We start from the raw sequence: 288,358 nt of genomic DNA on the forward strand, positions 1-288,358 counted from the left end.
AAGGCCTATTTTGCCATAAAGGAAAGTAAGGTCAAGGGACTTGCCCAGGAAATTCAGGTAGGAGTAAAATGGCAAGATGGATGTTATCAGATTCCAATGAATGTGGTCAAAAAGATAGCTGATATGTCCCCACAGACCAGCAAGAAGGAAATACAGGTTTTCCTAGGTGCTGAGGGTTTTTGGAGGATGCATATTCCAGACTACAGTTTGATTGCAAGCCCTCTCTATGTGACATGGAATGTTGTAGTGCTAGGTTTAGTTTAGCAAGCTGCAGCTTTCCCTCAGAGCTCAGCGGGGCTGCTTAGGGCAGGGCAGCCATTCTGTCCTCCCGTAGTCCTTTTTGGACGGCTCCACAGTTTTTCTCCGGCCTGCTATCAGCTCTACAACACAGTGATGGCGAAGGAGGCGAGAAGGGTCCCTCCACAAGAATTTTAGAGGATCTTTAATCTTACATCTTGTCCCAGAGATACCCAGAGGCAGAGAGACCTCTTGATCCGGGCGCAGGGGGGGTTTGTCAAATCGCAGGGGCAATACATGGGCAGAGTTGGGGTACAGGAACCAATAGGGAGAACCCGAGGGCGTGGCCAGGGCTAGGGGCAAGGGAAAGCGAGGGGGGGAACAATATGGGATAGGAAAAGCAATGGGTAAACAGATCACCACAATGGAAGAAGAATGATTTTAAGTGTGGTCCTGAACAACAAGGTTTTGAACTAATTAAACAGGAGATTGTTTATGCAGCAGCCCTTGAGCCAGTCAGGACAGGACAAGATGTGAAAAATGTCCTCTACACCATATGTGGGGAGAATGGTCCTTCCCAGAGTCTCTGGCAAAAATTACCCGGGGAGACTTGAGGATGACCACTGGGGTTCTAGAGTTGGAGATACAAAGGGAATGGGGAAACATGATGTGTACCTCGAGGGGATTTGATTTTTGGGTAACAGTCTGTAATGTTGAATTGTATAATATTGGTTGCTGAATGACACTGCCACTGTGTGCTGTAACTACCATGGACAATGAGGATGGACTACTTCAGATCCACCAGTCATGAGCTCCTGATGCAGCTTGCAATCAGCCAACAACACATCAGCCCTCCTGCCATGGAAGACATCTAGGACAGATGGAACCCATAGTCATGGACTAAATGAACGCAACAGACATCTTGGATGGATGGCAATTGACTATGGAAATGATACCTCTGTATATATATAGTCTTGGTTTGAAAGACAGGTGTTTGCTAAGGAAGGCAGGAGCCTCCCTTGGAATAGAAAATGTAACCGCCTTCCCTCCAAATTTTGAAATTAAGGGGCTGTCAGGCAAAGATATGAGAAATAGGAATAACAGTTCTTATATATAAAACAAGGCAAGCAACTATATATATATATATATATAAAAACAAGGCAAACAACAACAATAACTATGGCAGTAACAACAAACAGAACCAGTAACCCAGTGACAGCCTTCTCGGCTGTTAGGCACTTTCCCCTCTGGTGCAGTGATGGTCACAGCTGGCAGGGGTGCTGTTGGCTCCCGGTGGGCAGAGCAGGTGCAATGATTTCCCCCACAGCTGCAGGGGGCGCTCCAGAGCGAGCTCGGGGAGCATGGGGTAATGGCGGCTTGGGTGAGCCGGGAAGGGATGGAAGAAAGGCTTCACAAACCCCCAGGAGCAGCCAATCCCTGTGCCCCAGCAGGACCCTCGGGAGCAGCAAACTGGAACAGCAGGAATGAGCACAAAATCCCGGGTGGTAGACGAGATATATCAAACTCCACAGCTGTAGTGGGAACCCCAGGACGTTTCGGCAGGCAGGGAATGAGGAGCTACAGTGTAGTGAAGACTCAGAGCAGTGGTAAAGGAACGGCAGGGATGGGGCAGCAGCGGCCTGGCTCCTAGCTGGGCAGGGAAAGGCAGGCTCAGGATCCCGGGGGTTTCCTCTGAGGCACTGGAGCAGATGGGGAAAAAGTCCCTCTTTTAGTGAGGTAGGGTGTTAAATAGGGTCCCAATGTAACGGCTGCTCCAGCAAGCAGAGCTCCACTCATGGTAGAAGGAAGGCAGCAGAAGGCAGAACCCCGCAGTGGTGACAAATTCCCCCCACAGCAACCGCAGCTTCTGTCCCCTCCAAACGCTGAGAACACAAGAGCCCTAGGGGCTCCACCCAACCCCTTTTCCCCAGTCCAAATCTGGTGGCATCTCTGCCCTACACGAGAAAACCCTTGGTAAAAGAGAGTAGCCAGCTTGACCCCTCCCCTGAGCTGTGGCCAGGTCTTTTGTCTCTCTTAAGTATCCAGTCGTTATTGTCTCCTAGCAACATGTATGGGGGAGAATTCCTTAAAAGAAAAAAAAACAAATACAAAAGGAAAACTAAAACCCCTATATATATATATATACATATATATATATATATATATATAGTTGGAAGGTGTAGGATCTGGGCATGATGTAGATGGTATAGAAGAAGGGGTGGTAATGTCCCGGTTCCAGCCAGGACAGGGTTAATTTTTGCAGTAGCCAGGAGGGAGCATGGCTTGGACCCAGAGCTTATTCTATACCACCTCGTCATTTCCGGGGGCAGGGGAAAGGGACTCTTGCAGGGAGAAGGGGTTCCTTCTGGTTGTGCAAGCATGGTGGATGGAGCGGTGGGGCAATGCTGGTTCTGAGCCGGAGGGAGTGGTTTGGGTAACACTGGTCATGAGGCAGAGGGAGTGGTGGGGTGGCACTGGTCCCAAGATGGAGGGAGCAGTTGGGGCAGTGTGGTTGCAGTTGGGTTGACCTTCGAGGTGAGCATTTTGCATGTGAGTCACTCTTTCTTTTGTACACTTTTGTTATTATTATTGTTGCTGTTATGGTTTGTTTTCTTATCTCATTGCTGTTTTCAGTAAATTGTTCTTATCTCAACTCGTGATCTTTACCTTTTGTCACTCCAATTCTCCTCTCCAGCCCATTGAAGGGTATTGGAGAATGGTTAGAGGAGCAGGGACATGGCTCATTGATAGAATTATTGGATCAATAATCCAACTGTACAAGTAAAAAGGCCTGTGTGAAAAAAATTCTACATGAGACAAATCCCTGTGTGAGAAACCAACCTGGGAACCAGAAGGGAGTTTTGAGAGGTGCAGCTGTGCTGATAAGATGGACCATCTCTAAGAAGGGAGGAAGAGCTTTGATCTCTCAAGACAAAACATAAACAATAAGAAGCTTGCCAAATGTAGTCTTTTTATCTAACCCAATTATGTAGAGGTCAGAATGTGCTTTTATAAGTTTCAACTAATTAAAGAACTGATAAGCTTGTATTCAATACTCTATATAAGTGCCTTTGTATTGCTAATAAACGGAGATTGCATATATCAATCGTATCGGTTGCCTGCAATGTCTCTCCTCACCTAAGTCACCGAAGTCGTCGATTCATTTTGCAACAGAAGGGGAAGGGGGAGTGAGCAAGCAGCACATGGCTTGGAGAGTCTCAGTGGGAGCACTAAATTGGGGAGTACCATTCCTAAACAACAATAATATCAGGAAAAGTTTCTTCACTGAGAGGGTGGTTGGGCACTGGAACAGGCTCCCCAGAGAAGTGTTCACAGCACCAAGCCTGTCTGAGTTCAAAAAGCATTTGGACAATACTCTCAGACACATGGTCTGATTTTTGGGGTGTTCCTGGCAGGGCCAGGAGTTGAACTTGTTGACCCTTGTAGGTCCCTTCCACCTCAAAATATTCTATGATTCCATGATTCTAAGTAAATAACAGAGTGGTTTAGGTTTTTGATAGTGTCATGCAGACTGCTGTGGGCTTGATAATACTAACAGTGTATTCTAGTGGTAAAAATTATTTACCTGGGTTTGAATAAGATTCAGGCTGATACTTTATTTATACTGCTGTTCTTTCCCTCCAAATTTAGACCCATTCAAGAGTCTGCTGTTCACATATCTGACAGTTTGGGATATCAATTTCTTTATTCATATGTGTCTTAGATTATATTTTATTTATATTTGCCTACCTATGTCACCATCCTTATTCACACAAATTCCAAGCATTCTTCTAGGAATGCAAGAACCATATTTAAAGTGCACTAACGATGGGAATAAATAAATCTAGTTTATTATGAACTATCATAAAGCATTTGTAAAATATTTGTATATTCTTTTTTCCTTTTCCAATTTTCTGACTAGTGTTCATCAATGATTGTTCATGGGAGAGAATAGAAAAACAAACTACAGGACACTAGAAGCATAAAGAGATGGTCCTTTTATTTTGGGTCAGTAGCCTATTTTAATGCTGCAGAAAGAAGAATACTCCCTGCACTACAAATGCGTAAAGGTTGTAAACCTGAAATTTGATCCTGATAGTTCAGGCAAATTCCAGAGACTTTTTGACCTGTAGCTCTGCTAGAATCAATATTCCTGGATAGTTCTTTGTGACTGCTGTGTTAAATCACAGTGTGGTTACCCAAAGCTGTAATTAGAAATTAAATACTGTACTAGTAGAGAAAAGCAAGGGACACAACACTGTTCCTTCACTGAAAGTAGATGTGCTTGCATATATGCAGGTTGACTCTAGCAATTCAAACTACTGTTTGAGCTTCTCTGACATGGAAAGCTGTGCTTGTTGTAGCTGAAGGCAGTAATTTTATTCTCATGGCATATTCACATGTTTTCCTAATGACACAGATTGTATGTAGACAATGAGGTATGATAAACCAAGACTTCAGGAAAACTTTTTCAAACATCTGCCAATGAAACTGCAGTGTTCTCATGTCTCTATACAATATGTAGGCAATAAATTATTCCTGTATTTACTATAAACTGTTGAGCCTTTTAACTCTGTTTTACATGATCAGTAGTGTTCTAGAAATTATAACTATTGTTTTGTGGGTATACATATAAAATAAATTTACAGGTCCTGTTCTGTTCCTACTGCATATTCTATTCACTTGGTTTTTATAATTTATAGAATCATAGAATATCCTGAGTTGGAAGGGACCCATGAGGATCATCGAGTCCAAATTCTGGCCCCATGCAGGACACTCAAGAATCACACCATGTCCCTGAGAGCACTTGTACATAGATCATCCACCCTGCATGTTATCTTGACCTTCAAAAGAAAAATCCCTATATTGTTCAAAACTATACAGATCAAACATTCAGAAAAAGAAATATTTTTTTATTCTATGACACTGGGTTAATACAATAAATATACAAAGCTTCTGAACTACTCGGACATACAACAGAAGGACAGAAGTGCATTTGTAGAGAACTATGACATTCACCAGGATGGCAGAGCATTGTTAGTAATTTACAAAATATACAAACATCCCCCAGATAAATAAAACCAACTCCTAAATTACAGATCAATGACTACAGACATTCCAGTGTTTAAACTTCATACTATGTACTCAATTTTCACAGTACTACAAAATGACAAGCGGGCACCATACTCTGATTAATTAATAAGAGTGTAAAATCTAGTTTTAGTTAGGTACAAAATATTCTAACAAGTATTAGCCATCTGTTGTCAAAGCTAAACTCAAACATCTCGCTCCCTTTAGGGCTGCAAAGCATCAGAGATTTCTGGTTTAAATAATTCACATGTAACTGAACCTTGAATTTCACTTAGGAGGTTAAAATCTGTACATTCAACCCATGACATTACAAATCAACAATCCCTATATATATATAACATTAAATATGTTTTCCCAATGAACAGTTAAACATTTGAGGGGAAGGGGGGAAATCTACCTGTCAAATTCAGGTTTTATTCCTAATGTTTCTTTCATAATATATTCTGGTAATGTATGGTATTATGTAATCTTAGAACTTAAATTAAATTGCAAGGATGATGTTCCTGGGATTCATATCCAAAAGATATCCAAGAGAATTGCTTAAATTTAAATTCAAAAGTAATTCATAGTACAGTTCCTAGATACAAGCCTCAAGTTAAATAAAAAAGATTATGAAAAGAACAATTTTGATATACAGCTGCTAGAGGTGTGATGCCTGATCTCAACAGAAAATTGTGACTTCTGTCTGGAAAGCATTTAATAATATTCCACCCAAATTTAAGTTTAGTGCTAGCATAGAATTTTAGAGTCTCTATTACAGAGAATATTTAAATTACTTTTAACTTCATGATGCAGAGAATATTTAGAAGCAAGTATATTCATTAATATAAACTTCAGCATAGGTGAAACTACTACATTTATCCAAATTCAAGGTGGATTTAAAGAAACTGGTAAAAGAAAGCATACTAATAGGAACTTCATGCTAACAGTACAGTCCTGATCAGGGGATTAAGCTACAGGTTTCCTTTTTTTTAATACTCATGCTATTATAAATACAATGTAGTGAAAAAGAATTAATCTATGAAAGTCTGTTCACATTCAGAACATAGAGGGGCCTCAGAATTTTATGCTCAGTCTTACTAAAGGTAATACACCTTAAGAACTGAATTCATTTCAGCTACAGTGCGTACTTATACAGGTTGTAGGATGGGGTCCCTTCCTGTTTTAATTTTCTAAAACAGAGTTTTAAAAAAAAGCCCAAGTATTGTGCATAAGACTCATGAGGCAATCCAAGAATATCAAATAGCCTTCAAAGAAGAGAAACGTCACTTTATAGAAAGACCTGGTTCAATTCTAGAATATTTTGATAGCATGCACCATTATGGATTGTTCAGTTCCATGGCATCAATTTAACCTCTTAGGCCTCCAGTTCAATGAGCTAAAATTAGCGTTGTGGAAGATGAAGATTTCTCACTTTTCTAACTCAAAAGTTTAAAAACTTTTTTCCCCCATCTTAAATGAAATCACAGAAATAGCTGAGTTACATTAAAATGAAAGCATGTATCTGTTAAATGCCATTGCTTAAAACGCTTGATTTTAGAAAATGAAACACTGTATATTTAGATTTTTTGGACAATCAGTAAACATTGTGACTGATAAGGCTAAAGATTTACTACCACTGTTAAATACAAATCTACACATCCCAAACACAACAAAAATACCACTGCATGTAAGAGGGAAGTGTGGCATGAAACTGGTGTTCTAGAGGTCAGTATTTGTTTCTTTTCCAACAAAATTACTACCCCAAGACATGAATACTGAAATTAAAAATAACAAATATATAATAATTTAGCTCTGTGATTGAAACCATCAGTTAACTTCCTTAAACTATATACTGCATTACACATTCTATTACAGAGAATGTTTCTACACTATAATAATTCCTCACAGGTAGAGAATACTCCATGAAAATAGATACAAACAAATGCTATAACGTAGTGCAGGCAAATTCCGGACCAAAAGACTAAACAAGTACAGATAACAGTATTCATGCAAACTTACAGGTTTATATCAAGACTTATCCTAAAAAAAATCCCAAGAAAATAATTTATATCTATCCCACTTGTATTTGTCCTCCAGCAGCTGCTGAAACTGCAAAAGTGTAGCCAAACCTAACCTTCTACATCTCTCAGTCTACCCCACTTATAGCAGAAATAGGGAAAACAGTTCTTAAAAAGAAAAAATTGAGCTAAAGTCCTTTCCTGAAGCTAAAAAAAAATACCATAATGAACCACTAAAAAAACCTCCAAATTCTTAATATATTTATTTGATCATTATATACCACAATTAATTCTCAGGCCAATTGTTGAAATTACTTACCCTCCCTAAATAAGGAAAGCTTATTATTCCAAAATGGAACATTTTAAAGAAGCACAGAGAATGGTTATCTTTTTAAAATAAATAAATTTATTCTAAAATAAACAAACACTTCCCATTTTACCTATGCACTGCTGCAGAAGAAACAAACATGCTGTGTGTATTTTGATATATGTTTTAGGAAATATAAGTGACTGGAAAATAAAGTACAATGGAAGAGAACTGTCGTGATTTTTTAATATTTCTCTACATTCGGTTACTCTTGAACACATTCTGAGCTGCACTGGTTGCTGCTGTTGATGCGGCGTTGACTGCAGCAGTTTGTACAGTTTTGTTGGACATCACTCCTGTTGCAAACTCTTGCTGCGCTTTCTCAAAACTAGCACCAGTTGTGCGGTAGAGACCATGGACCTAGGGAGGTGGAAAAGCAATAAAAAAAGCATGCTGAACCTTCCATTTCTTGATAGAGTAATAACAAAGTCTCAAACATGAAGCAGAGCTGTGTGGTGGAAAAATCTGGTTTGTTCATATGTTTGGGAGGATCCGAAAATGAATAAACAGAATTTTTTTTCCCCCACAAATTCTACAACTTCTGATTGCTCCACTGTGCATGCAGTTTGACTGTAGAATGCCTGTACCTTTTTCCAAGTTTGTGTGTGCTATCTACTGTCTGAAACAACATATTTAAAAACACAAATAGGCTGTATCCTTAGCATAATGCATGCTAAGTGTGTATGTTAAAAGTAACAGCAGGAAACAAAAAGAAAAAATATTTTTGAATCTACTGTGTCAATAACATTCTGGTAAACTTTTTTAGATATTAAAATTTTAGAAATCTTAATTTTACTGATTGACATGGTTGCAAGTACCTATTAAGTTAAGCTATGACTGAACATTTGTCCTGGTTTCTGCTGGGAGAGTTAATTTTCTTCTCAGTAGCTGCTACAGTGCTGTGTTTTGGATTCAGTATGAGAAGAATGCTGATAACACACGGATGTTTTGGTTGTTGCTGAGCAGTGTTTGCCCTGAGTCAAGCACTTTTCAATGTCTCATGCTCTGCCAGGGAGGAGGTGCACAAGAAGCTGGGAGGGAGCATAGCCAGGACAGGTGACCTGAACTGGTCTAAGGGATATTCCATACCATGGAATGCATGCCCAGCATATAAACTGGGAGGATGTAAGGCCCCAAAAAACCTTGCTCAATGACACTTTTAAAAGGACTTTCAATTGTTCATGTGTTGGAGAATAGAATTATTGGGATCAATAAAAGAACTGTGCAAGCTATTGAGCTGGAGGTTTTTGGGCCTGTGTGTGTGAGACACTTTCCGTGGGAAAGTCTCTGGTGTAAAGCTAAACAGTTTCAGCCTGAGAAATTTCAGGGAGTAACGTACTTGCAGGTGTGATATCTAGGAGTATAAGGGAGGCAAGGACAAAATTTTTTTGAACATAACAAGACTGTGGAAAACTGCCAACGTAGTCCAATTGTGTAGAAATAGAAATATGTCCTGATAAGTGTTAAGCCACTTAGGAGCTAACAAGCTGGTATACTATATAAGTGCCTTTAGACTGCTAATAAATTGGAGTGTATTTTTCAACCATATTGGCTGGCGTCTGTTTTTCTCCCCCCGCCGGGGATCCGAGCTCCCCGTCCCGCCGCGGCTTCCGACATTCATGTACTCTGAGTTAGAGACATGGGAGAAATACCAACAAGATATTCTCAAGGGGTCAAAAAAAAAAAAAAACAACTTTACTGGCAACTGTAGAAAATCAAAGAACTTTTTGGCAAAAGGTTTAGAGCAGCATTCAATCAATATGAAATACTTCCCAAAGCATTAACTTAGCCCATTCAACTTAGCAAATTCCAAGCCTGTTCGATTTTAAGTTACTCAAAAATTCAGAGAAGAGGGAATTAGAAGAAGAAGAAAAAGAAAGAGAGAAAGACAGAAAAGATATAAAAAGGAACAAACATAGCTACCACTCCTGGTTCCAGCAGTGTTCAGATAGAAATTCCAAGAGGAGGTAGGGTCATGCTAGCTGCATGTTCAGCCTGGGCTCTTCCCCCAGGAGGGACTTCCAGTCATTTGGCAACTCAGGAGCTGGGTTAGGGGCTCCAGAGGTGGGGTGTGGAGCATTGCCTCTGGTGTGCCAGTGATTGGCAGCCACTGCAGGGCTGGGATACAGGCTCTAGGGGTGGGGGGTGCAGGGCAGTGCAGCATCTCACCAAAGGCAAGGCCTGACCTGACCCTTCCCCTCAAATACACACCTAAAAATGTTTCAAGACATCAGTCTTCCCAGTCTCTCACAGGGGTGTTGGCCAGAAGGGACTGATTGCTGCTCGGGGACTGGCTGGGCCTTGATTAGTGGGTGGTGAGCAATTGTATTGTGCATCACTTGTTTTTCTTGAGTTTTATTCCTCTCTCCTTTTCATTACAATTATTATTGTTGTTGTTGTTGTTATATTTTATTTTGTTTCAATTATTAAACTGTTCTTATCTCAACCCACAAGGTTTAGATTTTTTCTGATTCTCCTCCCCATGAGGGGTATGGGGAGGACTGAGCAAGCAACAGCTTGTTAGTTCCTGTCTGGGGTTAAACCAGAACAACATTAAAAGTATAAAATATCCCAATAATGCAGATAAACATAAACTATACTAATGTGATGATCAGTTGCTCTATATAATAAACAAAGGTATTAAACAATATGGCTTAAAAGCTCTAGTACATAAAAAGCCCAACCAAATCTTGAGTAACTTCTGAGTACTGAAGTCACTGGTATTGGATGGCAGTAGAGACAACAGCACTTTGAGGTGCAACCAGGTGGATGATCTGCTCAGCCTGGTGGCAGAGCTGAGAGTGGAAGTAGAAAGGCTAAGAAGTATTAGGGACGCTGAGGAGGACATTGACTGGTGGAGCTGTACTCATTCATCCCTTAGACAAATGCACCCACTGTCCACATCACAAGAAGCAATAGATCCCCTACTGTCTCACCACCAGGCAGAAGGAAGGGACCTTGGAGATGAAGGGGAGTAGAAACAGATTTCTGTCAAGCAAATCCCCTTCCACTCACCTTCCCAGGTACCCTTATGCAATAAGTATAAGGCTCTGCAACTGGAGGACCAGGGAAATGAAAATGTGAATGAAGGTTCCTCCAGGTTGGAGGGGTCGCCTAGGGCAGAGCAATGTACCCCCTGCATCACAACCACCTCAGTTAAGAAAGGAAGGGTAGTTGTCATTGGTGAATCTCTTCTGAGAGGAACAGAGGGATGGATATGCCAACTGGACCCAACCCATAGGGAAGTGTGCCACCTCCCTGGGGCCCAGGTAATGGACATCACTGAGAAACTTCCCAGCTTGGTATGGCCCACTATTGGCTTTCCAGGTGGGCAGCAATGAAGTCCAACAAGAAGTCTGCGGACAGTCAAGAGGGAAAGAGGGACTTCAGGGACTTGGGATGACTGGTTGAGAGACCTGGAGCACAAGTTGTGTTCTCCTCTGTCCTGCCAGTAGCAGGGAAGGATGGGGCAAGAAACAGGAAGATCACGCAGATGAATACTTGACTTTGAGATTGGTGTTGCCAGCAGAATTTTGTGGGTTTTGATCATGGGTTGGTTTACATGACCCTGAGCCTGCTGAGAACAGATGGGGTCTACCTGTGTCAAAGGGGAAAAAGGATCTTGGCTCAGGAGTGACGGGGCTACTTAAGAGATCTTTAAACTAGATTGGATGAGGGACAGGGATAAAGCCAGACTCTATAGATATAAGCCTGGGGGGGCACACCACTGCTTGAGGGACAGTGTGCTAGCAAGGTCCTTCGGTCGGCCATATCAGTGGAGGTAGGGGATGAAGATCCATATGGCAGAAAGTATGCAGGGATTATTGATGTTAGAAATCTCAGAAGCACCTGTGAATGGTCATGCAGGAATTAGGTCTTCTCCATGCAAAAAAAGCATCAAGGTAATTAGCCCAACTGAAGTGCATCTACATCAATGCACACAGCATGGGCAACAAACAGGAGGAAATGGAAGCCATCGTGCAGCTAGAAAACTATAACATAGTTGCCATCACAGACACAATGGTATGACTTGCACAGCTGGAGTGCTGCAATGGATGGCTATAAACACTTCAGAAGAGATATGCAAGGAAGGAGAGGTGGTGGGGTAGCCCTGTATGTTAGGGAGTATTTTGGTTGTCTAGAATTTAATGGCAGTGATGATAGGGTTGAGTGTTTATGGTCAAGAATTAGGGGGAAGGACAACAGGGTGGATATCCTGGGGGGAGTTTGTTATAGACCACCCAACCAGAATGAAGATGCAGATGAAATATTCTGTAAGCAGCTGGAAGTTTCACAATTGTTAGCCCTTGTTCTTGTGGGGGACTTAAACTTACCACATGTCTGCTGGAAATACAACACAGCAGAGAGGAAACAGTCCAGGAGGCTCCTGGAGTGTGTGGAAGTGAACCTTCTGACACAGCTGGTAAGGGAGCCAAACAGGGAAGAAGCCCTGCTGGACCTGCTGTTTTTGAACAGAGAAAGACTGGTTGGTGATGTGATGGTTGGAGGCCATCTTGGGCACAGCAATCACGAAATGACAGAGTTTTCAATTCTCAGAGAAGTAAGGAGGGGGGGGTCAGGAAAACTGGCACCTTGGACTTCCAGAGGGCCGACTTTGGCCTGTTTAGGAGACTGGTTGAGAGAGTCCCTTGGGAGGCAGTCCTGAAAGGCAAAGGATTCCAGGAAGATTGGATGTGCTTTAAGGAGGAAAAGTAAAGGTGCAGGAACAGGCTGTCCCCATGAGCCAAAAGATAAGCTAGTGGGGAAGAAGACCAGCCTGGCTGAACAGAGAGCTTTGGCTGGAAATCAGGAAAAAAGAGTTTACCAATGTGGATACTGAAAAGCTTTCAGCAGAGAAATTTTCCAGCTTTTCAGCATCCTGTGAAGTTTTCCTTTCTCACGCAAGCTAGCTGAAAACAGTTTGAGGTTTTTGTAAACCAAGACTTCATCTCACAGGTGCAAGCTTGTTTTGCAGTCTTGTTATGGTACACTGAAGAAAATATTTTGGAATGGGTGTCATAGCATTCAGCCAATCACTCTGAGAGGTGGATAGTGCAGCGAACAATATCCTTAGCCATTCTTGTGAACCAAGTTATATAAACGAGTTTGTAATTAATTAAATAATCCCATTTTATCCTGGACTGGATTTATGTCGGTCTTCTCACTGTCCGCGGTACAACAGCGACATCTGGTGACCCGCGACGCATACTACAACTGCAACTGAATTTACAACTCCGAGACGAATCGAAACGCCGCGCATCTCGTTCGGAGGTACGTGCACCCCCCCCCCCCCCCCCCCCGGGGGGCTGCGGGGACGGAACCCTTAACTGAAAAGATGGGACATAAATCCTCAAAAGAAAGCACGGTACTTTCTGCCTTCAAATCTGTGATAACGATCGCGGGAGCTAACATAAGTGACGATGCTCCGTGTGAACTGCTGAATTGGGCAGCAGAGCATGGATTTGCAGCAGACCCAAACACTGCATTTAGCCTAGAAGCTTGGAAACTGTTAGGGGATAAGTTAATTCATGAGACTGTGTACGGGGATAAGAGCGTAGTCAAGTTGCTCCGTACGTGGGGCATTCTATATGATATCATGCAAAATTGGACAGCAGGAGGAGACGGAAAAGAATTACCAGCCTCTGAGGGGTCGGAGGGTGAAGGTTCTGAAGGGGATGATGAGTTATCTGAGGGGGGACTGACCCAGGACAGCTCGGGCAGTACGGTCGCCGCGCCTCCAATACCATCGGAGACTGAGAAAGTCGCGAAGGCTGCACGAGGATCCTATCCCTCGCCCCGTGATTATGTTCCTCCTGTCTATCCCTCTCCATGCAAATTTGTGATGCCAAAATACCCCTCACCTGCGGAACAACTCGCAAAGGTAACCGAACAACGCAAAGAGTCGGCGGAGCGCCCACACCCTTCGCCCCAGCAGCCCCCCTCCCTCCTCCGCGCCACAGATGCCTGCACAGCCGCTTACCGTTAGTGTTGCAGGGCCCGTCATCCCTATGTCTCCCCCGCAACCGGCCCTGGTGCCGCCGCTCGCCCCACAATCGGCCCCGGCGGCGCAGCAAGGAATGCCCGCGTCGCTTCCGGGCGCATCCATGACGCCCTGGGCCTCTGCGCCTGCACACGGTGCCTTGGTGCCCTGTGCCAGCACTTGCAGCACCCGGCTATCCGGCGCGTGCGCCAGCATCCGGCTATTTTCCGGCGCAGGCACAGATAGTGCAGCTGCTAATGGCGGATATCTTGGCGGCTCTGCGGGACATTTCGCAGCAGCTGGCGGTGCTGCCGGGGGTGTTGCTGCAGGCAGCCACTGCCAGACCCCCACCAGGACGACCCGAGCTGGCTATGCAAACCGGCGCGGCAGCCCCGGCCTCAGCGCCGGCACGGACAGCGGTGCTGCCACAAGCAACAACGTCTCACGCTGCACTGCCGCGAGTAGCTGCATCGCGACCTCCCGCGCAATGGTCTACAGCCTCCGCTGCTACACCGTCTGCTGGCCCGGCGCCCGTACCCTGCCAGCCCGACGATGCAAGCAGTGTTACTGAGGAAACACCTGCTCCATGGCGGAACACTGAGGCGAGGGCCATACACCGGCAACCAGTAACACGGCTACCCCAGAACCGTCCTTGGACACTTCCAGAGTGTAAGGTGACTTTGCGTCCAAAAAACTCAAAGCGTTTTTGGGAGGTGGTCAAACTGCAGGCTCTGGAAGCGGGAGATTGGGACTTAATAGAGAAAGTAGGGGTGCCTGAAGATGAAAAGGGACCTGAGCAGGTTGTTACAGTACCTCAAGGTGGTGTACAGGTAGATCAAGGCGAAGTAACGGTAGATCAGGGCGATAGTGAACCCTTGGAGGGTGTTATTCAAGCCTTTCCTGTGCAGAAGGCCCTTCCTCACTTGCGTCAGCCTGACAAGCATGAGATTATTGCTTGGACAGTGGTCCAAGATTTACAATCCAAAGTGGCACAATATGGTCTCAGTTTTCCTGAAGTCATGCAGGTTATTAGACTGCTGAATACTGAGCTGCTCTCTCCATTTGATATTAAGCATTTAAGTCAGGTGATATTTCAACCTGGGCAATATACAGTTTTTGAGAGCAACTGGAGAAGGATGGCTGACAAAGCTGCAGCTGGGAATATGTAGGTGCCTCCAACTGATCCCAGACATGGAGTTCCAGTAGATGCTCTTATGGGAGCTTATTTCTTTTCTAATCCTGATGTCCAAGCTATCTGGCATCCTCAGGTCCTTGAATAGGCTCAAAGGATTGGTATGGGAGCTTTATTAAAAAGCATAGACATGGCTGCTCCTAAAACACGATATGTGAAAATATCACAGGGGCAGAGAGAGCACTTTTTATCAATTGTGGAAAAAATTGCTGGAGCCCTCTAGAAGCAGGTTGAAGATGAGGCCGTGAGGCAGCTGTTGTGCAAATAATTAGCAAGAGATAATGCCAATGATGAGTGTAGAAAGATCATAGATGCTTTGCCAGGAGAACCCACACTAACAGAGATGGTTGAAACCTGCTCTAAGGTGGGGTTTGGGGATCATAAATCTGCTGTGGCTGCAGTTTTGCGGCCTATCCAGGTAAATTCTGATCGTGGAAAAAGGAAGCCTAAGGTTGAGAGCAAGCAGAAACAGACTAGATGGAAGCAGAAAGAGAACAGGGGAGGTGCTTGCTGCAAGAGATGTGATAGGCCAGGTCATTGTGAAAAATACTGTGAATCTATGTACTATGCCAATGGTCGACTTTTGACACGCTAGGGAAACATGAACAGGAGTGCAAGGGGGAATTGCGCTCAGACACAAATACTTCCCCAGGGCATGGCACAGACACAGGCCTACTCAGCCAGCTTAGAGGCAGCACCCAGGGATCAGCCGGGATGGATGTGCACACTGCAGAAACAGTCATCTTAGAATCCTGTCGTGTTTATAAGGTTCCCTTGGATGCATTTGGACCCCTAGGTCAGGGATTTAGTGCATTGCTTGTGGGAAGATCTAGTGTCACCATTCAAGGGATCTTTGTACACCCAGGAATCATTGATGCTGACTTTACAGGCCAGATTTGTGCTATGGTTTCCACACCCACCCCCCCATCACTATTCCCAAAAAGACTAGAATTGCTCAACTTGTGCCTTTAAAGTCGTGTGTTCCTAGGATAGAACAACGAAGTCATGGAGATGGTGGCTTTGGATCTATGGGACTTCCACAGATCTTCTGGACTGCAGACATCTCTAGCCAAAAGCCACAGATGACGTGTACCCTAATCCTGCCAAATGCCCAGCCGCCCAAGATCCAGCTCCGAGGTTTGATCAACACGGGCGCTGACGTGACAATCATCTCCTTCTCTGCGTGGCCTCCTATGTGGCCTTTAGCCCCTGTGGGGTCAGCCATCACAGGGTTGGGAGGAACCACACAGAGCTATTTAAGCGAATGGCCTGTAGTGGTAAAAAATGCAGAGGGACAAACAGCTACAGTTCGGCCCTATGTTGCTGCAGCTCCTCTTAACCTCTGGGGGCGGGATGTATTGGCAGCCTGGGGGGTACAGATTGAGACACATTTTTGATGGGAGTCACTGTGCTGAAGGGCGCAGAGTATCCTACGCTGCCTTTGCGGTGGCTAGTAAGCAATCCTATCTGGATTCCCCAGTGGCCCCTACCAAAAGAGAAATTAGTCACCCTTCGTGAGTTAGTCCAGGAACAATTACAACAGGGACATCTTGAACCTTCTACTAGTCCCTGGAACACTCCTGTTTTCGTAATTAAGAAAAAATCAGGGAAATGGAGATTGTTACAGGATCTCTGAAAAATCAATGAAGTGATGGAAAGTATGGTGGCATTGCAGCCTGGTATGCCCTCACCCACCATGATCCCAACAGGGTGGGAAATCCTGATCATTGATTTGAAGGATTGCTTTTTCACTACTCCTTTACATCCTGATGACAAGCCAAAATTTGCTTTTACCATGCCTGCAGTTAAGAATGCCGAACCTGCGCAGAGATATCAATGGAAGGTTCTACCTTGGAGCATGAAGAACAGCCCGACTATCTGCCAATGGTATGTCGCTCTAGCTTTGTCCAGAGTCCATGAGCAGTTTCCTGAGGCATACTGCTACCATTACATGGATGATATCCTGGTGGTAGCATCCACCCAGGACGAGCTGCTGAGGATACAGCCTCTGCTGCTTGCTGCTCTGCATTCTTATGGATTGCAAGTGGCTCCGGAGAAAGTTCAACAGCATCCTCCTTGGAAATATTTAGGAGTCAAAATTTTGGATCAAACTATACGACATCAAGAGGTGCAATTCTCGGGTTCTATTAAGACCTTGAATGATGCTCAGGAATTGCTGGGTATCATCAATTGGTTACGTCCTTATTTAGGGCTAACCAGGACACAACTTTCCTCACTTTTTAATATTTTAAAGAGGGACCCCGAGTTGAATTTACCTCGGAAATTGACTCCTGAAGCGTGACGAGCGCTGGAGGAGGTTCAACAGGCTGTTTCTGCTCGTCAGGTTTATCGAGTGGATCCCTCCACTGACATCACTGTTTTCATTACCACTCCAGATTTGCATTGTACAGGAACCATTGTTCAATGGAATAAACAGTGGCCCGACCCTTTGCATATCCTGGAATGGGTCTTCTTGCCTCATCAGCTAAAAAAGACAGTACCCACGCTGTTTGAATTGATTGCTTGTCTGATAATCAAATGCCGCCAACGGTGTTTGCAATTAATGGCAGCGGACCCTGCAACAGTTGCTCTTCCAGTACAGCAGGAACACTTTGAGTGGAGCCTTACTAAAATCGCTCCTTTGCACAGTGCGCTGCAAAACTTTTCGGGACAGATTGCTTATCATCTGCCCAGCCACAAATTACTGCAATTGACAAAATCTACAAGCTTCACCTTGCGGCCAAAAAATAGTTGGGTGCCAGTGCAAAGACCCACCATCTTCACAGATAGGTCCAGGAAATCTGGGAAAGCTATTGTTACCTGGAAGGAGGAATCTGAGTGGCAGGTGCTGGAAGGCCATGAGTCAGGCTCAGCCCAGCTGGTTGAACTGAGGGCTGTTGCCATGGCTTTTCAGCGGTTCTCTCAGGTACCTTTGAATTTGGTCACTGATTCTGCTTATGTAGCAGATATAACCCAATGCTTAGATTGTTCACTTTTGAAAGAAGTTAATAATGCGGCTCTGTTTTCATTGTTGAAAACTTTGTGGTCTGCAATTCAAGCTCGAGTGCGCCCATGTTACATTCTGCATATTTGAAGTCACACCAGTTTGCCAGGTTTCATAACAGAAGGTAATGCTAGGGCTGACATGCTAGCTAACCCTCTGTGGGTAGTACCTCAGCCTGACAAAATTGCGCAAGCCAAGGCATCCCACAGTTTTTTCCATCAAAGTGCACATACCCTGCAGAAGCAGTTTCACTTAACACCAACTGAGGCTCAGGACATTGTCAGCGCTTGTGCTGACTGTAATGGACTCGCTGCACCTCTGCCATCAGGGGTAAACCCCAGAGGGCTAAAAGCCTTGCAGCTTTTGCAGATGGATGTAACACACATTCCTCAATTTGGCAGATTTAAGTATGTGCACGTGTCTACTGACACTTTCTCCTCAACTATGTGGGTGTCTGCTCATAGTGGAGAGAAGGGCCGTGATGTCATTGCCCATTGGAAATTGGCTTTCTCAATCTTGGGCGTGCCTTCTTCTGTGAAAACCGATAACGGCCCTGCCTACGTCTCACAGAAGATGCGGCAGATTTTGCATCTATGGGGTGTGAACCATACTTTGAGTATTCCGCATTCTTCTACTGGCCAAGCCATTGTTGAATGCGCTCACGGCACTTTGAAGCGTGTTTTGGAGAAACAAAAAGGGGGAATGCATGGAGAAACCCCACAGAGTCGACTAGAAAAAGCTTTATATACAATTAATTATCTTACAGTGCCACCAAATTCAAATAATCCTGTTATTTTGAATCATTTTCCTTCATTGCAGTCTTCAGGCGAGACGCACCTGCCTCGAGCAAAAGTCTGGGTATGGGACCTACTCACTAACAAGTGGGAAGGCCCGTGTGAGCTTATTGCTTGGGGTCGTGGGTATGCTTGCGTTTCCACAGATACTGGGGTACGGTGGCTACCTGCAAGATGCGTTCGCCCTGACCTGCGGCACCAGAAGCAGAACAGGCAACCTCCAAATTATGACCAGAATGTAGATCATCAACCAAATGATCCTTCTGATGATGACCAAGATGTTGACCATCAGTCAGATGGTCCTTCTACAAGCAGAGACTGAACTTTTAAGTTTTCTCTTGTTATGGAGTCAGAATGTTAAAGCCCTTAAGGCTATCTAGAATTAGTAACTGATGTAGAGCCCTTAAGTCTATTTAGAATTAATGACTGGATGTATAATTGGGTTCGCTAGATGTATCTCCTGTGGCACTGCTGGAGAATCTCTCTGCCCACTTTAAATCAGTATCTGATTTGTATTCAGTTTGGTAACAGCCATTACGAAATGGATCCTTTATGCTGTGTTTGTTCTCCTTGCTGCAAGGGATCCCGCAGAGGATTACAAATGCTACCTTTTTGGTCTTAAATAAAAAGGGGGAATTGTGGATGATGGAAAGCTAGAAGCAGAGAAACTCTCCAGCTTTCTGCCAGCATCCTGTGAAAGTATTGCCTTTCTCACGCAGGCTAGCTGAAAACAGTTTGAGGTTTTTGTAAACCAAGACTTCATCTCACAGGTGCAAGCTTGTTTTGCAGTCTTGTTATGGTACACTGAAGAAAATATTTTGGAATGGGTGTCGTAGCATTCAGCCAATCACTCTGAGAGGTGGATGGTGCAGCGACCAATAGCCTTAGAGCCATTCTTGCGAACCAAGTTATATAAACGAGTTTGTAATTAATTAAATAATCCCATTTTATCCTGGACTGGATTTATGTCGTTCTTCTTGCCGTCCCCGGTACAACAGCGACATACCACCTCTGAAAAATGGGGCAGACAGCTTGGGAGGACTATAAGGATGTTGTGAAAATTAGAAGGTCCAAAGCCCAGCTAGAACTTAATGTGGTCACTGCTGTAAAAGAACAAAAAGTGTTTTTACAAATACACCAGCAACAAAAGAAGGGCTAAGGAGAATCTCCATCCTTTGTTGGATGTGACAGAAAACAGTGACAACAGATGAGGAAAGGTTTGAGGTAATTCATGTCTTTTTTGCTTCAGTCTCCAATAACAAGACCAGTTGTCCTCAGGGTATCCAGCCCTCTGAGCTGGAAGACAGAGACAGGGTGCAGAATGAAGCCCCCATAATCCAGGAGGGAATGGTCAGCAACCTGCTATACCACTTAGACCTGCACAAGCCCATGGGACCTGATGGGATCCACCCAAGGGTACTGAGGGAGCTGGTGGAAGAGCTCACCAAGTCCTTTTCAATCATTTACCAGCAGTCCTGGTCAACTGGGGAGGTCACAGGTAACTGGAAGTGAGCAAATGTGATGCCCATGTATAAGAAGGGTCAGAAGGAGGATCCAGCAAACTACAGGCCTGTCAGCCTGACCTTAGTGCCAGGGAAGGTCATGGAGCAGATCATCCTGAGTGCCATCATGTGACAAGTGCAAGACAGCCAGGGGATCAAGCCCAGCCAGCATGGGTTTAGGAAAGGCAGGACCTGCTTGACCAACCTTGTGGGAACTGAAAGCTGGACTGAAAGTTGCACAGATTTCGACTTGGACACAATCACTTTGTACCCGTGTGTCCTGGGTTGAGGTGTATTCTATTACCATCCTCATGAGCTGTTGAAATCAGGTGGGGCAGTGTTTTCCTTGCCTCCTCCTCCCAGACTATCTTTCTGTTAATGGCCCATCATTGTCCTGCTGCATGACTCAGAGATAACTCCCTCCGGACTATCTTCTGTTAATGAGCCTAATCAACACTTGGCCTCATGACTCATTACCCTATTGTGAGATGCTCCACCCAGAGGGAGGAACCAAGCATCCCATCGTGGATATAATCTGGGACTCTGAGCACCAAAGATACTGGCTCCACTGGATTTCCAGAGGACAGGAGCTACACAGCCACCGCTGGACTTTCTGAGGAAGAGCAGACCCCTTCTACTACAGGATCACCACTTCAGAGGATTGCAGCCACCATTCCACCAGACTGCTACCAGTACCCTGCCTAATAGGGACTCAGGTTGTATCTTGACTCTGTCAGTGTTTTCTTTTACTTTCTTTTCCTTTTCTTTAATTTCCATTAAATTGTTATTCTGACTTGGTGCCTCTCACTGGTTTGTTTTCAAACTAGTACACCGTGAGAATTCGGTTTGTACCCACGAGAATTTTAGCATCAACAGAAGCAAGAAACCAAAACAACAGAAGAATGCACAGCTGTTCGCGGGAGGCTGTTTTTGGGTTTAGAATGGGTGTCAGTTGCAGGTAACCAATAATTTGTAATGTAGTAACTTAGGAGCCAATGGATACACAGCACGAGTGCCAAGAAAATGTATAAAAGAGGCTTTGTAGAATTAAAGATACTTTTTGCCTGGAGTTGGTGTGAATCGTACATGTCGCATCCATCTCAATGCACACAACCTGACCTCCTTCTACGACAAGGTGACCCACTTAGTGAATGACAGAAAGGCTGTGGATGTCATCTACCTGGACTTTAGTAAAGCCTTTGACACCGTTTCCCACAGCATTCTCCTGGAGAAACTGATTTCCCATGGTGTGGATGGGTGCATTATTCAATGAGTAAAAACCTGTCTGGGTGGCCAGGCCCAGAGAGTTATGGTGAATGGAGTTACATCCAGCTGGTGGCTGGTCATGAGTGGTGTTCCCTGGGGCTCAGTATTGGGGCCAGTCCTGTTTAATATCTTTATCAGTGATCTGGATGAGGGGATCGAGTGCACCCTAAGCAAGTTCGCAGATGACACCAAGTTGGGTGGGAGTGTTGATCTGCTGGAGGGTAGGAAGGGTCTACAGCAGGATCTGGATAGGCTGGATTGATGGGCTGAGGCCAAGTATATGAGGTTCAACAAGGCCAAGTGTCAGATCCTGCACTTGGGTCCACAACAACCCCCTACAGCACTACAGGCTGGGGGCAGAGTGGCTGGAAAGCTGCCCAGCAGAAAAGGACCTGGAGGTGTTGGTCCACAGCCAGCTGAACATGAGCCAGCATGTGCCCAGGTAGCCAAGAAGGCCAATGGCATCCTGGCTTGTGTAGAGGGATTCCTTGTGGAACAGGGGCATAGGATACCCCAGGAGAGCTTGGGCATCCCAGGGCTGTTGCAGAAGTACCCCTGACGTACAGGGGTACAGGCTGAAGATAGGCTTGCAAGGCACCTGCTAGCTGGCAGCCTTGAACAGCCTTGGGAAAAGGTATACACTGGTCAGCTCCCCCGCTGCTTAGAGGCTTTTTCATGGGAAAGGGGCGTGAACTTTGAAAAAGTATAACTTGGTGTAAGTGAACAATAAAAGGGGAGCACGATGTTCAAATCGTATCGGTGTTCGTGTCATGACTCTGGCTGGATTCCCCTGCACCCGGGACCCTCCCCCCTTGCTAGACGTGGCGCCTGAACGGCAGGGACCTGAGTGAGTTTTGCTACATGCAGGTTCGCTTAAACGCGGTAAGACTCCGAATTTCATCATATCGGTGCGGCAGAGCCAGGGGAACCAGAGCGGGTGGCCCCAAAGCCGAGTAAAGCTGGGGGCCCGGTCTCGAAGCAGAATAGAAGGCCGGAGGATAAACCCCAAAGCTGAGTAAAGCCGGGAGCTAAACCTCAAAGCCGAGTGGCCGGAGACCGTATTTTCGCATGGCCGAGCAAGTGCCCGCAGCAAAGAAGCTATGGACTATGAGGCAGGACCTCAACTCCTAGCTAATATTCTCTCCATGAGAGGTGATATTGTGAAAGACCGAGATCTGAATGCCCTGATAACATGGGCCCGAGAACATGGGTGTGTGAAATACACTTCGCTTTTGTTTTCAACTGAAGCATGGGGCGAAGTTGGATACAAATTGTAGCTGTCCACGATTGAGGGAGGAAAGGAAGCTAAAGAAGCTAAAGCTCTCAGCTTAACCTGGAGGGCAGTCACTAGCACTCTCACAAAGATGAAAACAGAGAGGACAGTGGCCGTGGCCACCATAGAGGCTTTAGAAAGTAGCAGCTCCGGGTGTAGCGGCTCTGGGAAAAGAACAGACAGGGGTCTTATGGAGCAGCGGCCAGAGACTAGGGCGGAGTCCAGGGTTGCACGGTTCCTTGGGCTGGCAGTGAAACGACCGATTAAAGGCACAGCAGCACCCGTCCGCTCACTGCGGGAGTTGCTGGACTCAGCAGGGAGGGAAGTTACCCCTCCGACGTCTGAGGGAGAAATGGCTGCGAAGGCGGAAGCAGAGCCGCCCGACTCAGGGGGCGGGGCACAGGCGGGCCAAGGAGAAACAGGCGGTCCTGGTGCCCGGCCGAAAGCGGCAGAGTGCACCCCCCCTCTGCCGGACAGCGGAGCAACATCTGGCAATGAAGCAGCTTTTGCGGTTTCATCGTCTGCAGAGCCGAAGCCAACAAGGCCTGCCGGGGGTCAGCCCCAAGAGGGGAAGAACCACCAGGAAATGATGCAAGAAGTAATCAAAAAGCTTGCTGACTTATCTACATGGCAAGACGCGCTAGAGTCCAAAGCTTGTGATATTCCACCATCAGCACCGTGGCGTCCCGTGGCCCCACCAGTCAAGTTAGCAGTCAAAGCTCCTACGTTCCCGTTGGGAGAATCAGGCACAGTTCCTACAGCCCTTCCCTTCCCGCGAGGGGAGGTGCAGCCGTCGTTTCCATCAGCCCTGACGGAGAAGACTGACCCATTGCGAAGGAGATGGAATGGAGTTATCCGTGATGCAATCATTGAGGGTGATTGGCAAGCAGTGAATGCCCTCGCTTGCCCTGTACAGATACAAGGGGACACTGCAAAGTGGGAACCCCATGACTGGAAGATCTTGCATCAAGCCAAGCAAACAGTCACCACGCATGGCTTGCAGTCTGAAGCTACACGAAGCATTCTGCAGTTTACAGCAGATGTCCTGTGTCCAAATGATTACATTAGCATCGCACAGTTGTTATTAACCCCTTCACAGTTCCTGCTCTGGGAGTGAACGTGGAAGCGGCTAGCACAAGAAGAAGCTAGCAAACATCAAGGTGACACACAAGACCCACTGTATGCACTCCAAGCTCACATGCTGTGGGAGTGTGTTTGCTTTGGTTCAGTCCGGGTCTCCCCTCTATGTTCCTTAAGTTTGGTGTACCCCAGTTGGCGCCCCCCCTGTTTTATTAAAATCACCCTATATGACAGTTTTGTCTCCTCCCAGGACCCTGTCTGTCACTCTGGCACCCCTCCCAGGCTTCTGGAAAGTTCTAGCCAGGGGGCCAGGTGACTGGTCCTGGGAAAGAAGTCCCTCCCTTCCCCTGTTACAGTTGGTTCCCTTATGTGTCCCTCGTTCTGTTTGCCACACCCTTCCCTTCCCTGGTTGGTTGTTCTGTACCCCCCCCCCCCCCTTATCTCCCCCCCCCCCCATAAAATCCCCTGCACGAGATCGGCAGGTGCACTGAGTTGGGCACCCCCTGGTGGTTGAGGTCCCCCCGCTCGGAGGGCCAATAAACTTTCTGGATTTAACCCAACTCTGAGCCTGCCCCCTTTCCTCCGCCGTCTGCCTTTATCGCCGCGGTCCCTTGGAAGGACCCACGAGCCAGACCTCTGATCCCTCCGATATCAGAGGCTGGCCCCCGCAGCCTACTGTGTCCTGAGCTGACCGGGCTGAGTGGGAACTGTTCATAGGGGACACAAAGGCAACATGCTAACTGGGAGCGGAGCTTACGGGGCGACGGTGACACAGCTGACCATGCCTGTAGTCATTCATCAGTTGTCACAAACTCTTGCCCACAAAGCCTTGTTGTCAGTACCTGAAAAGAAGTCTCCCCCGTATGCAGCAGTCCGACAGGGGCTGTCAGAACCATATGGTCAGTTCATCGACTGTCAGCAGCCTTAAAGGATGCAACTGAGCTCTCTGAAGAGCTCCAAGAGCAAATGTTCTGAACACTTGCCTTTGAAAATGCTAATAGGCAAACTAAGACAATTCTTGCCACGCTGCCCCAAGGAGGAGGTGTACATGAGATGCTCATACATGCTACCCGTGCGGAACAGCCATCTCAAACAGCTGCTTTTACCGCAACACTGCAGAATGTCCTGCAAAAGCAGGGACAAGTCATCACCACAGCGCTGACGGGAGGGGCGCAAAGTAAAAAGGGGGCGAGGGCCGCTGGCCCACCTCCTGGTCCCCAGACGGGCGGAGTAGCCTGTTTCCGGTGTGGTGAAAAGGGGCACATGAGCCGCACTTGCCGGAAAATGGTGTGGTGCCACAACTGCAATTCCGACACCCATGCCACCATAGCATGCCGCCGTGCGGGAAATGGCCAGCGCAGCATGGTGGGGTCACGCACCAGGACACAAGTGAGCACCCCAAAGAGCCACGAGTCGAGTGCAACCCCGGTGGTTTCCTTCAGCAGAACCAGCCAGCCACCCGAGGGAGCCTCGGAGTGGATGTGGCAACCTCAATAGAAGTCACGCTGACAGACTGCCAGGTCACCCTGATCCAAACTACAGCCAAGGGCCCCCTGTCATCAGACGGCCCTCGTCTGGGTGGCCTACTTGTGGGGTGGTCATCAACCAGCCGGCAGGGAGTAGTGGTGCTCCCTGGAGTCATCGACGCCGACTACACCGGTGAAATTAACATCATGGCCTACACGCTGCAACCACCCGTGACTATCCTGCAGGGCAGTCACATTGCCCAAATCGTCCCCATTCCCCTAATGACCAATGGGGGGACCAGCAACAACAATGTCCGCGGAGACCACGCTTTTGGGTCCTCTGGGTTCGATGTGTTTTGGACATTGAACTTGGCCCAGAGACCTCAGCGGCAAGTGATCCTGCCAAGGGGGGCAGAAGCCATCAAAATACAGCCACTTTTCGACACAGGTGCTGACGTTACCATAATCAACCAAGCGGTATGGCCACCTGGTTGGGGACTGGAAAAACCAGCAGCCACGCTGGTAGGGGTGGGAGGAACACAAATCCCCCAAATAAGTGTGACTCCAATTACCCTAGAATTTGAGGACAATCAAACCATTGAGTGTTGCCCCTACGTTATGAAGCTGCCTCAGACCCTACAAGGCCTGATCGGACCTGACATCCTCGCACAGCTAGGCCTTGTGCTCACCACAGACCAGCATTTATGCTGATGGCCGCTGCCGATCAGCCGCCCATAGGGGCTCTCACCTGGTTAACAGATGACCCTGTTTGGGTCGAGCAGTGGACAGTAACAGGCGAAAGGCTGAAGATAGTACAACAACTTGTTGCAGAACAGCTAGCAGCAGGACACATCAAGCCGTCGGTCAGCCCATGGAACACCCCCATCTTTGTGATCCCAAAGAAATCAGGAAAATGGCGCCTCCTTCATGACCTTCGCCAAGTGAATGCGCGCATGCAAGCTATGGGGGCACTGCAACCTGGGCTACCAGCTCCTACAATGATTCCAGAAGGATGGCAAATCACTGTAATTGACTTAAAAGACTGCTTTTTTACAGTCCCACTGCATCCAAAGGACACAGAATGTTTTGCCTTTACAGTGCCCACTAAGAATCGCAGTGAGCCTGCTAAGCGCTACGAGTGGGTTGTCCTGCCCCAGGGAATGAAAAATTCCCCCACACTGTCAGCTATATGTTGACTGGGCGCTCCATCTGATTCGACGACGTTACGCAGAAGCACTCATCTACCATTACATGGATGACATCCTGATAGCTACTGCCACAGAGTTCTCAGACCAAGAGATGCAATGGGTCAGAGAACACTTGCATAAGACTGGATTAGAGATTGCCCCCCAGAAGATCCAGCGGACTGTACCATGGAAGTACCTGAGCTGGCTCGTATCAGATTCACAAATTAGGCCCCAAAAGATCGAGCTACACACAGAAATCTCCACGCTCCATGATGCACAATGGCTGTTAGGAGATCTGCAATGGGTCCGCGGGGTCGCGGGAATCACGAACGCCGACCTCGCCCCCTTCCTGCCATGGCTGCACGGGACGAACGCTGCCGAGCCTCGAGAATGCTCCCCAGACCAAGCAGCGGCTCTTGCCAAAGTCACAGATAAGCTGCGGCACGCATGGGTATCACGCAGAGAAGAAGGAGTTCCACTTGCCATCCTTATCACCCTGATCAGTGCAGCAGGTTGACATGTCATCATCCATCAATGGCAAAAGAAAAAGGGGGAGGACATCCGCATTCTCGAATGGATCTTCCCACCGACTCAGCCATGCTTCAGACTGCAGTCCAGGGTAGAGATGGTGGCGTTTTTAATCCAAAAGAGTTGTGATCGAGTGGTGGAGTTGGACGGCAGAGAGGCAGAGGACATCAGTATACCAGTCTGAACAGGGGACTTGGAGTGGATGCTACGCCATGTGGAGGCACTGTAGGAAGTTCTGCTCGGATTCACCGGCGTGGTCCATAACAAGCGCCCACAGGGAAGGCTGGCACAGTTGCTGGGGTGCTATGAGTGGCTGGACCACCCGCTGAATGTAGAATGGCCAGTACTAGGGCGCACAGTGTTCACGGATGCGGGGAGGAAGACAAAGCGGGCCGCCTGTGCATGGAAAGAGAATGACCACTTGTCATAGGTTAGCAAGCATAGGCCAGGAAGGGATATCCTTGCTAAGGGGTGCTTACAGCTTCCTCTGGGACCTGATAGAACCTATCAGCTGGCCAGTTTGAATATGGACAATTCTTTAAGCCACTTAAAGTTGTGACCGCCTCTGTGATACACACTTAAGAATAGACAAACTCCCTCCCCAAGCGCTCTCTCGTTTCCGGCGCTGGGACAGGTGGCTGCAGGCCCCGTGCAGGGGCCAGCAGGCCCGGCCAGGCCCTGCTTGGGCCAGGCCGGGCCAGGCCACGGCCAGCCTGGAGCCATGGGCCTGTTCCAGCCATGGAACCCACCCCCCCACTGCCTTGCCGTGGGCGGCCAGAGAGGCTCGGAACCCCACCCCCCTCCACCGCGGCCGAGATTCAGCAAAGCGGCACCTCTGTCTGGCAGAGGTCAGGTGACCAACTGCGATAAGCCACATTCCAGCTGCAAGGCCGAGGTGAGATTAACCCTTTTATTGCTGTGAAGAGCTGAAAACCTGAGGGAAGAGAGAGAGAGGAGATGCTTAAAGCTGAAAGTCTGTTGTGAAGCTATGATATATCAGAGTATCCCGTTGTAATTTCATGAAGATATGGGGGGTGGAGTGTTCAACTCGTAAGCAATAGGCAGATGCTGCCGCAGCTGTAATTTCATGAGAAGTTTGGACAGAGAGAGATGAACCAGATGAACCAGATGAGGACTTTTGCTCCAAAGAGGAAAGGAGAAAAACCTCAATTCCTAGAGATGCTCCCAGAGATAGTCTTGAAGATAAGCAAGACCCTTTGCTCCCAGGGAAGGAGAAGGGCCTCTGTTTTCTTTGTTTCTGAATGGCTCAACCTTAAAATTGTACCCCAAAAACTTCAAGAGTGGACCCTCGAAAGCAGTTGCGGGAAAAGCTGCAAGTCGGGGGAAGGGACTCACATCGCAAGCAGAGAGACTCCTCTTCCTAAATGGACTGAGCAATATTTGGAAGTGGGTGGCTGTCTCGGTGTGATACTGTTTTCATAGCACGAGCAAAAAGAGACTTCTCTTTCTAAATGGACTGAACAAGGTTATTATGGAAGTGGTAAACAGACTGAACATCTTAAGGGTTGTCTTTACATTGTCAGTCGGAGAAGGGAGGAAGGTGGGGGGAGGAGGAGAGTTCTAAAGGTGGTATAATTTTTTTCCTTTTCTTCTTTTAGGTCTGTTAATAAACTTCTTTATATTCATTCAAGTTGGTGCCTGCTTTGCATTTCTCCTAATTCTTATCTCACAGAAGATAAACAGTAATGAGTATTTTAGACCAAACCGCTACACTAAATTGGTGTTTCTGCCCGGTTACAAACCCAACCCGCGACACCACTGGAAGACTCATGTCATAGCAGGAGAACCGGCCGACAGCCTGCAAACACTCAAACTGCGCACCGTGATATGGGCCTTACAACAGTGGTCGAAAGAACCGGTGAATGTAGTCAGCGATTCCCTCTATGTCGTTGGAGTAGCCCAACGGATCCATGATGCAGAAATCCGGCGTACCAGCAACGAACAATTGGGCAGACTGCTCATTACATTGCGGCACACCCTGCAACAACGGACACACCCCTACTGTATCCTGCACGTTCGAAGCCATCAGTGGAACATCGGGCTGGGAGAGGGCAATGCCCGTGCAGACAAGGTGGTGACCTGTGCCCCCATAGTGCATCTCCCGCCCACGAGCATTTTTGAGCAAGCCAGATGTAGCCATGATTTGTTCCACCAAAATGCAAAATCTCTGCAGAGACAGTTTAAGATCCCGTTGACAGAAGCAAAAGGCATAGTGCGGGCTTGTCCCCGCTGTAGCCATCATGGCCCGGGGTTGGGTGTGGGGGTTAACCCCAAGGGTCTGAAAGCCCTTGAACGCTGGCAAATGGACGTCACTCATGTCCCTGAGTTCAGTCGACAGTGCTATGTCCATGTAACAATTGACACCTTTTCACGCTTCCTGTGGGCTACTGCTCAGACAGGAGAGAAGGCATTGCATGTAGAGTGGCATCTGCTCTTGTGCTTCGCAGTAATGGGGGTACCCAAAAAGATCAAAACGGACAATGGGCCAGCATACACTAGCAGTTGCCTAGCAAAATTTATGCAGCAGTGGGGGGTAGAACATATCACGGGGACCCCACACTCGCCCACCAGTCAGACAATGGTAGAGAGAGCCCATCGTACACTAAAAGAATATCTAGGCAGACAGAAAGGGGGAGAGATGGAACCAAGTAAGCAGTTAAGCAAGGTACTGTTTACATTGAACTTCCGCTCTCTGGCTGGAGATAGGGAGGAGCCTCCAGTGGCAATCCATCATCAGACAGTTCATAAGGGAAAATAGCAGGCCCTTCCAGGAATAAGTGTGTCATACCGTAACCCTTGAACGGGTTTGTGGGAGGGTCCCAGCCCAGTGCTATTTAACGGCCGAGGATATATGTGTGTTTCCTCCCCAGAAGGACCATTGTGGGTGCTCAGTAAGTGGTGCCGTGCTATGCATACAGGACCCCGAAGCGAGAAGGCACAGTCAGCATCGGCTCCTGAGGAAAGTGATGCCACTACTTCAACAGCTGGAACTCTGGGACCTCCGTCCCGAGAAGCCTTGGGAGAGGTTGCAGATGTGGCGGAGTGAGAGAGCTGAGGACTTCCCAGATCCACCACTCTCCGTAGCAGGAGAAATAGCGAGACCCTGGGGTGAATGTGACATCTGCCCTGGGTGGTTGCTAGTGACTTGTGGTGGGTGTTGGGGAACCCTCTCCAAAGGCAAAACCAAGAAGGGGAGTTGCATAAATTTTTGGGTATAGCACCAGACACAGAAGTAGAGTGAGAAATTGTTTTTTGACTGTCTTGAGACAGGAGCATTAGCGGACATTTTCAATCAGCTGTCCGCCCATTTAGATCGAGTGTAGGCAGTTAATTTGGCTAGCATCTATGTTTTTACCTGGTGCTTCAGCAGCCAGGGCTCACGCTATTTTGCATAAACTTGCTTGCTGGGAGAGGGATAAGTTAAGCATAACTTGGCAGATGCTTGATGAGCTAAGCGCCGATGTTACTAGTGTTAGACATACAATATTACAAAATCGAGCAGCCATTGATTTTCTACTACTAGCTCACGGCCACGGCTGTGAAGAGTTCCAAGGTATGTGCTGTATGAATCTTTCTGACCACTCTGTCTCAATTCACAAGCACCTCTCTGACCTCCAGAGGGGCCTGCACATCCCTTGGGAGACAGACGACCCTATTGGAGATTGGCTTAAGGGTCTGGGTATCACCGGATGGCTGTGTACCTTGGTAGTAGAAGGCTGCCGATTGCTATTTGTAGTTATAATAGACTTAATAATACTTGGGTGTATATTTTTTGCCTTAAAGCGGAGCTGCAAAAAATCATCGACCAGACCTAGGTTGCCCAAAAAGAAAATGGGGGATGTGTAGAGGGATTCCTTGTGGAACAGGGGCATAGGATACCCCAGGAGAGCTTGGGCATCCCAGGGCTGTTGCAGAAGTACCCCTGACGTACAGGGGTACAGGCTGAAGATAGGCTTGCAAGGCACCTGCTAGCTGGCAGCCTTGAACAGCCTTGGGAAAAGGTATACACTGGTCAGCTCCCCCGCTGCTTAGAGGCTTTTTCATGGGAAAGGGGCGTGAACTTTGAAAAAGTATAACTTGGTGTAAGTGAACAATAAAAGGGGAGCACGATGTTCAAATCGTATCGGTGTTCGTGTCATGACTCTGGCTGGATTCCCCTGCACCTGGGACCCTCCCCCTGCAATAGGCTTGTATGAGGAATAGTGTGGCCAGCAGGACCAGGGCAGTGATCATTCCCCTGTACTTGGCACTGGTGAGGCCATACCTCAAATCCTGTGTTCAGTTTTGGGCCCCTCACTACAAGAAAGACATTGAGGTGCTGGAGTGTGTCCAGAGAATGGTAATGTAGCTGGCGAAGGGGCTGGAGCACAAGTCTTATGAGGGAGCGGCTGAAGGAGCTGGGGGTGTTTGGCCTGGAGAAAAGGAAGCTCAAGGGGGCTCTCTCTACAACTACCTGAAAGGAGGCTGTCGTGAGGTGGGTGTTGGTCTCTTCTCCCAGGTAAGAAGTGACAGGATGAGAGGAAATGGCCTCAAGTTGTGCCTGAAGAGGTTTAGATGAGATATTAGGAAAAATTTATTCATGGAAAGGGTTGTAAAGCATTGGAACAGGCTGCCCAGGCAACTGGTAGAGTCACTGTCCCTGAAAGTGTTCAAAAGACGTGGATACTTGAGGACATGGTTTAGTGGTGAACATGGTGATGCTGGGTTGATGGTTGGACTTGATGATCTTAGAGGTCTTTTCCAACTTTAATGATTCTATGATTCTATAAGTGTAGCAGGAAAATTCATGTAACTTTTTTTTTGTTATAAATGTCACCAGATCATATCTGAGTATACATGTTTTTTGAAAAGAATCCAGATTTATGTGGTAGAAAGAATGCAAAAAAAAAAAAATGCTCACCATACATATTTCTCATTTGTTTTTCTCCTATACCTGAGTATTTATTCAAAAAACAAATAAGGAAAAAGGAAGTTTCTACCTTACTGTAAATAGGCCAGTAGAGTTTGGGTACATGAAGACCTTTAAGTGGAACTGTAACTGCAGTTGAATTATTAGAATTACCAGCACATCAGCAGCAGAATTATCAGTTACATTTAATTGAAACAACATAAAACACTTACTAGAACATTATTATCTAAATTTAGGCCTTCTGGATGGAAATTCACAAAAAGGAACCAAGGGAGAAAAGCATCTTTGAGTTTTTATGCTATGCAATCATTAATTGATAGCAAAATGTTAAAATAATCCAAGCAGAGAAATAAAAATCCTCTTTCAAGGTGCTAGGCATCTCACTCTTCTATTGATTTTAATGGGAATTATTTTTATAAGAGCTGAAACTTAGCAATCATTTGAATCATGCTTCACTCAGCCTGATGAATCACCACAGATTTGAAAATTGCAACCTTGCATCTACAAGTCCTACCTTAGTGTCCAGTGCATTCACCTACCCTTTCATTGTGGGCTCACCTCCCAACTTCTCTTATTCAAAGCTACCCTTCCCCATTTTAGTTTGCAGAAACAAGTGCACTGTAAAAACAGCATTTCATAACTCCATGACAGTATGAGCGAAAAAGTACTACTGAAGCACAGTTATTAAAAGGTAAGGCACAGGCACGTGCCCAAGAATATAATTTAATCCCCATTACTTTGTGAGAGAGTACCTCTCAAGCAGGAAAGCAAATTCCAGAACATAGAAAACAGAAGAGGGGAATAATAAGTAACTTACCTTTTTAAACATAACTAATGAAATAACAGCAGATGCTGTGAAAAGTGCAGCTATGATTGTCATCATAATGCCAACAGGGATACTCTTATTAAGACTAGTAAGAGACGAAATCCACCCACTGAAGGAAAAAGAAAAGAAACTTGACTAGCACAGCACATGAACCATTCAACCATAGGTATCCACATCACGGGAAGCTTTATAACATCCTGGTTCTGATCAACTGAATATTTTTGAAGAAAAACCCATGAAAATTATATATGAGCATATTTCTGTTCTATAAGATTTTACAGCTTAGTTGCCATTTTTCCCAATGCATGCAGTGAAACTATAAGGAAAATTTTAGCAAAGATGATTATCCTTCAGGAGAGCTGTGAAGAAATTAAGAGAGACATTAGAGTTGCTCATCAACTTTTTGGGGGTGTTTTTGGTTATACTGTCATTTCAGAAAAATTTAAGACTACATGACTTTGTGGAAGAGAAAACATCCCTAAAAAGAAAGCTTCTAACTTCTTAAAAAAGAAAACAAAAAATATGGCACACACAGAGAGCTTTTATGTGGGAAAATTAATTTCACTGTAACCACACAGTGATGCTTTCTCAACTGTGGTTAATATAATTTTTTTAAGTAGATAGTGTCAAATTAATTAAGAGAACAGATTGCTATATCAGTATTACTTCAAATATTTCCCCTTTCTTCAAATTTGAAACATCAACATAAACTTGAAGTCACAAAGAGCAGGTTGCCTTAATAAAAACAACACATTAGGACAGAAAAGATTCTTTCACCAAAAAGAGCAAAAAATTTCTGTAAACCCAAACAACCTTAAAACTTTCTTCTACTTGTTTCAAATTGCTTTGATACCCCCTATGTTCAATTGGACTCTAGCACAGAACTCCAAAATCAAAACTGCAATTAGCATCTGACGATGATCTGGCTATTTTTCATACCCCTTCCCCAAGTATCCTTAAAAGTACACATGCCATACTTGGAGAGTTGGTTCTCTAAAATCACTTTTTTACTTTGTTCATGTCAATCAAGGTATCTACAAAAAAGCAAAATAGCAGCTTTGAGAGCAAAACTAATTAACCAGGATTTTCCCTTATACTCCAGTTCTAAAACAATGATGCTTATTTCTGCCTTACATACATTTGGAGGTTAGCAGAAAACCTCTGATACACAGAAATGTTATTACCCAGGTACATTATTGCCAGTTATCATGCTGTCAGCTGGCTACTACAACCATGCTTTTTGTTAATTCAAATTTGTTCTTTTGGTTTTTTTCCAAGAAGGGTGAGTGATTCCCAATAGCTTTTTCTTGTAAAATCTTAATATTAGACCTTGAACCTTCAAATAAAGCTATATCTACATAAAAAAGTTCAAGTAAAAGCTTATATATTTATAAGCATCAAAAGGAAAAATCAACTATTACCAAATAAGAAGCTGACTTGGACAAATGAGCTTTTCAAATACTATCAAAGATATAGCACTATATTCACCCAAATACATTGTTGATAAATTCTTCAAATTTTAGCAATAAACTTTATTAGTAAGTATATTAATATCATTAGAAATAACAAATGAGAAAAAATAATATTCAAACAGTAAATTATTACAGCCTAAATTATTCTCATTTTTTCTAAGTTTTGCTTATTTCTTTATCCTAAATATAGAGCAAATAAGTTCTCCACATACCACTAAAAGGGGAGAGGTAATATATAAAAGAGCAGTTCAAAGTGGCTGAGCTGATTTTGGCTGGGGTAGAGTTCATTTTCTTCCCAGTGGCTGGTATGAGCCTGTGTTTTGGATTTGTGCTGAAGACAGGGTTGGTAATATAGAGATATTTTTGTTATTGCTGAGCAGGGCTTACACAGAGCCAAGGCCTTTCCTGCTTTTCATACTGCCATGCTGGCAAGGAAGTTGAGGGTGCATGGGAGGAGACATGGCTGGGACAGGTGACTCCAACTGACCAAAGGGATATTCTAGACCATGTGATGTCATGCTCAGTATATAAAGTGGGGGAAAGAAGGAGGAAGGGGGGGACATTTGGAGTGATGGTGTTTCTCTTCCCAAGTAACCATTACGTGTGATGGGGCCCTGCTCTCCTGGAGATGGCTGGACACCTGCCTGCCCATGGGAAGCAGTGCATTAATTCCTTGGTTTTCTTTGCTTGTGTGCGTGGCTTTTGCCTTCCCTGGAAAACTGTCTTTATCTCAACGCACGAGTTTTATAGCTTTTACCCTTCTGATTCTCTCCCTGATCCCACTAGTGGATCAAGCAGCTGTGTGGGCCTTGAGGGCTGGCTGGGGTTAAACCATGACAATGGTTTACATTGAAAGACAAAATTTTGACCAGTCTAATAACAGAAGTATCTCACACTCTTGGGGATATGTTTCACATAATTTTTCTAGCTAAGAGCACTCCAAAAATGCTTTTTTGAGTGCTAAATGTAAGAATTCCAGTGAACGCAAGAATATTTTATCTTTTAAAAACATGAACTGGTTTGCAGTTGCTATATCAAATATGAGTGTTTGTCTTACAGACAGTACAATGCTACAGAAAACAGAATACTCACCAGTTTCCCCATCTTTGGAATCCTGCAGCTTGAAGTACATGTACAGCAAACTGACAGATATATACAAAGAAGAACACAAAGAACCTGAATGAACTGTCACTCCTGAAAGAGGGGGGGGGGGGAAAATTAAAGCAGCCAGGAAATTTATTACTTTTTACAAATATTGTAGTACCAATCTAAATTTTTTTCTGCATTAACTAAAGGAAAAGTGCTTTTATAATTTATTGATGGTGACTTGAAATACCAGTAATTCTGTGGTTTTGTAAAATGTTTATTTATAAGAGCTGTTGCTACTTCTTTAATATAGTACTTTTGCCACTTGCACCTCTCACAGAGGTGAGAATAACAGCAAGATACTATTCCTTAGTGTTCTGTTCAGCACACAGCAGAGCCTCTTAGACTAAACATACAACTTGTGCTACAATGCATAAAGAACAGAAGTTCACTCTACTTTTAGACTGAAGTTCACAGTGCATGATGGGAAGAAAATATTTTACTTGTAAGAAGCAATAAAAACTAATATGGAATTACTGTAACACAATGCAGATCAGAATACTGAAGCAGTTGTTGTTTCAAAACAAAATATACAAGATATGTTTGCTGTTTAAATTGCTAAAATGTTAGCCTGCAAAAAATCCCCAAATAAAAACATACAGGCAGAATCTCAAAGACCTCAATGTATTACTATGAAAACTAATGACCGCATGATATGCTTTCTACCAAATTTCTAAAGGAACTAAAGATCACTTAAGTCACTGAACAAGAATTTGGCAGTAATAGGTCTTTCTGCAGAAGGGAATTTGTTAATTTCCATTTATTCAACAAGTTCACCCTATTTCAGCTGAACAAATTATTGAAAATTGAATATGCAAGTAGTAGTTCTCCTTTTCCAAACAATAAATATTCACTAAGAAATGCTAAGGATTTACTAAATCTAAAACCCTGAAAGATAACATGACACTGAACTCCACCAAATCAGGAATAATAATTTCATATAAAAGAACACTACTAAGAGAGAACATGCAATATTTATGATGAAAATGAAATACTATCATTTTAAAATACTGGCAACTATCTGTATTTTTAATTTATCTCAATTTGTACCCACATTGTAACCAAAGTCATCAACAAAAGTTAGACTAGTAAATTACTCTTCTCATGTTTTAGCCTTAAGGATGTAAGAATTTAGTGTACAAGCAAATGCAAGTTAGACTATACGATTCCTCAAAGATGTGTAGGTACAGCAATATCTTCTTGGCTAGCAAAAAGAAACATCTAATTTAGTCTAAAGGTTATGCTCAACTGCAATTTATGGCTATCAGTCTATCTCTAAAAAAATTAGTGCATTTAAACTGAGAATATCCTGATTCATTTCAATCTGAAAAGGAAATTTTAAAAAAATACACGGAGAGTATGGGAATTTAGAATCTCTACATGCTGATTTTCACCCCAAAAAAGTTCAATTTTGTATTCAAACCAACCATTCTATTTTTCAAGACTAAGATACCACATGTCAAGTTTGTGAAGTTTTTCAAAATCCAGATTGCTAAAAACTAGGAAAAATACTGGAAGTTAATTAATATATACCTGATCTACTCGTTTTTAAGAATATCAGCCTACTTCAATTACAGACACTACAGGTCACTTAGCAACATAAGATTTTTTAAGTCTAGAGTTTTATGAAGTTCATTCAGGAAGCCATCTATTGAAGACACCCTTAACTATTAACCTGCCCATGAAGGGATACAGATTTCATGAGAATTTTCCTTAAAACTGTTATCAGCTCAATACAAAATTAAATATTTCCTACAAGTACTATGTCAATGGTAGAAACTATAAATAGAATTGAACAGAATATTTTCAGTTGGAAGGGACCTACAATGATCGTCCAGTCCAACTGCTTGACCACTTCAGGGCTGACCAAAAGTTAAAGCATGTTATTAAGGGCATTGTCCAAATGCCTCTTGAGCACTGACAGGCTTGGGGCATCAACCACCTCTCTAGGAAGCCTGTTCCAGTGTCTGACCACCCTCTCAATAAAGAAATGCTTCCTACTGTCAAGTGTGAACCTCCCTTGCCCCAGCTTTGAACCATTCCCATGCGTCCTGTCACTGGATCCCAGGGAAAAGAGCTCAGCACCTCCCTCTCTACTTCCCCCCCCCCAGGAAGCTGTAGAGAGCCATGAAGTCACCCCTCAGCTTCCTTTTCTCCAAACTAGACAAACCCAGTGTCCTCAGCTGTTCCTCACAGAACATTCCTTCCAGCCCTTTCACCAGCTTGGTTGCCCTTCTCTGGATGCATTCAAGGATTTTCACATCCTTCTTAAGTTGTGGGGCCCAGAACTGCACACAGTACTCAAGGTAAGGCCATACCATCACTGAATACAGCAGGATCATCACCTCTTTTGACCAACTGGTTCTACTGTGTTTGACCCCAGGATGGGGTTTGCCCTCTTGACTGCCGGGGCTCACTGCTGACTTATACTGAGCCTGCTGCTGACCAGCACCCCCAGATCCCTTTCTGCAGGGCTGCTCTCCAGCCATTCCTCTCCCAATCTATACTTGTGCCCAGCATGACTCTGTCCCAGGTGCAGGATCTGGAACTTGGACTTGTTAAATTTCATGCCACTGATGGTTGCCCGGTGCTCCAACCTATCTAGATCCCTCTGCAAGGCCTATTGCCCCTCAAGAGAGCAAACAGTACCTCTCAGTTTCGTATCATCAGCAAACTTGCTAATGGTGCATTCAACTCCTGCATCCAGATCATTGATAAAAATATTGAACAGGGCCAACTGGCTTTAGAATTGAACCCTGAGGAATACTGCTAGTGAATAGTCACCAGGCAGATGTAGCTCCATTCACTACAAACCTTTGAGCTCTGCCCTTCAACCAGTTCTTCTCCCAGCACACCGTGAACCTGCTCATCCCACAGTTGGACAACTTGTCCAGAAGGAAACTGTGAGGGACAGTATCAAAGGCCTTAATAAAATCGAGAAAAACTACATCCACTGCCTTCCTTTCATCTACTAGGCAAGTGACATTTATCATAGAAAGATACCAAATTAGTTAAACAGGACTTTCCCTTTGTGAACCCATGTTGACTGTGCCTGATGATTGCATTGTTCTTTAAATACCTTTCAGCAGTACCCAGTATGACCTTCTCCACAATTTTTTCCAGGAACTGAGGTTAGACTAACAGATCTGCAGTTCCCTGGGTCTTCTCTCATGCCGTTTTTGTAAACTGGAATAGCATTGTCTAGCTTCCAGTCAGGGGGTACCTCCCCAGACTCCCAAGATGTTTAGTAGATTATTGAGAGGGATCCTGCTATAACCTTTGCTAGCTCCTTCAATACCCTGGATCAGAGCCCCACAGACCCCATCAGGCCCCACAGACTTATGAACATTCAACTGATGCAGCTGGTCCCTTACAATTTCAGTGTCCACAAATGGAAAGTTAGTGTTACCACACTCACGGTCCTCTGACCCAGTATTATTAAAGACTGAGACAAAAAAAGCATTTTATGCCTCTGCTTTTTCTTTATCCCTATTACAGTGACCATCATCATCAAGTAGTGGTCCAATGTTTTCTTTAGCCCTCCTCTTGCTATTCACGTACTTAAAAAAACCCTTCTTGTCTGACAAAACACTACCCAGTTTCAATTCTAGCTCAGCTTTGGCATTTCATGTCCTCTCCCTGCATATGACAACCATGGCTGGGTAATTTTGCTGCTAAGCCTGACCTTTCTTCCAGAGATCATACAATTTCTTTTTCCTCCTGAGTTCCACAAGGAGCTCCCTGTTCTTCTGCCTCACTTGCTTGGCTTTTGACACAATGGAATTGCCTGCTCCTGCACTTTTAAAATATAGTTCTTAAAAACTGACCAACACTTGCAGACTCAAGCCCTCAAAATCAGGGTACTCTGCTAGGTAGCTCCCTGAATAGCTTAGAATTCTGCTGACCATTTTTCTCATTACACTGAAAATTTTAAACTCAACCATTTCATGGTCACTGTGGCCAAGACAACCACCAACCATCACATCTTCCATGAGTCCTTCTCTATTCACAAACAAGTTCAGGAGGGTATCTTTCCTAGTGGGCTCCCTGAGTACTTGTGTTCTTTCACAAACTTCAGGAATTTCCCATCCTTGCTTGTCACAGCAATATGGTATTCCCAGTTGACATCTGGGAAGTTGAAATCTCCTCATAAGGACAAGGGCTACCAATCCAGAGATTTCTCTTAATTGCCTATAGAATAACTCATCACTGCTATCATCCTGGCTAGGCAATTGTTAGTAGACACCCACTACATCTCCTTTGTTTTCCATCCCCCTACTCCTCACCCAGAGGGTCTCAACCACATCATCCCTAACCCTAAGGGCTGTACAATCAAACCTCTCCCTTACATACAATGCAATTCCTCCACCTGGCCTGCTCTGCTTATCCCTCCTGAACAGCCTGTAGCTCTCCATTCCAGGAGCCCAGTTGTGGGGCTCATTCCACCAAGTCCCACTAATACCAATGATATCATAGCTCTGGGAGCTGATGCTTCCAGTTAACCTTGCTTGTTTCTCATACTGTGTGAATTGATGTACAAGCATTTCAGATGCACTCCTGGACCTTCAGTGCTCTCAGGAGCTAATGGTTTTAAAATATTTTAAAGGATATTCTATGATATTCCTAACTATTGCCATCAGCATTTCAGATACAGCAATTGAATTAATGGTAAACGTTCTACTTGTTTCTAATGAAATTAGGTTGAAGGATTATCTTAATGATAAACAAACAAATTCTGGAATGTCAATACATTTCAACAAGTGAAGTATTTTTTTTAAAGATTTTAAATCAAGCTGAAGTTCTTACCTGAAAGCTCCATAAAGTGGTCTGTACCAGCAGACAAAAGAACAAGGGGTAAAAAGCAAGAACCAGAGGATACTCAATCCAAAATCAACCCCTCGTGTAGCATCAATGTAAAACCAGGCCAAACATCCAAAGATATTAAGAAACAGTGTCACTGTATGGACTGTAGAAGCATAAGCAAAGAAAAATCTTAATTAAATTATGTTCATATAATAAATTATTACAATTGTCAAAGTAATATTTAAATTGCATTTTTAAACAAAACATAAGCATGCTGACAATAAATCAATATCCTCTGTCAGTAATATGCTGATTTTTATAGTTTTCTAAGTTTCAGGTTAAAGTAAATATTCACAACTAAAAGTAGTGAACATGAAAATTCAAGTAATATCAGGTGTATAGCAAGGAAAAAAATCTGTCATAAAATATTTTCAAACCTAAAATGATGAAAAAAGAGGCTTCTACAGCTGCAGTAACTGATACTTCTACAGTAATTACCGGATATTTGTACTTTTTTAACATGCTAGTTATTTGTTTTCTCTTACACTCAGGCAAGTAAATGAGTGCAGGACTGTCACCCTTAATAATACAATACAAAAGAAAAATTTTCCAAAAAAAACCCCTGCTTTTAATGAAAAGCTCTTTGTCTTACATGTAATAGAGCAAAAAAATCAGCTAAGTAAAAATGCTTCTCAGTAAAACAAGATCTGCAAGAAGCTGTTCTAAATCCTTTAATACATATTGAATACTCAAATATTTCTTATAATATTGGTCCTAAACATCTTCTTTTTTGGTTCTCAGCTCTTAGCTCAATACTGACATTTTTGCATTGGCAGACCTTGTTACAGGTTAACTACTGAATTTCTACTAAAGAAAATGCATTGGCATTACAACCTCATAGTTTATTTCAAATATATTTACCTCTTGGAACAAAAAAAAATACAACAGTAGTAAGCAACATTACAACTACTACTTTCATGCTATCTGGCACTGTCAGGGACTGAAATGGTTCATGCCTTAAACATTGTTATGAAGTTTTGCCCATTATAGCAAAGACTGTATAAAGAAGCTACAACCACAGAAGACTCCCTGAAGAACTTTGGACTGAGAATTAAGCTGCCTAGATAAGATAAAGAGTACACGCTATTGTTTAATCACCTCAGATCTAGGGTAAAACAAAAAAGGCTGAGGGAGAAGAATGCATCCACAGGAAAGCCAAGTACAGCAGAAATTCTTCCCTGGCTGAGTTTGGGGTAGGGGAGACCACAGCCCAAAGAAGCCAGGTTTGCACAGACTCCCCCCCCCCCCCCCCCCCCCCCAACAAGGGGGAGGAGGTTTCGGGTGTAACCTTTCATCAGAGGCAGTGAACACCCATCCTCCCTTACACAAACTGGACCAGCTGTGGAACCCCCAACCCCACAGCCCACATTGATGGGACATTCACATGAGAGGCAGCTGAGGGGGTATCATAATCCATCAAAGATCCCCTGAAGTGCCCCCCAGAGTCATTCCTGAAGCCTTGCACCACAGGATTGCATGTGATACAACAAACCCAGAGTCTGTTGTAAGAGACAATGGCAAACTACCCCCACCAGGGAGGTGTCTGGGTTTTCCTACCTAGCCTGAACGTATATTAACCCATTGGATTCTATGCTTTTTGGGGGGACCCTCACCACCAAGAAAACCAGCTGGAGAGGACATCGTTGGGATCCACAGATGGTGATATTTTCCTTATTCTGTCTCTGTCACTCTCTTTCTGTCCCTCCCACCTATTTTCTATTTCTTTCTCTTTCTCTCTCTCTCTCTCTCTCTCATATTTACTATCAAATCAAACCCATATATTGACATTGCCATATGGTCTCGTTTGCACCTTAATTTGGGCAGAGGCATTTCTAAGAACGTTAATAACCGGATCATTACAGGCACAAAAGTTAGTTCTGTCAGACTTAGAAGATTAACATGAATTTCTGTCTTTGTTCAGTGACAACCAGTGATTCAGAAGTGATTTTGCTATATCAGAGGACAGTTTCTATCCTTGTAGACCAGGATAAAATAGAGTATTTATGAATGAGAGTGCACAAGCAGCTCCTTACAGGAATTATTTATTATTTATCTCCAGATAAACATTCTGGTTATTCTACTGGAAGTTAAGGTTAACAGAAGAATCATAGAATGATTTGAGTTAGAATGGACCTTTAAAGATCATCTAATCCAACCCCCCTGCAATGAGCAGGTGTTACATCCCTCTGATTGTTTTTGTGGCCCTTCTCTGGACCTGCTCCAACAGGTCTGTGTCTTTCCTGAACTGAGGAGTCCAGAGCTGGATGCAGTACTCCAGGTGGGAAGAGAGAATAAAGGGAAAGAATCACCTCCCTCGACCTGCTGGTCACACTTCTTTTGATGCAGCCCAGTTGGCTTTCTGGGCTGTGAGTGCAAGCTGCCAGTTCATGTCCAGCTTTTCATCCACCAATACCCCCAAGTCCTAATTTGCAGGGCTGCTCTCAATCCCTTCATCCCCCAGTCTGTACTGATACCAAAGATTGCACCAACCCAGGTGCAGTACCTTGCACTTGTGTCGTGGTTTAACACCAGCTGGCAACTAAGCACCACACAGCTGCTTGCTCACTCCCCCACGGTGGGATGGGGAAGAGAATCAGAAGGGTAAAAGATAGAAAACTCATGGGTTTGAGATAAAGGCAGTTTAATAGGGAAAGCAAAATCTGTGTATGCAAGAAAAGCAAAACAAGGAATTAATTCACCACTTCCCATCAGCAGGCAGGTGTTCATCCATCTCCAAGAAAGCAGGGCTCTGTCATGCATAATGGTGACTTGGGAAGACAAATACCATAACTGAACATTTCCCCTTCCTCCTTCTTCCCCCACCTTTATATGCCAAGCATGATGCCATATGGTATGGAATATCCATTTGGTCAGTTAGGATCAACTGTCCCAGTTGTGTCTCCTCCCAACTCCTTGTGCACCCCCAGCCTACTCACTGGTGGGGCTGTACAAGGAGCAGAAAAGGCCTTGACACTCTGTAAGCCCTGCTCAGCAGTAACAGAAACACCTCTATACTTTCAACCCTGTTTTCAGTACAAATTTAAAACACAGCTTCATAATAGCTACTGCGAAGAAAATTAACTCTACTCCAGCCAAAACCAGCACAACTTGGCCTTGCTGAATGTTGAGGAATACACGTAGTACAGGCAGCTCCATGTGCAAGCTGCAAATTGCGTCCTGGGTGGGAGGAAATGGCTGGAGTCCTAAGCAATGACCCATGGACTGGTGCTGACCCTTTTGCAAGCAGGGCAAACAGACCTGCTCTGGCCAGCCAGGTGGCCAGTCATCCAGAGACTGCAGGAGCCAATGAACAATGAGAAGATCCCAGCCTAAATATCACTATTGGATTGTGTGCACAGACTGTAAGGGTATAAAAGCCCAGTGATTCCTTTGGTTGGGGTTCCTTCCTGGAGGAATGCATTGTACCACAATTAAAATACTTAAAGGAATCAGACATCTGAGACTCTGCTATGGGAAACTTAGGGTCAAGCTGGTAAGGTAAACATGTCTGACTGTGTGAGTGGGGTGTGTGTAGGGAGTCAAGCAGGGTACCTGTTTGTTCACTGGAACTGCCCACTGCGAAGGTCCTAGTAGTTAAAAGTCTCAGGTGGTGCGAGTGTAACTCCCAGAGTGCCTCCTGAATGGTCAGACAGGAATGTTTCCTTAACATTGAACCTCATGAGGTTCACATAGGCCCACTTCTTGAGCTTGTCCAGGTCCCTCTGGATGGTATCCTGTCCCTAAGGCATGCCAACTGCACCACTCAGCTTAATGTCATCTACAAATCTGCTGAAGGTGCACTTGATCCCACTATGTCACTGATGAAGATATTAAACAGTACTGGTCCCAATATGGACCCCTGAGGGACACCACTCGTCACTGATCTCCATCCAAACACTGAACCATTGACCACTACTCTCTGGATGCAACCATCCAACCAACTCCTTATCCACCAAATAGTCTACCCTTGAAATCCATCTCTCTCCAATTTAGAGAGAAGGATGTTGTGGGGGACCATGTCAAAGGCTTTACAGAAGTCCAGATAAATGACATGTGTAGCCCTTCCCTTGTCCCCGATGGAGTCACTCCATCGTAGAAGGCCACTAGGTTGGTCAGGCAGGACTTGCCCTTGGTGAAGCCATGCTGGCTATCCCAAACCACGTCCCTGTCCTCCATGTGCCTTAGCACAGCTTCTAGGAGGATCTGTTCTGTGATCTTCCCAGGCACAGAGGTGAGGCTGACAGGTCAGTAGTTTCTAGGGTCCTCCTTTCTACCCTTTTTAAAGATGGGTGTGACATTTCCCTTTTTCCAGTCACCTGGGACTTCACCCAACTGCCATGATTTTTTGAATATCATGGAAAGTGGCTTGGCAGCTACATCAGCCAATTCCCTCAGGACTCTGGGATGCATCTCATCAGGTCCCAAAGACTTATGTCAATTAAGGTTCCTCAGGTGGCCATGAACCTGATCTTTACTTACAGTGGGAGGGACTTTGCTCCCCCAGTCCCCATCTTACTGTCCATCCACTCAAGAGTTGTGGAAAGAGAGGTTGCCATTGAAGACTGAGGCAAAAACATTGTTGAGTACCTCAGCCTTCTCCTCATCTGTTGTTACCAGTTTGCCAGCCTTGTTCATTGGGGGGTACACTTTCTTTGACCTTCCTTTTCTGGCTGATATACCTGTAGAAACCCTTTTCACTATTATTTGTGCCCCTTGATAAATTCAGCTCCAGCTGTGCCTTGGCCTTCCTGATCCCATCCCTACACAACCAGACTGTATTCTTATACTCTTCACGGGATACCTGCCCTTGCTTCCCCTGCCTGTGCATTTCCTTCCTGCCCTTTAGTTTGATCAGAAGATCTTGACTCATCCTTGCTGGTCTCTTGCCTTCCTTGACCAATTTCTTACACTTGGGGATCAAGAGATCTTTTGCTCTACTGAGAGAATCCCTAAAGATCTGCCAGTGCTGTTCTGCTCCCTTGTCCCTGAGGGTAGTTTCCTAGGGGGTCCTATTGACTTACTCTTGGAAGAGCTGCAAGTTTGCTTTCCTAAAATTACAGGTCCTAACTTTACTCTTCACCAGATCCATATCCCTCAGGATTGTGAACTCCACCAGTGCATGACTGCAGCCCAGGTTTCCTCCAATCTTGATATCCCCAATCAGCTCACTTGTGTTTGTGACCATCAGATCCAGTATTTCATCCCCTCTGGTAGGGCTATTATCTGGCTCAAGAAGTTATCCTCCATGCATTTCAGGAGTCTCCTGGATTGCCTACAGTTTGCCATGCTACTTTCCCAGCAGATGTCAGGGTGGTTGAAGTCCCTCAGCAGGATGAGAGCCTGAGTGTGTGATGCCTCCTGCAGCTGGAGCAAGAAGGCTTTATCAATAGGCTCCCTTTGACCAGGAAACCTGTAGTAAACACCAATCAAAAGGTTCCCTTTGTTGCCTCGGTCTCTGATTCTTACCCATAAGCTTTTGACCTGCTCGTAGCTGTTCTTCAGACAGCTCTTCACAATCTATGCATTTCTTGACAAAGAGGTCAACCCCTCCACCCCTCCTTCATCTCCTGTCCCTTTTAAACAGCCTGTAGTAGCCAGAGATCTGCCGGGATGAACCACACTTCTCATAGAGATATGATGGAACTCCATTTATTCTATTGTCAGTCCCATAGTTATGCCCTAATTCCCCAAGCACGCATAAGCAAGCTCCATACTATTGGGTTACAGCTACTGTTCACGCGGCCTTTAATAGCAAGCGATTGGTTACAGATTAATATGCACGTGACTAACATAAGTCTTTCTCTTTCTATGGTCAGCATCCCCCTCCGCAACATCTTGTCAGCTTGCCACATCAGCATTGCTCCTCTCTTTTTTCCCTAGTCAAGGACAGTTCACTAATATAGCTTGGATTGTGCACATACACGTCCCTGTTCACTCAGCCATTTCTCTACAATTCCCCCTTTTTCTTCTTGCACAAGCCAAGCCCGATTAACAACGTTCTCTAAAGCCTTCCATATACACCCAAAACCACAACAAAATATCCTGAGCACGATAGACGCACACTACCTAAAACTTCTTGTCTCAGGCACTTGATAACATTCTCAGCATAAACTACCTCACTCATCTACATTCCAACTTCCCCTAGTAAGCTCTTCCCCACAGCCCCCACAGCACAAGCGCAAGCACAAGCTATTATAACAGCGTAAACAATTTCTGCGGCGATTAGCATGCACACTCGGTGACTGTTCCCAGACTCCGAGTGTTCATCCAAATGTGAGGTTGTCAGCCACCAAGCGAAGGTTCACTTCCCAAAGGTTGGGAACATCTGCTGTACGTGCCACATCCTGGCTCAAAGTTGGTCACGCACTCACTGGAGCCGCTTTTGTCGACAGCGGGACTGGGAGCAGGCTTGATGCATCTGCTAGGAACCCATATTGGTCTGGTATCTGTAGAAACACAGCTATAACCTCGACCATTAAATAACAATGGAGCTGCCCCCCCCCCCCCCCCCCCCCCATTGTCCCGTCCGTGGGTCTTTATAACAAATTTGTACCCCTGGGGTGGCTTGTAACCTAATATGGCTGTTATGTGTGACTACAGGGGGTGGAGTGGAGGGCTCAACTTGAGCCCCTTCCTGTAGTTGCAGGGCCATCTGGGCCACACCCTTTCGCGACTCAGTGGGACCCTGTTGTGGCTCATGCTTCTGATGGAGCTTTTCTTCCATAGAAGACAGAGCACAATCAAAGTGTTGTTTCATTTGACTCATTGCCTCTTCTACTTGATGAGCCCATCTTTCCAAGGCTTGTGGGTTCACGCAAGATCCTGGGGGATGAGCAGGTAGCTCATTTGTCACCTCTGTCATTGGTATGTCATCATCTGGCAGAGGAACAGTCTGTGGTTCCAGCAGGGAAACAGTCTGTGGCAGAGAAGCAGTCTGTGGTCCGGGATGAATCTCTGCTGGCAGCGGAGGTGGAGGGGGTGGTCAAGCAGGGTAGAGGCGCGGCTGACAAGAAGGACCGCCCATTGCTCCGCCCATTGACTGGTCAACTGTAACTTCCACATTTGCCTTCAGTTTGCTCTGAGGCGCGGTGGAGGTAACTTCCTCTTTTGGCTCTGATTGCAAGAGCTCTTTCTCCTGCTCCCGCAGGAGCTCACTGACAGTCTCAAAGTGCTTCTCTGCTTTCTGCCCTTTTATCCCGCTCAGGCTTTTAAACAGTCCACTCAGCCCCCCGCGCTGCGTAGTTCGGGCAGGAGCGACAACCCCAGCCGGTGTTGCAATTGCCTCCACTGCAGCCGCAGCTACTTTCGATTCGGCTTGCATATTTTTCAAGGTATTTATAACAGTTCTCCAGGTGGGCCCTAAGTTTGTCATTTCTTTCCCTTTTCCCTGGATAGTACAGTCCCAGAGGTGATCCCCTACTTCCCTCCACTCGGCTGCATCGAAGAGGAGGGGGAGCACTTGCAAATGTCCATGCTCCCGCGCCCATAAAACGAGCTTATTTAGATCCTTTTCCTTGACCTCCTCCCCTCGCTTAGCGAGGATACTGAGGAGTAATTTCTGTCCCGCTGCAAACTCTAAATCCATGCTAGCAGGGTATCACGGAGGGAAGGTAGCAACCCGTCTTACCGGCCTGACCGACGTCCTTTGACTCGCGGTCGACACTCTCCGCCCGCAGTATCTCTGTCGCTTGTTGTTGTCACCCTTCTTTCAGTGATCAGCGAGCGTATCTTCCTCTGAGGAACGGTCCCTGGTCGGGCTCCAGAAATAGCCAGAGATCTGCCAGGATGAACCACGCTTCTCATAGAGATATGATGGAACTCCGTTTATTCTATTGTCAGACCCATAGTTATACCCTAATTCCCCAAGCATGCATAAGCGAGCTCCATACTATTGGGTTACAGCTACTGTTCACGCGGCCTTTAAAAGCAAGCGATTGGTTACAGATTAATATGCACGCGACTAACTAACATAAGTCTTTCTATGGTCAGCATCCCCCTCCGCAACATCCTGTCAGCTTGCCACATCAGCATTGCTCCTCTCTTTTTTCCCTAGTCAAGGACAGTTCACTAATATAGCTTGGATTGTGCACGTACACATGTCCCTGTTCACTCAGCCATTTCTCTACAGGCTGTAGCCATCAATAGCTGCTTCGTTGTTGAAGAATGGTTAGAGGATCAGGGACATGGATCATTGATAGAGCTGTAGGTACAGATCAATAAAAGAGCTGTACAAGCAAATGCCTGCATGAGACAATGCCTGCATGAGAAACAAGCCTGAGAACAAAAAGGGAGTTTTAAGGAGGTACAGTGCTGTGCTGATAAGATGTACTGACCATGAGAGGGGAGGAAGAACTTTGATTTCTCAAGTTAAAACATAAATAGTAGAAGCTTGCCAATGTAGTCTTTTATCTAACCCAATTATGTAGAAACAAGAATGCACTTTCATAAGTTTAAACCAATCAAGAACTGACAAGCATGTATACTCATACTATATAAGTGCCTTTGTATTACCAATAAACAAAGCTTGCTTTATCAATCACACTGATTGTCTGCATGTCTTCTCTCGCCGAAGTCAGCAAGACTTCATCCCACCAAGTTTCAGTAATGACAAGGTCATAACTTTCTAGCAGTATGGTGGCTTCCACCTACTGTTTGTTGCCCATGCTGTGGGCATTGGTGTAAGGGCACCTCAGCTGGGCTGTCAACTGTGCCACCTTCCTAGAGAAACACCCCTTAATTCCTTTGAGATAATTCACTGGTGTTTCCCTGTTGGTTCTTATTACCTCAGGAGCCCCTGGCTCATCTCCATAAGACTTCAAGTGTGCTCCAGTGTACCCAGTACATCTTAGAGCAACAGGCTGATGTTCCTCACTAGCCCCCCATCCCTCAAACCTTGACGCATCATCCCACAGCTTGCCATGGGCAAGCCTGATATTATCCCACTCCCTTTCCATGTCTATTTTAAAGCTCTGTCAATAAACCCCACTAGCTCGTGAGCAAAGACTCTCTTCCCTGTTTGGGAAAGGTACATCATCCAACACCAGCAGGTCTGGTGCCATGTAGGCTATCCCATTATAAAAAACCCCAAAATTCTGGTGATGACACCAACCACGAAGCCATGTATCAATAGCCTGGGCCCATCTGTTTCTTCCAGTATTGCTGCCTACAACTGGAAGGATAGAGGAAAAAATAACCTGTGCTCCAGATTTCCTTGCCAACTGTCACAAGGCCCTGAAGTCTCTTTTGATTGCTCTTGGGCTCCATGTTGCAGCTTTATCACCACCCATTTGGAAGAGCAATTATGGGTAATAGTCTAAGGGCCATACCAGGCTAGGCAGTTTCCTAATGTTGTCTTTAACTGTTGGGGGTTAGGATTTTTCCTTTTGTTTCTTTCTCTCATGGAATTTTGTCCCATCTGTTGCAAAGAGACAATAAAGACCGGTACTTAAGAGAGACAAAAGAAATGGCCATGGTGGGGGAAGGGTGCAGCTGGCTACTTTCTTACCCGGGGGGGTTTTCTTTTTGGAAGGGCAAAGATACCACGAGATTTTGGCCAGGGGAGGTGAGGGGCTGGGCTTGGCTCCTTGGTCTCTCGCTCTCGACATTGGAGGGGAAACAAGCTGCAGTTGCTGTGGGGAGAATTCGCCACCACTGCAGGGTTCTGTTGCCTGCTGCCTTCTCCTACTGTGAGTGAAGCTCTGCTCGCAAGAGCAGCCATTGCACTGGGACCTTATTAACACCTGAACTCACTAGAAAAGAACCCTCACCACCTGCTCGGGTGCCTCAGGGGAAAACCCGGGACCCCAAGCCGCTCCCCCCTCCTAGGGAGTCTCTCCCGGCCGTGTTTGGGAGCCAGGCTGCCATTGCCCAGCCCCCGCCGTTCCTCTGTCACTGCTCCAGGTTTTTCGCTACACTGTAACCCTGCCCCCTCCACCTACCGAGACACCCTGTGGCTCCTGCTACAGCTGTGGAGTTTCTGATACATTTAGTTTGCTACTCTGGGGTCTGCTCATCCCTGCCGTTCCAGCTTGCTGCTTCTGAGGCTCCTGCTACAGCTCATTTCACCATCCAGAGGGGCACTGGGACCGAATGCCCCCCCCCCCCCCCCCCCCCCCGCCGCATGAGGTTGTAAAGCAAGCCCCTTTTCCATCTCCTCGGCTGGCTGTGCCTGCCATTACCCACATGCAGAGAAGCGGCCAAAATTGTGCCACAGCGGCCCCTGCAGCCGTGGGGGAATCATCGCACCTGCCCTGCCTGGCCAGGGAGCCACCAGCACCCCTGTCAGCTGTGACCATAGCTACACCAAAGGGGAAAGTGCCTGACAACTGAGAGAAGGCTGTTACTGGGTTTCTGGTTCTGTTTGTTGTTGCTGCCATTGTTGTTGTTTGTTTGCTTTGTTATACATATACATACTAGTAAAAAAACTGTTATTCCTTTTCCCATATTTTTGCCCGAAAGCCCCCTTAATTTCAAAGTTATAATAATTCAGAGAGAAGGGGGCCATATTCTCCATTCCAAGGGAGGTTCCTACCTTCCTTGGCAGACATCTGTCTTTCAAACTGAGACAGTAACCCAAGCACCAGGGAGGAAGCAGACCTCTCTAAGAGGTCTGTTCAGCATATTGGACCCTCTGTTCCCTTCAGAAAGGGAGTCACCTACAACTGTAACCCATCTTTTCTTCCTTGCGGAGGTGGTTGTGATATAGAGGTGTACCGGTTTGGCCAAATTTAGAAATATATCCTCTGAGAGAAGGCACAACCACCCCACCCCCACCAGGTTCGGGAAAAAATAAATTTTCCTCGAAGGAAAGTGAAGAAGATAAAACTATTTATTTAACAAACACACGGGAAAGGAAAATAATGCTAAACAATAAAATCTTTCGCTGTGGAAGAAAAACCTGGGAAAGCGTTAGAGTCCTCCCTTTGGTCTCCTCGGAGCTGGGGCTTGGCCCAGGGCCAGGCCCTCTGTGCCCGGTGGAAAGTCCTCCCGATGTGTTCTGATGTTAAAGCAATCAAGCAGTCCAGTAGAAAAGGGAGAAAATCCAAAATTCCAGAGAAGGAAAAATTCAACTCTCAGTCTCTCTCCAGAGAACAAAGCAGCTGAACCGCTGGCCAAAAAAACTGTTCTGGGCCCAGCAAGCCGGGTGCTTCCTCCCTTCCCTGCCACAGTGGGGAAAACCAATTGCTATCTGTGTGTGACCTTGAACAAGCTGCAAACTGCTTTGAGAAAGTTTTGCTCAATTTTTCCTTCCCCCTCTTAGGCTCAGTTTAGAGGCATAGAAAGACACAGGAATTAATTTCTGAGCATAGGCAGCAATATGGGATACACATCATAAGGTCACCCCAAGACAAGGGGCTAGGCATTTCTGACCTTGGTGTAGATGGACCATCATCCATATCATCGACTGACCTTCTCCAGATCCAGAGCTTCATCATACCTGTTGTATAGAGGCACTTGGAAAGGCACGGTAGGCAGTTCGCCTGTCATCCTGAGCATAGACTTGCCTCCATTCACTCCTTTCCTTTAAGTTATTGCCTTCTGCCTGGTGAGGGGAAGATACAGGATCCCCTTGATCTTGTGGGGTTTTCTGGTGGATGTTCCTGTTTCTGTCTCAGGGAGGGCAGAGCATGGTTCTACCAGTCTATCTCTTTCTCAGACTCCCTGATGCTCCTTAACCTTTCTATTTCCTCTCATAGCTCTGCTACCAGGCTGAGCAGATCACCTCACACAGGTGTTCTCACTACTGCCATCAGGTACTAGTGAAAGCCTCTGGCATGTCCTACAGCCTGAGACCTGGGTGGCTACATGTTTTTGTGGGAGTGCTGTCTGGACTGCCCACATCAGTTCTGGTGAGTGCATAGCTTTCTGCTATGTGGATACCACAGATAAGCTCCTTCTGGGAGGGTGATGACCACCAATTGAATGGATTTTTTGAGCTGGTGTGGTGACAATGTCCTTCCTGTGCACCCTTATGTGCAAACTGTCACACAAATTGCTGAACCACACCCTGGTCACTAGCACTCCTTAGGCTGTTATTATAGGTGTTGGGGTGTGTGAGAGACTGGAAAGATTGATGTCTTGAGACATTTTGGGATGCATGTGTGTGGGGGAAGGGGCAGGTGCCCTTGCCCTGATGAGGCAGTGCACTGCCCTGCACCCCCCACCCCTAGAGCCTGTATCCCGGCCTGGCAGTGGCTGCCAATCATGGCACACTGGAGGCAGTGATCCACACCGTCCTCTGAAGCCCCTGACCCAGCTCCTGAGTGGCCAAATGACCAGAAGTCCCACCTGGGGGAAGGGCTCAGGAAGGCCAAGGGGTATTTAAGGCCAAACACGAGGCAAAGCATATGTCTGGACCCTACGTCTTCTTGGAGTTTCTATCATCATTGGAACCCAGGAGTTGGTAGCTATATGTGTGCCTTTCTGTATCTTTTCTGTCTTTCTCTCTTTCTTCTTCTTCTAATTCCCTCTTTGTTGGGGTTTTAGGAGTTCTCCTTTTGTTTTGTTTTTTTTTCCTCTTAAGGAATTTTTCCCCATTGTGTTGCTAGGAGACAATAATGACTGAATACTTAAGAGAAACAAAGACCTGGCCACAGCTCAGGGGAGGGGTCCAGCTGGCTACTCTCTCTTTACCTGGGGTTCCTCGTGGAGGGTAGAGATACTGTGAGATTTGGACTGGGAAAACAGGGTTGAGTAAAGCCCCTGGCCCTCTTGTTCTCTCAGCATTTGGACGGGAGAGAGGCTGCAGTCACTGTGGGGAGAACTTGTCACCACTGCGGGGTTCTGCCATCTGCTGCCTTCCTTCTACCATGAGTGGAGCTCTGCTCATTGGGAGTGGCCATTGAACTGGGACCTTGTTAACAACCTACCTCACTAAAAGAGGGACTTTTCACCATCTGCTCGAATGCCTCAGGGGAAAAATCCCAGGATCCTGAGCCTGCCTTTCCCTGGCCGGCTCAGAGCTGGGATTTGGCTACACTGTAGCCCCGCACCCCCTGCCTGCCGAGACATCCTGGGGTTCCCACTACAGCTGTGGAGTTTGATACATCTCGTCTACCGCCCGGGATTTTGTGCTCATTCCTGCTGTTCCAGTTTGCTGCTCCCGAGGGTCCTGCTGGGGCACCGGGATCGTCTGCTCCTGGGGGTTTGTGAAGCAAGCCTTTCTTCCATCCCATCCCATCTCCGTCAAGCTGCCATTACCATGTACTCCCTGAGCTTGCACTGGAGCGCCCCTGCAGCCATGGGGGAATCATCTCACCTGCCCTGCCCATCAGGAGCCTGCCAGTGCCCCTGCTGGCTGTGACCATAACTACACCAAAGGGGAAAGTGCCTGCGGCTGAGAAGGCTGTTACTGGGTTTCTGGTTCTGTTTGTTGTTACTGTCATAGTTACTGTTGTTTGCTTGCCTTGTTATACATACTAGTAAAGAACTGTTATTCCTATTCTCATATCTTTGCCTGAAAGCCCCCTTAATTTCAAAATTATAATAATTCAGAGGGAAGAGGGTTACATTTTCCATTCTAAGGGAGGCTTCTGCCTTCCTTAGCGGACACCTGCCTTTCAAACCAAGACACTTCTTGGAATTCTTAAGTAACTTGAAATTGAACAAACTTAAAGTTTGCTAAGTTGAATGGACCAAGTTAATGCTTTGAGAAGTGTTTTATATTGATTGAATGTTGCACTAAATCTTTTGCCACAGTTTCTTTGATTTTTCTAAAGTTGCCAGTAAAGTCTTTTGTGTTGTTTTGACCTCTTGAAAATATCTTGTTGGTATTTCTCCTGTGCATCTAACTCAGAGTACATGAACAATTGTAAGCCCTTTTAAAAGTCTTGTCAAACTAGTTGTTTGGGGCCTTATGCCCAGGCCTCATAAGAGCTGCAGGCTCCGGGCAGCTCTCTCTCCTGCCCTGGCATTTCCCAGCATCAAGAAACCCCCCTGGTACACCAAGATCTGCCTTGGCTCCAGAGCAGCTCCCCTCGGCTTTGACTGTAAAGAACTGGCAAGATAATAAATATTCTGAAAAATGTTCTTCAAAGACCTTTGCTTCCCCCTTATCTAGTACTTAAATAAGCCCCAAATCAACTTAGTGGAAAAAAATATTAAAGCAAAATGCCCACATCAATGCATAAAGGGCTACAGGAACTCAAAATAGAATTCCTTCAAATAAATTATATTTTCCTTCAAGAGTTACCAGAAACAGACAGCTTCATATTTTTTAGCAAAGAGCATTTAATGTATCTACAACTTAGCACTGCTCCAAGAGGTTAGCAAAGCAACTCATTTCAGAATTTGTATGTGCCTGCTGCATAAAGCCCAATAAAATATATAAATCCAAATTCCTACCCTCTTTTGATGAAGATGAAAAAGCTTACTAAGGGGTATTCTCACTTTTTCTAGTCAATACTGGAAAATAGGGAGATGTCCTAGTGTTACAAAAAGGATAGGATATTGGATTTTAGAAGTAGTAAGGCTAAGGCTCTGCTAGGCTGTAAGGCCTCAGGTGTAGAAATAGTTCTCTGGGGAAACAGGAATGGAATGTACTGGGTGGGGAGGTTAGGAATAGTGAATTAGCTGGGCATGGTGAACCTGTTAGTGAATTAGCTGGGCATGGTGAACCTGTCTAAAAGTAAATTGTTCTGGGTTGATATATGTTGCATGCAAGGGGGATTTCAGTGGTAGGAGCTCGTTGAGCATTATCTAAGACTAGACAGCCATGAAGATATATGGCTTAGGGTATGATTATCAATTGTTAATCCTTGTGATGTATGTTTTACTTTGAAGATTAAATCTTGTATGTGTGCCAATGTTTGAAACTGTATAAAGAGCTGAGTGAAACGATAGGCCTTTGGGAAGCCTGATTTGGGACACTAGTCCCCAGGTCCCCGGGCCCTGAATAAAGCACCGCATAAACTGACTCTCTGTTGGTTTGTGTTTGTGGTCGGTGGGCAACAGTTTTCTGGCGACCCAGATGGGACTCCGGGGGTCGTAGGGGCGGTTCGCGGGGTGATCTGCTCCGTGCCGGCACCAGGTGATTTCTGGGGAGACATCAGCCCGTGCCCGACCCCGCATCCGACGGACAACCGTGAGGTAAGCCCACAAGGTGCTTTATTCCTTTTAAACCGGTGGTGGTAGCCTGCCCGGTAAGACGAGTCTCTACTCGCAGGGTTGGGGCATTGGTTTGGATTATAAAGCCTAGGCGCTGGCCGTCAGACAGAGCGAAAGCTTTGCAGAGCCAGCCCTTGCTTCTCGCGGCGACGAGATAAGCAAAGAGGGAATTGGATATTGTGGTAATTAGTATTGGTATTAATCTGTGTGTTACTGTGTGTGTGTTATTGTGTGGTTGCATATCTCTGGAATGATGCCGTTGCGGGTGTTTCGGGCTTTGTCAAGTTCAGATAAGGATATTCCGGAGGAATCTCCCCTCGGGTGTTTGCTAAGTCATTGGAAGGAGGGTAAATTGGGACGGGAGCTGCGGAAAAGAGAATTGATTGATTATTGTAATAAGGTATGGCCTGAATATGAAACTGGGGGGATGCAGTGGCCGTGGAATGGCACTATTAATTCTGAAATTATAACCCCCATGATGCGGTACCTACGGGAAAATGAGAAGTGGGATGAGATACCCTATTTGGATTTGTTCTATCAGCTAATAGGAAAAAAGGATTGGCAGAGGAAATGTGGAATGATGGTGTTAGAAACGGAACCAGAAGAATGCGTGGGTTGTAAAGAGCGAAGGGTACGGTTCTCTGAGCCTGAGGAGGATGTGTCTTTGTTGGTATCACCATCCGACCCAATCAACCTCCCCCTCCCGGACTCAGATTCTTCGGAAGAGGAATCTGACTCCGAGGAAGGAGAGAGGGAACGATCCCGAACTCCCGAACCCAGGGAGAGAGGGAGGGAACAATCCCGAACTCCGCTCTCCCAGCGTACTCGCAGAGGGCGTCTGGACAGGGGAAAAAGCGCTTCTCGAGCACATCTAATGGCCCCATTGCGAGAAGCAGTTGGACCAACAGGGGATCGGGTCAGAGTGAAAGTTCCGTTTTCCCCCAATGATTTAATAATTTGGAAGCAATCTGCGGGAGCTTATAGAGAAAATCCTGAAAAGGTGGCTCGGGTGGTGAAAATGGTAATAAAGACACAGAATCCGGACTGGAATGACCTACAGGTGTTGCTAGATTCGATAATGGATTCTACGGAAAAGGAGATGGTATTTAAAGCTATGTCTAATCGGGCAAGGGACATGATTCAGTTGCAAGCACCAGCACTACAAGGAATAGGGAATGTGAATGAAATAGTACCAAGGGAAGATCCAGAATGGAACCCTAATTTGGCAGAAGAGTATCATAGGTTGCAGGTTTATCAGGAGCTGTTGGTGGAAGGAATTCAGAGGGGAATCCCAAAGACTTTAAATTGGTCTAAGTTGTATGCGGTAAGACAGGATAAGGCAGAGTCACCATCTGCGTTCTTGGAGAGGCTGAAAGAAATAGCACGGAGGTATACAGACTTAGACGTGGAATCGGAGGCAGGAAAACTACAAATGGCCTTGATATTTATGGGACAGTCACAGGAGGATATTAGGAGGAAGCTACAAAAGCTAGAAGGGAATGACACTCGGGACTTGGAGAAAATGCTTGAAGTAGCGTGGAAAGTGTATAATAATAGAGAGAAAGAGGCAGTGAAGAAGCAACAAGCAAGCATGTTGGCAGTGTTACAACAGGCAAGTCAGATGAATGTGAGAGGCCGGGGGAGGGGACGAGGCAGAGGAAACGGGGGCATGGGAAGAGGTGGTTTCGGAGGTTTTGTGAATCAGAATGTAGGGAACCAGATGATGCGTAGGGGTAGAGGTAAATTGGGGCCCAATCAGTGCGCCCGATGCTTTGCCGAAGGTCATTGGAAGAATGAGTGCCCCCTCAATTTGGGGATGGGGACACCGATGAGTAACTTTCCAGGAAGGAATCCCATGAATCAGGGAATGAATGCGAATGATGGGTTAAACCCTTTCGCGCCAGGACCACAAGGTGTCACTCAAGCCTTTATGATGGGGAACTATCAAAATCAGAGCTGACTAGATAAAGATCTAAAAGTGGTCCTGGAAGTTGACGGGGGGCCCAGGGAATTTAGGGTAGATACAGGAGCCACTTTCTCTGCAATCAATGAACAAATAGGACCGTTAAGTGATTCAGTTGTGAAAGTAGTAGGGGTGTCGGGGGAGGTGGTGGAGAGGTCATTCTTGCGGCCACTGGAAATCAAATTTGGAAACAAAGAATTGGATCACCAGTTTTTATATATGCCAAGCAGCCTGGAATGCTTGTTGGGGCGAGATTTATTATCGGCACTGGATGCAAAAATCATATTCGAGAAAGGGCGTGCTAAACTAGAAATCCCGGAGGGGAATCTGGCAAAACTTTTTGTGATTAAAGAGACAAAGACAGAGGAGATACCCCAGGAAATAGAGCAGGCAGTAGTCCCGTGGGTATGGGAAACAGAGACCCCGGGCAGATCCAGGGTAGCCGTTCCTGTAAAAATTGAATTAAAGGAAGGGGCACACCCGGTAAGAGTCCGACAGTACCCTATTAGTTTGGAAGCCAGGAAAGGAATTGCCCCAATGATCACGCAATTTATAGCATTAGGGATTTTACAAGAATGCGAATCGGAATTTAATACTCCAATCTTTCCGGTAAGGAAACCAAATGGGAAATACAGGTTGGTGCAGGACCTGAGAGCAGTAAATGCAATTGCCAAAGATATACACCCGGTGGTGGCCAATCCATATACATTGTTGACATCGATTTCTGAGAATTTTCAGTGGTTCACAGTGATTGATCTAAAAGACGCCTTCTTCTGCATCCCACTGGCCCCTGAGAGTCGATACATTTTCGCCTTTGAATGGGAAAGCCCAGACACTCGCCGCAAGCGACAGTTAACATGGACCAGGTTGCCACAAGGATTTAAGTGTTCACCCACCATTTTTGGAAACCAGCTAGCAAAGGAGTTAGAGGAATGGAAAACTACCAAGGTAAAAGAGTCTCCTTTTTCTTATGTTGTTTTACAATATGTGGATGACATACTCCTGGGAACAGAGGAGCGGGGACTGTGCTCAAAGTTAACAATTGAACTATTAAACATGTTGGGTCAGGCAGGATACCGAGTATCCAAGGAAAAAGCGCAGCTGGTGCGACAGAAGGTAATTTATCTGGGATGTGAAATATCACAAGGAGTCAGGAGAATAGGGGTGAATCGCATACAAGCCATCTGTGCAATCCCTGTACCACGAAATAATCAGGAATTAAGATCTTTCCTAGGAATGGTCGGCTGGTGTCGCCTGTGGATTCCGAATTTCGGACTCATGGCCAAACCACTGTACGAAACAATCAAGGAACCCGAATTAAAGTGGGGTAAAACACAGCACAAGGCCTTCCAGGAATTAAAGCAAGCACTCAAAGAGGCCCCCGCCCTGGGTCTGCCTGACTTGACAAAAGACTTTCAATTGTATGTGCATGAAAGGCAGAGATTAGCTTTAGGAGTACTCACACAGCGATTGGGGTCATGGAAGAGGCCCGTGGGGTACTTCTCGAAACAGCTGGACATGGTGAGCGGAGGGTGGCCAGGGTGCTTGCGAGCAGTGGCTGCTACGGTAATCCTAATTCAGGAGGCACGGAAACTGACACTGGGAAAACACATCACGGTATATGTACCTCACATGGTCATAGCCGTCTTGGAACAAAAAGGGGGGCATTGGCTCTCCTCCAGCAGAATGATGCAGTACCAGGCTCAGTTGCGGGAACAAGATGATGTTGAATTAAAAATAACCAACCATCTCAATCCAGCAGAATTCCTCAGGTCCACCCAAGAGGAAGGAGAACTGGAGCATGACTGCGTGGAGGTGATCGAACAAGTGTATGCCAGCCGTGAAGATCTGAAAGATGTCCCGATGGCAGATCCCGATGTGGAGCTGTTCACGGACGGATCCAGTTTTATGGAGCATGGAACCAGGTATGCAGGGTATGCTGTGGTGACACTCCAAGAAATAGTGGAAGCTAAAGCACTGCCCCCGGAAACTTCAGCGCAAAAAGCAGAAGTATGGGCGTTGGTAAGGGCATTGGTCCTTAGTAGAGACAGGAAAGTGAACATTTGGACTGATTCAAAGTATGCATTTGGTGTGGTTCACATCCATGGGGCTTTGTGGAAAGAAAGAGGACTTTTGACCTCTCAAGGCTCACAGATCAAACATAAGGAAGTAATAATTCAGTTGTTGGAAGCTGTACACTTACCTAAAGCAGTAGCGATCATGCATGTCCGAGGTCATCAAGCAGACTCCGGGAAAGAATTTCAGGGGAATCGGATGGCAGATGAAGCTGCGAAGAGGGCAGCCAGATTGGTCTGGACTCAAATGGCTCTGATACCGACAAGAGAAAATCCCGCTGCACCTTATTTAGAAGAGAAACCGTGCTACTCTCCGGAGAATGAACGGTTGGCACAATTCACTGGAGCAAGAAGGAATGTTGTAGGATGGTATGTAACACCGGTCGGACAAGTTATACTGCCAGTGGGATTAATGAAAGTAGTCATGGAAACTGAACATAACAAACTCCACTGTGGTGCAGAAGCATTGGTAGAATATCTAAAGAAAATAGTACTCTCTAATTCGATGATAACAATGGCCAAAAGAATAAATGCCACCTGCCCGATTTGCATTAAAAATAACCCGTTGGTTAGAAGACAGGTCCAAATGGGGAAAATACGTGTAGGGCCACAACCAGGGGATTATTGGCAAATAGATTTTTCCGAGTTACCAAAATCTCAGGCATACAAGTACTTACTAGTTTATGTGTGCACCTTTTCGGGATGGCCCGAAGCTTTCCCTTGCAGGACGAACCAGGCCAAGGAGGTAGTGAAAACCCTTCTCAAGGAAATTATTCCAAGGTTTGGGGTTCCTTTAGGAATATCATCAGATAGAGGACCACATTTTACTGCAGGGATCGTGCAGGAAGTTTCTACTATTCTGGGAATTCAGTGGCACTTACACACCCCCTGGAGACCTCAATCTAGTGGTCAGGTGGAACGAATGAATCAAACTCTGAAAAATCAAATTAAAAAAGATTTGTCAAGAAGCTAAAATACAGTGGCCCCAAGCATTGCCTCTAGCCCTTCTGAGGATTAGGATTAAGCCACGAGAAAGGATAGGGGTAAGTCCGTATGAAATTTTGTACGGCAAACCATATCATGCTGTAACCTATCAAGGGGACCCACATGTAATCGGGGATCAGATGATTGTAAATTATGTTTTGTCTTTAAATAAGACCCTTGCAGCACTGAGATCCACGCTGGAGTGGAATCGACCGTTACCTCTGGACACTCCTGCTCACGATATTCACCCAGGAGATCAAGTTTACGTGAAGAACTGGTCGGTGGAGCCTCTGAAGGAAACATGGGACGGCCCCCATCAAGTGATAATGACAACTTACACCGCCGTCAAGGTCGACGGGATCAACAGCTGGATCCATTACACACGGGTCAAAAAGGTCCCCTCCCGATGGTCGGTGGAACCCCTATCTCCCACCAGAATGGTGTTCAAAGCCAAAAATTAATGCTGTCGTTGTTACTCTTGAGTAAAATAATAATTGTTGAAACCTTTGTTAAAATCACAATACCTGAATCAAGGGTGTGGGTACCGGAGAATTCAAATGTAAATCTTACATGTTTGTTTGTCGATGATCAGGGAGCTGGATGGGACAGAGTCAGGGCACAATGGAAATGGATCACCAAGGATCAAATTCCAGATAAAGGAGTAGAAACGGTCTGGGATGAGAAGCAGCAAAAAGGTAAGATTACCCTGCAGATATCCAATATAACAAAGGCCAGAACAGGAAAATACGCTTGTGTAGTTTGGATAAAAGGGAGTTATGATTATGGATTCGTAAATCTTGACATTTTAAATATCTCCCAAACAGAATCGGAAAACAAGGTCCAGGTGAATCTCCCAAATGGGAAAGTAGATATGTGGGACGGACCTCCTCTCAGAATAAAATGTACTCATAGATTTAAGACAGGGTGTCAGAAACAGATTAGAATGAAATGGTGGAAATGGAACACGACACAGGAAATGTGGAATCCACAGGTACAAGGGACAAGTTGGTGGACGCTGGGAAATGAGAGCAGAGGATGGTTGAATATAACGAACTCAGAGATTGGTAGATCGGAGGGTAAATACCTTTGTGTTATCGTTTGTGGTAATAGTGGAGGTTATGGGGTCAGGAAGGTAGAAGTGGTATTACAACAGGAGCGAGGAATCAAGCCTGAACAGGAAATATATAACGCAAAGGAAGGGCAGGATTTGGTTTTAAGATGTAGGATACCAACCGAAAGCTACACTGAGTATGAATGGTGGTTTGGAGGACAAAGCTTGGTGGCTCAAGGGAAATATCAAATTAGAAGAAAACCCCAAGAAATAGTGTTAGTAATTAAAGAGGTCCTGGAACAGCAAGATAATGGACAATACTGGTGTTGGGTTGCTCGAGATGATTGGTGGGCAACCGGGATGATTAGTGTTTATGTTGAAAGAACAAGGGTGACTCGGCAGGTACCAGAGGATGAAATCCAAACCAAACCAGAGAATCTGATTGTAGGTTTAATTAGGGATTTTGGGCAAACACAAAATGTATCAGCAATCACTGCATGTCTGCCTTTGCCCCATGCGGCAGGAGATCCTATACCATGGGGAATTATACCAGCTCCAGACATGCCTGCATCTAATCGAACAGTTACCTTAAGTTGTACCAAGGAGACTAGGATCCGAACTAAATTGGTTAATCGGACAAATGTGATAAGGAGGAAAACCCCGAGGACCCGAGCAGATTGTTACAAACTTCCGAATGCTGTATTTACCAAAATCGGAAGATTCCATGGAGTAGGATGGTGTGAATACAATGAGAGGCAAACACGAGAAGTCCCGGCAACTGAACAATATTTTGAAATAATATGCCAGAATGTTACAAACACAACTACCATGGAACAATGGCAGACAATCTGGGGACCTAGTTTGCTGGAAACTTATAGTTATATAGGAACAGTTCAATGGTGTATTCATTGGAAGGGACGGAAAAATCAAACTTACTCAAAGACCTATCAAGGACAGGATAGTTGGAGGAAAGATGCACCTAGGATGACTGATTGGAATTGCACTGAGGTCTTCACTTGTGACAGCCCAAGTGAGTCTGTGAGTCTACTGCCGGTAAAGGTACTTTTGAGATTTGGCTGTGAATGTAGGGGATATAACCACACGATAAAAGACAAAAATACAGAAGGAGAGTTAAACTGTAAAACTACATCAATCCGAGCTCCAGAAAATTTAGTTTGGGTAATGGGTCATGGACATTGGACCACTCATATGCCGGTAGATGGTCCAACTACACAAATTACTTTAGGAGTTCCAACTCTTTGTCCTTTCTGGAAATCGACAAAATTGACGGCCTCAGAAATACAAATAAGACATAAGCGAGATATAAGTCAGGAAATTGGGGACATAGGGTTAGAAGAAGGGGAAGATTGGCATGAACCTTCTTCAGGAATTAAATTTGGGTGGGTATTAGAATCTCTCTTTGCACAAATATCGTCATATCGAAACAGGGAAATGTTGTACAAATTGTTGGGACAAACAGAAAGGTTAGCGGCTGTGACCAAGAAGGGATTCAAGGACTTAAATCTGCAGTTACAAGCTACGTCTAGGATGACAATTCAAAATCGGATGGCTTTAGATATGATATTGTTGAAGGAGCATGGCATATGTGGATATCTGCATGGTAGAGACGACCATTGCTGCATTCACATCCCGAATGTTACACAAGAAGTAGAAAAGGATATAAGTCAATTAGAACGGATTGAAGGAAAGGTGAATGATATTCAGAAAGAGGCAGAACACAATTGGGTTGGAGAACTGTTCAGCTCCCTGGGAATTCGGATGTCCGGATGGATATCCTCAATTGTACAATATGGAATCATGATTGTTATAATCATTTTAGTTGCCTTAATAGTATATAAGTGTCTTTTAGGAATGATTGTCAAGGAAGGTCAACATACTCGGCGAATAATGAAGGCGATAATGCGAAGAGAAGTCCTGGCAGAACCAGCCGTTCCACCTCCTGCTTATCGCGAAACAGCGACATGAATTGTTGAGCATCCTTGCGAACCCAGAAGAAGCTCGAAGGATGCACAAAAGGGGGGACTTGTTACAAAAAGGATAGGATATTGGATTTTAGAAGTAGTAAGGCTAAGGCTCTGCTAGGCTGTAAGGCCTCAGGTGTAGAAATAGTTCTCTGGGGAAACAGGAATGGAATGTACTGGGTGGGGAGGTTAGGAATAGTGAATTAGCTGGGCATGGTGAACCTGTTAGTGAATTAGCTGGGCATGGTGAACCTGTCTAAAAGTAAATTGTTCTGGGTTGATATATGTTGCATGCAAGGGGGATTTCAGTGGTAGGAGCTCGTTGAGCATTATCTAAGACTAGACAGCCATGAAGATATATGGCTTAGGGTATGATTATCAATTGTTAATCCTTGTGATGTATGTTTTACTTTGAAGATTAAATCTTGTATGTGTGCCAATGTTTGAAACTGTATAAAGAGCTGAGTGAAACGATAGGCCTTTGGGAAGCCTGATTTGGGACACTAGTCCCCAGGTCCCCGGGCCCTGAATAAAGCACCGCATAAACTGACTCTCTGTTGGTTTGTGTTTGTGGTCGGTGGGCAACACTAGTGTGGGAAACAGAGGAGTAAAAACTTCTGCAGTTAGTGGTGGGTTTGATTTACAACCCTGGAAGAAACTAGGTCTGGCATAACTGACAGAGATTTATAGACCTTAAGCAAGAGATTCACAAACCTATGTTTCTGTAGTTATAAGTAAAAGTATGTATTGGGTGTTATGGTGAAAGGTTTTAAGTATAATAATGGGATTTTATAGTTTAAGTTAAGAATTTAGATGTTATAATAGAAGTATCTGTGTATATGTGATCAGACAAGTTATTGGTCAAGACACAGCTGCATTGCAGTGAAAAAGTTTCACAGGTGATAGGTCGTAAATTCAAAACAAAGTTTTGTTTTAAGTGCCTATTGGATTAGAAAGTTATAAATTACTATGTAACCCTGAGTCTTGTGACTATATGCCATTATTATGATTTATTGCAAATCTCATGCCTCGAGATTGATGTCTTCTTTGTTATTTTAAGCAATAAATCCTGTGTAATTGCATAGTCCAATCTCTCTTAAGTAAATAATCTGATGGGAGACCCAAAGAGCGGGATCCAATACCCTAGATTACTAGAAAAGTCCCCATTCTGAAGGAGTTGGAACTCTCCAAAATTATTACTTTTTCTTTTGTAATTGCAGTTACAAAACCAGGACAAGTTTTAAAAGAATACCATCACTGCAGAAGAGGATTGAAGCAGCATCTCACCCACTACTCATATTTACTAGCACAATAACCCTGGCAACACAGGGGTTTACTTCACTACTGTCACAGAGAATCTCAATCATAAAAACTGAGTATTAGCAAGCTACAGATGAAGACAGGAATTCACTGACAATTCTCCCTTCACTCTATTCACCTTTCTCTCAACCTGCTTCAAGCCAATGCCTTCACTAAGTGACCTAGATAAGCTTTGTGGTTGTATGAATACACAGGTGTTTTCATGTTCAGGGTAATGGTTTAAATACCTTCCACCTACTTACCTCTTCAAATTTAACAGTGATACAAGTTATTAGAGATAATGACCACCTGAGAGCTGAAATGACCTAAGGCTGTAGCAAAGTCTGCATCATGCAATGTTTATATGACAATAATTTCACAGCTATACCAATACAGCACTCAATGTGAAGTGATCTAAGAGACCCTGATCCTAGTTCAGCTGTGGAAGCAGGTAAAAAAAAAAAAAAAAGTCACTCGAGTTGCTCTAGAGAGACCTGGACAAGCTCGAGAAGTGGCCCATGGGGATCTCATGAGGTTCAACAAGACCAAGTGCAAGGTGCTGCACCTGGGTCAGGGCAACCCCCAGTATCAATACAGGCTGAGGAATGAACAGGTTGAGAGCAGCCCTGCTGAGAAGGACTTGGGGCTGGGTGCTGGTGGATGAGAGGCTAGACATGAGCTGGCAATATGTGCTTGCAACTCAGAAAGCCAATCGTATCCTGGGCTGCATCCAGAGCAGTGGGGCCAGGGAGGTGATTCTGCCTGTCTACTCCACTCTTGTGGAGTACCTGAAGTACTGTGTCCAGCTCTGGGGCCCCCAACACAGGAAGGACATTGACCTGGTGGAGCAAGTCCAGATGAGGGCCACCAAGATAATGAGAGGGATGGAGCACCTCTCCTATGAGGAAAGGCTGAGAGAACTGGGATTGTTCAGCCTAGAAAAGAGAAGGCTTCATGGAGACCTTAGAGCAACCTTCCAGTACCTACAGGGGACTTACAAGAAGGCTGGAGAGAGACTTTTCACAAAGGCATGTAATGACAGGATGTTGGGGTTTTAGGAGTTCCCCTTCTGTTTTCTTTTTCTGTTAAAGAATTTTCCCCATACATGTTGCCAGGGGGACAAATTACTGTGTGCTTAAGAAAAACAAAAGACCTGGCCACAGAGGGAGGGGTCCATCTGGCTACTGTTTCTCACCTGGGCTTGTGAGCTGTTAGTTACTGGCATTTGGATGGAGAGGGAGGCTGGAAGGAATTCATCAGCACTGAAGACTTCTGCTTTTTCAGCTGCCTTCCTTTCTTTCTACTGGAGAAACCCCGGGATTCCCAAGCCCGCCTTCCCTGCCCCACTGGGAGCCGGGCTGCGGTCGCCCTGCCCCCACTGTTGCTTTGAGCCTTCACTACTCTGTAGCCCTGCCCCGCCCTGCCTGCCCAGACCTCTGGGGCGTTCCCACCGCAGCTCTGGAGTTCAATACATCTTGTCTGCCAAACGGGATTTGTGCTCGTCCCTGCTGTTCCAGCCTGCTGTTCCAGAGGGTCTGGCCGGACACCAGGATCAGCTGCCCAGGGGTTTGTGAAGCCTTTGTTCCATCCCTTCTCGGGATCCCCTGCCGCCATTTCCGTGTGCTCCCTGAGCTCGATCTGGAGCGCCCCCTGCAGCCGTGTGGGAACCATTGCACCTGCCCTGCTCACCGGGAGCCGCCAGCGCCCCTGCCAGCTGCAACTGTAACTGCACCAGAGGGGAAAGGGCCTGACAGCCGAGAAGGCTGGCACTGGGTTTGTGGTTCTGTTTGCTGTTACTGCCATAGTTATTGTTGTTTGTTTGACTTGTTATACACATATAGATATATAATAGTAAAGAACTGTTATTCCTGTTCCTCATATCTTTGCCTGAAAGCCCCTTAATTTAAAAATTATAATAATTCGGAGGGAAGGGGGTTGCAATTTTTTTTTCTTCCATTTCAAGGGAGACTCCTGCCTTCCTTGGCAGACACCTGTCTTTCAAACCAAGACACAGGGCAAGGGGGAATGGCTTTAAACTGAAGGAGGGTAGGTTTAGATTAGATATTAGAAAGAAATTCTTTGCTGTGAGGGTGGTGAGACACTGGAACCGTTTGCCCAGAGATGTTGTAGATTTTCCCATCCCTAGAGGTGTTCAAGGCCAGGCTGGATGGGGCTCTGGACAACCTGGTCTAGTAGAAGGTGTCCCTGCCCGTGGCAGGGGAGTTTGAGATAGATTATCTTTAAGGTCCCTTTCAACTCAAACCATTCTAGGATTCCATGATTCTATGAACTTAATTTTTCTTAGTGTAAGCTTTCTTGTATAGAAGAACCCTACTTACATATACATTCCCTGTCTTAATTAATTACACTTTATCATCCACTAATGTTTGAAAGTCAATTGTATATAAAGATCACAAGTTGCACTGATGCTATTAGGCATCTACATTATCAAGATAATTATTTTGTAGTCTCATTTGGGACTGTATGAAGATAGATTTTTGTAATAAGTTTCATTTCAGTAATGTTTTATTGATGGTATTCTTGGGAAACCAAAGTCCTCACTCGGGTACGTGACAAAAGAATGTGCTTCTTTACAGGAACCAGCTGGACTGTCACCCTATAATGGAGTGCCTCAAGGGGAATGGGATACCTGCCAAATGGAGGGCTTTGAAGACACATGGAAACTGGCAAGTGAGAACAAAGCTAGTGAAATTTGATTGCACACAACCTTGAAGCACATCAGAGTGGTTTCAATTGTAGTTTAGCCTTTTATTCCTTGTCTGTTCTGCTCTTTGTGGAGAGGGCTAGACATTTGCAAACAAACCTTACAAGTGACACAAGTATTTTTCATCAGAAAAAGTATATTCAGAAACAAGCATAGATCAGCACAGAACACAAGGACATACTACCAAAAATGTGAAAGTATTTTTTTTAACTCTACACAGTACATTAGGACTTCAGCTAAAATATTGGACATAGTCCACATTGTCCAATTCTTGATGCTACACATTAAAAATCCCATAATAATATGTAGTAGACCAAGTGGCAAATCTGTAAGAGAACAACAAAAAACCAGATCTCTAGAAAGCATGATGTAAAAAGGCTGAGGCAACTATGATAATTTAGACAAAAGATGATGGCAAATGGGCATAAATGCATCTCCATAACAACAATGGACAGAACAGGGGATATCAATCACAGGAAGGGAAAAATTAAATTATATAATGGAAACACTTTCTAAAGATAAAGATGATAACACACTAGAACAGGCTTGAGGGAGTTTATGAAGTGTCCATCTGTCCTGGGTTGCAGTGTATTCTATTACCATCCTCATGAGTTGTTGAAACCAGGTGGGACAGTGTTTCCTTGCCTCCTCCCTACAGACTATCTTCTGTTAATGAGCCCATCAATGCCTTGCCTCATGACTCATCATCCCATTGTGAGATGCTCCACCCAGAAGGAGGAACCAAGCATTCCATCCTGGATATAATCTGAGATTCCAAACACCACAGACACCCTTTCCACTGAATTTCCAGAGGACAAGAACTACATAGCTACCACTGGACCTTCGGAGGAAGAGCAGCCCTTTTCTACAGGATCACTGCTTCGACAGAACCACATCCATCACTTCAGGAGCACCGCAGCCACCATCTTATTGGACTGCTACTGCCACCCTGACTAACAGGGTGTCAGGTTGTATCCTGACTCAGTTTGACCCAGTGTTTTCTGCCTTTATTTTTTTGATTTCCCTATTAAATTGTTATTCTGACTTGGTGCCTCCCACTGGTTTGTTTTCAAACTAGTACACCATCCTTTTGGAGGTTCTCAGGAACAGGCAAAACAAACATCAACACAGACTGTTATATGTACAATTAATTGTATCCTTAGACAGAAAATAGCGGGAAAACAGGCTTTTCAGCCAAAAAATATTTGGTGTCAGATAACAGTCAAGAGACACTTCCTTAGTAACAGCATACAAAGATCTAAAAAGTAATGCCTGCTGTAAAGAGCTAGGCAAACTTCTGTTCTATCTGCAAGCAACTAGAACAGCAATGGTTGCAAAAACAAGATAGTATAGAAAAGCTCCACTGGCAGCTGACAGAAGCCATTGCTAATTGATTGTTGTAGTTCACAAAAACATGGGAGCAGTCAGTCAGTTAAAAAACCAGTATTAATATTCCAATTCTCACTGCCCAACTTCACCTTGTGTTTCAAATATACGGCACTTTTTAGAATTCAGTCCAGCAAATGGCCAGAATTAGTAACTATCCTAGAATTTTAGAGTACTTGATCTTAGATTTCATATAAAACTTAAATATCTGTCAGATTTATGAGTAGCTAGTCCCACCTTCTACAATGAATCCATTTGCTTAAAGATTAATAACCCAACAATGAATATAAAAAGCTGTGGATTACTATGAAGTGGAATTCACTTGTTTCAATGCTGGCTGCTCATTTTATGTTTTTCAATGACATGGTTCAATCACAGTAATAAGATTACCAGATTAACAGGCAAAATTATGCAAATTTGAAAAAAAATACAGAAGAATTCTGAAATTCACATCCCCTTACTGATGGTAAAAATATATAATGGCATCAAAGCACCTAAATCTTTGGAATTTCATCAGTCTCAGAGTATTTATTAGGTGCTCATCACACTAGACAAGGCAGAAGAAACAAATATCATGGCATTTGTACATTTGGTTTATTCAGCATTTCTCCAGTCAAAACATACCACCTGAATGAGAGCAAAATTAACCCTACGAAGACTGTAGAGCATTCTTGGTGTACAAAGGACAGTTGCAATATGGACTGATTCTTCAGCTAACTTAACTTACACTATTTTTTAAAACAGACAAATTATATTGTCTCCACTATAGAGTAAAACTATGTTAAACTATACAAAACTATGTTATTATAAAGCAAATGGATATTGAACTTCTTAAACTCAGTCTATTAACACTGATTGTGAATTATATTTCTTAATATATAAGCTGATTTTAAAAACAGTAAAATTATTTCTAAAGTAATAAGTGGTCAAAGCTCATTTTACAAAACCAGGGATATTTAAAACAGAAAACTGCACTATACTATAACCAATCTGCCTTAGGGTAATCCTCCTCCTTTTTTTTTAAGGAAATTTCTATGAAATAATCCAATAAGTTTAAAACTGAAGCTAACAAAAAGATTTCATTTCAACATTTGACTTCTGAATTTTAAAAAAATTCTCATTACAGATATTGCAAAAGCCAAAGTAGCAGGTATGTATCATCAAGTTCAAATATGCACTTTGTTTTTTCTTTAAAATAAAATACTTACACATCCACAAATAGTACATAATCTTTACTGTCTTCTGGAATTCTACAGGAATGTCTACAGAAAAGTCCTGGTAGAAACATGGACCTGCTGGAAAATTCTCAGGAAGAGGTGGCCAGTTATTTTTTCTACCTGCAAATCAGAAAGAGAAAAGAAAAAAAGGTGCTCTATAATACAGTTTTAATCTCTGTATACTAGAAAGAGGTGCATTTGGAGTTGTTCGAATTGTTTTATACATAAATTTCACAAGTATATAGATAACTTGGGCTACCAAAACCCCAAAGTTTTATTAGCAATCCTCACACAACACTAAAAATAAACTTCAGAAATAAAATACCATGAAGTACAGACAGATCAAGGAAAGTACAATATTTTGTCTATGTAAAAGACTAATCAGGCATCTGACAGTTCCTATAAAGTAATGAGGAAAGAGAATTCTTCACAAAACAATTTCTCAGAGTTCCTTGACTTTTAAATGCACATTTCTCTAAGTCCCACCATACTCTCATGCTTTGTAGAACACAAAGACTGGGGACTAAAAAACATTCTTCATTCTCAGAATCCTGATATTTGTAATACCTGGATATCTTTAACACTTTGAACCAGTTCCTAATACACTTTACAGTCAAAACTTTACCTAAAAGCCCATAAGCCTGAAGAAAAGCAGCTATTTAAATGGTGTAAACTACTCTTTTTTTGTTACAAGAAGATGCCCTACAGCATCAATATATTTTGATACAGTTGTGCAACAGAGTGAGGATACCACAAAGGTCAACACAGTATCAGATGCTTGAAATTCCTGTATGCTAATCTGCTCGCAGATTAGAGTATACATTCTGCAGAACACAAGTCAATACAAGCAGAGACTCAGAAATTCAACTTTGATAACTACAAAAAACCATTACCATAGCATTTCAAATTCTGGAGGCAAGAGATACATTAATTACCATATTAAAAAAGTGGAGCTGAATTAGACACTAACCTAAAGGAAACTTTATTTGAAATTCTGACAAGGTTTTGCTTGCAATTGCTATCTTCAACCATATCTTTATTAGTAGTTCATCTGTATTGGGTGTGGCTGAGCTGGAGTTCATTTTCCCATAGCAGCCCTCCCAGTGTTGTGCTTTGCATTGGGAACTGGAAAGGTGTTGAGAACACACCAGTGTTTTGGCTACTGCTGGCATAGCATCAGCACTGTCTCTCCAACATTCTACCCCCCAATCAGTAGGCTGGGGGGTGGGCAAGATCCTGGGAGGGGACACAACCAGGCCAGCTGACCCAAATTAACCAAAGGGATATTCCATACCATATGACGTCAGCTCAGATATAAAAGCTATGGGAGGGAGGAGGAAGGGGTGCATTCGTGATTCTTCAATGTTTGCCTCCTGTAGAAACCATTATGCATGCTGAAGCCCTGCTTCCCAGGAAGTGTCTGAACATCACTCGCTGATGATGGGAAGTAGAGATTGACTTTTCCCTTAGCTTATGCGCACGCAGACTCTCGTTTATTTCTTTCTTTTACTGTAATAAAACTGCCTTATCTCACCCACTGGCTGTTCTCCATCTTATTCTCTCCCCTGTCCCACTGGGAAAGGGAGTGATAGAGCAGCTTAGTGGGCACCTGGCACCCAGCCAAGGTCAACTTACTACACTCATCTACAACTTCTCTGGGCAACCTGTCCCAGTGGCTCACCCCCCTTTTAGTAAAGAATTTCTTTCTAATATCTAATCTAAACCTACCCTCCTTCAGTTTAAAGCTGTTTCCCCTTGTCCTATCACAACATGCCCTTATGAAAAGTCCCTCTCCAGCCCTCTTGTAGGCCCCCTTTAGGTACTGGAAAGCTGCTATGAGGTCTCCATGGACCCTTCTCTTCTTCAGGCTAAACAGCCCCAACTCTCAGCCTGTCTCCATAGCAGAGGTGCTCCAGCCCTCTGAGCACCTTCATGGCCTCCTCTGGACTTGCTCCAACAGGTCCCCATCCTTCTTATGTTGGGGGCCCCAGGGCTGGATGCAGTACTCCAGGTGGGGTCTCACAAGAGTGGAGTAGAGGGGGAGAATCACCTCCCAGGACCTATTGATGAGCAGACCTACCAGCTTGAAGATCTTTGCATTTTAGTCAATTGCATATGACAACAGTGTCCTAAATGTGCAGCCAGCATCTTGAATGCAAATAGCTGGAGTACTATTGCAAAAGTCTTTGTCCTCCAATCAAAGTATCTCTAAAATGTTTCCAAAGGAGTTTAAATGAGTGTACCAAAGAAAAAAATCAGAAGGAAAGGAATATTGTTCTCCTCATTCATAACATACAATTTCTGATGTGCTGTATCTTTTATGCAGTCATTTGGCAAAAACCCAATATTCTCTTTCACATTTCAACCTTCCCAAAGACTCCTTTAGAGTCTTCATGGACTCTTCAAGCACTTGGATGTGAACAACTTGTCATGGTTTGGGAATGATATTCCTCAGTTTAGTGCTCCCACTGTAACCATGCCGGCACTCACTTCCCTTCCCCTTCTAGTTAGAAGCACAAAAGGCAAAGATGACAGGTTAAGATAAGAACAATTTAATGGAAACAGCAATGAGATAAGAAAATGAATAGTAACAGCAACAATGGTAATAAAAAAAGGTATAAGACAAAGAAACGATTTACACAGAAAGTCTGTGACAATACCAACTGTTTTGCCCACCATGCTTTCTCCCCCTGGAAGGAGCACCCTTCTTCTCCGAAGCAAGAAAGTCCCTTTCCCCCACCCCTGGCAAATGACATGGTGGTATCAAATAACCTCCTAGACACTCCCACAGCCATGCCCTCTCAGCTACTGCAAAAAAAAAAATTAACTCTGTCCTGGCCGAAACTAGGAGACAACTGCAACCTAATAAAACAGTAAATACCCATTTTAGAAATATCATGAAACATGCATGCCGTATTAGAGTTATGTTTCCTATGATATAGATGAACAAGACTGCCCCTGAAGCCTGAAAGAGACAAGTAATTTATGCCGTTTTGGTTTTTGCCTTTTTTTCTATGTTCTCTGTATTCTTCGCATATATCTTTGTAGCTCTGTAGCCTATTGTATAAGTGGCTAGCTTTCCCAGTAATTTTCCATGCCCTTTCCCTAGGCAGAAAGACAAAACAAATTCCAGAGATCCAAGCCCTGGGGAGTACAAGGCCCCTATACTATCTTGGTTCTTCCTGGCTACCAAGGTTGAGAACAACTCTTCGAGATACATTCTCATGGTACAGATAGTGCCAAGGGGGAGATCCAGAGAAGGGGCTTGACCTGAGGGGGAATTGCATCACCCCTTGTCCTCCTAATTGGTGTTTTTTATCAATTACACTAATTTCCTAAAACCTATAAAAATGTATTCATCCCTCGTCCTGGGGCGACTGTATGATACTGTATTCCCTATTGTCTGCCCTATGCCAGACATGAATCCTGTCCCTTCCTGTGTCTTTAAGCTGTTTCTCAGGAGAGGGGGGAGAGAAGCCAGGCAAATTTTTCAGAGCGGTTTGTGCTCAAGGACATACACATGTTGGGGTTCTTCCCCCCTGGTGTGGGGTCCGGGGGGAGGGGACCCTGGAGTAGAGGCATGGCCTACGGGGTTTCCCTACTCCCTGGTCAATCTTGTTCCCCATTGGTTGTTTTGTGTTCCCCTGTATGGGGAGGACCCTGGTTGTCCCGTGATTGCTCAGTTCTTCAGCAGTTCCCTGGCCATGTGGCTGGAGAATAAAGATCTCTGAAACATCTATTAAGAATCAGTCCCTGTTTCTTTCCACGGGCCTCGCTGTCTATACATGTTGCAGAAGTCCCCACTGCAACAAATGGTAGTGATGCCGGGGAACATAATGATTCCCTGGAGTCAGTGACTGTGAAACAATCAAGACTTTGAAGATCCCCAAAAATTCGTGAGTAAAGAAACTTTCTGGATCTCTCTTCTTGCTTTTGTTTTGCTGTTCCATAAACTATGGAAGAACCGTGGAAAGACTCATGGCTGTCCCAGCCGCAAAGGGACATTTATCTTAAACTTGAAAAGATTCTTGAACAGCGATATGTAAATTTTAGCTTAATTCAAACTCAAAAAGAACTGAGACACTTCCTGGCATGGTTGTTTAAAAATTTTTTCTACGTTTCTTGGGACTTGATTATTACCAAAGACTTTTGGAAGAATGTTTAGACACAGTTAATTTCTGAGTCAAAATATATGCCAATGGAAGAACATTTCCATGAATATTATCTAATTACGGAGATGAACAATATCAGCTGTGGCCTTGCAAAGGGAAACGTGCCTCAGGGACCGCGCGACCTCGGCCACGTGCACCGAGTGCTCTGTGAGTGGCGGCGAGGCAGTTCCCACGCGCAGGCGAGCCAGTGCAAGCTGCAGTGTCGGCAGCGGAGTCATGCGCGGCAGGAGCGGCACGATGGAGTGGACCTGGCGGTGCCTGCCTGGCCCCGCGCAGCGTGTGGTGGAGCGAGCCCCGTGAATGCCTGGCCAAGAGGGGCAGCGCGCGGGCAGCGGCCAGCGGCGATGGACACGGAGTGGAGGCGCGCATAGCTGAAACGCGCCGAAATGGAGTCATTTGCAGGGCGGGGGGGGGGGGGGGGGGGGCGCCGCGAAGCCCAGCCAAGGCATGGTCGCGACACCAGGCAGCGGCAGCACAGATGTGACTAGAGGCGGCAGCAGCAGCAGCGTGCAAGTAGCTGAGCAGCACGGCATGGCCGGGCCTGCACGGCCCCGAATGCGACCCCGAGAAGTCGAAACTCCGTGGTGAGAGTGCACAGGCACGAGCAACCCCGATGGCCCCGGCAGCTCTGGCAGCTCCAACACGGGAGCAAGCAAAAGCGAAAGTGAAAGCAAGAACACAGTGAGACAGAAAACAGCAACGACACAGAAAAAAGAAAAAATCATCGTAGCTAAGGTTTTAGGAATAGTAAAATGGTATAATGTCAAACAAAATTATGGTTTTATAACTAGATGTGACAACAAGGAAGACATATTCATTCATCGTACTGCCATTATGAAGAATAACCCCAAAAAATATATCCCAAGCTTAGGAGACAGAGAAGTGGTAGAGTTTAAGATTAAACAAGGAAGGAAAGGCCTGCAAGCAGCAGATGTTACCAGGCCTGGTGGTGTTTCTGTGAAAGGCAATATATATGCTGCAAATAGTAGTCATGTCAGACAATATCCCCATTATAAACAACCCATACAGTCTCCCTTTCCTAATCCTACCTTTCCCTTTTATCCCATATCCTGTTATCTGTTTTTCCACCCATGGTTTCCCTCACAAAACCATGCCTTTACCAATTGTTTCCCGAAAAATCCCTTTCCAATGCCGAATGGGGGATGACAAAGGGGGGTAAAATTAACTATTGTTGTTTAGAGTTCCAACAGGTACAAATGGAAGAAACCCTCTCCTGCCTCAGTTTCCCCATAAAGCATGCTCAGAGAGTCCTGTCTCCCTTCTGCCAGCCCTAAGATGTTCCAGAGAAAAAATCTGTTTGGACATTTAGAGACTCAAGAGGGTGGCTTGTTTTCTTTTGAAATTGTTATCTTATGTTTGTCCAGTTGTTTCCAGTATTAAGTTTTAAATCTCTTTTAGTTAAAACAAAAGGGCGAAGTGTTGGGGTTCCTCCTCCCTGGTGTGGGGTCCGGGGGGAGGGGACCCTGGAGTAGAGGCATGGCCTACGGGGTTTCCCTACTCCCTGGTCAATCTTGTTCCCCATTGGTTGTTTTGTGTTCCCCTGCATGGGGAGGACCCTGGTTGTCCCGTGATTGCTCAGTTCTTTGGCAGTTCCCCGGCCATGTGGCTGGAGAATAAAGATCTCTGAAACATCTATCAAGAATCAGTCCCTGTTTCTTTCCACGGGCCTCGCTGTCTATACATGTTGCAGAAGTCCCCGCTGCAACACACACGCCTGCTTTCCTGCTGCTACAGAGCTGAGGAAAGCACCTTCCTGCTTTTTCCCAGCTCTCGGCTCCTTTTTCAGGAGAGAGATAGAGAGTTAAAACTCTTTGCTTTTTAGCTAGCCTGCTAGCTGAGGCAAGAACTTTTCTTGGGACTGTTCTGCTCTGGTCCGGAACAACATCACTGGGAGGCCCCAAACTGCGGCCCGGAGGTAACGCGGTACTTGAGCTCGAGGCACGAACTCTGGCATGCCCCAGGTCAGAGAGACTCCAACTGCATTATTTCTGTACGTCGCTGAAGCGACTTCAGCATCAGGAAAAGAGCTGCTGGCTGAGCTAGCTAGCTGGCTTCTTTGCAGAGGGAACACGGCAGGAGCCGATGGTATCGGCTCACGTTAACTCAGAGACAAAGGAAGAGAGAGGCTGTTCTGGTCTCACTCCTAACAGGTTTATTGTTAGAAGTTTCGCAACCCGAACAAGCTCAGAAGGGATGGAATGCGATGGGATGCTCCCCTGAGTCTTGTCCTCAGTTTTATAGAGATTTTGAAAACCGTGGTGAAAGGGGAAAACTACCAATGAGTTACAAGCCAGGGGGAGGATACAATTTAACAAGAACCACTGGGAGAAACCGAGAGGCGGGAGCTATAACAGAGAACCAGTGAACAACTGAGTAACCGAGAATTTTCCCGAACCAGGGGAGGCGGCTTGTACCCGGGCGCCGCCCAGGGGGGGCACGGCTTAGGCTTCTGAGGCGCCCATCGACCCACCCTCTGAGTCTGCCTCTTCAGGAAACTCAATCCAGGGGATGGGCTGGGATTGACTGGCATCTTGCTGCCTGTCTTGGGGTGACCTTATGATGTGTATCCCATATCGCTGCCTATGCCCAGAAATTAATTTTTGTGCCTTTCTGTGCCTCTAAACTGAGCCTGAGAGGGAGAAGGAAAAACTGAGCAAAACTTTCTCAAAGCAGTTTGCAGCTTGTTCAAGGTCACATAAAGATAGGAGGTTTTTTTCTTCCCAGCCGCGGCAGGGGAGGGAGGAAGCACCCGGCTTGCTGCTTTCCAGTCAGCTTTTGGCCAGTTGATTCAGTTTCTTGTTCTCCGGAGAGACAGACTGAGAGTTGGACTTTGCTTTTCCTTCTCTGGAATTCCGGATTTTCTCCCTTTTCTACTGGACTGCTTTCAACCTCAGAGCACATCAGGAGGACTTTCCATCGGGCACAGAGGGCCTGGCCCTGGCCCAAGCCTCAGCTCCGAGGAGACCAAAGGGAGGACTCTAACACTATCCCAGGTTTTTCCTCCACAGCGAAAGATTTTACCATTTAACCTCATTTTCCTTTCCCGTGTGTTTGTTAAATAAATAGTTTTATCTTCTTCACTTTCCTTCCAGGAAAATTTATTTTTTTCCCGAACCTGGTGGGGGAGGGGTGGTTGTGTCTTCTCTCAGAGGATATATTTCTAAATTTGGCCAAACAGGTACACTGCCCCAGCCCCCCAGTGGGCTGGGTCACAGCAACATGGAGGGGCCCACACAGAATCCCAGCTCCGGAGAGGGCAGAGCCACACCCACAGAAAGGACTCTGAAATCTACCCAAGTTTCTTCTCCACAGTGAGAGGTTTTATTATTTAACATTATTTATTCTTTTTCCGTGCCTGTGTGCACTTTGCTTGTTAAATAAATTGGGTTTTTTCACTTTCCTCCAAGGAATTTCTTTCCGAATGTGGTGGGGGAGGGGCTGCTGAAATCTGCCTTCTAACAGAGGGACGTTCATTTCGGACGTTCTCCTCCAAATTTGTCTCAAACCAAGATACTCCTGTGTCATAGGTTAGCAAGCATAGTCCCGGAAGGGATGTCCTTGCTAAGGGGTGCTTACAGCTTCCTCTGGGACCTGATAGAACCTATCAGCTGGCCAGTTTGAATATGGACAATTCTTTAAGCCACTTAAAGTTGTGACCGCCTCTGTGATACACACTTAAGAATAGAAAAACTCCCCCCCCAAGCTCTCTCTCGTTTCCGGCGCTGGGACAGGTGGCTGCAGGCCCCGTGCAGGGGCTAGCAGGCCCGGCCAGGCCCTGCTTGGGCCAGGCCGGGCCGGGCCACGGCCAGCCTGGAGCCATGGGCCTGTTCCAGCCATGGAACCCCCCCCAGTGCCTTGCCGTGGGCGGCCAGAGAGGCTCGGAACCCCCCCTCTCCACTGCGGCTGAGATTCAGCAAATCGGCACCTCTGTCTGGCAGAGGTCAGGTGACCAACTGCGATAAGCCACATTCCAGCTGCAAGGCCGAGGTGAGATTAACCCTTTTATTGCTGTGAAGAGCTGAAAACCTGAGGGAAGAGAGAGAGGAGATGCTTAAAGCTGAAAGTCTGTTGTGAAGTTATGATATATCAGAGTATCCTGTTGTAATTTCATGAAGATATGGGGGGTGGAGTGTTCAACTCGTAAGCAATAGGCAGATGCTGCCGCAGCTGTAATTTCATGAGAAGTTTGGACAGAGAGAGATGAACCAGATGAACCAGATGAGGACTTTTGCTCCAAAGAGGAAAGGAGAAAAACCTCAATTCCTAGAGATGCTTCCAGAGATAGTCTTAAAGATGAAGATGACCCTTTGCTCCCAGGGAAGGAGAAGGGCCTCTGGTTTTTTTTGTTTCTGAACAGCTCAACCTTAAAATTGTACCCCAGAAAACTTTCAAGAGTGGACCCTCGAAAGCAGTTGCGGGAAAAGCTGCAAGTCAGGGGAAGGGACTCACATCGCAAGCAGAGAGACTCCTCTTCCTAAATGGACTGAACAATATTTGGAAGTGGGTGGCTGTCTCGGTGTGATACTGTTTTCATAGCACGAGCAAAAAGAGACTTCTCTTTCTAAATGGACTGAACAAGGTTATTATGGAAGTGGTAAACAGACTGAACATCTTAAGGGTTGTCTTTACATTGTCAGTGGGAGAAGGGAGGAAGGTGGGGGGAGGAGGAGAGTTCTAAAGGTGGTATAATTTTTTTTTTTTTTTCTTTTCTTCTTTTAGGTCTGTTAATAAACTTCTTTATATTCTTTCAAGTTTGGTGCCTGCTTTGCATTTCTCCTAATTCTTATCTCACAGAAGATAAACAGTAATGAGTATTTTAGACCGAACCACTACATCCTGTAGGGGCAGGCTTTTGTGGACATCTTTCCATAACTGCCCCTGAAGGCCTTCAATAAAGATCCACTTTTATATTACCTTCTATACTAAAATTATCTCGAGTTTCATTTCTAGGTTGAAAAAGGCAACAAATCAATCCAGACCACCAATATAAGTTAGTGAAATTAGATGAAGAGCAATATATCGACAAGACAATTAACAAACATACAAACAAACAAATTATCTGGGAGAAGACGTACAGAGATTTAATAAAGACATTAAAAAGAATAAATACTGAGAAAATAAAAATTGTTAAATGTAGGGACAATATCATCATGATTCTTTTCCTTAGAAGAATAGCAATTCCTTATTCCCAGATCCTAGCATATGACTGGCATAAATTTTCTAAAAATTTGAATTACTAAGTGGTCATGCAATCTGGAATTGTGCTGCTGTATATTCCAATAACCACAGCAGCAAAAAAATCCCAGCATGTGTGGAAATACAACAGTCAGATTTCTAGATACAAGTGAAAAGATCACGCAAAGTCAACCTTGCATGGTGTTTTGGTTCGTTTGGGTTTTTTTTAACTTCAGTCTAAAGTTTTTCCTGTAGATCTAATTCTAGCAAAGTATCTTCAGTTAAGAGGATGTAAATTTCATGTGTGAAATTGCACTATAAAAACTGATGGTTACTTAAAGTTTGTGGCAAAATGAGATACAGGTCTTAACTATGGGTTCCAAAGCAACATATGAAAAATTAATTAAATATTAATAATAAAATTAATCTTTCTGATATTTGCATAGAATACTGTGTCTGTAACATAGCCAAAGGATAAGAAAATGTTTCAAAACTGTAAAATTCTCCTACAGCTATAAATACTGACAGAAGAGAAATCAGAGATGGTACTTATGAAGTTAGTTTACTTCTCAAACTGCTCCATTTCTATTCAACAGTATTACTTGGATATTAACTTAGAATAAAAATAGCTGATAGCAGAGAGTAACATGTAACATAGGCCTCATTTAAAATTTTTGCTGTGAAAATCTGCACAGGCCAGTTTTTATTCACTGTATTCATTGTTCCAAAGGAGATGAATTTTCTTTTCCTGAAGAGGTTATAAAACCCCCTTTGATCTGTTTCACAGTAACACTGTGAAACTAAAACAGTTTCTAAGAAAAAGTGAAATTTCTGAAATTAAAAAAAAACATTTTTATGCATACCCCCCTGCTGATTGACATTCTGCATTTCCCTTTCTTTGCGATCTAATTCAGCTGCTTTTCTTTCCAGTTCCTCTTGACGCTTTAGCAGTTCTGCCTGGGCCAAGGCATGCTCCTGAACAAAATAAGCATCATTAGATATTGATTAAAAAAATACAAACACAAAATTATATTCCAAGTCTATTTTCCAAAATTTAGCATCTCCAGTTATGAAGACCAACCTAATATTGCACAAATTCATGCAGTAACTGATTACTTAAAGGCAGTATTCATTTTCATAAATCATCAGGAAACAATGTTTATTTATAGAATACACAACTTTAGAAGTGTGTTTATATTACTATAATTGAAAGGAACCTAGTGCCTGAAAGTTATAGACAAACCTTTGAAATTTGTGTGTAAGCAGGTGATTCTTCTGTTGGTTTCATTATTGCTGGCTGGGTACTGGGTACATGAGGCATTCTCACATTTCCTGGAGGAGGCTAAGAAAACAAGAGACAATTATAGGGAAACAATCTCCTATTCTAATAAACATCTTTTCATTATCACTGTAAGAACTAATCCAGTTGTTTTAAAGGAACTGTTACTGATCAACTGAAAATCTGATATGCTGCGTGCAATATTTATAACTTTTAGGTTATAATATATACTCTGTGGTGCAGTGTTTTGCTTGTTTGTTTTTACACTGCACTATTTGCCATAAACACAACATGGAATTTTATGGATCAACAGAAAGTAAAAAGAATTTTAATTTTGTTCAGACATGAATATCAATAAGGACAGTTATTATTTAAGAGAATGGCAGGATTTAACAATGATCTGTTCCTATTCTCAAACATGATGAAATTTATTAATAATGTCTTCCAGAACTATCTACTTCACAAAGGTTAACCAGAGAAGCAATACATCATATTCAAAAAGGGCAAGAAGGAGGACCCAGAGAACTCCAGGCCAATCAGCTTCTCCTCAATCCCTGGAAAGGTGATGGAGCACCTCATCCTGGAGGCCATGTCTATCCCCATGGATGACAAGAAGGTGATCAGGAGTAGTCAGCATGGATTCGCTAAAGGGAAATTATGCGTAATCAACCTGATTGTCTTCTATGACAAGACAACTACCTGCATGGATGAGGGGAGAGCAGTGGATATTGTCTACCTGGACTTCAGCAAGGCTTTCGACCCTGTTTCTCACAGCATCCTCATAGGAAAACTCAGGAAGTATGGGTTGGATGAGTGGACAGTGGGATGGATTGAGAACTGGCTGAACAGCAGATCCCAGAGGCTCATGATCAGTGGCACAGGGTCTAGTTGGAGGCCTGTCACTAGTGGTGTCCCCTAAGGTTCAATGCTGGGCTCAGTATTGTTTAACTTGTTCATCAATTACTTGGATGAAGGGGTAGATGCCTCCTCAGCAAGTTCACTGACAATGCAAAGCTGGGAGGAGTGGCCAATACCCCAGAGTGCTGTGCTGCCATTTAGAAAGACCTCAACAGGTTGGAGAGATGGGCAGAAAAAGCTTCTGAAATTCAACAAAGGCAAATGCAGGGTCCTGCATGTGGGAATAACCCCAGGCACCAGTAAATTTTGGGGGTGACCTACTAGAAAGCAGCACTGCAGAAAAGGACCTGGGGGTCCTGGTGGACAACAAACTGTCCATAAGTCAGCAATGAGCCCTTGTGGCTGTATTGGGTTTGCATGGCCTGGTTTTTGGTAGCAGGGGGGCTACAGGGGTTGCTTCTGTGAGAAGCTACTAGAAGCTTCCTTCATGTCTGGCAGAGCCAATCCCTGGTGGCTCCAAAGATGGACATGCCGCTGGCCAAGGCTGGGCCAATTAGAAATGGTAGTAAAGCCTCTGTGATCACATAAGAAGAAAGAAAAGTTGTTGCACAGTTGTAATTGCAGCCAGAGAAGAGCGGCGTGAGAACATGTGAGAAGAACAACTATGCAGACACCAAGGTCAGTGAAGAAGGAGGGGGAGGAGGTGGTCCAGGAACCAGAGCTGGGATTCCTCTGCAGCCCATGCTGAAGACCAAGGTGAAGAAGCTGTGCCCTGGTAGCCGATGGTGATCCAGAGATCCACCTGCAGCCTGCGGAGGAGCTCCTCACCAAAGCAGGCGGATGCCCTTAGTGGGCACCTGGCATCCAGCCAAGGTCAAACCACTACAGTAGTCCCCCACAGGGTCACTGGTCCTGTTAGGAGCCTGCTCCAGCACGGGCTTCCCACAGGGTCACAACCTCTTCTGGGCACATCCACCTGCTCTGGTATGGGGTCCTCCACAGGCTTCTCCACCATTAATCTCCATAGGCTACATGGAGAAAATTTGCCCCACAATGGTCTTCATCACAGGCTGCAGGGGAATCTCTGCTCTGGTGCCTGGAGCACCTCCTCCCCTTCCTTCTCCACTGACCTTGGCGTCAGCAGACTTGTTTCTCTCACATATTCTCACTCCTCTCACAGCTGCTCTTGTGCAGCAGTTCTCCCCCTCCCCTCCTTCTTAAATATGTTATCCCAGAGGCACTACCACCTGTAGAAGCCTGGAAGATAAGGGGGCTAACATGCATGTCTCAGACATTGATAGCCAGGACTGGCGATCTCTCTTTCTCCCTTTCTTTCTCTCTCCCCCTCTATAATTAATCTTTCCCTTTCTCTCTTCCCTACCCCTTTATCCAAAACCCACTTCCATGTGTTTATATAGTACATCAGAGACTAACATACCAATTCCCATGCTAAGTGTGTAATTTACTAATAAAACGATGCAGGTTTTTGCAGACCCTCTGGCTTTTGTCATTCCTTTCAACCACGAGCATCTATGAATTTTGGGTGTGTTTTCCCCTCCCCTTAAGGGTGGGACATCACACCGCCATCACTGATTGACCTGGCCTTGGCCAGTGGTGGGTCTGTCTTGAAACCAGCTGGCATTGGCTCTATCTGACTTCTGGCAGCTTCACACAGAAGCCACCCCTGTACCCCCCTGCTACCAAAACCTTGTAATGGAAAGCCAATACACCAACCATCTTTTGAAATGCACAGAGGAGAAAACATCATGCCTGAGTAAACTCCACCTCTGTGTATACTATTGCATCATATCAAAATCATCTTTCCACTTTATATATCAACTCCTAACAAAATACTGAAATATCAGAGAAGTCTCATTCCTCAAAAATACTCAGTGATTTAAGCTTTTCATCATAAGAAAGGATTACTCATTGTTTTAAGATGAAGACACACAAAGTTGGTTAAAGATAGTATTGCTATTCCTTATGTTGGAGCCTTCTGTGATAAGGACAAAGGTCTCTTGTATGACAACTCCTACAAAAACTAGACAACCATCAACAGTCTTATCATCTGCTTCAAACATAAAATACAAACCATGTACTAAAGTAATAGCTACTGAACAAAAATGCATTAGGCATTTTAGGCCAGAGCAATGCTACAAAAGTCCCCCTTTAGCTCTATGGCTAAGGTAACAGTAGCTTTGAAAGCATAATTGATAAGAAGCTGCTGTGAGAGACTGGAAGGATTGTTGGCTCAAAACATTTTGGGCATCTGTGTGGGGGAATGGGCAGGTCAGGCCTTGCCCTGGTGAGGCAATGCCCTGCTCTGAATACCCCACTCCTGCAATGGCTGCCAATCACTTGCACACCAGAGGCAATGCTCCACACCCTGCCTCTGGAGCCCCTAACCCAGCTCCTAAGAGGCAAGATGACCAGAAGTCCCATCTGGGGGAAGGGCCCAGGAAAGCCAAAAGGTACTTAAACCAGAACAGGCAAGCATGTCTTGACCCAGTAGCTCCCTTGGATTTTATATCAGCTGAGACACCACTGGAAACCAGGAGTGGTAGCTATATTTGTTCTTTTCTACATCTTTTCTCTCTTTCTCCTTCTTCTAATTCCCTCTTCTTGGAGTTTTGAGTAACTTGAAATTGGATGGGCTTGGAGTTTGCTAAGTTGAATGATCTAAGTTAATGCTTTGTGAAATGTTTTGTGTTGATTGAATGTTGCTCTAAATGTTTGCCAAAGTTCTCTGATTTTCTGAAGTTGCCAGTAAAGGTTATTTTTGTTTTGACCTCTTGAGAATATCTTGTTGGTATTTTTCCTGTGTGTCTAATTCAGGTTACATAAAAAACCATAAGCCTTTTTAAGAGTCTTGTTGAGCAAGTTTTGGGGTCTTACAGCTGCCTGCTAGACTAATGAGCAAGACTGCCCACAGTCTCCAGTAAGGACTCCAGTAGCCCTTCACATACATCTGTAATAGTGTTTAAAGGTGGATTGGCAGGCTAGAATTGAACAATGTGTTCAAAGATACCTATCCTTGAAAGCCACTTTGTCCAAATAACCTGCAGTGCTGGTAATGACTGGAACATGCATATATGCTTAGGAATAAAGGAACCCATCAGAAATCTCATTAGAGATACATCATGAAACATGCTAGTCAACAGCATATATGATAGATGATATTAATATAAGGAGCTAATTACATAAAAGATTATTTTGATTCATATTTCTGCTTAAGTTCCACTATATGCTAGCTGGAAACCTATACACTGTTAGAATTGATGTCCATGATACACATGCCTAGGTAAGAGCCTGTTGTCATGGTTTAAGCCCAGCTGGCAACTAAGTATCACACAACCACTCACTCAACCTCACCGCCCCCCAACACCCCTCTGGGTGGGGAGGAGAATCAGACAAAAACCTAAACCTCATGCGTAGAGATAAGAACAGTTTAATAATTGAAATAAAATATAATAATAATAATAATGATAATACTGAATCGGGGGAGGAGGGGGAAGCAGAGGTTAAATGATTTGCTAAGAAGCCGTTTGTTAAAAACAATGAATACAGCTTGCTCAACATTTATTGTGCCTACGAAAGCAGAATGAGAAGATATAAGACTATTGATAAAGGGAAAGAATCTTGACCAAAGATCCTGTTTTCAAACCTAAAACTAGCTTAAACCAGCCTTGAAGTTCGGACTTGGGCCAGGGACATAAAGAGCATGCGCAGGGAAGCAAGGTGAGAAGTTCAGAATGAGGAAGACTCTACTTCATCTGAGGAAGACTCTTACTTCATCCCGGAGACCCCTGCCCATGACCACCAGACAACACTGCGCAAGCACAACGCAGATGTAAACGACTTTTGAGCTCATTATAATACAAGGTGAGGCTAGGCGGGGCTAGGTAATGAATATGTATAGGCGTATTAGGAAACTTAATGAATATGGAGCTTGAAACCCGATATATACCAAGCTGAATGCAGCTGTGGGCACGCATGACTTTGGAGGAATTATCCCCCATGCGTCCCAGCGCTGGAATAAATATACCTACTCTACTACTTATTTCAGTAGTGGAATCTTTTCCTTGTATCATTTTGGCGAGCTGGCAGAAGGAACTCTATCTGGCTGCAGGATCGGCTGAGAAGCAGACATCCTAGGTGCGCCCCGGGGCTTTCCTGGAGGAACTCTGCCTCTCAGCTCGCTCACTGCGGGGGCAGACAGCAACCTGCTAAAGACTGCGGATAAACGGTATGTTTTGCATTTAGGGTGCCTGTAAGTTGTACTCATGGCCAGGGCTGCTGGTAAGCTGCGCAGAGACGTCTGGCGCACAGCATAGTCCCTTGTGTGGGTAAAGGTGGAGCTTGCAAGCAACCGGCTACGGAAGCCGGGAAGGGCAGCTGGCTACGGAAGACGACAAGGGGGAGTCGCCAACTGATAGAGTGGCTGCTAGCGATCCTGAGAGCGGATTGGGTGATTTGGGGGGGGGGGGATTTCTGCCAGAACTTGTTGATGATTGTATTGGGGAAAATAAATAAGCGGGACCCTGAAGTTATTAAAAGTGAGTGTTATGAATATTTTGTCTACTAGTAGCTGGTTTGAGTGTTGTGTTGCTTATATGTCTGTGTGGATATTGGTTGTTGTTGGACTGCTTTTATGTGTATGTGGCTGTATGTGGCTGTATATTAGCTCGCCTATTTGTTTGTAGATCGGAGATGTGTATGTTGCCGTGTGTTGTTTGAGTATGTTGTATTGAAGCATTTGTTTGGAGCGGTGCCTGATTATTGATTTTTGTGCTAATAGAATTAGAATTGTAGCTAGGCAAGAGGTTAGAAGAACCCATCCCCCTCAGTAGTTTGGTCTTGATTCTTGGGATCCCCAATGCCTTTCTAATATAGCTCCATCTGATTTCCCTTTTGAAATCCTGTGTTTAGTGTGTGAAAACAGTTGTGAAGCTTGTATTTGTGTGCATGTATTAATTGTGAGAGAAAATGGTATTGTACTTCTACTACAAGGAGTGGGTGGTGTCCAAGCTGCCAGAGGAGAGAACTTGGTATCAGACTAGAAAGAGCAGAAATAAAGAACTTGCCAAAAAATGAAGGTGTAGATAATGTTAGAGTGAGGAGAGAGTGGCAGAGAATAGTAAGAAATTTGAGAGGAACTAGTTTGAAAAGTATGGCAAGTGTATGTTAGAAGGTATGAGGAAAAGGCAAAAGCAGAAGTTATAAGAATTGTAGACATTGTGGTTAATAGACTTGAGTGTTTAGTTCCCTTTTCTGCTTGGTTTTTTGTGTGGAGCTGTAAGGTTCCTGTTATGTGGTGCTTGTGCAGAGCTGAAAGGCTCCTGTTTGGAGGGGACCCATGCCCCTGTGCCTTTTGTGTTTTGTTGTGAAAAGCCAAAATTGACAGGTTTCAGTCCTGAGGCCAATCCGGAGCTCCTATCTTGTGGGGAACCCCCCCCCCCCCAGTCTATGGTTTATTGTGGAGAACTAGAATTGGCAGATTCTAATCCTGAAGCCAATTCTGCAGCTACAGCCTTGTGGAGATGGTGTTGCGCCTATGCAGGCCTAGGTATTTGTCATGCAGCCTCATCTGTGGGGGCTATAGAGAAACGTTAGGGGAAAATGCCTGTCCTGAGTGGCCAGTGAAGAGAAAAAAAAAAGAAAAAGCAATTCAAATGCCTGATTCACAGACTGCAACTTGTGCAAAACTTTTAAAATCAGTGTCACTTCCTCCACTGAAGAATCAATTAGAAGAAACCCTGTTGGTGGCTGCCCGAAGGGACGCCCGGCCCCAGGACTTGCCCAGGCATGTCCGGACTTGTCTCTGCCATGTGCTCTGAATCCCCTTTGTTCCAAGCACGGGTAGAATTTGAAAGTAGCACGGACTCCCCTGAAACAGAGTCCGATTGGCTGGTTACCATGGGTCCACCCCTTGCTCTCCCTGTTCTCCTCCCCCAAATAAAGGCAGCCGATTGCAGCTGGCCTGCCCCGTTTCTCCTGTCTCTCCCTTCTGTGAACAGATTCTCTCGTCCCTCCCGGGATGGGAGGAATAAAGAAAACAAGAATACAGGCATGGAGTCAGGTCTATATTTCTACCTCTTTGCTTCTGCTTATGACGATAGCCTGACAGCTATCACTTGTCGTGTTTCGGAGCTGCTGAACTGCTGGATCACCTGTGCCGTCTCTCCAGGCAGCTCGAGGCATTCCAGGGCATAGAACGGTGAGTCTGCCGACTGAGCAAGCAGTGAATTCTTGTCAATTGGTGCCCCACATGCTATCTCGGAACCACAGTTCTAGAGAGACTTTTAGGGTGTCCCGGCAAGCCACGTGTCTGCCGGAGTGAACCCTGTGCATGCAGTGCTGCCGCTTTTTGTGCGGTAGCGAGCTCAGAGCACCAGCCCAAGGCCCCTCACGCCACGTGGCATGGGAACGGCTGAACAGCAAAGGACCCACTTCACTGATTTTTTTTCACCAGACCGGCTTTCCTGTGGTAAATCCAAAGCTTTGGTGAGTATTTCCCTGCTGGCTTGGGGGCTCGTGTCTTGTAGATGATTTCGGTGCAATTTTTTTTCTTTTTCTTTTTTTCCGTTTTTTTTCATGACTTGGGGGTGAGGGAGTGGTGTTGTTTTTATAATGGGATCTGAAGTCTCTGCACACCACAGAGAAATATATTACCAAGTTCAGAGTTACCTGTCTTGTACTGGGCATAAATATCCTAAAAGTTTAGTTCAATCTTTTGTGCACTGGCTTTTTCAGTACTTTCCTCAGCTAACCTCTGAAGACATAAGGTCTTCTGAGTTCTGGGATGGCGTCAGGAGAAAGCTTTCCTCTCTCAGGTGCTCAGGAGACGAAACAGTTTCAAAATTTTTTCCTCTTCTGCTATTAACTTACACTTTGCCAAATAAGAACGCAATACAGGAGAAGCCACTGCAAAAATCCCCAGTTGACTCCCTTATACTTTCTCCTAACCCCTGTGTCCCTGATCCCGCTTCCCCTATGCTGGAAAACATGGCTGGAGCAGCCTGCTCTTTAGCACAGGAGAGCTAGCAACCTCCTGGCCCACCCGTGTCTCCTCAGTACCCTGCCTTGGACGGGAATCCAGAGCCTGTCCTGGGAACTTTCCAACCACTTTTCTCCACTCCCTTGTCCCCAGTTTCTAGTCCACATGTTGTAAGCATGCGAAAAAAACCCTTTTGCCCCGATCTCTTCGTTCCCAGGAACAGCAATAGCCATGTGCTTGTAGCACGGGAAAAAAACCACCCCCCCAATCCCTTTTCCCCAAGTCTGTTTCCAACAATGGTGGAGGCCATGTGGCCTCATCTCCTAACTACACCTCCCACAATCCCTTTCACCTCCATCTCACAAATCCCTTCATGTCTCCATCCCCTCCCACGCCTGCGTTGAAACCTACCCCCACCCTCTACCCCGCCCCCACTGCGTCGTGTTTCACCCCTCCCTGTGTTCCCACCCAGGAGGCACGCATTGCTCCCGCCCCCGAGGGTAGCACCGCCCCCTCCGCCCACAACCCTGCCCCCAACCCCTCCCCTCCTCCTGCTGCCTCCACCCCTCCACTCCCCGCCCCTGCTTCCCACTGCCCAGCCTCATGGTCCCATGGTCATGTGACTACCCCTTTACATCCAGAAACCCATGGCTACAAGGAAGTGCCTTCAGCTGCTACTACTCTCTCTCGTAGTAGCACAGGAGCTAACACTAGCTGGACTCCTTTCCCATATTCCAATATCAAAGATTTGTGCAATGCAATTAAGGAGTTCGGGATGCATAGTTGTAGGAACCCAGAGTACCAAGAATATTTCTCTGACTGTTTTTAAGGGTTCTTACCCCCCTGAACAACACTGTTTTAACCTCAAACCTTGGAAAAAATTACCAACAGTCAGACAACAACTAGAAAATACAGTGGTGTGAATTAGGTTATAGACTACTATGTAAGATTGTCACAGGGTGAAAAATTTAGAGGTTTTGGGCTTCTCTTTGTAGTAAATAGATAAAAGTAAAATATATCAAAATGGAGGATTGTTGGTGTTCTCTAAACCTTCTTCTTCTTCTACTACTCCATCTTCTGCAGTAAAAGTAGTTTGGAATGATTGGATAGAGAATTCCGCAGTTCCTGCCCGTGTTACTGAATAATTGGTAGGAAAGTGAAAATAATAAACGTTTTTAGTAACTATTGGTCAAAATATCTTTAAAAGGCTGTGTAAATCTTGATAATTAGTCTCACTCCTGCTTTTCTGTGCTCTATGCTGTACCTGGGTCACGCTAGTGGCTCTGTTCCTCTGATAAGGCTTAATAAACAACTATCTGGAAGCATTGAAACTCAAGGAAGTGTCTCGGTTTATCTCTCAAACTCCTTGCAAGGACTTTCAGCAAATTCTCTCCCATCAGGAGAGACTCGATTTACGGCACGGTAAAGTGTCAATTGGTGCTCCGTGTTTGGCCTCATTGGAACAAAACAACCCAAAACCTTTTGGACAGCAGCGCGCAACCAGAAACAGACGAAAAGAACACCCCGAGGTTGGCTTTGAAATTCCAGGATCCCCTAACTTCGGTCGACAGGGGGGAGGAGGAGCCGTGAACTGCTGGACGGAACTCAGACTGGAATTTCATGAGCCGATAACATCTACAAAAGCAAGGTAAGCTGTCCAAAACTAGACCAAGAAACAAATTATGGGAACAGTTCCATCCCACGCAGAGGCAAATGTGGTACGTAGTTTTGAAAACTTAGTTCGAAATCATCCCTTACCAGCATCTAAAAAAGAAATACGTTGCTTGCTGTCCTGGATAAAAAGAGAATTTCCTGATGCAGTGATCGGAGATTTATATTTACCATCTTTTTGGGAGAATATCAACACTATTCTATACCATTACGCTAGTCTAAGAGATGAAACGGCTCAGAAATTAATATCACCAGCTAGAGTAATTTATGAAACGCTTTTAGAGGTGGCACCTTCTGCTTCTGATGAAGAGGAGATGTTTAAAACTCCCGCGGAGACTGCGCTGACACCCGTGAAAGCAGCAGGAGATTTTAAAACCCCGCTCGAACCCTCCCCACCCTCAGAGATGGGCGGAAAATGCGATGTTCGTGTGAAAGTCCCCCAGGCTTTCAGCAAAAGCAGTTATGAGTCCCTGTAGGCACCGCAGGTGGCGGGGGGGGGGGGGGGGGGGGGGGGGGGAGCGCGGCCATTCCAGAGGCGGAACGGGAATTTTTGCTGCAGCCGAAATTAAAACTTTTGATCGGTCCGACGGAGGAGTATGATACGGCAATTTTAGAGTTCCCTTCACGCGCGCATGCCCGGGGGGTAGACGGGGGGTCCCTGACCACCTCCCTAAAAATGGAGCCTGCCTCACAGGGAGTGGTTTCCATCTCGCCCGAGCCACCCGTTACGGCGCAAAGCAGGGACAGGTCTGTACCTCCCGGGTCTGGGGTCCTCCCATCAGATGAACCATGCGCGCGGCCAGGGGCAGTCCTGGAGCTTCCATCTAGCCCTCCCGCTACCCCCACGTGGCCCGGATTCGCAGCCGCTTCCGCGTTTGAAGGGCCCGCTGCAGCGGCGCCTGCTGCTGACGTCATCACTCCGGCCGCTGCCAACCCAGCTTTACTTCTGCGTTCGGGAGACCTCGCTTCCATGCCTGCGTGGCATAAGCCACCCATCCTCAGACACTGCGGTTACCCCGGCAACGCCGCTCGCGACTCAAGCTGCTCCTGGCCCCACCCCCAGCCCTTCCCGGGGCGTCATCCACGCCCCAGGCTCCAGCCAAGACATGCCCCCACTGCCCGGCACCAGCGCTTCTCGGACCAGCCTGGCGCCGCCCCCGGTCCCGGCTCCTCGCTCCGCACGGCTGCCAGGCACGGACGCCTCAGCTGCTACACCGGCACAGCCGGTATGCACAGCGCCTCCAGCCAGCTCTGCAATTCCATAGGCTACAGCAGCTCCATTGTACAAGCTTTCAGCAGCTACACCTCATACCAGCTCTGTGTAAACACAGCCCCTGTCTGCACCGCAGCCACGGCCGAGGGCCCACAGCAGAAGCATGTCAGCAACTACCGTGTCACCATCGCATGTACCCCCTATCATCCCTGTGACAACACCACTCAGAGAATTATCACAACAATCACACGATGTTGAACCACATCTCCCATACGATTTCGACGAAACAAAAATGATTTTATCTCCAGAAGACAGAGAGGACTTTCTCAGCTGTATACTGTCACCTGGTCCATCACAACAGGGCCAAGCAAGTGTTATTCATATTAAAAGTGAAGTCTCGGAGTGAGACATTCCACTTCATGCACATTCTTCTCGAACTTCTCAGGGACATTCAGCCGATTTTATGGGACTTTATCATTCTCAAGTGCCTATTCAGGACCTCAGTGGAGAGGATATGGTGACCATCACAGCTTCAGAAGGCATTCCTCTATCTTCTCGAGCTTCATCTCATTTTTTTACAATGACCAATACAACTCCAACTTCTCGTATGCCTTCTTCAAAGCTTCGAATTCCACAACAACAGGCATCTGATCCCTCATTTTTCCACGGTCGCTTTCGCCTTTCAGATGACTTTGTTCATCATCTTGCCTTCCGACTGAGAGAATGTGCAGAAGATGATCTACCTCAAGAGGTTGCTGCACTGGGTCCCCAGCCCTCACCCATCCTGCATGGTAGCACTACCCTATCCAGATCCACTGTACCCTCTCCTTCAGTATCCAGATCAAAGCCACCTGCGATGGCAGGTTCAGCCACTCCTCGTTTATTACCTTACAGTTCACAGCCACGAATACTGTCCTCTATTCCTCATCCAGGAGGGGGAGAAGAAGATGGAATGCATGGATTCTTCAGTGAAGAAGAACCTGCATCCTTGCAGTCCAATCAAGCAGCAAGTTCACGAAATGCTGGTATGGACATGGTTTCACCTGACAAATATGTTTCAAGAGATAGGTTTGCTACAACAGACTGGTCAAGTATTAGGACAAAAAGGACTTAAAGACAGAGATTTTACTATGGCCGAAACAGATAGTATTGTAATGCCGGTTACGTACACCAGACACAATCAAAATCCTCCTGTATGGCAACCTATGGATCATCAAATCAAAGATTTAATGGATGCAGTGAAGAATCATGGACTGGGAAGTCCATACTTCAAACAACTTTTGAGAGGCACATTTAACAATTATGATTTGGTACCTTTTGACTGTAGAAGTATTGCCTCAACAATACTTACAGATGCACAACTCCTGCTATGGGATGCAAGATGGAGAAAAGCACTTCGTGAGCTGAGAGAAAAATATGCAAGAGGACCACATGCAGCTCTCAGATTAGAGCAATTGGCTGGTGATGAACCTCACACTAGACCTGAAGATCAGGCAGTGGTTTTGCCTCGAAATGTGCTTATAGATATCAGAGAAGCAGCACAAACAGCAATCTTACAAATTCCACCTACTGGAACCCCAGAAGGCATTTACACAGAAGTAAAGCAAGGTCTTGCTGAAAGTTTTACCTCATTTGTCGATCGTCTAAAGCAAGCCTTGGACAGACAAGTCAGCGATGAAGCCGCAAAACCATATCTGCTACAAAGTCTTGCTTTTGCGAACGCTAATGCAGAGTGCAAACGTATAATCAGTGCTATACCTGGTCAGGCAACCATAACTGAAATGATAGAAGCATGCAGTAAGGTGGGCACACCTCAGCATGTTGCAGCAGTCCGAGCAAATGCTTTTGGACAAGAACTTGGAAAACTTCTTAAAGAGCAAATAGCAGCTATGACACAAGTGATGGCGATGGCTCAATCCGTAATTCCACAAGGAACACAGTTATCGGAGAAGGTCACTCAAACTCCGTCAGCCGGACCATCTGTAGATTTCCCAGTGACCCAGAACTGCTACCACCAGGGGCGCAATGCGAATTGTCAGGTTCCAAATTAGTATGTTTTGTGGATGAAAATCATGCAGTGATACCCACAGGGATCACTGGAACATCTTGGAAAAGACTTTTTAATAGTAGGCAAGGAAAGATGTAGCATCATAGGGCTCATTGTTTTTCCATCAATTGTTTCAGCAGATCAAAATGAAGAGCTAACAGTTTTGGCTCAGCTTTTATGTCCTCCACTGGTTACTCCAGAAAATACTCCAATAGCCAAAGCTATTGCTTTACCATCTCATGCAACAGAACAGATCATGCCAGTGACTGATCAACAAGCTTCAGTTGACATTGAGGACCTGGACATTCATGCCAGTTGGATGAAGCAGATAGGCCGTGATCGACCTGTGCTTGTTTGCAGCTTAACATGTGGAGACAAGACAATTTCAATCAAGGGAATGTTGGACACTGGTGCAGATGTTAGAGTCATCTCTTATCTCTTTTGGCCTAAAGAATGGCGCTTCAGAGCACCTCTGAACTCACTTTCAGGTATTGGAGGAAATACCCTAGGCCTGCAGAGTGAGCATGCAATTGTTGTTTCAGGACCCGGAGGAAAAACAGCAATCATTTGTCCTTTCATTGTGCAGAAGCCCATCACAGTATGGGGAAGAGACATCTTATCACAATGGGGAACAAAGATAGAAGTGGATTTTTAATAGGGGTCGCTGCAGCACTCACCACCTTGAAATTAACCTGGAAAACAGATGAACCGGTGTTGGGAAATAGAATTATTGGGATCAATAAAAGAACTGTGCAAGCAATAGGCCTGGAACTTTTAGGCTTGTGTGTGAGAAAAAGTTCCATGGGAAAGTCCCTGTGTGAAAGATAACAAGCAGGCCTGAGAAAACAGAGAGGGAGTGAAAAACTTGCAGCTGTACTATCCGGGAGTGAACGAGGGAGATGGGCACATAATTCTTTTGATCATAACAAGACTGTGGAAACTTGCCAATGTAAGTCCAATTATGTAGAAATAGAAATGTGTCTTGATAAGCTTTAAGCCACTTAGGAGCTAACAAGCTGGTAGACTATATAAGTGCCTTTGGACTGCTAATAAACGGAGTTCGCTTATCAACCATATTGGTTTTGGACTGTGTTTCTCTCTCCCCCCGCTGGGATCCGGGCTCCTCGTCCCACGGAGCTTCTAACAAACCGGTATGGGTGGACCAGTGGCCCCTGGAAGAGAAGAAATTGAGTGCTCTCAAGAGTCTTGTTAAAGAACAATTGCAAAAAGGCCACATAAAACCAACTAATAGTCCCTGGAATTCTCCAGTATTCGTGATTCGCAAGAAAACCTCCGGTTCATGGAGATTGCTCCATGACCTCAGAAAGATTAATGAGGTCATTGAAGAAATGGGACCACTTCAACTTGGACTTCCATCTCTCTCGATGATTCCAAGAGGTTGGCCACTTGTAATCATTGATCTCAAAGATTGTTTCTTCAACATCTGTGCTAGTTTGAAAACAAACCAGTGGGAGACACCAAGTCAGAATAACAATTTAATGGGGAAAATTAAAGAAAAGGGAAAAAAAGACAGACTAAAAGAAAACACTGGTTCAAACTGACAGAGTCAAGATACAACCTGAGTCCCTGTTAGGCAGGGTGGTGGTAGCAGTCTGGTAGAATAGTGGTTGCAGTCCTCTGAAGCGGTGATCCTGTAGAAAAAAAAAAGGTCTGCTCTTCCTCAGAAGGTCCAGCGGTGGCTGTGTAGCTCCTGTCCTCTGGAAATCCAGTGGAGAAGGGTTGTCTCTGGTGTTCAGAGTCTCAGATTATATCCACGATGGGATGCTTGGTTCCTCCCTCTGGGTGGAGCATCTCACAATGTGGTAATGAGTCATGAGGCCAAGTGTTGATTAGGCTCATTAACAGAAGATAGTCCAGAGGGAGTTATCTCTGAGTCATGTGGCAGGACAATGAAGGGCCATTAACAGAAAGATAGTCTGGGGGGAGGAGGCAAGGAAACACTGCCCCACCTGATTTCAACGGCTCATGAGGATGGTAATAGAATATACTGCAACCCAGGACAACATCCTACTTCATCCAGAGGATGCTCCTCGATTTGCATTTTCTGTCCCAAGCATCAACAGACAAGAACCTCTGCAAAGATATCATTGGGTTGTTCTTCTACAAGGTCTCAAAAATTCTCCAACCATTTGTCAATGGTTTGTGGCACGAGCCTTATATCCAGCGAGAAAGAAACATCCACAAGCAATGATCGTTCATTATATGAATGATCTGCTCATTGCAGCGTCCACACAACAAGAGCTACAAGAAGCTCGTGACAGTGTGATTACAGAAGTCCAAAATGCTGGATTGGAAATATCTACTTCAAAAATTCAAGAAAATTCCCCATGGAGATATTTAGGATGGAGAGTTACAGAGCAAACAATAAGACCACAGAAGATACAAGTCAGAACTCAAGTTAAAAATCTGCGAGATCTACAACAGCTTTTGGGAGAGATCAACTGGATCAGCCCAATTTTGGGAATCACAAATTATGAACTTGCACCACTTTTTAATCTCTTGAGGGGAGACTGTAATATCAGTTCACCTAGAACCCTCTCACCGGAAGCTCAAGAAGCTCTTGGAAAGATTACTGAAGCTCTTCAACAGAGACAAGCACATCGCTTTATACTGAGCCAACCATTTTTCCTTGCAGTGTTAGGAGAGAATATGCAACTATATGGTCTCATATTTCAATGGGACTCGTCACAGCGAGATCCTGTATTGATATTAGAGTGGATTTTTCTGCCTTACAGATCCCCTAAAACGATTTTCACTTTAGAAATAGCAGCTCAAATTATAATCAGAGCTAGAGCAAGGTTGCTAACAATGGCAGGCAAGGATTTCACGACAATCTATCTGCCTTTGAAAAAGAAATATTTTGATTGGGCAAAGAAAAAATCAGATGATTTACAGGTTGCATTGTTAGATTACTCACGCGTTTGCTCAATTCATTTTCCAAGCCACAAACTGCTACAAGCAAAAATAAGCTTCAGAGAAAAACCTATGATAAGTGAAGTGCCATTAGACGCAATAACGTTATTTACTGATCATTCAGGGAAAACACACAGATCAGTGATAACATGGCAGAACGCAACTACAAAAGAATGGGAATCAGATATTCAGATAGTACAAGACTCACCTCAGATAGTGGAATTAGCAGCAGTTGTTTGTGCATTTCATTTGTTTCAAGAACCATTCAATTTAATTACAGATTCAGCTTATGTAGCAAATATAATTAAAAGAATAGAAGGATCATTTTTGAAAGAAGTTGATAAAAAGAATCTTTGTTCTTATCTTTTGTGTTTGAAAAAATTATTAGAACAGAGAGAACACAAATATTTTCTCTCTCACATCAGAGCACACTCTTCTCTCCCGGGATTTTTGGTAGAAGGAAATGCGCAAGCGGACAAATTGACCATGGTCATTTCAAACACTTTGCCAAACATTTTTGAACAAGCAAAACTGAGTGTAGTGGTTTGGTCCAAAATACTCATTACTGTTTATCTTCTGTGAGATAAGAATTAGGAGAAATGCAAAGCAGGCACCAAACTTGAAAGAATATAAAGAAGTTTATTAACAGACCTAAAAGAAGAAAAGGAAAAAAAAAAATATACCACCTTCAGAACTCTCCTCCTCCCCCCACCTTCCTCCCTTCTCCAAGTGACAATGTAAAAAGACAACCCTTAAGATGTTCAGTCTGTTTACCACTTCCATAATAACCTTGTTCAGTCCATTTAGAAAGAGAAGTATCTTCTTGCCCATGCTATGAAAACATTATCACAACGAGACAGCCACCCACTTCCAAATATTGTTCAGTCCATTTAGGAAGAGGTCTCTCTGCTCGCGATGTGAGTTCCTTCCCCTGACTTGCAGCTTTTCCCTCAACTGCTTTCGAGGGTCCACTCTTGAAGTTTTTTGGGGTACAATTTTTAAGGTTGAGCCGTTCAGAAAAAAACAGAGGCCCTTCTCCTTCCCTGGGAGCAAAGGGTCTTCCTCATCTTCATCATTAGGACTATCTCTGGGAGCATCTCTAGGAACTGAGGTTTTCTCCTTTCCCATTTGGAGCAAAAGTCCTCATCTGGTCCATCTCTAGGAACTGAGGTTTTCTCCTTTCCCGTTTGGAGCAAAAGTCCTCATCTGGTCCATCTGGTTCATCTCTCTCTCTGTCCAAACTTCTCATGAAATTACAGCTGCGGCAGCATCTGCCTATTGCTTACGAGTTGAACACTCCACCCCCCATATCTTCATGAAATTACAACGGGATACTCTGATATATCATAGCTTCACAACAGAATTTCAGCTTTAAGCATTTCCTCTCTCTCTTCCTTTAGGTTTTCAGCTCTTCACAGCACTAAAACGGTTAATCTCACCTCGGCCTTGCAGCTGTGTGGCTTATCGCTGTTGGTCACCTGACCTCTGCCGGACAGAGGTGCCGCTTTGCTGAAATCCTGGCCACAGTGGAGGGGGGGGGAGGGGTTGCGAGCCACTCCGGCTGCCCACAGCCCTGCTGGGGGGGTCATCCTGGAGCCATGGCCCAGCCCGGCCTGGCCCAAGCAGGGCCTGGGCCGGGCCCGCTGGCCCCGCACTGGGCCTGCAGCCACCTGTCCCAGCACCGGAAACGAGAGAGTGCTTGGGGGGGTGTTTGTCTATTCTTAAGTGTTTATCACAGAGGCGGTCACAACTTTAAGTGGCTTGAAGAATTGTCCATATTCAAACTGGCCACGTGATTGGTTCTATCAGGTCCCAGAGGAAGCTGTAAGCACCCCTTAGCAAGGACATCCCTTCCGGGACTATGCTTGCTAACCTATGACACTGAGTCATGCATTTTTTCATCAGAACACACAAGCACTGATGCGGACATTTCGCATTTCTAAAGATCAAGCGAAGGCCGTCATAAGTGCCTGTCCGGACTGTCAGCTTGTGCAACTGCCTGTATCCACAGGAGCAGTCAATCCAAGAGGATTGCAGAGCCTGCAATTATGGCAGACAGATGTTACAAAATACCCATCTTTTGGGAGATTTAAAAATATTCATGTATCTGTGGACACCTTCTCAGGTGCAGTCTTTGCTTCCCTACATGTAGGCGAAACAGCGAAACATGCATGTCGACATTTTTTGCAAGCATTTGCAGCATTGGGTGATCCTCAGGAAATTAAAACAGACAATGGTCCAGCTTACAGAGGACGAACCCTTGACACATTTTTGAAAAATTGGGGCGTTCGTCATATATTTGGCATTCCTAATTCTTCTACAGGCCAAGCCATCATTGAGAGAACACACCATACCTTAAAATCCTTTTTAGATAAACAGAAAAGAGGGCAAGCAGAGGCTACGCCTCAGATGAGATTGAACAAAGCTTTGTATGTTTTAAACTTCTTGAATAGCTCCTTTTCAGAACCTACTCCACCAATTATTAGGCATTTTTCAAATAGTACTCAGGCAAAATTGAGAGAAAATCCTTTAGTCTTGATCAAAGATTTAGAGACGGGAAAGATCGAGGGTGCATTTCAACTAATAACTTGGGGCAAAGGGTATGCTTGTGTCTCAACACGTGCAGGACCAAAGTGGATTCCAGCAAAAAATGTGAAACCTTATCAAGTCCAGAAACAAGCAGGAATCGACTCCGGGAACAAGGAGGCGAGCACGCAGACGTGAAATCAGTGTCAACACTACTGTCGATGCCACAGACATCAGTTGTCTTTTTGTGCAAGAACTGTGGACTGAGTCTTATGCAAAAAGTGGGAAAGTTAATGGTGTAAATTTTGTATGTAAGTGTGGTAGAAGTTGTGTTACAGATCAGAGATTCCTATGTGGGATAAAGCTGTTGAGAATGAAGCTCAATCAGGTATTACACTTGTGCCTTATCATCTCACTGATTGCCTTAAGCAATGCAGCTTTCCCAGTAAAACAACCAAAAGAGAATGTCTGGGAGACTTTGGCCAATGCATCAGGCTTAGATACTATCTAACTCATTCAAGGCCAAAGAAGCCATTTTCACCGTTTAGTCGGCTTACCAGCAGAAAAATGGCCACCTTCCAAACATGCTAATCTAAAACTTTCATGATTTGGTTCAAATCCAGTGGAAAGTTGGGATGTTTGGACCAAATCCCTTCCAGAGGCTCCTTATGAACCTCAGGAATTGGAAATTCTTGGTTCAATAAAAATGGAGTTTTGTGTAGTATTCAGTTCTGCAGGGTTGAAACAAAATAAAGACAAGATAACAGATGTCACTCCAAATTACAAAATATATAGAAATGCAACATCTTGGTGCAATTCAACAGTAAAGATGAGCATATCGTTCAACCAGGATCCATCACAATTGCCACGAGGGATGTTTCTCATTTGTGGAGACAGAATTTGGCCTGCAATTCCCTCAAATGTCAAGGGCGGTCCATGCAGCTTTGGAAAGCTTTCTTTGCTAACGCCTAATGCAAAAATGATAAAAGAACATAAGAAAAGGGAGAAAAGATTTGTTGAGCAATATAAATCTGATTCTAATGACAAATTTGTAGCTTGGAATTTTGGACAAAGGTTTTCTGCAGCTCTCCTTTTACCTGGTGCTGCTGCAGGAGCAGCCTTAAGACAATTGGATCAATTGGGCTGTTGGCTAAGTAAGAACTCTCATGCTGTCTCTCTCGTGCTGAGCGATATGTTAACTGATGTTCAGAGTGTGAGACAAGTGACTCCGCAAAACAGAGAGGCAATTGATTATCTTCTATTAGTGCATGGACATGGATGTGAAGAATTTGAAGGTATGTGCTGTATGAATTTGTCAGATCATTCGAAATCCATCCATGAAAGTTTACGGCAGTTAGAGGATGGAATAGCTAAACTTGGAGAAGAAAGCGGATCTTTGTTGAACGATTTGTTCAATTGGTTTGACCTTACACCCTTATGGAGAAAAATTTTGAAGATAGGTTTGTATGTTTTAACTATTGTTGTAATTCTTTTAGTATTTGTACCTTGTATACTCCACTGTGCTAGACAAGCCACGGACAAAGCTGCCAAGGAAGTGTTTTTGGTTCAAACAGGAGGGGGAGATGTAGGAACCCAGAGTGCCAAGAATATTTCTTTGCCTGTTTTTAAGGGTTTTTACCCCCCTGAACAACACTGTTTTAACCTCAAACCTTGGAAAAAATTACCAACAGTCAGACAACAACTAGAAAATACAGTGGTGTGAATTAGGTTATAGACTACTATGTAAGATTGTCACAGGGTGAAAAATTTAGAGGTTTTAGGCTTCTCTTTGTAGTAAATAGATAAGAGTAAAAAATATCAAAATGGAGGATTGTTGGTGTTCTCTAAACCTTTTTCTCCTTCTTCTACTACTCCATATTCTGCAGTAAAAGTAGTTTGGAATGATTGGATAGAAAGTTCCACAGTTCCTAGTCGTGTTACTGAATAATTGGTAGGAAAGTGAAAATAATAAACGTTTTTAGTAACTATTGGTTAAAATATCTTTAAAAGGCTGTGTAAATCTTGATAATTAGTCTCACTCCTGCTTTTCTGTGCTCTATGCTGTACCTGGGTCGTGCTAGTGGCTCAGTTCCTCTGATAAGAATTAATAAACAACTATCTGGAAGCCCTGAAACTCAAGGAAGTGTCTCGGTTTATCTCTCAAACTCCTTGCAAGGACTTTCAGCAAATTCTCTCCCATCAGGAGAGACTTGATTTACAGCACGGTAAAGTGTCACATAGTCACTATTTTAAAAGCCTGTTACGTGCTACCTTTTCAACGCATCTGTTAGTGCCTGGATTTCATTACAATAATGCAATCTCTTCTCACCCCTGGTGAATCTGTATTGTGGAAACAACAGTGGAAGCTAATTTTATCTGATTTATTGCAAGTTCTGTGGCAAACTCCAGATAATTATCTGGATTTTGACAACAATTATCTGACATTAGACCATTTATCTGGTGCCAATAATATGGCAAATGCTCAAAAACAAGCAATGCTTATTCCATGCCCAGTCGTTATTGAAATAACATGTGCTGCTGAAAAGGCCTTAACATTAATACCATGTCAAACTCCTGAATCTTTAATACCAACGTTAAACAATTGCCAACTGAAAATATTATACAGTTTTATAATTGTTTGCATGAAGCAATCTTTTCCCAGGTCCCGAATCCAGACCTGCAACAAGCATTCCTGCTCAAACTGCTCCAGGACAATACAAATGAGGCTTGCAAGTGATTCTGAGTCTCCCCTTGCATCCGCCCCCAACGGTTGAAACCATCCTCGAAGTTTGTACAAAGAAGGTGCAGCTAAATACAACTGTTCTCTTTTCAAAAAAAGTGGGGATGGTGGGTACAGGACCTTTTATCTGGTGACAATAACATGGCAAATCCTCAAAAACAAGCAATGCTTATCCCTCGTCCAGTTCTTACTGAAATCACACGTGCTGCTGAAAAGGCCTTAACATTACTACCATCTCAAACTCCTAATTCTCATTATACCACCATCAAGCAATTGCCAAATGAAAATATGATTCACTTTTACAACCGTTTGTGTGAAGCTGTCTTTTCCCAGGTCCCTAATCCTGACCTCCAACAAGCGCTCCTACTCGAACTTCTCCAAGTGAATACGAATGATGCTTGCAAACAAGTCATCCTCACTCTCCCTCTGCATCCTCCTCCTACTGTTGAATCCATCCTCGAAGTCTGTACAAAGAAGGTGCAACTGAACACAGCTGTTGCCTTTTTGAAAAAAGTGGGGATGGTTGGGGAATTTGTGGAGAATGCTACGGGTACAGGGGAAACTCAATCACGAGGTAACTATATGCTATCGTTGTCAGAAAAAGGGACATGTAGCTCGCAATTGCAGAACAATTATAACTGCTGATAAAAACTCTTCAAAGACTGTTTCCCCAGGTCAACAGCAGGGAAACTAGTGACTCAATGCATCCTAACAGCTCTGCGTTCAGACATAAATAGGGCTGCAGACAAAGCAACTTGGACTTCTGGACTCAGGTTTAAGGTAACCTGTGATAAAGCACACCATTTCAACAACAACAACAAACAGACTGTAATACCCATCTCATTCCAGACTGTGGACCACATGCCAGGCTTTACATCTGCCAGTGGTATGTCGCCCACATTCTGTCCCCCATCAGGAGCATATTCCCAGAAGCAATCATCTACCACTATATGGATGACATCCTAATCTGTGCATCAGAAAAAACTTATTTGGACAGAACTCTAAAAAAGACAATTGAAGCCATAGAAGAAGCAGGGTTTGAGATTCGTGAGGACAAAGTGCAACACTCCAGCCCATGGACTTACCTCAGCCTCCAGATCCATGAGAGAACCATTGTACCCCAGAAACTCGCCATCAAAGAGGATCCCAAAACCCTAAGGGACTTACACAGCCTGTGCGGATCCATAAATTGGATACACCCCCTACTAGGAGTCACAACAGAAGACCTCACTCCCCTCTTCAACCTCCTCTGCGGCAGCAAAGACTTGGACTCTCAACATGCCCTCATGCCTGAAGCCTGAGATACCATCACCAAAGTCTGGGAAGCCCCGTCTTCACGCCAAGCCCATCGCGTTGAACCCAGCCTGCCTCTCCAGTTTGCAGTTTTGGGTAAGGCTCCCTGTTTCCATGGACTGATCTTCCAATGGGACCCTCAACTCAGAGACCCTTTGCTGATACTTGAATGGGTCTTCACAAGCCATCAACCTACAAAGACATTAACCACCTTCCAAGAAGTAATGGCACATTTAATAAAAAAGGCCAGAACTCATCTCCGCTCTCTTGCAGGGGGTGAGTTCACATGCATATACTTGCCATTGACCACTGAAGATCTGAAGCATTTGCTCCAGACTAATGAGAGCCTCCAGTTAGCCCTAGATAGCTACACAGGCCAAATTTCCATTCACATGCCAAAACATAGACTTTTCAACTGTGATGCAGCTTTTAAATTGATTCCAAAATTAATCAAAAGTAGAAAACCTCTCAAAGCCCTGACTGTCTTTACCGATGGGCCTGGTTCGTCACATCGGTCTGTCATGACATGGAGGCATCCCAATACCCAAAAATGGGAATCTGATATCAAAATAGTAGAGGGATCTCCACAGATTGCTGAGTTAGCAGCCATTGTCAGATGTAGGTACAAAAATACTGCTAGCAAGGATTTTTTTGTTATTTTCAAAGTCCGTGAGAGACTTTTCTCTCTCAGAGAAGAGGTAGCAGGAAATGTAAACAACCAAACCACCTGCAACCTTGAAAAGTCTTGTTTATGGTATAGTAGAAAAATATTTTGACAATGGATGTTTTAGGATTTTGGCCAATCATCCCCAAGGGGTGGCTGGTCCTTTGTCCAATTAGACTATGAAGAAAAAAGTCAATAAAAGAGTTTGTAAAATAATTAAATAAATCAATCTTGCTGCACAATTCCTGCCTGCTGGCTCTTCTCCTCCTCCTCCTCCTCCCTATGGCTGCGGGACACGGTGCTATACCGTAGGAACCAGGCCTGCGGTAATATTTGGTGCTGCCCGATGTGATCTGCACTCTCTGACTTGTCCTGCACGCTGCGAGCCAAGCTGAATTCCTCTAGAGGTACGCTGTTTCCCTTCCCCCCCAGGTTAGGAAAGTCCGACAGGACTGAGAAATGGCGAACAGCGGCTCACAGAACGATGCTGTCGTACTGGTCTGGAAAGGTGTGTTTAGCATATTGCAAACCTCCATTCCTGAAAACTCAGTTCAGGAATTATTAGACTGGGATACTTTAAAAGGGATTTCCATGGACAGAGATACTGCCCTGGACTTTGCCTTATGGCAGGAACTTGGCTGTGCTGTCCGACACGAGCTCCCGACTGGGGAGCTGGCAGCGTTAGAATTATACAAAACCTGGCTTTCATTAATTATTCTGCTGACAGCCCATGACTATGATAGCAGGGCTGGATCGCCTATTTCGGTGATGAGTGACGGAGGAATGTCTGAGGGGGGCCCCGCTGACTGGGCTTCTGGGGCAAATGATGGTGGATTCGGAAAAACCCCCCCGGCTCCACAGGCAGAGCCTGCGCCGGCTCACCCTGCACAATCGCAGGACTCCGCAGCCCCCAGAGACCCCGCGCTGGCAGAGGCGGGGGGGTCAAGGCAGCAAGAGTGCGCACAGCCTGCCTTGCCGTTCGGCTGGGGGGCAGCCACAGCTTATCCAGGGCCACAAATCAGCTGTTTAGCAACTTGGACGCCCAGATCGGCTCCTAGCTCAGTTGCGTATGCACCTGTGTCGCGGGTTTGGTTTGAAACCGGGCAGAAACACCAATTTAGTGTAGTGGTTTGGTCTAAAATACTCATTACTGTTTATCTTCTGTGAGATAAGAATTAGGAGAAATGCAAAGCAGGCACCAACTTGAATGAAGATAAAGAAGTTTATTAACAGACCTAAAAGAAGAAAAGAAAAAAATTATACCACCTTTAGAACTCTCCTCCTCCCCCCACCTTCCTTCCGTCTCCCACTGACAATGTAAAGACAACCCTTAAGATGTTCAGTCTGTTTACCACTTCCATAATAACCTGGTTCAGTCCATTTAGAAAGAGAAGTCTCTTTTTGCTCATGCTATGAAAACAGTATCACACCGAGACAGCCACCCACTTCCAAATATTGTTCAGTCCATTTAGGAAGAGGAGTCTCTCTGCTTGCGATGTGAGTCCCTTCCCCCGACTTGCAGCTTTTCCCGCAACTGCTTTCGAGGGTCCACTCTTGAAAGTTTTCTGGGGTACAATTTTAAGGTTGAGCTGTTCAGAAACAAAAAAAACAGAGGCCCTTCTCCTTCCCTGGGAGCAAAGGGTCATCTTCATCTTTAAGACTATCTCTGGAAGCATCTCTAGGAATTGAGGTTTTTCTCCTTTCCTCTTTGGAGCAAAAGTCCTCATCTGGTTCATCTGGTTCATCTCTCTCTGTCCAAACTTCTCATGAAATTACAGCTGCGTCAGCATCTGCCTATCTCAGCGCAGGTGCTTCTGCTTATGAGTTGAACACTCCACCCCCCATATCTTCATGAAATTACAACAGGATACTCTGATATATCATAGCTTCACAACAGACTTTCAGCTTTAAGCATCTCCTCTCTCTCTTCCCTCAGGTTTTCAACCCTTCACAGCAATAAAAGGGTTAATCTCACCTCGGCCTTACAGCTGGAATGTGGCTTATCGCTGTTGGTCACCTGACCTCTGCCGGACAGAGGTGCCGCTTTGCTGAATCTCGGCCGCAGTGGAGGAGGGGGTTCCGAGCCGCTCCGGCTGCCCACGGCAAGGCAGTGGGGGGGGGTTCCATGGCTGGAACAGGCCCATGGCTCCAGGCTGGCCGTGGCCCGGCCCGGCCTGGCCCAAGCAGGGCCTGGCCGGGCCTGCTGGCCCCTGCACGGGGCCTGCAGCCACCTGTCCCAGAGCCGGAAACGAGAGAGAGCTTGGAGGGGGAGTTTGTCTATTCTTAAGTGTGTATCACAGAGGCGGTCACAACTTTAAGTGGCTTAAAGAATTGTCCATATTCAAACTGGCCAGCTGATAGGTTCTATCAGGTCCCAGAGGAAGCTGTAAGCACCCCTTAGCAAGGATATCCCTTCCGGGACTATGCTTGCTAACCTATGACATTCTCCACCCCTCGCCTCTGTGAAGACACACTTAAGAGTTATTATCAAAATTGCATTCAACTTCTGCTATATTCCACCCCTAGGTAGTTCAGTACAATTACAATATAAGTTTCTCACTATCATGCTACTTAACTTATGACCTGATACTTGCTTTGCCCAGTATTCCTCCTAATTAAGCTTTATCTCACAGATCTCATCAATTGCCCGCATTCTCCACCATTTTGTCGAGGGTTGGGTTTGTAACCGGGCAGAAACACCAATTTAGTGTAGTGGTTTGGTCTAAAATACTCATTACTGTTTATCTTCTGTGAGATAAGAATTAGGAGAAATGCAAAGCAGGCACCAACTTGAATGAATATAAAGAAGTTTATTAACAGACCTAAAAGAAGAAAAGAAAAAAATTATACCACCTTTAGAACTCTCCTCCTCCTCCCACCTTCCTTCCGTCTCCCACTGACAATGTAAAGACAACCCTTAAGATGTTCAGTCTGTTTACCACTTCCATAATAACCTGGTTCAGTCCATTTAGAAAGAGAAGTCTCTTTTTGCTCATGCTATGAAAACAGTATCACACCGAGACAGCCACCCACTTCCAAATATTGTTCAGTCCATTCAGGAAGAGGAGTCTCTCTGCCCGTGATGTGAGTCCCTTCCCCCGACTTGCAGCTTTTCCCGCAACTGCTTTCGAGGGTCCACTCTTGAAGTTTTTTGGGGTACAATTTTAAGGTTGAGCCGTTCAGAAACAAAAACAGAGGCCCTTCTCCTTCCCTGGGAGCAAAGGGTCATCTTCATCTTTAAGACTATCTCTGGAAGCATCTCTAGGAACTGAGGTTTTTCTCCTTTCCTCTTTGGAGCAAAAGTCCTCATCTGGTTCATCTGGTTCATCTCTCTCTGTCCAAACTTCTCATGAAATTACAGCTGCGGCAGCATCTGCCTATTGCTTATGACTTGAACACTCCACCCCCCATATCTTCATGAAATTACAACGGGATACTCTGATATATCATAGCTTCACAACAGACTTTCAGCTTTAAGCATCTCTTCTCTCTCTTCCCTCAGGTTTTCAGCTCTTCACAGCAATAAAAGGGTTAATCTCACCTCAGCCTTACAGCTGGAATGTGGCTTATCGCAGTTGGTCACCTGACCTCTGCCGGACAGAGGTGCCGCTTTGCTGAATCTCGGCCGCAGTGGAGGGGGGGGTTCCGAGCCGCTCCGGCTGCCCACGGCAAGGCAGTGGGGGGGGGGTTCCACGGCTGGAACAGGCCCATGGCTCCAGGCTGGCCGTGGCCCGGCCCGGCCTGGCCCAAGCAGGGCCTGGCCGGGCCTGCTGGCCCCTGCACGGGGCCCGCAGCCACCTGTCCCAGCGCCGGAAACGAGAGAGAGCTTGGGGGGGGAGTTTGTCTATTCTTAAGTGTGTATCACAGAGGCGGTCACAACTTTAAGTGGCTTAAAGAATTGTCCATATTCAAACTGGCCAGCTGATAGGTTCTATCAGGTCCCAGAGGAAGCTGTAAGCACCCCTTAGCAAGGATATCCCTTCCGGGACTATGCTTGCTAACCTATGACATTCTCCACCCCTCGCCTCTGTGAAGACACATTTAAGAATTATTATCCAAAATTACATTCAACTTCTGCTATATTCCACCCCTAGGTAGTTCAGTACAATTACAATATAAGTTTCTCACTATCATGCTACTTAACTTATGACCTAATACTTGCTTTGCCCAGTATTCCTCCTAATTAAGCTTTATCTCACAGATCTCATCAATTGCCCGCATTCTCCACCATTTTGTCGAGGGTTGGGTTTGTAACCGGGCGGAAACACCAATTTAGTGTAGTGGTTTGGTCTAAAATACTCATTACTGTTTATCTTCTGTGAGATAAGAATTAGGAGAAATGCAAAGCAGGCACCAACTTGAATGAATATAAAGAAGTTTATTAACAGACCTAAAAGAAGAAAAGAAAAAAATTATACCACCTTTAGAACTCTCCTCCTCCTCCCACCTTCCTCCCTTCTCCCACTGACAATGTAAAGACAACCCTTAAGATGTTCAGTCTGTTTACCACTTCCATAATAACCTTGTTCAGTCCATTTAGAAAGAGAAGTCTCTTTTTGCTCATGCTATGAAAACAGTATCACACCGAGACAGCCACCCACTTCCAAATATTGTTCAGTCCATTCAGGAAGAGGAGTCTCTCTGCCCGTGATGTGAGTCCCTTCCCCCGACTTGCAGCTTTTCCCGCAACTGCTTTCGAGGGTCCACTCTTGAAGTTTTCTGGGGTACAATTTTAAGGTTGAGCCGTTCAGAAACAAAAACAGAGGCCCTTCTCCTTCCCTGGGACCAAAGGGTCATCTTCATCTTTAAGACTATCTCTGGAAGCATCTCTAGGAACTGAGGTTTTTCTCCTTTCCTCTTTGGAGCAAAAGTCCTCATCTGGTTCATCTGGTTCATCTCTCTCTGTCCAAACTTCTCATGAAATTACAGCTGCGGCAGCATCTGCCTATCTCAGCGCAGGTGCTTCTGCTTATGAGTTGAACACTCCACCCCCCATATCTTCATGAAATTACAACAGGATACTCTGATATATCATAGCTTCACAACAGACTTTCAGCTTTAAGCATCTCCTCTCTCTCTTCCCTCAGGTTTTCAGCTCTTCACAGCAATAAAAGGGTTAATCTCACCTCGGCCTTACAGCTGGAATGTGGCTTATCGCTGTTGGTCACCTGACCTCTGCCGGACAGAGGTGCCGCTTTGCTGAATCTCGGCCGCAGTGGAGGGGGGGGTTCCGAGCCGCTCCGGCTGCCCACGGCAAGGCAGTGGGGGGGGGTTCCATGGCTGGAACAGGCCCATGGCTCCAGGCTGGCTGTGGCCCGGCCCGGCCTGGCCCAAGCAGGGCCTGGCCGGGCCTGCTGGCCCCTGCACGGGGCCTGCAGCCACCTGTCCCAGAGCCGGAAACGAGAGAGAGCTTGGAGGGGGAGTTTGTCTATTCTTAAGTGTGTATCACAGAGGCGGTCACAACTTTAAGTGGCTTAAAGAATTGTCCATATTCAAACTGGCCAGCTGATAGGTTCTATCAGGTCCCAGAGGAAGCTGTAAGCACCCCTTAGCAAGGATATCCCTTCCGGGACTATGCTTGCTAACCTATGACAACCTGGATCATATTTTTAGAGGGTGTAGCGCCGGGCGTGCCTGCCCCGGGACGGCCTGGCTGTGATCCACTGCCCTCCTTGGCACTGGACTGTTCTGCGCAGTCTCAGAACTGAGCCATCGACCTCTTAATGCAGCATCTGCCTTTGCTGACAGAGCTACCGAACCTATCCTGAAGGATGGAGGACCTGCTCAGCCTGTTAGAGCAGCCAATTCCCAAGCCCATGCCGGCCAGCGCCACCCGCCCCCCACCCGCCAGCACAGCCCACACCGCCCGCGCGCCCCTGCCAGCTGCGGGAGACGCGGCTCCGAGCCAAGAACTCGCGCAGCTGGCGGCGAACCTGGAAGCGGCTGCGGAGACACGGCCAGAGGCAGAAGCGCCAGCCATGGCCGGGGAGTGTGAAACAGCTGCGGGGGCAGCGGCCCGGAGGGCGGCCAGGGAGCGTGAAACAGCAGCGGAAGCCGAATGCAGCTGCGGTGCAAGAGACAAGCGCAGAGAGCAAGAGAGCGGCCATAGCCCCAGAGACGGCAGCAGCAGTTCCAGTACCGGTTCGGCCGGGACTGGCCGAGACGGCCTCCCGTAAAGAAACTGCTGTAAAAACTGCCGCACAGCCAACTGCAGTCTGTGCTGTCTGTTCTGGCTCTAGCGAACTTAGCCAAAATGCCCCTCCTCCCCATCCATTTTTGTTCACTCCCAGCACCCCAAAGTTGCCTTTGCCTGATGATTCCTCGTCAGGCAGTGAGGCAGATGAGGTGCTGGCCCCAGGTCTTCAGGCGGCTGTAGCTGCGCGGCGAAGAAAAAGGCTGTGCTGGTCTCGCCCCTGGACCTTTCAGGACTGCACGGTAATAGTGCGTCCGACCCATTACAAAAGCTTCTTAGTCCCTTACGATGCGAGCATTGGAGGAGGGTGACTGGAGGTTATTAGAAACCCTTGGAATGCCAAATAGATCTGAGGATTCTGGGGGTAACCGAGAAGAGGTTACACTCCATCCACAGGCTGTGCCAGAAATTCAGGATGGTAGCGCTTCCCCAAAAGGGGAGATCCAAGCTTTCCCAGTGTATAAAGCTCTCCCAGATTTAGGGGAGCATGACAAGAATGAGGTAATTGCTTGGAAAGTTGCCCAGGACCTCCAATCCAAGGTGGCACAATATGGGCTAGGTTCTGCTGAGGTTATGCATATAATAAGGGTGATAAATACAGATTTGCTTTCTCCATTTGATATCAGACACTTAGGTCGAATTCTATTTCAACCTGTACAATTTACAGTTTTTGAGAAAACCTGGAGAAAGCTGGCCGGCAAGGCTGCATTAGCGAATATGCAGCTCCCTGTTGCTGATCCTAGACAGACAGCAGGAGTGGATGCTTTGATGGGGACTGGTCCCTTCTCTGATCCCAGTCTACAGGGTATTTTGTCCTCTAGCGTCCTGCAGCAAGCTCAACAGGTGGCATGGCTGCCCTGTTGAAAACCGTAGAGCTATCTGAACCCAGAAAGCAATATACTGAAATAGTTCAAGGGAAATCAGTCATTCCTCTCTTTTGAAGAGAAAGTCACTCCTTCTCTCGAGAAGCAGGTTGAAGATGATGGCTTAAGACAGTTGTTGTTAAGGCAGTTAGTGAGAGATAACGCAAACGAGGAGTGCAGAAAAATCATAGATGCCTTACCAGGGGACCTTGAGGTAACAGACATGGTCGAGGCCTGTGCTAAGGCGGGATCCGGGAACCAGAAAAGGTCTGCTTTGGCTGCTTTCCTTCAGCCTGTTCACTCATCTTCTGGTGGTGAACCAAAGCCACCAAAACAGGTGAAGAAACAGAAGCGGCCTAAGCCGAGCCAAAAAGAGAACACACTGATCCCCCAGTGCAAGAGGTGTGGCAGGCCTGGGCATTGCTCGTACTACTGTAGATCCCAGATTCATGCTGATGGTCAGCCGTTGCCGGGAAACTTCCGCCGGGGTGCAAGGAGGGGGAATTGCTCTCCAAAGCAGTCGCTCCCCCAGAGAGTGGCACAGGTACAAGCACAGGCCTACCCAGCCACCCTAGAGACGGCACCCAGGGATCAGACGACACCCACGGATCAGACGGGTTTGACGTCCACACTGCAGTCGCAGTCGTCTTAGACTCTAGCGGTATTTATAAGGTTCCCTTGGATGCATATGGATCCTTAGCCCAGGGATCCAGTGCAATGCTGGTGGGAAAACCTGATGTTGCCCATCAAGGAATCTTAGTGCACTCAGGAGTTATTGATGCTGACTTTAAAGGTCAGATTTGCGCTATGGTCTCCAGGCAAAAAACCCCTGTAACAATTCGTGAAAAGACCTGCCTTGCTAAATTAGTGCCTTTTAAGTCTTGTGTCCCCAGGGTAGAACAAACTCACGAAGATAACGGCAGTGGATCTATGGGACTGCTGCACGCCTTCTGGACTGCAGACATCTCTGACCAAAGGCCACAGATGACATGTACCCTGATCCTGCCGAAAGCCCAACCACCCCGGATTCAGCTTCGAAGTTTGATTGATACGGGTGCTGATGTAACGATCATCTCCTTCTCTGCATGGCCTCCCTCATGGCCTTTAGATCCAGTGGGATCGGCCATCGCAGGACTAGGAGGAACCACACAGAGCTATTTAAGTGAATGGCCTGTGGTGGTGAAGGATTCAGAGGGGCACACAGCTACAATTAGGCCTTATGTTGCTACCACTTCCCTTAACCTTTGGGGACGGGACGTGTTGGCAGCTTGAACCTTCTACTAGCCCCTGGAACACTCCTGTTTTCGTAATTAAGAAGAAATCAGGGAAATGGAGATTATTGCAGGACCTCCGGAAAGTTAATGCGGTAATGGAAGGTATGGGGGCATTGCAGCCTGGCATGCCCTCTCCCACCATGATTCCTACGGGGTGGGACATCCTGATCATTGATTTAGAGGATTGTTTTTTCACAATTCCTTTGCATCCTGATGACAAACCAAAATTTCCCTTTACTCTGCCTGCCATTAACAATGCTGAACCTGCTAAGACATACCAATGGAAGGTCCTCCCTCAAGGGATGAGGAACAGCCCAATTATCTGTCAGTGGTATGTGGCCAAAGCTTTAGCCAGAGTTCGCAAGCAGTTTCCGGATGCACGCTGCTAGCATTACATGGATGATATCCTGGTGGCAGCATCCACCCGGGACGAGCTGCTGAGAATACAGCCTCAGCTGCTCGCTGCTCTGCATGCCTATGGATTAGAGGTAGCTCCGGAGAAAGTTCGACAGCATCCTCCTTGGAAATATTTAGGAGTGAAAATTTTGGACCAAACTATTCAACACCAAGAGGTGCAATTCCCGGATTCAATTAAAACCTTGAATGATGCTCAGAAACTGTTGGGTGTCATCAGTTGGTTACAACCTTATTTAGGTCTAACTGCAAAGCAACTTTCCCCACTTTTTAATACATTAAAAGGGGATCCTGGTCTGAATTCACCTCAGAAGTTGACTCCAGAAGCACGACAAGTGCTGCAGGAGGTCCAACGGGCTGTTCCTGCTTGTCAGGTTTATCGAGTGTATCCCTACATTGCTATCACTGTTTTCATTACTATTCCAGACCTCCATCCTACAGGTATCATTGGCCAGTGGAATGCTCAATGGCCTGATCCTTTGCATATCCTAGAATGGGTCTTTTTGCCTCACCAGCCTAAAAGGACTGTGACCACAGTGTTTGAATTGGTCGCTTCTCTGATAATCAAGTGCCGTCAACAGTGTTTGCAACTGATGGCTGCGGATCCTGCAGTAATTGTTATTCCGATCTCAAAGGAATACTTTGAGTGGAGCCTCATCCATAGTGCTCCTTTGCAAAGCGCACTGCAAAACTTCTCAGGGCAGATCACTTACCATCTGCCCAGCCATAAATTACTGCAGTTGGTAAAATCGACCGTGCTTTCCTTGCGGCCGAGAAATAGCTGAGTACCGGTGCAAGGACCTACCGTCTTTACGGATGGTTCAGGGAAAACTGGGAAAGCCATTGTTACCTGAAAGGAGGGATCGGAATGGCAGGTGCTGAAGGCACACGAGTCAGGCTCTGCTCAGTTAGGTGAATTAAGGGCTGTTACCATGGCTTTTCAGCAATTCTCACAGGAACCCTTGAATTTGGTAACCGACTCTGCTTATGTAGCAGATATCACCCAACGCTTAGATTGTTCACTTCTGAAGGAGGTGAACAATGTGGCTCTGTTTTCACTGTTGCAAACCTTGTGGTCTGCAATTCAAGCTCGAGTGCATCCGTATTACATTCTGCACATTCAAAGCCACACCAATTTACCAGGGTTTCTAACAGAAGGCAATGCCAGGGCTGACATGCTGGCGAACCCTGCGTGGGTAGGGCCTCAGCCTGACAAAATTGCACAAGCCAAGGCATCGCATGGTTTCTTCCATCAAAGTGCACATACCCTGCAGAAGCAGTTTCATTTAACGCCAACCGAGGCGCGTGTTATTGTCAGCGCTTGTGCTGTCACGGAATCGCTGCGCCTTTGCCAGCGGGGGTAAACCCCAGAGGGCTAAAAGCCTTGCAGATTTGGCAAACGGATGTAACTCACATCCCTGAATTTGGTCGGCTGAAATATGTGCACGTGTCTATTGACACTTTCTCCTCGGCTATGTGGGCTACTGCTCACACTGGAGAGAAGGGCCGTGATGTCATTGCCCATTGGAAATTGGCTTTCTCAGTCCTGGGCGTGCCAGCTTCTGTGAAAACCAATAATGGTCCTGCCTATGCCTCGGAGAAGATGCGGCTGTTTTTACACCTATGGGGTGTAGACCATACCTTTGGTATCCCACATTCTCCTACTGGCCAAGCCATTGTCAAACGCGCTCATGGTACCTTGAAGCGTGTTTTGGACAAACAGAAAAGGGGAATGCATGGAGAAACCCCACAGAGCCGACTAGCAAAAGCTTTGTATACAATTAATCACCTTACAGTACCACAAAATTCAAATAATCCTGTTATTCTGAATTATTTTCCTTCATTGCAGTCTGCAGGCGAGACACAACTGCCCCAGGCAAAAGTCTGGGTGCGGAATTTACTCACTAACCAGAGGGAAGGCCCGCATGAGCTTATCGTTTGGGGTCGTGGGTATGCTTGCATTTCCACAGATACTGGGATACGGTGGCTACCTTCAAAATGTGTTTGCCCTGACCTACGGCACAAGAGGCAGAACAGGCAACCTCCAAATGATGACCAGAACGCCAACCATCCAAATGGCGACCAGAATGTAGATCATCAGCCTAATGACTCTTCTGATGATGACCAGGATGTCAACCATCTGGCAGATGGTCTTTCTACAAGCAGAGACTGGGATGGTCCTTCCACAAGCAGAGACTGAACTTTGAATTTCTTTTTATGGAGTCAGATAGTTAAAGCCTTAAGGACATATTTAGAATTAATAACTGATGTAGATTTCTATTTAGGATTAATAGTTGAGGTGTTATCTTATAAAACAAAAAGGGGGGATTGGAGGTACAAAAATGCTGCTAGCAAGGATTTTTTTGTTATTTTCTAAGTCCGTGAGAGACGTTTCTCTCTCACAGAAGAGGTAGCAGGGAATGTAAACAACCAAGCCACCTGCAACCTTGAAAAGTCTTGTTTATGGTATAGTAGAAAAATATTTTGACAATGGATGTTTTAGGATTTTGGCCAATCATCCCCAAGGGGTGGCTGTTCTTTTGTCCAATTAGACTATGAAGAAAAAAGTCAATAAAAGAGTTTGTAAAATAATTAAATAAATCAATCTTGCTGCACAATTCCTGCCTGCTGGATCTTCTCTCCTCCTCCTCCCTATGGCTGCGGGACACGGTGATATACCCTAGGAACCAGGCCTGCGGTTCTAGTCAGACCCTTTGAGAAGTTTAAAGATGAACCTTTTAATTTGGTCACAGATTCGGCTTATGTCGCTGGCATAGCTATGAGGGCTGAACATGCTTTTCTAAAGGAGGTCTCCAACCAGAAATTATACCACTTGGTTTCTACATTAATTCATTTAATCTCCCACAGAAAACAGCCTTACTACATTATGCATATGAGGTCACACATCGACCTCCCTGGTCCCATTGCCGAAGGGAACAGGAGAGCAGACGCATTGGCCATGCCAGCAGAGACTGCAAACATCCCTGACATCTTTGCCCAGGCAAAGTTTTCATGTGCATTTTTTCACCAAAACTTATGCTCAAGCTTTCAAAAGATCAAGCAAAAGCTATCGTTGCAACGTGCCCGAACTGCCAGAACTACCAAATACCATCTATGAGTACTGGAGTCAACCCCCGCAGTCTGAACAGCTGCCAATTGTGGCAAACCCATGTAACCCACTTCCCATCTGTTGGGGTTTTAAGAGTTCTAGGTTTTTTTTCTGTTAAAGGAATTTTCCCCATACTGTTACTAAGACAACAAATTGCTGGGGTACTTAAGGAAGACAAAGACCCAAGGAGGGTGGGGTGGGCCTGGCTACTCCTTTGTTTCACCTGGGTGTGGGATCAGTTCGCTGTCTGCTTTCGGAGAGAGAAGCTGCAGAGAGAGGAGGTGCTGGTTCTTTTTTCGGCCGTTTTTCTTTCTGCTGGAAACAACTCCGGGATCCCAAAGCTGCTTTCCCTGTCTGCTGGAGGCCAGGCTGTGGCTGCCCTGCCCCACTGCTGCATTAAGCATTCGCTACGCTGTAGCCGTGCTCGCCCTGCCTGCCCGACCTCTTGGGGGTTCCCCTTTTGGATACATCTCATCTGTCCTCCAGGATTTGTGATCGTCCCTGCCGCTCCAGCCTGCCGCTCCAGCCCCCTGTTCCAGTCTGCCGCTCCAGCCTGCTGTTCCCGAGAGTCCGGCCTGACACCGGGGCCAGCTGCCCAGCGGTTTGTGAAGCTTTTGTTCCATCCTTCCCCGGGACCCCAGACCACCGGTGCCGCGTGCTCCCCAAGCTCGCTCCGGAGCATCCCCTGCAGCTGCGGGAAAACCATCGCACCTGCCCTGCTCACCGGGAGCCGCCAGCACCCCTGCCGGCTGCAAGCAGAACTGCACCCAAGGGGAAACGGCCTAACAGCCGAGAAGGCTGGGACTGGGTTTGTGATTGTTTACTGTTACTGCCATAGTTATTGTTGTTTTGTTTGACTGGTTATACATATAATAGTAAAGAACTGTTATTCCGATTTCCCACATCTTTGCCTAAAAGCCCTTGATTTCAAAATTATAATAACTCGGAGGGAAAGGGGTTACATCCGCCATTCCAAGGGAGGCTCCGGCCTTCCTTAGCAGACACCTGTCTTTCAAACCAAGACAGATCTTGGCGCCCAACTGTGGGGCCTGAGGGCATTAAGAGAAAGGGGTGGAAAAGGAATAACAGTTCCTGGATAACTTAATTTTGTGTGCTGGATATAGGAACCTTGCTAGGCAGCACTATGTGGTCTACTTTACCCTGGTTCGGGTGGCACATGGTGGTGGCTTTATTCTTCCCCTTTGCAGCTCCTTACCTAAACATGGGTCCTCTGACTAAGGCTACCGTTGCTGTTATCCAGCTTGCGCTATGGGTCGAGAAGGTGAGGAATTAATGGGTTTTTAACTTCCTCCGGAATGTGGGTACATGGATAAAGGGCTATCACACACTAAGTGCATGTTTTTGGGGCTATGTTAAAAATGGTACCTTCTGTGAGGAAATGACACCAGGGGAAGTTTTCTCCCAAGCCCTCAACCAGTTCTTTGGGCCTATCCCACCAATTTTCGAAGGGTTTAGATTTCCTCTGGGTACTAACCAACTGGTGCTGGTAGGCCTACTCTATTTAGCACTCAAGGATAAGTTGAGATTGGCTTGGATAACTACCCAGACACCAGCCCCAGAGACTAGAGATCCTACCCCAGAGCCTGATCCAGCCCCAGAGCCTGACACAGCCCCAGACACTAGAGACCCTGCCCCACAGCCTGATACCACCCAACAGCCCACCTCAGAAATGAACTACCTGAACTGGGTGGAGGTACTGGTGAAGGGGATGCAGGAGACGCACCAGGAGATATGCCAAGTGCTAAGGGAATACACCTCCGCAGCTAGTGAAAAACCCTCTCCCTGCCCCAAAGAGGGTGAGTCCGATGGTGCCGCAGTGGAACCCACAGATGTTACAACCATCCAGGTTTCAGCTGAACCACAAGGACAACCACAGCCAGCAGCAGTCGCCCCTGTGCAAAGGAGGAAGTATAAGACCAAATCAGTACGACCAGTTAATGAGGATGGGGAATCAGGGCCCTCAAAACCAGCAGGAGAGCCAGAGCCAGAAATCATCACTGAGTCCCTGTCGTATGACAGCCTCCATGGTATGCGAAAAGACATTGTGCGAAGGGGGCGTGAGCCTTATACAACCTGGCTGCTTCAGGTTTGGGACTTTATGGGCACAAGTGTGCAACTGGATAGTGGTGAGGCAAGGTATCTGGGATCGTTGACCCAGGACCTGGGTGTGGACCAGATATTTGTGAGGGAGCCAGGACCCCTTTCTCTCTGGGAGCGGCTCTTAATGAGTGTGAGAGAAAGGTTCATTCACAAAGAAAGAATGCAGGAGTACCATCATAGAATGCAGTGGAAGACACTTGAGGAAAGGATCCAGCAGCTAAGAGAGGTGGCAGTATTAGAGGTACTCTTTGGGAAGGATGGACAGCATGATAATGGCCTCGATAAGGTCAGGTGCACAGGACACATGATGTGGAACCTGGCAAAGCTAGAGCCACTGCAATACACCACCTTCATTGCAACGATTGATGCTGACAATAACCGAGAAACAGTGGGCTCTGTTGCTACCAGGCTCAGAAATGATGACAGTATGGTCAATGGCCCGCTGAAAGCTCATGTCTCTGCTGTGGTCCAGGACCTCAAAGAAGAGATGAAGGATATCAGGGAAGAGGTGAGGAAGATCAGTGTGGCACCAGTGCGAGTCACAGGCCCCCAAGTCAGAGCCCGTCGTCCCCCTGCTAGAGAGAGAGGGTACACCCCACGAGCTGAGCTGTGGATTTTTCTGTGCGAGCATGGGAAAGACATGAGAAGGTGGGATGGGAAACCCACCTCTGTCCTGGCAGCGGGGGTGCGTGAACTCAAGGAGGGAAGCACTAACCAAGGGGGTTCCTCTAAGGTGAAAGTAGCCTCAGCCTCCCGTGACCGAGGTGCCAGGTATTACAGAAGGGAGGATGATATGTCGGATCCCCTTGAAAGTACCTCGAGCATGTACGCCCAGGGAAAGAATGATAACCAGGGCTAGAGGGGCTCTGCCTCTAGCCAGGAAGAGGCACAGGAGAACTGCGTTTTCTGGATGGTGTGGATTCGATGGCCTGGCACATCAGAGCCACAAAAATATGATGCATTGGTTGATACTGGGGCACAGTGTACTTTAATGCCATCGGGACATGTGGGGGCAGAACCTGTATCCCTTGCTGGGGTGACTGGGGGATCACAGCAGTTGACCCTTTTGGAAGCTGAGGTGAGCCTGACTGGGAAGGAGTGGCAAAAGCATCCGATTGTGACCGGTCCAGAGGCCCCATGTATTCTGGGCATAGACATGCTCCAGGATGGCTATTACAAGGACCCAAAAGGACTCAGGTGGGCATTTGGAATTGCTGCTGTGGAGGCAGAGGGCATTAGGCAATTGAACACCCTGCCCGGACTATCAGAAAATCCTTCTGCAGTTGGGCTCCTGAAAGTGGAAGAGCAACGAGTGCCAGTTGCCACCTCAACAGTGCACCGCTGGCAGTATCAGACAAATCGAGATGCTGTGATCCCCATCCACAAGATGATCCACGAGCTGGAGAGCCAAGGGGTGGTCAGCAAGATCCACTCACCCTTCAACAGCCCCATTTGGCCTGTGCGCAAGTCTGACAGGGAATGGAGATTGACTGTGGACTATCGTGCCTTGAATGAAATGACTTCACCATTGAGCGCTGCTGTGCCAGACATGTTGGAGCTCCAGTACGAGCTGGAATCCAAAGCAGCAAAGTGGTATGCCACTATTGACATTGCCAATGCATTTTTCTCCATCCCTCTGGCAGCAGAGTGCAGGCCTCAGTTTGCTTTCACCTGGAGGGGCGTGCAGTACACCTGGAACCGACTGCCCCAGGGGTGGAAGCAGAGTCCCACCATCTGCCATGGACTGATCCAGGCTGCACTGGAAAAGGGTGAGGCCCCAGAATATCTGCAGTACATTGATGACATCATTGTGTGTGGGAACACAGCAGCAGAAGTGTTGGAGAAAGGAGAGAGAATAATCCAAATTCTCCTGGAAGCTGGTTTCGCCATCAAGAAGAGCAAAGTCAAGGGACGTGCCCGAGAGATCCAGTTCCTGGGAGTGAAATGGCAAGATGAACGACGTCAGATTCCCACCGAGGTCATCAATAAGATCACAGCAATGTCTCCGCCAACCAACAAGAAGGAAACACAAGCTTTCCTAGGCGCCATAGGTTTCTGGAGGATGCATATTCCCGAGTATAGCCAGATCGTGAGTCCTCTCTACCTGGTTACCCGCAAGAAGAACGATTTCCACTGGGGCCCTGAACAGCAGCAAGCCTTTGCCCAGGTCAAGCCAGAAAGCGCTAACGCCGTAGCCCTTGGCCCAGTCAGGACGAGACCAGAGGTGAAGAACGTGCTCTACTCTGCAGCCGGGAACAATGTTCTGTCCTGGAGCCTCTGGCAGAAGGTGCCTGGTGAGACTCGGGGCCACCTTGTCTCACTGCTGCTTCAAGCCTTCGCTACGCTGTAGCCGTGCTCGCCCTGCCTGCCCGACCTCTTGGTGGTTCCCTGTTTGGATACATCTCGTCTGTCCTCCAGGATTTGTTCTCGTCCCTGCTGCTCCCGCCTGCCCCTCCAGCCCCCTGTTCCAGTCTGCCGCTCCAGCCTGCTGTTCCCGAGAGTCCGGCCTGACACCGGGGCCAGCTGCCCAGCGGTTTGTGAAGCTTTTGTTCCATCCTTTTTCCCAGGACCCCAGACCACCGGTGCCGCGTGCTCCCCGAGCTTGCTCCGAAGCACCCCCTGCAGCTGCGGGCAAACCATCGCACCTGCCCTGCTCACCGGGAGCCGCCAGCACCCCTGCCGGCTGCAAGCAGAACTGCACCCAAGGGGAAACGGCCTAACAGCCGAGAAGGCTGGGACTGGGTTTGTGATTGTTTACTGTTACTGCCATAGTTATTGTTGTTTTGTTTGACTGGTTATATATATAATAGTAAAGAACTGTTATTCCTATTTTCCCACATCTTTGCCTAAAAGCCATTGATTTCAAAATTATAATAATTCGGAGGGAAAGGGGTTACATCTGCCATTCCAAGGGAGGCTTCTGCCTTCCTTAGCAGACACCTGTCTTTCAAACCAAGACACCATCCTTTGGGAGATCCAAATACGTGCACGTGTCAATTGACACGTTTTTTGGGGCAGTGTTTGCGTCAGCCCATGCAGGGGAAAATGCCATCCACATCATCAAGCATTTTCTCCTTGCCTTCACCACCCTGGGAGTCCTTGAAGAAATCAAAACAGATAATGGGCCTGCCTACACCTCTCGTAAGTTAAAAGATTTCTTCAACCAATGGGGGATAAAACACAAGACAGGCATACCTAGCAATCCCACAGGACAATCCATCGTAGAAAGGACCCACCAAAACCTCAAAAGAGTCCTCAATCAGCAACGGAGAGAAACAGAAATCTTGTCTCCTGTTGAAAGACTCTGTAAGGCTCTCTATGTCATTAACTTCCTAAATGGTTCCTCATCAGAGCCTGACCCCCCAATACTCCGCCACTTCTCAAATTCAACCCAAGCTAAGCTCACAGAGAAGCCACCAGTGCTGGTTAAGGACCCAGAATCACACCAGGTCTCTGGGCCTTTCCAATTGATTACCTGGGGGAGAGGCTACGCCTGTGTCCAGCTACCATCTGGCCCGAAGTGATTCCCAGGAAAACGTATTAAACCATACTTAGGCCCTACAAACACTGCTTCTGCAAACACCAACAAGAACTCTCCTGAGACAAATACAGGACCTCCCCAAAACCAGACCAGCTCTGCATGGAGACGAAAACGTCGCCGAATGCCCACCAACCAGGAAAAAGATCGTCCCACCACACGGCAGCAGACGAAACAGAGAGCTGAACAAGAAGCTACAGCAAAAGTCAAGCTGTAGGCCAGACACAGCCTGATAAACTGATCCTTAGTTTATATGTTATCACCCCTTGTTACCCCAAAATATCCCCTTCCCTCAACCCTTGTCAAACCTCCCTAAATAAAGCTACCTTCTGTGCCGAACCAGCCACACGAGCCTCTAGTCTCTCTCTCTGGTCTGGCTTTGCCTGGAGTCTGCCCTGCAGAGCTGTGCTGAAATCACGAGATGATAATCACTAAAGAGCTGACAGTCTCTGCACAGGCCCTCCTAGCCAGCAGCTGAGGGAAGACACCGGCCCTCAGGAAGGCGATTCCTTTCGGGACCATCTCTCTGGACCGGTCATCTCTTCCTGGGTCAGAGCTACTGACCCCATCCCCAGCTGTAATACCTACCCTTTAAGCTTGTCATTGTAGGGAAGGTACCACGCTTTCACGGCCTCCTATTTCAGTGGGACAAAGAGCAGAAGGAACCCCTCATCATAATTGAATGGGTTTTCCTTCCACTCCAACCTCCTAAAACCATCACACAGCCACAAGAATTAATGGCAAAAATTATCATGAAGGGTAGAGCAAGGCTCCGCACCCTGGCAGGATGTGACTTTGCATGCATCTACTTACCTGTAACAACTGACGCATTAGATCACCTATTCCAAAATAATATAAATTTACAATTTGCATTAGATAGTTACTCAGGCCAAATCTCCAATCCTTACCCAAAACATAACATGTTTAATCTGCCATTCTCTTTCACCCCTCGAGAGATTCAAAGTAGAAAACCCCTCGATGCAATCACCATTTTTACCGATGCTTCAGGGAAAAGTAAGAAGTCCGTGGTCACATGGAAAAATCCAAAGACGCAAAAGTGGGAATCTGACATCAAGGTAATCCAGGGATCACCACAAGTAGCTGAACTAGCAGATGTTGTTAGAGCATTTGAGAGGTTCAAAGAACCCTTTAATTTGATCACTGACTCAGCATATGTAGCTGGAGTAACTGTTAGAGCTGAGCATGCTCTCCTAAAAGAAATCTCAAACAAAAAAATTTATTATTTGCTCTCAAAGCTAATTTATCTGGTTTCCAATAGAGAGCATCCCTATTTTGTCATGCATGTGAGGTCAGATACAAACCTGCCAGGATTTATTGCAGAAGGTAATCGTAGAGCTGATGCTCTGGCTATGCCAGCAGACATAGTTCTATCAGCCGACTTACCAAAGCTCCCCCAAGTTTTTGAACAAGCAAAATTGAGCCATGCCATGTACCATCAAAATATTCGTGCTCTTATCTGCATGTTCCATCTGTAGTGGACACAGGCAAAAGCAATAGTGGCAACATGTCCCAACTGCCAGAAGCTACAGCTTCCATCACTGGGCATGGGAGTCAATCCCAGAGGCATTAATAGCGGTGAAGTGTGGCAGATGGACGTCACACATTTCCCTGAATTTGGGAGGTTAAAATACGTTCATGTTTCTATTGATACCTTCTCTGGTGCTATGTATGCCTCTGCACATGCTGGTGAAAAGGCTAAGGATGTTGAAAAACATCTTGTCCAAGCCTTCTCTGTGCTCGGTGTACCCGAGGAGATAAAAACTAATAATGGGCCTGCCTACATCTTCAAAAACTTTTGTCCGCAGTGGGGATTTCGACATGTTACAGGTATTCCTCACTCCCCAACTGGACCGGGCATTGCTGAACGTGCCCACCAAAATCTTAAACGAATGTTGCTGCAACAATTAGGAACCAGGAAACAACTCACCTGTCCTCAGACTCAGCAAGGCATTGTTTACAATAAATTTCCTAAATGGCACCTTTGAGGATCCAAACCCTCCAATCGATCATCATTTCCAGAACACCAAGAGACAGAAGCTGAAAGAAAATCCAGAAGTCCTGATCCAGGACCCAGAGACTCAAAAGATCCAGGGACAGTACCAATTTATAACTTGGGGACGTGGATACGCCAGTGTATCCACCCCTCAGGGATTGAGGTGGATCCCCAGCAAATGGGTAAAACCCTATGTTACTTCCACAAAGGTCAAGGAAGTCAAAACTGCCTCCTGGAGGAGACGCCGTAAAAAAGATCCTGATTTTACACCTCCTTCTGAGCCCTTTGCACTGGATTTAGATGTTAATCCCCTAAGTTAAGTTATGCTGTTTGCACTCACATTTTGTACTTTATTTTGTAGATCCTTGTCCTGATACCCCATACCATAGATGTCCTGACTAACCTGAGTTTTCTTGCCTACCTGATGTCCTAGAAAGCCATATCAACGACAGCATGGACTGTCCCACAGCCCTAAAACAAGCTTGAGGGGTTACGCTGCATGAACTTTACATCTCGCAGTCAAATAATTCCATGTCTCCATAAGGAGATCCAGGACTAAATCAACCATCTGAAAGAAGAACTAGGGGACTGGTTTAAGGACATCCTGGGTAGTGTTGGGTTATAGGGACAGTGGACTTCAATTATGTTTTGCACTGTTGTTTTATTACTGTTTTGTACTCTTTAAGTTACTCAGGGTCACAACCCAGCTTTAAAGAAAAAAAAATGGGGAATTGTCGCTGCCTGCCCGAAGGGACGCCCGGCCCCAGGACTTGCCCAGGCATGTCAGGACTTGTCTCTGCCATGTGCTCTGAATCTGAAAGTAGCATGGACTCCCCTGAAACAGAGTCCGATTGGCTGGTTAAATGGGTCCACCCCCTGCTCTCCCCATTCCCCTTCCCCAAATATAGGTAGCCGATTGCAGCTGGCCTGCCCCGTTTCTCCTGTCTCTCCCTTCTGTGAACAGATTCTCTCGTCCCTCCCGGGATGGGAGGAATAAAGAAAACAAAAATACAGGCACGGAGTCAGGGCTATATTTCTACCTCTTTGCTTCTGCTTATGACGATGGCCTGAGAGCTATCACTTGTCACGTTTCGGAGCTGCCGAGCTGCTGGATCACCTGTGCCGTCTCTCCAGGCAGCTCGAGGCATTCCAGGGCATAGAACGGTGAGTTTGCCAACTGAGCGAGCAGTGAATTCTCGTCAAAATCCCACTGAAAACCTGTGGGAAACAACAAAAGTGGTGCAACAAGCACTTCACAGAATAAAAACTAAAACTCCACTTGAATAAGTTAATGCAATTAAAGTCTTGTTTCACTCAGACATATTTTTCTTTTTTTTTTTTGGAGAAGTTTGTTTCTTTTTTCTAAGAATGTCAAACATCTTGCCATTGAAGATAAAGACGTTTGAGAGCAAGGAAACTGCAAGCAGCAAAATCACACCTAAATGTGATAGCCATTGCTTCACTGTCACTTTGTGTTAGCTCCAAAAGGTTTTACTTCTTTTTTTAATAATCAGTCTAGTGAGCCAAATTTTTATTTTTCTTTTATAGGAATCTACCAACAGGAGATGGAGCTGTATGAAAACCAATGAAATTTAAAGTGTCACCATAATTGCTTGCATTGTCAGTTGATTAATGTTTGTAATTTGTTTGTGTTTTCATTGCAAGTGACTTGGTGAGAGATCAAATAGAAGTTAAAGCATTCTACATATTCTTGAGTTTAATTTTTGTCTAACTTGTTTTGTCTTTTTTCTGAAAAATGTTGTAGCTAAGGTCTTATAGATGTATAATTTATCTCAACCAATATTATCCTGAGAGTTAGTATAAGAATTTATACATATTTGAAATCCTACAAATATGGACTAACCTTCCCAGTTCTGCCTCAGAAGGCTTCAAAATTATAATAATATAGCAAAATTTTTAGATTTTCTAATTAGTGAATTAAAGAATCTTGACAAAACACAAGCAAATGTTACAAGAGAAATTATTGAATCGCCCTTCCTAAACTAAGAGGGGTAACCATGGACTGCAGATAAGACATGAATAAAATACAGAAAAGCCTTCTACCAGCTCTCAAACCAATGTGCTGTTGAATCTTATGCCATATGTTTTAAGAGGGTATTTTAACTTTGCCTCACGCTTCCTATTTATAGCACATTCTGCAATCTCAGTTGTAGGTGCAGAATGTGATAAAGGCAATTTATTCACTAAAATAAAAAAAAACGGACAAACAAGACTGAAAGATGAGAAATACCCATAGACAGTGAAATAACAGATCAAGTGATCCCATTAGTATGAGATGTTGAAATTCCAAGGAGATCTATTAGAACAATTACAAGATACCATTATATTTAAAAATGGGGAAATTATTCTAGAGGTAAATGACCAACAGTACGTGGAAAGATGAGTCAAGTGTTCCCAGGAGTCTGGGCCACAGATGTACCTGGGAGAGCCAAAAATGCAGCCCCAATACAGATCAAATTCAAAGAGGGAAAACAACCAGTTAGAATTAAACAATACCCCCTCAAAAAGGAAGACAGAGAAGGAATTAGTCCAGTAATTGAAAAATTCTTACAGTTAAGATTGTTAAAAGAGTGCCAGTCTGATTTTAACACTCCTATCCTGCCTGTCTGTAAACCTGATGGGTCATACCGGGTGGTACAGGATTTGCGGGCTGTTAACAAGATAACTGAAGATCTCTATCCTGTGGTAGCAAATCCTTACACTCTGTTAACATGCTTAACACCAGAGCTAACTTGGTTTACAATTTTAGATTTAAAGGATGCCTTCTTTTGCCCCCCTCTCCATGAAGTCAGCCAGAAAATTTTTGCATTCGAATGGGAAAGCGCTAAGAGTGGGTGCAAACGGTGTTGCCTCAAGGATTTAAGAACAGTCCCACTCTGTTTGGAGAACAACTTGCAAAAGACCTAGAGTCCTGGAAAGCCCCACCAGGAGAAGGGAAGCTATTGCAGTATGTGGATGACCTTTTAATAGCTACCCAAACAGAGGAAACTTGCGTAGCCTGGACGGTAAGCCTCTTAAACTTTCTGGGGCTCCGAGGGTACAGGGTATCTAAGAAAAAGGCTCAGGTAGCGAAACAGAAAGTGATCTACCTGGGCTATGAAGTTAGTGATGGACGACGAACTTTGGGGCAAGATCGCAAAGAAGCGATATGCCAAACCCCGAAACCCCAGACAGTGAAAGACTTACAAACTTTTCTGGGGATGACAGGATGGTGCAGATTATGGATTTACAATTACGGGCTTCTTGTGAATGCGCTATACGAGCTCATTACAAAGGAAAGCAGAGATCTCTAGTGGACGAAGGAGGCCACGCGGGCCTTCAATCAGCTAAAGAATGCCCTCATGTCAGCTCCAGCTCTAGGACTTCCAGACATGAGTAAACCATTCTTTCTATTTTCCCATGAAAAACAAGAAATTGCCTTGGGAATACTAGCACAGGACCTGGGCCCATACCAACGGGCAGTTGCTTATTTCTCTAAGCAGCTAGATGCAGCAGCCAAAGGATGGCCTGGGTGCCTCAGAGCCATTGCAGCAGTGGTGCTAAGCATCCAAGAAGCACACAAATTCACCTTGGCCTAGAAAATGACTGTGCTGGTGTCCCACACAGTGTCCGTGGTGCTGGAAGTGAAAGGCGGGCACTGGCTCTCCCCACAAAGGTTCCTGAAATATCAAGCCATCATGGTGGAACAAGATGATATAGAAATAGTGGTAACTAACATTGTCAACCCAGCTTCCTTTCTCAGTGGAAATCAAGGGGAACCGGTACGGCATGATTGCCTAGAGACTATAGAAGCCACCTACTCCAGCCGCCCGGATATGAAGGATACTCCTTTAGACAATGCAGAAACCTGGTTTACCGATGGGAGCAGCTACGTCATCAGTGGAAAATGACATGCTGGGTATGCAGTTACCACCTGCCGGGAGGTAATAGAATCCTGTCTCGGTTTGAAAGACAGGTGTCTGCTAAGGAAGGCAGAAGCCTCCCTTGGAGTGGCAGATATAACCCCTTTCCCTCTGAGTTATTATAATTTTGAAATCAAGGGTCTTTAGGCAAAGATGTGGGAAATAGGAATAACAGTTCTTTACTATATATATATAGATATATATATATAACTAGTCAAACAAAACAACAACAACTATGACAGTAACAGCAAATGCAAACCCAGTCCCAGCCTTCTCGGCTGTCAGGCTATTTCCCCTCGGGTGCAGTTCCGCTCGCAGCCGGCAGAGATCGCTGGCGGCTCCCGGTGAGCAGGGCAGGTGCGATGGTTCCCCCGCGGCTGCAGGGGGCGCTCCGGAGCGAGCTCCGGGAACACGCGGCTGCTCTGGTGCCCTGGGATCCCGGGGAAGGATGGAACAAAGGAGCTTCACAAACTGGTGGGCAGCTGGTCCCGGGTTCCCGGAAACAGCAGGCTGGACTGGTAGGCTGGAGCGGCAGGCACAAACACAAATCCCGGGTGGCAGACGAGATGTATCCAAAAGGGGGGAACCCCCGGGGCTCCAGGCAGGCAGGGTGAGCACGGCTACAGCGTAACGAAGGCTCGAAGCAGCAGCGGGGTAGGGCGGCCGCAGCCCAGGCTCCAGCAGGGCAGGGAAAACAGCTTTGGGATCCCCGGTGTTGTTTCCAGCAGAAAGGAAAGACGCCGAAAACGGGAACCAGCAGCTCCTTTCTCTGCACCTTCTCCCTCCAGACGCTGAGAGCGAACTGAACTGTCCGCCAGGTGAGAACAAAAGCCTGGACGGGCCCTTTTGTCTTTCTTAAGTATGGCTATCTCCTCTCAAGTATGGCCATTTATCTCCTAGCAACATGCTATGGGAAAAAATTCCTTTAACAGAAAAAAACTAGGACTAAACTAAAACCCCAACATTATCCGGACCCCTGCAAACAAACACCTCTGTACAAAAGGCTGAAATAATCGCCCTAACCCGTGCCTTAGAGATAGCAAAAGGAAAGAAAATAAACATTTATACAGACTCAAGGTATGCATTTGGAGTTTTACACACACACAGGGCCATTTGGAAAGAAAGAGGACTGTTAAATTCACAAGGAAAAAACATCAAACATGCACAAGAAATAATGCGACTGTTGGAAGCAGTCCAGCTACCTGAGAAGGTAGCAATCATGCACATAAGGGCACATCAAAAGGTGAGCTCAGAATTGGAAAAAAGAAATTAACTGGCAGACAGAGAGACAAAAGAAGCAGCAAAAAGTGGGGTAACAACAACTGGAGCCTTGATCCCAGATGGACAACTTTCCCTAGAGGGTAAGCCAACATATAACAAAAAAGACAAGAAATTGATTAAAGATGAAGGTGGAACATTTAACCCAGAGGGATGGGCTATCACCGCAGAAGGAAAATTGGTTATTCCCTCTCATTTGCTATGGTCACTAGTAAGAGAGGAGCACCAGAAAACGCATTGGGGAACAAATGCCTTATATAACTACTTAATTGGGAAAATTATAGCTAGAAATTTATACTAAATCGTTGTGCAGGTAACCCGACAGTGTAACCTTTGCCTCCAGACTAATCCCAAAAATACCCCCAAACCAAAAATGGGTCAAATTGGGAGGGGTCATGGGCCTGGACAGCAGTGGCAAATTGATTTTACGGAACTTCCAAGAAAAGGGGGGTATCGATATTTGCTAGTGCTGACAGATACTAGAACCACTAAAGCTCGAGAAGTAACCAAAGCGTTACTACAAGAAATAATATCGTGCTTCAGAGTTCCAGCCACAATATCTTCAGACAGAGGACCACATTTTATTTCAAGGGTGGTACAACAAACTAGCCGTCATTTAGGCATAGATTGGGAACTCCATACCACCCCCAGTCGAGTGGTCAAGTAGAGAAAATGAATCATTTCATTAAACAGCAAATTGTGAGACTAGGGCAAGAAGCTAACCTACCCTGGCCCCAATCTCTTCCACTTGCATTGTTACGAATTCGAACCAAGCCCAGAATTAAAGAAAAGCTAAGTCCCTTTGAAATACTTTATGGGAGACCATATGGGGTACAGAAAGAAATATCTACCCAAATTGGGGAAGAAACGCTAACCACCTACATGATTGCTTTAGACAAACAGCTTAGAGAAATTGAAAAACATATGGCTGGAACCTGAAGTTGAGGTTTAGATGGTCCTGTACATGACATTCAGCCTGGAGATTATGTATATGTTAAGTCTCTTACAGAAAAAACTCTGGAACCACAGTGGGAAGGACCATTCCAGGTGCTTCTCACCACTTACACCACAATTAAGATCAGAGAACAGAGTGCCTGGATTCACCATACTTGGGTAAAGAAGGCTTCAGAGGCCCCTTGGAAAGTGACCCCTGGTGATGATGAACTGAAATTGAAGTTTACCCGAACAAAATGAAAATCTTATGGTGGCATGCAAGTATAACCCAGAAAATTGTTTTTTTCACAGTCACAATTGCAGCCTCCAGTTGGGAAGTTATTCATAGGAAAGAAGACATGGTCCCAAGCCTTTATGTGGTTTACTGGACTCATGGGGAAATATTCTGATTTAAAGGATTTAAATCTACTGACTGTGGTCATGCACAGAAACCAAGTGTATACAAAGCAAGAATGGGAAAGACAAAAAACTTGGCAGCTTCAAGGAACTGTAGGAGAATAAATCAAAATAGGATGCTGAATGATTAACCGAACTACTCATAAAAAAGCAAGCCAAATTAGTGTTTCAACTACTCCTACAGAAAAACATGATGAAATCTGTAATCATTCAAGTGAATTAGATTTTTGGTATAATTTTACATTAGTACAGACTGTTGAAGTAGTTTGTCTTTGGGCCCATGATAGTAATGGACTCTCATTCAAATTCAAGATAAATACCATGGCTAGGCCTACTACAACCTACGCCAGGAATCAAATCCAAACCCAAGTCACACCACTTAAGCCTGAACCAAAGATTTATGAGATTGGCCCTTATGTAGTGAGGAACACAGGCATGCAATTATTGCTGTTTAATCCAGAATGGTCTCTTAAGCGTGTAGAATTACTAATGCAAATTAATAACTATGAGAGCCAACCAGCCTGCTCCCCTTTAATACAAACATCCTTTAAAGGGTGGACAGCCTAGCTACAAAAGCAAACACCCCTTAAAGGCAGAATGCAGAGGGACCTGACTGGCATGCTGGGAACAGGACTGGGAGTCCTAAATGGAACTGACTCAGAGATAATAATGAATAAATTGGCCATGGCAACCAGTGAGCTGACCAAATTAAAACAGCCCCTACAATCCTGCCTATTGGCATTGGGAAACAGCCAGTGGCAAGTTTCAAAAATACTCTCAGATTTCGCAAAGGCCAGTGACCAGGACCACAGACTGCTATTAAACACACTTGGTGTAGCTCAAGACAATGTATCATTAGCCCTTAGCTGCATACAAGCCCAATTATGGATGCAGTCAATGGCCTCCTTAATTATAAGAGAAGGAAATGAAGGTGTTTTCCCTATTGAAATCTGAGAAGCTATTTGGAATAATGCTACTAAATTAGAAAGAAAGCTCCAATCCTGGTGGACCTTGGTAAATTTCACTTATGACCCAATGACTAACATTGCTACTGCCTTTGTGCTTACTATACATAATGCCACAGTTTATGTAATTCATCCTATTGTTGCATTGGAACAAAACTATGAAGGAACAGTGTTTTACCCCTCTGAACATAGAGTATGGGCTTGGATGGTAGAAGAAAAATGGTGAGCAGTAAATATAGAATCTTGCATCACACGGGAACAACAAGGATTTATCTGTGAAAGTAATACACTTGATGCCAAAGACATATGTCTTGACATGGAACAAGGCATTTGTCACTTCTAGGTTCACTCAGACACTACACCGAAAACTGTACTTGTATATATTGGTCAAGGCTGTGTGTGCTTAAGAACTATCTGCACTTTTATGATGATAGGTGACAGTAATACAAATGTAGCTGCCAGGAATCAATCTAATTTTTGTATTTGTAATTTTACCAAGATTGTTGGGTGTGACTTTTCGTATTTAGCACCAGTTGTGTGTCATCAATTGATAACATCTAACTACACCATATACCATAAATTGCTACCCACACCTATTGGGATGGACCTTACATTAGTAAAGCAATTAGTGAAGAATCAAAACCTAATTGAGATTTTAGAAGAAATCTGACAGAATGGGAAAGAGACCTTAGTCACCATCCATCATGACACACACGAAATAAGCAGAATCTTGAAAAGAGTAAAACAAGATGCAAGTCAACTGGTGGGATGCGCTTTTCGGGTGGTCACATACCGCAACTGGCATTCTGAATACGTTATGTCCCCCCATAATTGTTTTATTAATTTTGGTGAGTGCTTCCCTTGTGTTGTCTATTATGTTGCTTGTTTAGAACTATAGAGTGCTAAAGAAGTTATCAGTTTTAACTACCTTGTCAAATGCACATGGAAAAGCATTAAGGGATTCTTATCGTAAAAGCTTATTAGAAAAAGAATTTGTTTATTAGTAAAAGAATTTACTAACTTTATAGAAAAGGGGGGACTGAATCAAGGCGGGCGCAGATGTTAAATGATTTGCTAAGGAACTGCTTGTTAAAACAGTGCATATAGCTTGCTCAACACTTATTGCACCTACCAAGCAGAATGAGAGGATGCAAGACTACTGATAAGGGGAAGGAACCGTGAACAAAGATCCTGTTTTTGAACCCTGAAACTAGCTCAAACCAGCCTTGAAGTTTGGACTTGGGCCAGGGACATAAAGAGCATATGCAGGGAAGCAAGGTGAAAAGTTCAGCCCAAGGAAGACTCCTTACTTCATCTGAGGAAGACTCTTACTTCATCCCAGAGACCCCTGCCTGCCAGGGCAGAAGGCACTGTGCAAGCGCAACGCATGTGTAAATGATATTTGGGCTCATTGTAATACGAAGCGAGGCTAGGTGGGGCTAGGTAATGAATATGTATAGACATATTGGGAAACTTAATGAATATGGAGCTTGTAACCCGTTAAATACCAAGCTGAATGCAGCTGTGGGCACGCATGACTTTGGAGGAATTATCCCCCATGCGTCCCAGCGCTGGAATAAACATACCTACTTTACTACTTATTTCAGTAGTAGTCTTTTCTGCATATCAGCAAGGGACAGTGTTAAACTTGCCCTCCCCAAAGGAGGCACCTGAGCGTTCCCACCTGGCCCAAACATATATTAATTCATGGGATTCTATACTTCTTGGTGATGGCGGGTGGTAGGGAGCCCTCATCACCAAGAAGACCAGATGGAGGGGAAAACTGAGACATCATTGGGACTCACAGAAGGGTGATATGTTTTCACCTAACCCCTGTCACCCTCTCTCTGTATCCTTACCCCCACATACTTCCTCCCCATTCTTTTCCTTTCTTTTCTTTCTTTCTTTCTTTCTTTCTTTCTTTCTTTCTTTTCTTTCTTTCTTTCTTTCTTTCTTTCTTTCTTTCTTTCTTTCTTTCTTTCTTTCTTTCTTTCTTTCTTTCTTTCTTTCTTTCTTTCTTTCTTTCTTTCTTTCTTTCTTTCTTTCTTTCTTTCTTTCTTTCTTTCTTTCTTTCTTTCTTTCTTTCTTTCTTTCTTTCTTTCTTTCTTTCCCTCTTTCTTTCTTTCTTTCTTTCTTTCTTTCTTTCTTTCTTTCCCTCTTTCTTTCTTTCCCTCTTTCTTTCTTTCTTTCCCTCTTTCTTTCTTTCTTTCCCTCTTTCTTTCTTTCTTTCTTTCCCTCTTTCTTTCTTTCTTTCTTTCCCTCTTTCTTTCTTTCTTTCTTTCCCTCTTTCTTTCCCTCTTTCTTTCCCTCTTTCTTTCCCTCTTTCCCTCTTTCTTTCCCTCTTTCTTTCCCTCTTTCTTTCCCTCTTTCTTTCCCTCTTTCTTTCTTTCCCTCTTTCTTTCCCTCTTTCTTTCCCTCTTTCTTTCCCTCTCTTTCCCTCTTTCTTTCCCTCTTTCTTTCCCTCTTTCTTTCTTTCCCTCTTTCTTTCTTTCCCTCTTTCTTTCTTTCTTTCCCTCTTTCTTTCCCTCTTTCCCTCTTTCCCTCTTTTACTATTAAATATATCAAGTTTTTTTGGTGCCAACATCTAGCCTCGTTTGGTTTTATTCATGTTTTTTAGGTATATTTTAAACCTTTCTGAGTTCCATCCATTTTATTCACAGAGGCTTAGTTTTCCTTGCTCTTCTGTGTTTAAACTGGTTTGTAAAAGACCCCAAGACCCTCCCGCCTCTGAGTGAGTGTCTCACGGCTGTTTGCAGGAGCCTGGCTGCCGCTGCCAAGCCCTGCTGTTTTTCTGCTGCTGCTTTGAGATCCTCGCTACACTTTAACCCAACACCCCCTGTCCGCCCGACCCCCGTGGCTCCTGCTATGGCTGCGAAGTTTCTTCTACATTTTCTTTGCCATCCTGGGTGTGCCTGCCTCTGCTGTTCCAGCTTGCTGCTCTGAGGCTCCTGCCACAGCCCATTTTGCCATCCGGAGGGGCATCGGGAATGGCTGGCCCTGTAAGTTTATAAAGGAAGCCCCTTTTCTATCTCTTCCGCCGACTGAGCCGCCATTACTGCTTGCAGAGAGGCGGCTGAGCTCACACCACAGCGCCCCCTGCAGCAGTGGCAGAATCATCGCACCTGCCCTGCCTGGCTGGGAGCCAACAGCGCCCCTGCTGGTTGTGACCATAACTACACCAAAGGGGCAAGTACTTGAAAGCTGAGAGAAGGCTGTTATTGGGTCTTTGTTTTTTCTGTTTGTTGTTGCTGCTGTTATTGTTGTTTGTTTGTCTTGTTTTATATATATATATATATTAGTAAAGAACTGTTATTCCTTTTCCCATATCTTTGCCTGAATTCCCTGTAATTTTAAAGTTATAATAATTTGGGGGTGTTGGGGTTTTAGGAGTTCCCTTTCTGTTTTCTTTTTCTGTTAAAGAATTTTCCCCATACATGTTGCCAGGGGGACAAATTACTGTGTGCTTAAGAAAAACAAAAGACCTGGCCACAGAGGGAGGGGTCCATCTGGCTACTCTCTTTCACTTGGGCTTGTGGGCTGTTTAGTTCCTGGCGTTTGGATGGAGAGGGAGGCTGGAAGGAATTCGTCAGCACTGGAGGCTTCTGCTTTTTCAGCTGCCTTCCTTTCTTTCTACTGGAGAAACCCCGGGATTCCCAAGCCCGCCTTCCCTGCCTCACTGGAAGCCGGGCTGCGGCCGCCCTGCCCCTGCCGTTGCTTTGAGCCTTCGCTACTCTGTAGCCCCGCCACGCCCTGCCTGCCCAGACCTCCAGGGGGTTCCTACCGCAGCTCCAGAGTTCAATACACCTTGTCTGCCAAATGGGATTTGTGCTCGTCCCTGCTGTTCCAGCCTGCTGTTCCCGAAGGTCCAGTCGGACACCGGGATTGGCTGCCCAGGGGGTTTGTGAAGCCTTTGTTCCATCCCTTCTCGGGATCCCTGGCCGCCATTGCCGTGTGCTCCCCAAGCTCGCTCCGGAGCGCCCCCTGCAGCCGCGGGGGAACCATTGCACCTGCCCTGCTCACCAGGAGCTGCCAGCGCCCCTACCAGCTGTGACAGTAACTGCACCCAAGGGGAAATAGCCTGACAGCCGAGAAGGCTGGCACTGGGTTTGTGATTCTGTTTGCTGTTACTGCCATAGTTATTGTTGTTTGTTTGACTTGTTATACACATATAGATATATAATAGTAAAGAACTGTTATTCCTGTTCCTCATATCTTTGCCTGAAAGCCCCTTGTTTTAAAAATTATAATAATTCGGAGGGAAGGGGGTTGCAATTTTTTTTTCCTCCATTTCAAGGGAGACTCCTGCCTTCCTTGGAAGACACCTGTCTTTCAAACCAAGAGGGGGGAAGGGGGTTCAGTCATAGCTTAGCTTAATAGATTCTTGCAACCATGTCAACCAGTGAAATTAAGATGTTTCTAAAAATTTAATGTACAAAAGAAGCTCACGAGAATGTTATTGATGCAGTAGATTAAAAAATACTTTTTTTTTTGTTTCCTGCTGTTACTTTTAACATGCAGCCTTAGCATGTGTTATGCTAAGTATACAGCCTATTTGTGTATTTAAATGTGTTGTTTCAAACAGCAAGTTCATTGATGATACAAAACTAGGAGCGGTGGTCAATGCCCCAGGGTGCTGTGCAGCCCTTCAGAAGGACCTTGACAGTTTGGAGATGGACAGAAAAGAACTGTCTGAAATTCAACAAAGGCAAGTGCAGAGTCCTGCACATGGGGAGGAATAAGCCTGGGTACCGGTACAGGGTGGGGGCTGACCTGCTGGAAAGGGATTTGTTTAAGCTCCCTCTCTCCATTCGTAACACTTTGGTGTCTCCATGTTGTTTCCCTCGCATGTTCTCACCTCCTCCTCTTCTCTAGTTAAAATTAAAACTGCCCCCCAAACTTTGTTTTGATTTCTTCTTAAATATGTTATCGCAGAGGTGTTACCACCATCTCTAATTGTCCCAGTCTTGATCAGCTGCATGCCCATCTTTGGAGCCATCAGGGATTGGCTCTGCTGGACATGGTGGAAGCTTTTATCAACTTCTCACAGAAGCCACCTCTGTGGCCCCCCCGCGACCAAGAACCAGGCTGTGAAAAACTGACACACCCACCAGCTCCTCCCTGTTGGTGAGCACAAGGTTCAGCATGGCACCTCTCCTTGTTGGTTCTTCTATCATTTGGAGGAGAAAGTTGTCATCTGTGGATGCTAGGAAGGGCTGGCAGAGGAATTTTCCTGTGAAACTTTTCTTTCTCATGAGAGGGCAGTTAGAGAAATCCAGCTTCTCACAGCTTCTCTGTGAAAGCTTTCGTTCTCATGTGAACTGGATGGACATCAGTTTGAGAGAATGTAAACCATTTTTACACCTGCAGGTTGTTATGAGAACTGTGAAAATTATTTTCCTTCTTTAAGAATAATATTTGGAAATTGGTGTCTTACTACTCAACCTATCACCTTGAGAGGTGGTGGGTCAATAGGCCAATCATGTAATTTCTCTTTTGCAAACCATGCTATAAAAAGTATGGGTGATTAAACGAGGCCGCTTCGGCCATATGAATCTGACCTGGACTTATGTCGTGATTCTTGCCATCTCTCTGGGGATAACAGCAACAGTCATCAACACATTTGAGGAACTTCCTGGATTGCTTGTGCCCTGCTGTGTTGTCCTTCCAACAGACATCGGGGTGGTTGAAGTCCCTCATGAGGACCAGGGCTTGCAAGCGTGAGGCTGCTCCTATCTGTCTATAGAGGGCTTCATCCACTCCACCCTCCTGATCGGGTGGCCTGTAGCAGACCCCCACTATAACATCCCCTGTCTCTGCCCTCCCTTTAATTTTGACCTGCAAGATCCCAGTCAACTCCTCATCCATCCCCAGGCAGAGTTTTATATACTTCAGCTGGTCATTGACATAGAGGGCTACACCCCCTCTTCATCTCCCTAGCGGCTTTCCTAAAAAGCTTATCACCTTCCATTCCAAGGCTCCAGTCATAGGAGCCATACCACCATGTCTCTGTGATGCCAATGATATCATATTGTCAGGAAAATTAATCCACAAGCATGAGACGTTTATGTCCAAAAAGGAGACAGAGGAGTCCTGTTGCTTTATTTGAATAAAGGGAGAGGTCATGGGCATTTCCCATGGGGTCTCTCAAATTGTTAGAAGATACAGCCTCCTATTTATCCTAATTTCCTGTCCACATTTCCCTCTCTCTTTCCCCATTGGCTGAGGTACTTGAGAGGTACAGACTTCCCAAATTGCCTAATACAGACCCCGTTCTAATGTGCACCCCCCCTTTTTCTTGTGTCTCTGTTCTTTTTCTCTAAATCCAGGGATTAGCACATCCTTGGGTGAATAACAGTTTGTGTCAATTAGCGGAGTTCCTATGGAATTTATGGTTCCTCTCATTGCTTCTTTCACCTCTCAGTATCTAGATTTATCTATCAGCAGACCCATAGTTTGTTTGTAAAGACACCTCCTTCTCATTCCTTTCGATATCCATGCAGGTATGCGCATGTCTCTAAATCCTCGTTTCTTCCCTATACTACGTGGGCTTGTGTATAGGCATCTGAGCCAGGCTCCAGATAAAGCTGACTTAATTTGCAAATGTATTCCAGCCAGCAAGTAAGCAAATTAAGAATTAAGCTAACTTTGTGATTAAGAACTAAGATAATTTCATAAAAAACTCCAAAACAATTACCAAAAAATTCCTTACTGCCATATTAGTTAGCATGCAGTAGTTTCTTTACAATCTGAAATGGAGAAGTATTTGCAATCTGCTGTACTGAAAAATTGTTTGAAATTACATAAGTGCTGTTCTACAAGATGCAAGAAGTCTAAAATTTGAGGTATTTTAAAACCATTATGGAAAGCAATAACCCAGATTTATGTTTTAAAGAGGTTGGCAAGGGACATCAATTTAATACAAATAAAAATTCTATATAATAAATATAAATGTTACTGAGGAAATGCTATTATCAAGTGGTCAGATTAGAGCTAGTTATAGGAGCTATTTGCTGTTTACAAACAAAAGCAAACATCCACTTTCCAAGGTCACCTCAAATGTTTTATCAGCACAAAAGATGCAAGTGAAATAGAGACACTTGGTCAATAACTATCAAGATCCTGCAAGTGTCAAACTAGGTAACTACAGGAACTAGTTTTGAGAAGTAATGGACATTTCATAAAGACACAGATACATAACTATTAAATAATCTGAAGAGGAATTCACACTGTTCGGTATATTTTTGTGTCTCTGTTGTTTATTGACATAGGATTTCTAGAAATAAAAAATCCTGACACAGTTTTGAAATTAAACAGTGACTGACATTTGTCAGGTAACTCCTTTATCTTGATGAATTTCTTACGCAGTTCATACCACAGTATCCCAGAAACTACCATGCCTTCTTTTGTCTCAGAAGTAGATGGGTAGACATAAGCTTCTAAGGTGTCTTTAGGGCAGCAGAAATCAAGACTCTTCCTTCTCCCCTCAAATTTAACAATTCAATCCATTCTTCTGGAACATAGAAGACTTGGCCCCACACAGAGTAGCTGGAAAGCTGCCCAGCAGAAAAGAACCTGGGCATGTGTGACAGGACCTTTCATCCCTGACATAGCAAAAGCTTATTTGTTTTCCCCCATGGCTCAGTCAAGCCAGAATAGCTTGCCTTGTGGTGAATTATCGCAGCTGAAAAACATCCTCAGCCAGCAATAAACATCCTGCCCTGAATGCATGGGAAAGGATAAGCAAAAGTTTGTGACTGACAGACACAGCACTTTTACAGACTATAAAAGACCACTATAATTTTCATAAAATCAGAAATCTCTTACACACTCTGAGTGTGTGGGGAGTTCTCCTTGAAGTCGAGACGTTGGCCTCGAGTTACTCTTCTGGAAATTGAGTGAAAGGAGACTTCTGTACACCACTGTCATTTGTTGGTAAGTGACACTGGCTCCTAATTGATATTATTTCTTCACTAGCTGTAACATAGGTACCTTTATTATTGTGCACTGTCTTATGAACCTACTAGTAGTGTTTCTTTTGTCTTATCCTGTATAGTAAGGTAAGCCTGTTAAAGTCTTTTGTCTGTTTTTCCTTGTGTCTATTCAATAAATAATCCATTTTGTAATAGACCTAATCAGGTATTATTAAGAACTTGTGAACTAGAGACATTTGGGGTGCAGGCCACCTCAAACAGAGCTACTGCCAGAAATCTGAGTCAAAGGCAGGACTTGTCTAAGCTCTCATCTCCATTCATAACAGCATGCTAGTCAACAGCTGGCTGAACATGAGCCAGCATGTGCCCAGGTGGCCAAGAAGGCCAGTGGCATCCTGGCTTGTATGAGGAATAGTGTGGCCAGCAGGACCAGGGAAGTGATTGTCCCTCAGTATTCAGCACTGGTGAGGCTGCACCTCGAATCCTGTGTCCAGTTCTGGGCCCCTCATGACAGGAAAGTGTCATGGGTTAGTATAGCTACGGAAGTGATTCTCTTGCAAAGAGGTGCTTACAGCTTCCTCTATGACCTAACAGAACCTATCAACTGGCTAGTTTGAATATTGGCAACTTTTTGGGCCTCTTAAGAAGCTTGACACACCTCTGTGACCCACATTTAAGAACAGAGCCTGGGAAAGGGCCCTTGCCTTCCGGATTTCGGACAGGTAGCGGGGGGGACCTGCAGGCGGCCCAGGGGGCTGGGCCGGGCCTTGCTCGGCCTGGCCAGGTCAGCCATGATGCAGCCCTGTTCCATCCGTGCCCCCCCCGCCCCCCCCACCCCCCCCAGTCCTGGTCTGTGCAGGCAGCCCCCGGTGCGGCCAGGCCTCGTCTGAGACCACTGCCCCACTATCCGGCAAAGATCATGTGACCAACAGCGATAAGCAAAATCCAGCTGCAAGGCCTGGGTGAGATTAACCCTTTTAGTGCTGTAAATTTCCTCCAGAACAGATGAAGCCTGCAGACACTAATCCTCTTCAGAGTCTGAGGAAGAGGGAAGGTGAAGAAAACACCATAGAGACACCAAAGTCAGTAAAGAAGGAAGAGCTGAAACCCTGAGGGAGGAGAAAGAGGAGATGCTTAGACACGGAAATTCTGTTGTAAAGCTATGGTGGTGATGGATTATGATATATCAGAGTACCCATTGTAATTTCATGAAAGCATGGGGGGTGGAGCGTTCAAACTGTACTTGTGAGCAAAAGTACCTGTGCTGAAATAAGCAAATGCTGAAGCAGCTGTAATTTGATGAGAAGTTTGAACAGGGAGAGATGGAAGCGATGAGGACTCTTGCTCCAATCGAAAGGAGAAGACCTCCGTTCCTAGAGATGCTCCCAGAGATAGTCTTTGAGATGAAGATGATGAGGACTTCCGCCGGCACGGCTGCATCACGCGCTCCTGGGATGGCTGCCGCGCGGTCTCGGCCACAGGATTATGGCCATCCTCTGCTCTAGGGGTAATAGGACCATACAAATGCTCCTCAAGAGCTTCACTGATTACAATTAATCCACGGAGAGCTTCTGTCGCTAGTCCATGCTTTGTTTGATCCCTTATATTATCCCAGATCTTGTACCAAAACCACCCGTGACTAGTTCCAGGAGGATCAATATCAAAAAGTAAGTCTCGAGAAATATAGAAGAAATTTTTGAAAAGCCAGTTAAAAAAATGTTCTAGATCTCCCGGAACAAATACTTTCTTGTTTTGTTGTTCAAGGATTCCTTTAACTCCTAGATACATTTCTTTCTGTGGTTCAGAGAGCCGCATTTCCCATGATTCTTCCATAGTCCAGAGAGAATAACCAAACCAAGGTGAGAAGAGAGAGATCTAGAGTGGGTTTTACTCACGAATTTTTTGTCCTTAGGGATCAGTGTCTTGCTCGGATTCTCGACCATTTGCTACAGTAGGGATCACTGTAACATGTGTATCAAACTAGGAGGCCGTGGAAAAGAAATATATATGGACCGATTCTTGATAGATGTTTCAGAGATATGTATTTCTCCAGCCGCATGGCCGGGGCTCTGCCGAGGAACTGTCACAGTCACGGGACCTGAGGGTCCTTGCCCGCGCAGAGGAACACAAACCAACCAATGGGGAATGAGGCTGACCAGGGGCTAGGAAACCCTGTGCCTCCCATCAGGGCCCCTCTCCAAGGACTACATGGCAGGGGGAAGGGACCCTGACAACAAAGTAAGACAAATCAATTCCCTGGAACCAGAACCCCTGATTGTCCACCCAAGACTCAGAGATGGAGACCTATATAATCAAGCATTAGCATTAGGCATTCTAAGAGCTGCAATTCAGAGACAGCCTGACAGCCTTACCAAGGGTCTAATTCATGTGGTTCAGAGAGGACTCCCAGTTAAGAAAAATGATGGTAGCAATTGGAGAGGGAATACTCCTCTCAGACACCAGTGCCAATTCCAAGAGGATATATTAACCCTTATCCTTTCCAAAATTGGATATCAAAAAACAAATAGTGCCTGAATGGCAATTCGACCTGCCAGTCCAGTTAGTGGCACCCTATCAATGGATAGATAATAATGGCCCATACATTCTGATTCCAGTTGGTCCCCATCAGCAATTACTGAAATTTCTAATAGATATGGGAGCACAATATTCAATAAAACTACAACAGGATGCTGAGGGGCTGGAAATATGACCTTAATGGTGTACCGGTTTGGCCAAATTTAGAAATATATCCTCTGAGAGAAGGCAGGTTACCACTCCTCCTCCACCAGGTTCGGGGAAAATAAATTTTCCTCAAAGGAAAGTGAAAGAGATAAAAACTATTTATTTAACAAACACACGGGAAAAGGAAAATAATACTAAATAATAAAGTCTCTCTCTGTGGAGAAAAAAACCTGGGAAAGTGTTAGAGTCCTCCCTTTGGTCTCCTCAGAGATGGGGCTTGGCCCAGGGCCAGGCCCTTTGTGCCCGGTGGAAAGTCCTCCTGATGTGTTCTAATATTGAAGCAGTCCAGTGTAAAAGGGAGAAAATCCAAAATTCCAGGGAAGGGGAAAAAAATTCAACTCTCAGTCTCTCTCCGGAGAAAAAAACAGCTGAACAACTGGCCAAAAACTGACTCGGGAAAAAGCAAGCCGAGTGCTTCCTCCCTCCCCTGCCGCAGCTGGGGAAAAAAAAAAATTTGCTATCTCTGTATGACCTTGAACAAGATGCAAACTGCTTTGAAAAAGTTTTGCTCAGTTTTTCCTTCCCCCTCTCAGGCTCAGTTTAGAGGCATAGAAAGGCACAAAGTCAATTTCTGGGCATAGGGCAGCGATATGGGATACACATCATAAGGTCACCCCAAGACATTCCACCCCTTATCCCATATGGTTGGCTCAATGCCCAAATTAATATATTCTAATTCTAAACACACACATCAATACATACATATATATATACACAGCTATGTACGAACAGTGACAGTGACAATCAGCAAGCAGGGGTATACAGGCATTTCACATTACAGGTGGTTTTCATACAACAATCAGACCCCCCTGTGGTACACAACGTGTTGTTCCATCTTTCTGCATTACCCACTATGTGCAACCACGTCCATGAGCAAATACAACCCCACGGATGGGTTTGTCTGTACTCGAGGCAGAATTCATCCACACAGGCTTTCCTAACAGACCTCTGACATGCACTACTGGGACCTTATCACCATCTGTTGTATGCAGGGATTCAGATTGGGCTGGACCAGCTCTATTGGTGGAACCTCGGGTGTTAACTAATCAGGTGGCCTTTGCTGGATGCTGTTCCCAATTTTTGAAATTTCCCCCACCCAGCGCTTTCAAGGTGGTTTTGAACAATCCATTGCACCGTTCCAATTTGCCTGCAGCTGGTGCATGGTAAGGGATGTGGTACACCCACTCAATGCCATGTTCTCTAGACAAGGTGTTAATAAGGCTATTCTTAAAATGAGTCCTATTGTCAGATTCAATTCTCTCGGGGGTACCATGCCTCCAAAGGACTTGCTTTTCAAGGCCCAGGATGGTGTTCCGGGCAGTAGCGTGAGGCACAGGGTAGGTCTCCAACCATCCTGTGGTGGCTTCTACCATTGTGAGCACATGGCACTTGCCTTGGCGGGTTTGAAGCAGTGTGATGTAATCAATCTGCCAGGCCTCCCCATACTTGTATTTGGACCATCGCCCACCATACCACAGGGGTTTCACCCGCTTGGCCTGCTTGATCACAATGCATGTCTCACAGTCATGGATGACCTGGGAGATACTGTCCATGGTCAGATCCACCCCTCGGTCTTGTGCCCACCTATAGGTGGCATCTCTGCCTTGATGACCTGAGGCATCATGGGCCCATCGAGCTAGGAGCAACTCTCCTTTATGTTTCCAATCTAAGTCTATCTGTGACACTTCTATCTTTGCAGCCTGATCCACCTGCTTCTGTTTTGGTGTTCCTCATTAGCCCTACTCTTGGGGACATGGGCATCTACATAGCGGACTCTGATAGTTAGTTTTCTTACTCGGGCAGTGATGTCTTTCCAGTCTTCAGCAGCCCACATTGGTTTTCCCCTATGCTGCCAATTAGCTTTTTCCCACTTTTCCAGCCATCCCCACAGAGCATTGGCTACCACACTACCATCCATGAATCAGTGTAGAGGTAGAGTTTTGGCTACTTCTCTCTTTCAGCAATGTCCAGCGCTAGTTGAACAGCTTTGAGTTCAGACAGTTGGCTTGATCCACCTTGTCCTTCAGTAGCTTCTGCAACCCGTCGTGTGGGACTCCATACGGCTGCTTTCCACTTCCTTTTCATCCCTACGATGCAAAAAGAACCGTCAGTGAAAAGAGTGTAGCGTGTGTCTTCTGATGGCAGTTGGCTGTGTGGTGGAGCTTCTTCAGCACGTGTCACTGATTATTGTTCCTCTTCATCAGTGAGACCAAAGTTTTCACCTTCAGGCCAATTTGTGATTATTTCCAAAATCCCAGGGCGATTCAGTTTTCCGATACGGGCGCGCTGTGTGATGAGAGCAATCCATTTGCTCCATGTGGCATTGGTGGCATGGTAGGTAGAGGGAACCTCTGCTTTGAACATCCACCCCAGCACCAGGTGCCAGGAGGAGTTGTGCCTCAGTGCCAATTACTTCTGAGGGCTTGGATTCCTTCATAGGCTGCCAAGATTTCCTTCTCTGTTGGGGTGTAGTTGGCTTCAGACCCTCTGTAGCTTCGGCTCCAAAATCCCAGTGGTCGACCTCAAGGCTCACCAGGCACCTTCTGCCTGAGGCTCCAGGACAGACCATGGCTCCCTGCTGCAGAGTAGAGCACTTTCTTTACCTCTGGCCCTGTGCTGACTGGGCCAAGGGCTACAGCATGAGCGATTTCCTGCTTGATTTGGGCAAAAGCTTGTTGCTGTACGGGGCCCCAGTGGAAATCGTTCTTCTTGCGGGTAACCAGGTAAAGAATACTCACAATCTGGCTGTATTCAGGAATATGCATCCTCCAAAAGCCTATGGCACCTAGGAAAGCTTGTGTTTCCTTCTTGTTGGTTGGTGGAGACATTGCTGTGATCTTATTGATGACCTCAGAGGGAATCTGACGCCGTCCATCTTGCCATTTCACACCCAGGAACTGGATCTCTTGTCCAGGTCCCTTGACTTTGCTCTTCTTGATAGCGAAACCAGCTTGCAGGAGAATCTGGATGATTTTCTCTCCTTTCTCAAACGCTTCTGTTTTGGTGTTCCCCCACACAATGATGTCATCAATGTACTGCAGATTTTCTGGAGCCTCACCCTTTTCTAGTGCAGTCTGGATCAGTCCATGACAGATGGCAGGACTGTGCTTTCACCCCTGGGGCAGTCGGTTCCAGGTGTACTGCACACCGCTCCAGGTGAAGGCAAACTGAGGCTTGCACTCTGCTGCCAGAGGAATGGAGAAAAATGCATTGGCAATGTCAGTAGTGGCATGCCACTTTGCTGCTTTGGACTCCAGCTTGTACTGGAGCTACAGCATGTCTGGCACAGTAGCGCTCAGTGGTGGAGTCACTTCATTCAAGGCACCATAGTCCACAGTCAATCTCCATTCTCCTTCCAATTTTCGCACAGGCCAGATGGGACTATTGAAGGGTGAGTGGGTCTTGCTGACCACCCCTTGGCTCTCCAGATCACGGATCTTCTTGTGGATGGGAATCACAGCATCCCGAGTTTTCCGGTACTGTCGGCAATGCACTGTTGAGGTAGCAATTCGTACTCTTTGTTCTTCCACCTTCAGAAGGCCTGCTGCCGATGGGTTCTCTGATAATCCAGGCAAAGTGTTCAATTGCTTAATGCCCTCTGTCTCCATAGCAGCTATTCCAAAAGCCCACTTGAGTCCCTTTGGGTCTCTGGTTTACCCACTTCAGAGGAAATCTATGCCCAAAATGCACGGGGCCTCTGGGCCAGTCACAATGAGATGCTTCTTCCACTCAGTTCCAGTCAGGCTCACCTCAGCTTCCACCAAGGTCAAATTTTGTGATCCACCCGTTACACCAGAAATAGAAACAGATTCTACCCCCACATGCTGCGATGGAATTATTGTACACTGCACACCAGTGTCAACCAAGGCATCATATTTTTGTGGTTCTGATGTACCAGGCCAACGAATCCACACAGTCCAAAAAACACGGTTTTCCCTGACCTCTACCTGGCTAGAGGCAGGGCCCCTCTATGCCTTCTTATCCTTCTTTCCCTGGGCCTGCATCTTAGAGGTTCCTTCATGGGAATTGGACATGCCATCGTCTTTTCCATCATTTCCGGCAGTTTGGCTACAGGCAACTGGTGCTACTTCCTTTTTGGTAGATCCTCCTTTCTGAGACTTGCGCTCCTTCAATTCACGCACTCATGCTGCCAAAGCAGAAGTGGGTTGTCCACCCCACTTCCTCGTGTTTTCTCCACTGTCACACAGGAAATCCCACAGCTCACTTCGTGGGATGTGCCTTCTCTCTGGGGAATGTCCGCGGAGAAGGCACTCTTTAATCTCCTGGTGATTCTTCTTCATTTCATCTTCCATTTTCTCCATACGTGTTTCCACAGCTGCGATTCTTGCATGTGTTGGGCCATGCACAGAGTCTGCATATGCTCGGAGCTTCACTGCCATATCCTTCACAGTCTCATTTGCACCGTGGTCTGGTTTCATTATTGCTAAAGCAGAAGCGTATTCTGGTGGCCCAAGTTGTATGAGTTTTCGCCACATGTATGGAATAACTCTGGCCCAGTCTGGACTCCTCAATCCTGGGTCATCTGTGAAGACAACCTCTACCACCCCTAGTTCTCTCAGGCATTGGATCCCTTGCCCTATGGTCTTCCACGGGGTTTGCTGCATGTAGCGATCATCTCCACACATATATCTTTCGCCCACGCCTGTCAAGACCCGTCTCCAGACACTGGTAGAGTCAGCCTCCTTTTTCATCACTTGGTCGATCACTGGATCATGTGACAGGGATCCCAAATGCCTTTCTTCAGCACCGTCCAGCATCCCAAATACAGACCATCCAACTTATTATGGATTCATCAGACCGTCGGGTGTAATCCTTTCTTAGGCTGTGAAGGTCCTTTATGGACATGGACTCAGTAATGGTTTCTGTGCCTGAGTCAGTTGGTGGTTTTGAGGTTCCTTCCCCTGCATCTTTTGAGGTTCCTTCCCCTGCATTATCCTCATCTTTCATTGGGCGATCAGTTTTGGTTGTGTGTTTTTTCCTTGTGACAGGAGCCACTGTCAGTGGCTTAGACTCTCCATCTGGTTTGGGGTTGCTGTCTGGTGTGGCTGCAGTCTTTGCTGATTTATCTTCCTGCCTCTCTACCTTTACCTGCTGTCATAGGTTAGCAAGCATAGTCCCGGAAGGGATATCCTTGCTAAGGGGTGCTTACAGCTTCCTCTGGGACCTGATAGAACCTATCAGGTGGCCAGTTTGAATATGGACAATTCTTTAAGCCACTTAAAGTTGTGACCGCCTCTGTGATCCACACTTAAGAATAGACAAACTCCCCCCCAAGCTCTCTCTCATTTCCGGCGCTGGGACAGGTGGCTGCAGGCCCCGTGCAGGGGCCAGTGGGCCCGGCCAGGCCCTGCTTGGGCCAGGCCGGGCCAGGCCACGGCCAGCCTGGAGCCATGGGCCTGTTCCAGCTGTGGAACCCCCCCCACTGCCTTGCCGTGGGCAGCCAGAGAGGCTCGGAACCCCCCCCCTCCTCCACTGCGGCCGAGATTCAGCAAAGCGGCACCTCTGTCCGGCAGAGGTCAGGTGACCAACTGCGATAAGCCACATTCCAGCTGCAAGGCCGAGGTGAGATTAACCCTTTTATTGCTGTGAAGAGCTGAAAACCTGAGGGAAGAGAGAGAGGAGATGCTTAAAGCTGAAAGTCTGTTGTGAAGCTATGATATATCAGAGTATCCTGTTGTAATTTCATGAAGATATGGGGGGTGGAGTGTTCAACTCGTAAGCAATAGGCAGATGCTGCCGCAGCTGTAATTTCATGAGAAGTTTGGACAGAGAGAGATGAACCAGATGAACCAGATGAACCAGATGAGGACTTTTTGCTCCAAAGAGGAAAGGAGAAAAACCTCAATTCCTAGAGATGCTTCCAGAGATAGTTTTAAAGATGAAGATGACCCTTTGCTCCCAGGGAAGGAGAAGGGCCTCTGTTTTTCTTTGTTTCTGAACAGCTCAACCTTAAAATTGTACCCCAAAAAACTTTCAAGAGCGGACCCTCGAAAGCAGTTGCGGGAAAAGCTGCAAGTCGGGGGAAGGGACTCACATCGCAAGCAGAGAGACTCCTCTTCCTAAATGGACTGAACAATATTTGGAAGTGGGTGGCTGTCTCGGTGTGATACTGTTTTCATGGCATGAGCAAAAAGAGACTTCTCTTTCTAAATGGACTGAACCAGGTTATTATGGAAGTGGTAAACAGACTGAACATCTTAAGGGTTGTCTTTACATTGTCAGTGGGAGACGGGAGGAAGGTGGGGGGAGGAGGAGAGTTCTAAAGGTGGTATAATTTTTTTTCTTTTCTTCTTTTAGGTCTGTTAATAAACTTCTTTATATTCATTCAAGTTGGTGCCTGCTTTGCATTTCTCCTAATTCTTATCTCACAGAAGATAAACAGTAATGAGTATTTTAGACCAAACCACTACACTAAATTGGTGTTTCTGCCCGGTTACAAACCCAACCCGCGACACCTGCTGCAGTGTGCGATAGGCATATGCCAAAGCCCAACATATTGCAAGGAGCTTGTTCTCATTAGAATTGTCATTGTATTTCTCTTTCAGATATTTCCCCACCTCAGCTGGTTTCTGAATTTGTTTAGGGGGGAAATTCCAAACTATCGGGTCAGAGAATTTCTTTAGGGTTTGGCCGATGTCCTCCCATTCCCCACACCACTCAGGATTTTCCACCTCTGGGTCAGGTGTCCCATCAGTTACCCTGGAAATCTGAGCTCTTATTCTAGACAATCTGCGAACCACATAGGAGAAGATTACCAGATTAAATACCAGGAGGATGGTCTCTTTAACATCCAGGGGAAACTGAACATTCTCAAAAGATAACCTATCAAATTTAAAGTGAAGGGAAACCTTATCTCTTCCTCTTCTAACAATCTGGGTGCAATTACTAATAAATTCCCAAAACAGGCTACCGAAGCTAGGACTGGGGTTAGGATGGAGAAACCACATATCATACACACTTCGAACAGCTGCCTGTACCTCTGTTAACTTCTTATAAATCATTATCACCGAGCACAGCTATAGAAATCCTGAGTCGTCTCCCTTCTCTGTAAAATTTACATATCAGTGTTATAAATAAAGTATGTAATTCGTGCTATTATATATAAAACTAGAATGTAATCAGACCATGTAGAGACAAAGTTTCAAACCCCCCCCCCCCCCCCCACCGGCTTGGCTGAGAGAAAAATTTCACAACACCAAAAGAAGTTCTCTCACAATAAGTGAGGATTCGACCTAGGTGGGGTTGGATCTTATCACCGGGACATTTGCTCTATGACGATTTGATCACCACCTTCGGGTATCTACATCTCATCTGAGAAGGAATCGGACATTCCGGGAACTAAAAATAACTGTTCCAGGAACCCAAGATGGCCCATCCATCAGCAGAAATGACCCACTCATCACCCAGGATGGATGATTCATCAGACCCAGGAAAGGCTTTGTGCAGCCCAACTCCAGGACAAGAAAACTTCATGAATATGAGAAAAATAGAATTAATTCAGACTTCACCCAAAAACTGTATAAAAAGGGACCAGCCAAAGCAGCAGTTGTGAACTTGGGATGTCTGGTGCGATAGAGATCAGATCTATGCGTGTTCACCCAGCTCCGATCCCGGGCTCGGTGCTGCTTTTCTCGATCGTGGCTTTTGAAACCGATATTTCGGTCGCATAATGTCATTTCTTTATAAATTTAGACTGGCCATTTCATTCCTATCATCAGGGACAAGATTGGAGCAAGTTGTGGATAGGCAAACAGCCCTAGGGACCAAAAAAAGCACTATTATCTCAATGAAGCCTAAGGACCAGAAAGACATGAGTACATAAAGCCAGAGAGACATTATGAACTCAACCAGCATGGTAACTACTTTACCCCAACACAGAATAAGTAAATTCAAACCAAAATGTAATTACTACAGGTTTTTTCACTTTTCTTCGAGCCCTATATTGGGTGCCACAAAATTTGTACCGGTTTGGCCAAATTTAGAAATATATCCTCTGAGAGAAGGCAGGTTACCACCCCTCCTCCACCAGGTTCGGGGAAAATAAATTTTCCTCAAAGGAAAGTGAAAGAGATAAAAACTATTTATTTAACAAACACACGGGAAAAGGAAAATAATACTAAATAATAAAGTCTCTCTCTGTGGAGAAAAAAACCTGGGAAAGTGTTAGAGTCCTCCCTTTGGTCTCCTCGGAGATGGGGCTTGGCCCAGGGCCAGGCCCTTTGTGCCCGGTGGAAAGTTCCTCCTGATGTGTTCTAATATTGAAGCAGTCCAGTGTAAAAGGGAGAAAATCCAAAATTCCAGGGAAGGAGAAAAAAATTCAACTCTCAGTCTCTCTCCGGAGAAAAAAACAGCTGAACAACTGGCCAAAAACTGACTCGGGAAAAAGCAAGCTGGGTGCTTCCTCCCTCCCCTGCCGCAGCTGGGGGAAAAAAAGTTTGCTATCTCTGTATAACCTTGAACAAGATGCAAACTGCTTTGAAAAAGTTTTGCTCAGTTTTTCCTTCCCCCTCTCAGGCTCAGTTTAGAGGCATAGAAAGGCACAAAGTTAATTTCTGGGCATAGGGCAGCGATATGGGATACACATCATAAGGTCACCCCAAGACAGATGGCATAGGGTTAAAATCACTGGAGTGAATGGAGCAAGTGTTATGTGTCCAACTGCAAAAGTTAACTTATGGCTCCTGGGCAAGAAGCACATGAGGTCTACTTGCTTTGCAATTAAAGATCACAATGAAAACATTTTGGGTTTTAACGTTCGGTGTGGCTGAACCCCGCATTTACCAGATGACAGTGTGTGGTCCTTTGGTTCAAATGTCGACCCCAAACCTAGAAGAAATTGGGAGACTACAGTGCTTTCACTCTGTGAAGCACCTCCACTCCCTGACTCAAAAGTTACTAATGTACCTGTTGGGGTTTAGGAGTTCTCTTTTTGTTTCTTTCTCTTAGAGAATTTTCTCCCATTTTTTGTTGCTAAGAGACAATAACGACTGGGTACTTAGGAGAGACAAAAGAAGTTTCCCTGGGAAGGGTGCGGCTGGCTGCCCTCTTAGCTGGGGGGTTTCTTGTGGAGGGGCAGAGATTCCTTGAGAATTGGGCTGGGGAAAAGGGGTTGGGTGTGGCTCCTAGCGCTCTCTTGCTCTCTCAGCATTCAGAGGGGAAAGAGGCTGCAGTCACTGTGGGAAGAATTCATCACTACTGTGGGGTTCTGTCTTCTGCTGCCTTCTACCGTGAGTTGAGCTTTGCTCGTAAGAGCGGCCGTTGCACTTGGACCTTATTAACACTCTACCTCACTAAAAAAAGGGACTTTTACCATCTGCTCAGATGCCTCAGGGGAAAACCCCGGGATCCCAAGCCCTTTCCCCTCCCAGGGAACCTTTCCATGCCCTGCTCAGAGCCGGGCTGCAGCTGCCCTGCCCCCACCGGGTTTTTTTGCCACTGGTCCAGTTTTTTGCTACACTGTAGCTCTGCACTCCCTGCCCTGCCAGGACGCCCTGTGGTTCCAGCCCTGCCGGGATGCCCCACTGTTCCAGCTACAGCTACAGTGTTTCTGCTACCTCTTGCTTGCTACCCTGGGCCAGCCTCCCCTGCTGTTCCAGCTGCTGTGCCGAAGTTCCTGCTGCAGCCCATTTTCGCCATTCAGCCTGTCTGCCATTACCACATGGTCCCCGAGCTCGCACCGCAGCGCCCCCTACAGTCGTGGGGGAATCATCGCACCCACCCTGCCCACCCGGAGCCCGCCAGTACCCCTGCCGGCTGTGACCATAACTACACCAAAGGGGAGAGTGCCTGCAGCTGAGAAGGCTGTTACTGGGTTTCTGGTTCTGTTTGTTGTTGCTGCCATAGTTGTTGTTTGTTTGCCTTGTTATACATACTAGTAAAGAACTGTTATTCCTTTTCTCATACCTTTGCTGGAAAGCCCATTAATTTCAAAGTTATAATAATTAGGAGGGAAGGGGGTCATATTTTCCATTCCAAGGGATGCTCCTGCTCGCCTTAGCAGACACCTGTCTTTCAAAACAAGACAGTACCTCAATACCCAATTCTCTCTGCAGCACAAAAAGGAATTTCTCAAGTTATAGCTGATTTGGAAAGGTGACAAATCATCTCCAGAAGCCACTCCCCATATAACTCACTGTTTTGGCCAGTCCAAAAACCAGACAGGAGATGGCAATTAACAGTTGATCACCAGCGCTTAAATACCAACACAGCCTCACTAACAGCTGCAGTACCCAATATCGCAAACCTAATAGCCACAATACAAGCAGCTGCACACTCATGGATGGCAACACTAGATATAAAAGATGAGTTCTTTATAATTCCCTTACAGGAAAAGGACAGAAAGAAATTTGCTTTTACTTGGGAAGATGTACAGTATACCTTTAACAGACTCCCTCGGAGGGAGTCCATTCACCCATGATTGCTCATGTTGCATTTGTGAAACTTTTACAGGCAGTCTCACTCCCTCCAGACGTAAAATTATATCAATATATACATGACATTCTAATTGGAGGAGACTTCACTGAAAAAGTAGGGAAAGCTGCAACAGCAGTACAGCAAGCACTTCAAGAAATAGGAGTTGAGTTACACCTGAGAAATATCAAGGGCCAAGTTAAGTAGTATAAAGTCTTTGGATACTTGGTAGATAGCAGGCAGTGTGGCAATTCCCCCAGACACAAAAATTAGAACAGCTGCAGATGCCCCGATCTAGGAAGGAATTACAATAGTTAGTGGGAACATTAGGATATTGGTGAAAGCACTGTCATGGATTGACGCTGTCTGGATGCCAGGCACTCATGAAAGCTGCTCACTCACTCCCCTCTGCAGCTGGGCAAAGGAGAGAAAATTTAATGAAGGGTTCATGGGTTGAGATAAGGACCAGGAGAGATCGCTCATGAAATAACATCACGGGCAAAACAGGCTCTAATTAGAGATATTAAGTGAATTTATTACTAACAAAATGAGCAGGATAATGAGAAGTAAAATAAGCCCTTAAAAACACCTTCTCCCCACCCCTCCCTCCTTCCCAACTCTACCTTCCTACCCCAGTGGGGCAAGGAGAGAGGGAATGGAGGTTATGGTCAGTTCATCAACCATGATTTTTCCTGCTGCTCAGGGAGAGGAGTCATTCCCCTGTAGGTACAAAAATGCTGCTAGCAAGGATTTTTTTGCTATTTTCTAAGTCCGTGAGAGACTTTTCTCTCTCACAGAAGAGGTAGCAGGAAATGTAAACAACCAAGCCACCTGCAACCTTGAAAAGTCTTGTTTATGGTATAGTAGAAAATATTTTGACAATGGATGTTTTAGGATTTTGGCCAATCATCCCCAAGGGGTGGCTGGTCCTTTGTCCAATTAGACTATGAAGAAAAAAGTCTATAAAAGAGTTTGTAAAATAATTAAATAAATCAATCTTGCTGCACAATTCCTGCCTGCTGGATCTTCTCCTCCTCCTCCTCCTCCCTATGGCTGCGGGACACGGTGATATACCGTAGGAACCAGGCCTGCGGTAATAATTCCCCTACTGCACCATGGGGCCCCTCCCATGGGAGACAGTTCTTTGTGAACTTCTCTGATATGGCTCCATCTCAACAGCAGCAGCTCTCTGCGACCAGCTGCAACGTGAGTCCATCCCTCTGGCAACAGTCCTCCCCGAACTGCTGTAGCGTGGGTCACTCTTCTATGGGGTGCAGTCCTTCAAGGACAGGCTGCTCCAGCATGGGAGTAGAGCCTCTATCTCCACAGGTCTCTCATGGGCTCACAGTCTCCTCTAGGCATCCACCCACTGGCATGGGGCTCCTCCACAGGCTGAATCCCAGTGGATCTCTGCCTCCCTGAGGCCCTCCTTGGGCTGCAGGGAGACAGCTGCTTCACCATGATCATCACCATGGCCTGAAGAGGAATCTTGGCTCCGGTGCCTGAAGCACCTCATCCCCCTCCTTCTTCACTGACCTTGGTGTCTGCAGAGTTGCTCTTCTCACATGTTCTCACTCCACTCTTCTCTGGCCGCAATTAAAACTGCACCCCAACTTTTTGTTTTGATTTCTTCTTAAATATGTTATCACAGAAGTGTTACCACCATTTCTAATTGGCCCAGCCTTGGCCAGCAGCATGTCCATCTTTGGAGCCACCAGGGATTGGCTCTGCTGGACACTGAGGAAGCTTCTAGCAGCTCCTCACAGGAGCCACCCCTGTACCCCCCTGCTACCAAAAACCGGCCATGCAAACTCAATACAAGCACGTACCTGAATTTTTTATCATTGCTTCCCCCCATATTCACTTTTACAAAAGGGAAAACCATGGATGTGGAATCCAAAACATGAGGAGGCAGTCAAAACCCTAATACAGGAATTAAGAATGTAACAATTTCTGGGACCAGTACATCCCCACGACCTTATTATAGCAGAATGGGGTTTTGCTGAACATGGTACCTACTGGAACCTGTTTCAAACTGGCCCAGATGGACCTAAGAGACCTTTAATATTCATCTTGACTGCTTTTAAAGAAACAGAAAAGAGATATTCCAAGTGGGAAAGGGGGCTTTTATCTTTAGTCTGAGCAGTAAAACAAGTTGAAAAAAATACATCAGGAGCAGCCTGTGCAAACCAGAGGACCCTTTAACTTGCTGGAAGTAATCCTAAAGGGGACTGCTCCCCCAGAAGGAATTGCACAAAAATCTACATGCAGGAAATTGTATGCCTACTTGACAGGAATTGCAGAGGGAATGGAATTAACTGAAGGGCATACTAAAATAACCAAATTTCAAATGCCTATAAATGCAGACCCATTAGCATTACACCAACCTTTTAAATCCTCACCAATTTTAAATGCAGCTGCCTTTAACAAAGAAACACCGACAGGAGATATGTTTCACCAGTGCCTCAGCAAGGGGGATAAATGGTAAATGTCAATACAAAGCTGCTCATTAAACATTAACACAGGCAAACAAGTAACAGAAGGTGAAGGTAGTGCACAAGTAGGAGAAATAAAGACAGTTGTTCTAGCAGCTAAGAATGGAGAAAAAGTGATGTATGTAGCCTCCTATGCTGTTTGGGCTGGCACCACACAGTGACTCTGTCAATGGGAATCACTGAACTGGGAAGTAAACAGATTTCCAGTTTGAAGAACTCAAGATTGGCAATTACTGCCATATATAGCCAGAAAACCACCATTCAAGATGGGATGGGTGAAAGCTCATGCCAAGAATGATAAACCAGCCACACATTGGAATCAAAAGGTGGATGAACTGACTAATACTAGTGAGTTAAAAATAGAGGACCACTTAAATTCTGAGTGGTATCGATTGGGAGAATGACTGCATCAGAAATTAGGTCACAATTGATAGAGAAGCAATTTACTTTGCTGCACAGAGTAAAGGTGGTCTACCTGGCAAATTGATTGTATCTGGCCATTCAAACCATCTGCAGGATATCAATACATCCTCACAGGAATGGAAGTGGTCTCCAGCCTAGTTATGGCAACTAAGTGCCATAAGGCCGACAAAAAGGTACTTGGATGAAATACAGTATGGAGGTTTTCAAGCTTGCCTACCCCAGATACCATCCAAAGTAATACTTAAAGCCTTAAACCACATGAGGCCTAGTGGTAACGGTCATAACCACACTTAAGCCCAAATCCATTTCAGTGATACTTGCTAATGAAACAAGTTATAATTGCACAAATTTAGGAGCCCCACCTAATAACATGAATTTGGCAGAGGGAAATACAACCATAATATGTGAAACACAGTGTCCAACCAACAATGGGAAAATTTACTTAGTTTTCAATATATTTCCTTCAAGAAATGGAATAGATGTTACAAGGCTAGTAGCTGTTCAGTAAGTGCTACATTAAAACAAAATATAGAAAAGGAAGTAGTATGCATATGGAGATATAATATATCCCAAACTGTAGTTGGGATAATGTATATTGGCACAACAAAAACTAACTTAGCCTCCACAATGCATCCTGCTACCTCTGAGACCCCCAATAAGATGACTGAAACCTTATCCCCACAGATGTCTAAAATTGGACCCTATGCCATCAAATATACAGGCCAGCAATAAGTGTTATTTAATCCTTCATGGTCCTTCAAATGAGTGGAAATATCAGTGCAGATAAATATCTCTGCAATTAAACCTGCCTGCTCACCACTCCCGTCTACATCCTATGCAGGGTGGTTGGCATGGCTGTCGCAGGTTCAGTTTGTAAGCGGGCGGAAAAACCAATTTAGTGTAGTGGCTTGGTCCAAAATACTCATTACTTATTTACTTTCTGTGAGATAAGAATTAGGACAAAGCAAAGCAGGCACAAAACTTGAAAGAATATAAAGAAGTTTATTAACAGACCTAAAAGGAAGAGAAAAAAAAAAATCATACCACACTTGCAGAACACTTGTCCTCCCCCCACCTTTCCCCCTTCTCCCACTGTAAAAAAGACAAACATGAGATGTTCAGTCTGTTTACCACTTCCATAATAACCTTGTTCAGTTCATTTAGGGAGAGGAGTCTCTCTTGCTCATGCTGTGGAACCATCTCCACAAGAAATTCTTTCATGGCTTCAGTATCAAGAGACAGCTGCACGGGTTGGTTCTCTGCTCACATGTGAGAGTCTCTTCCCACGACTTGCATCTTTTCCCATAACTGCTTTCGAGGGTCCAATCTTGAGCTACTGGGGTACCATTTTAAGGTTGAGCTGTTCAGAAACAAAAGGTTCTCTTCACCCATCTCTGGGAGCATCTTCATCTTTAAGAATAGAGACCCTCCCCTTTCCCTGGGAGCAAAAGGGTCTTCATCATCTCTAGGGCTATCTCTGGGAGCATCTCTAGGAACAGAGGTCTTCTCCATCCGATTGGAGCAAGAGTCCTCATCGCTTCCATCTCTCCCTGTTCAAACTTCTCATCAAATTACAGCTGCTTCAGCATTTGCTTATTTCAGCACAGGTGCTTTTGCTCACAAGTGCAGTTTCAACACTCCACCCCCCATGCTTTCATGAAATTACAACGGGTACTCTGATATATCATAGTCTATCGCCACCATAGCTTTACAACAGAATTTCAGCTTTAAGCATCTCCTCTTTTCTCCTCCCTCAGGTTTTCAGCTCTTCTTTCTTTACTTAATGTCTGCAGGCTTCATCTGTTCTGGAGGAAACTTACAGCACTAAAAGGGTTAATCTCACCTGGGCCTTGCAGCTGGAATTTCGCTTATTGCTGTTGGTCACATGATCTTTGCCAGGCAGCGGGGCAGCTTCAGCTGAATCTTCGGCCGCACTGGAGAGGGGGAAGCCAGGCCGGGCCGTCTGCATGTAGCAGAGCTGTGGGGGGGTGCCACGGGTGGAACAGGGCCTCACGGCTCCAGGATGGCTGTGTCCTGGCCCAGGCCGGCTGGGCCCCATACAGGCCCAGACCAGTTACCTGTCCCCCGGCCAGAAGCAAGAGAGCCAGCTTCCCGGGGTTTGTCCATTCTTAAATGTGGACCACAGAGGTGGTCAAAATTCTAAGTGGCTTAAAAAACTGTCAATATTCAAACTAGCCAGTTGATAGGTTCTGTTATGTCATAGAGGAAGCTGTAAGCACCTCTTTGCAGGAAAATCCAGAGCTATGCTTGCTAACCCATGACAATGGCTGCATGGACAGACCCTCACCTCTCCAAAACAATCCAGGAGAGATGTGACTGGTATCCTGAGGTCAGAATTAGGAGTATTAAATAGCATGGATGCTGAAGCCCTAGCAAATAAAATAAACTCAGTAACAAGTGATTTATACCAATTGGAACATCTATTACGATCTTCCTTACTGGCATTAGGAACTAACCAATGGCTCTTATCAGATATATTACCTCAACAGGAGAGGATTGACAAAAAGGATCACCAGCTAATAGTGAATGCTAGCTCTTAGTTTGACAAAAAGGATCACCAGCTAATAGTGAATGCTAGCTCTTAGTTGTATCCAAGCTCAACTGTGGATGCAATCTATGGTACCAACAATTATAAGAAAAGGTAAAGAGCGCACCTTACCCACTGAAATTTGAAAGACAATCTGGCAAAATGCAGCTAAATTTCAAAGGGAATACCAATTCTGGTAGTATTTAGTCAGTTTCACTTATGACCCCATCAACAATAAAGCCACAGATTTGTCTTAACCATACGCAACGTTTTAGCGTATACCATATACCTGATCATTGCGCTAGTATTAATACACCATGAAGCTGTTCTAGCCATTAGAACATAGAGCATGGGCCTAACAAAACAGAACTAAATGGCAAACTAATGATGTTAATGCATGCATTGTATGAGGACAAAAAGGATTTATTTGTGAGATTAACACCAAAGCCCAAGACATTTGTCTTGACATTGAACAAAATGTTTGTCATTGTCATAGGTTAGCAAGCATAGTCCCGGAAGGGATATCCTTGCTAAGGGGTGCTTACAGCTTCCTCTGGGACCTGATAGAACCTATCAGCTGGCCAGTTTGAATATGGACAATTCTTTAAGCCACTTAAAGTTGTGACCACCTCTGTGATACACACTTAAGAATAGACAAACTCCCCCCCCCCCCAGCTCTCTCTCGTTTCCGGCGCTGGGACAGGTGGCTGCAGGCCCCGTGCAGGGGCCAGGTCACGGCCAGCCTGGAGCCATGGGCCTGTTCCAGCCGTGGAACCCCACCCCCCACCCCCCGCCACTGCCTTGCCGTGGGCAGCCAGAGAGGCTCGGAACCCCCCCCCCCCCCTCCACTGCGGCCGAGATTCAGCAAAGCGGCACCTCTGTCCGGCAGAGGTCAGGTGACCAACTGCGATAAGCCATATTCCAGCTGCAAGGCCGAGGTGAGATTAACCCTGTTATTGCTGTGAAGAGCTGAAAACCTGAGGGAAGAGAGAGAGAAGATGCTTAAAGCTGAAAGTCTGTTGTGAAGCTATGATATATCAGAGTATCCCGTTGTAATTTCATGACGATATGGGGGGTGGAGTGTTCAACTCGTAAGCAAAAGCACCTGCGCTGAGATAAGCAGATGCTGACACAGCTGTAATTTCATGAGAAGTTTGGACAGAGAGAGATGAACCAGATGAACCAGATGAGGACTTTTGCTCCAAAGAGGAAAGGAGAAAAAACCTCAATTCCTAGAGATGCTCCCAGAGATAGTCTTGAAGATAAGAAAGACCTTTTGCTCCCAGGGAAGGAGAAGGGCCTCTGTTTTTCTTTGTTTCTGAACAGCTCAACCTTAAAATTGTACCCCAAAAAACTTTCAAGAGTGGACCCTCGAAAGCAGTTGCGGGAAAAGCTGCAAGTCGGGGGAAGGGACTCACATAGCAAGCAGAGAGACTCCTCTTCCTAAATGGACTGAACAAAGTTATTTGGAAGTGGGTGGCTGTCTCGGTGTGATACTGTTTTCATAGCACGAGCAAAAAGAGACTTCTCTTTCTAAATGGACTGAACAAGGTTATTATGGAAGTGGTAAACAGACTGAACATCTTAAGGGTTGTCTTTACATTGTCAGTGGGAGAAGGGAGGAAGGTGGGGGGAGGAGGACAGTTCTGAAGGTGGTATAATTTTTTTTTTTTCTTCTTCTTTTAGGTCTGTTAATAAACTTCTTTATATTCTTTCAAGTTTGGTGCCTGCTTTGCATTTCTCCTAATTCTTATCTCACAGAAGATAAACAGTAATGAGAATTTTAGACCAAACCACTACACTAAATTGGTGTTTCTGCCCGGTTACAAACCCAACCCGCGACAGTCATATTGAAATACATCCTGATGAAACCCTTGAAACTGTAGTCATATATGTTGGAAAAGGATGTGTTTGTATGAGAACCCTTAGTGATCTCATATTTGTAGATAACATTACTGTAGATGCAAGCAATCACTCAAATGACTCATGTTAGTAACTTTACTAAAGTTGTTGGATGCGACTTTAAATTATTCATCTCCTGTTAATTCTTATCATTACAATCTAATTCTACATTGAGTGAAGATTTATTGCCTACTCCCATCAGAATGAATCTTACATTGGTGAAGAAACTACTACAACATGATGACCCATGTCAGCTGCTAGAACATGTCCAAAACAATGGACACAAAACTCTAATCATGGTTTATCGTGATACTGAAAGGATACACCATGTTTTGGAAAGAGTGAAGAAGGATGAAAAACACCATTGTTGTGTGGCATTTAAGTAAAACCTTATAAAATGAAGGCCTTGTTGCCTTTGTAAAATTATGGCTTAGGCCTGTTACTTCAACTAGAGAAGGACTGTGACAAAAGTCCATGAGAAGAAAATCAATTAGCTTTTACCCATGAGAATGTAGTATCAACAGAAGCAAGAAAGTTAAACAATAGGAGAAAAACAGCAACATATCTGTACCTGTTATTTTTCTGAATGCTTGAATGCTTATGCTATAGGTAGCCAATGGTAGTATATTGTGGTTAATAATAGCCAATGAGTCTATTGTAGTAGTTTAGCAGCCAATGAATATGTAACACAAATTATAACATCCAAAAGGTGTATAAAAGAGGCTGCTTTGTTTAATAAACTTCTTTTTGGCCCTTGAAAGAGGCACTGTCTGTATGTGTTGTGGCCGCCCCAACAGCGACAGCTGGTGCCCTGTGTGAGGAACTGTAAGATAATTGGCCATGGATATGGAGGGGGCAGAGCCCTGTAGCCCAGAGCACATGGGAGAGGTGCCAAAAGTCCTGGGACAACAAAATATTATAAGGTAGGCTGCAGGGGACCATGGGAACTCAAATATCCCAAGAAGAGAAGGCTGTAGTAAATATGGACGCTTATGCTAAACAAGCGTGATATTAAGTATGACAAATACTCTTTAAAAACTTTATTACTGTGGTGTGAGAGCCACAGACTTGAAGCCACTTGTTCGAGTGCTTTTAAGGTGATAACCTGGGAAAAAGCTGGACTGCAAATTCTTGATTTTGCTTCCCGGGGTGATGAGACTGGTAAATCTTTGCTGGCTACCTGAAGGGTGGTGCTGGAGACCTTAAAAGCAGTGAAAAACGAGCAGGACTTAGAACTGCAAACCTCTGTGGACGTGAGGGGGTGAGGGCGCAGGCAGGTAAAACTGACGCAGAGCTCCATGTCGGAGTGCTGACCGAGCCCGCTTGTGAGCCTTGTGTTGAACCACCTGGCTGTGTGACACCTATAAGCCCTACTTCCCCCGCTCCCGCGAAATCGCTTTATCCACCCTTGCGTGCGAATGAGTGGAGCAATTATAACAACCCTTTGTACCATCTTTGGAACCCTCCGGTACTCTCTGTGGGATGGGACAGCTCCAGTGGCGGCTGCAGCGGCTCCGTCCGAGGCCCTGGCAGAGCACCCAGGAACAGCAACAGCTTCTTTCCCCCCCTTCTCCCCCTCGCTGCTGCATTTTCGCTGTGTATCACTGAGCCGAAGAGGGCAGCGAGGGGGGGCAGGTGAGCCCTGGCAGCCTCCCCGTGCTCTGCTCCGAGGACCCAGACACCTGTGGGAGGGGTCTGGGGGGGCCTGACAGCTCCAGTCCTGCATGTTTTTTCAAGGTGCTTTTTTAATTAATGAAACTGAGTTGCAGGGAATCTGTTCAACTCGAAGAAAGGGAAAGACTAGCTTCCAGCTTCTGCCCTGCTCTTCCTCTTCTTTCCCGTGTTCGTGATATGGAAAGGTTACCACTGGAAGAGCTTCTGAGAAATGCTTGCTTTGTCCCAACCTTAGTGCCCTTGCAAATGCATATTACTCATGTTAAAAAATACGTTTTACTATGCATCTCAAAAACATTTGTGGCTTCTGTTAAAAGTAACTTATATTTTCAGTAAGCTGTGGATTCTGATAGGATTGTTTACTGGAAAGGTTCAAGATTATCTGTACCGGTACCCTCAGATCCTTCCTTGAAAAGAGCAATTAACTTTAAGGTCTGATGTTAAAACCCTGAATGATTTACAGGGTTGCTGAGAGCAATTAACTGGCTGAATTCCTTTCTTTACTCCCTTATTAATGTTATCTGCAGAAACTATTTGAGGTTTACGTATAATTGGCTCATGATTCTCCACTGCAAAAGTGGAGGGACCTGTGCCAGCTTTACCATTTTGCTTGCTCTTTTATACTACAGCTTTATTAAGGTAATTTTACCATGAATGTTTTGCCATGAATGAACATGCAGCAGCTTTTCAAATTGGTACAGCTATTTAGTGGTTCAAGTGTAAAATTTTTCCTTGCCACTTCAAAATTAAAATTGGACTTGATATCAAAAAAGTTTAAGTACCGTGATGGGCCAGTAAAGTGACTAGGAGTGATACTACCTTACAAAACAGACTTGATCTCTGAGTGTTATCTGCTCAGTGGCTGAGTTTCTAATATTCGCTATTCTTATGCAGACAGGAAAACATTAAACAGTAGTATGCTCCTTTGGAATCATCTGAAACCATGGCTTTGTAGCTTTTTATATGCACTTGTCAGTTCTATGCACCCACTGACCTACCAGAGTTACATGTGCAAAACTCAGGGCAATATTATATGATTAGGCACTCGGTATTTATCATTGCCTTTAGTAGTCCAAGGTCAAATCTATTGTACTGATAATCACAAAAGGCTGTCTTGCCATCTGCAAACTGAGCAAGTTTTAAGTGCAATTTGCCAATATATACACTGTAGTAACTTTTCTGACTAAAAACATTCATGTTATTCTTCAGCACATCTTGAAGATTGCTAGAGATTTAATGATTGTAATATGCCTTGTAAAACTGTATCTTAAAAGACTCTAACAAAATTATGCTTATACCAGGAAAGTACTGAGGGACATATGATATTGTCTTTTTTTTTTTTTTTTGAGTATGCCTGCTACTTGGAAAATCATGCAAACTTGTGCCAGAGGAGTCCTGACTGTGAATGAATATTTTCAATCATGTTTATAGTTACCATAACCTATTCCCACAACTGAATTATGCCACATCACAACTGAATAGTATGGCCCTCTGGCCATTCCCTCTGCAGGCTTTCCTCAGCATTTGGTCTTTCTTCCTGTTTCAGCAGTTTTGCTATGGCTTGATCCAGTACAGCTTCATGGTTTTTCAGTGTTTCCAAAGTTCCAGGAAAAGATATCTGGACTTTGTCGAAGGCCTCCTCCAGGCTGATGGTGTTCTCACAGACATGCTCCAGCAGTCTGCCGTGCTTGGGACAGCCCAGCTAGCTCAGTCGGTAGAGCATGGGACTCTTAATCTCAAGGCCGTGGGATCCCTCCCACAGGTCCACAGTCCTCCCAAGACTGCTGCACTGTGGCTCCTGGAGGCAGGAATCACATAGGATCACCTGCTCTGGCTGGCCTGAGTTTCCCCCCTTCCGCGTGCATTGCGCTTCCTGCTTTTCCTCCTCTTGATGCACAGGAGCATCCATAAACTTTTGCACTATGTTGCAGAGGTGGGAGTTGGGCTGCAGCTCCCCAACAGGGGACTGGCAGAGCGGGCACTGGGCAGGACTCTGCTGGCACTGGAGCGCCTGCTTGGTGCAGCCCCTGCAGAGGTGTGGCTGCAGCCCAGGGACAGAGGGTCCTTGTAAATGCCCAGATTTGCCACACTTTATAATTTCTCTAGTAAATCCATGTTGCTGCTATTTCAGTTATACATCAGTTGTTTGCTTGTATATCATTCATTGATGTTAACTGCTATATGACAAATTTTTGGTAGCTTTCTTGCACTGATGAAGTCAAGATGAGTTACATTCTGCTGTATCAGAAACTTTTATAAGAACACTCTCAAATCTGAATTTAGTTCTGTTAAAATTTGAGTGATGTTAATTTTAAGTTCTGCTAAATGCAAGTGTTGTAAGCTTATATGAAGCTAAGGCTACGTTCTGTTGAGTTTGTCGTTAAATTTATGGGATGTCAAATTTAAATTGTTAATTTGATATTTTGTTACATTTAAGTTCTGTTAAGATTAAGTTCCGCTGAAGTTAATTTCTGACAAGTTTAACTGCTGTTCAGTCTTAAGTTCTGTTATTTTAATTTCTGTTAAGTCTACGTTGTAGTCAGATTAATTTCTGTTCAGTTTCAATGATGTTAACTTTAAGTTCTGTCTGGTTTACTCTCTGCTACGTTTAAGTAACAAGTTTAAGTGAAGTGAAGTTTGACTTCTGCTGGAATATGCTCATTTAAACTGAAAGATGCAGTTCTTTTGTTACAGAATAAGATTGAACCAACTGAAACAATTATGATGAAGAATTGTCAAGCAACTGTTTAAGAACATGAGATAATAAGTTGTAAAAATGTGTGAAGATTCGGTTTGCTAAATCCTTGAATTCATTGAAAGTTCCGTGGGTGTAGGTGTTCTGCATTGGTCAATTGGGATGGTTATTCATAACAATCTTTGCTGTTCCATCTTTCACAGGTAACACAGAAAAATTACTAACAGTTCTAAGTTATGGATATTATTGATTGTAACCTGTTCAGTCCTTTCTTGCTTGCTTTTATTTTGCTTTATTGTCTCATATGCATAGATGTATGAAGTATACTCTTGATTTTTTAAAATAAGTTACTGTAGATTTATTATTGATTCTGAATATATTCTTAATATCATAGCGTGAATTCACCAACTTTTTATAAAAGGCATTATCCATAAGATGTTATTTGATGTTATGTATATGCATTTCTTTGATTGTTTGCAGTTTGTTTATGGTACCATTGACTATTTAGCTAAAGATGAATGATAAAGCCAGCTGTTTTACAGACTTTCACACACTGTTATGTAGCTATCTGCAAGATGTGTCTCATTTTAAGAAACTTTTCCAAGTGTTATTAATATAGGCTTGTTTCTAGGATATGTTAGGGGAACCCTTCCAGTTAAGGCCTTGGTTCTGGCCAAGCCCTGGCCCTACCTGGTTGGGAAGCATGCCAACAGACCCAGGTGTTTCAGCACTAAAAAATGTAATTGAGTCACTTTGACTTGCTGATTGGGATGTATAGAAGCTCGACCCCTTTTGAGGTACACTTGGAGGCCTTGTCCAGGAAGGTCCTCCAGGTCCTCATTGTGAAACAGGGTCCACCAGCTACGGCAGACTCTGGGTGATGGTCCAGTGTGTAGGCAATTGAAAGTGTATTGTTCTAAAGCACTATCCTTTTGTTGTGTGATACTGATTACACGTCTTACTTTCCTGTTTTGCTGGGTGTAGGTTTATTGTTTCATTACATGTATTTCCTTGCTTTTATGTTGCCTTCACATTCATAGTGACAAACACACGTTATCATAAAAACAAAAAGGGGGAATATGACCTCTCAGGAATATCTAGATAATGCAATGTTTACACTAAAGTTTTTGCAGGCAGATCATCAATTTTGATCCCTAGCAGAGCGATATCGGTCTGAAGATTTGCGTATGTGGAACCAATTTCTAAAAGGTTTTACGTAAGGATCCACAATTGGGTGTGCAATGGCAAGGCCGAGCTGATCTACTAACCTAGGGGAGAAGGTACATATGTGTTTTATTGCCAACAGGTCTAATGTGGATACCTGCCTGACCTGACAAACATCAATCACCTCAGAAAATGAGGCCCAGCGAGAGGAAAAATGACCCAGTCACCATCCAGCCCTCATGGCCAAGGCAGGAGCAGGAGTAGGACTACCAGGAACATGGCTGTGACCTGAAGGCTTGCGGAGGCAGCCTGCCAACTGCCTTGTGTCCTACTGCATCTGCCATCATGTTGTTGTGTTCCTTCTGACCTTCTTCAGTTGTTCCCTGTTCCATGCTTCCAGAGAGACATTTGGCAGTGTTGGGGTCTGTGTTTCTGGCTGGTGGACTCCCTCCTGTCTGGGTGGCGTGGCCCCTGAGCTCCAGCCATGGGACCTTTGGAACAGTAGCCATTTACTGCCAAGTGCAGAAGAAGCAGCAGATCTCTCTCTCTGGGGACATTGGACACTATATTGTTGTTTTCCTATGTTATGAGTCTCTTTGTCGGTGGCATGGTTGTTCTTGGTCGGTTTTGTTGGTTGTGATCTGTATTCCATGTGTTTTGTCCTGTGGACGGCTGGTGGCCAGTGGCAGTCTTGGTGGGGTGCTGGCTTTACAGGTGCACACTGTTTTAACATTAGAATACATGAACCCTTTGCATAAAAAACAAAAAAGGGGGAGGTGTGGCATTTAAGTAAAACCTTATAAAATGAAGGCCTTGTTGCCTTTGTAAAATTATGGCTTAGGCCTGTTACTTCAACTAGAGAAGGACTGTGACAAAAGTCCATGAGAAGAAAATCAATTAGCTTTTACCCATGAGAATGTAGTATCAACAGAAGCAAGAAAGTTAAACAATAGGAGAAAAACAGCAACATATCTGTACCTGTTATTTTTCTGAATGCTTGAATGCTTATGCTATAGGTAGCCAATGGTAGTATATTGTGGTTAATAATAGCCAATGAGTCTATTGTAGTAGTTTAGCAGCCAATGAATATGTAACACAAATTATAACATCCAAAAGGTGTATAAAAGAGGCTGCTTTGTTTAATAAACTTCTTTTTGGCCCTTGAAAGAGGCACTGTCTGTATGTGTTGTGGCCGCCCCAACAGCGACAGCTGGTGCCCTGTGTGAGGAACTGTAAGATAATTGGCCATGGATATGGAGGGGGCAGAGCCCTGTAGCCCAGAGCACATGGGAGAGGTGCCAAAAGTCCTGGGACAACAAAATATTATAAGGTAGGCTGCAGGGGACCATGGGAACTCAAATATCCCAAGAAGAGAAGGCTGTAGTAAATATGGACGCTTATGCTAAACAAGCGTGATATTAAGTATGACAAATACTCTTTAAAAACTTTATTACTGTGGTGTGAGAGCCACAGACTTGAAGCCACTTGTTCGAGTGCTTTTAAGGTGATAACCTGGGAAAAAGCTGGACTGCAAATTCTTGATTTTGCTTCCCGGGGTGATGAGACTGGTAAATCTTTGCTGGCTACCTGAAGGGTGGTGCTGGAGACCTTAAAAGCAGTGAAAAACGAGCAGGACTTAGAACTGCAAACCTCTGTGGACGTGAGGGGGTGAGGGCGCAGGCAGGTAAAACTGACGCAGAGCTCCATGTCGGAGTGCTGACCGAGCCCGCTTGTGAGCCTTGTGTTGAACCACCTGGCTGTGTGACACCTATAAGCCCTACTTCCCCCGCTCCCGCGAAATCGCTTTATCCACCCTTGCGTGCGAATGAGTGGAGCAATTATAACAACCCTTTGTACCATCTTTGGAACCCTCCGGTACTCTCTGTGGGATGGGACAGCTCCAGTGGCGGCTGCAGCGGCTCCGTCCGAGGCCCTGGCAGAGCACCCAGGAACAGCAACAGCTTCTTTCCCCCCCTTCTCCCCCTCGCTGCTGCATTTTCGCTGTGTATCACTGAGCCGAAGAGGGCAGCGAGGGGGGGCAGGTGAGCCCTGGCAGCCTCCCCGTGCTCTGCTCCGAGGACCCAGACACCTGTGGGAGGGGTCTGGGGGGGCCTGACAGCTCCAGTCCTGCATGTTTTTTCAAGGTGCTTTTTTAATTAATGAAACTGAGTTGCAGGGAATCTGTTCAACTCGAAGAAAGGGAAAGACTAGCTTCCAGCTTCTGCCCTGCTCTTCCTCTTCTTTCCCGTGTTCGTGATATGGAAAGGTTACCACTGGAAGAGCTTCTGAGAAATGCTTGCTTTGTCCCAACCTTAGTGCCCTTGCAAATGCATATTACTCATGTTAAAAAATACGTTTTACTATGCATCTCAAAAACATTTGTGGCTTCTGTTAAAAGTAACTTATATTTTCAGTAAGCTGTGGATTCTGATAGGATTGTTTACTGGAAAGGTTCAAGATTATCTGTACCGGTACCCTCAGATCCTTCCTTGAAAAGAGCAATTAACTTTAAGGTCTGATGTTAAAACCCTGAATGATTTACAGGGTTGCTGAGAGCAATTAACTGGCTGAATTCCTTTCTTTACTCCCTTATTAATGTTATCTGCAGAAACTATTTGAGGTTTACGTATAATTGGCTCATGATTCTCCACTGCAAAAGTGGAGGGACCTGTGCCAGCTTTACCATTTTGCTTGCTCTTTTATACTACAGCTTTATTAAGGTAATTTTACCATGAATGTTTTGCCATGAATGAACATGCAGCAGCTTTTCAAATTGGTACAGCTATTTAGTGGTTCAAGTGTAAAATTTTTCCTTGCCACTTCAAAATTAAAATTGGACTTGATATCAAAAAAGTTTAAGTACCGTGATGGGCCAGTAAAGTGACTAGGAGTGATACTACCTTACAAAACAGACTTGATCTCTGAGTGTTATCTGCTCAGTGGCTGAGTTTCTAATATTCGCTATTCTTATGCAGACAGGAAAACATTAAACAGTAGTATGCTCCTTTGGAATCATCTGAAACCATGGCTTTGTAGCTTTTTATATGCACTTGTCAGTTCTATGCACCCACTGACCTACCAGAGTTACATGTGCAAAACTCAGGGCAATATTATATGATTAGGCACTCGGTATTTATCATTGCCTTTAGTAGTCCAAGGTCAAATCTATTGTACTGATAATCACAAAAGGCTGTCTTGCCATCTGCAAACTGAGCAAGTTTTAAGTGCAATTTGCCAATATATACACTGTAGTAACTTTTCTGACTAAAAACATTCATGTTATTCTTCAGCACATCTTGAAGATTGCTAGAGATTTAATGATTGTAATATGCCTTGTAAAACTGTATCTTAAAAGACTCTAACAAAATTATGCTTATACCAGGAAAGTACTGAGGGACATATGATATTGTCTTTTTTTTTTTTTTTTGAGTATGCCTGCTACTTGGAAAATCATGCAAACTTGTGCCAGAGGAGTCCTGACTGTGAATGAATATTTTCAATCATGTTTATAGTTACCATAACCTATTCCCACAACTGAATTATGCCACATCACAACTGAATAGTATGGCCCTCTGGCCATTCCCTCTGCAGGCTTTCCTCAGCATTTGGTCTTTCTTCCTGTTTCAGCAGTTTTGCTATGGCTTGATCCAGTACAGCTTCATGGTTTTTCAGTGTTTCCAAAGTTCCAGGAAAAGATATCTGGACTTTGTCGAAGGCCTCCTCCAGGCTGATGGTGTTCTCACAGACATGCTCCAGCAGTCTGCCGTGCTTGGGACAGCCCAGCTAGCTCAGTCGGTAGAGCATGGGACTCTTAATCTCAAGGCCGTGGGATCCCTCCCACAGGTCCACAGTCCTCCCAAGACTGCTGCACTGTGGCTCCTGGAGGCAGGAATCACATAGGATCACCTGCTCTGGCTGGCCTGAGTTTCCCCCCTTCCGCGTGCATTGCGCTTCCTGCTTTTCCTCCTCTTGATGCACAGGAGCATCCATAAACTTTTGCACTATGTTGCAGAGGTGGGAGTTGGGCTGCAGCTCCCCAACAGGGGACTGGCAGAGCGGGCACTGGGCAGGACTCTGCTGGCACTGGAGCGCCTGCTTGGTGCAGCCCCTGCAGAGGTGTGGCTGCAGCCCAGGGACAGAGGGTCCTTGTAAATGCCCAGATTTGCCACACTTTATAATTTCTCTAGTAAATCCATGTTGCTGCTATTTCAGTTATACATCAGTTGTTTGCTTGTATATCATTCATTGATGTTAACTGCTATATGACAAATTTTTGGTAGCTTTCTTGCACTGATGAAGTCAAGATGAGTTACATTCTGCTGTATCAGAAACTTTTATAAGAACACTCTCAAATCTGAATTTAGTTCTGTTAAAATTTGAGTGATGTTAATTTTAAGTTCTGCTAAATGCAAGTGTTGTAAGCTTATATGAAGCTAAGGCTACGTTCTGTTGAGTTTGTCGTTAAATTTATGGGATGTCAAATTTAAATTGTTAATTTGATATTTTGTTACATTTAAGTTCTGTTAAGATTAAGTTCCGCTGAAGTTAATTTCTGACAAGTTTAACTGCTGTTCAGTCTTAAGTTCTGTTATTTTAATTTCTGTTAAGTCTACGTTGTAGTCAGATTAATTTCTGTTCAGTTTCAATGATGTTAACTTTAAGTTCTGTCTGGTTTACTCTCTGCTACGTTTAAGTAACAAGTTTAAGTGAAGTGAAGTTTGACTTCTGCTGGAATATGCTCATTTAAACTGAAAGATGCAGTTCTTTTGTTACAGAATAAGATTGAACCAACTGAAACAATTATGATGAAGAATTGTCAAGCAACTGTTTAAGAACATGAGATAATAAGTTGTAAAAATGTGTGAAGATTCGGTTTGCTAAATCCTTGAATTCATTGAAAGTTCCGTGGGTGTAGGTGTTCTGCATTGGTCAATTGGGATGGTTATTCATAACAATCTTTGCTGTTCCATCTTTCACAGGTAACACAGAAAAATTACTAACAGTTCTAAGTTATGGATATTATTGATTGTAACCTGTTCAGTCCTTTCTTGCTTGCTTTTATTTTGCTTTATTGTCTCATATGCATAGATGTATGAAGTATACTCTTGATTTTTTAAAATAAGTTACTGTAGATTTATTATTGATTCTGAATATATTCTTAATATCATAGCGTGAATTCACCAACTTTTTATAAAAGGCATTATCCATAAGATGTTATTTGATGTTATGTATATGCATTTCTTTGATTGTTTGCAGTTTGTTTATGGTACCATTGACTATTTAGCTAAAGATGAATGATAAAGCCAGCTGTTTTACAGACTTTCACACACTGTTATGTAGCTATCTGCAAGATGTGTCTCATTTTAAGAAACTTTTCCAAGTGTTATTAATATAGGCTTGTTTCTAGGATATGTTAGGGGAACCCTTCCAGTTAAGGCCTTGGTTCTGGCCAAGCCCTGGCCCTACCTGGTTGGGAAGCATGCCAACAGACCCAGGTGTTTCAGCACTAAAAAATGTAATTGAGTCACTTTGACTTGCTGATTGGGATGTATAGAAGCTCGACCCCTTTTGAGGTACACTTGGAGGCCTTGTCCAGGAAGGTCCTCCAGGTCCTCATTGTGAAACAGGGTCCACCAGCTACGGCAGACTCTGGGTGATGGTCCAGTGTGTAGGCAATTGAAAGTGTATTGTTCTAAAGCACTATCCTTTTGTTGTGTGATACTGATTACACGTCTTACTTTCCTGTTTTGCTGGGTGTAGGTTTATTGTTTCATTACATGTATTTCCTTGCTTTTATGTTGCCTTCACATTCATAGTGACAAACACACGTTATCATAAAAACAAAAAGGGGGAATATGACCTCTCAGGAATATCTAGATAATGCAATGTTTACACTAAAGTTTTTGCAGGCAGATCATCAATTTTGATCCCTAGCAGAGCGATATCGGTCTGAAGATTTGCGTATGTGGAACCAATTTCTAAAAGGTTTTACGTAAGGATCCACAATTGGGTGTGCAATGGCAAGGCCGAGCTGATCTACTAACCTAGGGGAGAAGGTACATATGTGTTTTATTGCCAACAGGTCTAATGTGGATACCTGCCTGACCTGACAAACATCAATCACCTCAGAAAATGAGGCCCAGCGAGAGGAAAAATGACCCAGTCACCATCCAGCCCTCATGGCCAAGGCAGGAGCAGGAGTAGGACTACCAGGAACATGGCTGTGACCTGAAGGCTTGCGGAGGCAGCCTGCCAACTGCCTTGTGTCCTACTGCATCTGCCATCATGTTGTTGTGTTCCTTCTGACCTTCTTCAGTTGTTCCCTGTTCCATGCTTCCAGAGAGACATTTGGCAGTGTTGGGGTCTGTGTTTCTGGCTGGTGGACTCCCTCCTGTCTGGGTGGCGTGGCCCCTGAGCTCCAGCCATGGGACCTTTGGAACAGTAGCCATTTACTGCCAAGTGCAGAAGAAGCAGCAGATCTCTCTCTCTGGGGACATTGGACACTATATTGTTGTTTTCCTATGTTATGAGTCTCTTTGTCGGTGGCATGGTTGTTCTTGGTCGGTTTTGTTGGTTGTGATCTGTATTCCATGTGTTTTGTCCTGTGGACGGCTGGTGGCCAGTGGCAGTCTTGGTGGGGTGCTGGCTTTACAGGTGCACACTGTTTTAACATTAGAATACATGAACCCTTTGCATAAAAAACAAAAAAGGGGGAGGTGTGGCATTTAAGTAAAACCTTATAAAATGAAGGCCTTGTTGCCTTTGTAAAATTATGGCTTAGGCCTGTTACTTCAACTAGAGAAGGACTGTGACAAAAGTCCATGAGAAGAAAATCAATTAGCTTTTACCCATGAGAATGTAGTATCAACAGAAGCAAGAAAGTTAAACAATAGGAGAAAAACAGCAACATATCTGTACCTGTTATTTTTCTGAATGCTTGAATGCTTATGCTATAGGTAGCCAATGGTAGTATATTGTGGTTAATAATAGCCAATGAGTCTATTGTAGTAGTTTAGCAGCCAATGAATATGTAACACAAATTATAACATCCAAAAGGTGTATAAAAGAGGCTGCTTTGTTTAATAAACTTCTTTTTGGCCCTTGAAAGAGGCACTGTCTGTATGTGTTGTGGCCGCCCCAACAGCGACAGCTGGTGCCCTGTGTGAGGAACTGTAAGATAATTGGCCATGGATATGGAGGGGGCAGAGCCCTGTAGCCCAGAGCACATGGGAGAGGTGCCAAAAGTCCTGGGACAACAAAATATTATAAGGTAGGCTGCAGGGGACCATGGGAACTCAAATATCCCAAGAAGAGAAGGCTGTAGTAAATATGGACGCTTATGCTAAACAAGCGTGATATTAAGTATGACAAATACTCTTTAAAAACTTTATTACTGTGGTGTGAGAGCCACAGACTTGAAGCCACTTGTTCGAGTGCTTTTAAGGTGATAACCTGGGAAAAAGCTGGACTGCAAATTCTTGATTTTGCTTCCCGGGGTGATGAGACTGGTAAATCTTTGCTGGCTACCTGAAGGGTGGTGCTGGAGACCTTAAAAGCAGTGAAAAACGAGCAGGACTTAGAACTGCAAACCTCTGTGGACGTGAGGGGGTGAGGGCGCAGGCAGGTAAAACTGACGCAGAGCTCCATGTCGGAGTGCTGACCGAGCCCGCTTGTGAGCCTTGTGTTGAACCACCTGGCTGTGTGACACCTATAAGCCCTACTTCCCCCACTCCCGCGAAATCGCTTTATCCACCCTTGCGTGCGAATGAGTGGAGCAATTATAACAACCCTTTGTACCATCTTTGGAACCCTCCGGTACTCTCTGTGGGATGGGACAGCTCCAGTGGCGGCTGCAGCGGCTCCGTCCGAGGCCCTGGCAGAGCACCCAGGAACAGCAACAGCTTCTTTCCCCCCCTTCTCCCCCTCGCTGCTGCATTTTCGCTGTGTATCACTGAGCCGAAGAGGGCAGCGAGGGGGGGCAGGTGAGCCCTGGCAGCCTCCCCGTGCTCTGCTCCGAGGACCCAGACACCTGTGGGAGGGGTCTGGGGGGGCCTGACAGCTCCAGTCCTGCATGTTTTTTCAAGGTGCTTTTTTAATTAATGAAACTGAGTTGCAGGGAATCTGTTCAACTCGAAGAAAGGGAAAGACTAGCTTCCAGCTTCTGCCCTGCTCTTCCTCTTCTTTCCCGTGTTCGTGATATGGAAAGGTTACCACTGGAAGAGCTTCTGAGAAATGCTTGCTTTGTCCCAACCTTAGTGCCCTTGCAAATGCATATTACTCATGTTAAAAAATACGTTTTACTATGCATCTCAAAAACATTTGTGGCTTCTGTTAAAAGTAACTTATATTTTCAGTAAGCTGTGGATTCTGATAGGATTGTTTACTGGAAAGGTTCAAGATTATCTGTACCGGTACCCTCAGATCCTTCCTTGAAAAGAGCAATTAACTTTAAGGTCTGATGTTAAAACCCTGAATGATTTACAGGGTTGCTGAGAGCAATTAACTGGCTGAATTCCTTTCTTTACTCCCTTATTAATGTTATCTGCAGAAACTATTTGAGGTTTACGTATAATTGGCTCATGATTCTCCACTGCAAAAGTGGAGGGACCTGTGCCAGCTTTACCATTTTGCTTGCTCTTTTATACTACAGCTTTATTAAGGTAATTTTACCATGAATGTTTTGCCATGAATGAACATGCAGCAGCTTTTCAAATTGGTACAGCTATTTAGTGGTTCAAGTGTAAAATTTTTCCTTGCCACTTCAAAATTAAAATTGGACTTGATATCAAAAAAGTTTAAGTACCGTGATGGGCCAGTAAAGTGACTAGGAGTGATACTACCTTACAAAACAGACTTGATCTCTGAGTGTTATCTGCTCAGTGGCTGAGTTTCTAATATTCGCTATTCTTATGCAGACAGGAAAACATTAAACAGTAGTATGCTCCTTTGGAATCATCTGAAACCATGGCTTTGTAGCTTTTTATATGCACTTGTCAGTTCTATGCACCCACTGACCTACCAGAGTTACATGTGCAAAACTCAGGGCAATATTATATGATTAGGCACTCGGTATTTATCATTGCCTTTAGTAGTCCAAGGTCAAATCTATTGTACTGATAATCACAAAAGGCTGTCTTGCCATCTGCAAACTGAGCAAGTTTTAAGTGCAATTTGCCAATATATACACTGTAGTAACTTTTCTGACTAAAAACATTCATGTTATTCTTCAGCACATCTTGAAGATTGCTAGAGATTTAATGATTGTAATATGCCTTGTAAAACTGTATCTTAAAAGACTCTAACAAAATTATGCTTATACCAGGAAAGTACTGAGGGACATATGATATTGTCTTTTTTTTTTTTTTTTGAGTATGCCTGCTACTTGGAAAATCATGCAAACTTGTGCCAGAGGAGTCCTGACTGTGAATGAATATTTTCAATCATGTTTATAGTTACCATAACCTATTCCCACAACTGAATTATGCCACATCACAACTGAATAGTATGGCCCTCTGGCCATTCCCTCTGCAGGCTTTCCTCAGCATTTGGTCTTTCTTCCTGTTTCAGCAGTTTTGCTATGGCTTGATCCAGTACAGCTTCATGGTTTTTCAGTGTTTCCAAAGTTCCAGGAAAAGATATCTGGACTTTGTCGAAGGCCTCCTCCAGGCTGATGGTGTTCTCACAGACATGCTCCAGCAGTCTGCCGTGCTTGGGACAGCCCAGCTAGCTCAGTCGGTAGAGCATGGGACTCTTAATCTCAAGGCCGTGGGATCCCTCCCACAGGTCCACAGTCCTCCCAAGACTGCTGCACTGTGGCTCCTGGAGGCAGGAATCACATAGGATCACCTGCTCTGGCTGGCCTGAGTTTCCCCCCTTCCGCGTGCATTGCGCTTCCTGCTTTTCCTCCTCTTGATGCACAGGAGCATCCATAAACTTTTGCACTATGTTGCAGAGGTGGGAGTTGGGCTGCAGCTCCCCAACAGGGGACTGGCAGAGCGGGCACTGGGCAGGACTCTGCTGGCACTGGAGCGCCTGCTTGGTGCAGCCCCTGCAGAGGTGTGGCTGCAGCCCAGGGACAGAGGGTCCTTGTAAATGCCCAGATTTGCCACACTTTATAATTTCTCTAGTAAATCCATGTTGCTGCTATTTCAGTTATACATCAGTTGTTTGCTTGTATATCATTCATTGATGTTAACTGCTATATGACAAATTTTTGGTAGCTTTCTTGCACTGATGAAGTCAAGATGAGTTACATTCTGCTGTATCAGAAACTTTTATAAGAACACTCTCAAATCTGAATTTAGTTCTGTTAAAATTTGAGTGATGTTAATTTTAAGTTCTGCTAAATGCAAGTGTTGTAAGCTTATATGAAGCTAAGGCTACGTTCTGTTGAGTTTGTCGTTAAATTTATGGGATGTCAAATTTAAATTGTTAATTTGATATTTTGTTACATTTAAGTTCTGTTAAGATTAAGTTCCGCTGAAGTTAATTTCTGACAAGTTTAACTGCTGTTCAGTCTTAAGTTCTGTTATTTTAATTTCTGTTAAGTCTACGTTGTAGTCAGATTAATTTCTGTTCAGTTTCAATGATGTTAACTTTAAGTTCTGTCTGGTTTACTCTCTGCTACGTTTAAGTAACAAGTTTAAGTGAAGTGAAGTTTGACTTCTGCTGGAATATGCTCATTTAAACTGAAAGATGCAGTTCTTTTGTTACAGAATAAGATTGAACCAACTGAAACAATTATGATGAAGAATTGTCAAGCAACTGTTTAAGAACATGAGATAATAAGTTGTAAAAATGTGTGAAGATTCGGTTTGCTAAATCCTTGAATTCATTGAAAGTTCCGTGGGTGTAGGTGTTCTGCATTGGTCAATTGGGATGGTTATTCATAACAATCTTTGCTGTTCCATCTTTCACAGGTAACACAGAAAAATTACTAACAGTTCTAAGTTATGGATATTATTGATTGTAACCTGTTCAGTCCTTTCTTGCTTGCTTTTATTTTGCTTTATTGTCTCATATGCATAGATGTATGAAGTATACTCTTGATTTTTTAAAATAAGTTACTGTAGATTTATTATTGATTCTGAATATATTCTTAATATCATAGCGTGAATTCACCAACTTTTTATAAAAGGCATTATCCATAAGATGTTATTTGATGTTATGTATATGCATTTCTTTGATTGTTTGCAGTTTGTTTATGGTACCATTGACTATTTAGCTAAAGATGAATGATAAAGCCAGCTGTTTTACAGACTTTCACACACTGTTATGTAGCTATCTGCAAGATGTGTCTCATTTTAAGAAACTTTTCCAAGTGTTATTAATATAGGCTTGTTTCTAGGATATGTTAGGGGAACCCTTCCAGTTAAGGCCTTGGTTCTGGCCAAGCCCTGGCCCTACCTGGTTGGGAAGCATGCCAACAGACCCAGGTGTTTCAGCACTAAAAAATGTAATTGAGTCACTTTGACTTGCTGATTGGGATGTATAGAAGCTCGACCCCTTTTGAGGTACACTTGGAGGCCTTGTCCAGGAAGGTCCTCCAGGTCCTCATTGTGAAACAGGGTCCACCAGCTACGGCAGACTCTGGGTGATGGTCCAGTGTGTAGGCAATTGAAAGTGTATTGTTCTAAAGCACTATCCTTTTGTTGTGTGATACTGATTACACGTCTTACTTTCCTGTTTTGCTGGGTGTAGGTTTATTGTTTCATTACATGTATTTCCTTGCTTTTATGTTGCCTTCACATTCATAGTGACAAACACACGTTATCATAAAAACAAAAAGGGGGAATATGACCTCTCAGGAATATCTAGATAATGCAATGTTTACACTAAAGTTTTTGCAGGCAGATCATCAATTTTGATCCCTAGCAGAGCGATATCGGTCTGAAGATTTGCGTATGTGGAACCAATTTCTAAAAGGTTTTACGTAAGGATCCACAATTGGGTGTGCAATGGCAAGGCCGAGCTGATCTACTAACCTAGGGGAGAAGGTACATATGTGTTTTATTGCCAACAGGTCTAATGTGGATACCTGCCTGACCTGACAAACATCAATCACCTCAGAAAATGAGGCCCAGCGAGAGGAAAAATGACCCAGTCACCATCCAGCCCTCATGGCCAAGGCAGGAGCAGGAGTAGGACTACCAGGAACATGGCTGTGACCTGAAGGCTTGCGGAGGCAGCCTGCCAACTGCCTTGTGTCCTACTGCATCTGCCATCATGTTGTTGTGTTCCTTCTGACCTTCTTCAGTTGTTCCCTGTTCCATGCTTCCAGAGAGACATTTGGCAGTGTTGGGGTCTGTGTTTCTGGCTGGTGGACTCCCTCCTGTCTGGGTGGCGTGGCCCCTGAGCTCCAGCCATGGGACCTTTGGAACAGTAGCCATTTACTGCCAAGTGCAGAAGAAGCAGCAGATCTCTCTCTCTGGGGACATTGGACACTATATTGTTGTTTTCCTATGTTATGAGTCTCTTTGTCGGTGGCATGGTTGTTCTTGGTCGGTTTTGTTGGTTGTGATCTGTATTCCATGTGTTTTGTCCTGTGGACGGCTGGTGGCCAGTGGCAGTCTTGGTGGGGTGCTGGCTTTACAGGTGCACACTGTTTTAACATTAGAATACATGAACCCTTTGCATAAAAAACAAAAAAGGGGGAGGTGTGGCATTTAAGTAAAACCTTATAAAATGAAGGCCTTGTTGCCTTTGTAAAATTATGGCTTAGGCCTGTTACTTCAACTAGAGAAGGACTGTGACAAAAGTCCATGAGAAGAAAATCAATTAGCTTTTACCCATGAGAATGTAGTATCAACAGAAGCAAGAAAGTTAAACAATAGGAGAAAAACAGCAACATATCTGTACCTGTTATTTTTCTGAATGCTTGAATGCTTATGCTATAGGTAGCTGTTGGGGTCACTAAGCCAGCAGCTGAGCCAGCTAGTGGGCCAGAGAGCCCTGAAATAGCAAAGGCCTGCTGGTGGAAAAACTCAGATATTTGAGATATCATTATTATCTCTGTAAAGTAAAGGAAAAGCCTCTCCCACAATTACTTGCGGATGAAGTGTAACCTTACACACCCCCCCAGACCCTGGTTAAAAGAAAACTACCTCTCCCAGCAGCCTGTGCGGCTGCTTCCTTGACCTAATCCCCCACTCCGCCCCTTCCCTCTGCTCATTGGTTCCCCTCCCTGGTCCTGCCTTTGTACCGCCCCTGTGCCCTCAGATTACTGGCTCTATAACACTATGTAAGGCTGATCAAGAGCATGCTGTTTCTCATCACATCTGGCCTCCTCTGCGGAGGATGAAATAAACCTTGACCATGGAACTTTGCCATGCGGAGGGCCCTCCTTGGCTCCTTATCTCTGGTAATATTGAGCTATCTGGCTTGAGTGTGCGTGTGTGCGCCATCAGCGCTTAAACAGCAATGCACAGCAGAAAGGAGAAGCTTCCTAGCGGCTATACTGCCGCACCTGAGTGGTCTCTGCCCGAGATGCTTTTGGGGAAAACAGCAGTGATCTCCCTGTCGCCCTAACACAGCTCACTCATACATGTGGCCGCCCGAACCTGGACTTCTGCTAAAAAGCCCCTGAAAAACATCCCTGAGGCTTCCGTGCTATAAGGAGTTGTTTTCAGTGCTGCTACTCCCAGAGAAGCAGATTTTAAGTTCTATTAGGTCTGCTTTGAAGGGTGGCTGGGACCCCTCCAGAGACGGGAGGACCAGCAAAACGCCAGAGGACTAGCACTGCAAGTTTTATTTGACCCTCAGAGTGCCGGATTGAGTAAGTGGTTCTTCGTTTGGGTCCCTTTTTGAACTCTTTTGTTTTATTTTTTTCCTCTCAGTGCTGGGAAGTTTCTGGGGAAGGATGGGTGGGAATTTAACCCTTCCCCAAAAGGAGGTATATACCCAAGTTAAGATTTATCTTAAGGTGGGAAAATTCCCTTTGTTATAAATAAAGTATGTAATTCATGCTATTATGTATAAAATTGGAATGTAATCAGACCACGTAGAGACCGAGTTTCAAAATCCCTCCACCAGCCCGGCTAAGAGAAAAAATTCACAACACTAAAAGAAGTTCTCTCACAATAAGTGAGGATTCCCCCTAGGTGGGGTTAGATCTTATCACCGGGACATTTGCACTATGACAGGACATTTGCACCATGACAACTTGATCACCACACTCTGATATCTACATCGCATCTGATAAGGATTCGGACATTCCGAGAACTAAAAAAAAAACCTGTTCCAGGAACCAGAGATGGCCCATCCATCAGCAGAAATGACCCACTCATCACCCAGGATGGACAATTCATCAGACCCAGGAAAGGCTTTGTGCAGCCCAACTCCAGGACAAGAAAACTTCATGAATATGAGAAGAATAGAATTAATTCGGACTCTACCCAAAAACTGTATAAGGGACCAGCCAAAGCAGAATTCCTGAACTTGGGAGGTCTGGTGCGATAGAGATCAGATCTATGTGTGTTCACCCAGCTCCAATCCCAGGCTCGGTGCTGCTTTTCTCGATCGTGGCTTTTGAAACAGATATTTCGGTCGCATAATAAATGTCATTTCTTTATAAATTTTGATTGGGCAATTTTGTTTATCACACCTTTTTCTAAGAGAAACCTAAAACGTTTTGTCCAGTGGCTATTTGAATTTTTCCTGGGTGTGTCTAAGGCTTCTGTTCTGTCTCTGAAGTTCTGGGATAAGGCTCACCCTTCTCAGAAAAACCAGAGATACCTCAGTCGCCCAGTTTTTCCCTTTGTTAGTTGATATTTATCAATCAGTAAAAAATTCAGAGACTGAATCAGTAGTGCCGGGGAATCCGGGTTCTTTTGGTGATGGTGCTTCTTTGTTCCTTCCCTCTCCCTGTGTTTCCCTCCCCCCTGACCCTCAGGGAACTCCAGAAAGTACAAACCACCTCACGATGCAGGGGAGCCACCAGCCCCCTCATCTTTCTGGGCCTCCCCTAGCCTCTCCTCAGGTCGGGACTGATCACTCCACCTCGGAGAAACCCCTAACCCTCTTTCCGACCCCCCAAACTCCCATAGTGTCTACCTTAGTTAGCAGTCAATATGGCGGAGGCCACGTGTTAGGCTCCGGCGTGTTGCCTTCCTTCTTGAATTCACCCGCGTTCCCGGGAACCCCTGGCCCCTCCCTAACCCCACCTACTGCATCACTGCGTCCCCCTGTGTCGGATCCCCCCCCGCGAGATGGGGCATACCTTTGTCGCGGGCCCCTCCCCCACGGCGGCATGAGTGCTCCGGGCCGCCCCCCCAGTCACCGGGCTTCCCCTCCCGGCTGCGGGTCCCTTCCCCGCAGCGGTGCGGGTCCCCAAAGCGACCCCCCCCTCCCAGCCACAGGTCTCGCCCAGGTCCATGCCCCCACCACCGGTAGTCCCGCCCCGGGCCAGCCAATCCTTGCCGCCGCCCCTGCCCACCCCCCCCAAACCCGGAAGTCGCAGCACCGCCGGCCCTGCGGGAGACGGCCCGGCCCCTGCTGGGCTACAGTGCCAGAGCCGCACAGCCCGCCATGGCCCACACCAGGATAACCCCTCCTCCTCAGAGGGAGATAGCGACCTCTCAGATGCTGAACATCATTCGGCAGTAATAAGGAAACAAGCAGCGAGGGGGGGATGATTGGGAACTTGCAAACAGGACTGAAGTTAGAGCAGCTCCTGTTTGGTACAATAGAGGAGGGGGGAACCCGAGGTGGGAGGCAATTTCATATGACCAGTTAAAAGAGATGTGCAAGGCAGGAAAAGATTTTGGGCAGAATTCTCCTTATTTCAAAAACCTAATCCAAGCTACCTTTGCCGAAAACACATTGATACCACACGATATAAAAATATTATATCATGCCTGCTCTCCCCATCAGAGTACATGCTATGGGAAAGGACTTGAAAAAGGTTGTTGCAGGACCTTCTCCAAAGTTATCAAATGTTGCAGTGGGGATACTGTAACACGCCTATATCAAACCAGGAGTCCCGTGGAAAAGAAATATATATGGACCGATTCTTGATAGATGTTTCAGAGATGTTTATTTCCCCAGCCGCATGGCCCGGGCTCTGCCGAGGAACTGTTACAGTCAGGACCCGAGGGCCCTTTGCCCGCGCAGGGGAACACAAACCAACCAATGGGGAATGAGGCTGACCAGGGGCAGGGAAACCCCGTGTGTCTGTGCCCTCAGGGCCCCTCTTCCCAGGGCTACATGGCGGGGGGAGGAGACCCCGACAATCAAAGAGACCCAAATAGATCGAATCTGACATTAGACCAGCTTTGCAGCCAGGGTAATTTCGTGAAGCCTCAGGATCAAGTCAATCAAGTCAGAACACTTTCTGAATTGATCCTGGGTGATATTAAAAGATCAGGTGAAAGAGCATTGCTGCTAACGCCTTGTGGCTCCGCCCCCTCTCATAATTTCTCCACCATAAAGCAGGCAATAGATGAACCCTTCATGAAGTTCATAGACAGACTTAATGAGTCAATTGAAAAGCAAGTTGAAAATTTAGCTGCCCAGAAAGAGCTTTCATGTGTATTGGCTATGGCAAATGCCAATGAAAGTTGCAAAAAATTCTCCAGACTCTGCCACTCGACCCAGCTCCTACAATTGAGCAAATGGTTGAAGCCTGCACAAAACTAACATCTCCTGAGGTGACAATAGCCCAGGCTGCATCAAAAGGGGTGGTGGAGGTACTAGCAGTTTCACATAGCATGCAAAGAGAGAAGCCAAGGTGTTATAATTGTGGGAGTTTTAAACACCTGACTAAAAATTGTCCTGAACCTAAAGAGAATAACAAGGATTCCAAGCCTGTCCCCCCAGACTGTCCCAAATGCAAGCACCACCAGAAACCGTCAGGAAACGGATGATGAAGCACGGGACGGCCCTGTGCGATAACACTAAGCATTGAGCAGTTTCCCCCCAACACGCTTCCAGCCTGAAGGACAGATCTCAGAACTGTAAGCAAACACTCATTGGGTCTTGGTGAGTGGGATTTTTTTTGTCTTTGAGGACAATGCACCATACACAATAACTGTGGGACAAATTGGATTTCTGGACAGGACTACAGACATTCTGATTGGGGAGACCCTGTGCATGGACCACCTGACCTTTTTATCTGTCCCAAGGTACAAACTGTGGATTCAAACAGTGAAATTACTGTTACTGTTTCCTGTAACAACCCTCCATGCTTCATGAGCAAAGGGACATCTATTGCACAGGCCATCCTACTCCCCAAGGAATTCCCACGGTGCCACAGAACACCATCCATATGGTGGGCAGAAGTTGTGGGCAACAAACACATGTTGCATTGTAAACCGCGCAACGGGAAAGCCACTGTTTACCTGATGGGGATGGTAGACACAGGAGCAGTTGTGACTATAATTTCTTGGGCTGAGTGGCCCAGAGAATGGAAAGTCAAACCAATGAACAGAAGGATCACGGGGATAGAGGGATCAGTTACTTCCATGAGGAGTGCTAACAATATTGTGGTAGAAGGACCTGATGGTCATGTGGCCACAGTCCGGCCTTTTGTAATTGACTCAGGATTTACGCTCTGGGGCAGAGATCTTCTCTCCCAGTGGGGAACTGTGGGTGATTAGGGATAGGTGTTCGGAAGATATCACGTTGTACGGGCAGGTAGAACCCCTCCCCTCAACAGGTAACACGTAAGAAGAAGGAAGTGACACGGCAAACCCAAGTTATTTAACCCTATGTAATCCATGAATAAACACCATTTGCCGTCCACCACATTGGTGTCTGTGAGCTGATGGTCCGAATGACCTGAGGTGGTCGTCGTGCCGTTCCTGAACCAGGTCGCTACGCCTCCGAGAGGCAACAAGTGGTGCCGAAACCCGGGAATCGGAATCGGGATCGGGAATTCGCCTGGACAGGTGAACGGCGGCCGGCGCGGCGGGTCCAGCCCAGCGGGGAGGACTCCCCCAGACCAGCGAGGAGGATGGAAGCTCTCGCGAAGGTTGTATCTCAGATTCATAAGCAATGAGGTATTGATTGCAAACCAAAAGATTTTACTCTCGCTGTTGCCAGGCTTTTGCAAATTGGGGTAATTGACCGTCCGGTGGATATACTCCACCCAGAAATATGGGACAAATGTACTAAGGCTCTGGCCGATGAAACAATGTTCTCGGGTTCAGGGAAAAACCTTAAATTATGGGGAAAAGTTGTACAGGCTTTACGCAAGGCTCTGTAAGAGCAAGAGACCTGGAAAGCCGCACAAAACTGTCTGCTGGCCACACCCCGGTTAGGAGTTGGGGCCACCACGCAGACTACAGATGAGAGCAGTCCTGCCGAAGGCACAGATTGGCAGGAGCAAGGACCCTCTCCACAGCCCCCCAGCCCAACCCTACCTACAGAGGGAGAGGAGCGGGCGCAGTCATTCTGGGGCGGGCTGGTGGAGGAGGCCAGGAGCGCTGCCATTAAATCAGAGTTCGAAACGGCATGGGCGAGACCCCCGCCGCCCTATGCGCCACAGAATGGCGCTGGACCCCAGAGGGAGGGGGGGGGCGTGGGAACAGAGAAGGCCCGCTAGATAACGCAGACGCGCGTGAACAGAAAAGGGGGGGGAATCCCGGAGGGGGAATCAAGGCCAATCAGAGCGCTCGCCCGGAAACATGCCCTTATAAAGCAAGAGCCTCCCTTAGCAGGAGGCGGGGCGAGCCCAGGGGGAAGGAGTGGCCCAATCCTAAGGGAAAGGGGCAGGGTAGGGGCCCGACAAAAAAGCTCCGGAGCCCGGAAGTATCCAGTCAGTTGACTTCCGGCTCCGAGTCGGACTATAGCTGGAGCGAGTGGTTTGACAAGTGGTCTGTAACCGACTCCAACAAGGATGTAGTGAGAGAAGATAAAAGCAATAGCCACTACGCTCCTACTTGGGCCAAGGAGAAGTTAGAAAAAGAACGTACTCCGCTTACAGACTGGAGGAAAAATAAATGACTGGGCCCCATCAGCCACACTAGCATTTCCAGTCCGAGTAAGAGAGCAAGGCGGAAACCAGAGGATTTACTCACCGATAAATCCTCAAGATATACAAGCAATTGTTAAAGCAATTGCAGACAGAGGGATTAATTCGGCTATGGTTTCCACCTTCATCGACAGCCTTTTTGGAGGGGATGACATGCTCCCATTTGACATTAAACAAACCTGCAGATTAATTTTTGATGGGGCAGGGATGATCGTTTTCAAACAAGAGTGGGAAGACAATTGCGCAAAGCAACTAGACCTAGTAACTAGGGCAGACCACCCCCTCCACGGCTCCAGCCTACAACGGCTGATGGGCACGGACCCAGCCATGATCACCCCCCAGGCGCAGGTCGAGGGCCTACGGGCCCACAAAGTCATGGCAACTACCCGCGCCGCTAGAGAAGCTATCTGCTCTGCTTCTAGAGTTATTGCTAGACCATCGCCATGGTCCACAATAAAGCAAAGCGAGAGCGAAAGTTTCACACAATTTGTGGACTGCCTCCAGGCAGCCGTTGATTCCTCTAACTTGCCCTCAGAAGCAAAAGGCCCTGTGGTGGCAGAATGCTTGCGCCAACAATGCAATTCAGCCACTAAGGACATTTTACGGTCATTACCAACCGGGTCCAGTATTGCGGATATGATTAAGCATGTTGCGAAAGAAGAACATCTAGCCCCAATTCAGGCAGCCGTCTGCACTGCGATAACCAGTGTAATGGCATGCTTTAAGTGTGGCCAGGCAGGCCACATTGTAATAAATTGCCCACAGCTAGAGCATCCATCAACAGCAGTTCCCCCATGCCAGACGCGACCTAGAGGGCCATGCTGGGCATGTGGAAAAAGGGGACATTTTGCCAGAGAATGCAGATCAAAGCTCCAGGGAAACGGGAGGGGGAGGGGGCATCCGGGCCGCACACAGCTCCCTCCCACCTGGGACGTGAAGCGGCCCAACTATGCCAATCCTCAATGGGGCGTGAAGCTCCCGCACCCACTGCCCCCCTGGGAAATGACCAATTTTGCAGCTCAACTGATGGCTCAGTTAAACCCATCTGCACTCCAGGCACAGCAGGAACAACCCCCTGCGAGCGAGATCCCTGGGTGGCTTTGGCCATGAAGGTGGGCAGCCACCTGCTGATAGTGTGGGGAGTTTGCTGTCTCCATAACAACCCAGGTGACTCTGCTATTCGTCTCCCCTTTTTGATTGATACGGGATCACATGTTACCATCGTCCCAGAAACGTACTGGCCTATACATTGGGAACTGGAGGAGGCCCCCATGGTGGGCGGAGTTGGGGGACTATTTCGGGCCCAAAAAAGCACCCAACTGATAGCGATAACGCTCTGCACCGAAAGAGGACCGGAGAAAACTATCACCCTTTTCCCATATGTTATGCCGAAATGTCCACCCTTGTTGGGGAGGGATGCCCTTGCCCTACTGAAAGTCAGGGTGACAAATTTATTCTAAGGGCCACTGCCACGTACCCGCCGTTGCCCATCAAACTAATATGGAAATCAGTTGACCCGATGTGGATCGAGCAGTGGCCCTTGTCAAAGCCTTGACTGACCGCCCTCCTCGAGCTAGTTAGCCGCGAGCTACAGCAGAACCACAAGCCCATGGAACACCCCGGTTTTCGTAATACCCAAATGATCTGGCGAGGGCTTCCGCCTCCTGCACGACCTGCGGGAGGCGAACAAGAAAATCCAACCAATGGGTCCAGTCCAAACTTTGCTGCCCATGAACTCAATGATACCAAAAGGGCATCCCTGCGTGGTGCTTGACATTAAAGACTGTTTCTTTTCCATACCCCCGCATGATGAAGACAAAGAGCGGTTTGCCTTTTCCGTCGTCTTCCCGAACAGCCAACGGCCTAACCTGCGCTTCCAGTGGAAGGTGTTGCCCCAAGGGATGATCAGCTCCCCCCACCATCTGCCAGATCACAGTAGACCGAGCACTAGCACCAGTCCGGCGCAGCGACCCAGCCGCGACCATTATTCAATACATGGATGACATCTTGATCCCCGCGCCATCAGCGAGCCAGGTAGACCAACTAGTGTCGACAATCTCAGAGACCCTGAAAACAAGTGGCTTTGAAATTGCAAGCGCAAAGATAAAAAAGGGACCATGTGTAACCTTTCTAGGAGTAGGAATTACAAGCTCCTACATAACCCCGCTCCAGGTAAAAATCCGCAGGGATATCAAGACGCTCCATGATATGCAGCAGCTGGTGGGATCTCTACAATGGCTCCATAACATCATCCTGATTTCTCCCAGGGTCATGGACCCCTTAAACAACCTCTTGAGAGGAAAAAACTCATGGGAACAGAAAGTTCTGACACCAGAAGCGACAAGCTCGCTCGACTTTATCGAGCAGCAAATGTCTGTGAGTACGCTTACTAGGTGGGACCCGGGAGCACCACTCGACTTATATATTCACTTTACAAAGAAAGGAGGGGTAGGAGCGCTAGCCCAAGGGCCCCCCAACAAAGCCCAACTGATACAGTGGGTAGTCTTGGGAAAGCCGTCGTGTGCATTTTCCCCGGGAGTTGAGTGTCTTGGCAGCCTCATCATGAAAGGCAGAAGACTAGCCCTAAGGCACTTAGGCACAGAACCCGCCAAGATATACCTACCCTTCTGCAAATAGCTCTCCACGCAATCATCTACAATATCAGAGCATTTAGCCATAGCCCTCGCTGGTTTTGGAGGAGAGATTCGCTATGCTGCAAAACCTCCATGGACCCAGCTGCTTGCGATCGTCGACATTGATCTCCCACCGAAAGTCATCGACCCACTGCGACCGGGGCCGACAGTCTTCACAGACGCATCTTCGCTAACCTCAACTGCAGCAGCGGTATGGCAGTCGGGAGAGCAGTGGCAATGCATCAAAGCAACCGACCCTACGCTTTCGGTCCAGCAACTCGAAGCAGCCGCTGTAATACTGGCGTGCGGACTGTTCCCAGAAGAGCACCTCAACATCGTAACTCACTATGTTTGTGGCTAAGCTTTGCCTAGCCATGTCAGGGCCCGGCGTGTCAGCATCCACAGTGGCTGTGATGCTTGAAGAAGCACTCTCTTTGCGGAAGGGCACCATATCTGTCATCCACGTTAACAGCCACAATCCGGTTAAAGGATTCTTTCAAATCGGAAACGACAAGGCAGACGCCGCCGCAAAAGGACTGTGGACACTGAGAGATGCCCGTCAGCTACACAACTCTCTCCACATCGGAGCTAAAGCACTAGCAAAAAGGTGCGGGATTTCAACCACTGATGCGAAACACATCCTAGCCACATGCCCCCACTGTCAAAAATCACCGCTGTGGTCCAGCGGAGTCAACCCCAGATGCCTTAAAGCCTCAGAAATATGGCAAACAGACTTTACACTATGTCATCTACTAAAACCCCGAGCATGGCTTGCAGTGACTGTGGACACATATAGCGGAGTGATTGTGGCCACACAACACCTAGAAACTGACTCCAAAGCAACCATCCAACATTGGCTAACGGCCATGGCGTGGCTCGGTGTTCCAAAGCAGATCAAGACAGACAACGGCTCGAACTTTATTTCAAAATTGAGCCAAACATTTGTTTCAAAGTGGGGTATCACTCTGGTACATGGCATCCCGTACAATAGCACCGGGCAGGCCATTGTTGAGCGAGCAAATCAGACCCTGAAAACCAAATTAGAAGTGTTAGCAAAAACAGAGGGCTTAACCAATTCTATTCCCCCAGGGGACCAGGCGCGCATACTGGCAACTGCCCTGCTAGCACTGAATCAATTCCCTAGGGGGGATGAGACAAATAGTCCCGCCCAAAAACACTGGGCCACTCGAGCACTAGATGAGGGCCCACAAGTTGTAATCAAAAATGAATTGGGGGAATGGGAACAAGGCTGGAGACTAGTGCTCACGGGGCGAGGGTACGCAGCTGTTAAAAAAGATGGTAAAGTCAAATGGTGTCCACTTAAGTCTATCAAACCAGACCTTCAGAATAAGACTAATGAAAACTGTGAGGTTTTGTTTGCAGGACTAGATCTTTGGACACCCCTGTGACCCATACATCCCAGTGCCTGAAGAAAGCGACGAGTCGTCGAGCAGCCCAACAGTGCCCAAGAATCCTACATCAGTGAAATCCAAGCAACAACGGTATCTTTGCATAATTTTGCTTTTACAGCTTCTTGGCAGAGGGCAAGCCAATGCAGAACATCATCCTCACCAGCCATTCAGGTGGGTCCTACGCCACCTTTCGGGCAACAAAGCAATCAAAGAAACTATCACACCAGGCAGCCCATCCTTCGAGTTTAGGCTAATAGATATTTTTCCCTCGCATCTACAATTCCCTAATCTTGGTGAGTTTTCACTGCACCAAACCTATTGGTGTCCTGCTTCAAACCCAGGTAAAAGCTACTGTAACTACCCAGGGTACGGTTATTGTGGGTATTGGGGGTGTGAAACTATCATGACAAGCGATAGATGGCAACCGCAGCAACGTGATGAGTTCCTCCAAGTCAAGTATGCCCCCCAAAATTCGCGAACCAAAATTTGGACTTGACAAACTAATATACACGCCCCAAGATGGGAGGACACACACTTGCAAAAACTACATAATGACAATTCTACAGCAGGCCCATAAGAGTTGGGCTACGGGTAGAGTGTGGTCATTGTTTGCTTTCACTTTTCGCAGCTTTTGGGTAAACATACAAATTACCAGGCACCTACCTTTAGAATCCCGACCAGTCGGGCCTAATCAGATTCTTACAGTAAACAGACACAAGACCGATTTTACGCTTAATACACAGATATTAAATCCCACTTCCACCCCACCCAGCCCACTAGTTACCTATCAAATACCTAAATCAGCTCCTTACAACCCTTTTCTCAGCGTATTAAATGCTACCTTTTTGTCATTGAATCAATCAAACCCGAACCTTACAAAATCATGCTGGCTGTGTTATGATGCGCAACCCCCTTTTTATGAGGGCGTTGCACTTAATGTTCCTTTTAACTACTCAGCGGCACAAAATCCGCACCGGTGCAGGTGGAACATCCCCCGGAGAGGAGTCACTCTGAGTCAGATCACAGGCAAAGGCAAGTGCTTTGACAATGCAGTCTTAGCAAAACGAATAGGCAATGTCTGTACTGAATTTATCAAGCTTGACAAAACGATCAATAAGTGGGTAATCCCATCCGCGTCAGGAATGTTTGTTTGCCAGCAATCCGGAATAAGCCCCTGTGTGCTTCTTGATAAATTCGATAACTCTGCTGATTTTTGTGTCCAAGTTTTAATTGTTCCTAGAGTCCTGTATCACCAAGAAGAAGAAATGTACCACCTTCTTGAAGAACCTAGCCGGCTCCACAAGAGAGAAGTAATAACAGGCATAACCATCGCAATGCTGCTAGGCCTTGGAGCCACCGGCCCGGCCACAGGTGTTTCATCCCTCGTGACTCAACACCAGGGACTTTCTCAGCTGCAGATAACTATTGACGAGGACTTACAAAGAATTGAAAAATCCATCTCCTTTCTAGAGAAATCTGTCTCCTTGCTCTCAGAAGTTGTCCTACAGAACAGGCGAGGACTGGACCTCTTGCTCATGCAGCAAGGAGGCCTGTGTGCCGCCTTGAAAGAAGAATGCTGCTTTTATGCAGACCACACCGGAGTCGTACGGGGCTCAATGACTGAACTAAGAGAAAGGCTAGCCCAGAGAAAAAGAGAAAGAGAAGCCCAACAAGGATAGTTCAAATCATGGTTTAACCAGTCTCCATGGCTGACCACCCTAGTTTCTACTCTAATAGGCCCCCTCACTATGATACTCCTAACGTTGATTTTCGGGCCTTGTATATTAAACAAATTGGTGTCATTTGTTAAAAGCCGTTTAGAAAAGGTTAACATTTTATTTGTTGACCACCAACAATTGCTCTAAAGCGCGTTTATATTATACATGTTATATCACTTTTTACAACTTGTTAGGTAGGTTTTACTAGTTATTGAAATTTTATACCTTTTATAGTTTGCATGTTTTTTAATTAATCATGGAGGGGGGGAAATGTGGGTGATTAGGGATAGGCGTTCGGAAGATATCGCGTTGTACGGGCAGGTAGAACCCCTCCCCTCAACAGGTAACACGTAAAAAGAAGGAAGTGACGCGGCAAACCCAAGTTATTTAACCCTATGTAATCCATGAATAAACGCCATTTGCCATCCACCACATTGGTGTCTGTGAGCTGATGGTCCGAACGACCTGAGGTGGTCATCATGCCGTTCCTGAACCAGGTCGCTATGCCTCCGAGAGGCAACAGGGAACTCGACTGGAAATCACAAAGCCACAGTATTTCTAGCAGGGGCCACTGTGGAGAGCGCTGTTCCACGTCTTACCTGGAAGACAGATAAGGCAATTTGGACAGAACAGTGGCCCCAGTCAGCAGAAGAATTACGTGCTCTCGAGTCCCTCGTAGAAGAGCAGCTTGCCAAAGGCCATCTAGTTTCCACCAATAGCCCTTGGAACTCCGTTGTCTTTGTAATAAAAAAGCCAGGCAAAGACAAGTGGATGTGGAGATACTTACAGCTTTTTACGGGCTAGGCTCGTAGTTCAATGCCTTAGAAACCTTGGGCAGCCTAGAGAGGTAGCACGGGCAATCCAGCATTTCAGTAGCTCTAAAAAGCGGAAAATAGTAGCTGCAAAGCTGATACCACCAGTAGAAGCAAAGAGGGAGAAATATAGTCTTCAGCTAGCCTAATTCCTGCAATTAGAAGCTTTCAAACAGAAACACACAGATGTTCGCAGAAGGATTGCAAAGCCAAAGAGGGCGGGCCCCCTCTCGTGCCCTTCTTTTATTCGGAGAAGGGGAAAGGGGAGGACTGGGGGCAGACCCGGGGTGAGCGGCCAATCAGACACTGCTAAAGAGTTTGAGTTACATTTGGTTTTGCCCGCGCTTGGAACAAAGAAGTTCAGAACACATGGCAGAGGCAAGTCCTGGCTTGTCTTGGGGAGGGGGAAGGGAAGCTCGGAAAAGGCAGCAACAAATGGGGGCTCCTCCACAATTTTAGAATAATTAAGGAAGTAATAGAGGACATGGGTCTCCTGCAACCAGGGTTACCCTCGCCCTCTATGCTTCCCCAAGAATAGAAGCTCACTGTGTTAGACACCAAAGATTGCTTTTTCAATATACCTCTGCACCCCCATGATGCTCCCAGGTTTGTTTTCTCTGTTCCATCTCCAAATCGTCAAGCCCTGTTGCGCAGATACCACTCATGAGTTCTTCCCCAGGGAATGAAGAACTCACCCACAATCTGTCAGTGGTATGTTGCACCTGTCCTGTCCCCTGTCTGCAAAGAGCTCTCAAAGTCCCTTATCCTCCACTATATGGATGATGTATTAATCTGTGCAACCAGACTTGACTCTAGAAAAAACCGTTCAGACCATCGAAAAGGCAGGGTTTGAAATACAGCAGGAAAAGATCCAGCGCACCTGCCTGTGGACTTACCTGGGACTCCGCATTGGCAAACAGACCATCGTGCCCCAGCAGCCTGCCATCAAAGATAACACAAAGACTCTCAGGGACCTGCACCAGCTGTGTGGCTCTATCAACTGGGTCTGTCCTCTGCTGGGACTAACAACAGAAGACCTAGCTCCACTGTTTAACGTCCTGAAAGGCTGCGAGGACCTGGACTCCCCCCAAGCCATCACGAAGGAAGCCCGAGAGTCTATTGAAAAGGTACAGCTTACCCTGTCTTCTCACCAGGCCCACCAGACCAGCCCAGAACTGCCCCTTAGTTTCATCATCTTGAGTAAGTTGCCCAAGTTGCATGGGCTGATTATTCAGTGGGATGCCGAACAAAAAGACCATCTTCTTATATTAGAGTGGGTCTTCTTGCTGCATCAGCCATTCAAAACTATCACCACACCACAGGAACTGATGGCACAGCTGATTATGAAAGCCAGAGCATGCCTCCATACCCTTGCGGGGTGTGAGTAAACATGCATTTATTTGCTAATGAAAACTGGTGTCCTGGAGCACTTGCTATGGAAAAATGAGCACCTCCAGTTTGCTCTGGACAGCTACCCAGGCAAAGTCTCAATTCACAATCCAAAACATAAATTGTTCAATTCAGCATTTCATTTAGCTCCAAAATCTTCAAAGCCGAAGCCCTCCCAAAGCCGTGACAGTCTTCACAGATATTTCAGGGAGTTCTCACAATTCTGTGATGACTTGGAAGAACCCTGGGACGCAGATGTGGGAGTCTGACGTCAAGGTAGTGGATGGTTCCCCATGGATTGAAGAACTAGCAGCTTGTGCCAGTTTGGACAAATTTGGAGGAAAATATCCTTTGATAGAAGGCAGGTTGCAACCAGCCTTCCCACACCAGGTTCGGGAAAAAAATAAATTTTCCTCGAAGGAAAGTGAAAGAGATAAAAACTATTTAACAAACACAGAAGAAAAGGATAGTAATGCTAAATAATAAAACCTCTCGTGTTGGAGAGAAACCTGGGAAAATTTCAGAGTCCTTCCATAGTCTCTCTCCCCCTCTTTGGAGCTGGGTCTTGGTGGGCCCACCTCCGGGGCCTTGATGGAAAATTCTTTTGATGTGTTCTGATGTTGAAACAGTCCAGAAAAAGAAGAAGGGAAAAAAACCAAAGGCCCAGGAAAAACAAAGTTCAACTCTTTGTCTCCCTCTGTAGAAAAGTAACTGAAAGCTGGCTGAAAAGCAAGCAAGCTGCTTCCTCTGCTCTTGCTGCTGTTAGAAGCAGAAGCAGAGAAGTCTGTTTCTCTGTGTCCTTGAACAAACTGCTTTGAAGAGTTCACTCAGGTCTTTTTCCTCTTCCCCCTCTCAGGCTCAGTTTAAAGGCACAGAAAGGCACAAAATTAATTTCTGGGCATAAAGCAGTGATAGGGGATACACATCATAAAGTAACCCCAAGTCATTCTACCCCTTATTCCATATCGTCGGCTCAGTGCCCAAACTAATATATTCTAACTCTACAATCACACATTAATACATACTCATATATATATATACAGCTATGTACAAACAGTGACAATGACACTCAGCAAGCAGTGGTATACAGGCATTTCACATTAGAGATGGTTTTTACCCAACAATCAGATCTCCCTGCAGTACACAACGTGTTGTTCCATCTTTCTGCATTACCCACTATGTGCAACAACATCCCTGAGCAAAAACAACCCCACAGATGGATTTGTCTGTACTCAAGGCAGAATTAACCCAATCAGTCTTTCCTAACAGACCTCTGACATGCACTACTGGGACCTTATCTCCATCTGTTGTATGCAGGGATTCAGATTGGGCTGGACCAGCTCTATTGGTGGAACCTCGGGTGTTAACTAACCAGGTGGCCTTTGCTAGATGCTGTTCCTGTAGAGAAATGGCTGAGTGAACAGGGACATGTATACGTGCACAATCCAAGCTATATTAGTGAACTGTCCTTGACTAGGGAAAAAAGAGAGGAGCAATGCTGATGAGGCAAGCCGACAGGATGTTGCAGAGGGGGATGCTGACCATAGAAATACTTATGTTAGTTAGTCGCGTGCATATTAATCTGTAACCAATCGCTTGCTATTAAAGGCCACGTGAACAGTAGCTGTAACCCAATAGTATGGAGCTTGCTTATGCGTGCTTGAGGAATTAGAGTATAACTATGGGTCTGACAATAGAATAAATGGAGTTCCATCATATCTCTATGAGAAAAGTGGTTCATCCCGGCAGATCTCTGCCTATTTCTGGCGCCCTACCAGGGACCATTCCTTCGAGGAAGATACGCTCGCTGATCACTGAAAGAAGGGTGACAACGACGAGCGACAGAGATACTGCAGGCGGAGAGTGTCGACCACGAGTCAAAGGACGTCGGTCACGCCGGTAAGACGGGTCGCTACCTTCCCTCCGTGATACCCTGCTAGCATGGATTTAGAGTTTGCAGCAGGACAGAAATTACTCCTCAGTATCCTCGCTAAGCGAGGGGAGGAGGTCAAGGAAAAGGATCTAAATAAGCTCGTTTTATGGGCGCGGGAGCATGGACATTTGCAAGTGCTCCCCCTCCTCTTCGATGCAGCCGAGTGGAGGGAAGTAGGGGATCACCTGTGGGACTGTACTATCCAGGGAAAAGGGAAAGAAATGACAAACTTAGGGCCCACCTGGAGAACTGTTATAAATGCCTTGAAAAATATGCAAGCCGAGTCGAAAGTAGCTGCGGCTGCCGTGAAGGCAATTGCAACACCGGCTGGGGTTGTCGCTCCTGCCCGAACTACGCAGCGCGGGGGGCTGAGTGGACTGTTTAAAAGCCTGAGCGAAATAAAAGGGCAGAAAGCAGAGAAGCACTTTGAGACCGTCAGTGAGCTCCTGCGGGAGCAGGAGAAAGAGCTCTTGCAATCAGAGCCAAAAGAGGAAGTTACTGCCACTGCGCCTCAGAGCAAACTGAAGGGAAACGCGGAAGTTACAGTCGACCAGTCAATGGGCGGAGCAATGGGCGGTCCTTCTTGTCAGCAGCGCCTCTACCCTGTTTGCCCACCCCCTCCACCTCCGCTGCCAGCAGAGATTCATCCTGAACCACAGCCTGTTTCTCTGCCACAGTCTGTTTCTCAGCCACAGACTGTTCCTTTGCCAGATGATGACATACCAATGACAGAGGCGACAAATGAGCTACGTGCTCATCCCCCAGGATCTTGTGTGAACCCACAAGCATTGGAAAGATGGGCTCATCAAGTAGAAGAGGCAACGAGTCAAATGAAACAACACTTTGATTGTGCTCTGTCTTCTATGGAAGAAAAGCTCCATCAGAAGCACGAGCCACAACAGGGTCCCACTGAGTCCCAAAAGGGTGTGGCCCATACGGCCCTGCAACTACAGGAATGGGCTCAAGTCGAGCCCTCCGCTCCACCTCCCGACTTTGAGCCAGGACGCGGCACGTACAGCAGATGTTCCCAACCTTTGGGAAGTGAACCTTCGCTTGGTGGATGACAACCTCACATTTGGACAACCACTTGGAGTCTGGGAACAGTCACCGAGTGTGCATGCTAATCGCCGCAGAAATTGTTTACGCTGTTATAGTAGCTTCTGCTTGCGTTTGTGCTGTGGGGGCTGTGGGGAAGAGCTTACTAGGGGAACTTGGAATGTAGACGAGCGAGGTAGTTTATGCCGAGAATGTTATCAAGTGCCTGAGACAAGAAGTTTTAGGCAGTGTGCATCTATTGTGCTCGGAATTCCACCACAACAGATTAGAGTTAGCTCATTTAGGGATCCACACGAGTTTTTACTAAGCTTGGAAGTGTTGGCAGGGAAGGAAGCCATCAGACGTCTGCAAGTGAGTAAAAAGACCACTGTAACCCAGGCATGGTGCCCTACATGTGGCTCCTCCTCTCAAGTACTTTCACCCTGAGTAAAGCTGTGATAACTTCAGTGTCAGAAAGAGAAAACGTGTGGGTAACATGGACTCACCAGGCGAACCAGACAGATTTCTGTCTGGCCATGGGGTCGGCAGCAGATCCATTTCGCACATGTCTAATTGGCGTGCCATGGATCTCACTCGAGGACACGTTTCAAAAATGGGTGACAGATATAGGGAAAATCAATGAGGAAGTGGAGCAACAAATGCAAAGCAAAAGAAACCGGGGCAAGTGCTTAGGTTGTTGGTCTAGCTATCGGCACTCCTTGCAGCAAACCCGTATTGTTGCCAATTTAACAGAAAATGCAACCTTGCCTCTTCAAGAGCTACAGCTTTATGGGTCTCTCTTTCCCAGTACTCTTGTTAACGTAACGCCATGGACCAACTGTTCCAATGTGGTGCCTCCAATGCAATATGCCAATGGGTCTGGGGTTTTCTTTTTTGGAGATCCTTGGGAGGACTATCAGGCACGACAGGGCATGGCCTCCTTTCCATGGAAACAGAACGTATCAGGACACTCCATCGGAGGCTGGAACGTGCTGGCCACGTTGGGAGGAGCTGAGTCTATTGACACAACCGGAGGAAAGATTTTACCTCCTCGAGTGTTTTTGATATGGGGAGATAGAGCATGGAATGGGATTCTGCATAGTCCAACTGGGGGTCCTTGCTACCTGGGAAAGCTAACTATGTTTTCCCCTTCTATATGAGCATGGAAAAACATTACGGCATCAGAGGGTTGGAAAAATAGGATGCGAAATAGACACTAGCATAGTGTTTCCACGTTTGATAAAGATTGTAATCATAAGGTAAACATTATGACTTTGAGTGTGTTTATACCATTGGCTATTTTTAACCCAGGGGGTGCTGCAGCTCATGGCTATAACAATCTGAAAAAGTTGGCCTGTTGGTCAGAAAAAGAATTTAATAGGACTTCCCATATATTAAATGAGCTTTTAACTGATGTAGATAGCATTAGGCATGCTGTACTACAAAATCGAGCTGTGATTGATTTTTTATTGCTAGCTCACAGCCATGGTTGCAAAGAGTTTGAAGGTATGTGTTGGATGAACCTATCAGACCATTCCCAGAGTATCCATAGACAGCTCTCAGAACTGCAAGATGCTTTTCAAAAGATACAGATCCATATAGAAAGCTTCTCTGAGTGGCTGTCCTCACTTGGTCTGAAAGGGTGGTTAGGAAACCTGGTTCAAGAAGGATTACGTCCGCTGGCTACACTAGTAATTGTAGCAATAATAATTTGTTGTGTTTTTGAGTGCATACGGAAAGCTTTAGAGAAAGTTCTTCATCGGGCTTGGCTTGTGCAAGAAAAAAAAGGGGGAATTGTAGAGAAATGGCTGAGTGAACAGGGACATGTATACATGCACAATCCAAGCTATATTAGTGAACTGTCCTTGACTAGGGAAAAAAGAGAGGAGCAATGCTGATGAGGCAAGCCGACAGGATGTTGCAGAGGGGGATGCTGACCATAGAAAGAGAAAAACTTATGTTAGTTAGTCGCGTGCATATTAATCTGTAACCAATCGCTTGCTATTAAAGGCCACGTGAACAGTAGCTGTAACCCAATAGTATGGAGCTTGCTTATGCGTGCTTGAGGAATTAGAGTATAACTATGGGTCTGACAATAGAATAAACAAAGTTCCATCATATCTCTATGAGAAACGTGGTTCATCCCGGCAGATCTCTGCCTATTTGTTCCCAATTTTTGAAAGTTCCCCCACCTAGTGCCTTCAAGGTGGTTTTCAACAATCCATTGCAGCGTTCCACTTTGCCTGCAGCTGGTGCATGGTAAGGGATGTGGTACACCCACTCAATGCCATGTTCTCTAGCCCAGGTGTCAATAAGGCTATTCTTAAAATGAGCCCTATTGTCAGATTCAATTCTCTCGGGGGTACCATGCCTCCAAAGGACTTGCTTTTCAAGGCCCAGGATGGTGTTCCGGGCAGTAGCGTGAGGCACAGGGTAGGTCTCCAGCCATCCTGTGGTGGCTTCTACCATTGTGAGCACATAGCGCTTGCCTTGGCGTGTTTGAGGCGGTGTGATGTAATCAATCTGCTAGGCCTCCCCATACTTGCATTTGGACCACCGCCCACCATACCACAGGGGCTTCACCCGCTTGGCCTGCTGGATTGCAGCGCATGTCTCACAGTCATGGATCACCTGGGAGATACCGTCCATGGTTAGATCCACCCCTCGGTCTCGTGCTCACCTATAGGTGGCATCTCTGCCCTGATGGCCTGAGGCATCATGGGCCCATCGAGCTAGGAACAACTCTCCCTTGTGTTTCCAATCTAAATCTATCTGTGACACTTCTATCTTTGCAGCCTGATCTACCTGCTTGTTGTTTTGGTGTTCCTCATTATCCCTACTCTTGGGGACATGGGCATCCACATGGCAGACTTTCATAACTAGCTTTCTTACTCGGGCAGCAATGTCTTTCCACTCTTCAGCAGCCCAGATTGGTTTTCCCCTACGCTGCCAATTAGCCTTTTTCCCACTTTTCCAGCCATCCCCACAGAGCATTGGCAACCATCCATGAATCAGGGTAGAGGTATAGCTTTGGCCACTTCTCTCTTTCAGCAATGTCCAGGGCTAGTTGAACGGCTTTGAGTTCAGCGAGTTGGCTCGATTCACCTTCTCCTTCAGTAGCTTCTGCAACCCATCATGTGGTAACGCAACCGGGGGCTTGTAACCACAAGCCTCGGCGTGCCCTCGGGCAGAGGAGATGCAGCGTTAGCCTCCACAACGTCCTCGCTGCACAGCTCAGTGGAATAGGCTTGAGATGGGTGCGTGCGCTGGCTCCTCCTCAGAGGAAGCACCACGGCCGGCCGATGGATTAGGCTCGCATTAGCCCAGAGACAAAGAAGGTGGGAGGGGCTTCTGGTGTGGGTTCCAACAGGTTTATTTGCAGGAGGGTCAAAGAACCAGAAAAGCCTCGAGGAGAAGCGGGCTCGCCCCTTTTAGGGGGGGGTGGAGCAAGGCAGGGAAAAAGAAAACAACCAATGGGGTACAAGCAGAGGGGAGGATACAATTTTTCAGAACAAATGGGGAAAACAGGGAAGCAGGAGTCATAACCGGGAACCAATTAATAACTAAAGAAGGAGAACTTTCTGGAAAAGGGGGAGGTAATTTAAGATTGGGAGCCACCCAGGGGGAGGTAACCTAGATCTCAGTGATCTCTTCTGGTGACTGACAGTTGATGGTTTCAGCCCAAGAGCAGGCTGAGCCACCCCAACAGTGTGGGACTCCATATGGCTGCTTTCCACTTTCATTGCATCCCTAGGATGTGACATGAACCGTCAGTGAAAAGAGCGTAGCGTGTGTCTTCTGATGGCAACTGGTTGTACAGTGGAGCTTCTTCAGCACATGTCACTTGTTCTTCCTCATCACTGAAACCAAAGTTTTCACCTTCAGGCCAATTTGTAATTATTGCCAAAATCCCAGGGCGATTCAGTTTTTCGATACGGGCGTGCTGTGTGATGAGAGCAATCCATTTGCTCCATGTGGTGTCGGTGGCATGGTGGGTAGAGGGAACCTTTGCTTTGAACATCCACCCCAGCACTGGTAGTTGGGGTGCCAGGAGGAGTTGTGCCTCAGTGCCAATTACTTCTGAGGCGGCTTGGATTCCTTCATAGGCTGCCAAGATTTCCTTCTCTGTTGGAGTGTAGTTGGCTTCAGACCCGTTGTAGCTTCGGCTCCAAAATCCCAGTGGTCGGCCTCGAGTCTCACCTGACACCTTCTGCCAAAGCCTGCTGGAGAGACCATGGCTCCCAGCTGCAGAGTAGAGCACGTTCTTCACTTCGGGTCCTGTCCTAACTGGGCCAAGGGCTACTGTATGAGCGATCTCCGGCTTAATCTGGGTGAAGGCTTGTTGCTGTTCAGGGCTCCAATGGAAATCGTTCTTTTTGCGGGTAACCAGGTAAAGAGGACTCACAATCTGGCTGTACTCAGGAATATGCATCCTCTAAAAGCCTATGGCATCTAGGAAAGCTTGTGTTTCCTTCTTGTTGGTTGGTGGAGACATTGCTGTGATCTTATTGACGACCTCAGTGGGAATCTGACGCTGTCTGTCTTGCCATTTCACTCCCAGGAACTGGATCTCTTGACCAGGTCCCTTGACTTTGCTCTTTTTGATGGCAAAACTGGCTTCCAGGAGAATTTGGATTATTCTCTCTCCTTTCTCCAACACTTCTGCTGCAGTGTTCCCCCACACAATGATGACATCAATGTACTGCAAATGTTCTGGAGCCTCACCCTTTTCTAGTGCAGTCTGGATTAGTCCATGGCAGATGGTGGGACTGTGCTTCCACCCCTGGGGCAGTCGGTTCCAGGTGTATTGCACACCCCTCCAGGTGAAGGCAAACTGAGGCCTACACTCTGCTGCCAGAGGAATGGAGAAAAATGCATTAGCAATGTCAATAGTGGCATACCACTTCGCTGCTTTGGACTCCAGCTCATACTGGAGCTCCAACATGTCCAGCACTGCAGCACTCAGTGGTGGAGTTGATTCATTCAAGGCAAGATAGTCCACAGTCAATCTCCATTCTCCTTCAGATTTGCGCATAGGCCAAATGGGGCTGTTGAAAGGTGAGTGGGTCTTGCTGACCACCCCTTGGCTCTCCAGCTCACGGATCATCTTGTGGATGGGAATCACAGCATCTCGAATTCTCCGGTACTGTCGGCAATGCACTGTCGAGGTAGCAATTGGTACTCTTTGTTCTTCCACCTTCAGAAAGGCTTGCTGCCGATGGGTTCTCTGATAGCCCAGGCAGTGTTCAATTGCTTAATGCCCTCTGTCTCCACAGCAGCTATTCCAAAAGCCCACTTGAGTCCCTTTGGGTCTCTGAAATACCCACTTCAGAGGAAGTCTATGCCCAAAATGCACGGGGCCTCTGGGCCAGCCACAATGAGATGTTTCTTCCACTCAGTTCCAGTCAGACTCACCTCAGCTTCCACCAAGGTTAAATCTTGTGATCCACCTGTTACACCAGCAATAGAAACAGATTCTACCCCCACATGCTGCGATGGAATTATTGTACACTGCACACCAGTGTCAACCAAGGCATCATATTTTTGTGGTTCTGATGTACCAGGCCAAGGAATCCACACAGTCCAAAAAACACGGTTTTCCCTGACCTCTGCCTGGCTAGAGGCAGGGCCCCTCTATGCCTCGTTATTCTTCTTTCCCTGGGCATACATCTTAGAGGTTCATTCAAGGGGATCAGACATGCCATCATCTCTTCCATCATTTCCGGCAGTTTGGCTACGGGCAACTGGAGCTACTTCCTTTTTGGTAGAACTTCCTTTCTGAGACTTGTGCTCCTTCAATTCACGCACTCGTGCTGCCAGAGCAGAAGTGGGTTGTCTCTCCCACCTCCACATGTTTTCCCCACTATCATACAGGAAAAACCACAGCTCACTTCGTGGGATGTACCTTCTCTCTCTCTCTGGGGAATGTCTGCGTTTGGTATCAGACTCTCTTGTCTGTACCGCTGAGATTTGGAGAAGGCCCTCTTTAATCTTTTTCTTGATTTCCTGGTGATTCTTCTCCATCTTATCTTCCAATTTCTGTACACATTTTTCCAGAGCTGCGATTCTTGCATGTGTTGGGCCATGCACGGCATCTGCATATGCTTGGAGCTTCGTCGCCACCTCCTGAACTGTCTCATTCCCACCGTGATCCGGTTTCATCATTGCTAAAGCAGAAGTATATTCTTGTGGCCCAAGTTGTATGACCTTCTGCCACATCACTCGATTAACTCAGCCTGTCTGGACTTCTCAATCCTGGGTCATCTGTGAAGAAAATCTCTACAACCGCTAATTCTCTCAGGTGTTGAATCCCTTGTTCTATGGTCTTCCACTGGGTTTTCTGCATGTAGAGATCATCTCTGCACAGATATCTATCCCTCACGCCATTCAAGACCCATCTCCAGAGACTGACAGAGTCAGCCCTCCTTATTATCACTTGGTCAATAGCTGGATCACGTGACAAGGATCCCAAATGCCTCGCTTCAGCACCATCCAGCATTACATCATCACCTGCAGCATCCCAAATATGGACCATCCAACTTATTATGGATTCATCAGACCGTCGGGTGTAATCCTTTCTTAGGCTGTGAATGTCCTTTATGGACATGGACTCAGTAATGGTTTCTGTGCCTGAGTCAGTTGATGGCTTCGAGGTTCCTTCCCCTGCATCATCCTCATCTTTCACTGGACGATCAGTTTTGGTTGTATGGTTTTTCCTCGTGACAGGAGCCACTGTCAATGGCTTAGACTCTCCATCTGGTTTGAGGTTGCTGTCTAGTTTGGCTGCAGCCTGAGTGACTGGGGTGTCTGCTGATTTCTCTTTCTGCCTCTCTACCTTTATCTGCTGCTCTACAGTACCTAGCAGTGCACAATAGGCATATGCCAAGGCCCAACATATTGCAAGGAGCTTGTTCTCATTAGAATTGTCATTGCACTTCTTTCAGATATTTCCCACCTCAGCTGGTTTCTGAATTTCTTCAGGTGGGAAATTTCAAGCTATTGGGTCAGAGAATTTCTTCAGGATTTGGCCCATATCCTCCCATTCCCCACACCACTCAGGATGTTCCACCTCTGGGTTAGGTGTCTCAGCAGTCACCCTGGAAATCTGAGCTCTCATTCTAGACAAGCTGCAAGACATATAGAGGAAGATTACCAGATTAAATACCAGGAAGGTGGTCTCTTTAACATCCAGGGGAAACTGAACACTCTCAAAAGATAACCTATCAAATTTAAAGGGAAGGGAGATAAAAGGCTGGGAAACCCTGTCTCTTCCTCTTCTAACAAACTGGGTGCAATTACTAATAAACTCCCAAAACAGGCTACTGAAACTACAACTGGGATTAGGACGGAGAAACCATATATCATACACGCTTCGAACAACTGCCTGTACCTCTGTTAACTTCTTATAAATCATTATCACCAAGCGCAGCCAAATAGAAATCCTGATTCGTGCTCCTGCTCGGCAGAAGTTATGTATCAGGGACAAGATTGGAGCAATCTGTGGATAGGCAAATAGGCCTAGGGACCAAAAAGGCATTAGTACCTCAAATAGGCCTAAGGACCAGAAAGACATGAGTACATCAAGCCAGAGAGACATTATGAACTCAACCAACGTGGTACCACAGTGTAATTAGTACAGGTTTTTTCACTTTCCTTCAAGCCACGCAGTTGGGCACCACTAATTATTTGTGCCATTTTGCACAAATTTGAAGGAAAATATCCTCTGATAGAAGGCAGGTCACAACCACCCCTCTTCCACCAGGATCGGGAAAAAAATAAATTTTCCTCGAAGGAAAGTGAAAGAGATAAAAACTATTTATTTAACAAACACACAAGAAAAGGATAATAATTCTAAAAATTAAAACCTCTCGTGTTGGAGAGAAACCTGGGAAAATTTCAGAGTCCTTCCATAGTCTCTCTCCCCCTCTTTGGAGCTGGGTCTTGGTGGGCCCACCTCCAGGGCCTTGATGGAAAATTCTCCTGATGTGTTCTGATGTTGAAACAGTCCAGAAAAAGAAGAAGGGAAAAAAACCAAAGGCCCAGGAAAAACAAAGTTCAACTCTTTGTCTCCCTCTGGAGAAAAGTAGCTGAAAGCTGGCTGAAAAGAAAGCAAGCTGCTTCCTCTGCTCTTGTTGCGGTTAGAAGCAGAAGCAGAGGAGTCTGTATCTCTGTGTCCTTGAACAAACTGCTTTGAAGAGTTCACTCGGGTCTTTTTCCTCTTCCCCCTCTCAGGCTCAGTTTAAAGACACAGAAAGGCATAAAATTAATTTCTAGGCATAAAGCAGTGTCTTGGTTTGAAAGACAGGTGTCTGCTAAGGAAGGCAGGAGCCCCCTTTAAAATGGCAGATGCAACCCCCCTTCCCTCCAAGTTATTATAATTTTGAAATCAAGGGGCTTTTAGGCAAAGATGTGGAAAATAGGAATAACAGTTCTTTACTTATTACCGCAGGCCTGGGCCCTAGGGTATATCACCGTTTCCCGCAGCCATAGGGAGAAGGAGGAGGAGAAGATCCAGCAGGCAGGAATTCTGCAGCAAGATTCATTTATTTAATTATTTTTCAAACTCTTTTATTGACTTTTTTCTTCATAGTCTAATTGGACAAAGGATCAGCCACCCCTTGGGGTGACTGGCTAAAATCCTAAAACATCCATTGTCAAAATATTTTTCTAGTGTACCATAGACAAGACTTTTCAAGGTTGCAGGTAGCTTGGTTGTTTACATTCCCTGCTACCTCTTCTGTGAGAGAGAAAAGTCTCTCACGGACTTAGAAACTAGCAAGAAAATCCTTGCTAGCAGCATTTTTGTATCTACACTTCACTATTATATATCTATATGTGTATAACAAGTCAAACAAACAATAACTATGGCAGTAACAGCAAACAATCACAAACCCAGTCCCAGCCTTCTTGGTTGTAAGGCCCTTTCCCCTTGGGTGCAGTTCCGCTCGCAGCCGACAGGGGAACTGGCAGCTCCCGGTGAGCAGGGCAGTTTCAATGGTTCCCCCGCGGCTGCAGGGGGCACTCCGGAGCGAGCTCAGGGAGCAAGTGGCACTGGTTCCCTGGGATCCTGGGAAGGGATGGAACAAGAAAGCTTCACAAACCCCTGAGCAGCTGATCCTGGTGTCCGGCTGGACCCTCGGGAACAGCAGGCTGGAACGGCAGGCATGAGTACAAATCCCGGGTGGCAGACGAGATGTATCCAAACGGGGAGCCTCTCGGAGGTCTGGGCAGGCAGGGCGAGCAGGGCTACAACGTAGCGAAGGCTCGAAGCAACGGCGGGGCAGGGCGGCCACAGCCTGGCTCCCAGCGGGGCGGGGAAGGTGGGCTTTGGGATCCCGGGGCTTCTCCAGCAGAAGGAAAACCACCCGAAGAAAGCAGCCTCCCTCTCTGTCCGAATGCTGGGACTGCCCACACACCCAGGTGAAACAAAAGAATAGCCAGCTCTTTTGTTTTTCTTAAGTACCCAGCCATTTGTCCCCCTAGCAACATGTATGGGTAAAATTCCTTTAACAGAAAAAAAAACCAGGACAGCTCCTAAAACCCCAACATAGTGATAGGGGATACACATCATAAAGTCACCCCAAGACACAGCTGTAGTTACAGCTTTCGAGAGGTTCGAGGAACCTATTAATTTGGTGACAGATTCAGCTTATTTAGCTGGAGTAATTGCCAGAGCAGAGCACTCTTTGTTAAAAGAGGTGTCTAACCCTAAATTGTATAGCTTGCTTTCAAAGCTTGTTTTTCTACTGTCCCACCGAAAGCATCCCTTCCACGTGATGCATGTGAGGTCACATACCAATCTCCCTGGGCCTGTTGCTGAAGGGAATCGGAGGGCAGACGCTCTTGCAATGCTGGTACAAGTCCCCAATGTACCAGACACTTTTGCTCAAGCAAAGCTGAGCCATCAGTTTTACCATCAGAATGCTCCAGCCCTTATGAGAATGTTTAAACTGCCTAAAGACCAGGCAAGGGCAATTGTGGCGACCTGTCCCAGCTGCCAAAGCTATCAGGTGCCATCGCTAGGTTCCAGGGTTAACCCTCGGGGCCTAAGTAGCTGTGAAACATGGCAAACAGATGTAACACGTCCCTTGTTGGGGAAGATGAAACAGGAAAGCCTTATAAATATGATTGCCTGACAAAAGATTTTGGGAATATGAAAACTATAAGCGACATCGAAATGAAAGCCACCTTTGAGATATGAAGTCTTAGTTACTGAACAACTGAAAAACAATGGTGTGGCCGGCTGAAGGTAATCCCCTCTTGATTGAACAATACCCTCTGCTTGCAGACAGGTCCAAGGGTCAGAGCAGACCCTACTAGCTCAGCAGAAGGGGTCCAAGGAGTAGTTTTTAGAAGTTAAAATGTAACACTCTATGGTAATGTAATAACTCTTATAGGCTGTATGTAAATGCTATAGGATTTGTACCTTAGATTGGCTAGTGAGAATTAGAATATTCAGTACAGAAGAGGATTTATTGTATTGTAACAAGGACCTCGCTCTCTTAGCTCTCTTAGCCCTCTTGCTTTAAACTCTCTTAGCTCTCTTGCTCTCGCTCTCTCTCTCTCTCATAGTCTGCTCTCACCTTGGGCCTGCTCCGAGCTGCAGCTGGCAGCTCCAAGCAGTGCCCCTGTACCCACGCCCTTTGCAATAAACAGCGTGCTCCAAGATCTGACTTCAGAGATCTCTTGTCTCCAGCTGGGCCGTACTGTCGAACCCACCCCACAGCTTCTACAGTCCCTCAATTTGGAAGATCAAAATATGCACCCATCTCCGTGGATACATTTTCCGGAGCTGTGTTCGCTTCAGCTCATGCAGGAGAAAAAGCAAGGGATGTTATGAAACATTTTCTCCTTGCTTTTTCTACCCTGGATATCCCTGCAGAAATAAAAACCGATAATGGTCCAGCTTACATCTCTAACAAACTCAAAGAATTCTTTAGTTTGTGGGGTATCCAGCATACCACAGGCATTCCCCACTCCCCCACAGGTTAATCTATAGTTGAAAGAGCCCATAAAACTATTAAAAGAGTCCTGGACCAACAGCAGGGAGGAACAGAGGTCAGTTCTCCCATTGTGAGGCTCTGTAAGGCCCTGTTCACAATAAATTTCTTGAATAATTCGTTCTCAGAGCCTACTCCCCCAGTATTTCAACATTTCACTAATTCAACCTAGGCCAAATTGAAAGAACAACCGCCGCTGTTAAGTCAAAGATCCAGAAAGCCATCAAATGTTGGGCCCATTCCTGCTAATTGTATGGGGGAGGGGATATGCCTGTGTTTCCACACCTTCAGGGCCCAAGTGGATACCTGGAAAGAATGTAAAGCCATACCTTGGACCATCGGTCACAGCCCCTGAGGAAACAACAGACAACACCCCAGACTGTGACAAGGAGACCCCAGACAAAGAAACAAGTGCTGCCTGGAGAAGACGTCGGCGCAAAATACTAGACACGTGAACATCAAACTGTGCTACCTCCAGGCTGTTTCTCAAAAAATCTGAAACCCCAAGACCCCTTATATGTTACCCTCTTGTGTTTCCCTACCCCACAACCCCCTTACCAGTGTGCTAACTACCTCATGAATATAAGAAAAAAAGGGGGGGGTGGGGGGAGAGGGGGATGAGAGGGAAAAAGAAAAATAATGAAAAACCCTTCTTTAATAATTTTTCTTGAAATCCCACAGAAAAAAGGACTACCCATACCTTACTCCACCACCATGCCTGTAACTGTCTACCTCCGCTTTCTCCTGATCTCCTGGATCCTGTTACTGTCAGAGGTCATCTTGTGGATTATCCCGCAGCCAAAGGCCAATGTGTGGGTCACGCTGGCGAAAGCACTCCGGCAAGACCATATGTGACTGTCAATGGGCAGCATCAACAGCCCACTTTCGTCGTGACTGGTGGGGATCCCTCTCCGTGAGGATGAACCACCCTTCTCAGGTCAGGTACCCTACCCGGTAGATGCTTGGGATAAATGGATGAACGCACTGGCGACAGCATCAGAGGAACCCCATGAATTGGTACTACTGGGGTCCTCCCAGGCTACCCACTACCTCAGGTTTTTCTTCAGCCTGAATAAAGGGACATTATCCAGTGAAAAACACTGAGTTATAATAGAGATGTGACACCTCATAAAAAAGTATATTCCATTAACAATTGGTGCCGAGATGAGCACCTCATCCCAACTGAGTCACCCATTTATCCCAAAGCGCTTCCTACGGGCAGGTCCCTGATGTGTGGGAATCGGGCATGTCTGGTATCCTATCCCGCTTTCCGGGGGGACTGTGCACTCTTGGCAGGCTTTCTGTACTAGCACCCAACCAACCCCAAATTATGTATTGGAAAAACCATACACAATTGGCCTTCCAAAAGAGAGGAATAGAGCAATTAGACCCAAATTGTGATAGTGAAGTTAGTTGGTCACTGTCTAAAAGTATAGCTGTGTGGGGTATGCCCAGCCCTTGCCCTGGAGGGATCTCTGCTGAGACAAGAGATTTCGCAATCGCCCAGCAGGACTCCCTGGAAAGGCAACCACTTCTTGGATCATGGTGAGGAAAGGTGGACCCACAATCCTTTGGAAGACACTATGCAGATCTTTCTGTAACCCATTGGTCTGTCCCAGACCCTCTGTAACCCATTGGTCCCCTACTGATCCCCTGTATCCCTATAAAGGCAAGCTCTCTCGAGCGCCTCGAGAGACAGCTCGTCCCTGGCTTTCCCCTTTGCCGGAGGGGACCAACAATAAAGCTACCTTCGTGCGGAACCAGCCACACGGGCCTTCTCGTCTCTCTCTCTGGTCTGGCTTGGCCTGGAGGTGCCCTGCAGAGCTGTGCTGAAATCACGAGCTGACAATCACTAAAGAGCTGACAGCCTCTGCAAGGGCCCCTCTGCCAGCAGCTGAGAGGAAGACACCGGACCTTGGGAAGGCGATTCCTTTCAGGACCATCTCCCTGGACCGGTCACCTCTTCCTGGGTCAGAGCCGCTGACCCTATCACCAGCTGTAATATAGCTGCATCATATTTCCTATCTGGGGTAGCAGCAGCAAAAGACCTAGGTGAACTTACCCACCTTGAGTGCTGTATCGGAAAGCATGCTAACTTAACATCAAATGCTCTCTCTCAACTACTTGAAGATGAAGAAACCACCAGGCATGTCACGCTGCAAAACAAAACGGCCATCAATTTTCTTTTATTGTCCCATGGACACAGCTGTGAGGAATTCAAAGGTCTGTGCTGTTTTAACCTGTCCTCTCATAGCCAAAGCATCCATGCCATGATACAGAAAATGAAGGACCAAATAAAAGAACTGAAGGTAGAAGGAGACTCAGATTGGGTTGGAAACCTTTTTGGACAATGGGGACTTGGAGGATGGGTGACATCCTTAATCAAAGCTGGACTGTGGGTTATTCTAATAATTTTTATAGTCTTAAGTCTTTTTGGTTGCCTGAAGAAGTGCCTGACTAAGCAAATAGGAGAGGCTTTTCCTTTGAGTAAGGAAGGGGGAGATGTTGGGGTCACTAAGCCAGCAGCTGAGCCAGCTAGTGGGCCAGAGAGCCCTGAAATAGCAAAGGCCTGCTGGTGGAAAAACTCAGATATTTGAGATATCATTATTATCTCTGTAAAGTAAAGGAAAAGCCTCTCCCACAATTACTTGCGGATGAAGTGTAACCTTACACACCCCCCCAGACCCTGGTTAAAAGAAAACTACCTCTCCCAGCAGCCTGTGCGGCTGCTTCCTTGACCTAATCCCCCACTCCGCCCCTTCCCTCTGCTCATTGGTTCCCCTCCCTGGTCCTGCCTTTGTACCGCCCCTGTGCCCTCAGATTACTGGCTCTATAACACTATGTAAGGCTGATCAAGAGCATGCTGTTTCTCATCACATCTGGCCTCCTCTGCGGAGGATGAAATAAACCTTGACCATGGAACTTTGCCATGCGGAGGGCCCTCCTTGGCTCCTTATCTCTGGTAATATTGAGCTATCTGGCTTGAGTGTGCGTGTGTGCGCCATCAGCGCTTAAACAGCAATGCACAGCAGAAAGGAGAAGCTTCCTAGCGGCTATACTGCCGCACCTGAGTGGTCTCTGCCCGAGATGCTTTTGGGGAAAACAGCAGTGACCTCCCTGTTGCCCTAACACAGCTCACTCATACAGGCAGCCAATGGTAGTATATTGTGGTTAATAATAGCCAATGAGTCAATTGTAGTAGTTTAGCAGCCAATGAATATGTAACACAAATGATAACATACAAAAGGTGTATAAAAGAGGCTGCTTTGTTTAATAAACGGCTTTTTGGCCCTTGAAAGAGGCACTATCTGTGTGTGTCGTGGCCACCCCAACAACGACATTGTTGGGAAACTCTTCTTGGATGGTCACCAACAGCAACAGGAGTGTTTAATCTTATGCTTCACCCAGTTGTGATTTTGCTGACTCTAACTTTGATATGTATATTTCTTATAATTATATTGTATATATAGGTTTGGTACATGATAAAACAAATAACACAACTTCAACAACCCAAAACATATAAATTAATGAATAACAAATAGCAGTGCTTCACTATCTACTTACCATAGATCTATCACTACACAAACCATCAATATACAATTTATAGCCCAGAGGCAAGACCATTCTGTGAAGGCAAGATGACTTGACTATAGTCATGGTGTGAAGTGTGACTGTTGGGAGGAAAGGGTTAAAAGTGGAAGAATGGCAAGGAGGATGGTGGATTCAATCAAGTGACCTTGCAGCTGGGAATGCCAAACCCTGGAGAATAATAGTGTGGGAAACCCCATATATTATGCCTACTGCTGTTCATCCTCTGTCTGCTTTGAGAAGTAGAATCTCTGTGTAGAGATAACATAGGTGTTTGAAGAGACTTGGAGGCACTCTCATGGACATGCTTGAGCTCCGTCTTCGGAGAGAGATCAAAGCACAGAGGAGATCACAGCATGGTGGTAAACTACATGTGCGCGGGCCCCTGATAAATGGGTGCAAACAGCAGCCCCGCCACCCACTAGCATGGACTGAGCCTAACAGTTGCCTGTGTTCCTGCTTGTGTGTCTCCTCCAGTTAGCGAGGGAATGAAATAAAATTACTCTGCATATGAGCTGTGTTTTTGTGGTTGTTCCAGCTGCCTGCCTGCATTAACTCACACACTGACAGCGTGCGTCATATGTCTATGTCAATCATCTTATTTTATGAATAGTGGACAGCCCATGGCCCATTGAGCTCTCCTGCATGGCAGCAGGCTGCACACCAGGATCTCCCCTTGACTTGAGTAGGGACACCTCTCAAGGTTACTGCTTGAGGTTGAAAGATTCCTTACCACAATAGATGCTTGGTGATTAATAGCATGCTAAACTTTGAAATCTTAGCTAAGTGATATAAAAGATTGATTGTACACATATCCTTTAGACATAAACTGTTGATCAAGTCTGAGACTAAAATTGGATTCAGCTGAACCTAGACTCCTCTCTGAGTAGTTTAGAAAGCAAAGGGGTCCTTTCTGAACCTTGTGACTCAATGGAAGGGTCTTCCCAACAGCTTTATCTGACTGTGTCCTCTATGCATTAAATAATCAAGTGTACCTTGCCATCAAATCTTGTCAAACCAGACACGTTTACCATTAAATCTCATTAACTCACTGTTTTATATAAATAAATAAAATCATTGTTGCTTCTCTCTTATGAGTGAAGTGCATCATTCCATTCACAACAAGGCAAAACTCAATTCTGTTTTGGCCCCCTTTCAGCAAGTCACCTTTCCTTAAAGGGCCAAAGCTCATTTAAGTCAACCTACGCACTGAATCCTCCAAATACTTTATGGGACTATCTATCCTTACACATCTTCCATTACCTCTAGCTAGCTCTTAACATAGACTATCTCAAATTGGAAGGGATCCATAAGGATCATGAAGTCCAACTCTCTGCTCCTCACAGGACTACCTAAAACTAAACCATATGACTTGAGGGCATTGTCCAGATGCTCCTTGAACTCTGGCAGGCTTGGTGCTGTGACCGCTTCCCTGGGGAGCCTGTTCCAGGGACCAACCATCCCCTCAGTGAAGAACCTTTTCCTAAGGCCCAATCTGAACTTCCCCTGATGCAGATGCATTCCATTTCCAGGCATCCTATCACTGGTCACCACCTCTTCCTTGCTGCCCGACCTTGAGGAAGTTGTAGACTGCAATGAGGTCATCTGCCTTCTCTTCTCCAAGCTGAACAAACCAAGTGATCTCAGCTGCTCCTCATAAGTCTTGCCCTCGAGACCTCTTACCATGTTGGTCGCCCTTTTCTGGATGCACTCTAATAGTTTGATGTCCTTCTTAATATTGAGGTGCCCCAAAATGCACACAGTAATCAAGGTGAGGCCACACTAGTGCATTGTAGAGGGGGATAATAATCTCCCTCGACCAGAGACAGAAATGCAGTGCTTGATGCACCCCAGGACACGTTTGTCCCTTTTGGTTGCCAGGGCACGTGGTTGACTCATAATACTCTTGCCATCAATCCAAACCCACAGATCTCTTTCCATGGGGCCTCTCTTACCCCAATTTGGATGTTTTACATCAGTCCCAAACACTTAAAACAATACTCTACAAATCTTACCTAAAAAGATAAATGGCATTATTAATAAATAAATGTGCTTACTGTTCTTGAATCAGAGAAAGGATTGTACTCATCTAGTCCTGGTGGAACATTTCTTGTCACTTGTGTAACAGAAGGATCCTAGAAGGGAAAAGAGTTCTGTAAATGTATGTATATAAGCAACAAGTCAACACATATTGTATAAAACTCTAAAAAAGTTTGTCTTCACTAAAAAAAGAAATCCATCTCTCTCTCTGAAACGACATCATCCTGAGCTTGTTAAATACCTTTATTCATAATCTGAATGAGGGGATTGAGTGTACCCTAAGTTTGCAGACAACACCAAGTTGGATACTGATCTGCTTGAGGGTAGGCAGGCTCTGGCAGAAGGATCTAGACAGGCTGGATCAATGGGCCCAGACCATTGTATGAGGTTCAACAAGGCCAAGTGCCAGGTCCTGCATTTGGGTCACAACAACCCCCTGCAGCGCTACAAGCTTAAGGAAGAGTGGCTGGACAGCTGCCCAGTGAAGAAGGACCTGGGCGTGCTGGTCAACAGCCAGCTGAACGTGAGCCAGTGTGTCCCCAGGTGGCCAAGAAAGCCAATGGCATCCTGGCTTGTATCAGAAATAGTGTGACCAGCAGGGCTAGAGAAGTGACTGCCCCCGTCCTCAATACTGGCAAGGCCACACCTCAAATACTGTGTCCAGTTCTGGGCCCCTCATGACAAGAAAGACATTGAGGTGCTGGAGTGTATCCAGAGAAGGGGCAAGGAAGCTGGTGAAGGGTCTGGAACGTAAGTCCTAGGAGGAGCAGCTGAGGGAGCTGGGGTTGTTTAACCTGGAGAAAAGGAGGCTCAGGGGAGACCTAATCACTCTACAACTATCTGAAAGGAGGCTGTGGCACAGTGGGGGTCAGCCTCTTCTCACAGGCAACTAGCAATAGGAGAAGGGGAAATGGCCTGAAGTTGTACCAGGGGAGCTTCAGGTTGGATATTAGGAGTAATTTCTTCACTAAAAGAATGTTTAAGCATTGGAACAGGCTCCCCAGGGAAGTGGTGGAGTCACCATCTGTTAAGGAATATTTTGAACCCTAGGTTCTGAGGTAGTTTATTACAGCTCGAGCTGGGTGCCTTCAGAGAGGGACCCTGAACTGATGCCTAAAGATGTTTAGCTTTTTTATATTTTTCATATATTTGTAGCTTTGTAGATTGCTAATGCATGGTTGTAGCTCCTAGTACTTTTCTTATGCTTTTTCCCTACATTTTGGAACAATAAGCTAATCTTCTAACACATTCCTAAAATACTGTTTAGTCTTATTTTGAAGAAGAGAACCAACTACAAGGGCGTTCTGTTTTCCAATTAGAATCTGGAAAGACATAACAAAGTGGAGCAAAGAAGCCCCTAGACTGATTCCAGTGGGGTAGTACCTGGGGAAATATTACCGAACCAACTAACCTTCTAATTGGACAATATATGATAGGTTTACTAATCAACTAACCTTATAAAAGTTGTAGAAATACTGTATCACATGTGTTTTTTGCCATATTGTGTACCTGAAGGCTTTCAAGTAAAGGTTTGCTTTTATATTATCATTCTATTGTTGTTTCGGAAGATTTGTTCTATTTCCGGGCAACAGAACAAAGAAATCCCTGGGCCTTTATGTCCTTACAGTCTGTGCACCCGATCTTCATGCGCTCTGCACACATCTCTTGGTCCAATAGCAATTTCAGGTCTGGAGTCTTCTAACATCTTATTGGATTCTTTCTCCAAGTCCCTGTGGGCAGGCCATTAACTACTCTTATCTTCCAGCTTGGAACAGCCTTGAGGCCTTCCAGGGTCTCAACCCTTATCTGAAGACATCCAGTCTTTCTGTTTCCTCCCCTGCTTAGCCATTCATGCTGACAGAGTTCATTTAGAGTTCACCTATGGTAACTTTTGAGTAGAGCATGCTCATGCTAAGCTGTAAGCAAGTAACAATTACACTTAAACCGACACAATTCAGTTCTAATATTATATAAGTAAACTTATTTTAATCCCCAACCCCATCCCTGGAAGTGTTCAAAAAATGAGTAGATATGGCACTTCACAATTTGGTTTAGTGGGCATGGTGGTATTTGGTCTGTTGGGGTTTTATGAGCTCTCCTGGTTTGGTTTTTGTTTTCTGTTAAAGGAATTTTCCCCATATGTGTTGCTAGGGGGACAAATGGCTGGGTACTTAAGAAAACAAAAGGGGTGGCTATGGGGGTGGGGTGCATCTGGCTACTCTTTTGTTTCACCTGGGTGTGCGAGCAGTCAGTCCCTGGCACATGGAAAGAGAGAGAGGCTGTTTCGTCAGCTGCTTTTCCTTCTGCTGGAGAAGCCCCGGGATCCCAAGCCCACCTTTCCCTGCCCCGCTGGGAGCCGGGCTGTGGCCGCCCTGCCCTGCCGTTGCTTCGAGCCTTCGCTACATTGTAGCCCTGCTCACCCTGCCTGCCCAGACCTCCGGGAGGCTCCCCGTTTGCATACATCTTATCTGCCACCCGGGATTTGTACTCGTCCCTGCCGTTCCAGCCTGCCATTCCAGCCTGCTGTTCCTGAGGGTCCAGCCGAACACCGTGATCGGCTGCCCAGCGGTTTGTGAAGCCTTTGTTCCATGCCTCCCCGGGATCCCAGGCCACCAGTGCCACGTGCTCCCTGAGCTCGCTCCAGAGCGCCCCCTGCAGCCTCCAGGGAAACCATCGTACCTGCCCTGCTCACCAGGAGCTGCCAGCACCCCTGCCGGCTGTGACTGGAACTGCACCAGAGGGGAAAGGGCCTGACAGCCGAGAAGGCTGGCACTGGGTTTGTGATTGTTTGCTGTTACTGCCATAGTTGTTGTTGTTGTTTGTTTGACTTGATATACACATATAGATATATAATAGTAAAGAACTGTTATTCCTATTTCCCATATCTTTGCCTAAAAGCCCCTTGATTTCAAAATTATAATAACTCAGAGGGAAGGGGGGGTCGCATCCGCCATTCCAAGGGAGGCTCCGGCCTTCCTTAGCAGACACCTGTCTTTCAAACCAAGACAGATCCTGGCGCCCAACTGTGGGGCCTGAGGGCATTAAGAGAAAGGGGTGGAAAAGGAGTAACAGTTCCTGGGTAACTTAATTTTGTGTGCTGGATATAGGAACCTTGCTAGGCAGCACTATGTGGTCTAGTTTACCCTGCTTCAGGTGGCAGGTGGTCGTGGCTATATTCTTCCCCTTTGCAGCTCCTTACCTAAACATGGGTCCTCTGACTAAGGCTACCATTGCTGTTATCCAGTTTGCGCTATGGGTCAGGAAGGTGAGGAATTCATGGGCTTTTAACTTCCTCCAGAATGTGGGTACATGGATAAAGGGCTATCACACACTAAGTGCATGTTTTTGGGGCTATGTTAAAAATGGTACCTTCTGTGAGGAAATGACACCAGGGGAAGTTTTCTCCCAAGCCCTCAACCAGTTCTTTGGGCCTATCCCACCAATTTTCGAAGGGTTTAGATTTCCTCTGGGTACTAACCAACTGGTGCTGATAGGCCTCCTCTATTTAGCACTCAGGGATAAGTTGAGATTGGCTTGGATAACTACCCAGACACCGGTCCCAGAGACTAGAGATCCTACCCCAGAGCCTGATCCTGCCCCAGAACCTGACACAGCCCCAGACACTAGAGATCCTGCCCCACAGCCTGACCCTGCCCCACAGCCTGATACCACCCAACAGCCCACCTCAGAAATGGACTACCTGAACTGGGTGAGGGTACTGATGAAGGGGATGCAGGAGATGCACCAAGAGATATGCCAGGTGCTAAGGGAATATACCTCCTCAGCTAGTGAAAAACACTCTCCCTGCCCCAAAGAGGGTGAGTCTGATGGTGCAGCAGCAGAACCCACGGATGTTACAACCGTCCAGGTTTCAGCTGAACCACAAGAACAACCACAGCCAGCAGCAGTCGCCCCTGTGCAGAGGAGGAAGTATAAGACCAAATCAGTACGACCAGTTAATGATGATGGGGAACCAGGACCCTCACAACCAGCAGGAGAGCCAGAGCCAGAAATCATCACCGAGTCCCTGTCGAATGACAGTCTCCGTAATATGCGAAAAGACATTGTGCGGTGGGGGTGTGAACCTTATACAACCTGGCTGCTTCGGGTTTGGGACCTTATGGGCACAGGTGTGCAACTGGATAGTGGTGAGGCAAGATATCTAGGATCGTTGACCCAGGAGTGGACAAGGTATTTGTGAGGGAGCCAGGACCCCTTTCTCTCTGGGAGCGGCTCTTAACGAGTGTGAGAGAAAGGTTCATTCACAAAGAAAGAATGCAGGAGTACCATCATAGAATGCAGTGGAAGACACTTGAGGAAGGGATCCAGCAGCTAAGAGAGGTGGCAGTATTAGAGGTACTCTTTGGGAAGGATGGACAGCATGATAATGGCCTCGATAAGGTCAGGTGCACAGGACACATGATGTGGAACCTGGCAAAGCTAGAGCCACCGCAATACACCACCTTCATTGCAACAATTGATACTTACAATACCTGAGAAACAGTGGGCTCTGTCACCAACAAGCTCAGGAATTATCACAGTATGGTCAATGGTCCACTGAAAGCTCATGTCTCTGCTGTGGTCAAGGACCTCAAAGAAGAGATGAGGAAGGAAATGAGAGAGGAGATGAGGGAGGAGATGAGGAAGGTCAGTGTGGCACCAGTGAGAGTCACAGGCCCCCAAGTCAGAGCCTGTCGTCCCCCTGCTAGAGAGAGAGGGTACACCCCACGAGCTGAGCTGTGGTTTTTCTGTGCGAGCACGGGGAAGACATGAGAAGGTGGGATGGGAAACCCACTTCTGTCCTGGCAGCGCAGGTGCATGAACTCAAGGAGGGAAGCACTAACCGAGGGGGTTCCGCTAAGGTGAAAGTAGCCTCAGCCTCCCGTGACCGAGCTGCCAGGTATTACAAAAGGGAGGATGATATGTCAGATCCCCTTGAAGGTACCTTGAGCATGTACGCCCAGGGAAAGAATGATAACCAGGGCTAGAGGGGCCCTGCCTCTAGCAAGGAAGAGGCACGGGAGAACCGTGTTTTCTGGACGGTGTGGATTCGATGGCCTGGCACATCAGAGCCACAAAAATATGACACGTTGGTTGACACTGGGGCACAGTGTACTTTAATGCCATCAGGACATGTGGGGGCAGAACCTGTATCCATTGCTGGGGTGACTGGGGGATCACAGCAGCTGACCCTGTTGGAAGCTGAGGTGAGCCTGAGTGGGAAGGAGTGGCAAAAGCATCCGATTGTGACTAGCTCAGAGGCCCCATGTATTCTGGGCATAGACTTCCTCCAGAACGGCTATTACAAAGACCCGAAAGGACTCAGGTGGGCATTTGGAATAGCTGCTGTGGAGGCAGAGGGCATTAGGCAATTGAACACCCTGCCCGGACTATCAGAAAATCCTTCTGCAGTTGGGCTCCTGAAAGTGGAAGAGCAACGAGTGCCAATTGCCACCTCAACAGTGCACCGCCGGCAGTACCGAACAAATAGAGATGCTGTGATTCCCATCCACAAGATGATCTGTGAGCTGGAGGGCCAAGGGGTGGTCAGCAAGACCCACTCACCCTTCAACAGCCCCATTTGGCCTGTGCGCAAATCTGAAGGAGAATGGAGATTGACTGTGGACTATCGTGCCTTGAATGAAGTGACTCCACCATTGAGCGCTGCTGTGCCAGACATGTTGGAGCTCCAGTATGAGCTGGAGCCTAAAGCAGCGAAGTGGTACGCCACTATTGACATTGCTAATGCATTTTTCTCCATTCCTCTGGCAGCAGATCGCAGGTCTCAGTTTGCCTTCACCTGGAGGGGTGTGCAGTACACCTGGAACCGACTGCCCCAGGGGTGGAAGCACAGTCCCACCATCTTTCATGGACTGATCCAGACTGCATAGGAAGACGGTGAAGCTCCGGAACATCTGCAGTACATTGATGACATCATTGTGTGGGGGAACACCTCAACAGAAGTGTTGGAGAAAGGAGAGAAAGTTATCCGGATTCTCCTGGAAGCTGGTTTCGCCATCAAGAAGAGCAAAGTCAAGGGACCTGCCCGAGAGATCCAGTTCCTGGGAGTAAAGTTGCAAGATGGACAACGTCAGATTCCCATTGAGGTCATCAAGATGATCACAGCAATGTCTCCACTGACCAACAAGAAGGAAACACAAGCTTTCCTAGGCGCCATAGGTTTTTGGAGAATGCACATTCCCGAGTACAGCCAGATCATGAGCCCTCTTATTACCGCAGGCCTGGTTCCTACAGTATATCACCATGTCCCGCAGCCATAGGTAGGAGGAGGAGGAGAAGATCCAGCAGGGAGGAATTGTACAGCAAGATTGATTCATTTAATTATTTTACAAACTCTTTTATAGACTTTTTTCTTCATAGTCTAGTTGGACAAAGGGCCAGCCACCCCTTGGGGTGATTGGCTAAAATCCTAAAACATCCATTGTCAAAATATTTTTCTACTATACCATAAACGAGACTTTTCAAGGTTGCAGGTGTCTTGGTTGTTTACATTCCCTGCTACCTCTTCTGTGAGAGAGAAAAGTCTCTCATGGACTTAGAAAATAACAAGAAAATCCTTGCTAGCAGCATTTTTGTATCTACACCCTCTCTACCTGGTTACCTGAAAAAAGAATGATTTCCACTGGGGCCCTAAACAGCAACAAGCCTTCGCCCAGATCAAGCAGGAAATCGCTCACACCGTAGCCCTTGGCCCAGTCAGGACAGGACCAGAGGTGAAGAACATGCTCTACTCTACAGCCAGGAACAATTGTCTGTCCTGGAGCCTCTGGCAGAAGGTGCCTGGTGAGACTCGGGGCCGACCACTAGGATTCTGGAGCCGAAGCTACAGAGGGTCCGATGCCAACTACACTCCCACAGAGAAGGAAATCTTGGCAGCTTATGAAGGAGTCCAAGCTGCCTCAGAGGTAATCGGCACAGAGGCACAACTCCTCCTGGCACCCCAACTACTGGTGCTGGGGTGGATGTTCAAAGGAAAGGTTCCTTCCATGCATCACGCCACCAACGCTACTTGGAGCAAATGGATCGCCCTCATCACGCATCACGCCCGAATTGGAAACCCAAGTCGCCCTGGGATCTTGGAAATAATTAAGAACTGTCCGGAAGATTAGACTTTTGGGTTATCTTCTGAAGAAGAAAAGGAGCAGGTGACGTGCCAAAGAAGCCCCACCATATAACGAGCTAACAGAGAGTGAAAGACAATATTCCCTCTTCACTGATGGTTCCTGCTGAATTGTAGGCGCTAGCCAGAAATGGAATGCTGCTGTATGGAGCCCCACAGGACAAGTTGCACAGGCTACTGAAGGAGAAGGGGGATCGAGCCAATTTGTTGAACTCAAAGCCACCCAATTAGCTCTGGACGTAGCTGAAAGAGAGAAGTGGCCAAAGCTCTACCTCTACACTGATTCATGGATGGTAGCCAATGCTCTGTGGGGTTGGCTGGAAAGGTGGAATAAGGCAAACTGGCAGCGCAGAGGAAAACAAATCTGGGCTGCTGAGGAGTGGAAAGGCATTCCCACTCGGGTAGAGAAGCTAGCCGTGAAGGTCCGTCATGTAGACGCTCACGTCCCCAAGAGCCGGGCTAATGAAGAACACCAAAACAACAAGCAGGTAGATCAGGCTGCGAAAATAGAGGTGTCCCAGATAGACTTGGATTGGCAACATAAAGGAGAGTTGTTCCTAGCTCGATGGGCCCATGATGCCTCAGGCCATCAGGGCAGAGATGCCACCTATAAGTGGGCACGAGATCGAGGGGTGGATCTAACCATGGACAGTATCTCCCAGGTGATCCATGACTGTGAGACATGCGCTGCGATCAAGCAGGCCAAGCGGGTGAAGCCCCTGTGGTATGGTGGGCGGTGGTCCAAATACAAGTATGGGGAGGCCTGGCAGATTGATTACATCACACTGCCTCAAACCGGCTGTTATAAATAAAGTATGTAATTCGTGCTATTATATATAAAACTGGAATGTAATTAGACCCTACAGAGACCGAGTTTCAAAATCCCTGCACCAGCCTGGCTGAGAGAAAAATTTCACAACACTAAAAGTATTTCTTTCACAATAAGTGAGGATTCCACCTAGGTGGGTTTGGATCTTATCACCGGGACATTTGCACCATGACGACTTGATCACCACACTCTGATATCTACATCGCATCTGATAAGGATTCGGACATTCCGGGAACTAAGAATAACTATTCCAGGAACCAGAGATGGCCGATCCATCAGCAGAAATAGCCCACTCATCACCCAGGATGGACGATTCATCAGACCCAGGAAAGGCTTTGTGCAGCCCAACTCCAGGACAAGAAAACTTCATGAATATGAGAAGAATAGAATTAATTCAGACTCTACCCAAAAACTGTATAAGAAGGGACCAGCCAAAGCAGCATTCGTGAACTTGGGAGGTCTGGTGCAATAGAGATCAGATCTATGCGTGTTCACCCAGCTCCGATCCCGGGCTCGGTGCTGCTTTTCTCAATCGTGGCTTTTGAAACCGATATTTCGGTCACATAATAAATGTCATTTCTTTATAAATTTTGATTGGGCAATTTTGTTTATAATACCGCCAAGGCAAGCGCTATGTGTTCACAATGGTAGAAGCCACCACTGGATGGCTGGAGACCTACCCTGTGCCTCACGCTACTGCCCGGAACACCATCCTGGGCCTTGAAAAGCAAGTCCTTTGGAGGCATGGTACCCCTGAGAGAATCGAGTCTGACAATGGGACTCATTTCAAGAATGGCCTTATAAACACCTGGGCTAGAGAACATGGCACTGAGTGGGTGTACCACATCCCTTACCATGCACCTGCAGCTGGGAATGTTGAGCAGTGTAATGGATTGTTTAAAACCACCTTGAAGGCACTGGGTGGAGGGACTTGCAAAAACTGGGAGGTGCATTTAGCAAGAGTCACATGGTTAGTTAACACCCGAGGCTCCACCAGCTGAGTAGGCCCTGCCCATTCCGAACCCCTACAAACAACAGACAGAGATAAGGTTCCAGTGGTACACATGAGAGGTATGCTTGGAAAAACTGTCTGGGTTAAGTCTGCCGCTAGCAAAGACAAACCCATCCATGGGGTTGTCTTCGCTCAGGGACCAGTTTGCACCTGGTGGGTGATGCAAAAGGATGGAGACACCTGATGCATACCTCAAGAGGACCTGGTTTTAGGGTGAACTACCCATGGCTCTGTACTTGTATCAGTATCAGCATGTATATATGTATATAATTCGGGTGATGCATGTATTTATATGGTTAAAAGGGTTATGTTTCATGTAACATGTTAGTATGGGGAAAAATTCAGGGTGGATAATGTTGGGGTTTTAGGAGCTCTCCTGGGTTTTTTTTTTCTGTTAAAGGAATTTTCCCCATATGTGTTGCTAGGGGGACAAATGGCTGGGTACTTAAGAAAACAAAAGGGGTGGCTATGGGGGTGGGGTGCATCTGGCTACTCTTTTGTTTCACCTGGGTGTGTGAGCAGTCGGTCCCTGGCTCCCTGGCGCCTGGACAGAGAGAGAGTCTGTTTCATCAGCTGCTTTTCCTTCTGCCAGAGAAAACCCCAGGATCCCAAGCCCACCTTTCCCCGCCCCGCTGGGAGCCGGGCTGTGGCCACCCTGCCCTGCCGTTGCTTCAAGCCTTCGCTACGTTGTAGCCCTGCTCGCCCTGCCTGCCCAGACCTCCGGGAGGCTCCCCGTTTGCATACATCTTATCTGCCACCCGGGATTTGTACTCGTCCCTGCTGTTCCAGCCTGCCATTCCAGCCTGTCTTTCAAACCAAGACATGGTCAAAGGTTGTACTTGATGATATTCCAACCTTAATGATTCTATGATTCTTATAAAACTAGATTAACACAGTCTAGAAGAAACACCATGTCATACATTTGATTTATAAGGGAAAAATTCTCTCAACAGATAAGGGAAGAAAACTATCTTTCCACATTGACCATTGGACTCCACAACTGTACACCCAGAAAGCACAGCAAAAAAAAAGTTTTCTGTAAACTCTTGGTTTCCCTTCCCAGAAGTACCTCCAACACCTTCAGCAATAGGAAAAGCATTTCAGAAAAATGAAGCTGAGGAAACAGTGTCCCATAATGCCAAAAGCATCTCTGCTTCAGCTTCTATCTGAACTGGTAATATTAACAAAAAGATGTAATTTTTTTCCTCCAATGAGCTCGACAGTAAAAAAAAATGCTTAAGGTTTAGCTTGAGAAAACAACTTCAAAAATGAAATATTTTTTTATGCTAGAGACAAGCTGGCTTGATTCTGCAGAAGAGCCAAAGTGTTACAAAAAGGATAGGATATTGGATTTTAGAAGTAGTAAGGCTAAGGCTCTGCTAGGCTGTAAGGCCTCAGGTGTAGAAATAGTTCTCTGAGGAAACAGGAATGGAATGTACTGGGTGGGGAGGTTAGGAATAGTGAATTAGCTGGGCATGGTGAACCCGTTAGTGAATTAGCTGGGCACGGTGAACCTGTCTAAAAGTAAATTGTTCTGGGTTGATATATGTTGCATGTAAGGGGGATTTCAGTGGTAGGAGCTCGTTGAGCATTATCTAAGACTAGACAACCATAAAGATATATGGCTTAGGGTATGATTATCAATTGTTAATCCTTGTGATGTATGTTTTACTTTGAAGATTAAATCTTGTATGTGTGCCAATGTTTGAAACTGTATAAAGAGCTGAGTGAAACGATAGGCCTTTGGGAAGCCTGATTTGGGACACTAGTCCCCAGGTCCCCGGGCCCTGAATAAAGCACCGCATAAACTGACTCTCTGTTGGTTTGTGTTTGTGGTCGGTGGGCAACAGTTTTCTGGCGACCGCGGCAGGACTCCGGGGGTCGTAGGGGCGGTTCGCGGGGTGATCTGCTCCGTGCCGGCACCAGGTGATTTCTGGGGAGACATCAGCCCGTGCCCGACCCCGCGTCCGACGGACAACCGTGAGGTAAGCCCACAAGGTGCTTTATTCCTTTTAAACCGGTGGTGGTAGCCTGCCCGGTAAGACGAGTCTCTACTCGCAGGGTTGGGGCATTGGTTTGGATTATAAAGCCTAGGCGCTGGCCGTCAGACAGAGCGAAAGCTTTGCAGAGCCAGCCCTTGCTTCTCGCGGCGACGAGATAAGCAAGGAGGGAATTGGACATTGTGGTAATTAGTATTGGTATTAATCTGTGTGTTACTGTGTGTGTGTTATTGTGTGGTTGCATATCTCTGGAATGATGCCGTTGCGGGTGTTTCGGGCTTTGTCAAGTTCAGATAAGGATATTCCGGAGGAATCTCCCCTCGGGTGTTTGCTAAGTCATTGGAAGGAGGGTAAATTGGGACGGGAGCTGCGGAAAAGAGAATTGATTGATTATTGTAATAAGGTATGGCCTGAATATGAAACTGGGGGGATGCAGTGGCCGTGGAATGGCACTATTAATTCTGAAATTATAACCCCCATGATGCGGTACCTACGGGAAAATGAGAAGTGGGATGAGATACCCTATTTGGATTTGTTCTATCAGCTAATAGGAAAAAAGGATTGGCAGAGGAAATGTGGAATGATGGTGTTAGAAACGGAACCAGAAGAATGCGTGGGTTGTAAAGAGCGAAGGGTACGGTTCTCTGAGCCTGAGGAGGATGTGTCTTTGTTGGTATCACCATCCGACCCAATCAACCTCCCCCTCCCGGACTCAGATTCTTCGGAAGAGGAATCTGACTCCGAGGAAGGAGAGAGGGAACGATCCCGAACTCCCGAACCCAGGGAGAGAGGGAGGGAACAATCCCGAACTCCGCTCTCCCAGCGTACTCGCAGAGGGCGTCTGGACAGGGGAAAAAGCGCTTCTCGAGCACATCTAATGGCCCCATTGCGAGAAGCAGTTGGACCAACAGGGGATCGGGTCAGAGTGAAAGTTCCGTTTTCCCCCAATGATTTAATAATTTGGAAGCAATCTGCGGGAGCTTATAGAGAAAATCCTGAAAAGGTGGCTCGGGTGGTGAAAATGGTAATAAAGACACAGAATCCGGACTGGAATGACCTACAGGTGTTGCTAGATTCGATAATGGATTCTACGGAAAAGGAGATGGTATTTAAAGCTATGTCTAATCGGGCAAGGGACATGATTCAGTTGCAAGCACCAGCACTACAAGGAATAGGGAATGTGAATGAAATAGTACCAAGGGAAGATCCAGAATGGAACCCTAATTTGGCAGAAGAGTATCATAGGTTGCAGGTTTATCAGGAGCTGTTGGTGGAAGGAATTCAGAGGGGAATCCCAAAGACTTTAAATTGGTCTAAGTTGTATGCGGTAAGACAGGATAAGGCAGAGTCACCATCTGCGTTCTTGGAGAGGCTGAAAGAAATAGCACGGAGGTATACAGACTTAGACGTGGAATCGGAGGCAGGAAAACTACAAATGGCCTTGATATTTATGGGACAGTCACAGGAGGATATTAGGAGGAAGCTACAAAAGCTAGAAGGGAATGACACTCGGGACTTGGAGAAAATGCTTGAAGTAGCGTGGAAAGTGTATAATAATAGAGAGAAAGAGGCAGTGAAGAAGCAACAAGCAAGCATGTTGGCAGTGTTACAACAGGCAAGTCAGATGAATGTGAGAGGCCGGGGGAGGGGACGAGGCAGAGGAAACGGGGGCATGGGAAGAGGTGGTTTCGGAGGTTTTGTGAATCAGAATGTAGGGAACCAGATGATGCGTAGGGGTAGAGGTAAATTGGGGCCCAATCAGTGCGCCCGATGCTTTGCCGAAGGTCATTGGAAGAATGAGTGCCCCCTCAATTTGGGGATGGGGACACCGATGAGTAACTTTCCAGGAAGGAATCCCATGAATCAGGGAATGAATGCGAATGATGGGTTAAACCCTTTCGCGCCAGGACCACAAGGTGTCGCTCAAGCCTTTATGATGGGGAACTATCAAAATCAGAGCTGACTAGATAAAGATCTAAAAGTGGTCCTGGAAGTTGACGGGGGGCCCAGGGAATTTAGGGTAGATACAGGAGCCACTTTCTCTGCAATCAATGAACAAATAGGACCGTTAAGTGATTCAGTTGTGAAAGTAGTAGGGGTGTCAGGGGAGGTGGTGGAGAGGTCATTCTTGCGGCCACTGGAAATCAAATTTGGAAACAAAGAATTAGATCACCAGTTTTTATATATGCCAAGCAGCCCGGAATGCTTGTTGGGGCGAGACTTATTATCGGCACTGGATGCAAAAATCATATTCGAGAAAGGGCGTGCTAAACTAGAAATCCCGGAGGGGAATCTGGCAAAACTTTTTGTGATTAAAGAGACAAAGACAGAGGAGATACCCCAGGAAATAGAGCAGGCAGTAGTCCCGTGGGTATGGGAAACAGGGACCCCGGGCAGATCCAGAGTAGCCGTTCCTGTAAAAATTGAATTAAAGGAAGGGGCACACCCGGTAAGAGTCCGACAGTACCCTATTAGTTTGGAAGCCAGGAAAGGAATTGCCCCAATGATCACGCAATTTATAGCATTAGGGATTTTACAAGAATGCGAATCGGAATTTAATACTCCAATCTTTCCGGTAAGGAAACCAAATGGGAAATACAGGTTGGTGCAGGACCTGAGAGCAGTAAATGCAATTGCTAAAGATATACACCCGGTGGTGGCCAATCCATATACATTGTTAACATCGATTTCTGAGAATTTTCAGTGGTTCACAGTGATTGATCTAAAAGACGCCTTCTTCTGCATCCCACTGGCCCCCGAGAGTCGATACATTTTCGCCTTTGAATGGGAAAGCCCAGACACTCGCCGCAAGCGACAGTTAACATGGACCAGGTTGCCACAAGGATTTAAGTGTTCACCCACCATTTTTGGAAACCAGCTAGCAAAGGAGTTAGAGGAATGGAAAACTACCAAGGTAAAAGAGTCTCCTTTTTCTTATGTTGTTTTACAATATGTGGATGACATACTCCTGGGAACAGAGGAGCGGGGACTGTGCTCAAAGTTGACAATTGAACTATTAAACATGTTGGGTCAGGCAGGATACCGAGTATCCAAGGAAAAAGCGCAGCTGGTGCGACAGAAGGTAATTTATCTGGGATGTGAAATATCACAAGGAGTCAGGAGAATAGGGGTGAATCGCATACAAGCCATCTGTGCAATCCCTGTACCACGAAATAATCAGGAATTAAGATCTTTCCTAGGAATGGTCGGCTGGTGTCGCCTGTGGATTCCGAATTTCGGACTCATGGCCAAACCACTGTACAAAACAATCAAGGAACCCGAATTCAAGTGGGGTAAGACACAGCACAAGGCCTTCCAGGAATTAAAGCAAGCACTCAAAGAGGCCCCCGCCCTGGGTCTGCCTGACTTGACAAAAGACTTTCAATTGTATGTGCATGAAAGGCAGAGATTAGCTTTAGGAGTACTCACACAGCGATTGGGGTCATGGAAGAGGCCCGTGGGGTACTTCTCGAAACAGCTGGACATGGTGAGCGGAGGGTGGCCAGGGTGCTTGCGAGCAGTGGCTGCTACGGTAATCCTAATTCAGGAGGCACGGAAACTGACACTGGGAAAACACATCACGGTATATGTACCTCACATGGTCATAGCCGTCTTGGAACAAAAAGGGGGGCATTGGCTCTCCTCCAGCAGAATGATGCAGTACCAGGCTCAGTTGCGGGAACAAGATGATGTTGAATTAAAAATAACCAACCATCTCAATCCAGCAGAATTCCTCAGGTCCACCCAAGAGGAAGGAGAACTGGAGCATGACTGCGTGGAGGTGATCGAACAAGTGTATGCCAGCCGTGAAGATCTGAAAGATGTCCCGATGGCAGATCCCGATGTGGAGCTGTTCACGGACGGATCCAGTTTTATGGAGCATGGAACCAGGTATGCAGGGTATGCTGTGGTGACACTCCAAGAAATAGTGGAAGCTAAAGCACTGCCCCCGGAAACTTCAGCGCAAAAAGCAGAAGTATGGGCGTTGGTAAGGGCATTGGTCCTTAGTAGAGACAGGAAAGTGAACATTTGGACTGATTCAAAGTATGCATTTGGTGTGGTTCACATCCATGGGGCTTTGTGGAAAGAAAGAGGACTTTTGACCTCTCAAGGCTCACAGATCAAACATAAGGAAGTAATAATTCAGTTGTTGGAAGCTGTACACTTACCTAAAGCAGTAGCGATCATGCATGTCCGAGGTCATCAAGCAGACTCCGGGAAAGAATTTCAGGGGAATCGGATGGCAGATGAAGCTGCAAAAAGGGCAGCCAGATTGGTCTGGACTCAAATGGCTCTGATACCGACAAGAGAAAATCCCGCTGCACCTTATTTAGAAGAGAAACCGTGCTACTCTCCGGAGGATGAACGGTTGGCACAATTCACTGGAGCAAGAAGGAATGTTGTAGGATGGTATGTAACACCGGTCGGACAAGTTATACTGCCAGTAGGATTGATGAAAGTAGTCATGGAAACTGAACATAACAAACTCCACTGTGGTGCAGAAGCATTGGTAGAATATCTAAAGAAAATAGTACTCTCTAATTCGATGATAACAATGGCCAAAAGAATAAATGCCACCTGCCCGATTTGCATTAAAAATAACCCGTTGGTTAGAAGACAGGTCCAAATGGGGAAAATACGTGTAGGGCCACAACCAGGGGATTATTGGCAAATAGATTTTTCCGAGTTACCAAAATCTCAGGCATACAAGTACTTACTAGTTTATGTGTGCACCTTTTCGGGATGGCCCGAAGCTTTCCCTTGCAGGACGAACCAGGCCAAGGAGGTAGTGAAAACCCTTCTCAAGGAAATTATTCCAAGGTTTGGGGTTCCTTTAGGAATATCATCAGATAGAGGACCACATTTTACTGCAGGGATCGTGCAGGAAGTTTCTACTATTCTGGGAATTCAGTGGCACTTACACACCCCCTGGAGACCTCAATCTAGTGGTCAGGTGGAACGAATGAATCAAACTCTGAAAAATCAAATTAAAAAGATTTGTCAAGAAGCTAAAATACCGTGGCCCCAAGCATTACCTCTAGCCCTTCTGAGGATTAGGATTAAGCCACGAGAAAGGATAGGGGTAAGTCCGTATGAAATTTTGTACGGCAAACCATATCATGCTGTAACCTATCAAGGGGACCCACATGTAATTGGGGATCAGATGATTGTAAATTATGTTTTGTCTTTAAATAAGACCCTTGCAGCACTGAGATCCACGCTGGAGTGGAATCGACCGCTACCTCTGGACACTCCTGCTCACGATATTCACCCAGGAGATCAAGTTTACGTGAAGAACTGGTCGGTGGAGCCTCTGAAGGAAACATGGGACGGCCTCCATCAAGTGATAATGACAACTTACACCGCCGTCAAGGTCGACGGGATCAACAGCTGGATCCATTACACACGGGTCAAAAAGGTCCCCTCCCGATGGTCGGTGGAACCCCTATCTCCCACCAGAATGGTGTTCAAAGCCAAAAATTAATGCTGTCGTTGTTACTCTTGAGTAAAATAATAATTGTTGAAACCTTTGTTAAAATCACAATACCTGAATCAAGGGTGTGGGTACCGGAGAATTCAAATGTAAATCTTACATGTTTGTTTGTCGATGATCAGGGAGCTGGATGGGACAGAATCAAGGCACAATGGAAATGGATTACCAAGGATCAAATTCCAGATAAAGGAATAGAAACAGTCTGGGATGAGAAGCAGCAAAAAGGTAGGATTACCCTGCAGATATCCAATATAACAAAGGCCAGAACAGGAAAATACGCTTGTGTGGTTTGGATAAAAGGGAGTTATGATTATGGATTCGTAAATCTTGACATTTTAAATATCTCCCAAACAGAATCGGAAAATAAGGTCCAGATGAATCTCCCAAATGGGAAAGTAGATATGTGGGACGGACCTCCCCTCAGAATAAAATGTACTCATAGATTTAAGACAGGGTGTCAGAAACAGATTAGAATGAAATGGTGGAAATGGAATACGACACAGGGAATGTGGAATCCACAGGTACAAGGGACAAGTTGGTGGACGCTGGGAAATGAGAGCAGAGGATGGTTGAATATAACGAACTCAGAGATTGGTAGATCGGAGGGTAAATACCTTTGTGTTATCATTTGTGGTAATAGTGGAAGTTATGGGGTCAGGAAAGTAGAAGTGGTATTACAACAGGAGCGAGGAATCAAGCCTGAACAGGAAATATATAACGCAAAGGAAGGGCAGGATTTGGTTTTAAGATGTAGGATACCAACCGAAAGCTACACTGAGTATGAATGGTGGTTTGGAGGACAAAGCTTGGTGGCTCAAGGGAAATATCAAATTAGAAGAAAACCCCAAGAAATAGTGTTAGTAATTAAAGAAGTCCTAGAACAGCAAGATAATGGACAATACTGGTGTTGGGTTGCTCGAGATGATTGGTGGGCAGCCGGGATGATTAGTGTTTATGTTGAAAGAACAAGGGTGACTCGGCAGGTACCAGAGGATGAAATCCAAACCAAACCAGAGAATCTGATTGTGGGTTTAATTAGGGATTTTGGGCAAACACAAAATGTATCAGCAATCACTGCATGTCTGCCTTTGCCCCATGCGGCAGGAGATCCTATACCATGGGGAATTATACCAGCTCCAGACATGCCTGCATCTAATCGAACAGTTACCTTAAGTTGTACCAAGGAGACTAGGATCCGAACTAAATTGGTTAATCAGACAAATGTGATAAGGAGGAAAACCCCGAGGACCCGAGCAGATTGTTACAAGCTTCCGAATGCTGTATTTACCAGAATCGGAAGATTCCAGGGAGTAGGATGGTGTGAATACGATGAGAGGCAAACACGAGAAGTCCCGGCAACTGAACAATATTTTGAAATAACATGCCAGAATGTTACAAACACAACTACCATGGAACAATGGCAGACAATCTGGGGACCTAGTTTGTTGGAAACTTATAGTTATATAGGAACAGTTCAATGGTGTATTCATTGGAAGGGACGGAAAAATCAAACTTACTCAAAGACCTATCAAGGACAGGATAGTTGGAGGAAAGATGCACCTAGGATGACCGATTGGAATTGCACTGAGGTCTTCACTTGTGACAGCCCAAGTGAGTCTGTGAGTCTACTGCCGGTAAAGGTACTTTTGAGATTTGGCTGTGAATGTAGGGGATATAACCACACGATAAAAGACAAAAATACAGAAGGAGAGTTAAACTGTAAAACTACATCAATCCGAGCTCCAGGAAATTTAGTTTGGGTAATGGGTCATGGACATTGGACCACTCATATGCCGGTAGATGGTCCAACTACACAAATTACTTTAGGAGTTCCAACTCTTTGTCCTTTCTGGAAATCGACAAAATTGACGGCTTCAGAAATACAAATAAGACATAAGCGAGATATAAGTCAGGAAATTGGGGACATAGGGTTAGAAGAAGGGGAAGATTGGCATGAACCTTCTTCAGGAATTAAATTTGGGTGGGTATTAGAATCTCTCTTTGCACAAATATCGTCATATCGAAACAGGGAAATGTTGTACAAATTGTTGGGACAAACAGAAAGGTTAGCGGCTGTGACTAAGAAGGGATTCAAGGACTTAAATCTGCAGTTACAAGCTACGTCTAGAATGACAATTCAAAATCGGATGGCTCTAGATATGATATTGTTGAAGGAGCATGGCGTATGTGGATATCTGCATGGTAGAGACGACCATTGCTGCATTCACATCCCGAATGTTACACAAGAAGTAGAAAAGGATATAAGTCAATTAGAACGGATTGAAGGAAAGGTGAATGATATTCAGAAAGAGGCAGAACACAATTGGGTTGGAGAACTGTTCAGCTCCCTGGGAATTCGGATGTCCGGATGGATATCCTCAATTGTACAATATGGAATCATGATTGTTATAATCATTTTAGTTGCCTTAATAGTATATAAGTGTCTTTTAGGAATGATTGTCAAAGAAGGTCAACATACTCGGCGAATAATGAAGGCGATAATGCGAAGAGAAGTCCTGGCAGAACCAGCCGTTCCACCTCCTGCTTATCGCGAAACAGCGACATGAATTGTTGAGCATCCTTGCGAACCCAGAAGAAGCTCGAAGGATGCTCAAAAGGGGGGACTTGTTACAAAAAGGATAGGATATTGGATTTTAGAAGTAGTAAGGCTCAGGCTCTGCTAGGCTGTAAGGCCTCAGGTGTAGAAATAGTTCTCTGAGGAAACAGGAATGGAATGTACTGGGTGGGGAGGTTAGGAATAGTGAATTAGCTGGGCATGGTGAACCCGTTAGTGAATTAGCTGGGCACGGTGAACCTGTCTAAAAGTAAATTGTTCTGGGTTGATATATGTTGCATGTAAGGGGGATTTCAGTGGTAGGAGCTCGTTGAGCATTATCTAAGACTAGACAACCATAAAGATATATGGCTTAGGGTATGATTATCAATTGTTAATCCTTGTGATGTATGTTTTACTTTGAAGATTAAATCTTGTATGTGTGCCAATGTTTGAAACTGTATAAAGAGCTGAGTGAAACGATAGGCCTTTGGGAAGCCTGATTTGGGACACTAGTCCCCAGGTCCCCGGGCCCTGAATAAAGCACCGCATAAACTGACTCTCTGTTGGTTTGTGTTTGTGGTCGGTGGGCAACAAAAGTGCCCACTATCATAGACCATGCTAACTTCATAAGAAGAAAAAATTGTACATATTTCATGTGATGCCTGGTTTCACTGGCTTAATTTAAGGGGTTTGCATCTTCAGAACATAAGAATGGATGGACTACCTGGATGTCCAGGTGTAGGCTGCTGGACTTGGAATTGTTCTGAACACATCAGTGAACAACTGATGCCAACAGGAACCTCACTTCATAATTCAAAACTACTTACAATATTTCTAAAAACATCAGACCTGACATCCCAAGGAATACACAGAATTACTGTGAACCATTCACCTTACACTCATTGCATCTCACTTTAAAAATGTAGCCAATGCAAACTCATCTAAATGCAGCAAGAATAACTACAAAGCACTCGTACTTATTGCTGCAGAATAATAAAACACTGCATTTAGAAGTTAATCAGGGTGTGAGTAATGAATATGTAGAACAAATGCTGTGCAGGACCACATGCTCAAAGAAAAAGTGGCATCTGAATGAATGCTATCAAATTTGTATGTCATGACATGTATCCTAGTGGTTAAAAAAGTGATAACTATGATATTCTATTGGAATAAGTAAGTCTACGTTGGCATAACTTATTTTTCCATATTTGATATTTCACCTAGATAATAAAGTTAAAATGCGTTATTTTTAGGGGTTTTTTTAATATTAAAAAAGAGAAAAAAGCCACAAATACAAGTTCCAATAGGTGATAATATACCGACACCAACACAAAGCTACAGCATGGCTGGAACCTCCAAATATCCAGAGACCTTGACCTGCTGCATGATTTGATTAAAAATTCAGTTGCCCTCTGCAAATACAGAAAATAGGGAATTTTTAAGACAGATTTTAAATATCTGATGTCAGCTGCTGAATGCAACAACTGTAAAATGCCTCGTCCAATCTCAGACTGAGAAGGCTATGTCCTAGTGGACCAGTGCTTCTGCCCAAAATGGACCTGCCCTTGCACTAACTCCTTGCTACAACCTGATTGTCTTCAGCCACCTAGCCATTCCCAGTCTCTGCTCCTTAAGAATGTTGATCCCAGTAATTATCTTGCTCACCCAACTTCTTGTTCATTCCTTCCAGTTCACAAGTCCTTCTCCAGCCTTATCTCACCCAAGCTTCTGCCAGTTCAGCATTTTGAGTTTCTGGTCTTTTTATTTAACTATTAGTCATACCGACCAGAGCAGAATTTAAGTATAGGTCATTTTTCATACCCAGATATTGCAGCTATTGGTGCACTGAAGTCACACACGGTCATTTTAGATGACATTTTAAAGATCTGAATTAGTTCAGGAGACTGGAGTTCTAACAAATCAGCACAACCTAATTAATTATTTTCCATCTAATCTTTCATTTTATCTGGTCCTTGTAGTCTCTCCCCCACAATATCAATCTCAAAAGCAAAGATTAGAATCACACTCTTTGTATCATGAGGAGTCAGGTACAAGCAGCACCCCAGTGTTTACATCAAAAAAAGAAAAGTCAGAAAAAAAATCCAAAACCAAGCAAAAGAAAACCAGAAAACCGCAACACACATATCTCGAACATATACAGCTATTAAAAATTTCTCCTGTGGTAGTGTATTGGGTTTTTGTGGCAAACTTTCTTTTTTTTTTGCGGGGGGGCTACAGGGGTGGCTTCTGTGAGAAGCTGCTGGAAGCTTCCTCCATATCTGACAGAGCCAATCAATGCCAGCCGGCTCCAACGTGGACCCGCTGCTGGCCAAAGCTGACCCAATCAGTAACGGTGGTAGTGCCTCTGGTATAACATATTTAAGAAGGGGGACCAGGAGGCAAACTGCTGTGCAAGAGCAGCCATAAATAAGAATATGTGAGAGGAAAAACTCTGCAGACACCAAGGTCAGTGAAGAAGGAAGGGGAGGAGGGGCTCCGGAGCTGAGATTCCCCAGCAGCCTGTGGTGAAGAGTACCGAATTTAAAAAAAAAAAAAAAAAAAAAGAGAGAGAGATAGATATTAAATAGCCACTGTCTCAAAACCAACAACATCTTATGATCAATCCAAGCAAGCAAATACTTAAAAAAAATTCTATTTTATCAACTAAATTCTTTTACTTCCAGAAGATAACAAAACAGAAAAATAATTTCATTTTAGACTTCCAAAAGAATTAACTACCCAAAATACTGCGCAAACTAGAGGTTTCTGCTTAATCTTTATCTTCCCAGAGAACATATTTTTTGATTCAACATCAAGTAAGAATATCTGCTGTAATCTTTTTATTAAAAGGCATGAGAATAGTCACGGGAAATCTCACAAAGTAGATCACAAAAAATTAGTAAAACTGAAATATTAAAGAAAAAACGGCATCTATCTTTAGACCTTGGCAATAACTCTTCCACATTATGCCCCCCTCTCCTTTCTCTGACATACTAGTGACAGGAATAAGATTAATGTGTCTTTACAAACGGACTGTGTGAATCTACTTGGAGATTGTGGATGCTAACCTCTAGCGACGTGAATTTCCTGCACACTAGTCTGTGATTTTACACAAGCACACGAAGCAGCTTCAAAGGTAAAGAAAATAAATAGTCTCATTATATATAAAATTGTTCCCCTCTCCCGAGGCCAGCACTACCCCACAGCGCTGGGCCTTCCCGACCCGCCGCGGCTGAGAGTGACCCCCCAGCACACAGCAGAGCCGATGACACTCCTTCCCTAGGACACCCGTAGCTTCACGCAGCTTGTTCTGCCCCCGCCGCGGCACTGAGGAAGGCTCACGGCGTCCCTGTTCCCCGCCGCCTCACCTTGAAGGGATTATTGAGGTCCGGGTCAGCAAATGGATTGCTGTCGAAGTCCGACATGGCAGGCGCAAGCGTGTCGCTATAATCACGGGGCAGCCGCTATCACCAACTGCTGCAACACAAGTCCAACCCCGACCAGACAAAGAACAAAATGGCTGCCCCGGAAGCGAGATTGCGGAGCGGAAGCGCCCTGGAAGAGAGAAAAATTCCCACTCCTAGGGCGAGCAGGATAGACTAGAGTTTAGAAGAGCTTTAGCTCTCATATACTTAGCTCTAGTGACTTAAGTAATCCTGTGACTTCAGTGGGAGCAATTCAGGTGCCCAACACCCGAGGAGAAGTTTCACAATTAGAAAAGATACATGATTAGCCCAGGCTGTCCCCTCTCAACAACTTCTTTCTACACCTTGCTTTCCAAGTAGTAGAATTTATTTTTGTGCTAGGTAAGAATTACCTACTTGTAATCAACTGTTTCTAATTTTCGTACAAGATATAGCTCATAAATACATCCATTTGATTTTTAATATGCTAATAAGTTCATTGAAAAGTAAGTTCCACTATTGAATGGGTGACTCTAGATAAAAATTCCCCAGCCTCACAGAATTGGTTTCATTCAGTGGTTTTCAATAATTCTGAAATAATTGCCCTCTTAGCAAACAAAATTGTCTTAATCTGAATTGGGCATTTTCTCAGAAAAAAGAGTTTAAACTTCAACAAACAGTAGATTACAACTGCTTGTGCAAGTACTGTATTTGTATGCTTGTGTATAAAAAATCTTGTGTAAGGAAACTTAAGTCAAATCCTGGTTCTCTCAATTTTCTATCACTTGTGGAATTTACAATGTTTATGCCAACCTCAGGTAATGGTGAGGAGTGCTCAGATCAACTGAGAGGAAAATCCATCAGGTTTTTCTCAATCCAAAATGCTTGAAATGCTGAGTAGGCAACCAAGTGATGTGTCTTGAACAGATCTCTGTCCCAATAAAGTAGATCACAGTTTTACATGGGATGTACCTTCAAAAAATAAAACCACGCTGTAACAAATAACTTCCGAAAAAGTGTTTCCTTTCATTAGAATGGAATTAGTCTATGCAGCATCACATGCAAGCATAATTGTTAGAATAAAAAGAGGGATGGAAAATGTTAACATGCAATGTTGCTATGTGAGCACTTAGCTAAGGCTCTGCTACAGAAGTTAGGCAAAATGAATGGCATGGAAGATTGACCAATTGCTCATGTAGAAGAAAGAAGCACAAGATTTCTATGGTAGTGTAAGTGCAAGGTACAGCTTCAAATTAGATTATACACAGATAGTGGTTTTAAAGTCTTGCTGAAAGTTTAGGGAGAAGACACCAAGTCTGTTAGGTAAAACTACCTGAAGAGTTATTTGACAACAGCTCTTGGAAGAATTTAAAATAGTGAGAACATTTTTCTAGGTTCTACAGCAGAAAGATTTACTTGAAAAATGTTGAAAAGATTTTAACTTAGGAGAGAAAAAAGAGAAGTGTGATAAGCAGGCATTTCAATATAATACTTAAAGGTCATGAACCGCAATATTCCCCAATTTTTTTTGCTTTAATTTAAAAGAAAAAAGTGTGGAGAAGAGAGGAGGAATGGCAGAAATAGCAGCATTCAGAACTCTCAAAATCTGCTATGTGCAGGCTCCCATTTAACCTTTCTTTCTCTTTCTTACAATGAAGCCCTGGTTTTGCAAGATAATAAATCCAGTTTCAATGTGCTGATTGCTGAATCAAAATCTCTTGTTTCCATCATTGTTGTGCTTTAACTCCATCTGGCAACTAAGTACCATGCAGATGCTCCCTCCCTCCACCCTGGTGGGGAGGAGAATCACAAAAAAAGTAAAACTCGTGGGTTGAGATAAGAACAGTTTAGTAATTGAAACAAAGTAATATGGAATAATAATACTAATAACGCTAATTATAATAACAAAAACAATAATAATTGTAATGAAAAGGAGAGAGGAATAAAACCTAAGAGAAACAAGTGATGCACAATACAGTTGCTCACCACCCACTAGACCGATGCCCAGCCCATCCCTGAGCAGTGACTGGCAACTCCCCATCAACTCCCCCCAGTTTATATAGTCAACATGACATTCCATGGTATGGAATATCCATTTAGCCAGTTCGGGTCAGCTGTTCTGGCCATGTTCCCTTCCAGCTTTTTGTAAACCTCCTCACTGGCAGAGCATGAGACACTGAAAAGTCCTTGACTTAAGGTGAGCACTACTTAGCAACAAGTAAAAAATCAGTGTGTTATCAACATTATTCTCATACTTGAAAGGAATGAGATTTTGTCTTTACAAACAAACTGTGGGTGTACTGACAGGTAAAAGGTAGATACTGAGAGGTGAAAGAAACAATGGGAGGAATTCCACTTATTGATGAAAGGAGTGAGAGGGATTTGTCTTTACAAACAAACTGTGGGTTTGCTGATAGGTAGATACTGAGAGATGAAAGAAGCAATGGGAAGAACCATAAATTCCATAGGAAAAGAAAAAGGGGGGTATACATTAGAAGGGGGTCTGTATTGATTCAGGAAGTCTGTACCTCTCAAGTACCTCAGCCAATGGGGAAAGAGAGAGGGAAATGCGGCCAGGAAATTAGGATAAATAGGAGGCTGTGGGCTCTAAAAATTTGAGAGACCCCAGGGGAAATGCCCCATGGCCTCTGCCTTTATTCGAATAAAGTAACAGGACTCCTCTGTCTCCTTTTTGGACATAACCCTCTGGTGTTTGTGGATTAATTTTCTTGACAATTTGGGGGCTCTTGTCCAGGATATTTCCACCGTCCAGGGCCGGTGGGCAGTGAGCGGAGCTGACGGCTCCCCTTGGTGACCAGCTCCCCTTGGTGGTGGCCGGCATCAGGCAATTGATTGGGTTCCTGAGACTGTCCAGGAGACAGATGAGTGGCAGACCAGAGGGGTCTGTGAAGAGTCCACAGGGAAGGACCACTGAAAATCTCATCGGTGAGTACAACAGGATCTTTGGGGAGTTAACCTGAGAGGGCACCCATGGAGGGTAGCACAGGTAAAACAAGGCACCCATGGAGAGTAGTAAAGGTAAAGCTGAGAAGGGGCCCTGGCAAAAGGGATGACGATCTCAAAATATCTCCAAAAAATCCCTTGAAAGAATGTGGAGTTAGTTTACACATTCTCCCAGAGGTAATTTAGGACATAGATGCCCAGAGGGGGCAATAAGGGAAAGTTGAGAAGGGGTCTTGACAATCCATGCCCATGAGGGAAAAAAAGAAAGTCGAGAAGGAGTCTTGACAACAGGAGATGGACAAATAGTGTTGATATGTTCAGAAAAAAAATTAGTTGAAGGAGAATGTAAAGAAATATGGTTGAGGCAAGGAGCAGCAGGACTGGGAGCACAGGCTGGGGGCCTGTGGGAGCTGTGGGGTAGCCGGGGCTCAGCACTGGGCAGTGCCTGACCTCGCCATCTCCGGGCAGGGGCGGCAGTGGCCCCCGGCCTCATGAGGTTGCGGGACGCCCCAGCTGGCTGTGGTGCTGGCCAGCCGTGCCCGCCGGGAGCGCCGGGGGGTTGAGGAGCTGTTTGGACACTGCGGCAGGACAGAGACCGGCTCTGGTATACAGTGTGTGATAGAGAGCGAGCACAAGGGAGGGAAAGAAGGGGTTACAGCTTGTCATTGAGTCCCTGCTAAAGGCAGGTCTTTTGAAGCCATGTATATCTCCCTATAACACACCTATCCTGCCGGTTAAGAAACCAGATGGAACCTACAGAATGGTGCAGGATTTAAGAATAATAAATGAAATTGTCAAACCAAGGCATCCCATGGTTCCAGATCCCCATACCACCCTGAATCAAACCCCTTCTTCACATCAGTATTATTCAGTACTGGACTTGAAGGATGCTTCCTGGAGGTGTCCAATTATAGAGGACAGTAAACAGTACTTTGCCTTTGAGTGGGAAGAGGAGGAAGGAGAGAAAATGGTAAAACAATTGACATGGACAGTCCTCCGGGAGGGATATACAGAGTGTCAGGAAAATTAATCCACAAACACCAGAGGTTTATGTCCAAAAAGGAGACAGAGGAGTCCTGTTACTTTATTCGAATAAAGGCAGAGGCCATGGGGCATTTCCCCTGGGGTCTCTCAAATTTTTAGAGCCCACAGCCTCCTATTTATCCTAATTTCCTGGCCGCATTTCCCTCTCTCTTTCCCCATTGGCTGAGGTACTTGAGAGGTACAGACTTCCTGAATCAATACAGACCCCCTTCTAATGTATACCCCCCTTTTTCTTTCCTTATGGAATTTATGGTTCCTCCTGATGCCTTGGGTTTTAACTTTTATATTTTTCAAATTCTTTACTGCTTGGTGTGTGACTCTGAAGTTTTTTGTAGCCTGTTAATTTCTGCTCTCATGCTAGGTAGACATAACAAAGCCTCTCCGGCCCTGCTTTCCAAGGACACCAAGACTGTCCTAGGCCAAAAGTATAAACCAAAGAGCCGCTAAGGGGGGTAAGCTGAGGGGGAAGCTGAAGCTTTAATTGGAGAATCAACCCTGCTATGCAAATGAACCAAACCTATAAAAGAGTGAAAAACTCGTGACCTGGGGTCCATCTTGGGGTCCATTTTGAGAATAGCTTCAGGCTCCCCAGGGTGTACCTTTGAAGGCCTTTCAAATAAATACCTCTTTTATTCCCTTACTCCTGTCTAGTCTCTTTCTGGGAAGCCTCTTAAGTTATCAGTTCTTTGGCACCACCAGAAGAGACAACGAGGCTTCTGAAAATCCTCTAGAACTCAGAAAGATCCAGCTCAGCTCCCCCCCCCGCCCCCCCCCCCCCCGCCGGCACCCGGGGGGGCACAGCCCAGGAGGCAGAGAAGCCCCAAGAGCCCAGAAAACTCTCCAGATCCAGCACAGAGGCATGTGAGTAACTGAATAAAGGTGGTATTCTGTTAGTAACACCTGAATTGGGTATTAAGAGATCCTTTACAGTTTGTTTAGGGACTCGGGAGGGTCCAAGGGGGTTTCGTTTGGTGTTTCCCCCTTTTCTTAGCTTGGCAGCTCGTAAGAGCTTGTCAGGTAACTCGTGTGAGAGTCCCACGGAATTTGATTTTCCCTCTGTTGGTTTGTTGCTAGCTTCCGTCCAGCCACCACCCTTTGGCATCCAGCCAGGTGGCGCAGTGGCTTGGGTCGTAGTTTGAGCCTCAGTTTGATTCCTCAGGGTTGTGGGTTCGAATTTTACCTTCTCTAGTTTTCTCTCTGCTTTATAGAGTGTTTTAGATCTTGTTGCTATTTTTTCGTGAATTTTCTGTTTTTAAGCATAAAACCATGGGCGGTAATATTTCTTGTATGGGGAGTGAAATACCACCGAACACCCCTTTAAGCTTTGTATTAGATAACTGGGCAAAATTGATTGGCAAAGATAAAACCCTTACAAAAGCAGAATTAATTAGGCTTTCTACATTGATTTGGCCAGCGTATAGGTTAGATAACTGGCAAAAGTGGCCTCAGTTTGGAACCTTAGATGAAGAATTAATATTGAGTTTAATATCATATCATCGAAGAGATCACTGTTTCTTAGAATTAGAGCATGCGAAGCTCTTCTTGGCTGCATCTAAGTTACAAATATCTAAAAAAGAGCATATACTGTTTTTAAGGAAAAAAGAGAAAAAGGTTAAGAAGTCTATGTTGGACCTGACAAAAGGGGAAGACGTGGAGATGGATGTAATAGCTCCCGCCTTGAGAATGGGCCCTCCTCCTCCCCCTCCTTCTCAGCCGACATGGGTCCCGGGGGCGGGGAAGAGAGGCAGCTTTAGATGGGTTCCGGCCAGTGAAAAAGGAGAAGGGGGAGGCGGACCCGGGAAAATTCCCGGCTGCCACTCAAGCTCAGACAGGGCCGCATCTAAAAGAAGGTGAAGACTGGCCATGGCGGCTTTGGAAGGCATTTGCGTCTTCAGTGGCTAACGCAGTCCTTGGTGCCCGAGGCACGAGCTCTGGCGTCCCCCAGGTCAGAGACAGTCCAGCTGCCGTTACCTCCACGCGTCGCTGAAGCAACTTCGGAGTCAGGAAAAGGGCTGCTTGCTGGGCTAGCAAGCTGGCTTCTTTGCAGATGGAACACGGCAGGAGCCGATGGGATCGGCTCACGTTAGCCCGGAGACAAAGGAAGAGAGAGGCTGTTCGGGTCTGACTTCTAACAGGTTTTTTGTTAGAAGTTTCGCAACCCGAACAAGCTCGGAAGGCTGGAATCCGATGCGATGGGAATAATAGGATTATGATGGGATCCTATACTGACGCTTACCCTCCGTTTTATAGGGAATTTGAAAACCCCGGTGAAAGGGGAAAACAACCAATGAGTTACAAGCCGGGGGGGATACAATGTAACAAGAACCACTGGGGGAAACTGAGAGGCGGGAGTTATAACAGAACCAATGAACAACCGAGTAACCGAGAATTTTCCCGAACCGGGGGAGGTGGCTTGTACCCGGGCGCTGTCCAGGGGGGTGCGGCTTAGGCTTCTGAGCCGCCCATCGACCCGCCCTCTGAGTCTGCCTCTTCGGGAAACTCGATCCAGGGGAGGGGCTGAGATTGATTGGCATCTCACTGCCCCAGCCCCGCAGGGGGCTGGGTCACACCAACAAGTGGCTTCTGCCCAGAAGCCGCCCGGCTCTCTCTCTTCCCCCTCCCCTTCGGTCCCAGCAGGAGCGGAGGGGCCAAGGGGAGGGGACAGCTAGCGTGTGCAGCCTACAGCACCGCCCTTGAAGGTGGAGCCGGGAGGCAGGGGTTTCCACCAGGAGGGTGGGGAGGGAATGTCCTACAGGGGGGTGTCTTTCCTTCCTCTCCCAGGCATAGGAGTCTCCATGACAACGCCGAGCACCGAGCGGCTGGCTTAGCGGATGACGTCATCGAAGCGCGCAGGCTCAGGGACACTGCCCGGTCCCTGCGGCGGAGCAGGTCCCTGACAGGGATACCAGGTACCAGAACGGGCCGGAGCAGACCTGACACAGCCGACTCCACGGAATCAGACAGCTCTCACTCAGGCAGTTCCTCTTAGGAGGAAGATGAGATAGCTGCTTTAAGCAGGCGAAACATAGCAAGAAAAGCAATAAGGGAGCAAAGCCCAATTGCTAAACGAACCAGAGCGAAAAGGGAGCCAGTTTTGCAAGCCCCTCTGTGACAGGCTGCGGGTAATCAAGGGCCAATCTATGTGAAGGTTCCATACTCCCACATAGAGTTAGAACAGTGGAAGAGTACAGTGGGAAAATATAAAGAAAATCCAGACAAAGTGGCTACTTTGGTACAAAGAGTAATTAAAACAGAACCCTGACTGGAGTGATTTGGCAGCTATGATAGAGACATTGCTTGATCCCACTGAAAGACAGATGGTAAACAAAGCTATTACAGACTCTGTGGAATTAGGCATAGCTAACGGGACACTACAAGGTACGGTTGCAGATATTTTTCCAATAGATGATCCAAGGTGGGATCCAAATGTGCCAGCAGAAATGCAAAGATTAAAACGGTATCAAGATCTCATAGTATATGGGTTAAAGCATGATGTCCCTAAAGCTCTTAACTGGGCAAAGCTTTATGAAGTGAAGCAAGGTCCTAATGAAACTCCTACTGATTTTTTGAATAGGTTAAGAGAAGCTGCTACCAAATACACAAACATAAATCCTGATACAGCAGAAGGGGGAAATCATCTGGCTTATTTGTTTATGGGTCAGGCTTCAAACGATGTAAGAAGAAAGCTGCAAAAGTTAGAAGGGGTTCAAGACATGAATAAATTGTTAGAAATAGCCTGGAGAGTGTTTCAAGATAGAGACTCCAGTGACAAAGGTAAACCCTGTCCCAGGAAGAAAGATAGTCAGGAAAAGTCATCTAAGAAAGCCTCTCCCCCTAGGGACAAAGACACATGCGCTTATTGCAAGAAGAAAGGGCATTGGAAGGCTGACTGTCCGATGTTTAAGAAGACACCCCCAGTTCCACAGCTCCCATTGGAACAAAACTCAAACTCAGAATGATGGGGTGTACTAGTTTGAAAACAAACCAGTGGGAGGCACCAAGTCAGAATAACAATTTAATGGGGGAAATTAAAGAAAAGGAAAAACTAAAAGAAAACACTGGTTCAAATTGACAGAGTAAAGATACAACCTGACACCCTGTTAGTCAGGGTGGTGGTAGCAGTCTGGTAGAATGGTGGCTGCAGTCCTCTGAAGTGGTGATCCTATAGCAAAAGGGTCTGCTCTTCCTCAGAAGGTCCAGTGGTAGCTGTGCAGCTCCCGTCCTCTGGAAATCCTGTGGAAAGGTGTCTTGGGGTGAAGTTATGATGTGTATCCCATATCGCTGCCTATGCCCAGAAATTAATTTTTGTGCCTTTCTGTGCCTCTAAACTGAGCCTGAGAGGGAGAAGAAAAAACTGAGCAAAACTTTCTCAAAGCATTTTGCAGCTTGTTCAAGGTCACATAAAGATAGAAGGTTTTTTTCTTCCCAGCCGCGGCAGGGGAGTGAGGAAGCACCCGGCTTGCTGTTTTCCAGTCAGCTTTTGGCCAGTTGCTTCAGTTTCTTGTTCTCCGGAGAGAGAGACTGAGAGTTGGACTTTGCTTTTCCTTCTCTGGAATTCCGGATTTTCTCCCTTTTCTACTGGACTGCTTTCAACCTCAGAGCACATCGGGAGGACTTTCCATCGGGCACAGAGGGCCTGGCCCTGGGCCAAGCCCCAGCTCCGAGGAGACCAAAGGGAGGACTCTAACGCTATCCCAGGTTTTTTCCTCCACAGCGAAAGATTTTACCATTTAACCTCATTTTCCTTTCCCGTGTGTTTGTTAAATAAATAGTTTTATCTTCTTCACTTTCCTTCGAGGAAAATTTCTTTTTTCCCGAACCTGGTGGGGGAGGGGTGGTTGTGCCTTCTCTCAGAGTATATATTTCTAAATTTGGCAAAACCGGTACAAATTTAGTGGCGCCCAAGTGGGGCTCGAAAAGCAAGTCCTTTGGAGGCATGGTACCCCTGAGAGAATTGAATCTGACAATGGGACTCATTTTAAGAACAGCCTTATTAACACCTGGGCTAGAGAACATGGCATTGAGTGGGTGTACCACATCCCTTACCATGCACCAGCTGCAGGCAAAGTGGAACGGTGCAATGGATTGTTGAAAACCACTTTGAAGGCACTAGGTGGGGGAACTTTCAAAAATTGGGAACAGCATCTAGCAAAGGCCACCTGGTTAGTTAACACCCGAGGTTCCACCAATAGAGCTGGTCCCGTCCAATCTGAATCCCTGCATACAACAGATAGAGATAAGGTCCCAGTAGTGCATGTCAGAGGTCTGTTAGGAAAGCCTGTGTGGATAAATTCTGCCTCGAGTACAGACAAACCCACCCGTGGGGTTGTCTTTGCTCAGGGACCTGGTTGCACATGGTGGGTAATGCAGAAAGACGGAACAACACGTTGTGTACCGCAGGGAGATCTGATTGTTGTGTGAAATGCTTGTATACCCCTGCTTGCTGATTGTCACTGTCACTGTTCGTATATAGCTGTGTATACATATATATGTATTAATGTGTGTGTAGAATTAGAATATCTTAGTTTGGGCATTGAGCCAACAATATGGGATAAGGGGTGGAATGTCTTGGGGTGAAGTTATGATGTGTATCCCATATCACTGCCTATGCCCAGAAATTAATTTTTGTGCCTTTCTGTGCCTCTAAACTGAGCCTGAGAGGGAGAAGGAAAAACTGAGCAAAACTTTCTCAAAGCATTTTGCAGCTTGTTCAAGGTCACATAAAGATAGAAGGTTTTTTTCTTCCCAGCCGCGGCAGGGGAGTGAGGAAGCACCCGGCTTGCTGTTTTCCAGTCAGCTTTTGGCCAGTTGCTTCAGTTTCTTGTTCTCCGGAGAGAGAGACTGAGAGTTGGACTTTGCTTTTCCTTCTCTGGAATTCCGGATTTTCTCCCTTTTCTACTGGACTGCTTTCAACCTCAGAGCACATCGGGAGGACTTTCCATCGGGCACAGAGGGCCTGGCCCTGGGCCAAGCCCCAGCTCCGAGGAGACCAAAGGGAGGACTCTAACGCTATCCCAGGTTTTTCCTCCACAGCAAAAGATTTTACCATTTAACCTCATTTTCCTTTCCCGTGTGTTTGTTAAATAAATAGTTTTATCTTCTTCACTTTCCTTCGAGGAAAATTTCTTTTTTCCCGAACCTGGTGGGGGAGGGGTGGTTGTGCCTTCTCTCAGAGTATATATTTCTAAATTTGGCCAAACCGGTACAAAAGGGTTGTCTCTGGTGTTCAGAATCTCAGATTATATTCAGGATGGAATTCTTGGTTCCTCCCTCTGGGTGGAGCATCTCACAACGGGGTAATGAGTCATGAGGCCAGGTGTTGATTAGGCTCATTAACAGAAGATAGTCCGGAGGCAGTTATCTCTGAGTCATGCGGCAGGACAATGATGGGCCATTAACAGAAAGATAGCCTGGGGGGAGGAGGCAAGGAAACACTGCCCCACCTGATTTCAACAGCTCATGAGGATGGTAATAGAATACACTGCAACCCAGGACATGGGGACCAGAGGCTTTTCCCCCAGCAGAGCCTTCGGTTATGGCCAAGCTGGGGAAAGATGATATAGAATTTCTGGTAGACACCGGCACGGCAGATTCTGTCTTAAATACTTTAGAAGGGAAACTGAATCATGAAACTGTTCATGTAGTTGGGGCAACAGGGGTAACTGAAACACGGCCTTTCTTCGAACCTTTGAAATTTAAACTGGGGAAGCACTGGGTAACTCATCAATTTCTTTATATGCCTAACTCCCCTAAACCATTGCTGGGGAGGGATTTGTTAGAAAAATTAAAGGCCAAAATTAAATTTAAATGAGGGGAGGGCGTACGAGTTATCATTCCAGAAACTAAATTTTTTGAAGATGCTGCACTATTTATACAGGACAGATGTGGTGAAATCCCCATTGAAGTTGAAAATGCTGTCAACCCAATTGTGTGGGCCGGTGATGTTCCAGGAAGATCCAAACAGGCAGAACCAGTGAGCATTGCACTCAAACCAGGAGCTACACCGGTAAGGCAAAACCAATATCCTTTAAAATTAGAGAGTCATAAAAGACTGGCACCTATAATTGAAAAATTCCTCCAGCATGGGTTATTAGTGCAATGTGAGTCCAGGTATAACACACCAATCCTTTCAGTGAAGAAAGCTGATGGTAATAGTTATTGGTTAGTCCAAGATTTGAGGGCAATTAACAAAATTACAGAGGACATACACCCAGTGGTTGCCAATCCATACACACTTTTGACCACACTGACGGATGAATTAGCGTGGTTTACTGTTGTGGACCTAAAAGATGCCTTTTTCTGCATTCCTGTGCATAAAAACAGCCAGGAGCTTTTTGCTTTTGAGTGGGAGAATCCCAAAACAGGGAGGAAAAGTCAGCTTACTTGGACAGTCTTACCCCAGGGTTTCTAGAATAGCCTGACAATATTTGGAAACCAGCTAGAAAAAGAATTAGAAGATTGGAGGAGACAAGAGCCAGGAGGGGTTATCCTTCAGTATGTTGATGGCATCTTGATTGCAGCTAAGACCAGAGATGACTGCATCCAATTCACTGTAAGCTTGTTAAACTTTTTGGGACAGAGTGGATACAGATTTTCCAAAGATAAGGCACAGATAGCCAAGGAAACAGTAGTTTACTTGGGACTTGAGATCTTCTGTGGACACCGACAGCTCAGCAACGAACAGAAAGAAGCCATCTGTCGACTTCCGGAGCCCCACACCGTGAGAGAGGTGCAAGCTCTCCTGGGAATGGTAGGTTGGTGTTGTTTGTGGATAGCAAATTATGGATTGTTGGTGAAACCCTTGTATGGAGCAATAAAAGCAGCTGAAAATGGCATTATAATTTGGACTGAAAGCACAAAGGCTGCATTTAAACAGCTGAAACATTCTCTAATGTCAGCTCCCAGCACTGGGCTTATCAGACTTGACTAAGCCTTTTGAACTTTTTACACGAGAGACTTAATTTGGCACTGGGCATATTAGCACAGCGCCTTGGAAGCCAACGGAGGGCTGTGGCCTATTTTTCCAAACAGCTGGACAATGTTATCCAAGGGTGGCCTGGGTGTTTGAAGGCCGTGGCGGCTACTGTCCTCCTGATTCAAGAGGCCCGGAAACTCACCCTTGGACAACATATTGTAGTGTATGTGCCACATGCAGTAGCAGCAGTACTGGAACAGAAAGGAGGACATTGGTTGTCCAGCAGCCAAATGCTTAGATATCAGTCACTGCTGTTAGAACAGGATGACGTTACCCTGAAAACAACTTCTGTTGTTAACCCTGCCATGTCTCTGTCCTCTACCTTAATTGACGATGTGCCTGAGCATGACTGCTTGCAGACAATCGAGGAGGTCTATTCCAGCAGACCAGACCTGAAGGACGTGCCCCTAGAAAATCCAGACTGGGAGCTGTTTACAGATGGGAGCAGCTTCATGAGAAATGGTAAGCAAATGACAGGTTATGCAGCAACAACCCAGGACAAGGTGATTGAGGCGAAGGCCCTGCTGGCAGATGTGTCATTGCAGAAAGCTGAACTGATTGCACTGACAAGGGCCCTAGACCTGAGCGAAGGAAAGAAGGGAAATATATGGACTGACTCTAAATATGCATTTAGTGTTGTCCACACCCATGGAGCCATCTGAAAGGAGAGAGGACTGTTGAACGCTCAAGGTAACCAGGTCAAACATGCTGACCAAATCCTTGCCCTCTTAGAGAGCATTAAAAGACCCACAGAAGTAGCTATCATGCATTGTATGGGTCACCAGAAAGGGAAAACCACTCCAGAATTGGGAAATCACTTTGCTGATGAAAGAGCAAGAAGGGCTGCAGAAAAAGGTATTCTTGCAGTAATTCCACAAAAAGAGATTGATTTGTCAGGGTTCACCCCAAAATATGATCAGGCAGACCACAAGTTAATTAAGTTTCTTAAGGCTGAGATCACAGAAAATGGATGGGCTGTTATACCTGCAAATCAGGTTGTAGTCCTATTACCGCAGGCCTGGTTCCTACGGTATATCACCGTGTCCTGCAGCCATAGGGAGGAGGAGGAGGAGAAGATCCAGCAGGGAGGAATTGTGCAGCAAGATTGATTCATTTAATTATTTTACAAACTCTTTTATAGACATTCTTTTTCATAGTCTAATTGGACAAAGGACCAGCCACCCCTTGGGGGTGATTGGCTAAAATCCTAAAACATCCATTGTCAAAATGTTTTCTACTATACCATAAACAAGACTTTTCAAGGTTGCAGGTGGCTTGGTTGTTTACATTCCTGCTACCTCTTCTGTGAGAGAGAAAAGACTCTCACGGACGTAGAAAATAACAAGAAAATCCTCGCTAGCAGCATTTTTGTATCTACAATTCCCCCTTTTTGTTTTATAAGATAACAACTCTACTATTAATCCTAAATAGAAATCTACATCAGTTATTAATTCTAAATATGTCCTTAAGGCTTTAATTATCTGACTCCATAACAAGAAATTTAAAGTTCAGTCTCTGCTTGTGGAAGGACCATCCCAGTCTCTGCTTGTAGAAGGACCATCTGCCTGAAGGTTGACATCCTGGTCATCATCAGAAGAGTCATTAGGCTGATGATCTACATTCTGGTCGCCATTTGGATGGTTGGCGTTCGGGTCATCATTTGGAGGTTGTCTGTTCTGCCTCTGGTGCCGTAGGTCAGGGAGAACACATTTTGAAGGTAGCCACTGTATCCCGGCATCTGTGGAAATGCAAGCATACCCACGACCCCAAATGATAAGCTCATGAGGGCCTTCCCACTGGTTAGTGAGTAAATTCCGCACCCAGACTTTTGCCCGGGGCAGTTGTCTGTCACCTGCAGACTGCAATGAGAGAAAATGATTCAGAATAACAGGATTATTTGAATTTTGTGGTACTGTAAGGTGATTAATTGTATACAAAGCTTTTGCTAGTCGGCTCTGTGGGGTTTCTCCATGCATTCCCCTTTTCTGTTTGCCCAAAACAAGCTTCAAGGTACCATGAGCGCGTTCAACAATGGCTTGGCCAGTAGGAGAATGTGGGATACCAAAGGTATGGTCTACACCCCATAGGTGTAAAAACTGCCATGTCTTCTCCGAGGCATAGGCAGGACCATTATCGGTTTTCACAGAAGCTGGCACGCCCAGGACTGAGAAAGCCAATTTCCAATGGGCAATGACATCACGGCCCTTCTCTCCAGTGTGAGCAGAAGCCCACATAGCCGAGGAGAAAGTGTCAATAGACACGTGCACATATTTTAGCTGACCAAATTCTGGGATGTGAGTTACATCTGTTTGCCAAATCTGCAAGGCTTTTAGCCCTCTGGGGTTTACCCCTGCTGGCAAAGGCGCAGCGAGTCCATGACAGTCAGCACAAGCGCTGACAATGTCGGGCGCCTCAGTTGGCGTTAAATGAAACTGCTTCTGCAGGGTATGTGCACTTTGATGGAAGAAACCGTGCGATGCCTTGGCTTGTGCAATTTTGTCAGGCTGAGGCCCTACCCACGCAGGGTTGGCCAGCATGTCAGCCCTGGCATTGCCTTCCGTTAGAAACCCTGGTAAATTGGTGTGGCTTCAAATGTGCAGAATGTAATACGGATGCACTCAAGCCTGAATTGCAGACCACAAGGTTTGCAACAGCGAAAACAGAGCCTTATTGTTCACCTCCTTCCGAAGGGAACAATCTAAGCATTGGGTGATATCTGCTACATAAGCAGAGTCAGTAACCAAATTCAAGGGTTCCTGTGATAATTGCTGAAAAGCCATGGTAACAGCCCTTAATTCAACTAACTGAGCAGAGTCTGACTCGGATTGGTGTGTTAATGAACCACCACAAAGGCAGTGTCGGATACTGTGCGCTCTTACAGACAGTGACCCCTACTAAAAATTTGTCCCAATCCGTACGTTCCAAGCTGCCAACACATCCCGTCCCCAAAGGTTACAGGAAGTGGTAGCAACATAAGGCCTAATCATAGCTGGGTGCCCCTCTGAGTCCTTCACCACCACAGGCTGTTCGCTTAAATAGCTCTGTGTGGTTCCTCCTAATCCTGCAATGGCCGATCTCACCGGGGCTAAAGGCCATGAGGGAGGCCATGCAGAGAAGGAGATAATAGTTACATCAGCACCCGTATCAATCAAACCTTGAAGCTGAATCCGGGGTGGTTGGGCTTTCGGCAGGACCAGGGTACTTGTCATCTGTGGCCTTTGGTCTGAGATGTCTGCAGTCCAGAAGGCCTGCGGAAGTCCCGTAGATCCACTGCCATTATCTTCGTGAATTTGTTCTACCCTGGGGACTCAAGACTTAAAAGGCACTAATTTAGCAAGGCAGGTCTTTTCACGAATAGTTACAGGGGTTTTTTGCCTGGAGACCATAGCGCAAATCTGACCTTTAAAGTCAGCATCAATAACTCCTGAGTGCACTAAGATTCCTTGATGGGCATCAGGTTTTCCCACCAGCATCGCACTGGATCCCTGGGCTAAGGGTCCATATGCATCCAAGGGAACCTTATAAATACCGCTAGAGTCTAAGACGACTGCGGCTGCGGTGTGGATGTCAAACCCGTCTGATCCGTGGGTGACGTCTGATCCCTGGGTGCTGTCTCTAGGGTGGCTGGGTAGGCCTGTGCCTGTACCTGTGCCACTCTCTGGGGGAGCGACTGCATCGGAGAGTAATTCCCCCTCCTTGCACCCCGGCGGAAGTTTCCCGACAAAGGCCGACCATTGGCATGAGTCAGGGATCTACAATAGTCCGAGCAATGCCCTGACCTGCCACACCTCTTGCACTGGGGGATCGGTGTGTTCTCTTTTTGTCTCGGCTTAGGCTGCTTCCATTTCTTCACCTGTTTTAGGTGCTTTGGTTCATGACCAGAAGATGTGTGAACAGGCTGCAGGAAAGCAGCCAAAGCAGACCTTTTCTGGTTCCCAGATCCCACCTTAGCACAGGCCTCGACCATGTCTGTTGCCTCAGGGTCCCCTGGTAATGCATCTATGATTTTTCTGCACTCCTCGTTTGCGTTATCTCTCACTAACTGCCTTAACAACAACTGTCTTAACCCGTCATCCTCAACCTGCTTCTCGAGAGAAGGAGTGACTTTCTCTACAAAAGAGAGGAATGACTCTGATTTCCCTTGAACTATTTCAGTATATCGCTTTCTGGGCGCAGACAACTCTATGGTTTTCAACATGACAGCCATGCCAACCTGTTGACCTTGCTGCAGGACGCTAGAGGACAAAATACCCTGTAGACTGGGATCAGAGAAGGGACCAGTCCCCATCAAAGCATCCACTCCTGCTGTCTGTCTAGGATCAGCAGCAGGGAGCTGCATATTTGCTAATGCAGTCTTGCCGGCCAGCTTTCTCCAGGTTTTCTCAAAAACTGTAAATTGTACAGGTTGAAATAGAATTTGACCTAAGTGTCTGTCATAGGTTAGCAAGCATAGTCCCGGAAGGGATATCCTTGCTAAGGGGTGCTTACAGCTTCCTCTGGGACCTGATAGAACCTATCAGCTGGCCAGTTTGAATATGGACAATTCTTTAAGCCACTTAAAGTTGTGACCGCCTCTGTGATACACACTTAAGAATAGACAAACTCCCACCCCAGCTCTCTCTCGTTTCCGGCGCTGGGACAGGTGGCTGCAGGCCCCGTGCAGGGGCCAGCAGGCCCGGCCAGGCCCTGCTTGGGCCAGGCCGGGCCGGGCCACGGGCAGCCTGGAGCCATGGGCCTGTTCCAGCCATGGAACCCCCCCCCCCCCCCCACTGCCTTGCCGTGGGCAGCCGGAGCCGCTCGGAACCCCCCCTCCACTTCGGCCGAGATTCAGCAAAGCGGCACCTCTGTCCGGCAGAGGTCAGGTGACCAACTGCGATAAGCCACATTCCAGCTGCAAGGCCGAGGTGAGATTAACCCTTTTATTGCTGTGAAGAGCTGAAAACCTGAGGGAAGAGAGAAGATGCTTAAAGCTGAAAGTCTGTTGTGAAGCTATGATATATCAGAGTATCCTGTTGTAATTTCATGAAGATATGGGGGGTGGAGTGTTCAAGTCATAAGCAATAGGCAGATGCTGCCGCAGCTGTAATTTCATGAGAAGTTTGGACAGAGAGAGATGAACCAGATGAACCAGATGAGGACTTTTTGCTCCAAAGAGGAAAGGAGAAAAACCTCAATTCCTAGAGATGCTTCCAGAGATAGTTCTAATGATGAAGATGACCCTTTGCTCCCAGGGAAGGAGAAGGGCCTCTGTTTTTTTTGTTTCTGAACAGCTCAACCTTAAAATTGTACCCCAGAAAACTTTCAAGAGTGGACCCTCGAAAGCAGTTGCGGGAAAAGCTGCAAGTCGGGGGAAGGGACTCACATCGCAAGCAGAGAGACTCCTCTTCCTAAATGGACTGAACAATATTTGGGAGTGGGTGGCTGTCTCGGTGTGATACTGTTTTCATAGCATGAGCAAAAAGAGACTTCTCTTTCTAAATGGACTGAACAAGGTTATTATGGAAGTGGTAAACAGACTGAACATCTTAAGGGTTGTCTTTACATTGTCAGTAGGAGAAGGGAGGAAGGTAGGGGGAGGAGGAGAGTTCTAAAGGTGGTATAATTTTTTTTTCTTTTCTTCTTTTAGGTCTGTTAATAAACTTCTTTATATTCATTCAAGTTGGTGCCTGCTTTGCATTTCCCCTAATTCTTATCTCACAGAAGATAAACAGTAATGAGTATTTTAGACCAAAACCACTACAGTGTCTGATATCAAATGGAGAAAGCAAATCTGTATTTATCACCCTTATTATCTGCATAACCTCAGCAGGACCTAGCCCATATTGTGCCACCTTGGATTGGAGGTCCTGGGCAACTTTCCAAGCAATTACCTCATGCTTGTCATGCTCCCCTGAATCTGGGAGAGCCTTATACACTGGGAAAGCTTGGATTTCCCCTTTAGAGAAAGCACTACCATCCTGAACTTCTGGCACAGCCTGTGGATGGAGTGTAACAGCTCCCCGGTTACCCCCAGAATCCTCAGATCTATATGGCATTCCAAGGATTTCTAATAACCTCCAGTCACCCTCCTCCAATGCTCGCATCTTAAGGGACTCTAAGAAGCGATTATAATGCGTCGGACGCACTGTTACTGTGCAGTCCTGAAAGGTCCAGGGGCGAGACCGGTGCAGCCTTTTCCTTTGCCGCGTGGCTACAGCCGCCTGACAACCTGGGGCCAGCACCTCATCTGCCTCACTGCCTGACGAGGAATCATCAGGCAAAGGCAACTTTGGGGTGCTGGGAATCAACAGAAATGTACGTGGAGGGGCACTTTGGCTAAGTTTGCTAGAGGCAGAACAGACAGGACAGACTACAGCTGCTCTCTGGCTCAGCGGCCGCGTTCGGCGCGGTCGCCGCTTCCGCTGCTGTTTCGCGCTCCCCAGCCGCGCTCGGTGCTTCCGCCGCTGTTTCGCGCTCCCCAGCCGCGCTCGGTGCTTCCGCCGCTGGCCCATTCTTGGCGGTTGTGCTGGGCGCTGCCCCCCTGCCCGCTGCTCTGCAGCCGCCGTCTCTGGCCGCGTCTCCACAGTCGCCGCCGCGTCCGGGTTTTCCCGTGGCTGCGCCCCTTCCGGGTTCGCCGCCGGCCGTGCCGTTTTTTGACTCGGAGCCGCGTCTCCCTCAGATGGCGGGGGGGCCGCGGGCGGCGCGGGCTGTGCGGGCTGTGCTGGCGGGGGGGGCGCTGGCGGCACTGGTGGCGCGGCCCGCGCGGGCTTGGGCATCTGCCGCTCTAACAGGCTGAGCAGGTCCTCCATCCTTTGGGATAGGTTCGGTAGCTCTGTCAGCAAAGGCAGATGCTGCATTAAAAGGTGGATGGCTCGGTTCTGTGACTGCGCAGAACAGTCCAGCGCCAGGGAGGGCAGCCTACCACACCCAGGGAGTCTCGGGGCAGGCACGCCCGGCGCTACGCCGACTAAGAAGTTAGATCCAGGTCCATATGGAACCGAGCTAGGAGCCTCTCTGGGCATCCAAGTGGCTAAGCCGCTGATCTGCGGCCCTGGATAAGCCGTGGCCGCTGCCCAGCTGAACGGCAAGGCAGGCTATGCGCCCTCCTGCTGCCTTGACCCCCCCGCCTCTGGCGGCGCAGTGTCCCTGGGGGCTGCGGAGTCCTGCAATTGTGCAGGGTGAGCCGGCGCAGGCTCTGCCTGTGGAGCCGGGGGGGGTTTTCCAAATCCACCATTATTTTCCCCGGAAACCCAGTCAACGGGGCCCCCCTCGGACATTCCTCCGTCACTCATCACCGAAATAGGCAATCCAGCCCTGCTGTCACAGTCAAGGTCTGTTAGCAGGATAAATAAGGAACGCCAGGTCTGGTATAATTCTAACACTGCTGGGTTCCCAGTCGGGAGCTCCTGTCAGACAGTGCATCCGAGTTCCTGCCATAAGGTAAAGTCCAGGGCACTATCTCTGTCCATGGAAATCCCTTTTAAAGTAGCCCAGTCTAATAATTCCCGAACTGAGTTTTCAGGAATGGAGGTGTGCATTATACTAAACACACCTTTCCAGACCTGCACCGCAGCTTCAATTTATGAGCCGCTGTTCGCCATTTCTCAGTTCTGTCGGACCTCCCGGTCCCGGGGGGAAGGGGAACAGCGTACCTCTAGAGAAATTCAGCTTGGCTCGCAGCTGCAGGACACGTCAGAGAGTGCAAATCACGTCGGGCAGCACCAAATATTACCGCAGGCCTGGTTCCTACGGTATATCACCGTGTCCTGCAGCAATAGGGAGGAGGAGGAGGAGAAGATCCAGCAGGGAGGAATTGTGCAGCAAGATTGATTCATTTAATTATTTTACAAACTCTTTTATGGACTTTTTTCTTCATAGTCTAATTGGACAAAGGACCAGCCACCCCTTGGGGGTGATTGGCTAAAATCCTAAAACATCCATTGTCAAAATATTTTCTACTATACCATAAATAAGACTTTTCAAGGTTGCAGGTGGCTTGGTTGTTTACATTCCCTGCTACCTCTTCTGTGAGAGAGAAAAGTCTCTCACGGACTTAGAAACTAGCAAGAAAATCCTCGCTAGCAGCATTTTTGTATCTACATAGTCCCACCTCTAATCCTTCGAGAGCTAGCTTGAAGAGAACATGAAAGTACACATTTCGGGGTTGAAAAATCTTCTGAAATATCTGAAAAAGATAGTAATAGGAAAGGGAATGACAGATATTGTATAATCAGTAGTGAGCAAGTGTGAAATCTGCTGCAAAAACAATCCTGATATGAGAAAAAGAGTTGTGTTAGGAGTAACAAAGGCAGGGGATCTTCCTGGAGATTACTGGCAAATAGACTTTGTTGAGTTACCACGCAACGAAGGATACAGGTACATACTGGCATTGGTTGACACCTTCAGTGGATGGCCTGAAGCTTACCCCTGTCGCACTAATACAGCCAGGGAGGTGGTGAAAGTTTTGCTTAATCCTATAATACAAAGATTTGGAGCTCCTCTGGGTATGTCCTCAGACAGGGGACCACATTTTGTTGCAAATGTGATTCAAGAGGTTAGCTGGATTTGGGAATTGCTTGGGATCTGCACACACCTTACAGACCCCAAGCAAACGGTAAGGTGGAACGCATGAATGGGACACTTAAGGCATAAATTAGCAAAATTTGTCAAGAGACATCCATGACCTGTGTTCAGGTCTTGCCTATAGCCTTACTGAGGATCCGCATACAACCAAGGCAGAGGAATAACATCAGTCCCTATGAAATATTGTATGGCAGGCCATATCAAATTCCACATGTTCCAGGTGAAATTCACATGGGGGAAAACATGATTTACAGAAATATCTAATGGCTTTAGGTTCTACTTTGCAGAAGCTCCAGAATTACATTGTGTTATCCAGACCCATAGGACTGGACACCCCTGCACATCCCTTCCAGCCTGGAGACTGGGTCTATGTCAAGTGGTGGGACAGTGATCCTCTACAGGCCAACTGGAGAGGACCATTCCAGATTTTGCTGACCACCCTCACCGCAGTCAAATTTTTTGGCAAAGGACCCTGGATTCACTACTCCAGAGTTAAGAAGGCTTCTGCTCCTGAAACAACTGAGAAAACAGAGACTGATACTGTAGATCCAAAAATGCTGCTACCAAGGATTTTCCTGCTATTTTCTAAGTCCGTGAGAGACTTTTCTCTCACACAGAAGAGGTAGCAGGGAATGTAAACAACCCAGACACCTGCAACCTTGAAAAGTCTTGTTTATGGTATAGTAGAAAAATATTTTGACAATGGATGTTTTAGGATTTTAGCCAATCACCCCCAAGGGGTGGCTGATCCTTGTCCAATTAGACTATGAAGAAAAAAGTCTATAAAAGAGTTTGTAAAATAATTAAATAAATCAATCTTGCTGCACAATTCCTGCCTGCTGGATCTTCTCCTCCTCCTCCTCCCTATGGCTGTGGGACACGGTGATATACCCTAGGGCCCAGGCCTGCGGTAATACTGATACAAAGGAAGATGATGTCGTTTAAATTACTTTTTTCCTGTGCTTATTATCTACACAGTTGGTAACCCTGGCTCAGGTTTGGAACTAAATTTTGCATATGATTCTAGTCCAAAGTGTATCCAAAGACATTCATTTGGGTACAAAACTAATAATTGACATGTGAACTGAAGTGAAAAGCTCAACAAAATTTGTTTACAACGTGAGAATTAATTTAGATCTTACATTAGATAACATTCAAAGCTGATTGTATCTTCCACACCCTTGTTTCATGGCTACTAAAATGACCCTGAATTGAAGATTGTTTATAATGATTGTAATTATAATTCTTGTTTATAGATATACACTGCTGTTAGACATATTATTAGTAGATATTTAAAATATTTAGAATAGTCTCGACAAGATAAAGGCCTTGTCAAGCCTCTAAAGGGGGGGAATGATGCCTTAGGTCTTAACTTTTATATTTTTCAAATTCTTTACTGCTTTGTGTGTGTCTCTGAAGTTTCTTGTAGCCTGTTAATTTCTGCTCTCTCATGCTAGGTAGACCTAACAAAGCCTCTCCAGCCCTGCTTTCCAAAGACACCAAGACTGTCCTAGGCCAAAAATATAAACCAAAGAGCCGCTAAGGGGGGTAAGCTGAGGGGAAAGCTGAAGCTTTAATTGGAGAATTAACCCTGCTATGCAAATGAACCAAACCTATAAAAGAGTGAAAAACTCGTGACCTGGGGTCCATCTTGGGGTCCATTTTGAGAATAGCTTCAGACTCCCCAGGGTGTACCTTTGAAGGCCTTTAAAATAAATACCTCTTTTATTCCCTTACTCCTGTCTAGTCTCTGTTTCTGGGAGGCCTCTTAAGGCATCACTCCCATTGCTCCTTTCACCTCTCAGTATGTAGCTTTTACCTAGCAGCAGACCCACAGTTTGTTTGTAAAGACAAATCTATCTCATTCCTTTTAATCCCTCCTCTTTTATTTTCTAAATAATTGTCTTTACAAACTTTAGTTATCATTGACTTAATTTTCTGTTTCTGGGTCTTTTTTGGATTTGGAATTATTTGCAGTGACATCATTCTGTGTCCTTTTGTAGCCATCTCTGGATCTGTAGGCATGGCTACTACCTATATCCCTTTGATCACATGTTGAATAAGTTGGACTAAGCAGAGGATCATGCATGGTAAAAAGATTAGGGTTGCTACAGCACATAAGAGAAAAAAGCATTTGTTTAACCCATAGTCCACCAGGTAACTACAAAAACATGTTCCATTCCCATCCTTTCCCCGTTTGGACCAGTACATGTGTTAACTTTCTTATTCATTTTGTTATTTGTTTCACCACTTTTCCATTGTCATCTATTTGCAAACAGCAGTTTGAGTCATTTATTTTTCTACACACTCCCCCTTCTTCTGCTAATAGATAAACCCAAAGATAAAGTCCAGTCACAAACACTTTTTCCCACATATACACCTCCTGTTCTATTTAGACAATAAGTGCTTCTTTCAGAAGAATGAAGTAGCCATGGACTTCCTTCTTCACCCCAAAATCCCATTCTATTATGGGCTTGTCCTGGGTTGAGGTGTATTCTATTACCATCCTCATGAGCTGTTGAAATCAGGTGGGGCAGTGTTTCCTTGCCTCCTCCCCCCAGACTATCTTTCTGTTAATGGCCCATCATTGTCCTGCCGCATGACTCAGAGATAACTCCCTCCAGACTATCTTCTGTTAACGAGCCTAATCAACACTTGGCCTCATGACTCATTACTCCATTGTGAGATGCTCCACCCAGAGGGAGGAACCAAGCATCCCATCGTGGATATAACTGGGACTCTGAGCACCAAAGACACTGGCTCCACCGGATTTCCAGAGGACAGGAGCTACACAGCCACCGCTGGACTTTCTGAGGAAGAGCAGACCCCTTCTACTACAGGATCACCACTTCAGAGGATTGCAGCCACCATTCCACCAGACTGCTACCAGTACCCTGCCTAATAGGGACTCAGGTTGTATCTTGACTCTGTCAGTGTTTTCTTTTACTTTCTTTTCCTTTTCTTTAATTTCCATTAAATTGTTATTCTGACTTGGTGCCTCTCACTGGTTTGTTTTCAAACTAGTACATAATTTGGCACCCAACATGGGGCCTGCTCTGAGAGAAAGTCAGAATTACAATCTTGTATTCACCATGGTGCTCAGCTTGGCTGCATGGGTACTGTATCTTGCTCTCTATATCTTTCCTCACATGGGGAACTACCTGCCTGTAGTATTACTCCTGTTAAAACCAGGGAATGGTATGAGAATTGCTTTAATGGTTTATTATGTCTATAGCATAATAACCTGCGAGGCGATGAATGCCATTCGGAAAATATACTCAGTTTTGTTTGGCTGTCCTAGTCTGGGCTCCTATTTCTGGGATCTCCTCAACAATCGCACCCAGCCCCTGGTGGGAGGAGTAGAGTGGTTTCTTCCAGCCTTTCAGGCCAGGCACAGCAGTTTTTGAAAATATTGAACTCCCTCTGGATGTCAAAGATAGCATAAACTTGGTGTCAGTTCTGCTATGTCTTCTCTGTACAGCCTGTACCATGTACACCATGCTCAGAATCAGAGCTATGGCACAGCATCCTCAGGATGAGGGAGGGAAGAAGAGCAGAGCAACAAACACCATGTCTGCACAGACTGTCGCAGAGGAGAAAGAAACCAAATGCAAAACAACAGCGTCCATGTCTACGCAGACTGACACAAAGGAAAAAGGAACCAAACGCAAAGCAACAGTGTCCATCTCTACGCAGACTGGCACAGAGGAGAAAGAAACCAAATGCAGAACAACAGCATCCATGTCTACGCAGACTGACACAGAGGAGAAAGAAGCCAGATGCAAGACAACAGAGCCCATGTCTACGCAGACTGACACAGAGGAGAAAGGAACCAAAAGCACTGTCAGCATCCCCACGCAAACCATCACTGAACCAGAACAGCCTAAACCGATTGCAGTTGCCCCCGTTCAGAAGAAGAAATCTAAAAGCAAGTCAATCCGCATAGTGACTGACGAGGATGCAGCAGGACCTTCACACCCAGCAGAAGAGGCAGAGCCAGAGATCATCACTCGGTCGCTATCCCTGGGTGAGCTGCGTGACCTGCGGAGGGAATTCACCCGCCAGACGAACGAGTCCATCCTGACCTGGCTGCTCCGCTTCTGGGACGCTGCAGCCAATGACACTATTCTAGACGGAAGTGAGGCCAGGCAACTGGGATCTCTGTCCCGGGATGTGGTCATTGACCAGGGGATCGGGAGAACCCAAGAAACTCTCAGCCTCTGGCGGCGACTGCTTACAAGTGTAAGGGACAGGTACCTTTGTAAAGAAGACCTCCAGGTGCACCAAGGAAAATGGAGCACAATGGAACAAGGTATCCGGTGCCTGAGGGAATTGGCTGTGCTGGAGATCATTTTCTCAGAAGACGAGAGATTTCCTAAGAGCCCAGATGGTGTCCAGGGCACATCACAGATGTGGTTGAGGTTCGCACACCTTGGACCAGAGATATACTCCCGTTACCTGGCAACACTGCAATGGAGGGAAGGTGAGGACAGGGTGGGCGTCTTGGTGAACAAGCTGAGGATTTATGAGGACACCATCACAGCCCCGTTTCGCACCCATGTCTCATCCGTGGAAACAAGTCTTTTGGCTGAGCAAGTCCAGAGCTTGATTGAAGAAGGCCATCAGAAATTGAAAAAGGAGCTTAAGGAAGAGATTTACCAGATCTCGCCAGAACCAACAAGAGTCTCTGCCATTAGGAGCCGGCACCCCCCAACCAGGGAGAGAGGATACACCCCACGAGGTAATCTCTGGTTTTTCCTTCAGGAACATGGAGAAGTCATGAGTAAGTGGCATGAAAAACCCACCTCCTCCTTAGCAGCCAGGGTACGGGAACTAAAAAGAGGGACAACTACCACAAGAAGCGCATCTAGAGTCAACATTGCTCCGGTCTCTCGCACACAGAACTCCAGACGATACCAGAATGATAGTACGAGTGATCCTCTTGAAGGGACCTCAGGAACATATTCACCGGAAGGGAGCAACATGCACCAGAACCAGGAATAGAGGGGCCCTGCCTCTAGCCAGGTAGAGGAGAGGGATAATCGGGTCTTTTGGACTGTGTGGGTCCGATGGCCTGGCACATCTGACCCACAAAAATACACGGCTTTGGTTGACACAGGCGCTCAATGTACTCTGATGCCATCACGGTATGTGGGAGCAGAACCCATTTCTATTTGTGGGGTGACAGGAGGATCCCAGCAGCTGACTGTACTGGAAGCTGAAGTGAGTTTAACTGGGAACGAGTGGCAGAAACACCCCATCGTGACTGGCCCGGAGGCCCCGTGCATTCTCGGCATAGACTATCTCAGAAATGGATATTTCAAGGACCCAAAAGGACATCGTTGGGCTTTTGGGATAGCTGCTGTAGAGACAGAAGATATCAGACAACTGAGTACATTGCCTGGCCTCTCAGATGACCCGTCTGCCGTGGGACTGCTAAGAGTTGAAGAACAACAGGTACCAATCGCCACAGCAACAGTACACCGTCGGCAATACCGCACAGACAGAGACTCTGTGGTTCCCGTCCATGAGATGATTCGTAAACTGGAGAGCCAAGGGGTGGTCAGCAAGGCCCATTCACCTTTCAACAGCCCTATATGGCCAGTGCGTAAGTCCAACGGAGAATGGAGACTGACGGTGGATTACCGTGGCCTGAATGAAGGCACACCACCATTGAGTGCTGCTGTGCCGGACATGTTGGAACTTCAGTACGAGCTGGAGTCCAAAGCAGCGAAGTGGTACTCCACTACTGACATTGCCAATGCCTTCTTCTCCATTCATTTGGCAGCAGAATGCAGGCCCCAGTTTGCTTTCACTTGGAGGGGTGTGCAATACACCTGGAACCGACTGCCCCAGGGGTGGAAGCACAGTCCCACCATTTGCCATGGACTGATCCAGACTGCACTGGAAAAGGGTGAGGCCCCAGAACATCTGCAATACATAGATGACATCATCGTGTGGGGAAACACAGCAAAGCAAGTATTTGAGAAAGGAGAGAAAATCATCCAGATTCTCCTGGAAGCCGGCTTTGCCATCAAAAGGAGCAAAGTCAAGGGACCTGCCCAAGAGATCCAGTTCCTGGGAGTAAAGTGGCAATATGGACAACGTCAGATTCCCACCGAGGTCGTCAACAAGATCACTGCGATGTCTCCACCGACCAGCAAGAAGGAAACACAAGCATTCCTAGGCGCCATAGGTTTTTGGAGAATGCACATTCCTGAGTACAGCCAGATTGTGAGCCCTCTCTACCTGGTTACCCGCAAGAAGAACGATTTCCACTGGGGCCCTGAACAGCAGCAAGCCTTCGCCCAGATCAAACAGGAAATTGCTCATGCGGTAGCCCTTGGCCCAGTCAGGACAGGACCAGAGGTGAAGAACGTGCTCTACTCTGCAGCCGGGAGCCATGGTCTGTCCTGGAGCCTCTGGCAGAAGATGCCTGGTGAGACTCGGGATCGACCACTGGGATTCTGGAGCCGAAGCTACAGAGGATCTGAAGCCAACTACACTCCCACAGAGAAGGAAATCTTGGCCGCCTATGAAGGAGTCCAAGCTGCCTCAGAGGTAATTGGCACAGAGGCACAACTCCTCCTGGCACCCCGACTACCAGTGCTGGGGTGGATGTTCAAGGGAAAGGTTCCTTCCACGCATCATGCCACCGACACCACATGGAGCAAATGGATTGCTCTCATCACACAGCGTGCCCATATTGGAAACCCGAATCGCCCTGGGATTCTGGAAATTATAACAAACTGGCCTGAAGGTGAGACTTTTGGATTATCTTCTGAAGAAGAGGAAGAGCAAGTGACTCGTGCTGAGGAAGCCCCACCATATAATGAGCTACCGGAGACTGAAAGACGTTATGCCCTCTTCACTGATGGTTCCTGCCGAATTGTAGGCACTAACAGGAAGTGGAAAGATGCAGTATGGAGCCCCACACGGCAAGTTGCACAAGCTACCGAGGGACAAGGTGGATCGAGTCAGGTTGCAGAGCTTAAAGCCGTCCAGCTGGCTTTGGATATTGCTGAACGAGAGAAGTGGCTGAGGCTCTATCTCTACACCGACTCATGGATGGTAGCTAATGCTTTGTGGGGATGGCTGGTTCGCTGGAGAAAAGCCAACTGGCAGAGCAGAGGGAAACCCATCTGGGCCGCTGAGATTTGGCAGGAGATCGCCGCCCGAGTAGAGAAGCTGACTGTGAAGGTTCGACACGTGGATGCGCGCGTACCCAAGAGTCGGGCTAATGAAGAACATCGCAACAATGAGCAGGTGGACCGAGCTGCCAAGGTGAAAGTATCACAGGTGGATCTGGACTGGCAGCACAAGGGAGAATTATTCCTAGCTCGTTGGGCCCATGATGCCTCTGGTCATCAGGGGAGAGATGCAACATACCAATGGGCCCGTTACCGAGGGGTGGACCTTACCATGGACAGCATTTCACAGGTCATCCACAGTTGTGAGACCTGTGCTGCAATCAAACAGGCCAAGCGGGAGAAGCCTCTGTGGTACGGTGGACGATGGTCAAAGTACAGGTATGGGGAAGCCTGGCAAGTTGATTACATCACCCTTCCCCAAACTCGCCAAGGCAAGCGCTACGTGTTGACCATGGTTGAAGCAACCACTGGATGGCTGGAGACCTACCCTGTGCCTCATGCTACAGCCCGGAACACCATCTTGGGCCTGGAAAAGCAAGTCCTGTGGAGACATGGCACCCCTGACAGGATCGAGTCAGACAATGGGACTCATTTTAAGAACAGCCTCATCAACACCTGGGCCAGAGAACACGGTATCGAATGGATATATCATATTCCTTATCATGCACCAGCTGCCGGAAAAGTTGAATGCTGCAATGGACTGCTTAAAACCACCCTAAAGGCACTTGGTGGGGGGACCTTCAAAAATTGGGAAGTGAACTTAGCGAAGGCTACCTGGATGGTCAATACCCGAGGGTCCATCAATCGAGCTGGTCCTGCCGAGTCTGAACCCTTGCACACAGTGGATGGAGATAGAGTCCCTGTGGTACACCTGAGAGGTATTTTAGGAAAGACTGTTTGGATTAATCCCACCTCAGGCAAAGGCAAACCCATCCGTGGGATTGTCTTTGCTCAAGGACCTGGTTGCACTTGGTGGGTAATGCAAAAAGATGGGGAAACCCGTTGTGTACCACGGGGAGACCTAATCTTAGGTGAGAACGGTGTGTAGGGTTTCATTGTATATATATATTACAGCTGGTGGTGGGGTCAGTGGCTCTGACCCAGGAAGAGGTGACAGGTCCGGAGAGATGGTCCCGAAAGGGATCGCCTTCCCGAGGCCCAGTGTCTTCCCTCAGCTGCTGGCAGAGGAGCCCCTGCAGAGGCTGTCAGCTCTTTAGTGATTATCAGCTCGTGATTCCAGCTCAGCTCTGCAGGGCAGCCTCCAGGCCAAGCCAGACCAGAGAGAGACGAGAAGGCCCGTGTGGCTGGTTCCGCACAGAGGTAGCTTTATTGTTGGTTCCCTCCGGCGAAGGGGAAAGCCAGGGACGAGCTCTCTCCCCCACAGAGCCAGGGGGCTTCCTTTTATAGGGATACAGGGGATCAGCAGGGGACCAATGGGTTACAGAGGGTCTGGGACAGACCAATGGGTTACAGAAAGATCTGCATAGTTTCTCTCAAAGGATTGTGGGTCCACTTTTCCTCGCCATGACCAAGAAGTGGCTGCCTTTTCAGGGAGTCCTGCTGGGCAATTGCGAAATCTCTTGTCTCAGCAGAGATCCCTCCAGGGCAAGGGCTGGGCATATCCCACATATATATATATATATGTATGTGTGTTTAGAGTTTAAGAAGGTATTGTTTTGAGATGATGTAGATGGTAATAGAATAAGGGGTGGATAATGTCCTGGGTTGAGGTGTATTCTATTACCATCCTCATGAGCTGTTGAAATCAGGTGGGGCAGTGTTTCCTTGCCTCCTCCCCCCAGGCTATCTTTCTGTTAATGGCCCATCATTGTCCTGCTGCATGACTCAGAGATAACTCCCTCCAGACTATCTTCTGTTAACGAGCCTAATCAACACTTGGCCTCATAACTCATTACCCCATTGTGAGATGCTCCACCCAGAGGGAGGAACCAAGCATCCCATCGTGGATATAACTGGGACTCTGAGCACCAAAGACACTGGCTCCACTGGATTTCCAGAGGATAGGAGCTACACAGCCACCGCTGGACTTTCTGAGGAAGAGCAGACCCCTTCTACTACAGGATCACCACTTCAGAGGATTGCAGCCACCATTCCACCAGACTGCTACCAGTACCCTGCCTAATAGGGACTCAGGTTGTATCTTGACTCTGTCAGTGTTTTCTTTTACTTTCTTTTCCTTTTCTTTAATTTCCATTAAATTGTTATTCTGACTTGGTGCCTCTCACTGGTTTGTTTTCAAACTAGTACAGGGCTTCACTCAGAGTTCTGACCCACCATTTAGGTTCGCCTGGGCTGGCGACCCATGGCCAATTTTAAGATCTTCTTGGCTCTCCACAGACCCAACAATTACTAAGGTTAAAGATTCTTGCTACTTCTTCTCTTAAGACTAAAAAATTATTCTCCCACTTTTGTCCCCAACCTAACTGAAAATATTAAGGTAAGATTATGAAGAGAAACATTCTAATGGTGTAATCTAATCTCCTAACCTAATTTTCACTTTCACATTGTCTTCAGCACCACCTGTGGCAAGTGAAGGCACAGAAACAGTTTAACATAAAGAAAACAATGACAGCAAGGATTGGCCCCCCAATGACTGGAGATCTGAGGAGGGATGCCCACACAGACTATTTCAGCAGTCAATCTGTGGGTAGGCACACGAGGTTTCGCCCAATGTCGACTAGCTGCTGCTCCAGTCCACTCCTGTGGAGTGTCAGTCGCGGCCTCCCGTCTTTCTCCTCCAGCTGAGATGCCCAAATCTCCGGGGCCTCAGAGACCTTGACCTGAGTGTGATGGATCCACCTGTGTTCAGATGTCTTGACGGCTGTTTCTGTAGTCAGTAACATTTGGAATGGGCCACACCACTTCGCCACCAGTGGTGCTGGTTTTTTTTCACTCCTTAACTAGGGCCCAGTCTCCTAGCTGGATGTTGTGAACAGCAAAGTCCAAAGGCGAGGTCTGTGCCAGCTGAGCTTCCTGTCAAAGAGATTTCATAAGAAACAGTACCCTGGTGTCATAGGTTAGCAAGCATAGTCCTGGAAGGGATGTCCTTGCAAAGGGGTGCTTACTGTTTCCTCTATGACCTGATAGAACCTATCAGCTGGCCAGTTTGAATATGGACAATTCTTTAAGCCACTTAAAGTTGTGACCACCGCTGTCATACACACTGAAGAATAAGCAAACGCCCCCCCCCAGCTCTCTCTCGTTTCCGGCGCTGGGACAGGTGGCTGCAGGCCCTGTGTGGGGGCCAGCGGGGCCGGCCCAGGCCCTGCTTGGGCCAGGTCGGGCCGGGCCACGGCTCCAGGATGACCCCCCCCAGCAGGGCTGTGGGCAGCCGGAGCGGCTCGGAACCTCCCCCCCCCTCCACTTGGGCCAAGATTTCAGCAAAGCGGCACCTCTGTCCGGCAGAGGTCAGGTGACCAACAGCGATAAGCCACACAGCTGCAAGGCCGAGGTGACATTAACCCTTTTACTGCTGTGAAGAGCTGAAAACCTGAGGGAAGAGAGAGAGGAGATGCTTAAAGCTGAAATTCTGTTGTGAAGCTATGATATATCAGAGTATCCCGTTGTAATTTCATGAAGATCTGGGGAATGGAGTGTTCAACTCGTAAGCAAAAGCACCTGCCCTGAGATAGGCAGATGCTGGCGCAGCTGTAATTTCACGAGAAGCTTGGACAGGGAGAGATGGAAGCAATGAGGACTTTTGCTCCAAATGCGAAAGGAGAAAACCTCAGTTCCTAGAGATGCTCCCAGAGATAGTCCTAATGATCAGGATGAGGAAGACCCTTTGCTCCCAGAGAAGGAGAAGGGCCTCTGCTTTTTGTTTCTGAACGGCTCAACCTTAAAATTGTACCCCAAAAAACTTCAAGAGTGGACCCTCGAAAGCAGTTGCGGGAAAACCAATTGCTATCTGTGTGTGACCTTGAAAAGCTGTAAGTCGGGGGAAAGGACTCACATACAAACAGAGAGACCTCTTCCTAAATGGACTGAACAATATTTGGAAGTGGGCGGCTGTCTCGTTGTGATGTTTTCATAGCACAAGCAAGAAGAGACTTCTCTTTCTAAATGGACTGAACAAGGTTATTATGGAAGTGGTAAACAGACTGAACATCTTAAGGGTTGTCTTTTTACATTGTTAGTGGGAGAAGGGAGGAAGGTGGGGGGAGGAGGTATTACCGCAGGCCTGGTTCCTACGGTATAGCACCGTGTCCCGCAGCCAGAGGGAGGAGGAGGAGGAGAAGATCCAGCAGGCAGGAGTTGTGCAGCAAGATTGATTTATTTAATTATTTTACAAACTCTTTTATAGACTTTTTTCTTCATAATCTAATTGGACAAAGGGCCAGCCACCCCTTGGGGGTGATTGGCTAAAATCCTAAAACATCCATTGTCAAAATATTTTTCTACTATACCATAAACAAGACTTTTCAAGGTTGCAGGTGTCTGGGTTGTTTACATTCCCTGATACCTCTTCTGTGAGAGAGAAAAGTCTCTCACGGACTTAGAAAATAACAAGAGAATCCTCGCTAGCAGCATTTTTGTATCTACAAGGAGGAGAGTTCTGAAGGTGGTATAATTTTTTTCCCCCCTCTTTTAGGTCTGTTAATAAACTTCTTTATATTCTTTCATGTTTGGTGCCTGCTTTGCATTTCTCCTAATTCTTATCTTACAGAAGATAAACAGTAATGAGTATTTTGGACCAAACCACTACATGGTCACATATTGTTTTAAATATACATCACTTATCTCCACCCTCCCACTAGGCTGAGAATTACAAGGGTAAGGAATTCCAAACATCAATTCCAAGGGGGATAACTGAATATCTCCCCTGCGTCTGGCCCTTATTCTTGCTAAAGCCAATGGCAAAAGCTGTACCCATGGCATCTTAGTTTCTATCACCAGCTTCAGGAGGTGTTTCTTTATTTCTCCATTCACCTTTTCAACCCAGCCGAGCTCTGGGCGTGCCAGGGGGTATGGAGGTTCCGTTGTATTCCTAACGCAGTCATAACCCCTTTGGGATAGATAAATGTTATAATATTGGCTTTCTACAAATGTTAAAATGAATGATGTTAAAGTAGCTTTGTTATTGTGATAGATATATATTATAATTGTGGCTTTCTACAAATAGATGCTATATGTATAATGTTAAAGTAGCTTTGTTATAAAGATGTAGTTTTGTAACAATAACTAATGCCTTTATTTCTGTCATTAACTAAACTTAGACATAATAGTGAAATAGCTAATATAGCTATGCTTGTGGTAATTGAACTGTCTGATTGGTTGGATAACATCTAACCAACATGTGTTGAAGACTCCTGCTATTGACATACCAACTTATCAGCAGCTACCGTCAGCATGAAACCACGGACCAAAGCTCACTCTGGGGATGATAATAAAAAACTGACTAAAACCACAGCCAAGAAATGCGCATGCTTTAAAAAGGCGGACCCAAGGAGGAGCCCTGCTAAACAGTTCCTGGAACATGTAAACTAGTTTAAGGAAAAGTTTGAATGTGCATAATTGATTATGAATATGCACTAGGCTGATGCAATAGGACAGGTATGTAAAGGGTGTCTCCACAATAACAGGTGTGCTCTTGGCTGAGTGCCAAAGCACCCAGCACTGTGATTTTGCTTTATTGTCTTTGTCCCTTATTGTCCTTTATTAAACTTTTAAATCCTAACAGGAGAGTGAACCTCGTTTTTCACTATTGGGTGCTTTGTCTGGGATGAACACCTCACCTCTGAGACCCTGGGAGATCCCAAGCGGGGGAGGTACGCCCCGCTCAGTTTGGCGGCCTGCTCTGTTTCTTCTGGTGTGAATTGACGGTTGCAGGTTGAAACCCCGTGGAGAAGAAAGGGACAAATAAAGCAAAAGAGAGGGAAAAAAGAGGCTCCCTAAGAAACCGTGGCAACTAGCTCCATAATTCTTGTGCACGAAGACCCAGACAAGGAAAAAAGTGTGAAAAACGAGGTTCACTCTCCTGTGAGAATTTAAAGAGTTTAATATAAAGACAATAAGAGACACATAAAATAAAGCAAAGGGGTAATGGCCAGGTGCCTTGGCGCTCTGCCAAGAGCACACCTGATGCTAGAGGTGAGTCCTTTTTATACCATTATTGGAGAATGGTTAGAGGAGCAGGGACATGGCTCATTGATAGAATTATTGGATCAATAATCCAACTGTACAAGTAAAAAGGCCTGTGTGAGAAAAATTCTACATGAGACAAATCCCTGTGTGAGAAACCAACCTGGGAACCAGAAGGGAGTTTTGAGAGGTGCAGCTGTGCTGATAAGATGGACCATCTCTAAGAAGGGAGGAAGAACTTTGATCTCTCAAGACAAAACATAAACAATAAGAAGCTTGCCAAATGTAGCCTTTTATCTAATCCAATTATGTAGAGGTCAGAATGTGCTTTTATAAGTTTCAACTAATTAAAGAACTGATAAGCTTGTATTCAATACTCTATATAAGTGCCTTTGTATTGCTAATAAACGGAGCTTGCATATATCAATCGTATCGGTTGCCTGCAATGTCTCTCCTCACCTAAGTCGTCGATTCATTTTGCAACATACCATTTTTAGTGTCTGTTCTTTATTCATATTCAAACTTTTCCTGGAGCTGTTCTGCATGGCCACTCCTTGGTTCCGCCTTTTTAGAGCATGCGTAGTCTTCTGCCTTGTGGTTTTATTTCTCTTGATTCTTGGGGTTGGGCCCGCTAGGTGAGAGTCGATGGTAGGGTGGATCTCTTAATTCTCCAGACAATCAGGGCTGATTGCAGCTTTGGGCCTCTTCGTCTCTTCGGGCAGAGTGGTGATAACGGCTCTTGGACTCTCCTGGCCGCCCGTTCTCCGGGCGGAGTAGCCTTTAGGCCCTTTTGTTCCCTGGACAAAGTGTTGATTAGCAGCTTCTCTGGCCTCATCCTCTGTTCGTTTGGAGGTTATCTTACTTGCTCACACTTACTAACATTCTTGATAAAACGAGAGAAAACTACATCCACACAGCAAAAAGCATTTCTAACATTATATAATATCTACCTGTACTAGTTTGAAAACAAACCAGGGGGAGGCACCAAGTCAAAATAACAATTTAATGGAAATTAAAGAAAAGGAACAGAAAGTAAAAGAAAACACTGACAGAGTCAAGATACAACCTGAGTCCCTATTAGGCAGGGTACTGGTAGCAGTCTGGTGGAATGGTGGCTGCAATCCTCTGAAGTGGTGATCCTGTAGTAGAAGGGGTCTGCTCTTCCTCAGAAAGTCCAGCGGTGGCTGTGTAGCTCCTATCCTCTGGAAATCCAGTGGAGCCAGTGTCTTTGGTGCTCAGAGTCCCAGTTATATCCACGATGGGATGCTTGGTTCCTCCCTCTGGGTGGAGCATCTCACAATGGAGTAATGAGTCATGAGGCCAAGTGTTGATTAGGCTCGTTAACAGAAGATAGTCTGGAGGGAGTTATCTCTGAGTCATGCAGCAGGACAATGATGGGCCATTAACAGAAAGATAGTCTGGGGGGAGGAGGTAAGGAAACACTGCCCCACCTGATTTCAACAGCTCATGAGGATGGTAATAGAATACACCTCAACCCAGGACACTACTGTTATACTTTTCGAGAAGCCAATATAATATATGTTTATAACAAAAGGATTGTAAGTATCTCCGGGGGGGCGGATACGGGGGTTGACTGTTGTGTGGATGAGACGCGGGCTGGTTACCCCAGACTTGCAAAGTGAGTGTGGAGTCTCTGAGAGCTGCGGTACTGTCTTTTTCGTGAGAAAAGCGGCCAGTGAGGAGACAAAGCGAAAGATAAAATGCGTGAAAGATCCCCCCGGGGTAACTGGGACTGGGTCTCAGGGAGGGGTTGGACCCCTAGGAAAAGGGAGCAAAGGGTTTCCTAGCGCCATCCATTAGGTAACAGGGGATGAAAGTGAGGATCCCCGATTCCAGAAAAGTTGCCAGATTGAGGGTTGGAACACAGAGGCTAGAAAAATTACTCTAGATGGGAAGTGTGGGATACTATACCTAAGAGGATCTGGGGTTGGCCAACAGCATTTGGTGTTGGAGAGGATGAAAGTTTAGTAAGAAAGTTTCACAGGTATTTAGGGTTGGCAGAAAGGTCTGTGAATGTAGAAACTGAGGATGAGATAGAAATGAAAGCAAGTTTTGATACAGAGTAAAAGATGTTTTGCTGAAACACTGATCGCTGAGTAACTGAGAAGGCAAAGGTTGGAGATGAGTTGGAAGGAGATTTTTATGAATAGGACAAAGGTATGTGACTACAAACAAAGACATGTTTTTCACCAAGTAAATAAGTCTCAAGAAGAGCATAAGTAAATAGAAAACATGTCTTTACCAAAAAGAGAGAGATCGCAGGCAAACAAGAAATGTTGATGTAGGAAGAAGAGAGGTCTGAGAATTTTCCACTGTAAGCTTAAATTGTAACTTACTTACTCTTGTGATTGGATAATAATGACTATAATATGGTAATGGTAGTAGTTATGATAGGCTATAGGCAAATGTAAAGGTATTGTGTATGGTGCTTATTAGTTGTTATGTGTTAAGATACTCTGCAAAGAAAAGTATATAATGCTTTGTAACTTGAACAGAAAGTGGCTTCAGGTATGCCTACAAGCTGTAGCTGACAGCTGTAGGGCTGGCTCTGGATACCCACTCCCTGAAATGCTGTAACTTCGCCTATGCAATAAACAGCTTTCAAGAGAGCCGCCTGAAGTCCAGACATCCTTCGTGAAACTTTCTCCTGTATTTGGGATTTCACCATTTTATTTGAAAAATAATACCCGTGGGTGAATATTAACAAGTGATTTGAAAATCAAAATACCTTATCATTATGTTGTCTTGTTGTGAGTGAGAATGAGTGAGACATATTAAAGAAATAAAAGTGAGTATGAATGAATGAAAGTATACATAATATAGATTGTTGATTTAAAGTTTGACTTTAATATCTGGAGGGAGGTGGATTATATTATATTAGCATATTATTAAAGAGGAAAGGTTTTCTGTGCTGTGAGGGGAGGGTGGTGTTTAAGCTGCCAGAGGGGTGGGTTAGAACAAAAAACAGGGGCCAGGGACGAACAGATAAAATCCTGGGAAGATGGGACAAAGAACCAGTAAGTTGGGTTCTAGGAAAAAAAGGAGTAAAAAGGTGCCAGTAAATATACCCCAAGATAGTCCCCTGGGAATTAAGTTAGCCAACTGGGATAGTGATCTTTGTACAAAGGGAAAGAATAAAGATGATTCGGTATTGTATGCTAGAATGGAAAAAAAAAGAAATAAGACCCGATCATGTCTATTGGCCTAGGTATGCCGCTGTTATCCCCAGAGAGATGGCGAAATCATTACATAAGTCCAGGTCAGATGATATGGCCGAAGCAGAACTGAGCCTCCTTTAATGCCAAAAACCCATCTTTTATAGCATGGATTGTGTCATAGGTTAGCAAGCATAGTCCTGGAAGGGATGTCCTTGCTAAGGGGTGCTTACAGCTTCCTCTGGGACCTGATAGAACCTATCAGCTGGCCAGTTTGAATATGGACAATTCTTTAAACCACTTAAAGTTGAGACCGCCTCTGTGATACACACCTAAGAATAGACAAACTCCCCCCCAAGCTCTCTCTCATTTCCAGCGCTGGGACAGGTGGCTGCAGGCCCCGTGCGGGGGCCAGCAGGCCCGGCCCAGGCCCTGCTTGGGCCAGGCCGAGCCGGGCCACGACCATCCTGGAGTCGATGGACCTGTTCCAGCCGTGGAACGCCCCCCCCCACTGCCTTGCCGTGGGCAGCCGGAGCGGCTCGGCTCTTCCCCCCCTCTCCACTGCGATAAGAAAAATTCAACATTCCAGCTGCAAAGATGAAAGGCTGAGGTGAGATTAACCCTTTTATTGCTGTGAAGAGCTGAAAATCTGAGGGAAGAGAGAGAGGAGATGCTTAAAGCTGAAAGTCTGTTGTGAAGCTATGATATATCAGAGTATCCCGTTGTAATTTCATGAAGATATGGGGGGTGGAGTGTTCAACTCGTAAGCAACAGGCAGATGCTGACACAGCTGTAATTTCATGAGAAGCTTGGACAGGGAGAGATGAACCAGATGAGGACTTTTGCTCCAAACGGGAAAGGAGAAAAACCTCAATTCCTAAAGATGCTCCCAGAGATAGTCCTAACAATGAAGATGAGGAAGACCCTTTGCTCCCAGGGAGGGAGAAGGGCCTCTGTTTTTTTGTTTCTGAACGGCTCAACCTTAAAATTGTACCCCAAAAAACTTCAAGAGTGGACCCTCAAAAGCAGTTGCGAGAAACGCTGCAAGTCAGGGGAAGGGACTCACATTGCGAGCAGAGAGACCTCTTCCTAAATGGACTGAACAATATTTGGAAGTGGGTGGCTGTCTCGTTGTAATACTGTTTTCATAGCATGAGCAAGAAGAGACTTCTCTTTCTAAATGGACTGAACAAAGTTATTATGGAAGTGGTAAACAGACTGAACATCTTAAGGGTTGTCTTTTTACATTGTCAGTGGGAGAAGGGAGTAAGGTGGGGGGAGGAGGAGAGTTCTGAAGGTGGTATAATTTTTTTTTCCTTCTTTTAGGTCTGTTAATAAACTTCTTTATATTCTTTCAAGTTTGGTGCCTGCTTTGCGTTTCTCCTAATTCTTATCTCACAGAAGATAAACAGTAATGAGTATTTTAGACCAAACCACTACAGATTGCAAAAGAGAAATTACATGTTTGGCCCTTGGCTAGCCACCCACCACAGTGAGTGGCTGAGTGGTATAACCACCCATTTCAAAATATTATTCTCACAAGACTGAAAACAATTCCACTGTTCTCACAACAGCCTGCAGGTGTAGAAATGGTTTACATTCTCTCAAACTGTTGTCCATCCAGTTCGCATGAGAACGAAAGCTTTCACAGAGAAGCTGTGAGAAGCTGGATTTCTCTGTTTCTCAGCTAAAGCATGAGAAAGGAAACACTTCACAAATGCTTCAGCAGCTGGAAAATTCCTCTGCTCCTGCCTTTTAGCATCCACATAGGTACGGGTCCTTTTAAGCTTGGATTTGTCAAGCCTTAAAAACATTTGTAAATTCAAAGGAACCGTTTGATTTGGAAGAAAAAGAATATGCATCTTGTTGGACAGGAGACATAGAACCCCTGGGATTAACAGTTTTAAAGATATCAGAAACCCCAGAGACAGAGCGAGCAGAGGAAAAGAAAGAAAAGGGCTGGGACCCCCAGGAAGCATTGCCACCCCCATACTATACCGCGCTCCGGGCGTTCCTGCACCGGCTGCACCAGCCGCGGCCCCAGAGGCGCAGAGTGCTCCCGCGCCTGGTGCGGTCCCACCCACACTGGCTGAAGCTCCTGTCAGGCCGGGTACCCCCGCCCCTACCCCCGCCCCTGCTCCGCGCACGCCGGCTGCGGCCACGCCAGCCGCGGCTCCGGTCGGGCCGAGCGCCCCCACTTCCGCCCCTGCTCCGAGCACGCCAACAGCTCCCGCCCCTGCAGTGGTTCCGCTTCCGCCGGCTGCCCCCGCCTCTGTCCCTTTGGCGGTTCCGGGTTCACCGCTGACTTCCGTGGTTCCGATGTGTCCCCCTCCCAGCGAAGGAGCACCATACCAAAATACTAAGAGAAACTCAGTTAAAACTCAAAGACAGCTCGATAATTCCTCTCCTGCCACTACTCCAAAACAAAGGAAAAAGGTCTCTTTTAAAGTTATGATGGTTGAGGAACAGAAAGGCTGGGATCAAGAAATCAACTTATTCCCATTACAAGAAGTACCGATGGGAGGGGTTCGAAGGGGGACGGGATTTGTGAATGCTCCTTTGACCTCTTCAGAAGTCAGAATTTTTAAAAAGGAAATGAAAGGATTATTAGAAGATTCCATAGGTACAGCTGAACAATTAAACCAATTCTTAGGTCCCAATATTTTCACTTGGGAAGAAATGCAGTCAATAATGAATATTATATTTTCCCAAGAGGAAAGGCAGATGATTAGAGCTGCTGGAATGAGAATTTGGGAAAGAGAGAATCAACAAGGTCTACCTGGGGACCAGAAAATGCCAATAGCACCTCCTAACTGGAACCACAATGAAGAGGCAGGGCGAGGACATATGAATGATTATCGTAATTTGATAATCAAAGGAATAAAAGAGGCAGCACCCCGAGGGCAAAATGTCAGCAAGGCTTTTGATGGGCAACAAGGGAAGGAGGAGACTCCAACTGATTGGTTAGAGACGCTCTGAAAGAATATGAAACAATACTCCAGAATTGACCCTGAGGGCATAGCTGGGCAAGCTCTATTGAGAGTTAACTTTGTCACTCATGCCTGGCCGGATATTAGAAAAAAGCTGGAAAAGATAGAGGATTGGCACGAGCGGGCATTAAATGAATTATTAAGGGCAGCTCAAAAGGTTTATGTATGGAGAAATGAAGAAAACGCCAAAGTAAAAGCAAAAATTACGATAGCGACTATGCAAGAAAGTACCTCCCAGAGGAATCTGAAGCCCCCAAGTACCACCCCCAAATATTCGGGCTTCAGAGACAGGGAAAAGGGAAAAAACAAAACCCCAGCATGATCAAAATCCCAGGAGAAAACCAAAAATGCCTGTTTTTATTGTGGGGAAGAAGGACACTATAAGAGGGAATGCCCTCGTCTACAAAAGAACCTGAAAATATTCCAAGAGATACACCCAGAAGAAGAATAGGGAGGTCATGGGCTCTATTTTTGGGGGGATAAATACCATCTAGAGCCTTTGATAAATTTAAAAGTAGGCCCCTGTCTTGGGGTGACGTTATGATATGTATCCCATATCACTGCCTATGCCCAGAAATTAATTTTTGTGCCTTTCTATGCCTCTAAACTGAGCCTGAGAGGGAGAAGAAAAAAACTGAGCAAAACTTTCTCAAAGCAGTTTGCAGCTTGTTCAAGGTCACATAAAGATAGCAGGGTTTTTTTCTTCCCAGCCGCGGGAGGGGAGCGAGGAAGCACCCGGCTTGCTGTGTTCCAGTCAGCTTTTGGCCAGTGGTTTTCCGTTTCTGGTTCTCCGGAGAGAGACGGAGAGTTGGACTTTGCTTTTTCCTTCTCTAGAATTCCGGATTTTTCTCCCTTTGCTACTGGACTGCTTTCAACCTCAGAGCACATCGGGAGGACTTTTCATCGGGCACAGAGGGCCTGGCCCCAGCCCAAACCCCAGCCCCGAGGAGACCAAAGGGAGGACTCTAACGCTTTCCCAGGTTTTTTCCTCCACAGCAAAAGATTTTACCATTTAACCTCATTTTCCTTTCCCGTGTGTTTGTTAAATAAATAGTTTTATCTTCTTCACTTTCCTTCGAGGAAAATTTATTTTTTTTTCCCGAACCTGGTGGGGGAGGGGTGGTTGTGCCTTCTCTCAGAGTATATATTTCTAAATTTGGCCAAACCGGTACAGCCCCCAAGAGGAGGTATTAGAATTTATAGTTGATACTGGGGCAGAGAGAACTTGTGTAGTAAATATTCCAAGAGGGTGTAATGTGAGTAATGACACTGTGAAGGTAACAGGAGCAAAAGGAGAAGGGTTTAAAGTTCCTGTCATTAAAAATGTGGTGATTGAAGGGGAAACCAGAATATGGATGGGAGATGTCTTATTTGTTCCTAGAGCAGGTTGCAACTTATTGGGGAGAGACTTACAGGTACAATTAGGAACAGGGGTTATACCAAAAGAAGGGAAGATGACAGCTAAAATGTTAAAACTCAGCCAAGAAGATGAGGGAAAGATTAACAAAGAATTTTGGGCTGGGGAAAGAAATAGGGGAGGATTGAATATTGACCCCATGAGGGTCACAACTGAAAGAGAAGAATGTCCCATACGTGTACGTCAGTACCCTATATCCTTAGAAGGAAGAGAAGGCTTAAAGCCAGTAATAGAAGAATTGATAAAGTATGGGACATTGGAACCTTGTATGTCTCCTCATAACACCCCTATTCTCCCAGTAAAAAAGTCTGATGGGACTTATAGATTGGTACAAGACTTAAGGGAAGTTAACAAGAGAACTCGGACCCGTTGCCCAGTGGTACCCAACCCCTATACCCTGTTAAGTAAAGTCCCACCTCAGCATCAGTGGTTTAGTGTAGTGGATCTTAAAGATGCTTTTTGGGCTTGCCCGTTAGCAGAGGATAGTCAAAATATTTTTGCCTTTGAATGGGAGGATCCAAGTACTGGAAGAAAGCAGCAACTAAGATGGACAAAATTGCCACAAAGATTTACTGAGTCTCCAAATCTATTTGGTCAAGCTTTAGAAGAAATATTGCAGACTTTCCCCACTCCTCCTGGAATACAAATTATCCAGTATGTGCATGACCTTTTATTATCAGGGGAAGCTGAAGTCAAAGTTAGGGAGGCTACTATAAAACTATTGAATTTTCTTGGGGAAAAAGGATTAAAGGTATCAAAAGGGAAACTACAATTTGCAGAATCAGAAGTAAAGTATCTTGGTCACTTAATAGGTAAAGGTAGCTGAAAACTTAATCCTGAGAGTGCTGCAGGGATTTTATCTCTTCCCCCTCCTTCTTTAAAGAAGGAAGTTAGAAGACTGCTTGGATTGTTGGGATATTGTAGACTATGGATTGAAGGATATACGCAGGGAGTAAAATTTTTATACGAAAAATTGACAGAGGACGACAATATAAAGTGGACCAGGGAAGATGATAATAAATTATAAGAATTGAAGTTGAAACTAGCCTCGGTACCAGCTTTGAGCTTACCCTCATTAGAAAAACCTTTTCATCTGTATATGAATGTGGAAAATGGAGTAGCTCATGGAGTTTTACTCCAGGAATGGGGAGGGGTGAAAAGGCCAGTAGCTTATTTATCTAAATTGCTAGATCCAGTGAGCCATGGCTGGCCAGTATGTCTTCAAGCTATAGCAGCTACGGCTATTCTGGTAGAAGAGAGCCGTAAATTTACTTTTGGGAGTAAACTAACTGTGTGTACACCTCATGCAGTCCAAAATGTGTTGAATCAAAAAGCTGAAAAATGGTTAACAGATTCTAGGATGTTAAAATATGAGGCAATTCTGATAGATAGTGATGACTTGACACTAGAAGTAAACAAAAGTTTGAATCCAGCTCAATTTTTATATGGAGAACCAAAGAGTGACTTAACCCATAATTGTTTAGAAATTATACAGTACCAAACTAAAATTCGGGAAGATCTAGCAGAATAGGCCCTCCCAGAAGGGGAAAAAATATATGTTGATGGTTCATCTAGATGCTTACAATGAAAAAGGATGTCAGGATATGCCTTGGTTGATGGGAAAAAAATGCAGACCATCGAAAAAGGGAAATTACCTTCAATGTGGTCATCTCAATCTTGTGAATTATATGCTCTAAAAAGAGCACTGGAATATTTAGCACAAAAGAAAGGAACCATATATACTGATTCAAATTATGCCTTTGGGGTAGTACACACCTTTGGAAAAATTTGGGAAGAAAGGGGGTTACTTAATTCAAAGGGAAAAGGACTGATACATGAGGGACTCATTTTAGAGGTTTTAGAGGCATTAAAATTACCAGAAGAAATAGCTGTAGTACATTATTACAGCTGGTGGTGGGTCAGTAGCTCTGACCGAGAAAGAGGTGACTGGTCAGGAGAGATGGTCCCAAAAGGAATCGCCTTCTCGAGGCCCGGTGTCTTCCCTCAGCTGCTGGCTAGGAGGGCCCGTGCAGAAGCTGTCAGCTCTTTAGTAATTATCAGCTCGTGATTCCAGCTCAGCTCTGCAGGGCAGCCTCCAGGCCAGACCAGAGAGAGACGAGAGGCTCGTTTAGCTGTTCCGCACGAGGTAGCTTTATTGGTCTGGCTAAGGGGAGCTAGGGATGATCAGCTCTCCCTCGCAGGGGCAGAGGGCTAGCTTTTATAGGGATACAGGGGGTGGGTGCCAGAGGGTAAAGGCCAATGGGTTACAAAGGATCTGCATAGGGTCTCCCAGAGGATTATGGGTCTGTCTTTTCTCGCTGTAACTGAAAAGTTAGCTGCCTTTCCAGGGAATCCTGCTGGGAGATTGCTCCATCTCCTTATCTCAGCAGACATCCCTCCAGGGTGGGGGCTGGGCATACCCTACAACTCCCCCTTCTGTATTTATTAAAAAGGCATTCCCAGCAGCCTTTCTGCAGCAATGTAGGAGGCAAGAGAACATAAGTAACACAATAATAATTACAAAGAATACCCACAAAGCTCCCTTAATCAAAGATGCAATCCATCCTGTTATTCCCCATCGTCCGAAAAGGTCATTGACCCAGTCTAGGCTCTTATCTACTTTTAAGTATTTTACTAGTTCTTGTAGTTTCTGGATGTTCACCTGGATGGATGTTGAGTGCAAAGAGAGATTGAAGCAGCACATCCCTTCAAAGTCTTGGCAGCCATGTCCGTGGGCAAGCAGTAGGTAGTCTAGTGCTGCTCGATTCTGTAGGGTTGCGTCTGGTAGTCTCCTCATCTTTTAAAAGATTGCTCAAGGCGGCAGATGTCGCATTGGCCTGCTTGCTTAGCCAACATCCTAGGTGATTGATATCCCCAAGGGCTTTGAGTGCAGCTAACCAAGGAGTGAACACAGAAGCTGTGACTTGTCCTGCTTTATTCCAATTGTAAATGTGGCTGTCACAACTTTCGTCAAACTCAGCAAAGGAGAGACGTGTTGATGTGTTTGTTTGTCTCCAATTATGTAATAATGTGATATTTGGGGTGAGGGTAAAAAGCTTGCCAAGGCTACCGGGGCCTCATTGGAGGTGTGAGGGCATCCCGGCCCATACTCTGTCACCACACACAAGAAATACTCCCCAGGTAACACTTTTGGGTGGAGAGTGGACACAGAGTATGTGGCTGGTGTAATTGCACCAATCCTGACTATTATAGGCTTTGTTAAATGGTGATATGTCTTTTCTGTATGTATTTTTTGCTTGGTCAATCCCTGGCCAGTGTTGGCTTAGCAGTCTAAAGTAAAATTTGACACAATATGTTACTTTGGAGGACCCCAGATCTTGAGCATTTGGCAGAATCTTTGGCCACTCATCCCAAGTGTCTGCCAGGTTGGGTTGGGCCTCTTACCTGTGGTGCAGAGGAGCTCTGAGTTAGTGATGGGCCAGTCATCTGCTACTAGAGGAATTCCTACCAGACACGTAGAGAGTGGGTTCTCTACGCTGCCCATGGACAGGCACAGATTGTCTTGATTGAGTGTCTTTGCTAGGGTCACCCAAACATTATGGCTAGGCTGTGGGACAAGCCAGCTGAAGGCATGTGGTATGGCAAAGAGCATCGAGGCAGCGGTGAGGACAGCATCAACGTAGATACATTTCATCTTTGGACAGGGATGGGGCTTCTGAGAGGGAATATAAGCGAGATTTGTTAGCTTTGTGGTGAGAGGGGAGGTTTTGAGGTTTAAGGAGGTTGACAAGGGTTGAGGGAAGGGGGGTATTTTGGGGTAAAAAGGGGTGATAATATATAAATTAAGGATCAGTTTTTTCAGGCTGTGTCTGGCCTACAGCTTGACTTTTGCCGTAGCTTCTTGTTCATCTTTCTGTTTTGTCTGCTGCCGTGTGGTGGGACGATCTTTTCTCTGGTTGGTGGGCATTCGGCAATGTCTTCGTCTCCATGCAGAGCTGGTCTGGTTTCGGGGAGGTCCTGTACTTGATTCAGGAGAGTTCTTGTAGGGCCTAGGTATGGTTTTATACTTTTTCCTGGGAACCACTTCGGGCCAGATGGTAGCTGGACACAGGCATAGCCTCTCCCCCAGGTAATCAATTGGAAAGGCCCAGAGACCTGGTGTGATTCTGGGTCCTTCACCAGCACTGGTGGTTTCTCTGTGAGCTTAGCTTGGGTTGAATTTGAGAAGTGGCAGAGTATTGGGGGGTCAGGCTCTGATGAGGTACCATTTAGGAAGTTGATGACGTAGAGAGCCTTACAGAGTCTTTCAACAGGAGACAAGATTTCTGTTTCTCTCCGTTGCTGATTGAGGACTCTTTTGAGGGTTTGGTGGGTCCTTTCTACGATGGATTGTCCTGTGGGATTGCCAGGTATGCCTGTCTTGTGTTTTATCCCCCATTGGTTGAAGAAATCTTTTAGCTTATGAGAGGTGTAGGCAGGCCCATTATCTGTTTTGATTTCTTCAGGGACTCCCAGGGTGGCGAAGGCAAGGAGAAAATGCTTGATGATGTGGACTGCATTTTCCGCTGCATGGGCTGACGCAAACACTGCCCCAGAAAACGTGTCAATTGACACGTGCACATATTTGGATCTCCCAAAGGATGGGAAGTGTGTTACATCAGTTTGCCATGATTGGCAGCTGTTCAGGCCGCGGGGGTTGACTCCAGTACCCATAGATGGCATTTGGTAGTTCTGGCAGTTCGGGCACCTTGCGACGATAGTCTTTGCTTGATCTTTTGAAAGCTTGAACATTCTGACGAGGGCAGGAATATTTTGGTGAAAAACTGCATGTGACAACTTTGCCTGGGCAAAGATGTCAGGGACGTTTGCAGTCTCTGCTGGCATGGCCAGTGCATCCGCTCTCCTGTTCCCTTCGGCAATGGGACCAGGGAGGTCGATGTGTGACCTCAAATGCATAATGTAGTAAGGCTGTTTTCTGTGGGAGATTAAATGAATTAATGTAGAAACCAACTGGTATAATTTTTGGTTGGAGATCTCCTTTAGAAAAGCATGTTCAGCCCTCATAGCTATGCCAGCGACATAAGCCGAATCTGTGACCAAATTAAAAGGTTTGTCTTTAAACTTCTCAAAGGCTGTGACAACGGCTGCTAACTTGGCAATCTGTGGAGATCCCTCTACTATTTGGATATCAGATTCCCATTTTTGGGTATTGGGTTGCCTCCAAGTCATGACAGACCAATGGGACGAGCCACACCCATCTGTAAAGACAGTCAGAGCTTTGAGAGGTTTTCTACTTTGGATTAATTTTGGAATCAATTTAAAGGCTTCATCACAGTAGAAAAGTCTATGTTTTGGCATGTGAATGGAAATTTGGCCTGTGTAGCTATCTAGGGCGAACTGGAGGCTCTCATTGGTCCGGAGCAACAGCTTCAGAACTTCAGTGGTCAAAGGCAAGTATATGCATGTGAACTCACACCCTGCAAGAGAGCGGGGACAAGTTCTGGCCTTTTTTATTAAATGTGCCATTATTTCTTGGAAGGTGGTTATTGTTTTTGTAGGCTGATTGCTTGTGAAGACCCATTTGAGTATCAGCAAAGGGTCTCTGAGTTGAGGGTCCATTGGAAGATCAGTCCGTGGAAACGGAGTGTGGGATATGCCCAGCCCTTACCCTGGAGGGATCTCTGCTGAGACAAGAGATTTTGCAATCGCCCAGCAGGACTCCCTGGAAAGGCGACCACTTCTTGGGTCATGGTGAGGAAAGGTGGACCCACAATCCTTTGTAAGACACTATGCAGATCTTTCTGTAATCCGTTGGTCTGTCCCAGACCCTCTGTAACCCATTGGTCCCCCACTGATCCCCTGTATCCCTATAAAAGGAAACCCCCTGGCTCTGTGGAGAGAGAGAGCTTGTCCCTGGCTTTCCCCTTCGCCGGAGGGGACCAACAATAAAGCTACCTCTGTGCGGAACCAGCCACACGGGCCTTCTCGTCTCTCTCTGGTCTGGTTTGGCCTGGAGGTGCCCTGCAGAGCTGAGCTGAAATCACGAGCTGAGAATCACTAAAGAGCTGATAGCCTCTGCAAGGGCCCCTCTGCCAGCAGCTGAGAGGACGACACTGGGCCTCGGGAAGGCGATCCCTTTTGGGACCATCTCCCAGGACCGGTCACCTCTTCCCGGGTCAGAGCCGCTGACCCCACCACCAGCTGTAATAGGGGAGCCTTACCCAAAACTGCAAACTGGAGAGGCAGGCTGGGTTCAACGCGATGGGCTTGGCGTGAAGACAGGGCTTCCTGGACTTTGGTGATGGTATCTCGAGCTTCAGGCGTGAGGGCGCATGGAGAGTCCAAGTCTCCGCTGCCACAGAGGAGGTTGAAGACAGGAGTGAGGTCGTCTGTTGTGACTCCTAGTAGGGGGTGTATCCAATTTATGGATCTGCACAAGCCGTGTAAGTCCCTTAGGGTTTTGGGATCATCTTTGATGGTGAGTTGCTGGGGTACGATGGTTCTCTCACGGATCTGGGCTGGAGTGCTGCACTTTGTCCTCACGAATCTCGAACCCTGCTTCTTCTATGGCTTCAATTGTCTTTTTAAGAGTTCTGTCCAAGTAAGTTTTATCTGATGCACAGATTAGGATGTCATCCATATAGTGGTAGAAGATTGCTTCCGGGAACAGGCTCCTGATGGGGGACAGAATGTGGGCGACGTACCACTGGCAGATGGTCGGGCTGTTCTTCATGCCTTGTGGGAGGACGAGCCAATGGTATCTTCTGAGTGGGGCTTGTTCGTTAAGAGAGGGGATGGAGAAGGTGAACCATGGTGCGTCCTGGGGATGGAGCGGGATGTTAAAGAAACAGTCTTTAATGTCTATGATGGCCAGCAGCCAGTCTCGGGGCAGCATCGATGGTGACGGCAGGCCGGGTTGGAGGGGGCCGATGTCTTCAATGACCTCATTGATCTTTTGTAGGTCATGGAGTAGTCTCCATTTGTCTTTGCAGGGCTTTTTCAGTACAAAGACAGGGGAATTCCAGGGGCTCGTGGTTTGAATCATGTGACTTTGGCGAGTTGCTCTTCCACCAGGGCTTCCAACGCGCTGAGTTTTTCTTCTTCAAGGGGCCACTGCCTTGTCCATTTTGTGTTGTCAGTCTTCCAGGTGAGCGGGGGAGTAGATGGCAGCATGCATTTCTCAGTGGCCCCAGTCAGAAATCCTGGCTGGGAATGGTAAGGGTGGCACCCCACTGTGATAGAAGGTCTCTGCCCCATAGGGTGATGGGGGTCCTTACCACGAATGGTCAGGGGGTCGCTATCTTGCCCTCGGGTCCTTCGATGACAACATTTTGTTTGCTTCTCATGGATACTGCAACTCCACCAATCCTGGAGATCATACCTGCCACGGGCTCCAGTTCCCAATTCCCTGGCCACTTGGAGTGGGTGATAATGGTCACGTCTGCTCCGGTGTCCAGCATCCCTGGGTGGTAGATCCTCTCTCCTTTACAGAACAAGCTGCACTCAATGGTCGGTTTGTTTGAGCCCACAATCTCTATCCACACTGCTGTTGGATTGAGAGGCAGCTGTTCTGGGAAGTTCTGTGGAAGTAAAAAGGCTTGTGCAATCGGTGTTCCCTGTGGGAGAGAGAAAGGTGTGTCCGTGCAGCAAAGCTGGACAAGAATCTCTTGTCCAGGTTGCACTGTTTGTATCTCAGGTAATACAAAGAGTTGTTCTGGACCATGGAGGGTATCGCTTAGGATAAGAATGTCCCATGGGCCGTTCTGTGGTCCGTACTTTCCTGTGGGGATATGATAAAAACGCTTGTCAACAAACTTAAATGGCAGTGATGTTACCAGTTGGCATCTGGTTCCGATCGGTAGCGCTCCGTTTGTTGGATCCTTCTCAAGTGTTTTGGGATTACCTGGGATGATGGTGCCGGGTGAGGTCCAGTGGTCTGCTCTCAGTTATCCGATGTGGAGTTTGCAGCCGAGGTGGGGTAGTTTGATTTGTGTTCCGGGTTGGCCAAATTTAGAAATATATCCTCTGAGAGAAGGCACAACCACCCCTCCCCCACCAGGTTCGGGAAAAAAAAAAAAATTTTCCTCGAAGGAAAATGAAGAAGATAAAACTATTTATTTAACAAACACACGGGAAAGGAAAATAAGGTTAAATGGTAAAATCTTTCGCTGTGGAGAAAAAACCTGGGAAAGTGTTAGAGTCCTCCCTTTGGTCTCCTCGGGGCTGGGGTTTGGGCTGGGGCCAGGCCCTCTGTGCCCGGTGGAAAGTCCTCCCGATGTGCTCTGATGTTACAGCAATCAAGCAGTCCAGTAGAAAAGGGACAAAATCTGAAATTCCAGAGAAGGAAAAAGTTCAACTCTCAGTCTCTCTCCGGAGAACAGAAAACTGGAAAAACTAGCCAAAAGCTGCCTGGAAAGCCGCAAGCTGGGTGCTTCCTTGCTCCCCTGCCGCAGCTGGGGAAAAAAACCCCTGCTATCTTTATGTGACCTTGAACAAGCTGCAAACTGCTTTGAGAAAGTTTTGCTCAGTTTTTTTTCCTTCCGCCTCTCAGGCTCAGTTTAGAGGCATAGAAAGGCACAAAAATTAATTTCTGGGCATAGGCAGCTGTCGCGGGTTGGGTTTGTAAGCGAGTGGAAATGGGATACACATCATAAGGTCACCCCAAGACATTCCACCCCTTATCCCATATTGTTGGGTCAATGCCCAAACTAAGATATTCTAATTCTACACACACAATAATGCATATATATATATACACAGCTATATACGAACAGTGACAGTGACAATCAGCAAGCAGGGGTATACAGGCATTTCACACTACAGGTGGTTTTCACACAACAATCAGATCTCCCTGTGGTACACAACGCATTGTTCCATCTTTCTGCATTACCCACCATGTGCAACCAGGTCCCTGAGCAAAGACAACCCCACGGATGGGTTTGTCTGTACTCGAGGCAGAATTTATCCACACAGTCTTTCCTAACAGACCTCTGACATGCACTACTGGGACCTTATCTCCATCTGTTGTATGCAGGGTTTCAGATTGGGCTGGACCAGCTCTATTGGTGGAACCTCGGGTGTTAACTAACCAGGTGGCCTTTGCTAGATGCTGCCCCCAATTTTTGAAAGTTCCCCCACCTAGTGCCTTCAGGGTGGTTTTCAACAATCCATTGCACCGTTCCACTTTGCCTGCAGCTGGTGCATGGTAAGGGATGTGGTACACCCACTCAATGCCATGTTCTCTAGCCCAGGTATTAATAAAGCTATTCTTAAAATGAGTCCCATTGTCAGATTCAATTCTCTCAGGGGTGCAATGCCTCCAAAGGACTTGCTTTTCGAGGCCCAGGATGGTGTTCCGGGCAGTAGCGTGAGGCACCGGGTAGGTCTCCAGCCATCCAGTGGTGGCTTCTACCGTTGTGAGCACATAGCGCTTGCCTTGGCGGGTTTGAGGCAGTGTGATGTAATCAACCTACCAGGCCTCTCCATACTTGTATTTGGACCACTGCCCACCATACCACAGGGGCTTCACCCGCTTGGCCTGCTTGATCGCAGCGCATGTCTCACAATCATGGATGACCTGGGAGATACTGTCCATGGTCAGATCCACCCCTCGGTCTCGTGCCCACTTATAGGTGGCATCTCTGCCCTGATGGCCTGAGGCATCATGGGCCCATCGAGCTAGGAACAACTCTCCCTTGTGTTTCCAGTCCAAGTCTACCTGTGACACTTCTATCTTTGCAGCCTGATCTACCTGCTCGTTGTTTAGGTGTTCTTCATTAGCCCTACTCTTGGGGACATGGGGTCTACATGGCGCACTTTCACAACCAGCTTTCTTACTCGGGCAGCAATGTTTTACCACTCTTCAGCAGCCCAGGTTGGTTTTCCCCTACGCTGCCAATTAGCTTTTTCCCACTTTTCTAACCATCCCCACAGAGCATTGGCTACCATCCATGAATCAGTGTAGAGGTAGAGGTTTGGCCACTTGTCTCTTTCAGCAATGTCCAAGGCTAGTTGAACAGCTTTGAGTTCAGTGAGTTGGCTTGATCCACCTTCTCCTTCAGTAGCTTATGCAACCTGTCGTGTGGGACTCCATACGGCTGCTTTCCACTTTCGTTTCATCCCTACAATGCGACAAGAACCGTCGCTGAAAAGAGCGTAGTGTGTGTCTTTTGATGGCAGTTGGTTGTACGGTGGAGCTTCTTCAGCACGTGTCACTTGTTCTTCTTCATCAGCGAGACCAAAGTTTTCACCTTCAGGCCAATTTGTGATTATTTCCAAAATCCCAGGGCGATTCAGTTTTCCGATACGGGCGCGCTGTGTGATGAGAGCAATCCATTTGCTCCATGTGTGTAGGTGATTAGGGACAGGCGTTCTGAAGATATCGCGTTGTACGGGATAGGTAAAACCCCTTCCCTCTACAGGTAATACGTGAGCAGAAGGAAGTGATGCGATAAACCCAGGTTATTTAACCCTATATAATCCATGAAAAAACGCCATTTGCCGTCCACCACATTGGTGTCTGTGAGCTGATGGTTGAAACGACCTGAGGTGCTGTCCCGGGTTGGGTTTGTAACCGGGCGGAAACACCAATTTAGTGTAGTGGTTTGGGCTAAAATACTCATTACTGTTTATCTTCTGTGAGATAAGAATTAGGAGAAACGCAAAGCAGGCACCAAACTTGAAAGAATATAAAGAAGTTTATTAACAGACCTAAAAGAAGAAAAGGAAAGGAAAAAAAAAAATTATACCACCTTCAGAACTCTCCTCCTCCCCCCACCTTCCTCCCTTCTCCAAGTGACAATGTAAAGACAACCCTTAAGATGTTCAGTCTGTTTACCACTTCCATAATAACCTTGTTCAGTCCATTTAGAAAGAGAAGTCTCTTTTTGCTCGTGCTATGAAAACAGTATCACAACGAGACAGCCACCCACTTCCAAATAACTTTGTTCAGTCCATTTAGGAAGAGGTCTCTCTGCTCGTGATGTGAGTCCCTTCCCCCGACTTGCAGCTTTTCCCGCAACTGCTTTCGAGGGTCCACTCTTGAAAGTTTTTTGGGGTACAATTTTAAGGTTGAGCTGTTCAGAAACAAAGAAACAGAGGCCCTTCTCCTTCCCTGGGAGCAAAGGGTCTTCCTCATCTTCATCGTTAGGACTATCTCTGGGAGCGTCTCTAGGAATTGAGGTTTTTTCTCCTTTCCTCTTTGGAGCAACAGTCCTCATTTGGTTCATCTCTCCCTGTCCAAGCTTCTCATGAAATTACAGCTGCGTCAGCATCTGCCTATCTCAGCACAGGTGCTTCTGCTTACGAGTTGAACACTCCATTCCCCAGATCTTCATGAAATTACAACGGGATACTCTGATGTATCATAGCTTCACAACAGAATTTCAGCTTTAAGCATCTCCTCTCTCTCTTCCCTCAGATTTTCAGCTCTTCACAGCAATAAAAGGGTTAATCTCACCTCGGCCTTGCAGCTGGAATGTGGCTTATCGCTGTTGGTCACCTGACCTCTGCCGGACAGAGGTGCCGCTTTGCTGAAATCTTGGCCGCAGTGGAGAGGGGGGAGAGCCAAGCTGCTCCGGTCGCCCACGGCAAGGCAGTGGGGGGGGAGTTCCACGGCTGGAGCAGGCCCATGGCTCCACGCTGGCCGTGGCCCGGCCTGGCCTGGCCGGGCCTGCTGGGCCCCGCACGGGGCCTGCAGCCACCTGTCCCAGCGCTGGAAAACGAGAGAGAGCTTGGGGGGGGAGTTTGTCTATTCTTAAGTGTGTATCACAGAGGCGGTCACAACTTTAAGTGGCTTAAAGAATTGTCCATATTCAAACTGGCCAGCTGATAGGTTCTATCAGGTCCCAGAGGAAGCTGTAAGCACCCCTTAGCAAGGACATCTCTTCCGGGACTATCCTTGCTAACCTATGACAGGTGGTCGTCGTGCCGTTCCTGAACCAGGTCGCTACACCTCCGAGAGGCAACAAGTGGTGCTGAAACCCGGGAATCGGAATCGGGATTGGAATCGGGATCGGGAATTCGCCTGGACGGGTGAACGGCGGCCCGCGCGGCAGGACCAGCCCGGCAGGGAGGACGCTCCCGGAGCAGCGAGGAGGATGGAAGCTCTAGCGAAGGTCGTATCACAGATTCATAAGCAATGGGGTATTGATTGCAAACCGAAAGATTTTACACTCGGTGTTGCGAGGCTATTAGAAATTGGGGTCATAGACCGACCGGTGGATATCCTCCACCCAGAAATATGGGACAAATGTACCAAGGCTCTAGCCGATGAAAAAATGTCCTCTGGCTCGGGGAAATACCTTAAATTATGGGGAAAAGTCGTGCAGGCTTTGCGTAAGGCCCTGCAAGAGCAGGAGACCTGGAAAGCCGCACGGAACTGTTTGCTGGCCACACCTCGGTTGGGAGTTGGGGCGGCCACGCAAACTACAGATGAAAGCAGCCCTGCCGAGTGCACAGACTCGCAGGAGCAAGCACCCTCTCCACCGTCCCCCATCCCAACCCTACCTACAGAGGGAAAGGAGCGGGCGCAGTCATTCTGGGGCGGGCTGGTGGAGGAGGCCAGGAAGGCTGCCATTAAAGCGGAGTCCGAAATGGCGTGGGCGAGACCCCCGCCCTATGCCTCACAGAATGGCGCCGACCCCGGAGGGCATGGGGGGGGCACACACGTGGCCGGCGGGAGCGGGGGAGGTGCGCCGGGGGGCACACACACGGCCGGCAGGAGTGGGGGAAGTCCACTAGATACCGCAGACGACCGTGAACGGAAATGGGGGGGGAATCCCGGAGGGGGAACCAAGGCCAACCAGAGGGCTCGCCCGGAAACATGCCCTTATATAGCAAGAGCCCCTCTCAGCAGGAGGCGGGGCGAGCCCAGGGGGAAGGAGTGGCCCGGTCCTAAGGGAAGGGGGCGGGGTAGGAGGCCGGGGAAAAAGCTCCGGAGCCCGGAAGTATCCAGTCAGTCGACTTCCGGCTCCGACTCGGACTAGAGCTGGAGCGAGTGGCTTGACGAGTGGTCCGTAACCGACTCCGACTCTGACAAAGATGATTTAAGAATAGACAAAAGCTATAACCACCACGCTCCTACTCGGGCCAAGGGGAAATTTGAAAAAAAACGTACTCCGCTTACAGACTGGAGAAAGATAAAACCAGCCTGCGCTGAATGGGCCCCTTCAGCCACTCTAGCTTTCCTGGTCCGAGTAGAAGGGCAAGGCGGAAACCAGAGGACTTACTCACCGATAAATCCTAAAGATATACAAGCAATTGTTAAAGCAATTGCAGACAGAGGGATTAATTCGGCTATGGTTTCCACCCTCATTGACAGCCTTTTTGGAGGGGATGACCTGCTCCCATTTGACATTAAACAAACCTGCAGATTAATTTTTGATGGGGCAGGGATGATTGTTTTCAAACAAGAGTGGGAA

The 288,358-nt window shown here is 46.0% G+C and overlaps 1 protein-coding gene and 3 long non-coding RNA genes across 4 annotated transcripts; 3 read left to right on the forward strand and 1 right to left on the reverse strand.

Annotated features, from left to right (window-relative positions):
- Nucleotides 1-5,129: 5,129 nt before the first annotated feature.
- LOC138102849 (secretory carrier-associated membrane protein 1-like) lies at nt 5,130-233,686 on the reverse strand. The gene is made up of 9 exons (XM_069000598.1): nt 233,560-233,686; nt 211,176-211,253; nt 80,603-80,701; nt 80,223-80,334; nt 69,983-70,111; nt 40,148-40,307; nt 35,288-35,389; nt 32,715-32,832; nt 5,130-8,055 (listed from the first exon to the last, which is right to left on the reverse strand). The coding sequence occupies exons 1-9, from the start codon at nt 233,614-233,616 to the stop codon at nt 7,891-7,893; spliced, it is 1,020 nt and encodes a 339-aa protein (XP_068856699.1). The 5' UTR covers nt 233,617-233,686; the 3' UTR covers nt 5,130-7,890.
- LOC138102850 (uncharacterized) lies at nt 13,680-19,622 on the forward strand. Its single transcript, XR_011147584.1, has 2 exons — nt 13,680-16,004; nt 16,673-19,622. It is a non-coding gene; the product is annotated as an uncharacterized lncRNA (long non-coding RNA).
- Nucleotides 87,503-90,634, forward strand: LOC138102851 (uncharacterized). The gene is made up of 3 exons (XR_011147585.1): nt 87,503-88,000; nt 89,894-90,141; nt 90,447-90,634. It is a non-coding gene; the product is annotated as an uncharacterized lncRNA (long non-coding RNA).
- A 4,729-nt stretch (nt 233,687-238,415) lies between the features above and the next one.
- LOC138102874 (uncharacterized) lies at nt 238,416-242,158 on the forward strand. The gene is made up of 3 exons (XR_011147592.1): nt 238,416-238,464; nt 240,385-240,512; nt 242,033-242,158. It is a non-coding gene; the product is annotated as an uncharacterized lncRNA (long non-coding RNA).
- Nucleotides 242,159-288,358: the final 46,200 nt, after the last annotated feature.

The sequence above is a fragment of the Aphelocoma coerulescens genome (assembly GCF_041296385.1).
Source record: "Aphelocoma coerulescens isolate FSJ_1873_10779 chromosome W unlocalized genomic scaffold, UR_Acoe_1.0 ChrW_unloc_scaf_3, whole genome shotgun sequence".
NCBI classification, from domain to species: Eukaryota; Metazoa; Chordata; class Aves; order Passeriformes; family Corvidae; genus Aphelocoma; species Aphelocoma coerulescens.

Coding starts and splice junctions, on each gene's coding strand:
- LOC138102849 (XM_069000598.1), bottom strand. CDS start 233,616: ATGTCGGACTTCGACAGCAATCCATTTGCTGACCCGGACCTCAATAAT. Junction 70,112..80,222: donor GAATGTCAATCAGCAGGGGG/GTATGCATAAAA, acceptor TCTGATTTGCAG/GTAGAAAAAATAACTGGCCA. Junction 8,056..32,714: donor CATTAGTTATGTTTAAAAAG/GTAAGTTACTTA, acceptor CCACCTCCCTAG/GTCCATGGTCTCTACCGCAC.